The following is a 286,397-nucleotide window of genomic DNA, read 5'->3' as shown; positions in this document are numbered from 1 at the left end:
CTGGATGCAGCTCGCAATGCCAACCACAGCCTAGCTGTCTTCATAAAGGTGCACTTACGATGATAAAGATTTACGTTTACTGGTGTAGCTTCTTGACCACTCTGTCTTCTGTGCATCTGAATAACTATGCAATTTATTTGATTTGTTCTGCAGCGCTGCTTCACCCTGATGGACCGAGGCTTTGTGTTTAAGCAGATCAACAACTACATCAACGGCTTCATGCCTGGAGATCCAAAGGTACTTTGTTACAGATGATGTCCATAAAAGAAACACACTGAAGTCCAAGATCTCTCAGGACTCTGGTCAGTTATAATTGCATTAATTGCAGCTTTTTGGTCTTTGTCTCTTTCTTAATGCAGACGCTGTTTGAGTTCAAGTTTGAGTTCTTACGCGTTGTGTGCAATCATGAACACTATGTTCCCTTAAACCTGCCAATGCCATTTGGAAAAGGGAGGATTCTGAGGTTTCAAGGTGAGAACGTTTCAGGTGCTGTGCCTTGCATATGTATGCATATGTATGCAACTTTTCCACATTTTGTGTATGACCATTAACTAGTTAATATCAATTAATTATTTATGTAGAATTTAATGATTAAATTTTTTTTTCACAATTAATTTTTTTTTTGTTTCCATACTAAAGTTCCAGCTGGAAAATTATGATAAAATACATTTAACTTTGTTGGCTGTGGAAAAAAGTTTAAGGGTTTTAAAAATGTCTGAAAAGTGATTAAAAATCTTTTGCTTTTAAAAAAAAAAAAAAGCTTTTTGCATTTTCTATTTGTTACAAATAACAACTAGTGACTGTTTTGAAATAGACCCATCAGCATTTCGTACAGGTATTTATTTTTGTTTGCCTCAATTATTTGTATTGTCCTCAGATGATACAGTGGAGTCTGATGATACTCCAGTAGGTAGGTGGTTGGAGTCCTCCCTGCATGTTGTCTCCAAATAAAGCAGATTTAAATGTGATCATTCATCAGTGAAGCTGTTGCGGTTATAAGAGAGATTCAATAGCTATGTTTTTCTGCCAAAATTTCTGATGTCTTTTTAAGATTTGCACAAGTAAAATGCAAGTTTTAAAAAATGTTAAGGCAAATCGCTTCTCTCATCTGCAGTGTTGTTTGAGTCCATATGTGGATGAGCTGGGTTCTGTTTGGTCTTGAGTTTGAATTGTGTCTTTCCACAGTCTTGATGTGAAACACAGGGTGAAATCAGTCAAACCTGAACATGCAAGCTTGTCTTTCTGTCTGCTTTTGTTTCATGATAATCAGTTGTTTTCCAGGATGCTCCCTAGTTTTACAGTTCTAATCAAGTTTACATTGAATCAGATGTTCACTCTCTCTGTCTGGGATTGATTGTGGCTACATGTCCTTCTGTGAGCTTAGTTTCCTGTTTGCTCCAGGCCGTAACAAAGTCGTCCTCAACCTCTCCCTGACCCACAGATCTGCAGATGGATTACTCTCTGACAGAGGACTTCTGTAGGAACCACTTCCTGGTCGGGCTTCTGCTCAGGGAGGTCAGTGCTGCTTTGCAGGAGTTCAGGGAGATTCGGCAGATAGCCATCCAGGTCCTGAAGAGCCTCATGATTAAACACACATTTGATGACCGCTATTCATCAAAGGTATAACGTATGATTTCAGAACGCTTATCTGACTCTTACATTTTCACTTGTATGAGGGATGATCATGTTAAATATTCTTTTTTGTTTTGTTTTTAGAGTCAGCAGGCCAGATTGGCCACCTTGTACTTCCCCTTGTTTGGTCTGCTTCAGGAGAACGTCAACAGGCTTAATGTGAAGGAGGTCTCCCCATTCCCTGTCAACCACTCCAACAATGTAAGAGTGCCACCTAGTGGCTTCTTTTGAGTATTGATTTCCATCCATTCTAAACAGGAATTAACATAAAGTAATGCAAGCATTAAGTTAAAACAGCTCTGCGTTTTAACTTAAACATCATCATAAATGGGCCAGAAAGAGAAGAAGTTAATTAATTAAAGTTGAAAAAAATAAAGGTCCCTCATCAGCTTTGGTGATTAGTTCTTGAATTTCAATTCATTTTGGTTGATTTATGTGTTATCAGTGCACAACAAATGCTGTCTCAAGGCACTTAAAATATATAAAAAGTTAATTTTTCCCGACCTTCTTGATAGATTCTAAGTCAGTAGCATACAGTGATGTTGTCACATTTGGTTTTAGATCATGCAAAAAATTAACATTGAATATACATAACCTTACTAAATACAAAAAGCTTTCTTTAGAAGAGATAGGTTTTATTGATTTTTTTTCTTCTTCTTTTGATTGTCTTTTTTTTACTCAGAATGGACGAGACGATTCGCTCCTTTCGAATGCCTTGATGACACCTCCTAGGTCCAGCACATTTCTGGACACCAGCTTGCACAAAGATGTTTTTGGAGCAATCTCGGGCACAAGTAAGTTAAGAAAACAAAGAACACAAAAAGAAACATTATTTAATTGAATCAGGTTTCCTACCCAGTTTAAGTGTCTAAAATTTACTTTTATTGTTTCCAGGTTTTGAATTGCTGTAAAAAAAAAAAAAAAAAAATGACAATTTTTTTCTCTTTAATGTTCAGAAATGTCTTGTAGCAGTAATTTTTTTTCTGTTTTATTCAAATGATATTCTTTCTCTGTTGTTACCACATTATATAAGGACTTAATATTGTTCATAGTATTAATGAAAGAAGTGTCATTTAAAAAGGAAAAAGGAACTATTTTACTCCCTTTTTTAGACTGATAAAAGAGCCATCATCTCAAACTAAACTTAAAGCAATTTTAAATTCATATTAAATTAAGGTTCAATTGAAATATAGGAACAAATGTTTACAAACTTTCCTTTATAGAATCTGTTCACAAAATGTTAGTCCTTACTCCAAGTACTACTGACATTTTAAACCACAAGCCAAGAAAAACTGTTCCATATCAAATTCAGGATCTCGTTTCAGCCTTAAGATTTCTCTAGGTTTTTTGGATTTAAACTTAATGAGAAGAAATTGCTACTAAACATCTGGGGAAAGTTGGATTATTGAGTTGATGTAGAATAATGTACAGGAACTTTAAATGGCTCCTAATAACAGTAAACTCTTGTTTGGGATTTTTTTTTCCCCCTTCAGCTTCCCCTCATGCAGTTTCCACCCCTAACGTGAACTCTATGCGCCACACCGACTCTCGTGGCTCCCTCATCAGCACAGAATCAGTCAACAGCCTCCATGAGAGGAACCATGACAAAACCAATTCTCTTGACAAGGTATTCTACTTAATTCAATCTTTTTAAGGCTACCAGCATTTATTGCATTGCACTTTGCTGAAGTGTCACATACTTCCCAAGTTTAGAAAAAAAAGACCTGACAGAGAAAGTGTTTAACTCTACCCTCAACATTCTGCCTTCGCTGTTCGATCCACCACAGCAAATGGAGAAGTTTGTATGGAGACATTCTGTCTGCCTGCTTCCCATTGTGGCAACTGAGGACATAGTTTGTTCTGTTCTCACCAAGCAAGCCACCATACACCTCGCCCAGCTCACCATCCCCTGCATCCCAGAAGTCCATCTGCAGTCAATCAGATCTCTTCAAGTATAATTCTTCTTCACACCTCCAAGGAGTGTCCCATCTGGGAATTTAAGTGTGTTTCTCGAATGTCCTACTTCCCTTGAGCTGTAGCTGTTTCTTTACCAGAGGATTTTCTGACTTTTGTGTTTGTTCTTGTGGTGTAAAGTAGATCTGTTGCATCACAAAATTTGTATTATTGCTCTTTTTCCTTTTCCCATATTTCCCAGACAGCTTTAAAGCCTGAAATTTAAATATTCCAGATCTGTAAACGTGTTAGGAGAAAAACTGGGCATGTAGTTTTCAGATTTCATTCATTCCTCAAATTTCTAAAAACAAATATGCAGTGATGATTTTATTGTAATTAATTATTATTTAGATGCACCCTTTTACCCTTAATTTGTGATATATTTGCAGAGTGGAATAATATAAGCATTTTGAAGTGTCCTAGAAAATGACCCTGGTTTTTTTTTCTGTTTTTTTTTTTGTTGTTGTTGTTCCCCCCATCCCCCCATTTATGGTTTCGGGAACTGACTCACTGATTTGACACCCCCATTGCTTTTCCTTCGTCTGACTAACATTGACTTAGCTGCTCCAGTTGCATCATGCTGTTCATGAAGACACCCAACCTCCTGTTTTAGTCTAGACTGAATGCTGGCAAAGGGGCATGTGTGGCATTATTTCCCAACCATGTCTGTGGTACAGCTGTTTTTAACCACTATGGTTCAGTTTGCTGTCTGCTCTCTACCTCGTCTGGGAAAATGGTGTTTGCTTAAAGCCACAATTCCCAGTAAAATCATGAATCATCTTTGCAAATGACAGTGTTTCTGCAATTTAATGGCTTTCCCCCTGCCAGTGAGAGCATATACCCTAATAATACCATAACCATTTAGTACAAGAGATAAATATTTATTTTTTATGTCTAATACAACGTGGTGGCATCGAATACTGGGACTGACTTTATGAGTGCAAAAATGGTTGCGGTGAGACAAAAGTTTACATGGAAACTGAATTAGTCTGCAAGACGCAGAGGCTGAAATTGAGCGCCATTTAAGTGGTAATGTGTTGATGACCTAAAACTGCCCCAGCCTCACTCTCCCAACCTAGTTTACTGTCTGAACTTCATCTTTATCAGATTCAGACCACAACAAATAGACTATGGTGTGTCTTGCTAAATTTGCCAAGCATGAGGCCTGCTTTGTACGCCAAAAGCCATAAATATTAGGCCAAGAAATCTGTTATCCATTACGGAGCCAGAAATTTCTCCAAATGTTATGTTATATTGATACAAAAAAAAAGAAAATGCATTTTCATGTTCTTTTCTAACAAATGAAAAATTCCTGCATCTCATTCTGGATTAAAGAAAAAAGTATCCATTTAAATTTTGATCAGTGAAGATGTATTATTTTGATCTAGAGATGATTACATTCAATCTAGATCAAATATAACACTGAGTAGAACATATATATAAGATACCAGCTTAGCCAGCTTCTATGGACAGTTATATTTGCTCTATACCATACAGGGGCTGGGCACATTGTTTTACTTGACATGATCGAAGAGCAATATCGGCAATATAGGCCATATTTGTGACACAAATGGCAGATGTACTTTTTTTTAGGTTTGCACCACCCAGGGCAAAGAGCAATTCCTCTCGTGTGAAAAGCCATTACTGCATAATTGTCTGGTTTGGCTTGTCTTGATATGTTTAAAAAGAGAAATTAGCACGTCCGGGAAAGAGAATATTTATTTTTTGTCTGTCACCACTTAAACCTTGTTTTCTTGTCTCAGAACCAACCTGCCTCGACCCTGGGAAGCACCTTGATGCGATGTGATAAATTGGACCAGGCAGAGATCAAAAGCCTCCTCATGTGTTTCTTACATGTGCTTAAAAGCATGTCTGAAGGTAAAATGAGAAGCCTTACCCTGTGTTTTCAATACATGAACAAACAAGCTGTCTCCGCGGTTTCAGTTTTCTTTTTTTTTCCCCCTCCAGATGCTCTGTTCACGTACTGGAACAAGGCTTCATCTGCAGAACTGATGGACTTCTTTATCTTAATTGAGTGAGAGACTTGTCTTCACTGTTAAAATACATTGGAGTTATAAGTGCTTATCAAAGTGTGATGGTTGAGTTTTCTCTTCCTTTTTTCAGAGTGTGCCTCCATCAGTTCAGATACATGGGGAAAAGATACATTGCAAGGTAATGTTGCAAAGTGTTCTTGCTTTTTGATACCTCATTATTATGAAAGAGAAACATGTTTTATTTGTTTCTGCCATCTTTACAAATAATAATGTGGAGGAGCAGACACTCATCACTGGCATACATTTTTAAATAATTTGGAGCTTGTGCTCAAAATAACTTCACTGATACTGAAAGTTGAGAACTAGACATCGAAGTTTAAATCAATTTTGAATTCTGTGCTCACACAAAGTTTGCAACATTATCCATGCAGTCCTGGCATAATTCTGGTTGGATATTTGATCACTCTTCTTATAGAAAACGGTGAAATACATTGATAGTTCAGAAACAGGGCTGTGATTTTATGTTTCTGCTGTCAACACCTTACAAAAAATACTGTTCTATAAAATGTAAAATACAAAAAAAATACCAGTTATAATATTAATAAACTAGTTGATTGACTTTACCTTATTGTTGGACAAGATTTCTTTCGACTGATCTTCTCATGAAAACAAATATAAGAAAAAATGGTCAAAATACCAATCATAACGGTGCAATTATTTTTGGTTCTTTGTAAGTATCAATTAGATTTTATCTTACTACAGTAAAATTAAGATCCTCACCATGATGTAACATGTTCATGCTAAGTAGAAACTAAATAGAAGCAATTCCAGCCTGGAAAAAACATCTCAAACAAATCACAGAACATTCCAAATTAACACAAGAATTATGCCTATGATGAGTGGATGCACACTTCTGTATCACCAATTATCCAGGTTCAAGTTTGAAGTAAAATATTATGTCTATAAAGTATAAGTACTTGCAGGATTCAGATATATCTGAACACCCATTCATTCTCTTCTCGTCATATTTGGGTGTTTTGGCCTCCATTCTAAGAGGCCTTTACTCTCTCTAACCTGCCATCACTGTTTCTATCTCTATTCACTCAAACGCTGACAAGTTTAACATTCTGATATAAAAGCTGGCTCCTGCCCTCTCCTGCTTGGGTAAGCTAAACGGGGAAACAATTTCCCCAGACTGACTGCATGGTATTTTTCATTGCAGTGCTGTGACAGTTTTGGTTTTCCACCTTCACCGCCTCTCGTTCTTTCATGCATGGCTTAAGCTTTAGCTTGCTGTGTTTTAATGCTGTAATATGTTTCACCCTAGGCTGCATGTTAAACATGCACTCATGGTCACAATTTTGACTTCCTGGCACCTTTGAGTGCTGCTTACACCTCTTGGGTGTGTAAAAATGACAAATATTCATCTTGACTTGCTACACAAACTCTGGCCCCGCTGGTTTTTCCAGCTCTTCGTCTAATTTATCCTGTTTCCTCATCAGGAACCAGGAAGGGGCAGGACCCGTAGCACATGAGCGGAAGTCTCAGACTCTGCCTGTGTCCCGTAACAGGGCGGGAATGATGCATGCCCGCTTACAGCAGCTCAGCAGCCTGGATAACTCATACACTTTTAACTACAGTAAGTGCCATCCACCATGCTCTACCAAAAGGCCCTCCTCTTACTCGTCATTTCATGTAGTCTGACCCCCCTCATGCTTCTCATTATCTTCCTCATCATCCTCTGTCAAACTCGATCAGATTTGTAGCAGAAAAATGTTTCAGGAAAATATCTCTAAACTCTTTTAGAGCTGGGTAAAGGCTGCTTTATGATAATCAAAGGAGAGTAAGGTGGGTATTTTTTATGATAAGGCATAATTTAATACAGTTTCTTTGTGTTTTCAGTGTAAGAAAGATTTCAAGTATTCTTGGAATATCTGTAGAACATGGTAAGAATGTGACAGGTTGCCAGGATATTTGTTGCCTACTTTATTTCTCAAAAAATAAAATAAAGCATGCCTATTTTAACTTCAAGTTTAGCTCTCTAAATCTTCTCATCCTCTGCACAGCTCATCTGCTTTTGACTCATTCCCATTTTAGAAAAGAAATCCATTAAAAAATGTGAAGAGTTTCATTCCAAACTGGATGCTGTTTGAAGAAACTGTTCAGTTTTCCAAAAAAAAAAAAGAAAACATAAATAATTGTGGACCCTTTTTGTTCCATTTCCCTCTCAAGTACTTCCACATCGGACTTCTAAGTAATCCATTTTGCAGCAATGTTGCTCCATAAATGAGACCCGTTTCTGGTAGATATAATGTATTGATAGCTGTTTGAACACCAAAAAAATAACTTCAAATTGTTTGTTATGAAAGCATTAAAACATCCTGTGGCAGATGATATGTTGCACATAGAAGAGTTGAGTAGAAAATTGCAAAATGGCAAGCAGCTGGTCTGACTGAGAGTAAAATCCACTATGACAGTTTGTAAGCATAAACATGGATAATTTTTTTTTTCACAGACAATGCTGGGAGAATGTTCTCTTATCTTTCTAAATGTGTAGGCCTGTAATCATTCTTTCAAATCTAACATTTTCCTGCAGACTCAGCATTTTGTGGAGTCAGGACTCTATTTAAGGGCTAACCGGCCCTTGTTTAACCAGAGCAAGTGGTTTGTTTGCATTTTTGGCACAAAGTGGAGCTTGTTCTGAGGGCCAGGGCTTCCCCTTGTCCCTCAAACGTGCTGGTCTGTGCAGAAATAACAAATCATAGTTTATAAGGGGTAAGACCACATGTATGTTGTCTTGCAGCATTTTTTTCTGTCTTCTAGTAAACCTCACAGCTTTTGGCCTTTGGGCTTGCAGATATTTCAATTGATTTGTTTTTATATCAGTTATTCCACCACTAGTCAACAAAACATCCCCACAGATGTCGATGCCCCTTCACCAAATTGTTACTAATGTTCTGATAAAACAAAGCCATATGTTGAAATTGAAATACTTTATTGTTCCAGAGGGGCAATTAATTTCCAGCACTCTATAAAATTCACACATAAAGGGCAAAAACATTTTTTTACAAAATTATATCAGGACTCCAAATAACACAATTTGTCTAGATTAATTAAATGACTCAGCAATAAAAGTCCTCAAGTTGTGGTTTGATCTTGCCTTTTGGGCACAAGTAAACATCCTTCCTGATGGTAGAGTCCTGAACTCGATGTACAGAGGATACCAAGATCCTTCAGGTATCGATATTTCCCTGCTAGTGACTCTTAAGAGACCTGATTAAGGTCTCTTAAAATACCACCAACAAGCTTTGTAAAGACCTTAGCCATTCTCATTGACCTCTCTTTATTAACCCATTCCTGCTAAGGTTGCCAATCTAGTTTACCATTCCAAAAGTTAAAATGGATTCCTTTAAAGGAAAACTAAAGTACTCCCAAAAGAGATGGATCAGCATTAAAACCATTTTATTTACCAAAAATAGAAAACAGCCTCTGGATGGCCTTCTAAGAAATGGAATCATTGTTAACCTCAAAAGTTATCTTATTGCCCAGAATGCTGGCCAAAGACTTATACTGTCTACCATTATAACATGTTGATACAATCTATCACCATCTTTTTTGTTTTCAAAAGGATGAGTTGTTGCACCATGAATTGGACTACTCTTCACAATCACCTTCCTTGTCCTTCAAGAGTTTAATGATTACAGTCATCTGCAAATTTAATGATGAACTTTCACTTGTTTTCGCTCTGACACACATGAGCATAAACACACTTCTCTCAGGTGAACCCATTGAGAATTTTTTTTCAAAGTGTGGTAACAGCACAAAGTTTCTTTGTGAACCAATAAAAACACAGACCATGTGTTTTCCTTGCCTGATGAGCAATTTTGTGCTGCAAAGAATAAGAATTTTTGGCTTTCGCTTGGAATGAAACTTTTATTGTTAAACATTATTAAAGAAAACTTTAATCGTTGTAGCATCAGCTTTGCCTTATATGATAACCTTTGACGTAAATATCATTTCTTGACAGAGTTCAATGGAGAACATAAAAGCGCTACAGCATTTGTGTTTCTTTTCAGCTTACAGTCACTCCGATGCGGATGTGCTGAACCAGTCACTCCTGGAGGCCAACATCGCCACTGAAGTGTGTCTAACAGTCCTAGACACTCTCAGCATCTTCATCATGGGCTTTAAGGTATCAGACCAAACACCTGTCGGGTGCCATGGCCTGAATTATCTGCATTATCTGAATTTACAGGTTGTTCCTTGTTCCATACAGACACAGCTCTGCTCTGACCACGGCCACAGCCCACTGATGAAGAAGGTGTTTGAAGTTCATCTCTGCTTCCTGCGCATCAATCAGTCTGAAACAGCCCTGAAACAGGTCTTCACATCACTGCGCACTTTTATCTACAAGGTCTGAGGATCGTTTGATGCCCTATGGAGTGATGGTTTGTTTGTTTTGACCAAATATTCATGGCAGAGGGTAAACTGGTTTTCCCTTCTTTCTGCAGTTCCCGTGCACCTTTTTCGAAGGCCGTGCAGATATGTGCGCAGCCTTCTGCTACGAGATTCTGAAATGCTGCAACTCCAAGCTGAGTTCCATTCGTAGTGATGCGGCCCACCTGCTGTATTTTCTCATGAAGAGCAACTTTGACTACACAGGTCGCAAGTCCTTTGTCAGAACACACCTGCAGGTGAGACGGCTTTTCTGTCAACCTGAATTATCTCAACATTAAACCTTTTTGTCTTGATTTCGATCTATCTATTTGCACGTATGTTTTGTATATTTCTTGCTGCAACAAAACTGTAATTTGATGTCCCTATACACTGGTTTAATTAAAGATGCTTATCACAGCTGACTTTCGTGATTGTGTGTGATGTTTTTACATAACTCTATGTTTTGAAAAAGTTCAATAGTTGCTCTGTTCTTATAATTATGTGTTTCTGCTTCAGGTGGTGATTGCTGTCAGTCAGTTGATTGCTGATGTGATCGGTATTGGAAGCACCCGCTTCCAGCATTCTCTGTCAATAATCAACAATTGTGCCAACCATGACAGAACTGTCAAGGTGAGGAGTTTCACAGCAAAAAGAATACAATTAAGCCTTACAGTACCTGAAAAAGTGTTCATGCCCCTCCAACTTTTACACCACAAACTTCAGTGTGTTTTAATGGCATTTTATGAAAAATAACAAACAGAGGACTGTGCAAATAATAATAATACATCAAATGTATGTAGCGCTTTTCAGGACATGCAAGGACTCTTAGAGCGGAAATGGAAATTATGTATATATCAAGACTTCACAAAAAATAATCTTAAAAATGCTGTGTGTATTTATACTCATCATTCCTACACCTTGATCTGTTGTCATAAAATAGACTAGAAAAATCTGTTTATTGTCCCAAAGTGGGGAAATGTAGGTGTTCTAGAAGCACGTTAAAGTGAAAATTATATTCACGAGGATTTGTCTGAACTCTGTCTCACTCAACAGCACACAGCTTTCCCATCAGATGTGAAGGACTTGACAAAACGCATCAGGACCGTTTTGATGGCCACAGCTCAAATGAAGGAGCATGAGAGAGATCCAGAAATGCTCGTGGACCTCCAGTACAGCCTTGCCAAGTCGTACGCCAGCACCCCCGAGCTGCGAAAGACCTGGCTGGATAGCATGGCCCGAATCCATGTGAAGAATGGAGACCTGTCAGAGGTCTGTGATAACACGCCTGTCTGTTTGTGTGATTCTTTGGGCTGGATTGTGCTATTACATTGGATAATTTAGCATTCAACAGACTTGCATTAAAGTGGGTGTTTTATGTAGTTCAACTGCTTTATACTGATTCCTTCGATATACGGTTATATGTGGTGAAAAGTCATCGGTATCCCCTTTGTGATTTTGATTGTCATTTTTAATGTTTTGGTTCCCAGGCGGCCATGTGTTACGTTCATGTTGCAGCCCTCGTGGCAGAATACCTCCGGAGAAAAGGTGCTTCATTTGTTTCTCATGAAAATACTTTTGATCCAGTTTTTTAATTTGTCATTAGAAAGTTTCTTCTATTAGTAGCATCTCTCCTCCTGTTTTATGTAGGAATGTTCAAGCAGGGCTGTTCAGCTTTCCGAGTTGTGACCCCTAACATTGATGAAGAAGCAGCAATGATGGAGGATGTTGGGATGCAGGATGTGCATTTTAATGAAGTAAATCTATTTTCTTCATACTGTATGTATTTTGTGTCTGTTGTTATCTAATGAATATTATTGAGTTGAGAGAAAATCTGAAATATATCCAAGTTATCTAAAAAAGGTGAACTAAATTTGGTTTACACCTCATCACATATGCTGATTAAATTAATTAATTTGCAATTTAGCAAGAATGAACACGGATGTAAAATGAAGATTGCTGCATATTTGTGCCATTTGAATCCAAGTGAGCTGATCCACCGGACATAAAAAAATAGCACAAATTGCCAGGAGGCCAGTTTAGTTTGATGTCCAAGACCATGAGTCTGCAAACTGGGGAATGGAGCCACATGTAGTTTCACTATGGCTGTTAATAACTTTGGCCAAAATTGCTAAAAAAAAACCAAAAAAAACAACCAAAAAACAAATTGAATTTTTTTTTCAATTTTTTTTTATTTCACCTTTATTTATACAGTTTAATGATAGTGAGACACAAGGTCTTATTTTCAAGAGTGGTCATAATAACAGTAAAGAAACAATAATGCAGTTGTTTTCTGTTCTGTGTTATTTAATTATTCATACTTTGAGACTTAGGGCTACAACAAACAGTGATAAGATGGGACGTTAACTGAATGGACCATCAATAATTTGTCACATAATTGATCCTATTTAAGAAATAGTGATGCCACTTTCGTGAAGTCTCTAAAATGTTCAGGACAGTCAGTAAAATATCATGTTTCAATTACTTTTAGTTTAATGTCTTATGTTGCCAATAAGATAATTATTTGGTAAAAAATAATATCTTTGTGGACTTCAAAGTTTGAAGTATTTATTTTTTGACATTGTAATGTCTAATGTCACAATGTTGAGATATGAAGAATAAGTAGAAAAGTTTTGGCATCTGCAGTACAAATAAAATGTTGACCTTAAAGACTTTTCATCTTTTGGGATGAACTCCACAGCTTGGGCTTCATCTACGTGGTTCAAAAGCACTCTGTTCCTTTTCAGGTCCTTATGATCAGCCTGTACTTGTGTCTCCTCCTCCTTTAACTAAGCTCTCTGTGCATTGTTTTTTCCATTTGTTGTTCACTCAGGATGTTTTAATGGAGCTTTTGGAGGAGTGTGCAGACGGCCTGTGGAAAGCAGAGCGCTATGAGCTCATCTCAGACATCTATAAACTCATAATCCCAATTTATGAGAAGCGCAGGGACTTTGAGGTACACTGTCTCTTTTGTTACGGGTATAATCTCCTAACCAGATTAAATTAGTCTTCATTTTACTTGGCTTCCAGCATATTCTACAACTCTGCTGTCTCCCTTTATACAGAAACTGGCCCACCTCTATGACACACTGCATCGTGCATACAGCAAAGTGACGGAGGTGATGCATACAGGCAAGAGGCTGCTGGGAACGTACTTCAGAGTGGCTTTCTTTGGGCAGGTATGTTTAGCCTTCAGACTGCAGTAACAGTTTGACAATCTGCCCAGCATGGTTTAAGGTTTGGTGTTCTTTTCCAAACAAACACATTGCTTGTGTGACGGAAACTTATTAAAACTTGACTGAAGAGCACAAGTTTCAAGCTGCTGAATATATTTTAAGAGCACGGCTGCATGCAGCAACATTTTATGACCCAACTTCTCTGCTTTTTTTTTTCCTCTTTGAAGGCAGCGGTAAGTCACACAGGAGACCTTTCTGATTTTGTCAGTCGTAGTCTGTGATGTTTGTGCTGCTTTAATTCATTTGCACTTGTCAAACACTGCTTGCTGCTTCAAATTACCCAATGTGCTTTTCTGTGTCACCTCATATTATTGTGGGATTTTTTTTTCTCACATCAGCTGAGAGTTTGCTCATAGGTTTAGTTCTTGTTGAAAGGTTCATCTATGATAGGTAAAAATCCAAGCAACCTTTTAAAAAAATATTTGGTAATTTTAGAGGTGACTCAAAACAGCTCAGCTTTAATATAGCATCTCTTCTTTAGTTGACATGCATTTCAGTATTTTCTGCTTTTTGATGCATGGACTTAAGCAAATATCTAAGATAAACGCACAAAACATTTTTATTATTTTCAAGCGTCCATGGCACAAATTACTTATCCACTTCTCCATTTAACTCTTTAAAAGAAACAAAAGTGAAGTCAGCTAATCTAAGCTGATTAATTGATTAATTAATTTTCACCATGTGGATGATGGGCAGCGCTGCGTTACTCCATGCACTATATGGTTAAAGAAAGCTATGGTACTCCGGCATTAAAAGCATGATGTGACAGAAAATTGAAGTTGTTTTGAAACTGTAATTGTTTAAAGTCTTATTATGCCCAGAAGCTGATAACGTATTTCTTTTCTTTCAAAACTTCAGAACAGATAGAAATGAATGTTGGTGTATTTCTCTGCAGTGTAACCCTCATGTGAAGGTTTCTTCCTGTTGCATCATCTTAATAACATGGAGTAGCTACTTGTGTTGCACACTTTGCACAAAAAGCAAGTTAGGTTTGACTGTTCACTCTCTTTTTCTGGTACGCTGTCAACACTCTATATTTGTTTAGCATTGCAACCACTTATATCCAAATCAGATGTGGGCCTCGAGGACAGTGAGAAACAATCCAACCAGCTAAATGTGTGACTGGTGAACATTTCACTAAAATGGAGCACTCCTTTGCAAAAATGCAGAACATTTCCAGACAAGTATTGGAGTAACAACACAGATTTAACTGTATTGTACAGTCTTACAAAACGATTACGTATCATAATAATGTGATGATGAAACGCTTGAGGAGAATTTCTTTTCACCAGAAAAAAGCAATCGAAATAAGATGGTTGGGTTGGCACAGAATGACTAACAACCAGCACTGCTAAGCTCTGTTTAAAGGACATGTTGCATGGCACTCTTTCACTTCTGCACTCATTTCAGCATTTCTGTGTGTATTGCAATTGCAAATTTAGTTTGTGAGGTTTCAGTTCTGACCATATTTGTTAACTTTAGTGTGTTTACCTCAGCTGTGTTCTTTGATAAATAACAAGAATAGTTGTCTTTTCCAGTTAATGTGCTCATGGTTGTTATAGTTTTTGAATAACAATGATTTTATTCTTTTGTGTTGTCCACACTCCTGTAGCAGTACCAGTTTACTGATTCAGAGGCTGAGGTAAATTAATCTGACAGCTGCAGTGTGTATTAGGCTGCTTCAGTGTTGTGCTCCTTCACTAATGCAGTCTGCAGTGCGGTTTCATGTGCAGTGCTGACGTGTAAGCCCCTTAACTCCCCCTGTGCGCCACAATCAGTTTTGTAGCAATCAGAGTAGGAAACCCCTTTACAAAACTAATCACAAAGTTTAGATCCCACTGTATAAATGCATGGCTTCACTCTTCATTTCACAGGACTTTTAACTTGTAGTGCGCTCTTATGCCATCCATATCTTCTTTAGACATAAAACTAATAAACTAACACAAGTGTTTTTCTCTAGTTGCTATTCTTGGAGCTTAGATAGTATGTTATGTTTGTAGGACTGCTCAGATCAGAGCTGAGTCTTTTAATCAGTGTCAGAATGCCTCCCACTCATTATTTATACTTGGTTTGATGTGCTTCCCCTGTTAGTAGATTAATCCAGCGTTTGTGCTTATTTAAGCTGACTTTTCAGAGTGTTTAATCTTTTTTTAGGGTTTCTTTGAGGACGAAGATGGTAAGGAGTACATCTACAAAGAGCCCAAGTTCACACCCCTGTCTGAGATCTCCCAGAGGCTCCTGAAGCTTTACTCTGACAAGTTTGGACAGGAGAACGTGAAGATGATTCAGGATTCTGGACGGGTGAGATCTTCTGCATTTATCTTTTGAAAAAAACACGTTATTAGGGATCCACTACTCTGAATGAAACAGAATGAAAAAGTGTTATTTTTTTTTTCATTTTGTTTATGAACAGAAACAACAACAGCATTTGACCTGGAGATCGTTGATTAATTTAAGTTGTTGGTAGTTTGATTGATGCTGCATTGTGGCAGGAGTTCATGAGGTGATGTGCTTCCTCTATAGATTAATCCCAAAGATCTGGACTCCAAGTACGCGTATATCCAAGTGACCCACGTGACTCCATACCTGGATGAGAAAGAGCTGGCTGACAGAAAGACAGAGTTTGAAAGGAGCCACAACATCCGGCGATTTGTATTCGAAATGCCTTTCACAATATCTGGCAAAAAGCAAGGTGGAGTGGAGGAGCAGTGCAAACGCAGGACGATACTCACTAGTAAGCTGCAGTTTTTTAGTATTAGTGGTAATTCAGTTAAACAACTGTGTTGGTTTGTTTCTTTAAAAAATCTATTTCTCAAGCAATACCTTCTGAGAGCACTAGGTCTTATAAACTTTATTAGAGAATCTATTTTAATGGGATTTTATGTGATAGACCAAAACAAAATAACACGTAATTGTCATGTGTAAATTGATCTGTGGAGGAAAAATCTGAAACTGTGGCACACATTGTTTTTATTTTCTTTTGCGCTCAAACCCCTACAACTGGTTTTATCCAGTTGGTTTCAGAAGTGCAGTAATCAGTCAACAGAGACCATCTGTAAGTGAGTTAATCTCGGCATTAATTCAGCTGTTCTGTGAAGGCCTCAGAAGTTTGTTAGGTAGCAAACAACATCATGAAGACAGAGGAACATAGCAAACGGGTCAGAGAGACAGCTGTGTTTTGCTTTGAACAGCTCAGGGATGTAAGATTTATCGTCTGAAAATACATTTGAAAAGCCACTGTGTCACATTCCTGCTCACAAATGTGCTCAGTGTTTATTAACACCGAACACATTTCTCATTAGTCAATCACTGATTGCATCCATCAGCAGAATGTTCCTGTTTATGAATAGAAGATCTTGATTAGCTTTTGAACATGTCAGCTGTTTTACATGTACATTTCCTAATCCCTATTTCAACTGTATTGTTTTATGGTGCAAGAGATACAAAAGTTCAGCCATATCATCTTATCTGCAAATATGTGTGAACTTTTATTTGATGAACAGTCTCCACTTAGATGGACACTCGGCTGTAAAACTGTGAAACCTTATCATTTAGTTTATTTCCACCTTTTCGCCTCTTTGTGTGCTTCCTGCAGCAACACACTGTTTTCCCTATGTGAAGAAGCGCATCGCAGTGATGTACCAACACCACACCGACCTGAGCCCCATCGAGGTGGCCATCGATGAAATGAGCAAAAAAGTGGCCGAGATCAACCAGCTGTGCTCCTCCAGCGACGTGGACATGATCCGTCTGCAGCTCAAACTGCAAGGCAGCATCAGTGTCCAGGTACCCACCTTTGAGTCCTGTCAAAGCACAAACACACACCTGTAAAATTGAGAGTATAATATCATGAGAATATTTACACTCTCTATGGCAGGTAAATGCAGGACCACTTGCATACGCCAGAGCTTTTCTGGATGACTCGAGTGCCAAAAAGTATCCAGATAACAAGGTCAAGCAGCTCAAAGAGGTCTTCAGGTGAGGTGTCAGAGTCTTACAGTTACCTTGAGGTAATCTCTCTTGAACACATGCTTACGGTGTGTTTCTAAGCAGGCATTTTGTGGAGGCCTGTGGCCACGGCTTGGGCATTAACGAGCGACTGATCAAAGAGGACCAGCAAGAGTACCACGATGAGATGAAAGCAAACTACAGAGACTTGACCAGAGAGTTGTCCATCATCATGCATGAGCAGGTAAGGCATGGCGATGCTGCCGCTCCTACTGCTGCTGTTTTTTTATTTATTTATTTATTTTACTGGATCTAACATAATAATATGACACCTTTAATCTGCCTCTGAAACTGTCTGTGGAAAGCACAGTAATCAGAGGGCTTTATATTGTTTTACTGAGCGATAAAGCACTCCCTGATAACAACATTCTCTTGTTTTTTTTCTTCGTGCTGACATGAGCAGATTTGATGGTAATGCAAGAAACATCAGAATGCAAAATATTGAGTTAATTGTTGGTCTTGCTAGACAAACACCGTTTGGATTTAACGTGTTAACTTAGTGAAAGTCCTGCCTTTAAAGTAATTAAAAAAGCCAGGTCCAACACTTGATCCCGAGGCTCAGAGCTGTCAGATCATAAACCGCTTTATCTTTAAACACCTGCAGGAAACAGGAAATCAACTTCACATAAATTATGTTAGGTTGATTGAAGCAAACACATGAAGCAAATTTCTGCTGTGCAACATAATTGCACAATTTGAGCTGTCAGAGCAATTGTTTTCACTATAAATTGATGGATTTATGAACAATAATGTTTGTCCTATAAAAGGGAGAAAATAACCAAGAAATTTCACCTGTGGATGAACATCCATCAGTATATTAATCAGTTTTTGTCCAATCCCCCCACTGCTCAAGGTGCTAGCTAGACCAACAGTCACTATTTGGCTTTTGTTATTTTTGGCTTGCTGACGTACTTTCTGGCATGTGTGTGCAGAATGTTTGGACGCATGTACAGTATGTGTTGTTGTGTAAATATGCATCTAAATCTATGTTCCTGAAAATGCTTTGTTTTTTTTTTCATTAGAGATGCATGAAACAAGTATGGTTTATTTCTAATATCTGTAATAATTTTAGCTGATATGTTTCTTTTTTTAAATCTCATATAGAAAATCTAATGTATAAAGATTATTCCAACTTTTCTTTCTATCTTTCACATTTTGAGTGGCCATTAGTTGCTTCTGCTCTGAGCATAGGTCAAGTCATCCTGTGTGAGTGAGAAGTTCAATAAGCAGTTTTGAAAAGCAGTGAATACATCAGTTAATTAATAACAAAACTTTAGATTAAAAGCTTTATATTTTGAACAGCAGGTGCCCCAATCAAAACCGAGTTCAGTCCGTTAAGAATAACCTGAGGTGCCTGATCAATCAACCAAACAATGTTTTGATGCCCAAAAATCAGATCGCTCCCTGCATCTTGATAAATCTCTGTTAATTCTCATTTTCCTTTTTTATTAGTATCCAAAAAAATGCTTGATAGAAGTAATTGCCAGATTTTAGTCCCACATTTCTTAATCTCTGGGATTTGAAATAAGACATTTATATTTGACAAGCATTCATATTAATTGCGCATATAAGAAAAAAATGCTGAAAAACTTGTTCTCTTCCTAAATAAACAATGTGAACAAACATGACGCAAAGACACAAAAAGGTGCTGCATCCAATACAGTCTCCTTTTTTTTTTACTATTAGCCTCATTGTAAAGGATGGAAAAGATTCAAAACAAGCAGACCTCAAGTTTTGAATCTGTTGGCTTTTATTATGAGCTTTCCATTTTGATTTAGTTGTCGCTTTTCCTACCAGATCATTCCCGTGGAGGACGGCATGAAGAGTGTGCTCCCTGACTCGCTTCACATCTTCAACGCCATCAGTGGCACGCCGACCTCTGTCACCATCCAGGGCATCCCGCACTCGGCCTCGGTGATATAACCCAGTTCTGGATGTGGGCATTGTATGCTCACCATTGAGGCCATCTTGGATCTGTCAGCTTATCGCTTGGAAGATGCTGGGACCGTAGATGACGCTCATTCTCTGTGTCACACTCCGGTCCACTCAGAAAACCACGATTTGTGACTCTCTGCTCAGGGCGGGCGTGTGAGAGGCTCGGCCCAAGAAAAGTAACGCTGCAGCAGAGACTTTCGTCTGGCAAAAAAAAAAAAAACACACTTTCTGTTGAAATGTATGTTTCACCTGTTTCTACCTAAAGACTGAACACTGTTTCTATGGAGACATTCCTGTTAGGATTTTTAAAATATGCATGTCACTACATCACCCCACCCTGACAGCTCCTAGTTGTTGTATTTTTCTCTTTTTTTTTTAATCATGTTTAGTGTTTTTATGTGCAGTATTTCACTTTTATAAGCCACTGTATTGATGTCTCGATAAATATATGCTGCAAACATCGACACTTCTCTGTCTGGACATAAAGTTACATTTTCAGAAAAGGCTTTTTTTTTTTTTTTCCAAAACTCCTCTGATTAGATTAGATTAAATCTGTTTTTATTACGAGGTTTTTGGGGTTTTTTTTTTTTTTAGTTTTTTTATGTATTTAAAGCCATTGCAAACAAAAAGTATATTCCAAGTTGTTTATTGATGTACATACAAAGGATTGTGTGCAATATTTGCAAAGCATCTTGCTGGGTGGAGATCAAACACTGTAATGATTATGTTCACCTTTTTGCCAAAGCAATGAGGTGTGGGGGAAAGACACTATGCCTACTGCGGAAGAAATATGAAACTTATACTATTTTATGTTTTTCTTTTTTATCGTTTTAAAAAATGTCTTATATTTGAGCAGCATTTTTTAATATTTAACACAAGTCACTGTTCTGCTGTAAACAGAGATATTCCCTAATGCTTATCTTTTAAATAAAAGCACTCATTTCTTTGCACGTCTTTATTTATTGACTTTTTTTTTTTTACAATATTGTTATTCAACTCCTGCTACAGAACCAATGCTTTTTATGACAATAACAATCTTTCAAAGGCCTTTTGAAGAGCAACAGACCCCACAACATCACAAATCTGTCACCATACTTAACATTGGTCTTGAAATACTTTTTCACATTTTTTCTGTTTCACACTAAAAACGCTGAGGTTTTTTTTTCTGCTCATTCTTCTTTTGAAGATCAAAGTTAGTCTCAACTAACTAAAGCAACTTGTTAATAATAAAACTCCAGTATGATTTAGTGGATACCACACCCTTACATTGTGGTTGCTGCACAAAAATGGTGTTTTCCTGGCATTCCTTCCAGACAATTCAGGCATGCAGAAAAGTTTTGACCTTGAAAACTCTGGATGTCGATAGGCAACTTTCTCTAAAGCTATTACAGTCACTTCAAATGCATCCTGAACACCTGTTGTTTATTCACCAACTTTAGGTGAAATGTTCTTGTTTTTGATAAGGCAGTTTTTTTCCCTCTCACTTTTCAATAACAGTTTTAATAGTGACTTTTCACCTTTCACTTTCTGACTACACTAAAATGTCAAGAATGTCTGGATGTCTTGATACCTTTTCCATGTTGTAAATGAGATTTCTTTTCCATGTTGATGTCAGATATCTTTTTTTTATGTTTTATATGTAGGGACTTTTAAACTTCCACATTTTTAGTATATTTACAAATTATGGGTCATCTCTATACTGATATATTTTGTTTTATTGATTAAAAAAAATAATTTAACAGTTTTATTTCAATTAAAAATGCCATGAATAATTTATAGTTCAATAATGAATGAAAAAATATTTATCGGCATTACAGCAAATCAAACTTTTCTTATAGTGCAGTAGTGCAGAACAGTTTAGGGCTTCATCAGATTCAAATAGGGACCCTCAGTGGTCCACTCCAAAATGTTCAACAGTGGTTAGAAGAACTCATTAAAAGTAAAAGATCAAGTTGAATCTGCCAGATGTCTGAATTATTTCTAAAACATTTTATGGAGACTTAGAGATCCCAAGATTCCACTATAGACCTTTTTCACGCTTCCGGGTTTGAAAGCGGATGTGAGTTTTTTTTTATTTTTTTTTTTATTATGCGAACAGTATACAAAGACTCGTTGAGGTACAAAGAACATTACAACATAGATAAATAAGAAATAAAGAAACAAGGGGCTGAAAATACAGACAGAAAAAAACAAACAAACAGTAAGGCAAATGACTAAAAAACCAAGCAAGATTCAAAACAAAAGAAAAGTAGAGATACTGTCAGAGATACTTTCGCATACCTAGTTTTCAAAAGTTTCAGGGAAGCATAAAACAGCTTAAACTGATTAATAAAAAAATCAAAACAAGGAGTAGAACCTCTCCATTTACAGCAATGTATATAATATTTAACAAGTAAGAAAACAATATTTACCATATCAGATATTTCATCATCAAGGTCATCAACATAATACAACATGTGGGTGATATTTATCTCAGGGATGTCTTCAAGTTTGAGACATAACCAGTTTTTAACATCTTTCCAAAGTTTAAAAGAAAAAGGACAGAAAAAAAAAGAGATGACTTATGGATTCCTCTGCACATTCGCAAAAGGCACATGTTAAATCAAATTTAAATCGTTTGTGCAAAAAATCAGCCACGGGATAAATATTGTGAGAGATTTTGAAATGAGTCTCTTTCACCTTAGGTGAAACCGGCCATTTAACATACTTAGAAAACGCTTTCTCAATTAAAGACAAATTAGTTGTTACCAAAAAATTATTATTGTAATCATTAAATAATTTAGATTTGAAAGCAGTCACAAGCATACCATTATTACACTTTTTGTCAGTCACAATATATTCTCCAATTTTCAATGTAGGTAAAGATGAAGTAACACTTGAAAATCTCAAGGTGTTTTGGATGAGATGGAGCAGAGCTACAGGAATAGCTTTGCATACTTTTACATATTCATCATAAGAACAGTTCAGATTAAATTTGTGGGTAAAATCTTTATGATTTAACAAAACACCATTACTATCCATCAAGTCAGTTACAAATAGAATACCTTTCTCATACCAGTCAGTTTTAAAAATAGATTTTCTATTCAGTAATATTGATCTGTCCACACTAGGGATCCATGTGGGGTAAAATTGTGGGTAAACATCATTTTCCAAAAGTGTAAAACTTGTTTATGAAAGTTAGACAATGAAATAGGAATCTTGGTTAATTAAAAATCACATTTAAGCAAGAAATCTAAACCACCTAATTTTTTAAATATTGATTTAGGGATATGAAACCACATAGAGTTGGAATGAGACAAATAGGTCTTTAGCCAATTTATTCTAAAGGAACCAATCAGAGCCTCAAAATCTAAAGCTCTAATTCCTCCTTTATCATAATCTTTAATAAGATGAGAACGTCGTAAATAATGAGTTTTATTTCTCCAGATAAATTGAAAGATTATCGAATTAGCTTTTCTAATGTTTTTGTTGGAGATAAAGGCCGACTGACAAGGATAAATTAATTTGGATACTCCCTCTGCTTTGGATGAAAGAGTTCGTCCAAAAATAGTCAGATCTCTAGTTAACCAGCGGCTCAAGGATCTCTTCATGCCTCCAAGCATCTTTCAATGTTTGCCTCCTATCTTCTGGTAGCATTATTAGAAATAAGTATTCCCAGATACTTTACTTCGGACTTAACAGTAATGGAAGCAACTGACGTATCAGAGCTAGAATCGGATGTGGGGTTGGACAACTTTTAATGCTAACGCGTTATAGCGTTAGCATTAAAAGGCTAGGAAAATGGCTCAGTCTCGGCGCAGTTGTTTTTCTTCAGTCTCTGGTTGTTCATGTGGGGCAAGAAAACAGCCTTATCTGTCATATCATGCGTTCCCGACGAACCCGGACCAACGGAGGCAGTAGATCCAGGCGATCCGAAGAGATGAAGGTCCGGACTTTTGCATAAAGACGGGGAGCACTTTCGTATGCAGCCGCCACTTCACACCGGAGGATTTTGTGAGCGGATCCACCACCAGCCGCCTTAAAACTGGAGCTGTTCCTTCCCTGTTTGCCTGGAATAACTTCACTGCACCGGCAATGAGAGAGTCTGATTTCGAGAGGACTAAGAAACGGCAGTTTGTCCCCTCTCAGAAAGCTAGCCAGGCTGAAGATGCTACTGCGGAGCATGATTACGCGACACATCCACCCGCAGGGGCCCACGCGGTTTGTGCGCATGCGCGGGCCCGGGAGGTTGTGCGCATGCGCGGGGCCAGGGAGGTTGTGCGCATGCGCGGGGCGGGGCCATACTGCGCATGCGCGGGGCCGGGCCGGATGTGGCGTTGGACAACTTCCGGTGGCTATAGCGTTAGCATTAAAAGGCTAGCAAAATGGCTCAGTCTCCGCGCAGTTGTTTTTCTTCAGTCCTTGGTTGTTCATGTGGGGCAAGAAAACAGCCTTATCATGCGTTTCCGACGGACCAGGACCAACGGAGGCGATCCGAAGAGATGAAGGTCCGGACTTTTGCATAAAGACGGGGAGCACTTTCGTATATAGCCGCCACTTCAAACCGGAGATTTTGTTAGCGGATCCACCACCAGCCGCCTTAAAACTGGAGCTGTTCCTTCCCTGTTTGCCTGGAATAACTTCACTGCACCGGCAATGAGAGAGTCTGCTTTCGAGAGGACTAAGAAACGGCAGTTTGTCCTCTCAGAAAGCTAGCCAGGCTGAAGATGCTACTGCGGACCATGACTACACGGCACATCCAGCCGCAGGTAAAAGATTGTACATTGTATATATTTTCCATGTAAGATAATTTCAGTAAAATATAACTGTTGCTGTAATATTATTATTATTATCACATAATAATGAAATTATGAGATTATGTGGTTATGTATTTTGTGGAGAGATTAAGTCAATGGCTGTATACATACATGCTCCGACTGACAACATATATTGATCTTCACAGAAATAATGTTTCAAATATATAATTAAAACTTGTTGCTAACCGTATGTTTTGCTATTTTATTTTGTGGATTTACAGGTTCACTTGATGAAGCTCTGGATTATATTTAGGAGTTGAAGCCCAGACTTCAAAAAGTGGATTTGTCTGCCACACTTTTTAGCCGCTACTGTGCCTCTGATGACCAGATCCGGTTCTACACCAAATTTCCATCTGAATGTGTGTTCCGGATCTTCTGGGAGTCCATTGCACCCTCTGCATCATTCCTGGTGTTCTGGACCAGAGCACAGAAACTTGGAGAGGAAGCATGTGCTGAAGCCAGCCCTGCCGCTGAATGCCTCTGATTGATGAGTTCCTGATGTTCTCATTCAGCGTAGCAGTGGGCATGAAGGAGCGGCTCATTGCTGACATGTTTCAAGTCAGTATAGCTACTGTCAACCGAGTGACCATCACCTGGGCCAAATACCTCTTCATTGTGTTCTCTTCCATCAACCTGTGGATTAGTCGTGAGAAGGTAAAAGCCAGTATGCCTCAGAAATTTCTGAAGTTCTCTCCATCATCCCTCACCTTACAGTCTGAAACGTTCTCTGCCTACAAGAACCACACCACTCTGAAAGGGCTGATTGGAGTTGCTCCCTGTGGGTTGGTGACATTTATTTCAGCGTTGTACACAAGCTGCATCTCCGACAAAGAAATAACGAAGGTCAGTGGAATCCTTCCTCTGCTTGAGCTGGGAGATGAAGTCATGGCAGATAAAGGCTTCCTCATTCAAGACCTCCTTCATGACCTTGGAGGAGGTCATGAGTTGAGTTGATGGCTCCAACTCAACTCATCATTGAGTTGGAGCCATCTTTGAGTTGGCTCCAACTCATCAAACTCATCATTCCACCATTTAGGCATCCGGGTCAGTGCAGCAAGGAAGAGACAGAGGAGACCCAGACCAAATTTCAGAGACACTTAGATTCGCTTAACTTAATTGTTGATTTATGATTTCACAAAGAGTCTGAGCAATAATCTGTTGCAGCAATAAAAAAATTACTTTCTTTTAGGGACATATGTACTATTTGTCTCTAATAGGAAGATGCAATTTTATATTTTGTAGATTTGTTCTAAAGAAGTATGTTTTTTTGCTGCTTCAGCCTCATTTAAGCACATATTTGCAAACACTTACCAGTGAAATCTCAGGGTATGAATATGTTAGATGCTTTATCAACTGCAGCTCACGTTCCCACCCTATTGCAAAAACAAACCAGTCAGCAGTGTAACAGACAGCGTAAGGTTAATAAGGAGCAATATAACATGAAGCACTCCCACCTGTCAGGAGAAAAAGATAAAGTATTAAGTGCTTGTGGAACAAATCTCGAAGGAATACCAAGGTGCAAGAGAAAGCAAGCAGCAGCCTCATCTAAGCATGACTGGTAAGATTAGAGACAAATAGTACATGTGATTCATAAAAATGTGTAGATGTATTACTGGCAAGTCAAAATAAAGTTGGTCAGTTTTACACATTTAAAATTTTTTGTCCCTAAAGTAGATTTTTGTACCCACAGAAAAAGATGATCTCAAAAAGGAAAGGAACGGAAGAGGAAAGGTAAAGTGGTGGTAAAACTGTAGATAACGATTTTAAAACTGAGGCTTTTTAGAAGTAAGTTGTAATACTGGTCTTTTGGCACACAGTGTATTAAAAATTGCACGTGATTTTTAGTTATCTTTGTCATTAGTGTAATTGTGGATTCAACAGATGAAAACTTTCTTCAGTGCAACTGATTTTTTGTAGGAGTAAAAAAATAAGTCAAATATTTCCCCTTGTTTTATTTGCATGAAATATACTATTGCATTAATTGCAATGCAATAAAAAAAATCATTGTAACAGTATCATTTGAATTAACAGTTCATAATTTAAGATTTAATGTTGCATTCTCTGTACAAAATGTTCACTAAGTTTGACTTTGCTGATGGGATTACGCTACATTTGTTTTGTATCTCCTGAACAGTGTAAAGAAGTGCTTGGCTACCCTATCAGCATCTTTTTCATTATAGTAAATGAGTTCTGTGAGAGGTTCTCTTACTATGGAATGCGAGGTGAGTTTTCTGGGAAGTAACACACCAAACTACATGACAAGACTTTGCAATTACTTTACTTTTGAAAAGTAAATATGACTGCTGATGGATGGGGTTGGGGGAGACCTTTCAATTTCAATTGTCTTTTCTAAAAAAAAAAAAAGTTTGATTACTATGGTACTGCACATTTAATTAATTTTTAGGCAGACAAAAAAAAACATTTTACAATTTTCAGTTGGGCAGAAGGACTCATTATGTTACACAAACAGTTCCAGTTATCTTTCTTATTTCGCCTTTTGTTTTAAATCCTGTTACAGCTATTTTTTAACTCAAGTTTGTAATTTGAACCTGTAATTATGGAATGGAATAAATTGATATATTTACAATTGTGCTGTAGATATAGATATTATTGCCTCTCCACAGCTGTGCTGGTGCTGTACTTTAAGTACTTTTTGAAATGGGACGATGACTTGGCCATCTCCATCTACCACACCTTTGTTGCTTTCTGCTACCTAACCCCCATTCTTGGAGCCATTATAGCCGACTCCTGGCTTGGGAAGTTCAAGTGAGTGACTGGTTCCGATTTTCATGATTTCACTGTGTTATATTAATACTTCAGTCGAAGAAGCACAATCAGAACATGTGTTTTTCAATAAGGTACTTTTGCATCAACTTGTATTACTTCCACTATTCTTCATTATGTCTCTCGCAGGACAATCATCTACCTGTCGATTGTTTATGCGATCGGTCAGGTGGCAATGGCTGTCAGCGCGATCCATGACATCACTGACTCGGACAGAGATGGGTCGCCAGACAATCTCACCTTTCATGTGTAGGTTTACATTTTTCTACATGGATAAATAAATTCTTGTTTGTGTACCAGCTGCATCATGCACTCGTTCTTTCCCCTCACATTCAGGGTGCTGTCCATGGTGGGTCTCCTGCTCATTGCTCTTGGTACTGGTGGTATCAAACCTTGTGTTGCTGCCTTTGGTGGAGATCAATTTGGAGATCATCAGGTTGGAAAAACACGTGTACAGCTCCTATCTCAGACTTCAATTGCTTGATCTTGATAGTCAGCCTTCAGTCTAAACGTGCAGTTCAAATATCCATAGTTCAAATATTTTATTGCTTGTGACTCCCCCATTCTCCACCTCACGCTTTATCTGCTTTCTGTTGTCATCCTGTAAACAAAGTCGGGATGTTAATGATAATATCATAATGTGTGCTTACTTTGGCAGCTTTAATCTTTGTGCACTAAATAGAAGGAAAGCCACTGCCAATATAAATAACAGCAGCAGAAGAAACTGTCTATAAGTTAGTCTAATATGCTATTTTATGAGCAACAATCGCCAGATTATGCTTATTTCTAAGCAAGGAAACGTATCTGGGACCAGCACATCCTGCTGTGGCTGTACATGATATCACAGCCTGTCAATCAGCTACCCAAAAGGCTGATCAATCAATCTCTGTGTGCTGTGGGATTAATTACAAGCCATGCATTTGGTTGTGACCTGTTTAACAATGGGTTGTGGTTGGAAATTTTGACATATGTCAAAGCAAAATTGTCTTGTTTAAAGGGCAGCTTAGCAATTAAAACCTGATGTACGTGTCAATTTCTCCACCACCAGTTTTAAAGAAGAACAGAAGGAAAAACAAACCACAGCTTTCCTTTCAGCATACTCATACATAAATAGTTCAAATCATGCATGTAGGTCAAATTAAATTATTGATGAAAGAAACCTGATTTGGATAAACAGCGACCAAAGAATTGGTAGAGGTAAAAGTGAAGAGAGGACATGAATTAGTGAAATTTAATATTAACAATAGTAAAACTGTTTTACTTTAGAAAAAGGATAACTTTAATCTCACAAATAATAAAATTGCAGTTCTTTGTGTCAGTCCTCAATAACAAACGCTTATTGTGGTTTTTATGCAGGACAAGCAAAGAAGAACGTTCTTTTCAGTTTTCTATCTCTGCATCAACGGAGGAAGTCTTCTGTCAACCATCATAACTCCCATTCTCAGAGGTACATGTTGCACACATTTAATGATCAAAAGTGGCAATAAAAATTTAAAAGACACAAATAAAATTTTAGGATGTAAGCTGAATTTTAAATTTGATGTTAGCAAATATTTTTTGTTTCCTTTTACAGCTCAGGATTGTGGGATTCACAGTAAGAACAAGTGCTACTCTCTTGCTTTTGGAGTGCCTGCAGCCCTGATGGCGGTTGCTCTCGGTATGACTATTGAATCTTGGGATATATACTTTCCACAAAATTGTTTAATGCACACTGAAAATCTGCATATTCTCCAACAGTGGTGTTTATTATGGGGAGTGGTATGTACTACAAAACTAAACCAGAAGGGAATATTATGCTCAAGGTGTCTAAATGCATTGGGGTAAGTCTTTTGCCTGTTTTAATATTCACACAACTTCCACTGACTTCTAAGAGCCATTTTCTCTTCAATTTCAGTTTGCAATTAAAAACCGGTACAGACACAAAAGCAAACAATATCCAAAGAGGGAGCACTGGATGGACTGGGCAGAGGAAAAATATGACGTAAGCTTTGAATTTCTTTGATTGCAACAAGATGTTCCTCTCTAGTAATTGTTCATTTCCAATTTGTTTCAGAAACTCCTCATTGCTCAAATCAAAATAGCACTGAGGGTTCTCCTCTTGTACATCCCACTGCCCATGTTCTGGACCCTTTTTGATCAAAAGGTATGAACTGGAATCCTAACCTCTCAAGCCTGCACAATGTTCTTGAAGCAGAAGCAATGCTGAATTTTTACACCTCTGTTAAAGGGCTCAAGGTGGACACTGCAAGCCACCACAATGGATGGGAATTTTGTAAGTTTGGTGAATGAAGCAGTCTTTGTTTCATAGTTCCCAATATCAGTGCATTTATGTTGTTGCATATATATGTGTATATATATAATTTTTTTTCTCTCTGCAGGGGTCAATCATCATACAGCCCGATCAGATGCAGGTTAGTAAAAAAGTGCACTGTGAAAACCTAAACTTATGTACTGCCCTCTGCAGGACAGAATGTTGATTGTACTTTTTATTTCTTCAAGACAATCAACCCCATCCTGATTCTGACTCTGGTTCCCATTATGGACAGCCTGGTATTCCCTCTGATTAAAAAGTGTCGTTTGAACTTTACGTAAGTGAAGTGGTATATTTTGTTTTTCCCAGTTGTCACCTTATTGTATCTTTTGAAAGTTTTTCTATCAGAAACAAAGTTGGTTGAACAAAAAAATGTCTAAATTCACCTGGGCTACGAAAACTTGAGCATAGTTGTAGATGCTCCTTTCATGTGTGCCGATTATACAAATAAATACTAAAACTTCATTTCAATTCAACAGACCTCTGAAAAAAATGACTGTTGGGATGATTCTAGCAGCTCTTGCTTTTGTCTGTGCAGCTGTGATCCAGCTTCAAATTGACGTAAGTTTTGTCTCTTCCAAGGAGCATTGAAATTCTTAAAACACAGCAAATGCTAGGAGGAGTTCTAAAAGCTAACTACTTTGACCTGACATCCAGAAAACCTTGCCTGTCTTCCCATCGGCGTCCCAGAGTCAGTTGAAGTTTCTTAACATGGGAAATACTAAGACTACTATTCAGTTTCAAGGAACTCAGTTAAATCTTTCAGGAGGTCAGGTATGTGTCTTTTAAATAAAGCATAATTTTCTTTCTTTAAATTAAAATTAATATAAAGTACTTGCTGCATACATCGCACACGCTTCTTCTGATATTTTTTTTCAGAGTAAAAAATTGTTGCATCTTTTTTTGTTCATTTGCAGGCCAGTGAAGAATACTTCAAATTTGAAAGTGATCAAATTATGGTTTCAATCGGCAATCCTTCAGTATCAAAAAGTGTTTCCCTAACGAAAGGGGAGCGACAGACACTTCTTATTCCCTCAGCAATCAATAATGAATGGCAACTGGTGAGAGACTTACCCAAAATACCGTAAATTAAAGTTACACCATCCCATGTATAATTGTTGAATTAAAAAGCATTTACTACTAATTTTCTTCAGGCTTCTGATCTGACTTACAAGCCACAAGAAGGAAACAATGAAATCCGGTATGTTTAACAAGTCATTCTTAATCTTCTTGAACAGTTTCATACGTTTGTTGAAAAAAAAAATCATATAAATTGTGACAGCTAGTAAATGTTTATTTAGGTCCAATAGCATCAGTCCTGTTTAAATTGTTGACATTTGGAAGTAGCTGTTCTTCAAGCATTCTTCATCAGTTTTATCCCATTTTAGATTCATAAATGGGATGAGTACACCAGTGAATGTCTCTTCAGCTGCAGTCTACTATGATCAAATTGAAGCATTGCATTATTCAAACTACTCTGAGATACAAAATGGAAGGTGAGGGTCATTATCCATCCTTTTCAGAAAATTTTGTCACTACAATGTTTGCCTTGAGTGCACATAAAAGCAATGGTTTGTTGAATATTTTCTTATGGCTTATGAAGGGCCATATTCACCTTGCAGAGAGGGTCAGAGTCATGTGAATACAGCAAGGATTTTGGATTTGGAGGCTCATACACTTTCTTCATCCCCAGCACATTAACATTTGGACCAAATGTGAGTCTTAAGCTTAGTGATTCATGTTTTAAATGTTAATATTCTTTCAAAAGTGCTTGCTTTAAAAAACAGTAACAAAAACGGTTATGTATAACTTCTGAAGACTGATTTATTATTTTTTTACTCTACACCACAGAATATGTTTTTGTACCATGTCTTTTCCCTGCAGTTGCATTTCAAACACATTCGCTCTTGTGATTAGACATTTTGTCACATTGCAACCACAATATTAAATGTATTTTATTGGGGTTTGGGATGTAATGTACCAACATAAAGTGATGCATACTTGTGAAATAGAAACATCTTTGCAACATGTAAAGAGTAGCATGCATTTGTCTTCAGCCTCTTTTACCCTTAAACTCCAAAAAATGGAAAATCCACTGTAAGTTTTCAAAGGCCTCTTCATCCACCAGTGAACAATTTAATTTCACTGCAAACACAGATATTCAACATCATATTCAGACGTTGAATATGGCTACATGTGGTATATTTTTCTATTAACTGTGTTTATTGATTGGTCTATTTCAGTGTCATGAATCTATAACTGAGTCAGTGGACATTAAACCAAACTCGGTGCACATGGCCCTTCAGATCCCACAGTATTTTCTCATCACTGCTGGTGAAGTCCTTTTTTCTGTAACTGGCCTGGAGTTCTCCTACTCACAGGTAATTTGTCCAAAACAAAACTGAACAATCTTTGTACAATGTTGTCTGTATATTACTATCTTTGACACAGTTTGGGACAACATTCTGATCAGGGCTTTCAAGAGAGGCTTTCAATAAATTTAATATAAATTATTTAAATTATTATAAATATATCAAATAGCTGCAAGAATTTAGAGGTGAATTATGTCAGTCAATCTCTGATTATTATTTCTGTTTTTTCTTTTTGTTTTGTTTTGTTTTCACTTTTAAATACCCCTTTCTTGTCAACAAGGCACCCAGTAACATGAAGTCAGTGCTGCAGGCGGGCTGGTTGTTGACCAATGCCTTTGGAAACTTTATTGTCCTCATTGTGGCAGAGATTGCAAAACTTCCCAAACAGGTAAAACAAAAACAACAACAAAAAAAGAAATACAATACATGCAATACCAGCACCATATGATATCCATAACTATTTTTCAATGTCTCTCATGACTTTTCCCTCTCTCTTTGTTACCTTAAAGTGGACAGAATATGTCCTTTTTGCCTCTCTGCTGATGGCGGTGTCCATCATCTTCTCCATTATGGCGAGTTATTACACTTACATCGACCCCACAGCGATTGAGGCCGAGTTCAAGAAGAAAATTGATAATGATGATGATGATGATGATAATGAAGATGATAAGAAAAAGGAGCTGCAGAAATCAGAGTTTAAGTTGGAGAAGAGAAATTCAGTTAGCAGTGACGATTCAGACAATAAATCTGCTCAAACCAACATGTGAACTATAGCTATCAGGAAATTAATCTATGATGTTGACACAAAAGTAAGAATTTACAGTAGGTGTTAATTTGAGTTATGTTTATACTGTAATGCTCAAAGGATGTTATAACCTAACAAAGTCAGGCATGTAAAAATGTATTTTGCAAAAAGCTACAAATGAATTGTAATCATGATAAAGCTTAACTTAAAATGATGTTGTTTTGCAATCTGTTGATATATGATGATGTTTTTTTCCTTTTGCTAGTATAAGAAGTTGGTTGTGAAACAAAGTCAGTCTCCTTACTTTTATTTATGTTCATTTGGAGCGACTGAGATTCACGTAAGCATGACAGAAAAAAATTCTCTAACATCTGGGACACTTGCACAGTCAAACACAACTTTATCCCTAGACTGTTTCTTTTCTCTCGTTTCTTATTTTATGTCATTAAAATGTGTTTACAAAGTTTGTAAGAAATAAGAGTGTAGCCTTGGTATTCATGATGTATTGATAATGCTGCATTTCCTGGCTTTTTTAGTTTCCTTTGATATGTATTTTTAATGTTTGCTGAAGTGCCAAAAATGTAATAAATATATTTAGAAAATATTGCACTGATTCCACAGGGGTATGTTAGGTACCAAACAAATTTTTGTATTAGACAAAAATAACCTCCACAAATACGAACAATACTTTTCAAATAATGGTTTATTTTTAAAAGGGAAAACAATATCCAAGCCAACCTGGCCATATGTAAAAAATAAAATAAAATAAAAAACATAATGGCAAACAAAAAGAGAAAGGCCCCGATGATGACGTTGTGGCTTTATAATCTTCTGATAGATTAATGTGGCAAGTTCTAACACTTACCGTGTAAATATTCTGACTGAAGATACACATGTGGACGTATCAAATAATTCCTTTGTTCACATCAATAGAAACCACCCAAGATATCAAGAAGAAAACCGATGTCTTTCACAATCTGACTTGAATGCAATTTCCAGATCCCTGAATGTGTCACATTCATCTGCTCATGCAATATGCAAATAACATTTTAACAAAACCGGCAATGAATTTCCCAAATTTTTTTGCGGATTTCAAAACTTTCAAAAATTAGAAGGTTAATGCATAACAAATACACAAAAAATGACTAAGTTTCAACCAATCAACTGTAGAAGCTTCGAGGAAATTGTAAATTCATCCCCAAAATGAAGGCTGAAGACCTTGTGAAAATACTGTTTGCTACTTTAGCTGCGGCCTGAATATCTGATACTCATTCTGGGAACAAATATGGTGACTTTTGTGTGTGTGCCTGTAGGGACTCCTTTTAATAATAATGACAAGCCATATATAATTTTAATCAAAATATGAATAGCACCCTGTTTCTCTAATAACTGTCTGCAAAGTAATAAACCCACAGCTTGAAGGTGCAATGTTTCTCTCTCACCTGTACTGGCAGATTTATTTGACAGCTTTAAATTAATGTTGTAAAATAAGTAGGTGCTAAACGTCATGAGTTTCATATCCCTCTGAGGGAAAAAAGTATTTTGAATTGAATATATATTTTTTTACTTTAATTTTACAATAAAAAATTAGCAATGATTTAGAAGCAGTTTGAGATTGCGCTCTGTTAGCTATTGTTAGTTCCTGTTAAAGCTGAGGTTGTGCAACACTTTCTGTTAGTTATTTTTCTTTAAAGTAAGTTAGTTAACTGACAACTGAGCGCCTTTTATTGTTTCACTATAAAATGATAAATGGACTTGCCAAAACCTATTTGACCGTGAACTTCCTTCCTTTAGTGACGTTTCCTTTAATGAATGACGACGTGCTCTTTGCTACGCTGATTGGTTCACATTTAGAAATGCCATTAACCAAGATGGCGCCGGGAGACAGAGGAAAGTGATGCCAGAGAGGAACAACAAGCGTCGCAGCTGGCACAAAAGTGTGCACATATTCTTTCTTTACAGCTGATTAAAACCAGACTTGTGTGACGTCTCCGAGCAGCTGACGTCCCGAAGAGCCGATGAGATCAAGCTACTCTGTCAACTGTTTGCTAACAAGCGGCTAAAAGTGGCTAACGTTTAGCGCTCTGTAACTGCGGAAGGCGAGTAAGAGAGAAGGCAACAGCCTTGAGTAGAAGTTCGCTTCTTTGAAAAGTAACGTCTCCATATCATACATTAAACCAGCTTTTTGGGATTCTGGTGGAGTCAAAGCGGTTGTCACGGAAGTTACGTCGTTGATCTGATAAGGTGAGACGAGGAGAGGCGTCATCTTTGCTTCTTTGACGCCATGGCTCACTCCCCTCTTCAGAGTGGACTGCCGGGGGTTCAGGTAAATATAATGCTGTCAATATAAGAGTTAAATTATTTTTCTTTTAATCTTGCATCTCATGCCCCTGAAGACAACTATATACGTGTAGGCAAAGTCACCTTTTCCGCCTCTGTCACATTTGGGTTTCACTGATAAAAAGTAATCAAAGTCCATCTAGGTTTCTGGTAAAACTGCCTCTCTTATTGCTTGGTTAAATGCAGATTATTCTTATTGTTGTCTAGATTTAGCCAAAAAGTATTTAATGCAATGTTGACCTTCCTTATCTGTTTTTGTTGTTCTTTTTCTTTTGAAAAAATAATAACATATATATATATATATATATATATATATATATATATATATATATATATATATATATAATATATATATTATATATAAATAAATAGAGCAGTCTCTCCCAGTTTTTTTTTTCAATTTCATGAATACTCTAATGTTGTAATTTAATAATACTTAATAGAGATTTTTTTTCCTTAGTCCCATTCTCTAAAATGTAACCTTTAAAGTGTCTTATAATTTATAATAATATAAATAATATAATAATAGGTGAAGATATTTATATGTTCTGCAAATCTATTACTTCGCATCTACATTGCATGACTTATCACCTTTATTAAAGACCCAAGTAAGTGTCCTTAATAAAGGCATATTAAAAAAAAAGTGACTAAATAGTTTTGCCACTTTCTGCTTTGCATGTATGCACTTCAGATTCATATTTATTCGTGTCCTAATTGCTGTAACTGATATTACATCAAGTATAAAAACTAAAAGACAAAGTATCAAAGTTTAAAAAATTAAATAAACAATAAAACATACCAATAAGGACATCAAATACAAATCAATGCACAACGGTAAGAGTAGTAGTTTTGTCGACCTTCAGTTGCTACGAACACTAACAATCAGGTGCGACTCCTCCTTCCCTGTCCTGCATTAAAAAGAGAAACTGCTGTAGGATCAAAAGAGTGCTTGTACCTGTTACTTTATACACCAAGAAGTCTGAGCCAGAGGATAGAAACTGGAACTCAGCATGTAAAGGATGAGAACTGTCAGCAAGGATGTCTTTAGTTTTCCTTATGATCTGTTTAACAAATCTATCGACCACAGGGGCATGGGAATGTTCATCATCATATAGAAGGCTAACTATCACCAGATTGTCTGCAAATTTTAATATTATAATATTACTCTTACACTTTGTGTCAAATAAGAAAATTAGCATAGAGTCAAACATTTCTTTTTTCTTCATAGCTGAGCCACCATGTTGATATGAACAGCAACCTGTTTACATGTTATGTCCAAGTTTGCATAAATCACAACCAAAGCATCACTTTTCTTTAAAACATAACTTAATTTGTATTTCTCTGCACACAGGTTATGGCGTGATAGCAGCTCTTTTGTAGTTTCTCTTTCAAAGCGTTGCTTAGTTGCAGTTAAGGTTTATTCAGTATCTGTTGCACTTTGGTTTTCTGACAGCAAACCACAAAGTTGCTTGCTGCACATGGTAGAGAATCCACAACATGCTTTTAGAGCGACCTTCAAACAGAATTGGTTGTCCCAGCAAACCTGCTGACTATAGAAGCAGCAATTACATTCCAGTGATATGTTTGCTTTCATCACACTGTTACTTTTCTTGTTGTTTATACAGAAATCATGCTCAACATTAAAAATTGCATCTGGATGACTGATCAGACTGGTAGTGTTGTGATAGCTTTGTCAGTTTGTTGTTGTTGCACTGCTTAGTTCTGCACCACGTTGCAGTTTTGTGTTATAAAGTCCTTTCAGTTCAGCATTTCCCTCTGCCAGATGTTCAAAGGGTCATTTCTCATCCCGCCTTCCTTGTTGATTTGACAATCATGCATTAGCAGTTTTACAGGAAACTATTCTCACAGGGCGCAGACAGTAAACCGACTTAGTCTGAGCTCTGGCAGATCGTCGCTTTACAGCTCGATTACCTAGAGCTAGGTTTTGGAGGTAGTCTGCTTTAAGTTTTCATTTAGAAAACTAATGCTACTTTACACTCTAAATTCATATTGTGTTCTGTGGTGCCATGTCATTAATGTTTCTCAACTATTTTTACTAATTAACAGGTCTGTTTTGAAGGCAATTATTCCCACTCTGGAGCTCCGCAGGGAAATGAGCCATTTAGCTCTATCAATAATTTAGAATGGAGTTCCTCTGTTTTTGTTTAGCCTTTGCTCTGGAGGCCATTAAGCCACAATGATATATGTATGTTATGTGGTTTTATGATGCAAATATTACTCAGAGCAGCATTTCGGAGGTGGGGAGAATGTCACTGCATACAGATGTCAAGGTCGTACGTGGTCATATTAGCCTTGATTACTAGGTAGGTAATAATCAATTTAAAGTTGTTAAGCTTTGCTTAGCTGATGCAGTTATTATTTTTTATTTCCTTTTATGTATAAAGTTTCTCAGAAAATACATTTCCAGTGCAAGAATCAAGCTATTGATGGACATAGACATTTAATCATAATTCATTAGCTGTATTGTCTGCACGGATGTTTTATTTGTGACAAAAGTTATGTACAGCAGTTTTTTCTGGTATTTTGCAGCTTTTTCCCTTGAGTTGAGCTTAAATTACAGCTGTACTCAATTTAAGTACAGCTGTCATCTAACTGTTAGATGACAGTTTTTGCTATTCAAATGAATATAGTCAACTGCAGCAACAAATATTCTTACTAATTTTGATCATTTTTACACAATTAATTACATATAGGTGGAGTGCACCCTGTTTTAGATAAACAGGAATGACTAGGAGCAAAAATACACTTCCACATGTACCTGTTATGGATACATGAATATGCATTTACACTTAGGTTCCCTGTTTCCTATTGTTTGACTAAAATTTAAGTGTTTCTTTTCTCTATGTATGTGTTTCTTATTTTTCTAAGAATTTCAACGCTGATCCAGAAGAACTTTTCACCAAGCAGGAGCGGATAGGAAAAGGCTCCTTTGGAGAAGTCTTCAAAGGCATCGACAGAAGGACTCAGAAAGTTGTAGCCATTAAAATTATCGATCTCGAGGAGGCCGAAGATGAAATAGAAGATATCCAACAGGAAATTACAGTGCTGAGCCAATGTGACAGCCCCTTTATTACCAAATACCATGGATCTTATCTCAAGGTAAGCTTTTAGGTTTAAGGAAGTGCTTGTAATAGTTTATGTTCAGCAAGATTGACATGGTAAGCTTCTGTACAACAATAAATAATTGAGGAGGATATTGGAGGAATTGCCTTTGAAATATGGCACAAATACTTGGAGAAACCAAGTCATAAAGTCGGCTGACTTTTTTGGACTATTAACGCTGCGTCATAGAAGTGCTTAAACATTTGAAAGTTGTGGTTCAGACTATTGCAGTTTGGGCAGTATTCAGACTCTCTAAAATTAGCAGCAGGGCAGTTACAAAAGCAGAAACTGTCGTGTTCTTCCCTAAAACTGAAAGATTATTAAAGCTTCATGGTTTCATTTTGGAACTGGTGGATTTAGGTATAATCTAAGCAGCAACAAGAAACGCATAATTGCAGTTGCTGTATTGACTCCAAACTATTTTCTAAATATAATGTAATTTCATGCTACACTTAATGGAGCTTGGAGAGCCTGTCAAAGCTTTTACGGTGCTGCATAAACACCAAAACTGGATAAAAGTGCTCCATTAGCTAAACTACTGTGTGCTGCTGAGTATGGAAGAGATTTAAGGCTTTTGTGTGGTATTTGTGCATTTATATATGCCTGTACCTTGCAAAGCTTGATACATATCTGTTATTGCATTATATCTACAAAGAGAACTTTTTTTTATGCCTGGTTATGTGGTATTATATGTTCTGCAATGATACGCCATTCCTCTTTACTATTGTTATTTTGTGTGTTTTGAGATATACATTTTTAGTTAAGTGATTAGACTCAGATGTGAAGTCTTTTTATAGTTTCTCATGTTAAAATCACAAAACACAAAGTGTTTTATGGGGTTTTTGAGAAGTATTAAATATTATAATTGCTCTGTAAGACTTCAAAATATATACATCATCTGTAGGTCATCTGCCTGACCTTTCTATTAAAGCATTATGTCTGGCCCGACTGTAAAGTTTATGAACACAGAGATGCTTTTTGAAAATCAGAAAGACCTTGATGCAAGCAGTATTGTTATTAGTCGAAGGAATTCAATACAAGGTCAATACACTCAGTACACTCACCACATTATTTTGTGTTTTTTTGTTTTATATATATAAATATAAGTATAAAAAAAAATTATGTGAAGATACATAACTTGAATATAACATCCTAGTTCCATCTGACTATAGTTCTAATGTAGCGTACATAATTTTAACCCAAGCTAATATGCTTAATATGATCGATATTGAAGGGAGTTGGCTCCATTTTTAGATTAATTCTGCGAACAATTATACCATTCAATAGCACCATAAGCTCTCTGTAAGGTACTGAACTTTCTTCGGTCATGAAAACCATCTAATTTTCATAAAATTTGAAAATTAAAAAGACATCACCACAAAAGATAAATTACATTGGATGTCCACAGTCGTGCTATGTAGGTTTTACAACCTTCATCCCAGTAAATACACCAAAAATGTAACAGGATGCATAATAGCTGAGACACAGACCTCATAAATGGGATCTGATGTTTCACAGATCTGCTTTATCTTTTGAAAGATAGTTTTAGAAGTGCAAACATTTATGGTAAGATAGCAGAGTATGACAACTTTAAATTAGGATATTTTTGTAGCTTCTTAATGATAAAATCTGCTTTCTAAATCTGTTTTGCTCATTATCAAACATGTTTTCTTTTATAGAGTAAAAGAGAGGACAGGTTATTAAATACATAGCCCTCCAGGGGACATGGGGATTTTTTTTTCTTTTGCGTTCCTTTGCAATAATCTGCTGATCAGTTCATGTGGCATAATTGAATACTGTAAGCTTTTCTTACGGGGCCATCATACTTTTTGTTTCAATACAAGGTTATATAAGGTTTTTCCATGAATGTTAATATCTCCTTGTGAAATAGCTGACATTTGATATCTTATTCTTTTGTACAAAAAGGCACCACAAACCTATGATATAAAAAGAAACCTTCCGTAAGTGGGAAAGGAATAAAAATACATCCAAACTATTTTGACTATTTCTGAGTTATCGCAGGGTAATCCGTCATCTGACAGTTTTGATTGTGTCTCTATTGTGCTGGTACTCTGAGTGGTTTAAAGGGCTGTTCTTGTGTACAGTTTCATCTCCACCTCAATAGACAAAAGCATGCAGTGAATAAATTGATTTCCAATCCTTTTTTTGCACCAAGGAGTAAATAACAACAAACATTTATTATTATGAAACATGGCAAACTAATGGTGGTAGAGGGCCGCACTGGATTAGATGAGACTAGTTTTATTTATTATCTAATTGTGGAGTTAAAATTGGTGCAAGGCATAAAATTTGTCACTTTGCCAGATAACGGATGAATTGTTACCTTCTGCAAAGAAAAAAACCATAAAAAAGCATCACCATGTTATACAAATGAACAGTTTTTATGTGATTAAATGATGTTTTATGTACAAAAAATTAGTTACCTCATTTTCACAAATAGATGAATTGAAGTTAAAATACAAAAAAAAAGTTGATATTGCTTTTATCATAAAGGATGTAAAAAAAAAATAAGTCAAATTACGTGTTTCTCAGTTTTTGCAAAGTGTTTCTCATTGTGGTTTTAAAGTTTGGTCACTAAGTTAGCCATAAAACAGAAGTTTGAGAGCCTAAAGATCTGCAGTAATGGGTACAATGAGGAAATGCTGCTCTGTCTGAAATGAGAAAAATATTCAGTGCATCAAACTACTCTCAATTGCTAAATCAGTCTCAACCATAAGCTCGATTAAACAGCTGGAATTATCAAACAGGGTACCAAATATTTAGAGATATCAGAATAAAAGGGACTAAATGCATACTTTTAAATTTTGTGATTTTAATTTTATTGCTTTCACAAAATATCAATAAAATATATTGCATTTTCTGGTTGTACTATGACAAAATGTTGAAAAAAACAGGCACAGTTCCTGGCAAGATTCTTTAGCCAGAAACTGTGCCTGTTTTTTGAAAGCACACAATCTGTGATTGATTTTCTTCTAAGTTGATCGTTAATCAATTTAAGAGAAAACTGTATGCAGTAATTGTCATTCTTACCTTTTTCCAGCTGTTTATTATGGATCCTTAACACATATATGATGAAAATGTAAAGTTTTAATTCAAATGTTCTGTTGCATTTGACATGTAAAGTTAAAAATATTCTATTTATTCCTCAGGGTACAAAATTATGGATTATTATGGAATATTTGGGAGGAGGGTCTGCTCTGGATTTGGTAAGAAACTAATTGCAAATTGATTACCAACTTTAAAAACTTGGAGAAAAATACGCAGAGAACAGTTCGTACGACTACAGCACGGAGTCACAAACTTGTCTCTCTGTGCCAGTTGGAACCGGGTGCTTTGGATGAAACGCAGATAGCCACAATCCTGAGGGAAATTCTGAGAGGGCTCGAGTATCTGCACTCCGAGAAGAAAATCCACCGGGATATCAAAGGTAAATTCAATAAATGCTTTGCTCTTTGTTTGAACAGTAATTAGTGTCATCTGGTCAGCACGGTGCCTATTATCTAGTTTTATTGCTTTAGTGAGTGTAGAATGTGGCGGGATCACCGTTTAGCAGGAAGTGCACAATAATTTCTTCACTTTGTGTTCATTTCTAATTCTTCTTGTCAATGGTGCAGTAAGATAAAAAATTTTTTAAAAAAATCAAACGCTTCTTCATATACATTGTCAAAGCAATATTGACAATATCATTTTGTATTATTTGTAACGTTTTCTAGTAAGAAGTTACTAGTTTTACAATCTGACTGAGACACAAGCTGGCTTTTTTAAAATTCTTTGTGATTACTGCACTGTTTTGCTTCCTGAAGGAGTAAATTGTGTTTTATCTGATTAACTGGTATTTTTAGCTGCCAACGTGTTGCTGTCAGAGCAAGGTGAGGTAAAACTGGCGGACTTTGGTGTGGCGGGTCAGTTGACGGACACACAAATAAAGAGGAACACTTTTGTTGGAACACCTTTCTGGATGGCACCTGAAGTCATAAAGCAATCTGCCTACGATTCAAAGGTCAGTTAACATAATCGCAGTGTTGAAACGCAGACTGGATTTCAGTTACATCAGTGCTGTAAAAGACAAAGTGCAAATGACTCTAAAAGCCTTCAGCTATCAACGTTAAAGCAGCGTGCTGCTTAATTCTTTCTCAAAAAGGAAAAGACTTAAGCATTTTCATTTCTCTTAATGAAAATTAAATTAAATTTATCTGCCACGTTAACACATTTACAATCTTATCTTTGCATAATCTGTGTATTGTGTATGTTTTATATTAAACTTTTCTTCTGTTTCAGGTTGGTATGGGATACTAGAATTTGTTTTATTTGCTAAATACCAGAATAATGAGATGTATTTTATTATTATTATTATTTGTTTTAGAGAATTTCTATTTACTTTCTTCAATGTCAGACAATATGTTTACTATACAGTTTGACTCCAGTCACTATTCGTTGTCATCATTGCTGTCGAAAAAGAATCTTATAGCTGATAAAGCATCAGTTGTAGCGATGAGTGAGCTGCGTTCAGCTTTTCATGAGCCAAAAAGGTTTAAAGTTTGAAATAAGGTTTCATCATGCAGCAGACAAGCGCTAACCCGATGTCTCAGCATCTGAAGAGACCAACTCGGGAGCCACTTAGTAGTTCCTCCAGGGAGCAACAGACAAAACGGGCTGAATGCACGATATGAAGTTTGACGCTTTTTCTGTCGGCTACATATTCCAGTGCAATTCATAGAAACTTGGAAGAGATTAGTGTGAACCTGTTTTCTGATTAAGATGTTCAGCCTTAATTTCTGCCCATTTCATTGGTATTTGTCTTTGTGGTTAGCAGCATAATGAATTAAATGAAAAAAATATATAGATGGTGATTAAAAATAAACATTGAAGAACTACAGTTAGGAATGTTAAGTTGCTAATATTATACTTTAAGTATGGTGATAAAAACAGTTTTTTTCTTTGGTAATAGCAAAGAAGAAAATAACTTATTTCTGTGGATTCTTCATTCAATCATATTTGACTTTTACAAGACAATCGTCTTCTTTTTTTTCCATTCTATTCAGTTTAATAACATAGCACCAATTCACAACACTTGTCATCTTATTCACATTCCAAAAAAAATTCATAAATAAGTGCTTTAATGCTTATGTGCTTATTTGTGTTTTATTTTGTGGCAGGCCTTAAATGGGAAATTTTGCTGTAATTATATTTAGTAGATTTTTTTACTTTTTTTTTAGAAAAGATGAATTAATCCAATAAAAAATGGTCAATATGGAAATGTGTGTGTTTGTCAATACGGTGGTATTTGGAAATTTTAGTATTTACTGACATGATGATTGTTTTAAACATTTTTGGGCCTTTTGAGTTCATGTACAACTCGAGTCATTTTACCGTCAGACAGACGGTTTAGCCACCATAATTATGTAGAACTTGTGACCTTTATATTTATTGTGTTAAACCACAATGAAGCATTGTTCTTCTGTTTTTACCTTCAGCATTTCACTGACCCCTGTCAGCTTGTGTTGGTGCTGAACGTTAAAGCACAGTTATAGTCATGTTTTCTGGTCTAAAAAGGCCCCAGTGGATATTTTTGGAACAACCACAACATGAGTCAGTGCAGCTGCTGTATCACTGTCTCCTTTTTAGCAGAAGTTTTATAAGTCGCTGAGTTTAAATGTCATTTCCCAGTGTGTTGACAGACCGATTGCAGGAAAGGCAACAGGTTTTTCCCTCCTTGTGAAATTCTCTTGTTTTCCTTGTTTCACAGGCAGATATCTGGTCATTAGGAATAACGGCTATAGAACTGGCCAAAGGAGAGCCGCCCCACTCTGAACTTCATCCTATGAAAGTCTTATTCCTGATCCCAAAGAACAATCCACCGACACTGGAAGGAAACTTCAGTAAACTTCTGAAAGAGTTTGTTGAAGCATGTTTAAATAAGGAGCCTAGCTTTGTAAGTTTCAACAGCCTTGCTCATAGTTTACCTAAGAAATAGATCCTTTGAAAATTCACTGCTAACTGTTTTTCTTGGGGGGGGGCGGGGTTTCTATTTTGTTTTTGTTTTTTTTCCTCCACAGAGGCCAACAGCCAAAGACTTACTAAGACACAAGTTTATTGCGAGGCACGCCAAAAAGACGACCTATCTGACCGAGCTGATCGACAGATACAAGAGGTGGAAGTCGGAGCAGTCGCGGGAAGACTCAAGCTCCGACGAATCAGACGAGTAGGTTCATCATGCCACCTTCCAGATGAGCGCGGTCGTATGAGGTACCCTGATGTGTCTGAACCTTACCTTACTGCAGGGAGCTGGAGGAGGGCGGCAAATCTAAATCGAACGACAACTGGATCTTCGGCACCATCAAGGACCACAGTCCGGTTAAGGAGTCGCTACCTGAGCCTGTTGAGCAAGCTGAGCCTGTAGAGATGCAGGTGCAGTTGGAGGCGCAGGAGGAGACTTCAGAGAGCCTGTCGTCACAGAGCTTAACATCAATATTCTCTCCATTGTTCTCTGAGGTATTATATAATCAATAACTTGCTTCTACTGGAAATAATTCTGTCGAACATTTGGAATAATTCAAACTGGATTTGTGTTTTTGATCTGTTTTCCGATATCAGGTTTGGATAGAGATGCAAAACATAGCTCCTCCAGCTCCACTTTCTGCTAAATATAAACCTAAATTTCTAAGTAAAAACTAATAATTCCTTATGTAGGCTGCTCTGCTTATAACTTCTGGAATACTTTCACCAAAAAAGGAAAAAAAATACGCGACAATTCTAGGATGTTTGGGTTCACACCTAGTCAAGTTTATTTGTATAGCAAATACAATCCGGCAACAAGTCGCTTCACAGCGGCCGTTTGTTCAAAAGTGTGAAAAAATGTCTCCAGAAATAGACGAGAAAGAAAAAGTCTGCACTTGTAAAGTGGAAATTTTGTGATTCTGAAACTTAAATTAAATCAACAAAAAAAACAACTAAAAATAATTAGACATCTGGTGTTGCAGTTGAGAGCGACGGGTGAGACGAGTAATGGAAAGCCAGAAGCTGCAGAGGAGCTGAGGAAGGCCATTTTCCTGGCAGAGAACATTCACCCTGGCATCTGCGACTCTCTGGTGGCCGAACTGCTGCAGAGACTTCAGAGGTAAGTTAAGCTCATGCGACGCAAAACCATGTGAACTTTCTTAAGGTTTTCTGCCTTTAGAACTACAAGAAATATAAGTGGAAGGGAAATGGTGCAAGGTTTTCAAACGGTTTTTTTCAAGTGAAAAATTGAAGCCACTCTAATGCCACCTAAACTAAATCCATTGCATCAAACTGTCCCCAGAAGCCTAAAATTTGGAAAATATTTGCAAGCACTATGTTGCTGGGTTTTTTAAAATACTTTATTAAAAATATAAATCAGCTGGCCTCAGTTTGATTGTTTGTTTTTACTGTAATCTGCTTTTTATTTGTAAATAGTTTTGTTAAAAACTAGCAGTTCATTTCTCAGCTGCTTTTTTTGGATGTTTGTAGGAAGGATGCCCAAGTAGAAATACTTTTTTTCTCAAATTTTTGCCTGGTTACATGTTTCTCCATGTTAAACTCTTGCACCAGTTTTGCTGACTTTGCACCCTTTTGCCACCTTATGAAGAGTTTTGTGTGGAAATCTTATATAAACTATCCTTTAAAACATTTGAAGTCTCTTCTGATCAGGATTACCTCTCTACGATTCTTTCCTCTAAACTTGTTAAAAACTGAACATTTTAGTGCTGCCGTTGTTTGTATAGTTAGAAACAATAGTCCCCTTGTCATGTCTCGACTTGTCTTGAGTTGAAACCTTTGAAATCTGATCGTTTTACTCTGACGTCTCGCAGGTTTTCTGTGCCGCAGGCGGCCACCGCCCAGTGACAGCCGTCGCTTCCCGCCTCTTTCCTGCTCTCCACCCCGAAGGCAGCAGTCAGATCTCCTCTGGCCTCCTCAGCTGAGCTGAATTTTCTCCCAGGAAGGCCTGCGTCACTCGTTTGGCTGAGGCGAATACTCCCGGCCTCCTTACCGTATGTTTATCTGCTCGCAGAGCACCAGAGGGTCAAAGCAGGCTGGTCGGCGGCTGCTTACCCAGCTGCCAGCTGCTCTCCAATGTCCCCTCTTTGTTCCTCTTTCTCAACCGTTTCATTTTTAGACTGGAGTTAGTGATCCTTCTTTCTGGCAGGCGTGTGAAGTTTTTGGTTCATTTGTTTTTTTTATTTACAAAAGTTTACACTCTGTTCCCTTTTCAGAAGCAAACCCCTTGCTTAGTTTGTTGTGTGCGTGTGGTTTTGAGAGATAACGAGTGGCAGCGTTCGGTTGAAAACTCAGGTATCCTGCTTTCAGTAGATTGGGTCGTCTGGGAGATGGAAGAAGCTTTTATTGGTGGCTGTACAGTCTTGTAAATAAGCTCATTTCTACAGATTGTTGAAAGCGTAACAGGGTGGTTGAAACAAAATGGCCAAATGCAAAGTATAGGCTGTTGGGTAAAGATTGCCTTGCTTCTTCTTCTGTACCTCAGTATTTTATTTTTTTTGTTCTCGTCTCCAGTTTAAATTTTCATCCCTCCACCGTTGTTTTGCCGCTGAATTTCTTTACTTTTTTTGTTTTTGTTTAAATCCTCACTTTTTGCTGTGGCTGTAATGTTGTGGTAGAATGTAAAAGCTGGCAGGGTTTTTAAAGCCTCCCCAGTTGAAACACTGGATGCTGTTCCCAGCCTTCGTTCCAGGAGGGTGGGCTTTGTCGACCTCATCCTCCGCTGTTTGCTGTGCGTGATTGCTCAGAGGAACTGAGGTTTCGTCCATTCATTCCATTAAAATGGCAGTGCCATCATCTTGTTCATAAATCAGCAGACTCTTAGTCTTCCTAGGAGCTGCATCGGTACTTCCTCTGGGTACCTTTTGAATTGCACTTACAGTATAAATGCCTTTCCTAATAGCAAAGTAGCCATAAAGCAGTAGCATGACAATTGCAGTATTTTTGCAGGAATGCGCCGTATCACAGCGTGAGGACAGTCGACTGGTCAGGCAGTGAGGCATTTGCCTGGTTGTCTATTTGATTTGGACTTGATGGGAAGTTTTCATACAGGCACATCTCAACTGTATTAGAATAAAATAATTGAAAAGTTTTTTTTATTTCACCAATTTGAAACCGAGAGTGATTTTATTTCATTTTATTTTATTTTTTCAAGCTTCTGCTCATTTTATTGGTTATGGCCTTTTGTGATCGGAGACCCAAACAGAAAATGTAAACATTAAACTTTTTTATTTTGAAGCAGAAATGTAAACAAAAACATTTGACTCTTACACTTCACAACTTTTGCAAGACTAGTTAGCCCTGTTGCTTGTGCACCACACGTTTTCCTTCCACTAAACTTTCCATTAGTACGCTTGTTTACATCCATATGTGAAGGACCAGCGTATTCAGCCTTCACGTGGAGAGGCTCACTAACTGGATAAATATGTAGGACCAAAGCATGACAGAAACTGAATTCTGGATTTTTTTTTTTTTTTTGGGCCATATTCCATAACCATCAAAATTAATAGAAATAAACTATCTCACTCTCTACGATTTGATTCCTTATAGTATAGATTTTGTGTCTAAATAAACTTTTCGATTCTAATTTACTGAAGGATGCCTGTTGATGCTCAGTGACATCACACATAAGATGAAACTGCTGTCAGATGTAAATATTAGGAGGCCGGAGACCAGCTGCACTGTCACTAATGTTCAAAGAGATTGTGCATGATAGTGTTAACGGCACAGAGCCCACAGACTGACCTGGGTGGTATGCGTTGTAGCATACTATTACAGGATGGAATGATTGTCCGGTCCTAAACAGTGATGAAGCAGCCTTATAATGTTTGTGATGAATGGGATCAATATTATCAGCTTTAAAAAGGTTGGATCAAATTTATTTTCTTTTTTTGTTTCCTGCTTTTGTTTTTTTTTTTTGTGTGTGTTTTCTTTTTTCTTCCTTTTTCGCATTAAAATGCGCATGCGGTGACTCTTGGTGGGTAATAATAAAAGATCAAAAGTATTGCTTTCGTTTCTTTCCAGGAAACATGTTGAACAGTCGGTCTTTAAAGTCATTTACAAACATCGTCGTTGGTCGTTTTTTCTGACTTATCAGAAAACATTTCTGATAAATCGACTGCTGTCATGCTCTCCGTGCCATGCGGCGGTGTGTGTGTGTGTGCACAGCTTACGCTAAAGGAGTAAAGTAATTGTTTAATTTTACCAACAGGTTTCTTTTGACTAGTGGGCAGAGTCCTAACATAAATGTTATAGAAATGTATTTGTTTAATTTTTTTGTACATGTTAAATCTAAATCTGCCAGGAGTATTAATAATTGTAAGGTAAACTATAATTAAAACCTTTGACCTGGTAGCCTAATTGGGATTTTAACATTTTTCAAAGGAAGAACTCTGAACCACCTTCATAGTCATGGTACAATTAAATGGAATCCAAAGTAAGTTCTGGTTTGCTTGGTAAAATCTGGCAATATAAACTTTTTTGTCATGTGTGAAATTTTGAAGCATCAGTATTCAGCATTTAACCATGGATTTATTAATTTTCTGAAATTACTTCCAGCAATTTCATGCTTTTCAGAGTGAGTCAATATTAGAGTTTTTAGTTCTGTCAGTGCTGGTATTCAGTGTTTCGGTGGGTATGGTTTGTTATGAGGTTCTCAGCAGATCATAAATAATCTTAAGTGACAGAATATACCCACATATTTACTGTAAAAATGAATAAAATCGTAGCTTCCTAAACTCTAGTTGTTAAACAACATTGCTCTAAAAAGACCAATTGGGGGCGCTCTTTTATTTTTCACAGGATTTTCAAAGCAGCTGACTTTCCTTGTGAGGGAAAAAGAGTAGCACCACGTGTGGGAGGGGGAACCGACCCCAGTCACTGTGGTGCAAAGTTAACTCTTTACCCTAGTCACCATTAGCCTACCCATCATGCCTTGGTCTCTGTTATCTGCCAGTGTTACCAGTGGGACCATTTGACCAAAAGCTCCTGGGTTTCCTAGACTGAGCAGATGTTCCTTTAACTTTCAAATTGTGCCTTTGAAAGAAAATTGTCCGTTTTATTTCAGGTTCCATAACTGCTGCGCTGAGCTGGTTAAGAAAAATGCACAGTAATGATGGAATGTCAGAAATCAGCAAACCAGATCAAAAGCCACAAGTATGGTTTAGCTTTGTCTGTGTCTGCTGTTCTGCAAAATCAACTTGTCCTTTTTTTGTCAAATGTGCCATTTTACCAATCTGCCTCTCTGATAAAAAAAAAGCAACATCATTTGCACCTTTTGCATGCATATTTCTTTTTTTATTTGTTGCACTTTCTGTGGATTCTTTAAGTTTTGTGAGAAGTGGTACTTGCAACTCAATATCTTTCAGTCAAACCAACTTTTCTGTTTTTTATGAGTTGTATGTAGGAGCATCACTTCTTTATTTTAAAAAAATCTATTTTATTTTGTTTTATTTTTTGTAGCTTGGGTCGGTGATTGTGTTTGTTTCTTTTAACACTGGAAAGCAATCATTTAATGTGTACATTTCATGCGGTGTGACTTTGCCGGCAGTTTGCTTATTTACGGCAGTGCTGTTGGATTTATCAAATGCTGTCAAATGATTAAGAACAAAAATAATTAAAGATTGTTCGAACGTCTACATTTTGAAATTTTTTATTTATTTTTTTTTTTGCTTGTCTGCAGCTTTTTATTTTCTTCAGTGCCTTTTTGAAAAATTCACGCTGTTGATTGTAGTTGTTTAATCTTGGGGGGGGAATGTTTTTCAAAATATTAGTTTGAAATTGGTACTAAATTACTACAGCAAAGAATTTAAATGTATCAGCCATGTCTGAAGTGTAAAACCTGGTTTCCACTGGTTTCACTTACAGAAATTATTTTCAACAATCATATTTAACCATGGAACTGTAGGGATGTCAAGAACCTCTGATACTGCTGATTAAACTCTTCTAAAAGCAAAAGTTATGAATTTACCTAAAAATGTGTTCTGTATTTATTGGTGATTCAAACTGAAATAAATATTTGTAGACTTCTACTCTTGAAATGTCATTTCTATCCCACCACTCTCTCTCCAAAAAAAGGATGTTTGGAGCATAATTGCAGTATCAAAGATTTCTAGGAAAACATTCTGTGAACCGATGGCATTTTAGGAAAATACTGACAGTAAAAAAAAAAAAAACGTGATGATCTGGGGCGATTTGTTGCTTCGTGAACAATGTACTCAGTTCTCAGGCAGAAAATCCCAAAGAATGTTTTGCCATGAGGTTGTGGCTTTAACAGTGTAATCATCAAAACTACAGCAGCAAGTCCACCTCTGAATGACAAAAAAAGAAAGTTCAACTTGCATAATTGAAGCCTCGACTGTCACATTTGAAAAATGCATTGTGCTTTTTTTTTCAGGTGCTTTGAATTAAAGTGTGACAAAGCAAAAAACAACTAATCTGTAGAAAACCACTTTTTTTTTCACAGCAACGGGAGCTTTGGATAAAATCCTCAATTCGTTTTTACTTTCATCTGTTTAAGAACCACACAGAGACATTTAGTTTTTTTTTCAGCAAATACCTCACAGCAAGTTTTATTTATACATCCAAAAACAAAACAAAAAAAATCAGATTTCTCACACTATATACAGATATTACATACAGTGTTTGTACACATATTACATAGTTTGTACACAAGAAAAATATACATAAAAATGTAAACTTTTGTATACAAAAAATACCTTAGACAAGTCAAACAAGGACCAATAACAAAAGGTGACTAGATTAGCTCGTCCTATCTTTAAAAACAGTAATACAGTACATTCAATGAGTATAGGAATATCGTCAGCCATCTCTGAAGTCGAGCAGTTACATGTGCCTGCGAGCCCTGCTGGAAGGATGCCGTTACTACGTGGCTTTGTCTGGTGCGGCGACTAATCTCATTGCCTTGTGGTTACAGCAGTGTTGCCACACTTCCAACCGTCACTCTTAACCAACCTGATTTTCTTTTTTTTTCTTTCCATTTTTATTTTATGAACATGGTAATACCAGAGAAAGAGAAGCCTCTTGGGGGGGGAGGGAGTTCTCTTCAGAAAAGATCTGGGCTATCTCACAGCTGGAAACAGGTGGGGGTGGGGATTGATCTGGTAATTATGTCATAAAAGATGAAGGCAAAAATAAAAGGGGAGGGTAAAGAAAACACCAGCTTCCACCATTCCTGTGCAAGTCTACGTACGAAAACAGTGAGGCATGCGACCGCCTCACCCCCGCGCCTCCTGATGTTTAATAGCTATCAAAAACACGACAGCGCGCACGCAGTGATCCCCTTTCCACCATTTGACCATTTGATAGCTATTAAAAACAAGACTCACTCCACAACATACAGTCAGTCGCCACTGAATACATTGAAAATAACTTCAACCCATTGCTACTGAAGAGTTCACCAACAAACCCCGAGATAGAGACTTCTATGCTATATACCAAGTTTTCAACAATTTTGTCAGTTGCTATTGTATATATACCTATAAATCTATCAAAAGCAAGAGTTACACTACTGTGTAGGTTAGGGGAAGAGGTGTGGGGAGGCTTCTGTTTGCAATAAAAAAACAAAATTAAAAACTAACACCAGACCCCCAGCTTTGCATCCTATAGCTTAAAAATCACTTTATTCAGCTTTACTTCAGACGTGCAAATTACACCACTCACATACATGTATTCAGTGCCATGCAAAAGTATTCACACCCTTCGAACTCTTTCCCAGATTGTCATGTTGAAACCGCAAGTTTCAGTGTTTTATTGGGATTGACCAGGACAAGGTAGTGTGTAATTATCGAGCGGAAGGAAAATCATGCATAATTTTCATGTATTTTTTTTTTTTTTTTTTATGTATTTGTATTTTTAAAATGTTTTTATTCCGCCTCCATTACTCTGACACCCCTGAAAACAACTCCTTGCAACCATCTTATGGGTTTTAGGATCAATTCTGAAAATTTAGATATAAAAATAATTCTGTTCAGAGCCTGGTTTAATTATCTAAATGTTAAAGGGCTGGGTTATTAAAAACATTTATGTTCAGGTTTGGTTTTGGCTCCAAACCATTGCAAAAACACTAATTATCTTCATAAAAAAAGAGAGAGATTAGACATCTGGTGTAATCTTGTTTTGAAAAGTGAACTCAAGTAAACGTGGGAGACAAGAGGAGCTGTGAGACGTTCAAAGCGTGAGTACAGGCTGGAGCACGGATCATACCGAACATCCGGTGGTTGACGGAACCATTTCATTCCTGGAAAAAAGTCGGGCAAGAAATGACCAAGACTGCAGGGGAATCCAAGGAACCGCGGTTGATTTGTGTGGAAACAGTTGGGTTTCAAAGATGCAGACAAAGATGAAGAACCCATGATATGCAAGAGTTACTGAACGCAGCAAAACGCGGCAAGCACCTGATTTATAAGCAACTAATAAAGAAAGTAGATGCAAATTTGTGGACTATATTTTGCCAAATATTTTAGTAGCTGCACTGAACGTGGCACCATTTGTTCAATAGAAACAGCTGTTATTTAGAGTAGATATGGTAATGTAGCTGGTTTAGTGATGTTTGTATCTAGGCAAGAAAGTTTAAGTGTAGCAGGTAGTTTCAAAACTCAAGCAACGGTTTTAATAGTGACAATTTTATGATGAGTCAAAAATAATCAGGTTTATAGTTGCTTTCGAAACTGAGCTGCCTTGGTAGGGAGGTGGCAAGAGGCTATTTTGCATCTTTTTTGAGCATTTGGGGAAACGGAGATCAGCTGATTCAACATCTGCATCACTTGGACTGAATTTAAGCTACAACGAGGCTGTAATCTTTAAAACATATCTAAAACGGACGCGGTTTCATGAACGTCGGTCCAGTTCTCAGGTGATCTAGAGACAAAAAACGTGACATGGACATTTGTAAAAAATATTTATATATATTTAATGATGGTAGATTAAAATGTCAAAATAAATTGAAGTTAAAATATTTTAAGAGAAATGCATATTTTTATATGCAACATGATGGAACAGGGGAAAAACATTTGGAAATATTTTCCGTGTATCTCCAGGTTTAGTATTTGATATCATCAAATTCCAAATGTTTCCGGACTCAGGAGGAACTCGGAAAGCTGCAAACCTACCAAAACATGGCCGTCCCCCTGAACAAGCAGGGTGGGAAGGGAGAGCATTAAGCAGCCAAGAGGCCCATGGTAACTCTGGAGGAGCTGCAGACTTCCACGGTCCGGGTTTGAAGGATCAGGTCCAACTATTACGAATGAATGACGTTGATGACAGCCTGGCAAGAGGAGAGCCATTGAAGTCCTGTTTGTTGTCACAACCCACGTAGGGGACATGGCAACAATGTGGACGAAGGAGCTCTGGTAAGGTGAGACCAAGATATAAGTGTGGCAGCAAACATAGACATTTTCACCACCATGAAACACGGTGATGGCAGCATCATGCGTTTGGATCGCCAGAAGAGTTAGTGACCAAGACCTCTCAATCTGTTAAAGACGATAAAGAGGATTTAAGAGTAAAAATCCAGTCAGAGCTACAATGGAAGAGTTTAGAAGTTTAGATCAATGCATAATCCTGTGCCAGAATGGCCTACTTAAAATTCAGCACAATCTGAGAATCTCCTAATCGCCTACAAAATACATGCAAGTTAGCGGTTGAAACATGACAAAATGTGAAAAAAGTTGCACATAAATGATAATAATCTCTGCAAAGCACTGCACTGCGTCTTCAATCTGAGATTTCCCGCTTTTCCAAGCCAGTGAAGACCGATATAGACGTGGATCAGGGAGCACCTTTTGAGAGCAGACACTTAACAGTTACCACCGCCACCCACCATCATCCACCGTCGCCATGAGAGTTAACTGAGATGAAATAAAAGAGATGGCCTGAGTAAAAACGGTTGTGGAAAAAAAAAAAAAATCTGGAGTTTTTGAGCCGCCGAGCCCAAATAAAACCTGATCCGGCTGGTTTCAGGAAGTGGAGCTACAAGCAGTGACACCAGTAAGAATACCTCACAATCCTGTGAGTGATGGTAATGTGTTTTTATTGCTTTAAGAAACTATTACCTTCAAGTGTCTACTAGCCACTCACAGTGCCACAACCTACGGTGAGGTCAAAGACTGTTCCACATCCGGGCAAGCCAACAAATGAGCACATATAATATACGCCATATAAAAACAGCTTATTAAAAGTATTTTGGTGACTATTAAATCTGACTGAATCAATATTATGAAGACAATTAAATAGGTTGAATCATAATGGGTTACAAAAACGTCACAATGAGTACTCTCTTCTTGAAACCAGAGTGTATAAAACAGAGGAGGGAGGGATGCAAATGGCCATCTGAGAAAGGCAGGGTGCGTTTGATCGTTTTTAAGAAAACTGGGCAAAGCAAACAGAGCGGCATCTGGGATTTCTGAGCACTGGTATAAATAATCTTTGCTTATGTCCATTAATTCATCACATAATCTAACCACAGCCCCCCCTTCTGACAAAATGGACTCACAGCTACTTAAAATCTGAAAACCATCCGGCTACAGGGGGGAGAATAAAAACAGAAAAAAGGAAAATCTGAGATTGTGCAAATTCATTACCAAATAGTGCACTAGAACCACATTGCACACATAAAGCAAATGAAACGGGTTAATCGGAAGCCGGTCGGTGTTGAGTCCACTGCCGATCATTTACTTTGCGTGAAGGGCGGCGTGGCGCTGTTGGCACTTGCAGTGGTGGCACTAACTAGCGAGAAGCCGGCAGGGGGCGCCGTGGAGCTGTGACTGGGCTGCACGTCTTTCGGGATGCCGCTGTGGGAGGCCAGTTGATGGCCGAAGGCCGCGCTGAACTGAGGGAGCTGTTGCTTGGGCTGTGTGGGGGTCAACAGGTGATCGTGTGAGGAGGAGGAAGATGAGGAAGAGGACGAGGAGACGGGGGGAGCTGTTAACCCCGTCACGGCGCCCTGAGGCATGGCCGACAGAGCCGCCATGGGCTGCAGCGTTACCGAGTGAGTAGTGGCGGGCGGCGTGGACAGCGAGGTGGTGATGAGATGACTCTCTGACCTGATGAGATTGCCGAACTGCGCGGGGTCGGCGAGAGGGAGGGGCAAGTTGTTCCACGTTGAGCGAGGCGTCCCCGGAACGCCGCCTATAGGAACCTCCAGCAGGAGGGGGGTGTCCGTCTGGAAAGAGGTGGTGTGAGGGGAAGATATGTGGTCACTGTAAGGGGACGGCACGTGCTCACTGCTGTAGTGGCTGCCTTGGGGGGACGATGCCGAGACATCCGGTTTGGCCAGAATGTGGGAAGTGTGCGTCCGAGAAAACGTTCGCTCTGTTATGGAGCTCTGCGTGAGCAGGGCGATGCTGGTGGTGGCCGCCGCCGCAGAGGAAGGGGATGTCAGGCCGGAGCACGACGGAGGGGGCTGGTTGGTCTGCTGGGATGGCGAGAAGTGGTCCCCGGTCGTCTGCAACAGATTGTCCTCCAGCTCCAGGCTGGTGAAGTTTTCAGCAGGGATGCGGGTGTTGAGCAGGTCCCCCATGCCACCCGGCTGCACCGATCCGGGGAACATGGCCATGGCCCGGTGGTCCACCGCCTCGCCTGCCGCCAGCTCCCCCATGGACGTCAGGCACACCAACGAGTCGGGGTAAGAACCCATCGCCTGCAGCGCGCGGACCAGCTCCTCGGCCTCCTCCGTGGTGGGCAGCAGCTCGCCGTTCTTTACTGCAGAAACATTTAACATACGTTCCACAAGTAAATACAACAAACAGTACAAGGTTTCTACAGGTTCCGACAACTCAACTTTCTAAGGCCAGTGTGAATGGATTTCAAGATTGTATCACCACAGAAATGTACAAACTTCTTCCAGCTGACTGGCAATAAATTTGCACTTCCCCAGATAGACGCAAAAAAGCTAGCTAGTTAGCAACGGTATATTAGCAGCTAGTATCCTCAGTCGTCTTGAATCACTAAACACAACGAGCAAATCTTAGAGCACAACTAAACCTTTTATCTGACAGTCTCCTGTCAAAACAAACTTAAAGACCTGCAAATAGCATATAAAGTCCAATTTAAGACTTCAAATATTTTTTTTTTCATTGTCACATTAGCTTTTCTTGTTTGTAGTTTAAAATTTGGACTCAAGTTCCAGATAAAGAAGTTTAGTACCTAAATAATGAAATATTTTTTTTATGAATTTAAGACATTTTAAGGCCCTAATTTTATATAAAATAATGTAAGATTTTTTCATCTTAAAAAAATCTTTGTAAATACAATGGTTCCATTTGAATTTTCTACAGTGGCTTGCAGGAAAGGGAGGAACAGAAATAGATGGAAGGAGCTTTAAGACAATGGGGTTGAGATATGAATACAAATATTTTCTTTCCTTTCCCAAAACAAACCCAGAAAAAAAAATCACTAAATTCACTGAATGTATCACAGATTAGGGAGATTTCTCTGTTTGTACAAAGTCAATCACTGTGCGCCGAACCTTCAAACAGGTCAAAATCCTGCAGGTCGTCAGGTAGCCTTGGTAACACGTCGGCGAAATCGTTTAACTCCTGGTTCAACTCGAGGTCGTTTGGAATGTCTGCCATGTCGTTGGTGATGTCATCAGGAAGCTCGTCGGTGCTCAGGTCTGGAGTCGAAGGGCTCCTGCAGCAACAAGAGGGGGAAGTAAGACCATATAGCCATGGAGATGCTACATATAAAGAACAAAAAAAGTTTTACAGCCGGTTTTTGAAAATTTTCCCTAAGGGGCAGACCTAATGGCAGCTTGCGAGGGCATCACAAGGCTCGTTGAGGGCATTCCCAGGTTGCCCTGCGGCAGCGCGGGCGGGATGGGCTTCTGCGGCCTCCGCGGTCCTCTCCTTCTTTTCTTCTTGTGTTTTTTGGTGAGCGCTGGCGGTTTGGTCTTTTTTCGTGGCTTTCGCTGCTGCTGCTGGTGCTGCACTCTCCGGTTTCCGTCCCCACGTAGAAAATTATCCTGAGCAAAATGAATGACAGCGAAACAGAGGAGATGGAAATAAAGACAAGAGATGGATTAAATGGTGTCCAAGCAGCACATTTGCACACTTAAAGCTTAAATGTTAATGGTTGAATTTTAGTTCCGTGGCAGGATATCAATGCACTTTTATGCAGAGTAGGAATTACATTATTACTCTACAAAAATTGTGGGATCCACAACAGATTAAAACTTGTGCAACAATATCATATTCATGCTAATGATAAAATTGGAACCAAAAGTGTACACCAAGTAACAGTCTTTCCAATCATCTGGAGGTAAATTAGACATTTATCGCTTTATCTTGGTGAAAATTATCATATTTCTTTCTGTTTATTTATTTATGTCTTCAAAATCTGAAGTTTGCATATGTTTCCTCTGTATTTCGTAGCTTTGTCTTACCCTTACAAACACACCCTTACCCTTACCATGTCTTTGACCCAAGTCAAAGACATGGCAAATCTGCACATTTGTAATAAAAACTTTAAAGCCATCCAATGTTTTTCAAACCGACAATGTGTCTGACATGTTATGGATCAGCTGTTGAACCCACCATCTTTTTGGCATGCTCTTCGCAGAGAGGCGTCTGGTGCGTAATATCAAACACAGGGATGGAGCACTGCTGACCGTCTGCAAATTTGGCTGTGCAACTAGCAAAGAGCTGCTGAGAACGATTCAACAGTATGTCTGGAGAGGAGAATAAAGGAAAAACGACGATAATTTGCTGGAAATAAAACATGCTACAATGATACATTTCAATGAAGGGGAGTAAAAATGACAATTGCATCCATTATTCTGAAACTGTAGCATCCAGCTCCAACATAGAGTGAAGCAGTGCAAAGGATACGCTGAAAACAGTGTTGAGTGAAGGGCAGAGCTCTGTTGCTGCAGCTCTGGCCCTTGGTGGAACCCATGCAGGTCATTGCTTGTGTGCTCTGTGGCCTTGCTGGAGGCAGACTGCAAAGACAAAACACACTCTGGACTCAACAACCGGCTCTTTTCTGTTAACACGGTTATAAAACATTTTTCCTTGGCTCAGCGTGAGATTACCATGAGCTGCCGTGAGAGTTTCCACCCAGCTCTTGGATCAGCTGCCCCGCGCAGTCAGGGCTGTTGCTGGCGGCATGCAGCAAGGCTTTCCGGAAGGCGTAACGGTACCTCTTCTGGCGGATGCTCGCCCTCTCCTGTCGGCACATGTGCTTGTATTTCTCCCGAAGGTAAGAGCAAAGCCGAAGTAAACGTGCTCTTCGCGAAGAACCACCGTCGACTTCCAGCCTTGACGAGAAAACAGTGAAGGTCATCACAGTGTGATTGTAACATGACATCTGGTGATGGGCGACACATCGGTTTTATTCATTAATTGAACTTTTGGGAAATGTATTTTCTTTTCCATCGATGCACTCTTTAGTTCAGAGTAATGTCAGCCCAGGGATTTTATTTTTAAGCCACATTGCCCAGCCCTGCATTATACGATATGGTTAAGCTTTTAAAGATACAAACCCGTTCTCTGGTCTCCACGAATTCTGAAAAGGAGTAACCCTCTCTGCATCCTCCTCTTCATCATCGTCATCATCGGCACTGTCTTCTGACCAGTCCAAACCTGGAACAGAACTGTTTAGACGGGCTCATCCATCTCAACAAGCTCTTACAAGTTTATAACTGCGAGCTACTCTGTACTGATGTCGAGTTAAGCAGAGAGCTGAGTTTTTCATATTTTTGCAGCAGGAGATGCATCTTTATTTCTAATATTTAGTAAGATGGGCCTTAGTGGTTGAATAAAAAATTTGAAGAAAGCTCTAATTTTTTATGCAATTACTCGTAAAAATAATTGATAAAATAATCTTATTAGCTGCAGCCCTAATGCAAACACCTCTATTTTCAAACGTTAAGACAAGTCACCTAGATGAGAGAAGAGGTCTCCATGCTCTCGCTGTCTCTTGGCACAGAGCTGCACCAGGTGTTGCAACCTGACGAGGCAGTCAGGAGACGGCGAGAAGGTGGTGGGGTGCATGACGACCACGTGCCTCTGATTGTTGCTGCCAGCATCCTTGCAGCAGACAAGCGGTTGAGTAGCAGCAAAAGGCATTTTCCTGCTGAGCGACGGTCCAGAATGTTGCCCTGAATTGGGCAAAGCGTTTGCAGGCATCCCTGGAGGCAGAAAGTTGACTGTCTGAGGTGGTAGTGGATTGCATAATAAACCCTGCTGCTGCCCTGGGAAGGGGAAGGATGTCACGCCGGGCTGCTGAAGCGGCTGGAGGAGGCCCTGCGTCGGCCGCGGTAGATGGGCGTTGAGCGGCGAGGAGGGGTGAAGGCGCGGAACCGGCGACGCCGTAAAGTGCTCAGGAGTTGGCTGGAAGAGTTCCGCGTCTTGGGAGAGTTTCTGGTTGAGCGCCAGCCGACTCTGTAGCTTCTTCTTGATGCTGCTCACTTTCCGAGGGGTGCCCACCTCCTCTCCATCCGTTTCGTCCTCGTAAAAGGCAAAAGGGTCCAGGAGTTCGCCGTCAGCGAGGGGTAACAGGCGTGAGCAGGGCGGAGACGGGGGAAGTTCATCTATGCCGTTAGTGGCTCTCAGAGCTAAAGAGGGGACTGTTATGTTGAGAGCCACTGACTCCAGGTGAGCCCGAGGACGCATTTCCTCTAAAGCATCGTGCTTCTTCTTGCGCTCCTTCTTCGGGATAAAACCAAGAACCTGCAGGTGGCTGTTGCAGTATCTGGTAAATAAGAACACATCCCCCAGATATTCATCAAAAAAAGAATGCTATTTTTATTTGCAGAACTGAATGTGCCACAAGTGCACTCATTCAAAGCCCACCTGCGATCCTCAGACTTTGGGATGGGGTTGGTGCATCGCTGACTGTTGTATTTTGCCACATATTCACACTGCTTGAAAGGAGCCGTCTTGTCCTCCAGGACGTGCCGGATGCAGAACGCGTACCCATTGAGCCTGCGCTGCTTGCACAGCTTCGGACTATACGAGCACAGCGGCTTATTGTCCACCTCTGAGAAGTGTATGTGTTTGCCTTCATACATCACGTGACTCTTGTCCTTGAAAACATCAGCTGACAGGACAGAGGAGGGGGAAAAAAATCAAAATCAAAACTCCAAAATTTTACCACCATCCATGCACAACAGAGACAAATGAAAATATTCAGTTATTAAGCTGACAAACATTAACGTATTTTTCTGGAACATTTTGCAATAAACCCCAACATAAAGTAGCACATGATTGAGAAGTAGAACAAAAATGATTAATGGTTTACAAGTTTTTGGTCCAATAAAAACATATTTTTTATTGGAGCAATAAGGAATGACAAATTCATTCCTAGTCAGGGAATGAATTTGTATTCATTCCTTGACTAGTAATTTTCAAATCTTGCCATAGACTCTAATTGGATTTGGTCTGAACTTTTATTAGGCCATTATAATATATATGCATTGGTCTAAATACTTTCCAAAAGTATTTAGACCGGGCTTCAGTCTAAATACTAAAAGTATTTAGACTTTTGGAAAGTCTAAATACTTTCCAAAAGTATTTAGACCAATGTATCCAAATACTTTCCTGTTGGTCTAAATACTTTGCTACAGTGGAAATGCTTTCCACTGTAACAAATTGTCCAAATCGATGGTGAACCTTTGCCCCAGTCTGAAAGAGTTAGCAGCTTCTTAAAGGTTTTCTTCCAAGATTGCTCAGTACTGCACTGTACACATCCTCCCTTAACTCTGGCCTGCTCCCTGCTGAAGAAGTCTATCCTCTCAGCTGCCTGTCACATCCATGTAGATGGGGTCTTTCGGATAATGTGGAATATTAGTTGTTCATCACACATTGCAAAGGTTTGTTCCATCTGACTTATACAAATACAAATGCACACATCAACTTTTAGTTGGGTTAGATTATAACATGATAAAAGGTCAAAATGTCAAGGGGATGTTTTTCAATAATAGATGGAATGAAAATAGCCATTTTGCATACACAATGCATTTTCTACATATTGAACTTCTTGTTTTATTGCAACTTAATAACTGAAGACTAAATCCTGTGAATGTCTAAAAATACAGACATTCAAGGAAGTCAAGTCAAATTCCTCTACTGATTTATTCATTTCATACTCTGATATTTTATATGTAAACATCTCTAAGTGAGAAATTTGGGGCAACCGTATGTGTAATTTCAGTGCTAATTCAAAACTTACTGAAAGGAAAACGGTGTGATGGGTAGATGAAGCAGACAGTCACTTCCAAGTGAAGTCAATGTCGAAGAAGCATGTGTTATCTTGGTTATAGTGACAAATTATATATTTTTATTTATAGCTGAGATATTTAAAAAACTTTTGTTCTAAAGTAGCTGTGAGCATCGCTGCATCCGTATTAATAGAAATTACAATTCGACACAGTGTAAAGTTTAAACTGTGCTCTTTATTCTGGGTAAAGGCTAAGAGAAGGGGAAATAAACAGTGACTAATGTTAGATTAGCTTTAACTCCTAAATGAATACCATTAGCGTGCTACGTTAGCTTAGCGACCGACGGGAGGCGCTTAAACTTTATACAGTTATGCTACAAACAACTGTATGTCTACTATTTACCTATGTCTCATTTTTTAAAGTATAACCTCAATACATGTCAGTCAGATAAACTGATTTTTCTTTTACAAGGACTGAACAAGAAAACCTATTTTTTCCTGTTAGCTTACAAAGCTAAAAACACAAATTAGTAGGCGGTAGCTAACCAGGAAACGGAAACATATCCACACAGAGGTCTATTTCCAGTTTAGATTATTTCGAAAAAATAAAGCATATACATAAGATACCAGCAACAGCTTCTCGGACCCTGTTTTAGTCATTTACCGTAATGCAACTGAAAAGATTTATGGCCAAATACTTTCAAACAAAGGGTATAGATTCGAGGATTACGGCCTGTTCTGCCGAGGCCTCTGCAAAAATCGATGAGTTATAGCCACTGTTATTACATAATGTAACATTTGCAGGCTGTAAGCAACTAAAACATTTACATAATGTATCTTACGCCTACTCTAGACGACCAGAATTTAAACATTATTATACAATAATGGTCAAATGTATTAAATAGTAAAGGCCTATTAACCTCGAAAAGACGGCGGCCTCTAGTAAATTGCCAGTCCGACTGAGGGCCGTGTAATGCGGCGCACTCAGAAATCGATCCCGAGGCTGCTCACGACTCCGCTTACCTTGAATGGGTTTGGGCTGTGCACGATATTCGCTCCAGATAGACGGCCGAAATGTCTATTAGAATCAGCTAGGCTATTCGGGCATCGATATTCCAGGTAGGATAGAAACGGCGGTCTTCATCGAGCTCCAATTTTCTTGAAATATGGACCCATGTAAATATAGGCTACCCAGCGCAAATTACAAGCCGTAGGTAGGCTGCTGAGGACATTTGTTGGATCCACAGCAGACTCCTCACAGCACCACTACAGGCACTGCGGGGACATGACAACAATCCGCTCAACAACAACAACCTCTCCTACCATATTGGAAATTTAACTTTGTTAAAATCTCTGCAATGTGCAACTATAACTGAATGAAACAAATTATGGTGTGAATGAAGGACAGTGCAGTACTCGTGTTCGACACTGAAACAAATTAGTCCGACAGAGGATTTTTTTTAAAAAATCCACCTGGACTCCCGACTATAATCGTCCACATGAATGAGTTATCAGCCTCCTGCCACACTGTTGCCCCGCTGTTCACTAATGACACATCCAGTCAGTGTCAATCAGATACAGACCCTCCATCTGGAAAACTTTAGAAGGTGTCATTTCAGTACACCACTTTGAAAAGCAAACGCTTAAATAAATTTGAAAAAATATATACATATATATATTTGACTTGCTAAGAAATTTCTGTTTATTTTGAACACTTTTCAAAAAATATACACTTAAACTATACACAATTTTTTTTATCTTATAGATTTCAGGATAGCTATCAAATATGAGGTGATATTATTCACTCTACACACAAAAAGGTTAAACAATGACATTCCTTTACAGAACATCTACAGTGATGTGCAAACAAAATATCCATCTAGAAAAGTGCAAATGTAGAAGTTGTGCGTATCATTTGACGGCTATTCGTCGTGCTTCAGCAAATGGCTGGCTCTTCCACAGCTTGGGCTCCCTCTGTGACAGCTTTCACACATTTTGCCATGGTCTGGGAAGCTCTGCTTATGGGATCTGTAGGTACAAATTTAAAGCAAATTTTAAACCGCCATTGTGGCATGGAAGAGAAGTTCTGAAGTGTCTACGAAATGACATATTTCGAAAAAAAAAAATAATAATCTATCCAAAATTGCTGACATGATTGAAAGCCATATTTCAAACCCACAGCTTAAAATTCAGATTTTGTTTATATTCTTAGTACAACATATTCTGGATCTTTTTTTGAAACACGCATTTAGCAAAACAGCTAAAACACGTTTAGTAATTTGGTCTGCTTTATTTGACCTTACTGCAACTCTTAGAGAATTTGTTCAAATCTTCTCCGTTATTAATAAAATTAAAAGTATTTTCCAACGCTTTGAAGCAGACCTTGCTCGAACATTTTATAAGGTTTGCCCAGAAATTTAATTTAAGACTAACATCATCGCTTTGTGATAACTCCAAAACCCTGACTTAGTCCTTCAAATTCTTATCGACTAAATAAAACATGGGACCAGTTATTTGAGGCGTTGCCTTCAATTACAATCAAAGGTACGCTATACCTCAAATATTCTGATCAGAAGCTTACAAATCCTAATTCTCTCTCTCATTACTCTAGAATTAAGCAAATAAAAGCTCACTGACTTAAACAGAGAACGTTTAGATTGATTTACTGTGAGAAAAAAATAAAACAAAAACATATCTTTTTAAATAATGTACACAATGGGGTGTAATGTTTACAAAAGAGAAGAGCAGGGTGCTTTATGTTAAACAATCAAGAAATATTTGTAATACTACTACTACTAAAAATAATAATAATAAATAATAATTTGGTCTGAAATAAAAAACACAATCATCAGATGACTTATGAATCTTTATAACATAGCATTACCCATATAATACTGATGTATGTTACTCTCTCCCCATGGTAATGACGACCCACCTGTCATGTAAAAGTCCTTCACAGTAAGCTGTGGAGGAACTAAGCTTTCAGTGAGCACAGCCTGGTTCACTCCCTGAAACAGATAAGGCATCAGCATCAAATAGAAATGGGTCACGTAAACTAAGAAACGTCACCAGTACACAGTGATGACGTTGTTGATGCCTGTCTGTGATGGACTAAAATCAAAACAAAGGAAAATAACTGCTGACCTTGGACAATTCATTAGCCTGCTTAAAATAGTTGGCCTCCTCAAGTTCATTGTATCGAACCAGATTAGGGGAAACCTCAACCAGTCTGTCACGTACTTCATCCAGACTGTCATAAGGTAGAGTCACTCCAGCAAGCTTTAAATAAGAAAGAAATATATATTATACTCAGTAATTATCTTTATTTACGACATTATATGTGGTTCTTTGTTATACCTCAGATATGGCTCTGATGATCCTCCAGTCCTCCCTGGCCATGCCGGGAGGAGTCACAGCAACTTTGGTCTGTTGGGCACGGCCCTCTGTGTTCACATAGGTAGCTGATTTTTCTGTGTATGCAGCTCCAGGGAGTATGATGTCAGCTACTGGAGCTCCCACATCACCATGGTGACCTAGGTAATAATACAGAAAGTCATAACAATGTAAGCTCAACTTTGTCTTGATATGCAGTTCATTACAAAAGCATGTGCATTCCTCAAACGTTCTCACATTGCTAGTACAAAATTCACTGTTTCTCTGTTTCACCTGGAATCCAACTAAACCTCTTAAGAGTCAATAAATCAATGTAAAAGTATGTTCAGTACAACGGCCTCTACTGGTGTGTGAAGTAAAAAAAATGAAAGATTACCCTGATAAATTATCAGGCTGTCCTTTGCAAGATCTTGGCGAGTGATGCAGCCGGCATCAGCCCCAAGTAAGAACAAAATTTTAGGCGGATTCTTCAAGATTGAGTCAACACCTGGCTTGTATCCCAGATCAAGTGCTGCCACTTGACTAGCAACCCTGATGACACAAGCAAGACAACAAAGATTTACTAAGGGAATCATACTGTTAGTTAGAGTTCTCCGAGGTTGCTACCTATGAAGCACATTGAGAATCTTCCAGGTTCCCTGCAGGCCACTGCTGACCCCAGCATTCCTAGCAATAGTTGACACAGCAGCCATTATCGCAGCCCCGTCCTCTCTCTGCAGGCAGCTGCTGCCAACTACAACAACAGGGCGCTTAGCTTGAGCCAAAACCTGCAAGAGCAGCCAAAGGCCACAAAATCAGAAGCAACACACCTAAGGTTTGGGAACATTTGTACCTGTAAACTAACCAGGGGTTACCTGAGAGAAAGGGTGAGTTCCTGAAGAAATTTCTTTCAGGATCTTGGCAGACTCTCCAAGATGATCATAAGTGTAACTTAGGTCCACTTTCTTGCCCACTAGGGCTACATGCAGCTCATTGTGAAGCCAGCTGTGGTAATTTCATATGAAATCAAAGTTATTTACTTTCTACAATCACATAGTCAAAGGTAAGGAGTTTATTTACCTTTTTCTGATGCGTGCATTGAAGAGAGGCGCCTCATAACGAGGGTTGGTGCCCACAAGCAGGAGCACGTCAGCCTCTTCAATGCCAGCAATGCTCGTGTTAAGCAGATATTTGGAACGCAGATCAGTTCTAAAAAAGAACAGGAAAGAACAGCATCAGCACATTTTCACAATGGACCTCCGCTTGTTTTCATCTTATGGAGGTCTTACCCAGATCCAGCCATGGGAAACTCTTCCTCAGTGCACAGGTTATCACTATTCAACCGATTCAGCAAGTCTTTCAGGGAAACGAGAGCCTCTGCATCCACCAGACCTCCAACAACACCGGCAATATCGCTTCCTTTGACGCTTTGCAACTGCCCAAACAGATCATGTTATTTTTCACTTCTTTGAAAATGGAGGAAGTCATAAAATTGTCAATTACTGACCGCTCCAGCGACTCGGGTCAGAACGTCTTCCCATGATGTCGGGACCAAATCCCCAGATTTGTTTTTCACCATTGGCTGAGTAAGCCTCTGTCTCTTTAGACCATCATAAGCAAACCTGTCAAATATAAAAGTCACAAACAGTTAAAGAATGATGCAAATTTTTTTGAGCACTTTAATCTCTTTTTAATATGAAGAGCCAGTTTGATGAGGAATTAACCTGGTTTTATCTGAGATCCACTCCTCATTTATATCCTCATGAAGACGGGGTAAAATCCTCATCACTTCTCCACCACGAGTGCTCACCACTATGTTACTCCCCACAGCATCCAGAACATCAATAGACTCAGTCTTCCTATTAAAAAAAAAAAAAAGACAATGTAAACAGAGCAGAGCTTGTGAAAAGTTAACAAACATGTTGAGAACTATCTAGGGACCTGGTCTCCCAAGGACGAGCAGTGAAAGCATAAGGCTTAGACGTCAGCGCTCCAACTGGACATATATCAATAATATTCCCAGATAACTCCGACATGAACATCTTCTCTACATAAGTCCCAATCTGGAGGTCGTTGCCTCTGCCGGTGGTGCCGAGGTCCTCCACACCTGCAATCTCACTGGCAAAGCTGCAGACACAACATAAAACATGTAGGTGTACTTACTTTTTCACGTGTCACAGCATCCCAGTTTACCATTTCACTTATCGTTTGACTCACCGTACACAACGAGTGCACTGGATACAACGGGTCATGATGGTTTTTATAAGGGGCCCAATATTTTTATCTTCCACTGCTCTTTTGCCCTCTGTGAAGCGGCTTCGGTCGCTGCCAAACTGCATGGACTGGTCCTAACAAAGAAATAATTCTTATAAGCTAGTTGGGTAAATATTAACTTAATAGTGTGTCTTGGATTTACTTATTAAGATAAGGTTTTAAGGTCACTACATTAGCCTCATGTGTCTTATGCTTGTTGAAAGAGCATAAAACACTTCAGATGATTCTTAAGTTCTTCAGATGGTTATTAAAGTTTTAAATTGTACTAGTCTGCTCTGGAGTGGTTGGGTTGTCTTTTTATAACAGATTTGTATTTGCTTGGCATATTTCCAGTCAAATATATATTTCCAATAACATTTTAATATCAGACAAAGATAACCCTAGAAAACACAAAATGTAATGCTTATTTCATTTATAAGGAAGACAGTCATGCAGTCAAACCTGACCATATGTGAAAAAGTAATTGGTCCCTATAGCTAATAAATAGTTGTCATAATTGGCAGCAATAACTATTACTAGTTGCGATAACTCATAATGGATTTTTTCACATCACTGTAAAGAAGTTTTAGTCCACTCCTTGCAGAATTGTTTTAATTCAGATAAAATGAACCATTTGAGTATGGATGGCCTGTTTAAGCATCTGAAAATAAATATGAGTCCAGATTTTGATTAGGCCACTACAAAATATTCATTTTGTCAATTTATGGTTCCATTTACTGCACCATAAAAATGCAGTAGTTGCAATTTATGGTGCCATTACTGCCATAAATTGGTGAGATTCTGAAGCAGCAAAGCAGAATTGCACTCCCCCCCAACCCCCCATACACACACACACACACATCTTACCATTATATTTCTTTCTGAAACACTGTATTACACAAATGTATAAGGACACAAGCCTTCCAAAGGGTCCCACTTTTGTCTAATCAGCCGACACCAAACTTTCAGCAAAGTCCTTGAGCTGTGATTATCCTTTGATCAGTGGTTTTTATCTTGAAACTTTACCCAGTCTCTTACTGTTGACTCACGCATGTAGACTAAAACTGAGGAAAAAGCTGCACGGACTGGAGTAATCTGTATACAGCATGCTGTACCAAATGTAGAACGCGTGGAATGCAGCGGGTTCATAGACACCCGCCAAAGTGATCCAAAGAACCTTCTCATGTGCCATTTAAGGTTTATTTGAATAATTTATGCCAATGAATAAAAACAAAACACCATCACGACATAAAATTTTGTGTTATGATTGGAAATAAACGTAATGTTAATTCAACAGCCACCTAGAACAACCAATAAAAAGAAGAAAAAAAACATCTGGATGAGAAATTGATTATTGTGGCATTGACTGTCCTTACTTTCTTTTCTTCAAAACAATGTTCTTATTTGGGGCTTTGCGTTTTCGGAGGTTGCCCCGGTGTCCGCTCGTGCGCTCTCCTACCACTTCATTCACAGGCGGAGCAGGTTTGGGAACACTGCCTCCAACTCCTGCCAGGGCATTTACAGCCACTGTGAGCCCAGTCACGGCACTGACCAGCTGCCTCGTGTGCGCCACGATGGCCTGAGCGTCACGGCGGAAGGCGCGCGCAACATTGGCCACGGCTCTTATCTCCTGCGCAATGGCCTGTAGCGAGTCCGTCTGATTTCGTTCCTGCTTTCTCTCCAGATCAACGTCATCACAGTCAGGACACCTTCGGGGCTCTGCTGGGCAGTTTTCTGATGTAGGCACCTCGGAGGAAGGCGGGGACTTCCGGCCATCTGATAAAGATTCACCAGCTAAGAATGAAGAAATTTACTTAGTTTTTAAATTAAGATGGAAACAAAACATTTGATTTATTTAATCCATTCATGGTGGATTTAATAACGTGTTATTATGGGCATACCTTGGTTTACTATTTTATGCTCAAGCAAGTCACATCCCTGGATTCCAACAATCTGCTCATCACTAAATGTTTCCAAAAGCGTCTGCTCTGTCATGGTGAGGGGGATCTCTTCTACTGGGGCCCCGACTGATTTGCTAGAAGTGGATTTATTGAGGGAAAGTTTTTCTTTTGTTCTCCTGCGAAAATCCTGCCATCTTCTTTTTACTTCATCGGGAGATCTTCTGGTTCGGCTCACAGCATTCACCTTCTCACAGATGGCCTCCCAAATAGCGTTTCTTCTGGCAACGCTAAGATGTTTCTGCTTCAGTTCTGCACTGTGAGCACACGCCTCCTCCACCAGCACCTTCAAAGCCAAAGCTTCAAATTTCATTTTTCTTTTACGGCTGCTTTGCTCTCCCAAACGGTCCATGATGGCAGACATGCAAATTCCTCCTTTGAATATCGCGGTGAGCACTACCTTTGCACCAGTAACGAACTACGCACGCAACACGCGTAGGACACCTTCGGGGTGTCCTACGCCCCGAAGGTGTCCTAATCACATGTGAAATGTATTTATTTATTTATTTATTTATTTATTTATTTTTGCACAAGCAATTTAGCGCTCCTAAGCTCTACACTCACAGGTTCGGACACGAGGGTCGCTCTGTGGACAACCGAAGTCGCGAGATTTGAGTATTCACGCGAGAGTATATACCGGAAATCCCCCTTGCTTATGCTGAAGCCGGTGTCGTACCAAGATAGGTATCTCCCCGTAATCCGCCCGACAGAATACATGCCCCCTGCGTCGGGACCGCGCCCGGGGCAGGGAGCGCGGATCCAGTAGATGAGGTACTATGAAAAAGTGAAAGACATGCGTGTTTGCTTCATCTTATTACAACTAAAATAAATTGTTGCCACGTGGTGTAGCAAGTGATTATTTCAACTCATACTTGGTCAATAACAAGACGATCAGGTTTGTGTAGATATAAACCAAGCACTCAGCCATGGTTGCTGGGTGGTTCCTCCAAGGCTCTCTCTGGTGTGGCTCCTGGGAGACTTCCCCCAGGTTCTAGGGGACTTTGGGTCCTGCAGGGCCAGGTGTGTGGCTCTTCACACCCATTATTGAACATTCTTATATACACAAGCACGCTCTCATACACATACACATGTCTGGATTTAGAGATAGACTTTGTTGAGCTGTGGTTTCCAGGAAATACATTATGTATTAATTAATACGGTGTTGTTAATATATAGGTATATGTTATTGCTGAGATTCCATGGTTCTCTTCCTCACTCTCTGCATGTTATCTATTCTTGCTTCTCTCCTCTCCCTCCACCTTCTTCTTTCCCTTTAAACTTTTCCCCCCTTTCTCTCTTTCCATCACTGTGTTCATTACATTTGAAATAAACCCAAGGCAATTATTTATATATCCATGCATCCATCTTTATGAATGTGACAGCTGTCCCTGCTGTCACAGAATAAAAGTAATTATTTTCTGTTCTTCTTTAATATTACTTTATATATTTGTTTGAATAGTTTAGATTTTTATTTTTAAATTTATCTTCATTAATTTGACCAATTTAGTAAACTATGTGTAGTGCACCCATTTAGTTAACTTTATTTGTCAGTTCTTTATAATTTTTGTTAAATGCACTAAATTTCTTTTGTTTGAGTTTACCAGTTTGCCCTGGAGCTACAGATGATTTCCAGCTGATGCCCACTGGTGGTCAACTTCCCAGTGGGCCATTCCATCTGCTCACCAGGGGAGGGGGAAATTTGGTTTTTTTAGTTTAGTTTTATTATTTCTTTAATGTTTTTTTCTTTTGAAAGTTAGTTCAGTTCTAATCTTTATTTAATTTAAAGATTTAGTAATGTTCCTTTGTATTTGTTTGTGTTTTTTGTGTGTGTTTAATTATCCCTTTTGTGTTTAGTAGTGGTTTGATCACCCACTATTTAAGTTTTCTTCATGTCTTGTTAGGGAGGTCAGTTTTTTGTTTGAGTTCTTTGTGTTGCTACCTGAGTTGTAGTTTGTTATGTTGACCTCAGTTTTGGGCCCGATTTATCATTTTGAAATTATTTGTGGATTTTTTGTAATAAATTAAAATTTATTTTGAACTTTACTCAATACTCTCTGGCTGGTTTGTGGGAAAACCTCACAATGAACCTCTCCAGAATTGATCTAGATGGTCAAAGACTTTTAGAATCTGCTTTGAATTCCCACACATCTAAACCTGATGTGTTGCCTTTTGCCTTCTACCCTTCATTAATGAAATCACTTGAAAACAGCTTTTTATATTATCCTTGTTCAACATTAATATTTGTTTGATCTGAAACATTTTGGGGCAATAACTTTTTCACAGAACTGTATGCACCTTCCTGATCCCTCCATTGGATCAGAAGATGCGGGTTAATGTAAATGGATAATGTCAAGTTTTGTTTGTTGCTAGAGGCATCTACAACTCTATGCCTTGTTCTGAAGTTTAAGTGAAACTGTGAAAAGTGCGATGGAAATAAAGATAGACAAATTACCTGCAGATCACATTCACCTCCTTGATCACAAATTGGACAGTCCAGAGGGTGGTTAGCCAGTAGGAACTCCATCACACCTTCTCTGTGTGAAATTTACCAAAAGTAAACTTCTAACAGATCATTGAAGAATCTTGTGGGGGGTTTTTCTATTAAAGAGAGCTCAATTTTCACAGATCCAAGTTTTTGCAGAGTTTAGCTGCAAACAATCAATGTCTACATGAATTAAGCCAATTTTTCATAAATCAATTTAATCTTACCTCGCCTTCCTTGTTTTGTCAGAGTCGGTAAGGATATTCCAGCCTTTCATGACAGGCATGGCACAGGCTGCCACAGGCTGGAAGGTAAACAGAGGATATAAGCAGCTGTGACTGTGTAAAAACGGGCAAATACCAGACAATCTATGTAGCCTAAACAATACCTTGGGAACTTTCTCTATTTCCACAAGACACATCCGACAGTTTCCAGCAACTGACAGGCGTTCGTGGTAGCAGAAACGGGGAATCTGCATCCCTGCCTTCTCACATGCCTGCGACAGAATACAGCCAGTATCACATTCAGTGAGAAGATATCATAAATCTCAATATCCAAACATTAATTAGGATTACTTAATGGTGAAGAAAGCCATGTTAAGAAATACAAGGAGTCTTTGTCAGATTACATTTAGAACCCATGGAAACAACAATTCATGGATCACTAGTTGGAGGTTGGTAGAAACACAAGTCAATTTTTTTAAAAAGTAAAATGCTTTTGGTATTTATTAATTTTGTATTATTTATTTTAAAGCCTCTTTTAGGAGTACCAACTGTTGTGCCAGGATATTTTTCTCCTCACTGAATAAATGCTCTCAGAAAATAAATTTTCTTCAGTTTGAGATCATACGACATCTGACTTCTGCACATCTCTACTAGTACGGTACCCCAAAAAGTGTGCATGCTACCTGCAACACAGTGGTTCCTGGCTCCACCATGACAGGCTTTCCATCCACAAACACCTCCAGGAGGTTAGTGGTAGCAGCAGCTGCTGCTGTAGATGCAGTGCGGCCTGCAGGCAAAGACATACATCATTTAATCATTTACTACACATTAATTTGTGCTGTAATCAGTCATCCAAAGTAGTAAATATTAGTCAAGACCATGACAAATATATTTTTTAAATACAGAAATGCTATGAATGCCAACCAGTCAGGAATGGATGCTGACTTCCAAAGTTTTTAAGAAGAAAGTAACAGAACCACTTTAATAATAGATTCTGAATCTGAGAGACAGTTTTATTCGAACCTTAATTGGATACATACTCTCAATCAGTCTTCACCATGTGACTACAAAGCTAAAGCAGAATAAAAACAAATAATGTTGATCATCATTTGGACTGTTTTCACACAAAGTTAATCTATGGGTACAATGAACTATAACTTTATGCTTCTGTCAAAATGTAATCTTAAAGAAAGCAAAAATGTCATAAATGGTCACCTAAAAGAAGTGTTGAAAGGTCTTTCCACATTTTTCATTCCATCAAAATTTCCACCTATTTGCTGGGATAAAAAGCTCTGTGAAAAGCCAGCTTCTTTAGCAATGACCTTTAGCAGCTTACTCACCTTGATCTGAAACGTGATTAAAATAAACATGAGATATATTAACCTTGCTAGATATAAATTTCCATTTTTAATCAAATTAGTAAAATAAAACAACTTTTTGAAATTCTGCTTTATTTGAAATCCTAAGCAAACTAACCAGGGTTCAAGAATGCACTGGTAAAGAAGCTATATTTTTAAAACTGTTCTTCCACTAAACTTTCCATTCATTTACTCGGGTAGTTTCTTCATCAATTCCCAATTCTGGCTCACCTTCATTGCATCTACTTAAAAATGATTCTTTAATGAAATAGTAACATGTATCAATCTGCATGCCTTAATATATATAACAAGTAAAATTATCTTTTTGAATTTCAAAGACTCTGAACATATACTCTGCAGCAGGAGTCAGTAGTAGGCTGATTGTCCATAATTTTTCCTTCCACCTTACTTTCCATTCATATGCTTAGATAAAATATTTTGTGAATAATAATCTCTTTTAGTAATAATCTTTTGTGACTAATATCCCTTGTAGACGCCAGTGAACTCGACAACTGTCAAGTCAGCTGGCTTAACAATCATTCTGTGACCAACTAATAGTAATATTTTTGTCATAAAAATGCATTCTATATTGGCTTCATGTAATATTCTCATTATGAGATCAAATAAATTTTGGCCCGTATTAGATGTAAGCAAAGTCCAGAATTGAATAAGTATTTCAAAATATGGATTTGGTGAAATGTATTCACTTTTTGATGACATTCTAATTTATTGACGAGGAGCTGAAAGTGACATGACCTAACGCACAGAAGTAGCTGGTGAGTTTATAATCCTGCCTTTAATCCATCAAGTCCAGCAAACTAATTAATGGTGCAAAGCATTCAAATATTTTCTTTCCTCAGCAGAGCAGACAAATGGCTGTTAGGCAGGAACACAAAACACATGTTGTACGACTGTAGCCCAGGCAGGATCAATTAGTCATTCGATGAAGTGGCATATTGTTACCATTGTGAGCTGCAGCAGCCGCACCTCCCCTGATAATAGCTGCTGGAAAGAAACTGCGATTCACAACAGGCAACCGCAGCATGCTGGAAGAGACACAGAAATGAACACCGCATCTCATCAGGGAATACAAATCTACCCTTTGAAAAGAGAGACAGAATATACCACGCTCCAATCCGACCTCAATTAGCCTCCGGGTGGCTACCAAAACAAACGCAGAGGAAAACTAGCTAAAGTTGGCCATCCACCGGACCGTCATTAAGAAGCTAACCCGAGCCGCGCCACGTTAAAAAACAAAAGACGTTCATCCCGTCCGCAATGCACTGGGCTAAACAATACAGCTACAACATAATGCTTCTTATTTTAACTGCGTAAAATGCGCTTTAAATGATAGTAAAACGTCGCAAACACACGTGCAACGTCACATCTGCTAAAACTGTCCGGCGCGAACCTCCGTAAGGCGTTATACATTTGAAGAAACCCCACGTTCTTAATGTTTACCATTTCAGTAGGAAGTTTATCTAATTGTACTCACCTTGCCAGTGTTCTCATTGGGCCGCGTGCCTCGCAGATTGCGGGCTGTCTTCTAATTCTGCTGCGTCACGGATTAAGTAATCCTGAAGCCTGTACCATAATCCCAAAAAGGAGGGCGAGTTTCCTGTGACTGCTTTAGAGGGTAAAGTTGTTTCTCTCTTGTGAAATTGAAATTCATTAGAGTACAGTCTGATGCGCAGGACCGTTCAGTGTGTCATAACAGAAATGTTTGCTCGTCCCTCTCATCCCATAAAACGGATTATTTATAAATCAGTATTTCTCTGTACGTTTCTCTGAATTAAGGTTCATGGAGAGCAAAGTATAATGAATTAAATGTAGCAATGGTAAGTAATACACTACTAGGATTCATATTTTAACGCATTGTTAGAATAAAAAAAAAATTCTGTGTTGTTTCATCGATGTCTGACTTTACAGAGGAAAACTGACCACTAGCATTTTGTTTCCAGAGGAAGATTCATTAGGAGGGGGCTTATTAAAACCAAAAATTATCAGTCTGCTAAACTTCTTGAAATTAAGTTACATATTATATTTTAAATGAACAGACTTGAACGCTGCTGTTCAAAGTAGATACTTTTTTGTAGGCACACATTCTTTGTCAATAAATGAATTGGTGGCAATCACTCTGCAGCACTGGCCAGGTGTTCAGGAAGCTCAAGATAAAGATCACTTTTGATCCTAGCAGTGACAAACTCTGTGCTCCAACTTTTAAGATAAATAAAATACAGTATTAAACTGGATGATCATCCCTTGCTGTGGGTTTTTATTGGTTGGGTTGATTCAGAGGAAAGAAACCCTTTAAAATCCACCCAGAAAAGCCTGGAAGCAGAATGAAAAGATTAAAAGAATCTCTTTCTGGTTTAAAGCAAAATACAGAATTGAGGGATGGCTTTGGAGTATTTGTGCAAACATTAACATTATTTATTTCATTAATTTAACAGAGGACATTTCCTAATCTCAAATGTATTCCATGACTGCAACCAAGACATCTGAGAAATGTATTAGTTAAAAAAAACAGGAAGCAACTTTTTAAAGTCTGCTTCCAGCCAATGTTTTCCCAGAGAGATACCCTCAAGAGAACACATTGATACACATGGACTGACCCCAGTGATGCAACCAGACAGGGTTAACCTCACAGGAGAAAAACAGGAAATGGTTACATTTTTAAGAGACGGTGAGGAAATGTGGACGAAATGCACATCTGGCTTCATTTCTCACTCATGCAGGCCTTTCAACCACATGTTAGACCCCCAGGATAATCCAGTCTGATTGAAAACATCAAGCAATACTTCTTCATGTCAGAACAAAACAAACACTGAAATGAATTACGTCACCACTCAGAAGAACATGTTTATTAAATCATGTAAGATTTACTTTAAATATGTTTGGATAAAACATTTTATTTTATTTAGCCCTTTGTGTAATAATACAGCAGACGTCTAAATAGATGAGGTAATACAATTCTAACAGTCAGAGAAAACCTGAATAAAAGTGCTTTGCAAAAGTACTCATATACCTTGATTTTTTTACACAATTTTTGCATTACTTTCACAAAGCTTGTCATATTTTATATTTTAATGTTACACAATGTAGCACATAATTGGGATTAGAAATATAAATGCTATAGATGAAACTTGATTTGCAGGGGACAAAACAAACATGTGGATATCGGCATGAATGCACAGTTAATCTTTCACACAGAGAGCATGAAAACAAAGATGTTAAAAAAATAAATAAATGCATGTATAACAGCTTCCATTTCAGAAGTTCACACTTTCAACATGGTTTGGTCTATTGCAAGGGTTTTCAACTTAAATCTCTGTTGAGATTCAAGTTGATTGAAATCAAATCTCAGGGTGGAGCCACATAAGGCTCCTCTTCTTCCTGGCTCTACATAACATCACCATTTATAAATATATGGGGATAGAAATTGTGAATTTAGTCATTTTCTTTGTTCTAATCTGCAAGATTTTTCAAAACATAATTATTTGAAAAGTAGTCTTTTTATTTCTCTTTGGGTCTCAAATGAAACTTTCAATTCAAGAAAATGAAAGTCCTTACATTTGTAAAAGTTTGTTTTTCATTCTAAAATCTAAAAAGATGTAAGATTGTATTCTCTGATAAAACAAGCTCAATTGATGACCAGATCGGTCCTTCTGGCTCAAGACAAAATGTATTCAGTGGAAATAAGGGGAAATGGGTTTTAGATTCTTGACACTTGGTCTATCACATAATATCCCAATAAAATTAACTGAAGTTTGTGGTTGTATTGCAAAAAAAGCTTATATAAATACTTTTTCGAGACACTATAACCTTTTGCCACAAACTACGATTAAAAACATGCCTGATATGTCATTCTTTGTAGAATAAATGTTATCCGTTTCTGAATAATTAGACAGATAGAAATGCAACAAGATTTAAAAACATGTTAGAAACCTTTGATCAAGATTTCTGGAACAAAAATCACCAACAACCAGATTTTCCCTTTAGTGAAAAGTCAATATACAGATACTTTTACAAAAGTAAAAGCAGTCAGTTGCTTGCAGTGAATAGACGATTAATTAGAATAATTGTGCTGCCATTTTCTCCAAATCCTTTAAACAGTTGCAGCTGTAAATCTGGCCTCTTTCTGTGCAGATAAAAAGGTGGAAATGGATTTACTTAATGACATGCTGAGTGCAGTTTAGTTGAGTTTTTCCACTCAAAGCAATTTTCATTTGAAGCAGGCGTAGCTTTGTGGAAAATGAAGCAAAATGGGAATATCTAAACACTGAGGCTGGAAAGAATAGCAGCGATTAGTCACCCTTCTCTCATAGAGTCGACGACACTGTTGGCTCGTCTGGGACGCTGTCCTGATGTATGCCATGCATAGTCTCTACATCTGTGGCGGAAATGGACTGGCTCAGTTCTCTCAGGGAACTCTTGGTTATGTTCAGACACGCGTCCTTGAGGATATGGCGCACCTTCTTGCTAAGCAGCATGTACAGTAGCGGGTTAATGCAGCTGTTGAAAAAGCCTAAGCTGGTTGCTAGCGGGAAACCAGCTCTCAAAATATTGTGCATTGTAAGTGAGTGATGTACAAACAACTCCATCAAGCCGAAAATATGGAAAGGTGCCCAGCAGAAAAAGAAGGCCAGGATAACAGCTGTAACTGTTTTTGAGAAGCTCGAAATGCGAACCAAACCCTGGGATTGTCTCACTTTTATTGACAGAAGTATGCCCGTCACGCTTATGGCACTAAGCGGCAAAAGAAAGCCCACAGTGAAACGGACGGACACTAATATTGTGTGTATTGTAGCAGCTGTTGTTTGCTGGTTTGTTACGTGATAGTTAGTGTAGCATAACACCTTCCCACTGACGTGTAAAATGTCGCGAAAGACCAGCACATGGCAGCTCAGGAGGGCAGCTGTTAGCCAAATGCAGCCACAAACAAGCCAGGCTCTGTCTACTGTGCGATACCTTTGACACCAGTTCAGGTATACCAGAGAGACATACCTGTCCACACTGAGAACGGTGAGAAAGAGGATACTCGCATACATGTTCATCACGGAAACAAAGGAGTTAATTTTACACATGGCCAGACCGAAGTTCCAGTGGAAGTCCTTCAAAATGTAGTCGATGTAAAAGGGGAGAAAAAGCACAAACACAAAGTCTGCGATAGCCAGATTGAGCAACCACACACTGTTGACAGTCTTCTTGCTTTTAAACCCAGTCACCCAAATGACGGCTCCATTTCCAATCAGGCCAAGTGTGATGCAAGTGATGTAGATGACTATAGAGATGATGTGGATAGGTTCTGTCTGACTGTGATCCACTTTAAGGTCTTCCATATCACCGTACTCCTCATATTCATACGTGTAGTTACCGTAATCTTCAGCGGAATTGGCCATGGTTTCAGGAATAAGATCTGTATGCTGGAGTAGATCTGTTAGAAAGTAAAAACATAAAGACAAGATTCATCCATGACTTGACTTCATATTTATCTTAAAGCATGCTCTGGTACTGGTCAGACATTTTGGTTTGAAAATGATGCCATCTGCTGCAAGAGCTGTTATCTTGTATGAGTGTGGGTTTTGCTGCTATACTTAAACATAAGTCCCTTTATTGGACTTTACTTTGTTTCTTCATACACTATCCCTCACTTGGAAACAAAAGTAAACTCACAAAAGGTTTGTAATTTCTCTGCAAAAATGGACATCATGCACAACTGATAACATTTCAACAATTGATTTAAAATTAAAAGACACCATACAACAGTTGAAGTATAGAGCTGGTAGGTGTGATGAATAAAGATAAAGAGACGAATGAGGGTCAAAAAGTTAAACTGCACAGGAGGAAAAAAATCCCCACTAATGTTGTAGTTCAAGCATTAAGAGTTAATGTCATTTTCTATAAACTGCTTTTAGTCCACAGTCACTTAGATTTTTGATTGATTAGGGATCATAATCATTCATATTTTACAAAAAAGAAATTGAGCCAAACAAGGATTAGGACAAAGAAGTAGGTAAAGGGTGCAAGGCTAAAGTTTAGAGGTGATTGCAAAATGGCAACTTAAAGTTTTGAATGAGTGGAAGTAGAAATTTGCCCAAAATGCTGTTTTTTTTACTGCTCTCGTTTCCTTTCTTCAGCCATCCTTTCTTGTCAGTTAGTTCCTGGACTGAAGTTGCTGCTGGGTGTGTCAAAGAACATCCTGTCAACTTCAATTTACTTCATTAATGTGGAGAGACAGTGCGATGCCACATGATTGAGACACACATAGAAAAAATGTGATTTCCTCTTTTTTTCTCTCTCTTATTTGTGGAGGAGAACAGGGAGGAACATGGAAACACCACTTTGTTCCAGACTTAATGTAATATTTCTGAATCGGGGAGGGAGATAACCAGATGTTTTTACTCTTTCGTGTCCTTAATAAATCTGGGTGAAAGGTTTTTTGAAACGCAGCTGTTGGTATAACCATCAAGGCTGGAGAAGCCCTGATAAAGAAATGAGAATTCCTCATTTCTGTAAAGTCTTATCTTATTTAACAAATAATGTGGCAATTCATTTTGCTTGTCAAAAGTAAAACTGTTGAAGAATCACACAGTTCTTCAACAGAAATATTTATGAGTATGTTAGTTGAGTATGATAACAACTCATTTATACTGATAACTAAACAAGTTAAAATCACAACTTATTTTCTCTATTCCTCTACAAACATTTCAAGTGTATGTGACATGTTTTTGTGGCTGCAGAACTTATTAAATCAGCTTTAATTCATGAAAAGTAGCAATGCTAGACATGAAGCCACAAGATCTGAACAAAAGCAACAGACTGGCTGATATTTATGCATTTTCATTGAAGAAAAGTATTATCTGTGATGGACAGTGATTCAAGGCAGTGGAAGCATCATGCTGTGGGGGATGTTTTTTTTTTTTTTTTTTTTTTTGCTTTTTTTTTTCTCCAATAGTAGACAGAAACATTGGTGAATGTCTTTTCAATATTAAAATACAAGCCTTTTCCAGAGGAGCAGTCAGAGTTTCTTACAATGTTATAAAAAAATGAAAGACAACCCCAGAAAAATGTGTCTGGCCACACCTATAAACATGTCTCTGAGAAAATAACTATTTTGTAAGGTCCTAAATTAGTATGCTTGTTCATTCATTATGAATGAATGAATTAATTAATTGACTAATTAATTCATTTATTTAATGTAATTTGTGTATTATATTTAATGTTATATATATATATATATATATATATATATATATATATATATATATATATATATATATATATATATATATATATATATATGCCGTCTAATTGGATATTAGACGTGACAATGGAAGAATTAGCAAATAAATGTCTTTTAAATAAGATTAAATAATTGTAATAAGTTGCCAGATATGCACATTTTCTGAAAAATATTCCATTAAAAAAATAAGAAAATACAACATTAGCAAGGCAGTCTTTGCATGTTCAGATGAATCTCAGTCAAAAGAGGTGCTGATCTGAAGCCTAATATTCGGTAACGTGCTGCTCTGCCGGGGCAGTAACAGCCACATAAACACTGTCGACAGTCTAAAAGCAGAGCTTTTCTCTGGGACTTCAAGCCGACTCTTTGCATCGCTTACCCTAAAAGATTTCCCCGTTTTTCCTGGCTGTTTTAGAATCAGATCTCCGGCGACTCTCTCCGTCTTCTTTTCCTCTTTTGAGCTTTTTGTCTATAGCCGAGCCTCGTTTTTTTTTTTTTTTTTTTTTTTTTTTTGTTTTTTGGTCGGTTTCACAAACTCCTTTCCGACTGCATGTGAAGTATTTTGTGGAGCCCCTCCAAACCAAAGTCGGCCGCTGGGGACTGCGACGAGAGGTGGGCGCGACTCCTTCCCAGCCCTCTGCCGGCCCAGACTGACGCGTCCAACATATATAAAAAAAAACCAAAAGGCGAACTTCACACAAAGAAGAAAAGTTATTGGTCAGCCGCACGGAATGAAGGCGGCTTTCATTCAGCTCGGCTGCGTGCACGTTTCTCTCTCTCTCTCTCTCTCTCTCTCTCTCTCTCTCTCTCTCTCTCTCTCTCTCTCTCTCTCTCTCTCTCTGTACATCTGCAGAGTAAATAATGAACGCACACTTTTCCACTCGGGGAAGAACCCAGGAGGGTTTTTCAAAATTCATCTGTTTCTATTGTTTTCGCATATTTTGTGTCTCTTAGACAGAGCGCCCAGTCAATTGTGTATCGACTGCTGTCTGTTTCTCCCTCTGGATGGCTTTTTTCTTTCTTTTCCCCCCACAACCTGCTCCTTCTGAATGCCTATTGGGATAACAAGTTTGTGACAGAATAGCCTAATTATATTGGTCGTTATTCTTTTGAATCCATCAACCCTGACAGGCAGTGCTGTGTATTGCTCCTTCACGGATTTATTCTTTTGTTGCCATGCCAAACGTTTCAGATCATCAAAGAAAACATTTGATGATGATCTAATTCTTTGAAGCAAGCTTTCCAAACGTGTCTGATTCTATTTGAAAAGTAATTGCCTCTTGTTAAATTATACATACTGCCACAAAATGCGTTATTTATTATTTTTAAAAAGTTGAGTTTCACAATTTACAACTTAAGTTGAAGTTTGCAAGAAAAAAAACTCAAATCCTAATGGCTCCTAAAATTCTATGTCACATGGAATAGGAGAGGCAGGCCCACCAAAATTTCTTGAAATGTGCATCAATGATTCATCAATGATTCATTGATGATTCAATTAATCATTGATGCATCATAAATATAAAGATGGAGCTCCAATGGAATGGTTCAGATCCAAATATCAAAGTCCACACCCAAAATTCAGAATCTTTGGTAAGTCTTGAAAATATAGTGAGAAATTTCCAAAAGTCCTGCAGCTGCAATGAAAGCTGGTTCTACTCAGTATTGTCTCAGAAAAGGCTGAATACAAATGCATGCCACACTTTCCAGATTTTCATTTGTAAAATACATTTTTAAAAAAAGTTGTTGACACAACATTTGGTTTTTCTCAATTTTCTTAATCATGCACCATTTAGTTTTGATCTATCACCCAAAGTCCTAATAAACACACTTTAAAGTCTGTGGCTGCAATGTGAAAACATGTCAGGAAAGTTAAGTTATAAATACAGTTGCTAACCAGTGAATATGTCTGCAAAATGAGTTCATGAGAGCTACAGATGTTATAAACTGGGCTAAACTTACATACTCATTTGTTTAGAGAATTACAAAAAGTCCTACAGCTCTTGTATTCATCACAGATCCATTGTGCATGTCTTTAATGACCTTCCTTGGTGCACACCCAAACTCCGGCTTCCAAAGAAGCATAGATAATGGTGATGAGGGGTCATTTTCTCCACAAAGACATTACACAACAGATCTCACACACTGATTCGGCCTTTTACGTCATCCTCTGCATGTCTGTGTGATTTCAGTGGTGAATTTGACTGAACATCACAGGAAGCTTAAAAACGAAGCACTCGCATTGTGTTGAACATCAGCCTGTCTACATAGAGCGAGGCAGAAAAAACAGGGGAGAAAAGAACTTTCTCTCAGTGAGATATGCACAAAATGAACAATCGCTTGTAACGTTTCTGCAGAAGTGCCACAGTGGTCCAAGATAACTGAGGCTCTTTCCCACAAGTTATGTGTTTTTCCACTTGATTGTTTTTTTCATTCCCTAAAATTTTTGCTGGTTACACATTCTTGGCCTGATTAGACTATTTTCCCTTTAAGGTTAACATTGCCAAAGCAGTGGGATTTGTTTAATTTCCCTTTGCAAGCTTGTGAGATAAGGATGCATTATTTCAGTTTGTACGTTTGCTTTTTGCTGCCAAGGTAATGATTCTTGAAATCAGTACAAACAGCAGTTATCTGGCCAAATAATGTTCCCCTAACATTTGCCAGCCTTCCTCAATCTTGACGTTTAGTGCTAAAACTCATCTAGATTCTTGTGTTAAGCCTGTTAAATCAGACCTGGGGTCTTTCTGTGGAGCCCTTTAAGCCACTCCAGTTTTGATGAATGGATCTTTACTTGATGAAGTGCTGCAATTGTGTTTGAAGAGATTTCTGCTTGATTCCAAATCATTAAGATTTTCTTACATCTTTGAGAGGATATCCTGGACACTATTCACAGGCTCAAATCCTGCATAGCCATTATGCTTCTTGGAGTGGGTTACAGCTCATAAACTATTATACGATTTTTCCATGTTCCACCCACACTAGTTCAATGTATTTTATTTGGATTTTGAGTTTGACTCAGAAAATGGTGCATAATTGTAATGTGGAAGGGAAGTGGGGTTGCGCAGTGGTGCAGTGCAGTTGGTAGCACTGTTGCCTTGCAGCAAGAAGGTCCTGGGTTTGATTCCCGGCCCGGGGTCTTTCTGTACGGAGTTTGCATATTGTACATGAATGGGTTCTCTCCAGGTACTTAGGCTTCCTCTCACAATCCAAAAACATGATTGTTAGGTTAATTGGTCTTTCCAAATTTCCCCTAATAAACAAAATAATTGGCTTTTAAACACATTTCATTGCCTCATAATTTTACTTAACAGTTTTGTATGTTAAAACGTAAAAAAACCACAAAAAAATATCAAAATAATATCAGAGCTTTTAAATTTTGTGAGACTTCCCCTGTTTCTGGTAATAAACATCCTCATTGTTTCTTTATTATGTGTGTCCTTTCTTTCTAAGAATAATTATTTCCAGTACAAATACAGAACAGGCAGATCAAAAACATCAATGCTGTTGTTTTTAAGCCACATAGTAATTCATTTGGTGACGTTCACAATGTCATTTTCCAACTGGATGACACATTTGTCTCCAAGTGTCAAATTTCAGGCTTAGTCATGATAAGTTGTTTCAACATTTCCACATAATGTTTTTTCACTTTTTGTCACAGTAGGTTTTCATAGCAGTTTCATAGTAGAGGAAGAGTGTGTGTGTTTCCCACAGATTCTGTTCTTTCTCATCCTTTTAAAATGCCTTTAAATGTTTTCTGATGAAACATTCTTGACTTGTGAAAGTACAAAAAAAACATAGAAAGTATAAACATAAGTTTGTGAAAGTATAAACATAACTTGATGAGTTTATACTTTCATACACTCTTAGGAAATTTGGCAGAGCACTGAATTTTGCTTAAATTTCTTCCCTTTCCAAGCTTCCTAGAAAAGAATAAATTTTTTCAGCTTGTACATTTCACAATCCTGATCCTCAATCTTGAGTTTCTGTGCTAAAACACAACTAGATATTTATGTTAAGACTGTTAAATCAGACCTGGGGCCTTTTGGTCAAGACCTTAAAGGTGGAAAGTCACACCAACCTCGATGGATGGATCTTTACCTGACGATTAAGTGCTACCGTTATGTCTCAAGAGATTTCTACTTGATCCAAAATCAGCCATTTTTCCTATACACCACTAATGTAATTTTGTTTTCTATTTATCTCAATCAGTCCACTGCAGTTAGATCAAAACTGCAGTTTGAGTTGTTTTGGGGATGTTGGTGCCAAGTCTTATCAAGTTGCAGAGAGACTTATGAAGACCAGACTTCCTTTCATTTTCCCCCTGATGTCAGCTGTATCTCTGTTTAATGCTAATGTGAAAACACCAACCAATCAGAAGAATCATCACATGAGCTTTCCACGCTGCTTAAAGGCGAGCACAGTGTCTGTAAACATCTAACTTTAAAAACAAGACACCAGAATATGACGAACATGTTGAGTCATTGTTTCTCTGAGGCAACAAAACCGTCTGTAATTTATGTCCTGGATTACAACACATAGCAATTTTCATGAAGCCATTTTGTGACTCATGGATACAAGCACCACCGAAGCCACTGGAATTCCATGTTTTCTATCCCTTCTTATCTTGAAGAGTGTCCTCTGCTTAGCATCACCACTTTTGTGCATGAAATTACATATTGAGTCCCTTGTCACTTACTACCTCTAGAAAAAAATAAATAAATTGCAGAAATGCTTCTGTTACATTCACTGTATTGGAATTTTCACGGTTTTTTTTTTTTTATAAAATAAATTTTAGCTTCCTCACGTGTATGCAACGTCTCTCTTTCTCTCTCTCTCTCTCTCTCTCTCTCTCTCTCTCTCTCTCTCTCTCTCTCTCTCTCTCTTTCTCTCGCTTTTTAATTTTTAATTTTTAATTTTTTACCGGGTTTTAACTTTATGTTGCCGTCACTCCGTGCCTCTGTTTGCCTCTCTGCCTGTCAGTGTGAAGGGCATCACTGGCCACGCTGAGGAGCAGTCTGCTGCTGCTGCTGCTGCTGCTGCCTGACTTCCAGTAGGCTACATCAACCCACGGTGCGCCTGGCCACCGCCTTCTTTCGGCTCCCTCCTCCTCCGCCTCTCCTCCCTCCTCCCCTTGTTCATCCTCCTCAGCCACTGCTGCAGCAGCAGAGCCCGGTGTCTCCTGGATGGATCCATGAAGAAAGACCCCCCCCTCCGCACGGCCTGTCCCCCTTCCCGCGCCACGATGATGGGCCCCCAGCGATTAACAGCGTCGTTGTGATGATGATATTGGGTTATTTCAGCAATCAAATATGAATCATGCATTTGATATTTCTCGCCACTTCGCTCGTCTGCGTCCTCTCGCCTTGGCTCCATCCATCACTGGCTTCATCCGGTGCGTATTGCAACAGCTCGCGGTTGGTTTAAAAAGAAAATAGATATTTGTATTATTTATTTAGCTACTTATTTTTGTCTTTGACACTCAGCTCCTTGGATGAGATGTATATATATCTATATTTTTAAATGTTTAGTGAAAGTTGCGCCTAATCCTGCGCTGTGCTCGTTCATCTCCCTAAGACAAATCACAGGGAATTATTCTGTTTAATATGCGGCGTCTCCAACGTGATGGTGCATGAAAAAACAGCATGACAACAGCATATTTTGTTCCGACACTAAAAAGCGTCCACCTCTATTAAATTTGCTGCACACAAAAGAAATAACAGTCACAGAAAAATCAATTTGAGACTTTTTTTGGATAAACCTTTTCATTTGCTTATAAGCCCATTTGAAGCAGTCAAGCATGAAGCAATTTCGTTTCTGCTTGAAATCACCACATCTAACTGAAAATGTGATGGAGCCCAGCTCGTCCACGAACAACGTCATGTTTCCTCAGAGAATGGCAGCTTTGTGCTTTAGATAAGTCAGATGTGTTATTTCTGCTAAAATCAAGCTTCCCAAGGAGTAGAGGACAAGGTTGAGAGGGACGCAGCGTCAGCACTGCTGAAGCAACAGGCGACTGCAGCACCTGCCACAGACAACACAACACACCATGCAGCAGAGCAAGGCATCACCTACCCCTCACGGCTGATCTACTACCTGAATGAGGACTCCGAGAGCACACACCATGACCTCAACACCCACGCCAAGAACCAGGCCGCCGCTGACCAGGTAAGCTCACTCTGAGATGGGCTTGTGTTGAAAAACCAATAGATCCCGAGTGTCACAGAGAAGTGCATAATCAGAGCTCCTATGTCTAACTTCCCTCTGGGTGTAATACAATTTTGTAGAATGGAACTGAATTGTCTTGAATAAACGTATTTAATGTTCATTCAATTTGAATGGGTGTTGAAATCGACTTATTCTTTTAGTATAATTTTAATGTTTTTATGTCATCTACAGACAGTCCACCTCGCCCAGGCCAGTTTCCAGTTAGAGGCATTCGGTTCCAGATTTGTTCTGGATCTAACATTGAACAAGTAAGCACATGCAACTTCTTTTATTCTTGTTTGATCTCTCTACAATAAGCTGTGATTATGGATAAGAGGGACCACACTTCTAGCTCAGGCTTTTTGAGTGGGTTTCTTTTAAGTTATTATAAGTAATTGTTCCCTTACCTGTAATCAAAGGATGCCACATCAGCTCCAGGTTCACTGGGCCCATTGCCAAATTTAACCCAAATTTCACCTGCACAGAGGGGTGGTTCTCTTACAAATGGGGCACTGGCCACTTTCCAAAAAAGAAAGCTATTTAGCAAAGTGACATGAAAGTTGTTTAAATTAGAGAGCATCCAAGTAAATAGTAATTTCTTGTGAAAGTATAGCGGCTTCAGACCTGATAACGTAGCAAATATCTTCCATGGATAGAAAATATTTTAGTTTGTTATCAGAAATTACTAAAATAACTTCCATAAATAATCTTCTTGGTTTCTTCATTTAGCTTAAGTCCCAATTTGTTGGTCCTGGAACCTGAAGCTAAGGGTTATTATGAGACAAGCCAACACCTTGTTATTCTTTAAACAAGTCCAACAGCAAAAATATCCTAGTAGTTTACTTTAAAATTAATTTATGGACTTTTTAAACAATAAAGTTTATTTACACAGAAGTCAGTGATATAGGAAGTGGCAGTAGAAGAAGGCAGTGCACCACCAATAATCTTTCTGAGTGAAACATGTTAGAAGAATAAAACATGAAAGTTAGAGTAAATAGCTTTCTTCTTTGGAAAAGTAAGACAGTATCAGTGTTACAGTTTTCGCCTTAACCTTTATGATGTTTTGGCTTTTTACGTAAATGTCAGACAGCTTGATTGGAAATCCGTTACATGTTGTGTTCTCAGAATGTGTTTTACAAAAAAAGATTACTGTGTGATCACTCAGTGCAAATGTAAAGACAATTTAAACGTTACAAAAGTAGCTTTCTCATAAACCTCTGCCGGTTTTTGATCAGGAGTCGTTTTCAGTTTTGTTTGTGCCCCATCTCATACTTACTCTAAGCTTCAGCCTCCACACTGTAAAACATTTGAAGGTGCTTTAATTTGAAAATAAAGTTCACATACTACCTTGAAAAAGCAAATAAAGCCAAGAGGGAGATTGATTTTGTTTGAACTCAGAAACAAAAGTTCATTTAGTTGATTTGACACTAAGAAACAAGTTGTCTACACACTGTTTTTTTAAGTTAATTGATAGCTCATTAATCTTGAATCGTGACTTGCTTTAGCTTAGCACTGTACTGTAAGTCAAGTAATCCTTTCACATAAATACTCCTCACCATGCTAAACAAGTACACATTTATATATTACCATAATTCTATCCACATGGTCAAATTAAAATGACTACTTACTTTATACTTATAGAATTTAAAATCTTGATACAATTTGCAGGAACAAAATAGCTACATGCATTTCATTTCAGTCACTTTGGTGCATTTCTCAAATCATTTCAGACATTTGCAAAACAGTATGTGCATTTCTCAAAACAATTAATAGAAAAAGTAAAATAGCATGGGTTACCTGCAAAATCTAATTTGCTTCTCAAAATTCTTAGTTCAGCTCTCAAAATTAAATATCTGTCAGTAAACCTGCCAGTGCCTCAGAATGACAAGTCTATGTTTTATTGTGTTTGGATGAGACAGTGAAATTGAATAGTTATTTTGTCAATATAGCAGTGACTCTGAAGGGTTGTTCTACTGTAAACTACGACCAAAGTTTAGATGACAAGTAGTTTAAATTGTGATTGAGGGTGACCAATGGCAAAATTCACATTTAGGATTTTTCTGTAATTTGTTGAAAGATCGCATCATTGTGATACAGAAAACAAAAAAAGAAAGAAGAAGAGAAAAAGCAAAAACAGAAATAGAAATAGGAAAAGAAACAATAGAAAACTTTAGATGCAGTGCTTGAGGAATTATACTGTACTCTTCCCTTACTTTTCATATCCATGCTTAAAAAAAATCCTCAATGGATTTAAGAAATGACGAGAGGAACTCCATCAGCATCCTGTTGTGGGTTGCAAATCATATCCTGATGATGATGGAAACTGTTGACCTTGTCCTAGTCCGTGTCCTTTCATTATCGGAAATGTAACCTTGTGTTGTTTTCTGGCCATACACACTATATATTTGCCAGTTCATAGTTCATGACATGTACATTTGAGCTATTTCAGAAACTGGTTGAACTAATGCTGCATACATTTATCTTTGATGGAGAAACTCAGCAGCAATTTACCAGTTCAGGACACATTTGGGAAAAAAATCTAACAGAAATGTATTTAAAAATGTTTGACATTATTATAACTTGTAAAAGCATTTTGCATGTTGAGACACACAGTTAAATTGTGCTTTAATGTTGTGGACGTCAAGACAATTCAACAAATCAATACAATACATTTTGATTAATCAACATGACAAAAGCAATTGGAAATCTAGGAAAACAATTTTACAGGAAGCATTTTACATTTAAAAAAAAATAAATAAAAATAATTCCAACAAAATGAGTACTTTTTGTTGGACTTGAGTCCAAGAAAGTTCAAAGTCAAAATCTGCATTGTTTCTTTGACTTGAAGGTTTGATGTTAGCTGACACAACTAAATGTGGCTGAGATGTTTTACAATGCTGGGCCAATGCAGAGGTAGAATGACCCAGCAGAACCACTGTGACCTCTTTTATGGAAGACACATTAGGTGAAACATAAAAAAGTCTTTAATTATTCAAAATGTTTTTAGCTGTTCAGACTTTGCTGAAATGGCATTTGAGTCGCATAAGAGTGCAGAAAGTATATATTCCTATCGGTGACGCAGTTAAAAATGCAGCCACTTTAATATCTAATCTTCAAATGACATGCAAAATATAATTGAAACGACAAAGACATTAGAAAGAAAATAGTTAAGTCTGCTTGGTAACATGCTTTCTTGGAAATCTTGAGCTAAAATAAAATTAAAGCAAATTTAACAAAAAGATTATTTTGGTTTCTTTATTTTTTAACAAACAATAGAGTTTTCTAGCTGAAGCAAACAAGAAAAAAATATTGATTTTAATCAGTAATCAAGAGCAAATTGCATGTATTATATGTCATATAATAGCATTAACAGATTGATTAATGGCGCATTAGTTTCAGATACTGCAGTCAGGAATGATGCAATTTAAAACATCAGCCTGCTGGTTCCTAATGGTTACAAATTATTTTTGCTCAGCTACCAGTCTGCAGATAGAGACATCTTTATGCACTGAAATTAGCAAAGAGACAATAATTTTTTTGGTTTTCCATCCTTGTATTGTTTAAACAGCTTTATGTCAAGGATTCCTTCCACAAAGCTAGTCTAAAGGTTTCACTTGCTTTCATGTCTTAATGGAATTTAAATAATTTGTTCTCATGTAAAATGTAGTCATTTAGCAAACATGTCAGACAAAAGAGTGGCTGTTTTCCTTAAGAAGTCACTATCAAATTGTTAAGAAAGAGGAAGAAAGAAAAGAAGAATGAAAGGGAGAGAAAGAAGGGAATATAGAAAAAATAATGGAAGACAAAAAGAGAGAGAGACCAAGGAAGAAAGGAAAGGGACCTTTATTCCCTTTCCTTCAACAGGTTAAAGGAAAAGTATAACCAGAAAAAGACAGAACCAAAACAATTCCATAAATTATTACTTAGCATAAATTATGCAGATGTTAAATATTTAAATCCATCCTAACCTAAATCTATTTATTACCAATAAAAGCTACAGCAGTTTTAACAAAAGTGTAAAAAAAATTTTCTACAATGTGGAATAATAATAAAAAATATTCATTCTGGTAACATTTTTTTTAATTTCAAAATCTTTCTCATATTTTTGAATTGGACACAGTATGGGCTGAACTGAATGCTGACCACATTGCCCTTTTTTGGGAGAAATAATGTTCGATTTTTTTATATGATAAATGATAGCATTATTTTATAATCTTCACATCAAAGACAGAATATCTTGAAAAGATTTTGGCATAAACAGCAACATTTGCATTTTTTTTTCTTCTTAAAAGTATGCTGGGTTAAAGTACGTGGGAAATTCCTTTTCAGAAATTAAGAAAACATTTTTAAAAATTCACCCGCCCACCCTCTCGTCAAAAAGAATCACCTTAAATACATGCTGGGTTTTCTATAACTTGTTAGCAAATATAGTCTGAACTTATGAAACTTTAAGTTCATTTGTCTTCTCTCTTTTGGACCACGGAGCAATGAGGAGGTATTTTCTGATTTTCTTTTCAGGCTTGAATTAAAGCAGTAGATTAGGCTTTTCTGCAGGTGCATGAATGATGGGGATTTAAGTAGGAATACAAGCAAAGAAAACTTATCATTTGAATGAGGATTTTTTAAAATGGCACTGGTGGCATGTATTCAACAGTAGTTAGGCAGAAAGCCAGGGAAGTCAAGCAGCAAATGGCCGGATGGGAATCAAACCAGAGCCTCTTGGTGTCCCCTTAAATGTGGAGTATGTAAACATTAGAAACATTTTGAACAAACCTACTTCCAAGAACTGATGCCTTTACTGATTTGATGGATGCAGCTGGTATCTTATCAATTTACAGCAAAAATAAAAATAAATGAAAAAAACATATTAAAACACATTGTTCTGTAGGTGACAAGCTATATCTAAAATGAATTTAGCTGATTTTACAGAAAACTCTAGCTAGTAACAGTAAAGTGCCGGGATAAAATTACAAAGTGCAGAATTCAGCGGTTTTTGGCAGCAGTTTTAGAAATCTGCCTGACTTTGTGTTTTTGAAGGTCAAACACTGACAAAGAGTATAAGTACAGCCTGTATGTCTTACAGGAAAATCACTCTGAAATTACAACCTAATGAACTTAATTTGCACTGCAGTGCATATTGTTCAATGTTAGTTAAGGAATCAAACAGAGAGCTGTGTGACCTTGATTGCCAGCTGTTTGCATGTTGGTTTATCAATGAGACGGCCTTTTTTTTGGTGTGAGAGCAGCGGTTTGAAGTCTTTGTCTTGTGTTGTAGCTGCACCGGTGCTGCGCTAAATATAGCTGGATCTGCAAAGTGCTGCTGTTTGCTGGTTTCTCTGCTCATCTCGGTGTACCTGGGAATGGAAGCTGGGGGGAATTTAATTCAAACTCACTCGTTTTAGAGGATCAGAATCTTGTTTACCTCGAGGGGTTCTCGGGTCTGCAGACGTGGAGTATTTGAGTGTCTATGACCTTTCCCCAGAGTGTCTCCTTCATTAGGGGACAGATTGCAGCGATGCATGAACAGCATGGGAGCATTATGTGCTGCAGTGGGGCTTGATTTGATCTGGCGCCAGACATGAGAACCTCCCTGTGGTTTCCTAGACCTTTCTCTCTGGCTTTTCCCTGCTGCTGCAGTGGAGCATTCTGTTTACTCGCTGAGGGGCCTCTGAGCAGGACTCGCTGTTTGTATCCTTTTTGCACAAATCAGGCAGACATGCTCCTCCAGATGCCCGGGTTGGTTTGCTCGGTCCCTTCACGCCCTGCACTCACGCTCCGACATGCAAACACCAAGACACCGTGGCATGGCCCACTCGTCTCGTCCTGCTTCATCTGCGGAGCTAAAAATAGCCCCTTCACTGAGGAATACCTCAGAGATGCTGCTCCTGCCCTGACTTTTCTCTACGTAAAAGGTGCAGTTTCTACTCACGTGCTTCTTAGCCCCACTCGAACATGTCAGAGATTTTCTTTTCTTTTCTTTTTTTATGGCGCACATGTCCACAGAGATGGAGTGGGGGATGTTGTTGATTTGCAAGGTAAAATCCAGGAGGAAAGAAGAAAAAGAAAAAAAAAAGTGCAGTTATGGCAGATTCTGCAGTCTTTTGAAGTCAGCTAACAGATTGAGTGTGTGTAACGGTGAGGGATGCTGACTCAGACAGCAGCAACTGACAGCAGGACTGTTGTGTTCAAGGTGAAAAGTGGAGCCTGGTGATCATTTATCACATCAGGGCTTGTTTGCAGCTTTCATTTTGTTTTACTGCTTTCTGTTCCTGTCTCTATAAACGGTTGGATAGAGTTTTACATAATTGTTTTCAGTGTTCTGTTTTTAGTTTTTATTTTTTTTTGCTTGGGTTGAGTATCATGAGAATCATGAATCATACCCCTTCACTCTTTTCATCTGGGAATGTTTGACTAGCCTCTTGCTCAAGTTCCAAGCAAAGCAGCCACAAAATGTGAGTCAGAGAAAACAGAAAACACTCTTTTCTACCGGGACAGAGACAAATTCTCCTGACACGAAGGACATGTTGGGATATTTTCAGTGAGGTTCACTAAAAAGGTTGTAACCAGGTATTCTCTCAGTAGATAAGACTTTTGATGTTGCCTTTTAGTATGAATTCAGATTAGCTGGATTTAGAGGTTGAAGCTAAATTCCAACTGTCTTGAACCAACTTTAATGTTTTAAAAAGAAAGCTAAAAGGAGTTGTTTTAGAGAAGATTATTTTGGGAACTTCTAACAAAGAAGTTAATTATATACACAGGAAATGAAGGTTGGAGGGGGGTGCTGCACCAATGTCTAAACCACAAATTGAGAATGATATAAGCAAAATTATTCTGGTCAGAGTAACTGTCTAATATAGTATAAGCAGTGCAAAAATAAAATGATAGCAGCTTAACTAAATTCTATTTTGCTGATAATTGCATAGCTTTTCTGCTAGGCAGTTACTCTGTTTTGATCCCAATGTTGAATGTAAATAATCATCATCTTCTGATTAGCTGGACCTGCAGGCTGAAGCTAACGGCTAATAAAAGACGGACCAAGACCAAAGTGGACTTCTTCCATCTTCCACCACTTTTTTTTTATATATAGAAATATTTAACTTACAGTCACCACTGCCTCCAACCTCAATCTTATGATTGATCCTATTTACTAATTTATGCATTTTAACAGTGACCTGCTGTCTTCTGATTATGTTGAGATCCACTACGAAAATGGAAAACCCGTCCTGTCGAAGGTAATCATTTTCTTCCTCTGGCACTCTGTTCTGCTATTTTTATTTTTTTTTATTTTTCTTTTACAGATCAGAGAGCAATGATGAGATTCATGGATTGGCTTTGTGTAAAATCAGAAAAACAAGTAGTGAAAGAAAATAGTTAAAAATGGCATCAGTGCTGTTTTCTAGGAAAGCACTGATAGATAGATAGATAGATAGATAGATAGATAGATAGATAGATAGATAGATAGATAGATAGATAGATAGATAGATAGATAGATAGATAGATAGATAGATAGATAGATAGATAGATAGATAGATAGATAGATAGATAGATAGATAGATAGATAGATAGATAGATAGATAGATAGATAGATAGATAGATAGATAGATAGATAGATAGATAGATAGATAGATAGATAGATAGATAGATAGATAGATGAGTGGAAGGGCTCAGAGCTTGGTTTCTGCTGCTGCTGATTCAGGCACAGAGCTGGGCTGGGCACAGTTGGGCTGAATCAGCAGGGTTTCACTTCCCTGCAGCCTCATGCTGGAGCTTTAGTCACATGATGGGGGAAGGAAAAATCACTCTGCAGTATCAGTGCAGGCTGAGAGATAGATGAAGTGTGAGAAAAGGTAAGAAACTAGCTGCTGAAAGAAAGATATACAGGAAGGGAGGAGAGTTTCTGAACAGCTGAGTCTCAAGCAGAGCCAGGAGATGCCTTACAGAGTATTAAATTTACGGCTTAATGAGCACAGATTGAGACTCCCTGCAGCACTGCACTGCAAGGAGGCCAAACTGACATCTGCAGCACAATCTGTTACACTTTTAGACCTGCGTGAACATTTGAGGGATCTCAGAGTGAAGCGGCTACATTTTGGTGATGCATTTGTACGTTTTTTCTCCCCAGGGCGGGGAACACTGCTACTACCACGGCCAGGTGAGGGGGAGCAGCAACTCCTACGTGGCCTTATCTACCTGCAACGGGTTGCAGTAAGTGAACAGCAGAGTTGTGTGCTAAAAATACCTCATACATCTCAATGCACTCTGCTCTCCTCATTATCGACTGGTCTCTCTCTTTTACCTTTTTCCATTCTCTCTGTCTGCCCCTGCAGCGGGATGTTTGACGATGGAGTCCATGCATATCTAATTGAGCCCTTACATCAGGCTCACTTAATTGTAAGTTACTGCATTTGCAGAGAAGTCCTACGATATGTCAGAGATCATACACATACCTCTTATTAGTAATTTGTAGTTGCAAATTGTTTAGTAGCTATTTCAGCACCTTACTTGGATTTTGCAATTCAATAAACAGTGTGACAGTTTGTAGTTTTGAATCTGTTCATAGTTGAAAAAAGTTTGACAAAGGCTTTATTTGGGTTGGAAGAAACTAGTCTGCTGTCTATTGGGCTGTATGCCCACAAGATTTCTTGCTGTCTCCCTTAAAGTTGAATACAAAACTTTTAATTTGTGGTTAAAATAATGCGGATAAAACTCATTTCTTCATTTTTTTTACATTATTAGGAAATTTTAAATATTTGAATTTAATTTCATGTGAGCAATGTAATTGTAATTTCATGGGAAAAACTGTTCAGTACTTGAGAGCAATATCCACATTCATAACTTAGACTTTATTATTATGTATAATTAGCTGAATTTAAAAAAATAATGGCAAATGAGGGGAAGTATGGAGTGAAGAAAAACAGATTCTTCAATTACCTTTTACTTTATTGTTTCTTCACTAGTAAATTATGAAATCCCAGAGTGTTAGCTAAACACAGATGCAATCAATGCTGGACATTTTTCAATAAATATAGTTGATATTGGGGACAGGCCCCCAAATCCAATTCTGAATAGGGCCCCGTAAATATTTGGTTCACCCCTGCAGGAGAATCAACAAATAAATGGATAAATAAACAGAAATAAATGGATAAGTAAGCAGAACGTTGTGCACAAAAATAAAAGATTATGTTTCCCTACATTCAAGCATTTCTATGTTTAATTTAAGACATCTGGCAATCTACTCGATTGTCTCTTGTGAACCCCCCCAGTGTTTCTGTTTTTTTTCTTGTTGTTGACTTCCCACATTGTTCTGCTGTTATCGGCTTTCCACAATTATTTTTGAAATAACTTCGAAGAAATACATCTTCCTGCCTGTCTGAGTTCCTATCGTGATGTTTTCTTCCATCCTGCAGGATACATCTGCAAGGCCTCACAAAATAAAGAGAGCAGCCTCAATTCTATCCAACCACGGTTCAGCAGAACAGGGTAATGTCATTTATCACTTTACATAATCTTGTCCACCATTCCTCCACCCATGACCAGCACCACACCCTCAACACTCACTCTTTGTTTCTTAACACACTGGGGAAGATGAGAAATGAGTTAGTTTTGTTCTAGGAAAGTACCCCAATAAAAGCCCATCCCAGCTGACCTGAATACACAACTTGAGCCTACATGATGGTAAATATTTCACGTTTATGTTGAGTTGTCACTGTTTGCCTGTGTGTGTTTGCAGTGTACGAGGACGGGGAGGAGGCTCTCTTCTCTGAGCTAAATGAGTTATCCTGGCTGAGGCGCAGAAAAAAACGAGCAGTGAGTCTCTCTGAACTGATGGAACACTTTTAGATCACCATCCCTTGTGTTTACAACAATGAATTTAGATTAGTCTGTGCACAGTTAAACATGTGGTGCACCACCTCAAATTATATGTTTTCAATTGCCTTGTAATTGTTTGTTTTGTTTCGCAGATGCCTCGTAGCGTCTTTGAGGAGATGAAGTATTTGGAAATCATGATTGTTAGTGACCACAGTATGGTATGTGGTTTTGCTGGAAGCAGTTGTGTAAATTCCATTCTTTGGCTTATTTTATTTTTTTTGTTGTTGTTCCTACTATACAGTAGAAGTCACAAGTTAGGTTTTATGTAAAGCTAAGGCATAAACTGACTACATTCCTTTTGTCCTACTCTGGAGCCCTATCGTGACATTTTGCATGCTTAGATTTGAGGTTGGAGTTCCCCTTTTTTTTGTGTGTGTGGGTGAATGTGTTTGTTTTGCTCTCATAAATGCAGTATCTTCCATACTTACATAAAAACACTATAATGTTAAACTTAAACTTGTTTCAATGTATGCATGGAATTAGCTTATGTGATTATTTTCAGAACCTTTTCTTTTCAGCTGTCATCAGACTTGAGTATCATCACTCTATTATTTCCATGACTGTCACGGAGAAATATTTAAAAATGCTTAAAATGAGAAAGTAGCATTAACAACATCCCCAGCTGCCATTCGAGTTTATTAAGTGAAGACTTATGCTGATTTATACACTGATGAAGGTCCAGAGAAATGTAATATGAGCACAGTAGCTTGGAGACAACAGACTACCACCCCGCACAAACTCACTGAATTTTTATTCCGAAGACACTCTCTACAGCATAATGCAACTTTTATGAGAAAAAAGAAAAATAGGGTTTTAGCATATTTGTTAAAACTATTACTATGTCCTGACAGTATGGTATGAGATAATATGTAAAAAAAATTGAGCTCCTCAACCTCTTCCAGGTGGTTTTACTGCCATCTACAGAAATGCACGGCTCCAAGCCAGACACAACCAATCAGAGCTAGGAGGAAGGTTTTAGCACTCTCTATGCAGTTATTGAATCATAAATAGGTAGGGTACAGTCCACTGTATTAGCAATAATTGTAAGTGACAATTAGGTTTTTGCAAATGAAACAATAACCTATCCAACAAGCTAATTGCATAAATTGCAGCAGTCACATTGTGATCCTCCACCGCTGTGGTTGATTAATTTAGACTATGTTTTATTGTTTGCAAACCTGATCAAGATAGAAAATGTAACTAGGATTTAATCTTGAAAGTTCTGAACTGCCTTTTGCAGATTGTGTTTTTTCACACACATTGTTCAGCAGTCGTTGTTAATGAGCCTTGAAAGATAGGCCACTGTTAGATGATGGTGTATTCAGTTTGTACCAGTGTCTCTCGAGGTCAGATTCAATATGGCTGCCCTGTATTGGCTTGTATTACTAATGGTCCTTAAGTACTTACCATCTCTACAATTAGTAAATCTATATGGTTTTATGGCTTGTAACTCTAACCACACCTCAACTTGGCTGCATTATCATCTCCAGATTCCAGTTCAGATTTCAATGGCAAATTCAAACTGAGCATAGCACCCAACAATCTGCTTAATGTTATTTTAAAGGTGTCTCTTTTATGCAATTTTGAACATTTAACATAACACCAATGGAAATGTATGCAGATGTGGTCAATTTGGAATAAATTGCATGTTTATTTAGAGCACATTTAAAATATTAGGGTTAAAATATCAATTATTTTTTTCTGCAGTGTTAGATGATGGAAGTTATTGCCAAAACTAAGTTTCTGGATCTTGAAATAATTTTTTTTAGAAAAATAATCATGCAACATTGAAAAAATAAACAGTTATCAGCCTCAAAGTTTCACATTTAAAGCACCGACTTGCATTGACAACTGAGAAAGAAAAGGACAAAAATCTTCTTATTGTGAGAAGCTCTAAGAGTATAAATCCAGAGGCATTTCAATTAAAGTAAATTAAAAGTAATGCACTTAGGAGGTACATGCAAGCGGCTGAAATAAATACAAGCTTTAATACATTAGATTCTTCCCTATTTCTCTGATATTTCACATGTTTGGAACAAAGCAGCAATCCTTATTGACCTGAGAGAAGAAATGTTGAAAAGGATTAAATGTCAGGAAATGCCCTGCATTCCTTCATTAATATTTCAGGCCTGCCTCTTTGTCCCCCACAAGAGGGAGCTTTGTCTCTGAGAACATGTGTGTGCATCATGAAGTAACACTGTAACTGAACCATCATATGTCCTTTTTCTGTCTCTGCAGTATAAAAGACACAAAAACAAGCAGCACACAAAAAATTTTGCGAAATCAGTGGTGAATCTTGTTGATGGCGTAAGTACACTTTACAGCTACTCTTTCATGAATGCGTTGCTCAATATTTAGAGCAGTCACCACAAGGATTGTGTTTTATTTTCAACAATTTGTCCCCTGCTCTCCGTGTTCTAAATCCAAACTCACCCCTCCTGTGGTTTCTCCTTCCTGTGCTGCTTTCTCTCTGTCCCCCCTATTGCTTTCTACCTCTGTGGGTTTTTTGTTGTTGTTTTTTTTCTTTTTGCTTCCATTCATGGCACACGTCAATGACAGATCTTCAAAGACCAGCTGCACACGCGTGTGGTGCTCGTCGCTTTGGAGATCTGGACGGACAAGGATCAGATCCCCATAGGTGTGAAGCCGCTGGAAATGCTGCGAGATTTCTCCAAATACCGCCAGCAGAGCATCAAGCTGCATGCTGACTCTGTGCAGCTCCTCTCGTAAGTTCTTTGTAACACCAGATAGAAGCGAACTGATTCTTATTTATTTATTTGAATTTTAGGTAAGCTCTATGCTTTATAAATAGTTATCTGACCCAAAACAGAACTCCTTGTTTATCACATGTCATTAAATGGTTTCATCTTTGGCTTGATGCTCATCTTTTATTCATTTTTTTGTTACTGTCCCTCTTGCAGAAATGTGACCTTCCACTACCGGAGAAGCAGCGCCGCATACTTTGGTGGCATGTGTTCCGTGAGCCGTGGAGTGGGGGTCAATGAGGTCAGATTTACTGAACCTACATACCCAATGAACACATTCCAATCACACATATTTTTGTATTTTATGGGGATTTTACTTAATGAGCCAACACAAAGTGGTGCATTATGGTGAAGCTGAAGGAGAATGAAGCAAAGCCATTAAAGCTCATGAATATATTTTGCTCTAAAGAGATTCATTATAGCTTTGGGTGTATGTTTTAACTTGGTCCACCTCCCCTATCGCCATAAGATGAGGCTAAGGTCATTGTGTGCTCAGGGAATGAGCAAACAATGTTTTCCTCCACATATAGTAACTGGATGTCAGCCAAAATTTGCAGATTTGATCTCATCTGACATAACACATTCTTACACATGTTGCTTATGGCAAACTGGAAACAGGACCTTTTGCGTTTTTTTGTTTTGTTTTTTTTCTTCCACTCTGGGCAGATTTGTGGAGTGCATGACGAATAAATACCTATGATGCTGACATAGCGCGTTATATATTTAAATGACACCACTTGACCACTTGAAGACTATGGCCTTGCAAACAATATTGGACGGATATTAGTGAAAGAGTTTCTGCACTTCCATTTTCCTCTCACTTACAGGTGCATCAACTGTCCTTCCTACTTAGAAGCCATTGAATATTCTGAATTTCATTTGGTAGCATCAGAGTAAAACACAGCAGCTAAATACAAATACAGGCTACATTTTTTTAGATTTTTTTTGTGAAACATTTTAAGAAATGATGCATCAGTTTTCTTCTGCTTCACATATATGTACTCATGTTATTTACAAGCATGCTGATGTATAAAGTGTACTTGCTGCTGTCTCCACAGTACGGCACCACCTCGTCCATGTTTGTGTCTCTGTCTCAGAGTCTGGCACAGAACCTGGGTATCCAGTGGGACCCCGCAGCCAAGAGAAGTATACATGAAACTCATTTCGTTTACCCACCCCTACCTTACTTGAAAGACCAGACTTTTTTATGACATTTAAAGTGTTTAGAAAACAACAGTCTATAGACAAGTGGGGCATTTCAGTTTGTGATAGCAGTATAAATTCTCAGTCCTCTTGGTCAAGGCCAGATAAGAAAGCAAACGATTATGTCTAAGCTTATGCAGATGTTCCCTCCTCTTCTGAAAAGACTTTCACTGTGTTTCAACTTCCACTTTTAAAAAAATAGTCTAGTTACATCAGTTTTAGTCCCTCTTAGGCCTCTTCATGTCCTTTCTCTCTCATTTCAGGCTGTTTTGCTTCAGTTGAAAATCTTGAACTGGGACTTTTATTTTTTTAATAAATTATTTATTAAATTTGGACTGAAATATGGTTGACGAGCTTTGTGAAAAAGCTGTTCCTTTATGTAGAATCTTTTGACATGGAAAATTCTGATAGATGACTCAATAGTCGCTTTGCATAAGTCGCTTGAGGCCAAAGGGTCACACAGTGCCTGACAAGTCCAACACTAATAACTTAAAAATATGCTGTGAGCAAAATTATGAAAACAAACAAGTTTAGAAAGTGTGAAACTTGTAGCTACTCAGATATCCAAATCCTCCGGTAAATGTGTGTGTTTGTTTTTTGTGCTCTCGTCTTGCAGAAGAATGTGGTTGTGTAAACTCGTGGAGCGGCTGCATAATGGAGGACACTGGGTAATGTCAACATTCACATGTATATACACACAAGAGAGAGAGATATCAAGGTGAAACCATAGCAGGTGCTTTATTTATGAGCTCACAGTGGTGCAGTGATCAAGAGTTTAACAATATAAGGATTTTCACTTTTTAGTTTTCAACTTGCTGTGCATGTCTACAGAGTTTTAAAGAACAACCTCTGAAAGCATCTTGCATCCACAGATTGTTGAACACAGTTGAACAGATGAACGTGGCTCCTTCTGACCTCTGGAAATTGTTCCCAAGCATAAACCAAATTTGTTGTTTTCGTTTGATTTTCCCACAAGGAAGTAGTTCAAAGTGTTTCCTTGAAGTATTTCCAGGGAAATTTTTATTTCTGCCTTTTTACTGATATAAAGTTTCTATAGTTTCTTCTTACATTGTGTAGTCTCCAAGGACAAGGTGGGAGTTGGATGCAGCCTCAGCTATTAATACAGTGCCAGCAAACAATATAGAAAATCCTCAAGATGTGCCACTGAATGGTTTAGGTCTAAAAACATTAATAAATTATAGGATGTCATTCTGATGTGAGTGGACATTGAAAATGTCTCTGAAACAAAGCAGATCTTTAAGCTCTCTGACTGGACTTTGAAATATTGATGTTACTGTTGTTTAACATGAAATGGATGTTATCTCCGGCTGAAGGGTCCAACATCCACAGAGGTTCTCCAAATGCAGCATCTCTGACTACAGGGAGTTTCTTTTGAAAGGCGGAGGCTCATGTCTATTTAACAGACCAACAAAGGTTTGGTGCACACATACTTCTTCCCCTTTCCTTACCTGTCCTGGCTGCCATGCTTGCCTCATGCTGTCTCTTCTTGCTTTGGCAGCTGTTTGAGGTGGCACATTGTGGAAATGGATATGTAGAAGTTGGAGAGGAGTGTGACTGTGGACTGAGATCAGTAGGTTTTTATTTTTCTCTTGCTTTGTTCTGCATTTTTGTTGTTGTCTGTTTTGCTGTGATAGGTTAAACCTTTTTTTTTATTTTTTATTTTTATCTTGAGGACTGCCACAAGGGCTGCTGTAAGAAGTGTTCACTTGCTAATGGAGCGCACTGCAGCGATGGGCCTTGCTGCAACGTCACATGTCTGGTATGAGTTTGGTTATAAAACACAGACTCTTTAGGCTTCATTTGGGAAAAAAAAACAAACCTTAATTCTTTTCTGCATTTCTTACCAGTTTTACCCACGTGGTTACAGTTGTCGCTACGCTGTCAATGACTGTGACATCTCAGAGACCTGCACCGGAGACTCTGGACAGGTGTGTCATATTTTTGGAACACTTGTTTTGTTGTTTTACATAATGTTTTTTTTATGCGTTGAGGAGGATTGCTAAGAAGCTGTGCTCTGTTTATGACCTTGTAGTGTCCCCCCAACTTGCATAAACAAGATGGCTACATGTGTCAAGTCAACCAGGTATGAGAAGAAGGCTTTCATGTGATTATGATGAAAGAGCAGATACATAAAAATGTTAATTTGCCCCTTTTTTATGTTGAAGGGTCGCTGCTACACTGGAGAATGCAAGACCAGAGAAAACCAGTGCAAATACATCTGGGGATCAAGTGAGATTGCGTTGATTCCAGATTAAGCTTGTGGAGATCCACAAAAGAGATTATGGTCATTTGTTATGTTGCCTCTTTCTTTCAGAGGCTGGAAGTTCAGAGAAGTTCTGCTACGAGAAGCTGAACACAGAGGGGACAGAAAAGGGAAACTGTGGAAAAGACGGAGACCGATGGATTCAGTGTAGCAAGCAGTGAGTTACAAATGAAGACATTCTGCAGCTTCTCAGCTTTAAATTTAATTTCTGCTTATTTTACAATTCCCCAAAAGAGGGCACCAGACAACTTTCTTTGTTGTCTGATTTCTTTGTTGGGGAACTGTGCTTTTGAAGTCAGAATTGAACATCGCATTTTAATATAATTGAAAATTAATTTTGTTTTAATAAGTTGATTCAAAAAGTGTCATTTATATATTTTATATGAAAAGGAAAGTATTTTTTTTTCCGTCTTGATCATTATGACTTTATTCAAATGAAAACCAAATGTTTACTTCCTCAGAAAGCAAGTATTTGACCCATAAAACTACTGCTGAAGTTTTGTGGATATATGCTTGGATATCTGCATTCAAGTATATTGATGGACAGTTAAATGGAGGAAAAAAGTTCAGTAGCAAATGGTGCACTTCAAAGCCAGGATTGCACTGTACTATTTTAACTAAATTCTAAGTATCGAACTAATCAAAACCGGCTTCAGTCTAGATATTTCTGTTTGATGTGCCTTTGTCTAAAAATGCTGCAGTGTTTTTTTGTTTTGTTTTTTTTTTCTTATGAGGTTGTGTTTTGATTATATTTTCCACTTTGGAGTTCATAGTGGTTTGATTTGATCCAATAAAGAGAAAGGTTGAGATGTTAGTGGCATCTTCCTAGACTCTTTCCCAAACAATCTCTGTCAAAGTTTGTAGGTGCTCAGCAGCACAATCTGCACTTGGAACTCACCGATTTTGCTGACCCACACTCAACCACCAGGCGTTTCCTGGTGGGATGTGGTGCCAGGAAATTGGTGAGTCAGAAGAGGAGTGAAGTAACTCAGTGGTGAGTCACCTGATCTGTAGGTCATTCAGGTTAAAGATCTGTGCTTCTCTGGGTGCTGCGGTGGCACAACCCATGAACGGAGGCCGTCACAGGCTCAATTCCCGACCTGATGAGCATTGCAGCATGTCTTCCTACTCTCTCAATACTTCCTGATCACTCTCAAATAAAAGCCACTCGAGGCAATAAAACTAAAAAAAAAAGAAGATCTGTGTCTGCTTTTCTGTTACAGTGATGTGTTCTGTGGTTATCTTCTGTGTACCAACGTGGGGCGAACGCCGCGCATTGGAATGATGAAAGGAGACGTCACTCCCACCTCCTTCAATCACCAAGGCAACGTGATACAGTGCACGTAAACACTTTTGATTTGTTGTATCCCTGTTTAACACCATGACCAAGGTTTATAGGGAATATTTTCTGACAATATTTGGTTCTGTTCTTCCTCCGTTTTCACCTCGTCCTGTCAGTGGTGCCCACGTCCTATTGGACGATGACACCGATTTAGGCTACGTGGAGGATGGAACTCCCTGTGGGCCGTCAATGATGTGCCTTGACCATAAGTGTCTGCCCATCCAGTCACTCAACATGAGCACCTGCCCCATCGGGCCTAATGGACAGGTGTGCTCTGCCCATGGGGTGAGTCTCAGTGGATCCTGTAATTATTTTTATAATTAACTGGAAAAATAAATGATTTCTTTTTTCAAGGTTAGTGGAATGACAAAATAAATGCTCTCAGACTTTGGTCTCAAGTAAAACCTGCTTGAAATATGACAACTTTGTCCAGGCAAACATGTGAAAAAGACGGTTTTACTGAATGACAAATAATAAAGACACACACATTTATTATTGCTTAAAAATAAAGTTTCACAGGTCATGAATCTGGTAAGAGGTTTAAAGAGCTCTGAAAATAACTTTCAGAGCTCTTTAGGAAGAGCTCTGAACCCTAACCCTTTTACTATTTGGAAAATAGTCTTCAAATGGAGGCGATTCAAAGCCAAGACGTCCAGGTGTGTCCGTCACTACAAAGTTCACTGCAAAGAAAAGACAGCAGGACGCCAGAAGAAGTCTACAAAACCTCTAAAATGTCACCATGGGACATTCAGCAAGATGTAGAACAGAGTCAGAGAGATATACAAGATTTAAATTCACATTAATTACACATTTAAAAGACCAAATTAGTCATATCTGCATAAATTCAGTATCACCCCAAGGGACTTCTCAGTTTGTTCTGATAAGTTTGGTTAATATCCTTTGCTTCATAATATTAAATGTTAGCGACTGAAGTAATGACTTCTGGCACTTTTGCATTTTTACACCTGTTTTATTGTTTAAATTAGCTCTATAAGTTTGCTGAATATGCAGTTTTACAGAATGTAACGCATATATAAAACAACTTGAAAGGTAAACCTGAGTAATATTTCCTTGTTTCTCTTTTTCTATTTTTTGTTGACACGGCACATAATAAATGGCTGCTGGGCACAGCTCCTAAGGAAGACATTTCCCAAAATAAACCTGATGCATAAGCCGATTTTTCTTTTTTTTTTAAAGCTCCAGTTTTTCCCCTTCACTGCTTCATTAATTTCTGTCTGCTCCAAACAGGTGTGCAACAATGAAGCCACATGCACATGTGACGCTACATGGGCAGGGACAGACTGCAGCATGCCTGACCCACCCAAAGAGACCGACATCACGACAACCGAAGAACCCAAGGGTCGGTTTCTCCCTCTGTCAGCCTCTGCCATCTAAAAAAAATATATTGTAGACAAGTTTGCGTGAAGCTATTAGCAGATGAAACCAGATATTTATATGCGATGTATCAAATGTTCAAAATTATTTCTATTTGATAAATGCCAGAATAAAAAAGAGAAGTTTTTTTTAAATATAATTTCATCAAACACGCCGGATATTAAGGAGATAATTATGGACCTCAACGTGTCTGGTTCATTCTTGGTTAGCGTTTACAGAGACCTGAACATGGTACGTTCAACTGTTCAAAGGCTTATGTGCACTGTAAACGGTGTCATAGAGATGACCATAATTTTATGTAAAACATGTGAGTCGACCCCAGAACAAAAGCGAAAGTTCTTGTGAAGATGCTCACAGAACATGGTAAGAGAATCTTATTATCCACAGTGAAACAAGAGCTGAAAGGCCATTCAGTGAGGAAGAAGCCATATATGCAAAAACAACATAAAAAAGATTGCATTATGAAAATCCACCTGGATCAGATTTCTGCAATTTTTTGAAGCCCATTGTTACATTTAGAAGTAAAAAGTGAAAAGTTGCCTGAAAACCATCCAAACTGTGAAGTAACTGACTGTGTGGGTGCTTTGTAGCAGGAGGAAGTAGTACACCTCCCAGAATAGAAGGCGTCACGAGGAAAGATCATCTCTTGAAAACAATGCAGCTCAAGGGGTCATCAGCTAGAAAGTTAAATCTTTTCTCAAAGTACAATGACACTAATCATCCAGCCAAATTAAATACAAAGTTTATTAAGGACACTAATGCAAAACAGCAAGAGTATAAGCTTATTGGACTTTTTATGCAATACATGTAAATGTCTGGTTTCCACTGTATTTATTTAGTATGGACACGTCTGATGCGTTTCATACGATAGGCATTAATCGCAAATCTTTTGATTTTATTTAGATGTGAGGTGGTTCAAAGGGATTACAGATGTACCAGGGTTGTAAAAACACCAAATTTAGCTGGTAATATTGAGCTAGAGTTTGCTTTGATTCTGAATAGAAATCCCAACGCAAATTTCAACCTCAAACCGGCTACTGTGACCACAATTTGAAGGATGGGAATCGCTCCATCCATGACTGCAGCAGAAGGTTGCATTTTGTTTTTGACAGGGTGGTAATAATGCTCCTTTTCCCTCTGCACAGTGAGCGTGGCCACTAACAGGCTGATAGGGGCAGTAGCAGGGACCATTCTGGCCCTGGGGGTGATTTTTGGAGGCACAGGGTGGGGAATAGAGTAAGCATCTTTAACCCTTTCACAGCTCTTCCTCCTCATAGTGGTGCCTCAGTGTGCGGGCGGTCTCGTGAGCCGGCCTGAGCCCGTGTGTGCGTCCCGGTGGCTTTGTGTTTCCTCGTGTGTTGGTGATGACCATATTAGTTGTCATGTGATTGGTTGTTTTCAGTGTTGTGTGATTGATCGATGGATTCCCCTTACACTCCTCCTCTTCTCCTGTTGTTCCCCATTATGACAAGCCTCTCTCTTCATTCTCCCTCCCTCCTCTTCTCATCCAACCTCTCTCTTTTACTCTGAGTTGTATGTGGTTGCTCCTGTGATCCTCTCCTTTCTGGGGCATGTGGGGCACTTAGATGAAATTGTCCAGTTAGTGGAGGCTGTGTGGTGACTGGGACCCCTTAAAACATTTTGTACTGCTCATACTGCAGGTCACATATATCCTCATATATCAGCTGTCAGTCTTTCGTCAGTGATGGATACCCAGGGTCAAGTCTTCTTCACAACCTTAACAATCCAAAGACAAATATTACCTCTAATGACGACAAATAAGTGTAAACATTTCCAGAATGTTGCCTTGATTCCTGGTGCATCCCAAATTAAAATATTATTGAAAAGTATAACTATTAAAGTAGTTCAGTTCAAAAGGTGAGCCTCATATATACTTGTATTACAGACAGAAATATGTATATCAACAGTTTTACTTCTATTATTTAATGATCATTACTGTCATGATATGTGAATGAAAAGGACCCCAAAACATACAGAAGCAGGCAGAATCAAAAGTTTGGACTTCTGCTCAGTTGGCTGAATTTCTTTTTCTTCTTCAGCCTTTAGGACGCTCATGACCTCTGTAGTTAAGAAGTGCCTTATGCAGTTATTCTTTATTGGTGCACTTGTCTTTATCACCTTTTGACTCAGCTCTCTATTAATAGATTTGGAAACAATTGTAGTCCATAAATTTTGAAGCACCCCTTGCTTAATAATCCTCATAGGACTGTGATAAACACTTTTACTTGCACGCATGTTTGCAGTTATTTTTTTACTTTCACAAAATGTCCCATTATTACTGTCTGTTGCCAATAAACATCCTGGTAACTGACAAGTCAGCAGGTCTACCCGATTTTACAGCCAGAAACATTTTTCTATTAAAATATCTTTTTAAATAATGTCGCATTCAAATTTTCTCAGAAACAAGATTTTGGATTTCCATTAACTGAAAGCCATAATCATATCACTTGTCAAAAATGAACACCTAAAATGTATAATTGTATGTCCGTTTGAGGTTTTTGAACTGAATTACTGGAAGAAAATAACTTTTCCATTATATTCTAATTTATTGAGATGCACCAGTACATTTAAACCACGTTACACACTAAAAGGGGTTGAAAAGCATGCAAAATACATCCTCAGATTCAATCATTTTCCTGTAATAGCACTCTTGGTGTGTTTTTGATGCCATGTGAAATCCTTATTGTCTAGTTACATGTTACAAATCCAGGAAGTGAGTATAGAAACTCATGTGTTTTTCCCCATAACCCTTTACAGGTCCTAGTGCCACCAATCTAATAATAGGCTCCATCGCCGGAGCCATCCTTGTGGCTGCCATAGTGCTGGGGGGGACTGGATGGGGCTTTAAGTAAGCAACACGCCGCATGCCTCTCCTGCTGTAACTCTAGCATCCCTGCTGCTTCTAGACACCAGGGTTTGAGCTCCTGCTACAGAAAATGGTTCCCAAAGCAAAATAAAGCATGCTACGCCAAGATGCACTTGTAAAGAGCGTGTCTTTTACTGAAGTGCAGCGGATATTGTTTATGATGCATCTGAATTTGAGTTTACTGCAAAAGGCTGAAGGAGGTTTGTGCATTTGTAGCAGAACCTCAAACTGATTGGACAGGCAGATTCTCAGTGCTTGATATGCATGTTCAGTGAGGGGAAACAGTGCTTTCAATTTTCATGGTTGAATTTCCCTCTGAAATCCAGCGATGTAGCAAGAAAGAAAGGGTATTGAGCTCCAGTTTGAAGCTGATTAACCTGCTGTCTCGAGCAACAGGGGTGTTATAAACTCTAATCCAAGCTGACCGAAGAACTAAATTAGAAGTATTAATTCTGCAGCCACGAAAGCATGCCAAATAGCAAAGCATCATGTTTCTGAGCATAACAGAGCAACAGACAAAGGGAGAACCAAAAAAAAAGATAAATAGTCCAAACACTTTCTCTGCATGTTGACTTGTTAACTTGGAGGAGGTCAGCTCATTGCACAAAGGCTGAGCCAAACAGCACAGCGATCTGGTCCCGACTTTGTCGTCCTCTCATCACTTCCATGATTTTTCTCCCGACCCGTCACTGTTTTGAGGCTGAGCCTTTTAAATGGAGTGGTGAGAGCGACAGCACAGACACAGAGAAATGCACAGAGAGAGAAGCCAGGACCTTTTTGTTGCCTGCAGCCTTTGTGGCATGGCTGGCCACACCCACCTGGATGGCAAGGCTCGGACCCGACCACACCAGCTGCCATTGCTGCCTGCTTCACAGATCTGGTACAGACACGGCGCACTGCACTGCATGAACCACGCACAGCAATAGTGCCACCCTGAGCTGGCTTACTATTGGAAAAGGTGCATGACAGGGTGATAGAAGCCCCACAGCAAGCCACAGTACGGGGAGGTTATGCATCACTCCTGTTGTCGTGCTGAGTGTTGTCCCACCGTTCTTTGGTAGTAATTATTGTTGCTGCTGCTGTTGTCGTTGTTCTTGTGGTTGTCTCCTCTCTCCCTCCTCCATAGAGTATATTTTATGTTAGCTCCTTTCTCCTAGATGGTTTTGTTTTGAGTGGAACAATGTCTCTCCCATCCAAACTGGTAATGAGTCTCCCACACCTCACTGTGGAAGCTGATGTTGCACGGATACAATCCAGTCAGCACTTGTCTGCAAAAAAAGGCAAAACAGAGGAAGTTCATACTCAGAAATCAGCATGGGTTATTTATTTTCCATTTACATATGGAGATTGCTAGTCTGGGATTAGGAATTAATATATTCAAAGTTTGATGCCTTAAAAATACAATTTATCGCAAAAGAATTCATACCGCTTGAAGATGAAACAATAAGATGTTTATAAAACAACATCTGGAAAAAATTGTAGCAAAAAATTATTGTCTATCATAATGAGTTAATACTTTGTTGAATTATCTTGTGTTACAATTACAGCAAGAATTATTTTAGTCCCTCTTTGCAAAATATCTCTATCCCAGTCAGATTGGATTGAAAGCAACTTGAATGCTTACTAAATAAGGGATTTCTGAAGGCAAACAATTTCCCATAACTTTATTTACTGCACTTTTCAATTTCTTTTTGTAAAACATTTCTTACTTCACAATTTGGTAACAAGATCAAGAGGTATGAATAATATTACTCTAGCGTAAAATCTGCAGCCTTTTCTTCATTATAAATTGACACCTAAAGGTCAGGGGCCATAGGTACTTCTGTCTATTTGCAGTCGAGGCTGAACTGGTCAACATGGACAAGCCTCTCCTCACTTTGATACTGTAACAGTGCTTGTTACAGTATTTTTTTTAAATATTGTTAATATGTTTTTTTGTTTTTGTTTTGAAAATGCGATATTAGCAGCACTGTAAGCTGCAGAGATGAGTGCGATTGCCTGTCCACGTTGCATTAAATGTGTTGCAGAAATGTTTGTGAATTACACTGACTGCTGTTTTCTTATCTCCATGCAAGAAATGTGAAGAAGCGGCGTTACGACCCCAACGCCCAGGCCATTTAACTCAAGGAGAGGTGACAGTCGAAGACAGACTCCTCCGAGGCTTCCTTAGTTGGCTACCTGACAGCTGGACTGCACTTACTGCTGCTGACTTTTTTGGCATTAGATTTACTTGAAAAAGACATAGTGGACATTTTAACAATTGCCATTGTAGTGACATTAAAATTGCAGCCTTTTCAACACCACATTTAACTTCCTTTCCCTTCCAACTCCTCCTTTTAGTGCCAGTGCACAGGCGTTCAGGTGGAATCCACACCATCCTCTCACCTGGCATGACTTTACACACAAGGTGTGCTGCTTGCTGGCCCTCCTTGGCATGAAAAGCCCTTTCTTTAGGGCTCAGCATGGCTAACAAAGCTATGAACATAGCGCATATAAACATACAAAGACAAAAAAAAAGGACTTATTTAGTGCAGGAGAAAGCCTCGTTAAAAACCAAACACACTGGAAAACCAGTTTAAGCTCATTTTCCTCTTTTAGGTGCTGCATGTGAGGACAATGCAGACCGACTAACAAAGAAACACACGTAAAATGACACACCAATAAGGAGTTCGGGTTTTTAATCGACTGCTTATTTCACAATGACCTCAGCTGCTTCCGTTTTCTATCTTAGCATGTTTTACAGCAGACATAACTGAAATAAAACCCAAGACAGGCTTGTAGGATTTGGGCCAGACAGAGGAGAAACATGCAGCTCTAGAGGGATCCTGACAGCAATCAGGTCTGGAAAGATCTGCCCCCTTCCCTAATGAAGCAATGCTAATGGTGACTCAAAAGCCAAAGAATCAATCACCTGAACAGATGGATGTTGTTGCACACAGAGCACTTTCCCTCCCACTCTGTCTGCAGCCAGTGGTGCCTCCCTGTCCCCACTGGTGAGGGCATGAAGTCTGTCCACGCAGGCCTTTGCCTGCACAGGCAGGTCCTCATCAGCACCCACCTTAATGGCATTAGCCTTTTTTGCTCTCATAAACCCCTGAGTAGGAATCAAGTTTGGCTCTTCTGATAAAGCTGCATGCATGCAATCACTGTAGTGGGCTTATAATTCTATATGGGATTCCCCCAAAAAATCTGCAAGAAAAATATGCTACAAAAGATAGGAGCATGTCGACAACCAGAACATTCAAATTTTATTTACTATGCAAAGAGAGATATTGCACAAAAAGTATGGGTAATAGTGACATCAATGTAGACATGGAATTACAAAAAAAAAAAAAAAAAAAAAACTCAGCTGATTACTCTTTTCCATCTGGCCTCTCCAACATCTTGTTTCATTTTGCTTCGAACTGTGGGTGAGCATAAACTAAAAATTCATAACAAACAACAAAAAACATTCACCTTTCCAGCGTAAAGCAAGAGAGCGCCCCTTTTACATTTGTGGAAATGTAAGTCATATCTTGTCTGTTATTTATTGATTTTTTTTTTCATGCTGTTTAAACTTTTTAATCAGACACACAAGCGAACTGTGTGGCGCCTGCGCATAGCGAGGCCAGAACAGTTTTAACATGCAAGTCCTTCATCATTTCCAGTCCAGCTGATAGTTGGTGTGTTCCAGGTGCTGCCCAAAGCACTGGCGTTGTTGTGATCCTCCATGTTGCTCATCGTCTGGTGTCCCTCTCTCACTGCATCATGTACAGTTGGACCCATTAATAAACTACTGACAAATTTTATCTGAGCGGTGGTTGCTTTTTTGTGCGTCTGACGTAGTTGTAATAATTTACATATCATTTTTGGGTGCAGGGTATATTTTATTCTATCTTTTTAGGAATTACATAACTTAAAGAGCTGAAAGTTAAATCGGGGATGTCCGTTCTGTGTCCTAACAAATTAGCCAAGAAAGTCTTTTTTATGTTTTGGATTTTTCAGTTATTTGTTTCAGTAAAAGATTACATGTTCAGTTTAATGTGGAACAGAAAAAAATATACAGTTTTGCATTTTTTACTTATCTTTTTTTTTAAAGTTACCTTAATAAACCACTATGACTGATTTAAGTCATTTCAATATCTGATTGCTGAACAAAAAACTTCAGGCATTACCTACAAATAGTAAAAAAAAAAAGTAATTAAAAGCTGGTGACATTTAAAAATCAATCTTTAAAACAAGACATGTAATTATCGCACAAGAACTAGATACTTAACAGTGGTGATTTACTCTCGACAGTTAGCTTTCTGTTGACAAGCTGTCTTACCTGATAAAAGGTAGATCTCAAAACTGCCCAGATCTTTATCAAATTCAATATGTGCATCTTAGTGTCATTGTTGACTTTAAGTCTGGGAACTTATAAACAAGTCTGCTGGAAGTAAAAGCCAGCTGAAGCTCAAAATGTTACATTTGTGAATTAATCACCAAACAAAACAAAACAAAAAAAAAACACAACAATGGAAGACACATGGGACAATAGTAATAGTTAGTAGCAGCTCTTCCTGTAACTCCACTCTGTCCATCTCAGTCATTGCTTCTCTTTAAAAAAATTTAATTATCTGAAATTTGGGCATAGTTGAGTGTTTCCAAAGTGATTTAGAAAAGATTCTCTGACATGTTTTTTAAAACTAAAAGACAAGTCTGTGACAGGAATACAATTAAATAACTAATAAATGAACTCTACAATAAAATGATCTACAAAAAGAACGTAGTGGAGAAATTTGAGTGAATATCAGTGGGATTGTATGGTTAAGTTTCATTAGCCTTTCATCTAAAAGACATTTACCAGAAAATATCTAAATCAATCATATTATACTAATGAAAATTATATTCATTAAATCACTGCAGCTGTATGTTGTATGATCATCCAACCCAGGAGAAGGGAAAGTTCAAAAGCAATCACTGCACTTGCAAAAGGTATCTACATTTTTATTCTTGGTAACTTTATGTAATCTTCTGAACAGAGCGTAATGCATCTCGTGCTATAAATGAAAGAATTAGTCAATAACTTATCATTTCTCTGTGCAACTCAAGACTGTTTTTGACACTTTGAGTGATTGCTCATTTCTAGTAGACCGGAAGTGGAAATACTTTTGACTTCAGATAATTTAATATGACTAATAATAAAATAATACACGAGAATAAAAAAATGAAAATAAAGTTCATGTCAGTTCATTTCTAGATGCCTCTTAACATCACATTTTATTTTTCAGCATGTAATGTTCCTCATTTAAAAGTTAGAATTCATCGTTGGCAGTGAAAATGTTGTGAAGCCAACTTCTATGCATCATCAGAGGAATGAATGAGTGAGTAAGACATCCATCCAGTACATTTAGTGTCGGCCCCTCACTGTGAAAATAATTACATTTGAGATGAGGTATGCATGTGACATTTCAGTAAAAGCATAGAAAACAAAATCATTTACCACTTTCTGAAACATTATTTAGAGATGAGTTTGCTTTACAAATGACAGAACATCTTTTGAGGTTAAACTACTTATGTTTTCTGCAGAAAAAAAAAACTTGGTTTCTTGGTTCAGAATAATGCCATAAACCTCCACTAAATTGAAGTCCCATTCACACAACTCCAGTATTTTTGATATGGGCTAAATTTGGTTTGGGTTTCTAACCCCAGGAATAGTTAAAGCAAGATATCTTCAACTTATCACATGTCATGATATTGCAATATTTATTAGTATTTAGTGGTCACTTCCTTCCCTCGGGACTTGTTTCTACTAGTTTTTCACATAAAGACAGTGAAATTCTTGCCCATTTTGGTTTGCAATAAAGCTATAGTCAGTTAGAGAACGTATTCACATCTATGTGTCTATCTATAAAAAAAGGCATAATTAATAACGTCAGGAGCCATCATTTGAGAAGGAGGGAGCGTAGTGACGTCACCAAATATTAAAACAGGTACGGATCAAGCTCCCATCAAAGCTAAAGCCCAGGCTGCCACGCCAGAACAAGTGGTAAGTATTTATGTATTTATTTTTGGAAAACATCTGTTGGATTATAATTGAAATGAACTTTGTGAAGGAGTAAACAAAAAGAATTGTAATTTGTTATTCTTGTAAAATTTTTGAATTGTGACATTTAAGCGTTTTTTTTTTTTTCTTCTTTAAAAGTAATTAATTATTTTATCTGACAGAAAACACTATCGGACAGGTGTTAGATCATCTGCGTTTGGGTCGAGAGGAAATGGTCCGGTTCCCTTCAACCTGACCCTGGCCACTGTGTTTGTTCTGACCTGGATGTCAGCGGTCCCGCTGCGGGGTCACAAGCCGCCGCAGGTGGACCCGCTGACGGCCCACCGGGCCGACCCGCAGTGCTGGGACTCCTCCTCGGCTCTGCTGCTGGAGATGCGGTCTCCCAGGATAGCCGACACGGTCCCCGCCTTCTGGGACCTGATGGGGACCCTGCGGTCCTCAGAGGACGGGAAACACGCGGCGCTGTTCTGGGACCTGGCCCGGGTCTTTTGGGGGATCTACGTGGAATGCGTGATGTCCAGGAGCCACGGCATGGGGAGGAGACACGTCACCTCTGTGCACTCCCTGATTACTGACAGTAAGTGCGCCCATTTCATTAGTTTTCAGTCAAACGGATCTATAATCTTGCTATAATTTGTATAGTTAAAAAACAACAACAACAAAAGGGGACTAAGCATCAAAACGCCACTGAATTAAATACTTACCCTTTAAAAAAGTAAATATAAAATTTTAAAAAAAATAATTAAATAATATGTATATTTCCGTAGGTCCACTTTAGTCAAAAGAGCTTATAGCAATTAAAACATTAAAGAAGACATAAGGTCACTGGGAGTCAATGATTAGAGCAAAGTACATTATTAAATTAAAAAAAAAATGTATTAATATTTATAATGTAAAATTGTTATATATTTAGAAGTATTACTTTTTCCTGAATATGTTTTTTAATGAAACATGAGTAATACTAAAGATAAATCTCTGATAGGTTTAAGTTAATGTTTTCTGCTTTAGGAAGATGGAAGAAGGTTTATCCTAAAATACTTTTTTTTCTGTGAAATCAGAAGTTTACAAACTCTACATAAAGTTTACTGTTTGCTGCCTTTAAACAATTTGAGATAATGAGAAACTGTTACACTGCTGTTAAATCAATATTTTCAAACTATAAACAGCAGTTTCTGGCCATCATATCTTTCAGTAAAAACAGATTATGTGTTTCACACATGAACATATAGTTTCACTGAAAATGCGCAAAAATGTGTGTATCAAGCACCAGAACAAAAGCAAAAGACATTTTTAAAAATAATGACACTCAAGCTCCAACTTGAGTGTCATTATGCTTGGAGAAAACAATTTGAAGGCCCCATGACAGCCAAGCTTCTGTTATCTTTTCTACCAGGACTTCCTAACATTTGTTAGAATCCATATTGCCCTATGAACGCTGCAGGTTTCCGGTTGCAGAGGAAGCAAAGCATACTTTACCACCACCATGCTACTCTGTCAAAATGTTCTTTTTATTCTTCTTTCACCTGATCCACCCCTGAACTACAGACCTAAGAAACAGAAAAAATGTTTTTAATGCATCACACTTCTACATGCTTCTTTGAACAAAAGGGACATTCACTTTTGATGCCTGCACTAGAAGACATTTGAATTATGAGAATTAAATTAGTTTATTTATTCACAACAAAGTGAAAGAAAACACCATATAGCTTGTGGTTTTGTGGCAGCTGCCAATATGTGCCAACAGCGTCCCTGTAAAATACAATCGAAAAATTGCAAAAGGGCGTTCCGTTGCAGGTTAAGGGGCTAAAAAGAATTCATGTGGTTTAAAATTTTTATACTGGATCACATTACAATCACAGATGTTGATTTTATTGGGATTTTATGTATCACAGGCCATAATATTGCAATATTTATTATTATTAAATTGCAGTCCTTGAGAACTGGGTCCTGCAATGCATCTTCACAGCATGCAGTCAAGTTCTGTAAAAGTCCTGTGCATAACCTAATTATTTGATTGAAGTATTTTTTTAGCAATGACATATTTGAAAGTTGCAAGACAGCCACCGGATTGCAAGGACTGGAGTTTTTCACCTAAATAGATTCTTCCTGCCCATCATAGTCCACAACAACTCTTCAAAGAGACTTGAATGATGTGAGTTATGACAGCATTTAGTTCCCTTTTGGGAGTATGCAAGTTGTTTTAGAATTGAATTGAACTGAATTTAGCACCATGGATCTATCCATCATGCCTAACCAGCCTCTTTCTCCCCACAACATAAAACTTCTCTCACCATGTTTTGCCGTGGAAAAATTTATGACAAATTATAATAATAAAAAGAAGAAATTAAATGGATTTTAATACTTTGACTGCTTCTGAATCAATTCCTGATAACCTTGCAGTCATGTTTGCACACAGGCCATCTGAATTTGAGAATTTGGAAAACCCCATTTTTAATTAGTGTCTTCTGAAAGTGTTTTGTCATAGGAGGAAACTTGAATGGTGCTAGAACGTCTGCAAACAATGATAGGAGTTCCATTTCATTAGGTCTAGTAAAGTTTTGGGACTTACCGGGAGCTACAAATAACATCCTCCCCCACATGATTCACTGTTCTTTCTGGCTTCATTCAACCATTTATGTCGAAAGCACAATTACCCAGACTGAAAATTTCTCTTTAGATACATAATTAAATTGTTTCAGTAAATTTCTTTGTATAAAACCATTTACATGAGAGTGATGCATGCTGCAACTTTCACTCTGTTTGTCCCTTACAGAGTCCTTCAGGTTCAACAGCACGAGAGCAAACTCCTGGACAAAGCTAACAGTCAGAGTGAGACGCAGAGGACATATCACCACACTGAAGACTGAACCCAAATAAAACACAAAATGTCTCTGAGGGTTTCAGCTAGACAGCTTTTGTCTTTATTTGTGATGCCCCTGTCATCAGTTCAAAGAAAATGTTGTATGGATATTGTATGGAGCCAATATTAATATTATCTTTTTACTTTCCTTAATATTGTTACTTTTTTATATGGACAATTAAATATTTAGCTCAAAAATGTAAAACCGAGTTCTTTTTTATGTAAATGTGTGTCTGTGTATATACATTTTGGAGGATTTTTTTATTGGCTAGGAAAAAAATAATATATAAAAAAAATTAAATTTGCGTGTTCAGTTCAGATGTAAAGTTATTTGTTCTTATCAATAAAAAAGTCACGTTTTACCAGGATAATACTGTATATGCATTGAACATTTTTTAGGAAGATTTGTCTGTGTTTTGCTAATTATAGCTTATAATACATTTGAACCAAATCATTTTTATTTTTTATTGAGTATTATGAAAAAAAATCGACATCTGCCTGAAGACGATAAAGTCTGGATGTTCAGTGTTCTGTATAAAACACCACTTTTACAGTGAGGTGAAAATTATTGTTTAAAATTTGGCACACTGATATGACAAAATACAATGTGATACATGACACATGTCAAACACAATTCAGGGGCCAATTACTTTGACTTCATAGTAACAGTCTACATTCCTGGGTCACAATTTAGGGTTAGAGGTGATGTTGGATAGTCTCGCTGCATTACAGTTTTTTGGACAGAGTCGTCAGCAAACTTAAAGAAAATTTTCAAATGATGATGCATATTTTTTTTATATTTTTCAGCAATAGACAGACTTTTATACCAAGTGGTATTAGAGTACTGCAAAACATTCCTTATCATAGAGGTACAAAACACAACAAGGATTTCTTTACTTACTCTAATGCTAATAATGTTTCCAGTTATGTGTCCTTGATGTGAAAAGACTGTGTACAATTTGAGATTAAGTAAAAAAAAAAAAGTGGAGGTACTATTATTGTTGTATTTATGTATTCATTAATTTATTTATGTACTTTTTGTTGTTTTATGTTAGAGCAGCAGGGGGCGCTGTGGGCTTTAAAAGTTCAGAAATTCGCTCAAGGTTTACATTCACTTTCTTCTCAACTTCCGTTGTTGAGCAGGTTCAATATCTCGTATAAGTTCTGACCCATAAGCTCGTATTTCTGTCTCCTTCGTCGGCTCGGAGCTACCACGTTATGCTGAAGTGAACTTTTCCTTCACAAACCAAGAGACAACTCGTCGCCATGGTATGACAGCGTCTTGTTTATCGTCATTACTCTGAGGGTTAATGATACAGCGATGAGTTCAGGCTCGTTTGTTACACGTTATTTTTCTGGTTGGACTTGTAGGTGGTTCCCCACAAGAATATTTAAGAGGAGCCATATTTGAATCGTCCTGGCTCGAGGATATATAGACAGTTTTTTTTAACCAAATTATTTGGAATTAATCACCCATCTTTATTCGTGTTTAAAAACGAGTGAACTTTTCCTATGTAACTGGTTTGGTCGTTTCTTTTCCTCGTATGAGTCACCGGCATGTTTTCGTCTGTAATTAAGGGAGAAGACAGTGACGCATAAATTATTGAGTGAAATAATTTTATTCTTCTCAGTAATTGTGTCACTTTGCATAAAACAATAACATGTTTAGTGTACTGAACTTGGAAGTACATTATTCTGTTTAATCAATCGTACGCTATTTTATGTTGAACTGCCACATATTTGACTTTTAAAACCTTAATATTTCAGATTTTTTAGTTTTATTTTTTTACAGCATACGTAATCATTTTCAAACTTAAACGTTTCAGTCGTTCCCAGGCTTTTAACTCGAGGAAGTTGTGATCATTTCCTTGGCAAATATTGAACCGCATGGTTAGAGAAAGTATAGCTATAACATTTAGATTTTCATTTTCTTTTTATGGGAACAGATTTTTTACAATGACAAAGAATGAATAAACAGAATGAAAGGCATTTATGTTTTACTGGGTGATAAATTTGGACAGATGAACACCAGTGGTCGCCGTGGTGAGATCTGGCTGCTGATTCCCTGCTCTGTCCTATGAGCTGTGTTGTGTCCTCTTTCCTCGAGATTTATAATTCTAGCTGTTTGATCATTTTAAGCCAGTCTGTTTTTTCTTCTTCTTTAATTTAAGAGATTATGTTTGTGCTGGAAGTTGATTAGCACACTTAATATTTTCATGTTGTTTCACTTTCATTTAGCTCTGTGGCGCTTTGTTGAAACACAAATTTTCAACAAAGGCATGTTTAGGCATTTGACTTAAATCCTGTGATTCACAGAATTTGGTTTATTACATAATAGAAAATAGTATAATGCTATGAAGAGTCTGGGGGAGCATTAAAGGAGTACTAAGTGGTAGTCTTGAGTGTTTTCTATGTCTTTAGTGTTTCCTATGTCACATTACAACCACAAACATCGACATATTTTCTGAAACAGGAATATGATTCAATATGAAAATGTTATACAAGTAAAAGACTGAAAGATATGTTGTGCATTTATATTAGCAGTAGAAATGCACTTTAATGTTATTAATTGTTTTTGCTTGAATGCTGGCTCAAGTTTATTCTGAGTGTCTGCAAACACATCATGAATCAAGTGGAGTTAGACCTGGATTTTGATAGAGCTATTCTTTGATTTACAGCATTGCACTGCAATTCAAGCTGCGTATTTAGGGTTGTTTTCTTTGCATCCTTTTTTTTTTTTTTTAGGAGTGCTTTTAGTTTTCAATTAGCTCCATCTTTCCTTCATTCACTCTGACCAGGTTCCTTGTCCCTACTGTAGAACCGCGTTGTTTCACAGTGGGGAATGATGGGGATGATGTTTAATGTCAGTTTTCCATCATGGATGCTGATGAAATCACCTTCTTCCACGTGTTTGCTGTTTATGCCTTATGGTAAGCAGGATTTCAATCTCGGAGGCAGAGACAGCTGTATTTATAGTTCACAGATGGTTGGTGCAATAGATGAGGGTGTCTGAATAAAGAGGGGTGAATAAAAATGCACACCACACATTTCAGGTGTCTTCATTTTACAAATAAATCATTTAAAGTAAAAGACTGTTGCTTTGGGGGTTGAGCAGTCGGCTTGTGAAAGTTTACCTCTGAAAGGCACAAAAAATCCTTAATTGTCTATAATTTCTTTACGCTGTAAAAACTTGACATCTAAAAACTTCTTTTTTTTAATGACAGGAAATGGATTTCCAAAAGGCCCTACTTGAAGTGGGCAAATCCTTGTCCACTGATGAGATGGAAGCACTGTATTTTCTGTGCACCGACATCTTGAGCAGTAAACAAGTCTCTCTGGATGATGCCAGCAATCTCTTCTCCTTACTCATGAAAGAAGACCATCTGTCTGCTGGAAACCCACAGCTCTTGGTGGAGCTTCTCCTCACCATCCAGCGACCCGTTATTTTGAAGAAGATTAAACTTTCTTCGTCCTCACCCAGCACCGTCATCTCACCCTACAGGTAGGCTTTCTTCACTTTTTTTTTTATAACAGTAAAACAAGATTTTGTTATTGGTTCAAGTGGATTTAAGAATTGAACAGAAATCAAAAATGTAAGAGTGCACCGATTGCAGTCTTCTGGCCAATCACCAATCTTTAAAAAGCCTAACCTGCCGATTCCAATTTTGGCTGACACCAGTTTGTTTTTTTTTTCTGAAAAGTTGCAAAATATAGCAAGAAAGTCACCGAGTTGGTAACAGCGGGATGACTATTGTCCACTGCAAATATACAGGCAGGACCTGGTGGGCCCGTCTACATCAGCCAACAGTTGTTTATTATTTTAATTTATTGACTTTAGACCTTTTCTGAGGCAGAAAAGATTTGCGGATAAGATTGGCTTCACATGTAAGTTTTCAGTCAATCAGCGATCTCCCAGAACTAAGGAAATTGACACAAATAAATTGAGGCAGAGATTGATTTAACTATCAAAAAATAACAGAATCAAACAATTACCTATGGCTATGGAAAAATAACTTTTTCTTTTTGTTTGAAATAAATGAAAAATTCTTCAAATTAGGGTTTTGGAAACCTTTTGAGTTTTCAATTGAACAATATATTAGGATCCTGGACAGAAAATGACAAACTAAAAAAAATTATCCACAAACTTTACATTTCTCTTAGAAATAAAATGCCTTATTTTTGTAATACCCACTATGCAAAATTAGGTTTTTTAAATTAAAGAATAACATTTTTTGTTTTAACTTTATTTAAATTTCCTTTAATGTGACATTCATAGTAATATCAATGAAATTTAAAAAATGAAAAATAAAAGAACACATAATTGTAACCAATTGTCAAAATTGTGAGAATATTCCTCACACTATTGTCATTTGTTGTGGAAATATTTTTACCTCAAAATATCTACAAAAAAACTGCTTAAGTTGGTGCTTTTAAATTTCTTGTGCGTTTCCAAATAGTTCTCTAATTTTTAGCTATTTCCACCAAAAGTTAAGAGCCAAAACTAAGTTCTTTCTCAGTCTGGAGATTTTAATCAGGAATGTGTATTATTGGAAAATGTTGATCCTTTTCTACGATCTTGCACAATCACACTTGCTTCAGGAAGCTGCTGTATCGCCTGTCAGAACAAATCACTGAGAAGGAGCTCGGAGAGATGAAGTTTCTGTTAAAGGACATCCCACGAAGAAAACTTGAGCAAAAAGTTGAGTGATTCTTCCTTTGTTCTTAGTGTGTCAAGTGTTGGATGCTTTTCACTCCCAGATGAGGTTCCTCTGCAGCAGAGGCTGTTTTCTTTTATTCTCATCTTCTCCTTTTTAACCCTGGGCCTTTGAAGGCTTGTTGGAAGAAACATCTACAGGGATGTTCAAGAAACCAGAAATTGTTTGAAGCACTTGCACTACAATGCAAGTTTAACTGTAAGCATTCTTTACTCTGCAGACGACACTGGGAGTCTTCCTGGAGATGGAACACATGGCCCTCATAAATGAATCTAGTCTCGAATATCTGGAGACCATATTTAAGTTGGTGTGTCCTGTGCTGAATGAAGAGATTCGTCTCTTTAGGAAAGGTAACCCGTTTACCATCATGGATATCAACCAAATAAGGAACATGACTTGTCTATTTCAAACCCCACACATTAACACTTTAAATATTCCATTACTTAATTAACGTATGGCGTTTGTTATGCATGCAAAGTTTAGGGACTTCACAAACAGTTCTTAAACCCTCTGTCACGGTGGGTGTTACTTTAGACACATTCATCGAGCCAAAAGAAGAGATATTTACTAAATTGCACTTTTATAGAGGAAGGGAAAGAGGAGTTGGACCTCATTCAATGAAAAACGCATCTGTAAATATTTTTACACCATCAAAAGCTTGCTTCAGTTCCCAAAACACAAATTTTTTGGTTTTCTTTCAGAAAACCCTAACTCAGAGTCGTCGCCTTTGACTGTTTCATCAAGCCAGGTAAATCATCTGTTAAAGATTAGACATCTGTTCTTTTGCTACGCTCCAGAATTTTGACACTTAGCTCTCTTAACAAAATGATATATATATTTTTTTCATTTATTAGAACCCGAAACCTTCCGACAGGACTGACTTCCAGGGAGATAAGAGTAAGTCATCTTATCAACTGGTTTATTTTCTAAATTGTTGCCATTACTTACTCATTCTGACACTTTAGTCAACCAAAATTTAGATAATTCTGTTTTTTCTTGCTGCCATTTTCTTAGATAAATGGCAGCAAGGCTCTTGCTAACTAATTTCACATGGCAATTTTGCCTTTTTTTTAACCTTCCTATTTTGATTATAAACCTATTTATTCATTTTTTTTATATTATCAGTTTTTCCGGTGCTACTTTATTAAAACTGATGCATTTTAATTAGTTTTCCTGGACTCTTATCTACAACTATATCCTAGGTATTATCCAAGGTAGAAGACAGGTTTTAACAGTCTTTACTAACATTTACTTCTGTTCCACACTTGTTTCACAAAAGGAGAAATGGTTTCACTGGATACAGGGAATCCGGAAAAGAACAACCCAGAGTCTGAGGAAAATTATGAGGTTTGTACATTTACTGTTCCTTTACCTTCTAAAATAAATGCTCAAGTAAACAGGTTCCTGCTCAATCTAGAAAAGGCTGAAATTTGGTTCAAGTATTTTCTATGTTTATTATTTTATTTCCTGTCCGACAGTCTAAAATGTTACTTTCCTTACTTCCTTTCTCTTTGTCCTTCCATCACTCTCTGGTTCCCTTCTTTCTTGCAGAGGTTTAAATATACCACATAAAAAAATGCTAATTGTTTCACTTCTCTAATTGTTGGTCAGTTACAATAGCCAAAATTATGTATATTTACTGAATGCTGCAATTAGAAAAGCAGTATGTCAGAGATTTATTTATTAAAGTCTTCAAAATCACAAGTTAGCATACAAAATGATTCCTATTTCTTTAAAAAAAATGAGGGAAAGACCAGATGATGAGGTCATGAGGTTAACTGAGAGGAGGCCCGCCTGTGAATGTATTTTAAGAAAACACCTTGAACAGACTGCTTTATTGTTTGGCACGATGGAAAAGTTAAAATAAATGAGTCAAGATATCAGGAAGAGAACGTTAGAGCTGCACCAGTCTGGTTCACCCTTGGGAATAAATTTCCAGGTGCTCAAATGTGCTGCATTTATCTGATCAAATTAGGGGGTGCAGTGATTGGAGTTTTATGGCCAATTACCAATCTTTAAAAAGCCTGACCTTGCCATTTTGGCTCATAAACTTTTTTTATTTAGTTTTTTGTCCAAGAACTGGCTAAGTTGGCAACAATGGGGTGACTGACTACTGTTAACCACAGATGGGCAGATGAAACCTGGTGGGAGGGTCTACCAGTCAGCTCTTTCACTGGAGAGCAAATGGAGACTCTGACTGATTTTGTTTTAGATCTTTGTGGACGTAGATGAAAGTGTTTTTTCATATAAGTGTTGGGTGATCACTTATCTCCCAAAATTAAGGAAGTTGGGGTTGATTTATTGGCTGGACAGTTTTTTTGATTCTTCCTTAATTCAACCACTTATGTGGAAGTAGAGAAGTGATGGAAATGTCCAACCACAACAACGCTTAGGAAGGTGACGTGTGCTGTATCCCAGAAAGGAAAGTGTTTTGGCCCAAAATGCACAGATGAACCGCAGAACAAAAGCCGAAGACGTGTAAATGCGATTGAAGCTGGTAAAATAGTGTCATTATGTGACCTGTACTGACATGGGCTGAAAGGCCACTCGACAAGAAGGAAGATGTTACTCTAAAAGAAACCTAAAAAAGTCAGATTTGGACTGCACAAAGGAACAAATACCTATGTGATCCTATTGGAGACATGAATCTAAAGTGGAACTTTTTGGACAAAATGGCAATCGTTGCATTTGGAAGAAAAATGGGAATGCTTGTACCATCCTAACTGTGACATATGGAAACCCAAAAAATTTGATTAAATGATACCATTCAAATGGAAAGCTACCAAATGTTGTTGAAATGCATGGGAAGTTGTGATTTTGAAGACCTTAAGAAATAAGTCTCTGAATTACTCTTTTTGACATTATTGTGACATTTTACAAATATAAATAATTTAAGTAATTTAAAATGACCTATAACAATAGATGTTTGATCTGATTAAACTTCATACAGTGAGGAAAAAATGTGTTGCATATCTGCTTGTATTTCTGTAATTTGATTCTATTAGTTTTTTTATTTTTATTTTCAAATGTAAAATGTTGTACTTTGCAAAGTGCTTTGAATTTAGTTTTTATTCTTTGTGGATTTCTCCTTGTAGGTTCTGTGTGATTATCCAATGACTGGGAAAAGAGGGATATGTTTGATAGTGGACAACATTGATTTCTCTAAATCGCTCATAACTTTAAACGATAGAGAGGGATCCGAGTTTGACAGAAGTAAGTTTATGTGTGATTACCTTCTAATGAAATCTCTTGTGTCTGATTTTTTTTTTTCCAGACTCTCTGGGAGTAATCACTGTATTTATAACCATTTTCATCTATTTGTTTTTCTTTCAGAGGCTCTGAAAGAAGTATTTGAGTGGTTGGGCTATGAGGTGGAAATACACGAGAACTGTAAAGCGGCTAATATAGAAGAATTGTTTGAACGCATCAGCAAACAGAACCACAGCCAGAATGACAGCCTGGTGGTCTGTATTCTCAGTCATGGCCAGGAGGGTAAAGTGTATGGTGTGGATGGCAAACCTGTTCTGATTAGAAAGCTGACAGAGTTAATCGATGGATGGAATTGCCGGACTTTAATTGGAAAACCCAAGATGTTTTTCATCCAGGCCTGTCAAGGCGAAATGCCACAGTATGGAGTCCAATCAGATGGTATTGAAGACGAAACAACCCACATTTCTGCTGATTCGGAAGTTGCATATCTGAAGAGTCCAATCGTAGCTGACATGCTGGTGGGCATGTCCACGGTTCCTAATTATGTCTCCTTCAGACATAAACTCTGGGGTTCCTGGTATATCCAGTCGTTGTGCAAGAACCTCGTCAAGTTTGTGCCACGGTTAGTAATGCATGTTGACATCTGCTGCTTCTGATTTGGTGGTGGAGAAAACTCACTTGCAAGTGCATCTCAAAAATGTGATTGTGATTCAAAAGTTAATTTATTTTATTAATTTGATTCGAAAGTGAGAATCATAGTTTATCACACACAGCGACATAAAGTGCTTATTTCTGTTGTCTTTTGTAAAGTCTCTAGAAAATAAACATTTAACTTGTTCAATTGAATTATCATTAATGGTGTTAACCACATACAGTATTAGCTCTGATCCAAACTGTTCTTTGAGTACTTTTACTTTTCAAATCTAACTGAAGAATCTCATGTTTTCCCAGGAGAGTTGACCTTGTCACCATTCTCACAATAGTGAACGCTGATGTTGGCAGGATGACTGATGCTAGTCGGTTCAAAAAACAAATGCCTCAACCAGCCTTCTCTTTCCGAAAGAGGTTGGTGTTCCCTGTCCCTGAGAAACCCCCACCCAAAATTGGAGAGAATTCCTGAGAGACACCGGATTTACATTTTTTTTTACATATATGTATTTTTTTTTTCATTTACAATTTTAAATCAGATCCTGAGTTTTGAAGAATTAGGTTTATCCGTTCCTTTGTAGGAATCCCTTTTGAGTTTTAGCTCTTCACATGGTATTGATAAAGTCCTACTTTCAATCTGTTACTCAGACTCTCAATATAACCATTTTATCATATTTAATGTGCTCTTGTAATCAATTTAAATCATACATTTATGTGTCTTTTATTTATAGTCATAGTAATGAATATAAATGTCTTTTTTTTCATTATCATTTACAATACATTCCATGATGTTTTCCAGCAACTTGTTTAAAAATTAACAATATTCAAAGTTTCACAAAAAAGCCAGCATATCAGTGCTTCAACCTTATTCTTTTGTTTTCTATTTGTTCTTGACAAGATCTTGTTGTTGCATTTTTTTATAAACTTTAGCTCCAAAGTGTGATTGGAGTTCCCAACTCAAATGTTTACACAATTATAGACATGATTTATTCTGACATAAATGCTCTTGATCATTTAATACACTTTTTCAAGAGATATATTAGTAGACAGGTGCCTTATTATGACACTTCATTTGAATTATAAATGGCTATGTAAATAATTCTAAATCATCTGTTGTACAATAAAAGAACTGAGTTAAATGAATGTGAAATTATGAAATAAAATGATCCCAAAGAAAGAAAGTACTTTTTGGTGTCCATTAAAAAAAAGAAACTATAACAGCTATTATAAGGCCAGGCTTTTGTGATGTGGAAACTGAAACCTGGGCTTACCTGAGTTAATTCTTTTTCTGATTGTCTGCTGAATTTTCCACAAACAAAAAGCATCTCCGTTCATGACTAGCATGATTGTAAAGACCTAGTGGGATTTTCCCAAGGTTTGCATATTTTGCATGTCTTCCAACAAAATTTGAGGAAATGTGGTTATGCGACACCAACAAAAGCAAGTCTCTACCTGCAGGGGGCGACAGGCATTTTCCAAATCGTTTTGTGGTTGCAGTTGACCCGGATGTTGATAGGATTTGTATTTTTTTTTCTCCTCTGCTGTGAAACCTCCTTAGTTGACAGCTTTTATGACCTGGCAGTTTAACTAGTGATGTTACGAAAATAAACAAAACACAAATGTGTAAGAAACAGCAGAGGGACCTTTAGGTTGTAGTTTCTCCTACAACGTCGCTGCGCTGGCCCTTTAAGAAAGCCGGGGATCAAAGAGGTAGCGTCAGAAAGCCGCATCTTTTTTCGGCCTCAATGCAATTTTAGTCGTTTTAGTATACATACATTTTTCCATGTAATTCCAATTAAATCCTGAAGCGTGCATGCATGTGAGTTACAGTTATTATTGTACTTTTGAAAATGTCCTAAATATATTACGTTAGGCTCCTCTCCTGGAAAACATGTTATTAGTTTTTCTGTGACGTTTTCTATATTCTGGTTGTCTGTCGCGTTGTCCAGGCGCAGGTCACCGAGTAAAATTGAATCAAATGCGTGTGAGGGCGTCACTATTTTCAACAAGCCCTAAAATACTCCTAACTCTACTGCCATCGTCAAAAACCAAAGATTTCCCTCATCATCTCTCCACCTGGACATCTCGCTGCGGAGCTGTGTTTCTTTAGCAATGACTTTATCTGTTTTTCTAATGGTTATTTAGATGCAAAGCGACGACGGCTGCAGGTTTTTCTTTGGAGGAAACTGCTGCAGACAATAAATCTTCCTGCTAATTAAATGGTGGCGGGATTTCAGCTCGACACTTAACAGCTTAGCTTATGAAATTCTTAGGATGTAAGAAGCTGTTAGCTGATCATTTTCAGCAAATAATACAAATAGTAGCATTTTTCTTTCTCCTCAAGTGTGGGTTATAATGAGACTTTTCGCAATCAAGTATTTGGATGTGATGACTTTGTGCAGGGGCCTTAATCATAATGTGACATGTCAGATTAAAAAAGTACAGGTGAATCCTATTTGTAATTCTGTTTCACAGTCCTTCTGATAGCAGAACAAGCTTATACCATAAACATGTCTGAACAAGCATATCAGGCACCAGCTGCTCCTGACAGAAGGTGAGTGTTTTATTTATTTTTTCTTACTTTTAAACATGAACTTGTCTTACAAATTCAAAAGATCTAGGTTCTCATTTCAACCTAGTTTCTATGTTCGACTGTTTTCCTGCAAAGCTGTTACCTTGTGTATAAATAGTGTTTTGGAGAATGAGAGAGAGATGCAGATGTGGCAGATCCTGATAAGCAGGCAGCAACCAAACCAAGCAGCTGCACCTGCAGAAGGCCTCTCTCCAAACCCTGCATGGAACAACAGAGAAACGAAATAGGCATAACATTGCCAAATCCCTCTCATGTGTAATAAGAAAATGGCGAGAAACATCACTAAGCAATATAGAAGAGCGGTATTAGGTTTTAAATCAGTTTCATATCATAAAACAAGACAACTGAGCTCTGCCGATGAATGCTTCTTCATATAATTTCATTTCTTGTAAAGTCAAAGCCAATGATTTTTGTTTTCACGTTGAACAGCCTGAGCACACCGGAACCACAGAGGACGGGCTCCTGGAAGACACCCATACAAATCTTGTATGAACATGGAGTCGTTAGTGGTGATCTCCCCGTGTTTGTGATGGAGAAAGCAGAAGGAGAGGCTCATCAGCCCAGCTTCGTCTTCAGCGTGACAATAGGAGGCGTTAAATGTGCAGGTGTGCAGAAATAAGCTCTTACAGTGTCTCTGCATTGTAAATGTAGCCACACGGACTTGTACAAGTTGGGATTTAATGTCATATAATGTCTAATTGTGAGGAAAATAAAAGCATTGTTTTTAAGCTGATGCTGCAATTAGACCTTCTGGTTTTCAAAGTTAGGTCTGCACTTTCTATTAGTTTTTTTTTTTAATTAATCTTTTTTTTTCCAAGTTAATGATGCAAACAACAATCAAGAACTAGGCCACATACTTTACATCATATTTTCCTTGTGGTTCTTGGGCATCAAAATAAAGTATTTAAATCCAGCATATTTAAATTAAGATATCCTGGATCACAAATTTCGCTGTTAAGAATCAGTATTTATTACAGAATAATCCAGTGCAGTATTATATTTTTATATATTTTTTTATTTTAAATCATGAAACTTATAGAAAACTGAAACTGTATTGTAAATGTTTATCGTAACTTAACCTATAAGGGACATTATGTGAAACTGTGTTTATAAATCTGTTCAGTCATTTGAGAAATGTAATAAATGTTTCTGCTATTACAGGTCAGGGACCCAGTAAAAAGGCAGCTAAGCAACAGGCTGCAGAGGCCGCACTGAAAATTTTGAACATCGACTCTGAAAGTGGGTGAGTAGAGCCTGACAAACCGTGAACTAATTGATATTTATCTAAAGAATAAAGAGCTTTCCTATTGAAGTAAACTTAAGAATAAATGGAAATTAAACATGCTTACTAGGTCTAAAATATGGGAAAATAAAAGATTATTCTTTGCAAAATGTTTTGAAGTAAAATAAAGATAAGTATGCTTGAATTGCGTTTTTACTGACTCATCTACAAACTATTAAACTGAGAACATTATTTTTCATCTATAGGCTGTCGGATTTGTGGTTTTACAGAAAGTCTCAACACTTAATTTTCAAATCTGGTTTGTAAAACTCTTGAAAATAAATTAATCTCTTACCACTGTAGATGATTCTCAGATTTAAAAATGTTGGTCAAATCAAACCTTCAATTTCAGTCCATTTATAAACTCATCAGCACTATAATTAATAAAAGTGATTCTATGGGGTGTTAATTCGTCAGACCGATGTCATGATGTCTACGATGTTGCGTCCAACAGGGCCATTTCTGGGAGGTCCAACACTAATGGCATCATAGTAGCAGAACCAAACAACCCCGTGGGCCTGCTGCAGGTGTGCCGCCATTCTGCTCTTCAAAAGTCAGCTCCATGTTTACTGAGCTTCAAGATCTTTAATTGTTCAGTTAAGACATCATGTGGAGCTGGCAGCATCGTTGCCTTATTTGCAGCCCTGATGAAACTAAAAATTAGTCAAACTGAAGAAGTGATGCTCCCAGAATTTTTTTTTTTCCTGTTTGACATGTGGAGCTTAGTTAAAGTTTGTAACAGCATGAATATTTTTGGCTTCACCTATCAGAAATCTCTTTATTTGACCTTTTTATGTGGGAAATGCAACAAACAATCTCCATGTTACATTTTTTTTTTTTGTTTCAGGCCCTGGCGTTGCAGAGAAGATGGCGTGTTCCTGAATACATTATTTTAACAGAGAGCGGGCCGCCACACCGAAAAGAGTTCACAGTAATCTGTAGACTGGAGTCGCTGACCGAACAGGGTGTGCTGTTTTTTCTGTAATTTATTTCTATTCCAAACACAACTTAACTTTCTTTTTTTCTTTCATTTGTTTGATGGGATTCTTCTGAGGCTTAGTTTTTTTTTTTTTTGTTGTTGCAGGGGTTGGAAACACCAAAAAAGCAGCAAAAAAGGAAGCAGCAGAGAAAATGGTGGTGAAGCTTCAGAGTTTGTCAGGATCCTCTGAGATCACATGGGTCTGCAATACATTTTTATATTATTTGTTTTGACTTTCTGCCATACTTTTTTTTTGTTGTTGTTGAAATTGAAACCGATTTAAACTTTTTTTTGGACTTCCATCTTTTTAGACTCCTAATCCAAGTACTTGCTTTGAGAACATCAGGAACTCCACAGCAGAGAGGATCTCTCTACTCAGGAGAAATCCTCTGAGCATTCCCAACACTGACTACATTCAGATGCTGCTTGATCTCTCCAAAGAGCAAGGCTTTGAGGTCACATACTTTGACATAGGTGAGATACCCACATCTCACCTGGTCTATAAGAAAATGTGTTTAATTTTCTTCCATCTCTATCCCATCCCCACTGACTGTTCCAACCAGAATACAAAAGTTATAATTGTATGTTTTCCTAGAGTAAAAGGTTTTTTATTCTAGGAGTTCTTGAAGATGGAAAATCTACTCTTCCTCTCTTCATTATGTCTTTCCCTCCTGTCTTCCTTTCTTAGTTAAATGCATTGGAGTTTGTGGTCAGGTGTCTCTAAATTTGAAAAAAGTTAACATATATGATTACCTTGACATGCCTTTGTGCATACAGTTTGATTCCAGGTAACATCTGTTGGCTCCTGACAATAGAAGACACATCAGCTCTCCTTTTTAAACGTGTTGGTGTTTTGCAGATGAGCTGACGGTGAACGGTCAGTACCAGTGCCTGGCAGAGCTGTCCACCTCCCCCGTCACCGTGTGCCATGGCACCGGCATCTCCTGCAGCAACGCCCACAACGACGCGGCGCACAGCGCCCTCCAGTACATGAAGATCATGGCTTCCAGCAAATGAAAATCCCAACTTGCACCAACAGATTCTCCACCAGACCCCATCATATGCACTCATCTGTGTCAAAGAGCAGCTCTGTTTGAGCTCTGATCTCAACTCTTAGCATAAGCAGGTTTTTCATGGTGCTTTTAAGAGGCTTCAACTATTCAGAGTATTTAAGCAAATGTTAAGTAAGAGCAACAAATTAGCTTTTTAACTTATCTTGAAGCAATCATGCTTTGTTCATTTAGATTTCACACTGCTGGCTTGGCTCTTTCACTTGATTTACAGTCAGGAGGGAAGTTACTTCAGTTACCAGTTAGGTTTGTTTGTTTTTTAACTGTTATCACAAAAAATTGTATATCAGGAGAAGAAACAGTTTGACTGTTAGGAATGTTTCCATTTAGATCCATCCCAGAAATTCAGCTTGTAAACAGTGGATCCAGAAAGTGTTCACAGTCCTTCACTTTCTCTGCATCTTGTTTTAATCTCTTTCCTCAAAATCCTCCGCCCTTCTCCCCCGACCGCTCAGTTCAACGGGCCAACCAGCTCCAGTTTGAGTCCTTCTACCATTTACCAGTGATGGAGACCAATGAGGTCATTGGGACCTTCGCCAGATCTGAGTCTCAATACAATTCTTTTGATTTCATTCTTTGTTTTTGACCTCTGATCTGCACTATTAACAGTGGAACCATATGTAGATGCATGTGCCTTTCAAAATCAACTGTATTCACCACAGGTGAACTCCATGTTAGCTGCAGTCATCTGAATTTTGAGCTTCATAGCAAAGGCTGTGAAAACTTACATAAATGGGACTTTTCCATCGCCTTTTTTTTCAGTAAATTTACACAAATCAATTTGTTTTTTCAATATTGTCATAAAATGGCATATTTGTGTGTAGAGATTAATTTAAGATAATTTAGAATAATGCTCTAATGTATTAAAATGTGTGGAAAGTGCAGCTCTGTGAATACTTTCTGGACATTTTGTCAGAAATGCTCCCTTGAATGCGGTGTGTTCTTAAAACAGCTACTTTCATACTCTCCCATGGTGCAGCTAAATGTATAGATGTGATCCTCTTAACTACACTTCCAACCTGTGTCAGACCGGATTCTCGGTTTGTTTTGAAACCAGCAAATAAACCCAATCAACTCCTGAATTATGGCTGCTGTTTGCTCACCGTCCGGCTGATGGTTGTTGCAGTTATTGGTGGAGCTATTTCTCCGAGGAGCTGTCCATCAGGCTCAGTTAAGATTACTTCAGTTATTTCTATTTACTAAATGCCACAATGATGACACGCAAAAATAAAATTCTCTTATCAGTTTCTTCATGTTCAGAAGTTCACATGCACTTTTTTAGTTCTTGGAAGAATTGCTTGCTGCTGAAATGTGCAATACCTGGAAACTTGCCTTGCCTCAATTAGCATTTTTTTCCCCTTTCATCTTGACTGAAAGCATTCTGATGTTCAGCTTTGCCCCCAAACCCTCGTCCACGACTGCAGTTCCTCCAGGATGTAAAAAAAAACACTGACTCCTGTTTGTCGTTTGCCATTTTATTAGAACAAGCACTATGCAGCAGCAGTGTACAGTGTCCATGGAAAGATATGTACTTAGTTAAAATTGCACTTTAGAAGGTATCCACAAGGGAGTAGATCTGAATAAAACCAAGCTGACTTTAGTGCTTTGTGATCCGTGTCAGTCCACAAGGAGGATTGGGTCCAAGTTAGAAAATAATAACCTTTCTTTGTAAGGCATCAAAGACATTCATTGGCAAGCGAAAGTTGTCTAGACATGCAGGTGGAGCGATGGATGTAGAAAGCTTCAGGTCATCTTTTATTTATTTATTTTTATCTCTCCTGATTTTATGATACAAGGCCTACGAGAAGTACTGTTTTGAGCTGCTGGGACTCGATCACTGAAGCCGGTGGAGGAAAGGAAATCGGCTTCAGAGGTGAGGAACGTCTTTAACCCGCCAGCGTGACGCAGGCAGAACAAAAATACATTAAATCTAAACTACTCTGTCCAGAGGGAAAGCCTCGGTGTGTGTAATCGTCTGCGGGTAGATGGAAAGTGTGACTTTCTTTAATGGCATATCTTCTTCTTGGCGTGGTGTTCCTGTCAGGTGTGTGTGTGTGTGTGACGCATTGAGAAATGCATTAAGGCACAGCAAGTGAAACTGAAGAGTTTCAGCGTTGAGATTGTGATCCAGAATTTTTTTTCTTCCTTCTTTTAAATAGAGAATCACACAGATGCAAAGCAGACCTACTTTTTTTGGTTTTTAAACTTCACTCTGGCTTTATATATTTTCCTCTCTCACCCTCCAGTCCAGAACTATAGGAAGCAGTTCATATGTAGGACAGTGTGAGAGTACTCAAATGTGTTAGAGGGTTATCGTAAAAGGGCATCATATTAGTCTGAAGAACAAAATGAAAAATCGGGAGCTATTCAAAACCTTAAAGCTTCTCTGTTTTGCAGTAAATATACAAACTTTATATAACTTTCTTTTTTTCTTATTTTTTGCAGAAGCAAAAGACGTAGCAGTAAGTTTTCTGGAGAATCCAACATGAATCTGGTTTTAAAAAAACTAAAAGAAAAATTAGCCTCCTGTTCTTTTACATGGCAACCTCTAGGTGTCGCCGCTGCCTCAGATTTAAAATGATAGCTTTAATAACTTATTAGAAGGGTTGGTATTTTGTTATCAAGAAAATTAATGAAAATATGAAAAAAAATTGAAATTAAAGTGATTTGCATGTTAAAAGACTTTTCCCAATTTCTACCGCACTTTTGCTTCATCTTTTCTCACGCTGACACTGCGAAACATTTACACTGCCTCTCCAAATTATTCACAAATTTATTTCACATATTTTTGCAGCCACAAAACGCAATGGGTTTCTAATGAGATCGCATGTGATAGACCAACACAGTGTGAAGTAGGAGTATAAAGACGCTGTTTACAGTTTCTACAGATGTATATCTGAAAAGTGAGGCATGTAAATATATCCAGCCCCTTGTACTATGAAGCATCCTTATTAGCAATCCAATATAGGCGAAGATAAATTCCTAAAGGCAGCGAATGATTTGACACAGGGGTATTCATGGGTTAGAGTGGCCCTGTCAAAGTCCAGATCTAAATCCAAATGAGAATCTGAAGCAAGATTTGAAATATTTCAGTGTCTAGATGTACAAAAATGTTGGAGACATATCCCAAAAGACATGCAAGGGTTACTGCATAAGAACATTTTACATTTTTATTTGCATAAGCATATGCTTGTTTCCTTTTCCTTCCACTTCACAGCTATGCTCCACTATCATCTAAAATCCCAACAAAACACATTTAGGTTTTGCGGTTGTGACAAAATGTGAAGGAGTTTGTGAAAATAAATACCCTTGCAGGGCACCATCTGCACACAGGAAAAATTCATTTCCAATGTAATCTTGCTGCACATACTGATCCTAAACAAGTCTTTGAGGTTTTGTGTAATTTAGAAGAGTTGATTTTATGGAAAATAATAAATAATGCCAACTATTCACCGTCTCTTCTATTTATATTCTGACGCAACCTACATGTTTTACTCCTGTAAATGTGTTAGTGATGTGATCTCTTGCCACTGTTCCTGTTAACCTTGCATGAGTCGATTCCCCAGAGAAGATTCTGCCACCTAACAGATTCATTAGTATTAAAAAACAAAAATAAATAAAATCTGCCAATTCAAATAATTCTTTCACACAAGATATTCTTTTTTTTTTTTAATAAAAAAATACGTCTTTTTTTTTTTCTCTACAATATTTGATGATGTAGTAAATACGGCTTTATGCCAGTGAAAGCTGCTCTCTAAGCATGCACATATTGGTAGGTATTCAAAACGTCTACTCCATAGACTAGTCTAAGCCAAACTGCTGTCTGGAAACGAAATGGCTTCAACTAAAAGGCGCCTAATCCTTTGACTCGTATGGGGGTCTTTTTAAGGCAAGGACAAACTGGGAAAGTCAGAAGAGCTGAGGAGAGATCTACGTAGTAGTGACGACCCAGCTTTGACAAGCAGGATGAGGATGTTTCCACGGATGGGTGACCATGTCGCAGCCCCTCGACGTTCTCAGCTCCGCACTCCTTCTTGTCCATGCACACATTTGTTGCTGAGTGTTCCTGTCCGACACCCTGCGGTGCATAGGTAAGAGCTTCCCGGTCCGCAGCGATGGAGGCGGAGCTCCGTGTGCTACCACAGGCTGACGGTGGGCTCCATGTTGATGAAGCCGGGGTTTTTGCGGAGCTCCCAGTACATGTTGTTGGAGACCCACCTCTCCCTGTGGTTGGCATCCACCACCTTTCTGCACAAAATGGGAAAAATGATGCAGGATTTTTAGCTTTTTTTTTATATAAGAGAATATTTTCCTGATGATTTCCTCAACATTTCTTATCCTAAAAACTGCTTGTACAGCTCTTAGCAGCAATTACTGCCATGTTTGCAATAACTTGCAATCTGAATACTTTTACGCATCAGCGCATGATGATTGCTGCCGTTACAATCACCATGGCACCCTGAGCTGAAACGTGGGACTCAGCAGGTGAACGTGGGATAATTATCTGCTTCTCTCTCCTGTCTACACACTTTGATTCAGCTTGAGCATCTAGGCAACAAGAAAAAAATCAGGTCTTTGTAGAACTGCCACAAGTTTCATCTGCTTATTGCGTTTTCTATTTTAAATTCAATAAACTGACTTCGATCTAAGGTGATGCTTTATAAGAAGAGTGATGGTTCCTCGGTTATGCTTTTACCTAAAACAGCAGGTCTTGATCGTCTTAGATCATTCATAAGACACTAAAACCAGAAAATTACACAGCCCCTAAACTCTATTTTATTTTAATTATCTCTCTTTCTAATTATTTAATAATGCCTCTTGCAGCTCCTCCGCAACCCTGCTAGGATAAGTGGGAATAGATGACGATTTATCATTTTTATGCAAATTTTGAGATGAAAATGATGGTTATGTTGCTAATTTCTTTTATGAATTGAGGTTCTAATGATGAAGCTGAGCTCCCACTAGTTACTGCAGCAACATAACATCAAATACAAGATTCAGATCGTCTATATATCCAACATGAGTCACTGTGAGAAAAGGTTTGGTAAAGTTTGCTCTATAAACTTACAAGTTTAGAATAAAAAAATGTTCTTTGTGCAGTAATTCTGTTTTTAGCTGAGTCTCTTTGCTGGACAGAAATTGACTGTGTGATTAATCGAACAACAGCTGACAAAAACTTTCTGTACTCCCCTATTTTTTCTATTTATAGGTAATACTCTTGGCTGAGGGCTTCTTGGTTTGGCTGTACATCTTTGCTGGACTAAAGGAATTGGTGCAGCTCCTGAAACTTTCTGTGCCCTCCATCATTCCAGAGAAGGTGCAATCCTGATGCTTTTCTTGTGTTTTTTCTTGTTTCCTCCGTTCCCTCTGAACCTCTCTGTGCGTGAAACAGACGGCTCCTCAAGCCCAGCCTGGTTCTGCTGATGTTTTTTCTTCAATTAAAAGGGGACGGTTTCTCTCCAGAGGACGGATTGCAGCAACAATCAGATGCAACTGATTGACTGATACCAGCTGGTGCAACATGTTTAACTGTATTTGTCAATGATGTGTAATAAATTGGTTTAAATTATACTCTGAGATGATATTCATTGAGATCTTACGCTACATATCAAACTTTGTATCACTTTGTGTTGTAGGTTTCTGCATAAGTCATGTTTGTAATTGTTTAAAATGCTTCAGTGAACAGTCATGCATCACACGGGAGGCACTTCTGTGATACGTTTTACAGGCTGAGTCTTTGGGATTACAAAGTCAATAAAATCAGTATCATCTGGGTGAAAAGATGTGTTTTCAACATGAGGCTTGCCCTTACTTAAAGAAGCGCGGCTCATGTTTGATGTTGTTCTCCTCATTCCACTTCCTCCTGGTTCTCTGGGCGTCTTCGATGCGCTGCTTCTCAGAAGAGGCCATCTCCACGTTTCCTTCCTCCAGATATCTGTGGCAGCAAAAAGACAGATAGCAAATCTGTCTTTACTAACTTTGCAAATCCAAACTAAAGTTTTGCCCCATTCTTCTTTCCAAAATAGCTGAAGCTCAGTCAGACTGGAGTTTATCTTTATATAATTTTTGAAGCCATATCAGTCATTTCAAATCCTAAATGGATTTAAGTGTAGATCCCGCAGCATGATTATGCCACTGCCTTGCTTCATCATGTGGATGATGATTTTTAGGAGTAAGTACTCTATCACTCTATCTATAGCATGCGGGAGAAAATTATTAAATTGCAGCATCACCTGAACAGAGATTCTTCTTCATTGTTTTGAAACTTCATGGTTTTCTTTCTATAGCAGCTTTTGCCTTGACTCTCTCACACATCCAAGGTGTTATTCATGCGTGTTTTCTGACAAACCTACTGGGTCTTTATAGCACAGCTTTATTTATACACACAGCTGGACCAGACCACTTCTGAAGACGATATGTGAGCACAATTAAATGGCACTTTGTGTTGGTCTGTTGCATAAAATCCCAATAACTTAAATTGGGATTTTGAGGTCGTAATATGAGAAAAACGGGGAATTGCTATGCATACTTTTGCAAGACATCATTGATCTAAACATTTTTCTTTAGCTGAGAAAGGCTATCGGGGGTCTGTACCTTTGATCGGGCCTGAATCGAGCATCTGTCCGCGGCAGGGCGTCTTTCAGCTCGGGGCACAGCTCATTCAGTTCGATAGCAAATCTGGTGAAGCCATAGTACAGCTCGTAGTCTGTCGGCATGGAGCCTGAGGAGAAAAAGCAATTTGGGTTCCTTTTAGCTCAAAGATCCGGACGCGAGGGGCTTTTTATGCAGCCAGTATTAGTTGAGGTCCAGCTGTGTGTGAAAGGATGGTACCCGGTCTCCAGACGCATTTGGCAGATGGAGGGACGCCGCAGTAAAGACCTTCGTGCCATTTCCCAAAAAGCCTGTGGATCACTTTTCCCTCTTGGTCCATCACGAATCCCTGGACCTCGTTTACGTTGGAGCTCCAGTAATTTCCCTACGAGAAACAGTCTCTGATAAATCAGCGAATAAAATAAAATCAGATGCTTACAATGTCATAAATATATACATATATATTTTTTACCTTGACAAAGGTAAGTTTGCAAAGACAAGCGCTGCTCTTTGTGTTTCTGATGGTAATCTCCCCGTAATGTTCGATCCACCGCCGTCCACTGAGGATGTTGTGCACACAGGTTGTGACTTTATTCCATTCATAATTATCTCCAAACCTGCAAATAAACACACGCAGCTGACACAACCAAACAGAAACATTTGAAATTCACAGCATTACTCTTTTTCTGGGATAAGAACAAATGAGTCAGAAGTTTACATACACTTATGATTGGCATGAATTTCAGATTTCTTTCAGAGCCTTAAATGATTTATGTGAGCCCTTCTTTTTCACAATGCCCTGATCATACAACATACAACTTGAATATATTTTCTTTAAACATGATTTAGGTGAAAAATGTTTTATTTTTTTTGGATTTTCTTAAATTCACACAACGTCACAGTTATGCTTTTTTATTCCATAAATTAAAAACCACACTGAGTTGAAGCGTCTTCTGCTTCAGCTCTATTTTGTTTGTGAACTTTTGACCAAGACCTAATGTAATAAAGTAAAAAAGTATTTGAATATTCAATGTTCTAAAGTCTGCTACTTTCACTTTAATCTTTAATAGCAGATTTGTTTGATAAGTATGTTTACATGTATTTTATATCATTTTACATTATTATGCATAGTGTAGCTCATTAATTGCTCCAAGACTGACCTGTCCAATGAAAACACAGGACATTTTTCCATTCTAAACTCAGCAGGACAATAAATCTGAAAACTTGCTGGTTTGAAATAACTAAACTTCTTTCCTTTAAGAACAAATTGTTGCTCAGTGATGGGGTGGGAGTTACCTGGGAATTGTGAGATTCACAGAACCGATAGGTAAAATTTCCATTGACTTTCCCCAGAATTTGTTTTTCCATCTCACATCTAAGAAGCAGAAAAGCAGACAAACATTGGGAATCAAGCCAGAAAAAGTTATTTTTAACAAGAGAGTTTACTCCTGATGTTTCCTATCTGCTAAGCCAGACTCTCTCTCACTAATCATCAGCCAGGTGATCTACCTTGCCAGAAGGTGAAGTTCTTGGATTCGCAGTGGCAGGCAGAGACAGGAGGGTGGTGGCTCACCTGAGAGGAAAGATCAAACAAAGAGTCACATTTCTTATGACAGTCACACTGATGTTCATAGATTTATGTTCCACCAAGTTTCTTGTCTTTCTAGCTTGTTTTGTTTTTAAATTAGAGAATAACACAAATATAAAAATACAATAAAGCAGGTTTTTTGGAACAAAGTCACAGATTTTATTACTGTGCTCCATCAAACACACCTAAAAATATTTCTACATCTTTGGCAGATATACCTGCTCAGAGAAAAAGCAGAAGCCCTTGTCTTCCCGGATACATTCATACGTCTCTCCAAGCAAGGGGTTGAATGGCTTACTTCCTGCTCTGTAGTAAGTGGAGGAGTACCCCGACACGGCGAAAGCTGCGACGAGAACCTGTGATGGAGTCAGAGCAACAGGAAGGAGTTGTAACACCAGGGAGTCAAACCCGATCCGAAGGTATGAAGGCAATTAACACCTGAGAGCCATGACTTCCAGTAATAGACGCACTAACTTACTGCAGCAACCATTTGTTTGCTCACTTGATGAGCTGAGTGAGATTTAAACACAACACTTTATTTGCAGAATATTCACAAGTCAGCATTCACATTGTGAACATTGGAAAAAAGTGAACAACAATCCGTCCGTCCGTCCATCCATCCATCCACTTTGAGTTTGAGATCAAATGACCTTTGTTTTTGTTTACCATGCGCTCAAAGGGATCCTCGGTCTCTGCAGCCTTGTCCAGCAGCTCGCTGTACTCCAGCTCCTCACACATGCGCTGCAGCGTGTTGAGCGGCTCGTTGAGCTCCACGGGCATGGACACTTTGGACAGGTCTTTGCCAATGTTGTTCCTCAGGATGTTCCACAGGTTGATGTTGCTGGTGTCCGGGCAGGGAGCCGGCAGGCAGATGCGCCGCCCGTTACGGAAAGCGCTGCCAGCAAAGTCCCCATTGGCCACTGAGCAAAACGAACAACAATGTGACTCTGATGGTCGTTAGAGAATAGTGGCCAACATTTAGCTAAAATATTCCATGTTAAGAAATAGTTTTTTTTTTCTACTATTGTCCACAGGTTTTCTACTGGTTTTAGGTCTGGGGAATGTGATGGTTTTAGTCTCTACTTTGATTTGAGGTTTCATGTTTGAGATTATTAAAATCATACCTATGATTTTACTTTTTTGTAGATTCATTTATTTATGTGCCAGGCTCTGCGGGAGCGTTTGTTTCTGACCAAATATGTGGTTCTCGATAAAGACTTAGAAAAGTTTAACAACACATTTTTATGTTTGTAATGATAAAACAAAGAAGCCTTTTTATGGCATCGCTCCCACGCAACTGCTTGGTATGTAGACGTCATCAGATCGCTGTTAGGGAATTTTTTACATTTTTAAATTGTAGCTTTTACTGCAGACATAAAATGTGCACATATTATGGCTTTACACCTCTCTTTTCATTCTCTTGTCTTTCCTATTTTGAAGAATGGCTAATCTGTGAGCATCTGTTTCACTTCTGACTCCTCAGACATAAATAGACTGCTAATGTGTGATAAATCATAATGATTTAGTGAACCCGGCCAGACTGTATCATGACTGAAAGTTGTTTCCTGAGAGAATAGTGTCCTTTATTCCCCAGACTATAAGATACTAAATGTTGGCAGCTCTAATAATGCATCAAACCATTTGAAATATTATTGCCAATATACAAAACTCATTTTGTAAGAACACAGAGTATTTTCTCTTTTCCTGTGCGCTTTATTGCCTTCTCTCCTCCTCTGTGTGGGATGTGACAGAGATGAAGGAGGGAGATCCCTTCCCGACTGCTTCATAAAGCCCGAGAAAAGCCCTTGGCACAGAGCAGCACTGCAAAGTCAAATGCCTCTGCAACACTGATAAATGGCTTCGCCAGTGAAAGCGTGTGTCTGTCAGTTTGTGCGTGGCATTGTGGGAGCAGCGCAGCTTATGGGACATGCAGGAATTCCCTGCTTGACTCGTTTTCTTTTCTTTTTTCGGTCTCCCTTTCGAGACTGCGGATGCTCGTGGTGGCGCAGAAACCGGACCTACTTTGTCGGGAGACGTTGTCGGTCACGCTGGCGTTATCCTCAGAAATGTTATCGCTGACGTCGCTGACGTATGACTCATCGTCTGAGCCCTGCGAGAGGGACAGGTGGAGAGCGAGGGAAGAGGCGGTGCGTTACTAACTGATCAGAGCATGGTGCAGATTAGCCTTACACACAAAATGTAGTTTGCCTTTGGCTAAAAAACTGCAGCAGCAACTATCTGTGTTACTGCGGTAATAGTAGTAGGAGAGACTGCAGCATTTTCATACTGTATGGGAACACAAGGAGGTCATTGAAGGCATCAGAAAGGAGGACATTGCAGCTACTTCCCCTGCAGAAGAATTTAAACGCCTAATTTCTTTTCATATTTTGTGACCTTGATATAAACTTCAGCATATTTAATTTGAATTATATGTAACAGAGAAAAACAAAGAGTCAAGTGGAAGATAAAAGATAAGTATAGCATGCAGAGGGACTTAAATATGGTGATACCCCTATATTAAATCGTGTCTAACCACTGCCTTAGCCGTGCCTGGATTTCTGCCTATTTACAGATTGGTGTTTGCAGAATTTTCTGTGGAATGCAACTCCAAATTCTTCATGGAAAACTCGGCTACTCGCAGATATTCTTGTATCCTTATTTTTAAAATATGAAAAAATAAGAAAATACAACTTCAGAAGCTGAAATATTAAGGAGCCGTGCAACTTGACATGGTACCGAAAGCAACCAATCCAGGAACACTATTTATTATCCTTGCTGCTGATTGGTTGTACCTCCAAGAGTGGGATGAAAGTAAGACTGAGTCTGCAGATTAAGGTAAATCTGTTGTTTTGAACTCTTAAAATAGGTAGTTATAAACATTTTTAGAGGAGATTTAGAGGAGATCTCAAGTATTAGGAAACGTCGTCCATTCATACTGGGGGTCCACTGTACCTCTGGTTTAGATTGCGGCAAAGAATACGATATGTAAACCTATTTCACTACTTTCACACTGAAGTTGTGACTTTTGCACATCTATTAACATGTCTTCAACAACTAGTAACATCAATGTACACTTAAGGGTAAATGAAAGAAAATGGTTAGATCCACTAAAAACGTCCCAACTGAGCGACACTCCAAAAGAAAAAAAAATAACAGCATTTTGGTTTTTTAAGAAAGGTGTCGAAAACGGAAACATTGTTTTAAAACTTTTTCCCTGTTTGCAGATTTTCTTACAGCTAATGGTGGTTCTACAAAGACTCAAAGCCAAATTTTATTTCCACTCCACAAATAAGCATTATCATTGCTATTGTGTTGGCATTTTACATAAAATTCCAATAAAATACATAGGAGTTAGTGGATATAATGCAACACTCTGCTTTTAAAAAGGAGACAGAGCAGAAAAAGTTGTTTTAAAGTGACTGAGCTTAAAACCTTCTGCTCTTCCTCTAATTTTCAGGCTGCTCCCGTTAACTACGTCTGATTACAGCTCTGTGGTTTTCCAGCACAAGAGCCAATTTAATCCAGCTCTTAATTTACCCCAATCACAACACACACCTGCCAGCCTTTAAACGTCTTCACTGTCTGTTCGTACCTCGTTCTCCGACGAGCTGGCTGACAGAAGCACTTCCTGCGCATCAAAGAACTCAGAGACAGACTCCGACATGGAGAGTCGGCTTTCATTAGAGGCCTGCTGAGTCAGAGGGATCCCCATCTGCTCCACGGCCTGCAGGCAAACACAAGCAAAAGCAGCGTTTGTTCACCCTTGCTCAACGTGATGACAGCATTCGGAGCCGAGCGGACCTGAGCAAACAGAAACAGAAACGGCACCGGAGGGAGCAACGGCAAGTTCATATTACAACATGTGTTTCGTCGCCACAGGGCGCACTCCCATCCTTTTTGAATTAGTCATCTTTTCTATTAACGTTGATGTCAAGTTCTGCATCAAATAGTGTTCATTTGAGCTTACTCGCCAGGGTGTATTGAAAAAAGCATAAATCTTTGGGACAGGAATCAATAACACCACAGACAAACGCAATAAGCAAGCACTGCGAGAACCTGGACGTCCCCTGGTAGATGTGATCTTATTGATATCGACATGGGAAATTGGCTCCGTCAGAGAGAGACCGGCAGCAGTGACCTACCTCATCAGGCGTGGCGATGATGTTCACGCTGACAACTTGTTCCGTCAGGATAGATTCAGAGTGAATGCGGTTGAGGCGGCTTCGAAGCTCCGCGTTTTGGGCCAGAGCCTGAAAGATAAGAAGCGTGATGCAAATGTTTTAAGTAAAGACGCACTAATCAATCAGCCAGTTATCCAAATCAGACAAAGAGTCCAGAGCAGAGATGCCGAACTATAATCCTCGAGGGTCAGTGTCCTGCAGCTTTTGGGTTTGTCCTTGTGTAAGCAAGACTAAATGAATAACTAAACTATGGAGCTTTGTTAATTTAGGTTTGAGACCTCTGATGTCGAGGCAACAAAAGCACTAAAATAATAATTTAGAGATTTATCTGTTTATCTGAGAAAAATGAACATTGGATTTTTAAAACTAAAAGACATCATTTATGTAGAAATCAATATAAAAAGATCTTAGTTTCTAAAATGTAGAATTCTATCTTTTAGATGATGAAATAAGGAAAAGAATCTGGAAATATTGACATTTTTTATGCTCAGTTTTCGTTTTTCCATACTTATCCAGACTTGGAAACGACAACATCAAAGTCTGTCAGAATCCACAAAGACAAGAGTTGTCTTTTAGGTTTTTTATTTTATTTAGCATTAGTGCTTTGTGAAAAATGGATTAGGTCTCTTCACTGGTTAGAGACAAGCCATCAAGGCGCAAACTACTGTGAGATGTAGCAAACAAGCCAAATGTGTTAAGTGTTTATTAAAATAAGTAAAAGAAGAAATGTGTGGTGAACTAAATATAGATCTTCCCATTGAACAGCTGTATCTATAGCAACTACTAACCACAGATTATCAACCTCCCACAGAGCTTCGCTGGGAAATCCGACCTGCAGCATGAGAGCCATGTCACACTACCATCCAATTAAGGAAATAACAGAGATAAAGCAGCAAGTGGAACATTTCACTAAAATTATGCCAACGGTTAGAAGGAGGAACAGTCCAATTACATCGCTGGTGTAAAGAGACAGCCCTCAGGAGTTTGGTTAATGAACTGCGCTGCACATCTCCCTCCATCACCAATTACACTGGGAAAAGATGATTGGGCTTTCATGACTGGCTTGACTCTGCTTTCATTTGCACAAGTCATCTCTTCCTAATTGTGCTATGTGAGACTCTCAAGATATACTCAGTTATGTTATGTGATTTCTTTCAAAATAAATTGAGGTAACAAGAAAACAAAATATTTTTGTAATTTTCCATTTGTCCCCCCCAAATTATGATCGCACAAAAGAAGCCACATTTGCTTGTAAACAGTTCAGGTGAGGAGGAGAAAAAAAATAAAAATGAAAAATACCAGCGACAGAGACTTTCTTATAGAGATGATCTGGGATGACTGGTCGGATTGCTCCTGCTCAGAGAGAACCTGCTTGATCTTCTCTTTCTCTATGGCCACGGTGTTGAAGGCCGACTTCAGGAGAGAATGGACTGTGGGGAAGCAAGAAAGAAGCAGAAAACTGTTGCTTTACACAATCGGAAAGAGAAAGCACATCCTTCATTGAGTTATTTGACATATTAAAAGATGGAAGAATTTCACAAAGGTTAAAACTCAATGTGTGCAAATCTGTGGGCAAAAAAAAGGCCCAAAAGCATATCTGAAACAGCAAATGTACAGATTCACATCATTTATTTCGCCGTTTTATTTCATCTTGCAGTAATAAAACTCATAGACAGTAACATTGTCTGCAGTAAAACAGGATCAATATGCACACCGGGACAAAGACCTTCATTCTAGAGACAAGATACAATCATGCAGATCTAAATGGTGAAGTTATAATGGCGGTTTTGCAAAAAACTAATTTAGTTGCCACATTAGGCAGGACTGGTTCTTCTCCTGAGGTCTGCCTTTCTGCTTGTAGATTTTCTATTCAATTAAGAATTCAAGGATTCAAGGACTTTTGATTGTCATACCACCTTGCTTGTTTGTGGTCTGAAATTCGAACTCAGGTCAACTAATCAACTAATTTACTACACAGAAAACAAATAATAAATAATTAATAAAAGTAATTATGTGACACACACAAATATATATGTGTGTAAATAATTTGTAAGATGAAGCTGTATTAGACGCAGTTTGAGTTCAGGAGTTTGATGACTGAAGGGAGGAGACTGGTTCCCAGCCTGGTGAGAAACAGTTTAAATTGCATAAATTGAATATAGTTGTTTTGAAGAGAAAAAAAAACATGATTATGGAAATGTTCAACAGATTTAACTATGACAATTTTTTTTGCCTGTTTCTGAAACTGAAAAGACTAAAAAAAAATTGATATTTTTCCAACTTAGATATTAAAAAGTAAGACTGATGTTATAAATGTATCTTCATTTCTTTATTTTTATTTATTTATTTTTTTAAATTAAACACAGGAACCCAACTTTGCGGTTCAAAATTAAAACAAAGTACTCAGAGTTCTGCACTTTTCTAACCTTCAGAGATCTTTTTAAATTTCCACCTGAGAGGAAAATTTCTAAATTTTTGTTCCCTCAACAAACTACAACACCAACATCATTGCTGCTTTTATTCAATTTCATCAATATTTAATGTGGAACGATCCCAATTTGTGCTGTGCTGCATCTGTGCTTTGACCTTTATTAAGTCATTTGTCATTTGAAGTGCTTTCCAGACTCTTGAAACAGAACAAAATGTTTTATTATAACAGGTACAGTTGTATTCAGTTATGCACTTGATCAGCTGGAATGACAATAATTCATCAAAAAGCAAAGGAAATGAGCAAGCGCTCAGGTGATTCGTATCACTTTCAGGTGCATTAGTCAACATGTTCACTGCTTCAAGAACACATTAACATGATAAATATTTAAGTAGTAGGTTGCTGCCATGCAATTACAGCAAGATATCCTGAGATTGAAGAGAGAACAAAATGAGTCATTGCTTTGATGTATCACATCAAATCGCTACAAAATAAATGGAAGTTTGTGGTTTTATTGTGATAAAAAGTGTGAAAAAGTCCAAGAGATTTAAATGTTTCTTTCCAATAAAACAAATGAACTGCTTAGCAGTCGCTTGCTTGCCTTTCTGGGCAATAGTGCAGAATTCCTCCTGAAGTTTAATGTAGTCGCTGGCATACTCCACACTGTCCGACAGGCGAGAAACTGGAGGCTGGTAGTCCCCAAGTTCAGCACACAGGTTTGGGTTGGAAGAGTGGAGGCGGACAGGCGACATGCTGGCAGACAGAGGAACCTGGAGAGATCACAGCCGCAGAGAACTACTGTCAGAAACTCTACAGTCCTGCACTTTTCTGTGTCTTATGATGAGAACCAGCTGCCAAGCCAGAAACCAAATGTATCTATTAAACTCAGTGAATCTGTTGAATTAATCTGACAAAAAATGTTCTGTTAATGTTATTTCAGTGGAAGTTAAATCAGTTATGGTGAGGTAATTATTTCCTGATTAAAAGGAGAAAAATAAAAGAACAATATTTAGGTATCAACTGGATTAAAGTCTCACATTGAATCAGATGCTGCAACTTCATGAGACATGACTGTTGTAGCATTTTGAAGCATGTGCTGCTCCTTTTTTAGAAAATGCCTTACATGATAAATATTTAAGTAGTATAGTTTTGGGCACCCCAGACAAAGATGTGCAAAAAGTATTAAGCCTAACCCACTTATTTTGTTAGAGCAGTATAATCTCACCATGAGTAAAAAAGAAAAATCTCCTGATGTCATCAAATAACATGACTACATTTTGTTCTGAACTAACAAAACAATGTCCTATTAGTGAACATACAAATATTGCTTATAATTAAGTCAATTATTAGCTGCAGCTTCATTATTTCCCCTCGCCGTTTACATCTAGTGAGAGTTTAACCCAACCCTGCTAGTGTGCATGTGTGTTACCTGCAGTTGGAATTTCGCGTCTTTGCCGACACTTTTTGTTCTCCATCTTCTGTTCAAGCGCTTTTCTTTCTTTGACAGTTCTACACAATTGGCCTTTGAGGCACATGTGGATCGAGCAGTGCAAAGGGAGGTTAACAGGACAAACACGTCACACAAAAGAAGCAAGAGTTAGCCGCACATAGACTGCAGTGAAATGGCATAAAAGAACAGCTTTATAAAAAAGAAAATTAGGCTGCAAACATAACAATGGTGAGTTGTTTTATTTGTGAGTTCGAGACAAACACTATAATACACAACAAATCAATAGATAACAATAGGTCATAGGTGATGGATGGGTCAGGTGACAGTGTAGCATGTGTATTGCAAAATCTTATACACATTTTAGTTTGGTTCACAAACGAAACAGATTAAAGCATACACACGTTTTAAATCTCAGTGAGACTCTTTTCAGCAACAATCATGTATAGCAATGAATGCGATTCAATTGTTATAATCCTTCACTTTTGCTAGTTTAATTTACTTAATGAAATAATTCAGTTCAACCAGTCAAGCTTGAGAAGTTAATTTCTTAAACAGTTAACCGCCTCCTGATGGTCATTGCCACAGTCATTGTTATTCTGTGTATGCAGTGCTGCAGCGTAAAGGTCAGGGTCCACAACGCAGCTGTGGAGCAACACACATGCCATGCAAATGGTGAGAGATGAATAAAATGTCAGCAACTAATGGGACACATTTCTCACTCCAACTAACAAAAGACCTAATCACCTCCATCTTTATCTGAAGATTCCTTTCTGTCTGCATCTCATATATACACACATACACTGCTGGTGAGACATACACTCATCAAGGGCATGGATATATGTTTTTTTCAACTTAGAGATTTTAAAGGTACAAATATTATTCAAGAGGGAAATGATTAAAAAAAAAGAACTGTAAATAAGTTCCAGTCAATTTACACATAAAAGACCAAATATCCTGCTCAGTGTTATCTCAGTCTATGTTGGTGCTCAACTTGTTACAGTCACGCAGCAGTGACTTCCTGTTTTATTACATTCCTGGTTTTTGTGTTTTCTGGGTTAATTAGTATATATTTTTTTCTCCATCTGCAGATGAAAGTTTGAGTCAGAGAGCTGAAACTGGGTCACAATTGAGAGTTCCAACAGGACAATGATCATCAGCAGCCGTCAAAACTGGTTTTACAATTGATAAAGCAGGCTTATCGTAATCTCTCCTGGTACAAATACTTACTTTCAGGAAAAAAAGAGCAAAAATACATAAATTAATGAAAATCAAAATCAGCATGTATGACTTTTACTCTGCTGTTAAGCTTGTCCACCTAATTCTATTTTTAAAATAGCCGACACTATCTCCTGTACAGCTGTTGCATCTTCACAGATAAACAGATTAAGTCTTTAAAAGCTCAAAATGAATATGATCTTCATGCCAATGAATAATGGATGTGAGCTTCTCACCAGCAGCAAACCTTCCAGTTGAAAAAAAAAATGTTTTAATGAAGTACTGACTACAAGTTCATCCTCGACACCGCTGTAAGTGTGTTTCAGTATGTTGCTCTCAGGTGTGTGTTTTACCTGCATATCTGTGAAGTTGGGCGCTGACTGGGTCCTCTGCAGGATCTCCAGGCTCTGCAACAACCGGCTTAACTCGGTCAGGTTAGACTGGCAGCGTGCGAGCTCTGGAAATGAAATGCACACCCACCAGCTCTCAAACTCATTACGTGTCATGGCGCAATCACATCCACCGTTGAGGGATTTATGGAAAGACGGCAGGCTCGATTTAATCTACTCTTTTGTAAAATCCCAAATGTCGCCTTTCGTCTCGCTCACCCTCTGCACACTTGTCCATCTCCTCCGACTCTTGAAGCCAAGCGACCACCCTGCTCTGACCGTTGCTGTAGGACGCCTGAAGGCTGCTGTTGCTGCTGCTGCTGGGAGCCGCCGGCTGCCACGGCAAGATGGTGGACTTGGCCTGCTGAGGTGAGGTGATAACAGACAGGGTCAGAAGGGCTGATGTGTCCAAGGAATCGCGTCAGATTCTATTGCACACAAGTTAAGAGAGGATCACGAACTAGTTATGGTACCTAAGAAATATGCTGGATTAAAGCAGAAGGGATTAATTTATAGATTATTTTATAAGAAATAAGTTTTCTATTAGATAAACTAAAGCAGTCTTATAAAAACAATGCAGGAAGATGGGAATTAAAGTGATATGTTTTCTTCTTTTTTTGGACTAAGAAGAAAAACTCCTTTTCTGTTTAATTGTTGACCTTTTCATTTATGTGGCCTAGTAATGAAGCATGTAAAAAAATTTTTTTTATTGGAAACTAGGAACTGAATGTACAAATTAAAATCTATTTTAGTCTTTCAATTCGCTACTGAGTTAAAATGACATAAATCAAATTCAAAAATAAATACTACGAATCACCCCACTATTAATCTGTTGTAGGAAATACTCTGCACTTTATCATCTGCCTCTGGCTTTGCCTGCACTTGTGTCCCAACTTAAATGCTAACACGACAAAAAGTAGGGCGAAAAAAGAGAAAAACTTTTGCAGAAGGAAAAAGGAAGGAAACTAGAGAGTAACCGGAAATTTTAACACGATGTGCCACAATGATGCACTACACACAGGAAAGTACACTGGATTTGGAGTTTGGTCCTCAAAAAAAAAAAAAAGATAGATATGAATTACAAAACGAACACCGATACTTCACTAAAAGGAGAACAGAAAATGATATGTTGGAGGGCAAACGCTGGATCGACATGTTGAGGTTATGCAACAGCATTCTGATATAGTTTGGAGGCGACGGTGGATGTAGTGTAGCTGTAAGCCTTAAAAAATAGGAAACAATATTGAAATAATTGTTTCCTAAGAAACAATATTGAAATAATGGAAAATTAAATGCAATTTGTTTTTCTTTTTTTTCTCTCTTTTTTTGTATTTCTACTACAGACCAAGTGCAATATAAACTAGAAGATGAGCTAAATGCTTTCAGTAGAGAGTTTCTTATGGTCAGACAAAATCAAGTTTGAGCTATTTGGCATCAGTGATGAGAGGTATGATTAGAAGAGCTCAGGAGAGACTCTTAAACTTATAACTGCAGTTCCAAATGTAATACACAGCGGTGAGAGCATCATGCTGAGGGCCTGTTTGGCTGCTCGTTGAAACTTGAGACATAAAATGATGCCACATTCATCGAAACAGGTTTCGGAAAGCACAAACCGGGTTAACACTGCGCTTCTGTAGTGGTTTTCCCACAGCTCTGAACTGAGTCTTGTTTAAAATGCAGAGTCAACAGGCAGAAGACCACCCTCCACTAACTTTGGTATGAAGCGTAATCAAATATCTGGGAAAAAAAAAAATCACACAAAAGATTGTTGATGGCATGAAAGAATGTGATCTGGATGTAACTTGCAAAGAAGCATTTACCTACATATTACTGCAGGTGTATGTAAATATCTGAGTCTGTATGTAAAAAGAATGGTTCGGAATTACTCCTTAAGTTTCCTGCAGAGCACTTAAAACAAAGCAAACAAAACAATGACAACTTTGTGGAAAACAGACACAGCTGAAAGAAATTTTGAAGGATTTAGCAGCAGATTATGTTGGATTGTGGACGCAAGACTTGTTGTGAACTAGCTATTTTTATTGAAGTACATTAATCTCACTATTCCGGATGTGAAAGGTCTGTTTTTGTTCAAAAAGGCTCTTCTGTCAATTATGTGAGACTTTAAACAGTGAACTGGATAATATTTTGAATTTCAGAGTGGTTTGACAAAAGCATTTACTGCCGCTACAGTTACAGTTATGATAATCTCAAGAATCCCAAACTTTCCAATGATGTATAATATGTATAATATATAATATGTGCCAGAAAAGCTGGCACAAAAAAAAACCATATGTCCTACTAATGATTATGAAAACCCCACGATGGAACATTGATGCTGATGACGAGAACATAAAAACGTATGACAGCATATCAAAGTTGGATCAGTTTTACACAGAACCCATCAGGGAACTGAAACACCGACCCTACACTTTGTTATCCTCAACCAGCACTTATATAAAAGCTGCTGTGGAAATGAGCTATTATACACAGCTTGAATAAATGCTGCCACTCTGAACCCTTTTTGTTCCAGGCTTCCAGCATCTTCTAAGTGTTTGATGCAGTAGATAATTCTGACTCCAGGACTGGAGCCTTCCATTTGAGCCAATCTTCAGGGAGAGCTCATCGTGCTGCAGCCAGCTGCTCGGGATCCAAATCCTACTGATCACCTCTAATGGCCTCCTTGTGACTCAGCAGCACTCCCAGGAGGAGCTTCTCTGGCCCTATGCTCACATTTACTCACACTTCAAGCGCTCTTACAGAGAATGGACAATCCTTTTTGTTATCTTAATGGTTTGGATACAGTTTCACGTCTTGCTTTATTATGTTAGGCAGATATATGTCTATAATCCACATGGTTTCTATTCATTTCCATGTTGAAATTCTGATAATAATAATAATTATTATTATTATCATAATAATTATTATTATTATAAACTTTGCAGTGAATTTATGGCAGAATTTTAAATATGAAACCAGCAAAAAAAAAAACACCTTTGAGAAGAGATGGATACAACTTATAGGCACTTTAGATGAACATAATCTGGAAATTAAAAATACTTTCCAGTGTTTATCCAGAACTGGAATGACTTCTACAAATGATGTTAGTAATTATCTTGTCAGTGAAGAAAATACCAGAAAAATGGCAGTAATTACACCAAGGAGCGTGTTTCCATGTAAACTCTGGTTTACATGGAAATTTTGCCCCTGAACAGAACTTCCTCTTTTCAGATTCATTACATGTTTACATATGTAAAAAGTTTACATACAAAAAGAAATAGATAAATGCTAACATGTAAATGTTTTTTCCCCCAGAAGCTCACCTTTGTTTCATTTACTACAATTGGTGAGGGTTGTGGTGTCTCCATGGCAGCTGGAGGAGGAAACGTCCGCATCGTGGGCTCCCGGGGAGAGCGCACTATCTCATTCTGTCGATAGAGTCGGTGGTGGCGCAGCTTCGACACCCAGGCGTCAAAGATGTCTTGAGACTTGACCTGGACAGGAAGCAGACAGCGAACTTTGACCTCTGCCACTTACCAAGCTGCTGTTTTTCACTTTGATATAGTGAGTCATCGAAAGTGTTACCTTCAGATGATAAATGTGCTCCTCGGTGTCCAGGTCGATGCGACGCGCCCTCTTTTTGATGGACATGACAGAAAGGCCAACATCAATGCTGCCATGAAGTTTTCCCCTTTGAATCTGTAGACATTTGGCAAAAACATCCAGACAAAAACATCCAGACCTCTTCATAATTTACACACATTATCTGTATTTCTGATAAAGATTTGGGACTCAAAAATGTATCTGAACAGTTCTTTTTGTTTAAATGATATGAGTGACGACTTCGAAAACAAGAATTTGATGCATAGATTTGACTTAAATCAAAAGCCTTGAGTCAATATGAGATTCATATTCAAGATTAGTGTTGTGCCTAAATGAATTCAAACCATGAAAAGCATCTTTCGTATTTAGTAGACCATCCTTTTGCTGTTATGACCTGTGGACAACTTGATTAACTGCAAAACATCAGCTGGATTCATGAGGAATCTTAACCCATCATGGGCAAAGGACTCCAGTTCATTAACCCTCTTTTGTCTTAAATTATATAAAGGCCACAAGGATTTATTTTTGATTTAAGGGCAACAGAATTGTTCAATAAGGAGAAAAGCAAAAGTCTTTCTGCACCAATAAAACTTGAACTCTGAGTACCTGTCTGTTATTCAGTGTCACACGTTTTTTACTGTGCAATAACTGTTTAAAGGGAAAAACAAAACGCCTGTGCCACATCTTGCCTACAATGTTTAGATGGTGACAAAATATTGATGCTCTTAGATTTCTATGGTACAAGCGCCTTTTTCAAATGCCACAATTTTAAAGATTTCAAGTCAGGGTAAAACTCACTCCACTTTATTTCCTATTAGTACATCTTCTGAAACCAAACCCTTGTGGACTTTGAGATATCCTTTGGATTATTGTTGACTGAAGGCCTGAACACCCAAGCTTCGGCTCGACATTGGTTTACGGTAATATATTTCTCCCAAGATGTTCTGATGCTCAATTTCAATTCGTCTCACCCGCCACACATTGCAGGCACAGACATCTTCATCATTTAGAATGGGGTTTACTGTGGAAACTGAACTGCCATTCGGTCTCGCTCCAAGCCTTTATAACCATTTGAGGGTTTTTGACCACTTGAATCACCAGTAATCCAGTGGGAGGTATTGACAACTTCCTCCTTCTGCCATGTTCAGGTGGCTAAGCTACTGCTTTCTTTAGTCGTGTTCGAGAATCCTTCACATGCATCTCAAGTTACATTCAGGGTCTCTGCCATGTTTTTGTGCAGGCTTTGTTGTTTGTGCCAGGCAGTGTTCTCTAAACGTTTTGGACAGTTTCTTAGCCATCTTTCCAACATGCAATAAAATGCAATTATTGAAGCCCTCGATCGGTTACATCAAGAGTCCCTGAGAATGCGTTTGATTAGTAAATCTGTGCAGTGATGAATTCAGGGGGTTGAATCATGAGTGCAGTACTCAGTGACAGAAGGTTGCAGTGAAAGATTTGGTTATAAACCATATTAGTAAACAAATTAAACAGCTCTCGTTTAATTTGTTTACTGCAAACACCTAAATGGCTTCAAATGTTGACAATAAACCTAATGTGGTTGAGGATTTTTAGGAGCAACTGTTTGGACAACACAGTTTATCTTCTTAGTATGTAATATTTCTGTGGTTTCTGCAAGCGTTATAGTTTATGTTTCCTAACAGGTTCATAACAAATGTTGATCACAGTGATGGTCCTGCAGACACTAGAATCCAAAATGCGCAAGACTAAAATGTTTTGTCACTGTCATGCATTGCCTCCCCACTCTGTCAGACAGTTTTGCTTTTCGTGCAGACGCAACACGCTGCAGATGTCTCAGCTGACTCACTGTCTATCCTAGCAGAGGTCAGGCTGGGCAGCTCTGTTTCTGCCTGCAGGGGTGACGGTCAGGATTACTTACATCAATAGGGGTCTTGGAGTACTTCAGAATACCATTGTCCAGAACAAAGAAACGCTGCAGAATAAAAAATAAAAAAAACAAAACAAAAAAAACAAGAATATCAAAGTAAAATTGGTTAAATAACAACAAAGAAATGAAAATGACAAAAAGAATGACTTAAAAGAAGTGGCCTTTTAATATTCAGGACACAGTTTGGTGCATTCTTTGTAGAAGGGAAAGCTTTCGGTCCGGCCTGGCATGTGGATCGTACCTTGTGCCATCCTTTCAGGGGCCATTTCCTTTTCTTCAACATGAACCCTTCGTGTTTGTCGGGCCTTTGGACATTGCTTTGACCGATTTTCAGTCCCTCGATTATTTCCCAGCTGTCTGCCTCCTGGAGAGAAAGAAAAATACACAGCCGTGTCAGAACTAATCCACTCACTCTTCTAGTGTGATACACAAACAGGATACACACAGGCTGTAATAAAAAGAAAACATGGCCTTGTCATAGGAAAAACAAGAACACGTGTAGTGCTTCTTTTAAGCCCACTAGTACAGCTTTAAAATAACAAAATACTGTCCCCCTGTGCTCTCTCAGCATTTCCACCTCATTAGCTTTCTCCTGACTACGCTCTTTCAGCTCTGAGAGGGTCTGTAAATCAAAATGACGCCTCTGGGGAGGAACCGTGGACAGGTCACACAGGGACAGGTGACATCCAACCTTTGTCCCTCAGGAGGAGACACACGGGAGAATGGGGTCACTGATTTGATAGCAGGAATATGACCAGGAACAGAGTAAGAAACGTGATCCTATTTTCTGTCTCTCTGCGGAACCATCAGTTTCACTAAAAGAAATGCTGTTGGTCTTCATGGACTAAAGGAAGAAAATAATTATGGGGTTCGCTGCCAATACATTCCTGCAAATTAATGCAGTTAGTTGTTATTGGTCAGGATTATCGCTGTCATATAATTTGAAACTTTCAAATACGTATTTCAACAGTACTTTTTTCAGACATAAATGATTATACAACAAAATTTTAAAAATACAGAGTTCTGGGTTCAAGTCTTAACATCACTGTACAAAAACCACATGTCTATTCTACTGTAAATTGAAGATTTAAATTTTTTTCCTTGTGTATCTAGTTGGTGATTTGAGTTGACGTTAAGGATTTTGGAGACAGTTTGAAAGTGTTGATTTTGGAGCATAGAAATCTTTCTTTATTGTGACTCTCTGAGACCATATTGACATTAAACTGTTTCCACAATAACTTGGTGTATCACTATCTAGACATGAACCTGGTGGTTCATGAGATGTTCCTGAAAATGTGACCCGGGTCAGTTTCAGCAGAGGTAGCAGTTTGCTGGTACAATGATCCGACACACATTACATTTGGTTCTGGAATGGATAAAGTAAGATTAAGTTGCCCGAATGGCCCAAACCTCAATGCTTTTAAAAATTTATGGACTCTGCTTAGAAGAGGGGTCAGTGCCAAGAAATCATCCAACGTAAATGAGCCCGACCGATTCTGGTAAGAGTTATTTAGTATCCAGTCTGTGTTAGGCTCTCTGCAATGTACTAAGGCATATTTAACCAAATATGAGAGTATGCACATTTTTGAGTTTGTATGTATATTTCTGATCCTGTGTGAATTAGAGCATCAGCGTATATGTACCATACATATCTGTATCTAAATGAATTGGAAACAACTGCTTGAAATTAGTGTTGCATGATATAAGAATAAGATGCATGCATCTTGATATTAATATTGAAAATCAAAAAATGAATTAATCAGTCTGCTCTTTTTTCAACCATTATAATGTTATAACACCTTTCTGTCAGCGATGGCATTTTATTTTAGGTCACCTTTAGCCAAATTGATAAAAGCTTTAAATAAGATGTGGATAAGTAAGATAACAAAACACTTAATGTATTTGATTAGATTTAACATTCAAAACTTGAATCAATAATACTGCAGCTTCTGAAACAAAAAGTCAGCTTAGTATGCACAAGCTTCACTTCTCAAGCAACAAACAGCCTGTGGCTTCTCGCTGCACCATGTGACGCTACAACCTTGATGTCTCTCCGGGGGTGCATGATGACACCTACCCTTGGTTTGCAGGACATTTAACAAAAGAGGACAACAGCTTGCTTAATCTAACAAGTAGGTAAACAGATCTGGGTGGTAATGAGGTCATATTCCTCCACTGGGGGGGCAAATGCCTTGTGAAAATGGGGAAGTGGAGGAGTTTAAAATATACACCAACTGTACAAGTCGGCTGTTACCTGTATAAAAGGTTATGGTTCGATGTTTCTTCATTTAACACACTACGCTGTATATACTTAACGCCTTATAGGGCGATAATGAAACTTTTGTTATAGAGGAATGCCTCAGGCAAACTTCCTGTCTGTTATCTGCACCATTAAAGACTTTTAAATGACTCTAAACTGATAAATCAATGGTACACTAAATAAAGAATTGCTTGTGCTGCAAATATTTAAATACAGTACCCTTCCCAAACCATTAAAAAGATCCACAGCACCGACTCCACGTAAATACCAACGCACATGCTGACTACTGGCTTATATGGAAATGGGGCCCATAATAAGAGTTGCTGCTTTTTGTGGCTCAGCCCTCAGTACTGAACTGAATTAAGCCAAAGTGATTTCCTGCACTCTGCTTCCGTTCATTGATCTTGCTGCAGAATAATTTACAGCTGAATGAGCTGGTCCCTCTTGGCAAGTTTACTCCTTTATTGGAGAATTTTGTGGCAGATTCTGTAAGAGGCCTCCTGCTTTTCAAAGGCAAGATCCTTAAGGAGATTAGCTTAACAAATTTGCTCGTTCATAGACAGTAAATTTATGTACGTCTTCTTGACAAGTTAGATATTCAAATCTCGAAAACGGCTTTGCTTGAACCAGAAATTATACTGGATAAAGATGACAATAAGCTTAGACAATAAGTACTCAATCGAGACGAGCCTTTTCTATGAGACAGACCCTCAGGGTTTCATCGTAGGTGACACACAGCCACAGCAGACCTTTGATGCAATGAATCAAACTTTTACAGTTAAGGTTTCACTGAGCTGAGAAAAGGACAAACACTCTTTGGGGACACCTCAGGCTAAATCAGCCCTATAAATATCAGTTCTACAGCCAGCTTCTGGAGACCGCTTTACATTACATTATGTCTCTGGCATAGACAGTAACGCACAAGAACAGTCTGTCAATCAATTTTTCCTAACATGTTGTGTGCATACATTCTAAGAAATATTTTTGATAAATGACTTGCTTGCCACAATTAAACAGAGCGATAAATGAATATATGAGGCATTGACACCTTTAAATTGTTTTTTTCTAAAATAAGGAGCTTGGATAATTCAGTTGTGTGTTTTAGGAAGACTGCATGAAATTTAGGCATATTTGAATATAGCCTCGCCTCATAATCCTCAACAAAACCGTGTCTACTGCGGCTCACTTCACACACAGGCACTGTTCGGAAGAAGGTCCAGCAGAGATCGTACTTTCTGCAGCAACTCAAGAAGCATAATGTTCCAGAGGGAGTAACTGGTGATCTTCTCCACTGGTCCTTTTTGATCTGTCCTTTCCTTATCTGTGTGTGTGATTCAAGACAAATCCATGACTTGTTCAGAAAATGGCATCTAGGAATATCGTGCACAATTTAAATTCGAATTCAAAAACAATTATTTCTCAACAGAACAAGCATTCTCAAATGTGGCACTCCTATTAAACTATGGAGTTTAATAGCTTTAAACTCCATAGTAGCAACCAAAAAGTAAAAATTATATCACTTGCACAACAAAAAAAAAAGCAATCTATTCACACCTCACACAGCAACACAATCACCAGTGGAAGATGATATCTCAGCAGCTACAAACCACAAAGCTATTGTTTTTGAGGATGTATTTTCCTGCTGTATTTGGCTGGCTCAGCAGTAAAGCTTAGAGTGATGCTGGCTTCCACACAGAGAGGATGTGGACATCCTGAGAGAAGCAGAAGCCTGCACACAGTATAAACACACCAGATTCAGTTACACAAGCTTGACGTCTAAACGTATCATCTGATGACTCGTGGGCTGGTGCAGCTCTGAGAAATATTCCCAATATCTTCTTTCATTTGACAAGAAAGCAATTTCTACCAAACTGCTGTACAAACATACAGATAGATAAAAATAAAATTAAAAAATTAAAAAAAACTTGTGAATTGTCCTGATTCAGAACAATTCACCAAGAAAGATTTTTTAATGCAGCATTTAAGTAATTTTGGATCTAGGAATGTCTAACTAGAATGTCTAACTAGATTCATGTTATTGTGTTTGTGTGAAATTTGCTTACTGCAGATGGTTCACCTTAGTGCTCCCATGAGGGCGTGAAAAGCAGCCATCAGCAGCCGGTATATTGACATGTATCGATTAAAAAATGGGGTCAGGATCCGATTAAGGCTTTCTCCAAACAGTAATGCATTGTTTTTGTTTTTCCGCAAAAATCATTGAAGGCCAACAAAACGCAGGTCATTGGCGGAGCATCTAAAGGCATAATAAAGGTCAACATAAAATTAAAAAGCAGATAATATTTTGAATGGAATACATAAAGTGAGAAAAAGTTTATCTGTAGCTTTTCACATAATGGATACATAACATTTGCCATCAAAGCTCAAATGAAGCTTTACTTTCCCAGAAAACTGATGCTGAAGCTAATTTGAGCAGAACGTTCAGGGTGTGCTTGGAAAAAAAAATTAAAACTGAATGAGCTCATCGTGAAGAAGCTTTTTTCCAATTTCAGTTCTGCTTCCTCGATTAATCTCACCACTTCAAATGTAATAAGGGTCGTCTCACTTAAGCTGCAAATGTTTAAAATGCGAGGTACGACTACATGTGGGTTATAGCAGATCAAACTCTTGCTTCAGATGAGTATTTAACATCTCATTTAATTATTTCTCTCTTGCTCCTTTTCTCTGATTTATCAAGTGTGCGAGAGCAGTCTGTGAGGACCATGGTCCCCTCACCCAGCCACCCACCCAGGGAAATGGAAAGCGTGATGACCCACCACAAGAAACTAACATTTACATTAGTTTAAAATATACTTCTCTGATAACTCATACAGCAGGAAGTAATGTATACATGTAACAACCAATCACAGCCCAGCGTCCCAGCCGTAACACATTCCCAATCTTTTCTATTAAACTTGCAGAATATAAATATGGATCGGGGAACTGAGTGTGATACATTAAAGTTAGAAAACATCCACAAATAACAGAAAAAATTGTGAAATACAGGCTTACAAAGTAGTGCAAAATGCTCCTTTTTTGTACACATACTGCACATGCCATTTACTTTTTTTGCACAGGATTTACAACGTAGAAAGCTCTAAATACATGCAGATGCAGAAATGCCAATTAAGTCCAACAGATGAAAACAATTTCCACATATTTCTTCATTGGGTCACATTTATCCTCCTTCATGGCACAACAGCAGAAGTATTCAGAGTCTTACTTCCCTGAATTTATTTTCATCACAACAGAGTCACCCGACCTAAAAAAATGAGGCATTCCTTAAACCTTTGATACTGTAAACCTTAGGTATTGCTTTGGGGCAATGATAATTTCCTCTCGCTGCTTAACTCAATAATTAAAAAGCCCAAGTTAAAAATATGTATGAATATGTATTTAAATATGCATGAAATTGTAAAACCATTACATGCAAAAATATCAACAAAGAAACCACATGACATACAACTACTACAGCCATTGACTACTAAATTCCCGGCAGCAGTGATTGGCTCAGCAATGTCATGTGATCCTGTGAAGCAAGTGACGACCCAGGGGGCGTGTCATCACGACTTTACATCAGTGTCTTTACCTCCACCGCACCCCTGAGACCGACTCATCCAACCCAGGTTAAGAACTACAGCATTACTAACTACAATAGGTCACAATGAAAATAAAATTCTGGTGACTTTATTTTTACTAAATTGAATAAGGGGTCTTCATTTCTATTGTGGAATGTTAATGTCTATTGTGTCACAATGCCAGCAGTACAGTAGGTAATTTGTGTAACTGTGTTATCCATTGCCAAGTCTGATCATTTGTATCTTTAATTTGTTGTGCTTGGGACATCCAGTCCCTACATAAACTAATGTTAAACTAATTATATCCTCATATCAAGTGTTTAGTCTGTATTATGAACCTCTGCTCTTTATCTCCTCCTATTTTTATCTGCGTCTGATTTGGCAGCATCACATAAGTCAGATGTTAAACTCTTCCCAAGATTTGGGATTTTTGGACCTTAAATAATATATAAATAGGGCTATGAGATAAAAAAAATAACAGTGTTTTTATTTTAAGATAACTATTTCATAAAGGAGAGATTCTGCTTAGCAGCAAATCCTTTTTCTTTCTTTGGTAAGATTTGTCAAGCAAAATGCAATCACACAGAATCCAGAAAGATAATGAGACTTCATAGATGCTCTGCAAACCATCAAATCTCATTCGAGATTCTGATCCATCGGCTACAAAAGCCTTGCAATAGTTCAATAGAAGAGAATGTTTTGTTTTTTAATTCTGTCTCAGCTTCCAGCTTGTCTACTGTCTGACTTCATCAATTAGGTACTTTGGACAGACTCTATGTGAAACGGAAAATGCGGAGAACCTTTTCATCAAAAGGTTGCAGCCAAGAAAGGAATAATGAGCCGGAGCGTCTGAATGGGTAACTGTCTGCTTCATCAAGCCGCAGGGTTTCAGCTAACTGTCCCAATTCCTCAGATCGGCTTTCTTTCTCCTTCTCTTGCACAGACAAAACTGGCCTTGCAGAATGTGCCACATGTTCACTGGGGCACCAAGCCTTCGCCTATCTCTCATGAAATATTCACCAGCCAGTGCCAACGGAAAAGCAGTGATGTCAGAGATTCCAGTATGGGTGTCTGGTTTCTGTGTGGCCACAGTGACACAGCAGCTCCGAGAGGAGAGGAAGGACGACTGGGGCCTTCGGATGACTTAATGCAGGGGTTAAGTTTGAGCCACTGCTCTGTGAACTGTGACATAAGAGCGCAGCTCATTTGGTAGTGACTGCTCTTTCTCTGCTGATTAGTCTGCTGATGAGCAGATATCTTGCAAATGTTGGCAGCAGGTTTATCTAAATGTATTTAACCTTTCATAAGGGATGAATGCATAATGCTTAGCTGTTATGGTATGCATAATGTTATGCATAATGCTTAGCTGTTACGATAACATTTATCTGTGTTTGTCGCATCTTGCTATTTCAGCGTAAGGCTGAGTGATGATTAAAGGGAATTCTGGCATATATGAATATGCCTGCATAAATGTATGCATAGCTTTTTCTTTTACGTATGTATTTATTTACCTTGGCTATGTTTCCGCAACATGTTTTGTTCATAATTTACTATTTCCTCGATCCTTACTGACAGAGTCCCCCCAGTATCCAAAGTACTGTAACATTCACTCCTGATAATTTCATCTCTGCTCCGGCTTCACTCTCAGGAATCTGCTGCTCGATGGATTGCCTCTGAAGTGAGAAGATCGTTACCTGCCGGCTGTCTCGCTGGGACGAGGAAGAGGAGGAGGCGCTCTTTTGAACCGGCACTGAGGTCTTGTTCACTGGCGTGGAACTCCTCTCCTCGGTGCTCATGGTGCGGCCATGGGGGCCTCGCTGGTATTGATGGTGCTGAGACATGCTGGCCACCAGTCAGCCCTGTGGAGCTTCCTCAGCACTGGGGCCCACAGGTCAGGGACATCCTCTGAGACTTCCTCACACTCACAGCCTGCTGCTCGTCTGAAACACAAGGATCAGGAAGTCATATTCCACTTGCTCAAGCCACGCTGCAATGCAGAAGAGGTTTTTTTTTTTTTTATAAAAAGAGTTTTAGAATTATCACATCTGAGCCACTCCAAGCCTCCGTTAATTCAGCATGTTAATCTGAGAAACTGACTGACCCTCAGCATTTCTTTGAAGCCTGGCTTCTTCTTCCACTTGAGGAACTGGGTAAAGCTTATCCACTACGCTGTGAAATTACTGCCACTAAAGATTACTTAGCATGCGTCAAGCTGAGATATGAACATCAAAAAGCTTAACTGATCCTTCACCTTTATTATCAGTCAGTATTACTAATTGTTGTGCAAATTAACAATTTGGACTTTCAAGCGTAAAATATAATCTCTTTTATTTCATCAAGACAAGTTTTTCAGTTCAAAAGTGAACTGATAATCCCAAAGAAATATTTTTGAAACCTTTTCATATATAAACATTTATTCTTTTTGGCCTGTATTGTAATCCCTATTTCAAGTGAAATAGTTGCTTGTATTGTCGATACAAAAAGACAAAGATAATATAAGTATTTATATTAACTGTTTTTTACAACTTCACGTTTTTTGCCATTGTTTTCAACATTATGACCAAAGAGGTAGTGAGAAAAATGATTATTTTATATCGTCTTGTGCATAAAAGAAAAGATAAAAACTTAATTGTCCATAAAAATTGAAATTTGCATTACATAATCTGTAAAATGCCTCCCATTAAAATAACACGAATAAAGCATCATAAACATTCAAGAAAACTAATATGTGATCTGCAATATAGTGTTCATTTATTTTTTCTCTGGTTCAATAGTTTGATGGAGTTGGACTTGAGTCACTTTAACCCATTTTCACGTGTTTTCATGTTTAGTCAGGAATCTAAACATGTTTACTGGGTCAAACCCATCATGTTCATCAATCAATCCAGGACTGAATCGTTACATTTGACCCAGGATCAGGTGATCAAAATGAGCTGCATTGTTATTTTTAGCAGGTTTTAGTTCAGTGGTGTTCAAAGTGTGGCTGGGGGGCCATGTGTGGCACTCAGCCCAGAATGATTGTGTCGGGCTACTAATTGCAATTCAAGAATAGGACAAATTCAACAGACTATTACAGGCAGTTCATAAGTCGTTTTTTTTAAGAAATTGTGACTCATCTCCTTTACTCTTTGTTGAAGTACAATGTAAAATGGACTCAAAACTTTCAGAAATTATATACGTTTCTTTATAGGAAAATTATTGAAGTCCAGCATAAATTACAGATCCATCTTCTACAAAATGAGATCAGTTTCATTCATCAAAAAAGACACAAAAAACGTTTTGTTTTTATTTAAAAATCAAGTTTTTACCAAAGTTATAATATTTAACACTAGTAAATGTTAATAATAATTATTATTTTTTTAATTTTTATAAATTACATTTCTACAGAGTTTGGAGTGTTTTCTTATACAAAACTGATGGCTCTTTGGATTCTGCAACAGAATGTGAACTGAACTTCATTGTGTAGCTCACATTATTCAAAACCTGAACACAAAAAACCCAAAATTATCTATTAATCGCAATTGATTGTGTGATTTTTAGTTGTGAACTAAATTGTAATGATTGTAAAAGCTTTAGTTACATTGAGAACATAATTACCACTTCAGCATGTTATTGATGTGATTATTAGGACCATGTAACTTAATGATAAACCCTTTAAACATTTAATTATATTCGAATATGTAAGAGAATATACGAAACAAATAAGGACGTTGAACAATGTGCTGTAAGGCAGACGCCTACCCACAGCTCACAGGCAACCAACATCGATAACCTAAATGTGAGGTAATCTCCTGAAATAATTGCATCAGTCAACTTCAAAACATCTGGTTAAACACCGGCTCGGCTAGCAGCAGGGAGTGCCCGTTTCATCATTAGTCATGGCACATGCTGACATCCTTAACACTGCCTGCAGGGCTGCTGTGTAATTGCCTGAACTCTTGGTAGCTCCACATTTATCTATTGAAAAACAAAAAGCACACATTTAAACCAACCTTTCTTTTCCTATAGAAAAGATTAAATATAATCACATTTGGTCTTTAATTTTGCTAAATATTTCGCCTCTTTGTCACTGAATGATTACAATGGTGCAGCACAGACATGATGACATCTTCAAAAATAATATCTATTATTAGACTGGCTCTATCCACTGCAGATATATACATATATAATTTTGCTGCAACATGAAGCTAAAGACATATTCCAATGTATTTCCATCGATAGGTGAACTGTATGTCAAACTGATAGGCAGTGATGAGTCTTGTCATCAGCAGCCTGTGTTCATCTAGTGGATAGATACTGGTGTACACCGCTTAGGAACACCCTGTGGTTTTAACTGCAGGATGTTTTGGTTAGGCTCTCCCATGTGTGAGAACCTTCCCTGAGTCCACTAAGCAGCACTGAGCATGCTCAAATACAACTGTGCAGCTTTCTCATGCACTATAATCTATAATTCAGCTCCTGCGATAGCGTCATCATCCCCACTCTGCCTTGTCTTAAGCCAGCCAGGGTGTAAGCTAATGTAAGACAAGGCGCAAAGTCGGTTCACACAATGTGTTGCACTCAGCCTATTTAACACATCCGCTCTCCTTGACCCAGTAAGAAGCAGACGTGGTTGTGCTTTCATTGTGAATTTCACTCTTCTGATGCATTATTAATCACAATAAATACAACCTATAGTTTGCAAGAAAAAATATAGGTTTTGTCAATAAAATTTATTGACATTTAAGTTACACAGGTCTTTGAGGATATGAAACACAAAACTGGATGTGAAGCGACTGCAGCAACAGTGAAGTGAAAATACATTCGGACACTTTGTTTTCACTTCGGTTTTTCACTTTTAATGAACATTTCTTGGCTGAAGATTATCATATGCAAACCCTCTTTGTGACAATAACTTCAAAAAAGCCACTGATAATAAAAAAATGTCAACTGGAAAATGAAAACGCCCGGTAAAAGTGTTGTTTAATTGACACTTTATGAGACAACTAAAACAAACTAGTGCATAACTGAGCACTGGAAAGAAGAGGTGGCTTATGTTCACCGCTTTTTCACACATTGACACAACCCCTGCTGAACTGATTACTGTTATATGGACTTCCTCGGTTAATTAAAACGTGACGACCCACTAACCTCCCTCTGCTCTGCTCCGTAGGTTTGCAGCACACATACAATCTCCTCTCATGCAACACTGATCTGGCTGATCTTTCCAGCACCGCACAACTTTGATTTTTACTGTCCTTTGTGTTATATAAATGTATATTTAAACACAGTGGTTCCATCAGTCCTTTTTAATGCACATTTTGAAGTATTGTATTAGATACTAATACAACATCACTGTTTACTGGAAATTCAAAATAACATCCTGAATTTTGCAAACAAAACAAAAAACATTTTTAAGCTTGCATGAGGTGCTTTTGGATTTAAAAAGGAGAGATGGACATAAATCTGATGAATAATATGTGAGCAAATGCTCCAATACATACATATGGAAGTTGTCCATCTCTCAGTACAGTTTTCTAAACAGAGTTCACACCTAAATCCAATTGAAAATCTTTATAAAGACAGAAAAATTGATGTACAAAGGCATTGTCCATCCAATTGGACTCTGTCTAGAGCTGTTTTGTGTTCTTCTATTGCAAAAATTATAAACTGAATTTTCTGGCTGTAACATAACAAAATATGAAAACGTGAAAGGGACTTGACTACCTTTGCAAAGCACTGTACTTCAAGCCAATTTTTGGTTTAGCCTCAAATAAGTATTCCATTTTATTTACTATAAACAGCAACATCACATGCTGATGCTAATAAAATAAAACCTTTGTCATAAATTTGACAAGACGACAAAGCTGCTTCATACTCTGAAAGTTATGGTGGTGCCGGGAAGAGTCCAATCAGGACAGAATGAGTCATAAGCTTCTTGTTCTAAATCCAGTCCTCATGAGTATTGTCCACTCGGAACGAAGACCAGGCAGGTTGAATGAGTCAGCTATAAAAACACTGCTAAACCACTTAGCTGAAACCTGAACATCTCTAAGTTTTTCTAACTGATTTTTGCAAGTTCATTTGGATTCCTCTGATTTTCGATACACCCAACTTTTGTACATTGTCCTGAAAAGGAAAAAAAAGCTTCCAAACAAGAAGTACATTGGCTTGCTTTTTATTGATTTGTAACGTTTTCAAGAGCTTTGTGTGAAGCTGTGGTTTGCTGCGTTTATGGCCATTGTTACTTCTCCAATCAATAGTACTTATTCTGGATGAAGATGAATGGCCATCTGCTTGCTGCAAGAGATGCCTTCCATGTGCGAAGATAATGACTGAACAGAAGTGTGCAAATCTCAATAGAACAATAGCACACTCTTTTAGGAAGGTATACCAAAAAAATGACTATGTTGCATCCATGAAGCCTTTCACCCAACACAGCATATCAGTTTACTGCTTAAACTCATTTCAGCCAAATTTGGGTTAACAATGCAAACTGTAGCATTTAGGGTCATGTCACAGCAAGAAGATGCTTCACTTGTTTCAAGCACCTATAGCAATAACATGCAACAGTATGAGGAAGTGATCCTTTGTGTTTGCATTTTCCAAACACCTAAAGGTTGAAATGAAATTTTACAGACAAAAATGTTCTCAGAAATATAACAAATGGTTCTTCTTCCACCAAATATGAACATCTGTGTAAATTTCAGTTGTCCAGAGGTTTACTTGGCTTTCAATTGAATCTAATGACTTAATGTGATGTAGCTGCTCTTTTCTAAGAAAACAAGATGCATATAATAAGTTAACTGCTGTTAACAGCGTTTATCTGAGCGTTCAGCCTCATGATAGTAGAGCAAGACTTCCTGAGAAAACGTGAGGAAGTTAAGTATTTTAAAAGGAATGAGTCTTCTTGCAAAAGTGAGTGTGTATTACATCAAATACGAAGGTAGGCAATAGAGTAAAGGAGGAAGTAAGTGGGTCTGGCAGTTTGATGTGACAGATTTGTGGGTAACTGGTACCAAAAACCAGGTTTCAATTTATTTTTAGCTATGAAACATTTCTGATCTTAGTAATATGTTAGTCATTTTATCTCCAAAGATATGTAAAAACAATTAGAGATTGCGGATACAACTGACCAAAATGGGTTTTGAGCAAAGTGTGCCTAATAAAGTGGCACACTTCATTAGTCATTTTGCAAAGAAATATTTACGCAAATAAATAAGTATAAAATATGAACTTCTGTCTTGACAGTGAAGAACCACTGAAGCCAAATATTTCGATACACTGTAAAAACCAAAAAACTGGGATTGGCCGGCATCAATATCCGATATTAATATTGTTGGTATGAAGTACATGCTATCTATACATTTCCCTACACTTTCGACATTGTAAAAAAGACCACATACCCAACCCCTTATAGCAGTGCTTCAACTATGCATGGTCTGCAGTACAACATTTACCATTCCCCCATTGCTAATGATGACGTGCGCTGGGATTTGGATGTAGCTCAACGTATCCCTGGATGCTCAGCCATCAGTTGTTATGGCGACAGTCTCTGCCTCCTTTAGGGTCTGAACAACTTGCAGTTCTCCACATTACACCTCTTGTTAAATGCAACATGAACACTGATGGCATCACTCGTTACACACATGTAACATGATGAAGCTCAGTGGTAACTGTGCTGTGATGGGAGTAGAATGACAGTCGTCCCTGTGTTTTCACCACGTCCAAGAAACACAACCTCGCAGTATTGACCAGAGCTCCAAAGTGAAACAAGTTTGCTGATCCCACACTTTGTTGCATAATTAAAGTGGGGCAACAAAAGCAGCGTCGTGTCCTTATGTTATATTACAGGGTATTAAAGGACAAGCCCTGTCTGAATTTACAACTATAATGCAAATCAATTAATTCTGACCTTTTACCCTAAGTGTAGGAGTTTAGACTAAATAGATGTAGATCTTGTGTGCTAGCAGTCATCAGTGTGTCTCTTTAAACTAGGGTTCCTTTTTTTCCCCTTTAAAACAGCACCAGCTGGACAGGGCTGCACATATTACATCACCGAGGTAGAATAAGGCATAACACATCAAATGGCTTTTAAGGTACTACCTTATTTGTTCCAAACATAATGACAAAAAAAAAGGTTGGGCCTTTTTTGAGGAATGATGTTAACAATTTTATGTTTCACACTTTATAGTAGGACATGAAAAACCTTTCATAATTTACAATTTTCAATTATAGGGTAAATATTAAAAAATCTATACAGGATAGTTTATACTATCCTACATAGATGTTAATTAACCCTAACCACAAATGCATCTTAGCAGTCCTGAACAAATGAAACCGTAAAAACATTGATATTGTGATTTGATATATAATGCAAGTCTGCACTGGGCCACAGCAAAATGGGCATCAGAACCAAAACTATACAAAGTGGGTGTAAAATAGGGATGGTGCTGTGGAATTAGAGTTGTATCACAATCATTTTATTCATTTATTTTGATACTGATAAAAGTGGTGATACAAGTTTTAAACATAATTTAGCATCTAATATTATCTTTTAGAAATCATCTGTCATGTCATACACCTGTAATACTTTCAAAGAACTGACATTTACCAATTCTCTAATGTAACAAACAGCAGAAAAAATATTTTTTGGGGAAAAGGGGTTTCCACCCCTCATAAATTGGAGTTTATTGGAAACACCATAGGAGTATCTAGTTTATTTACTTTGGATCAACATTATTAGCTTTTTCCTCTTTTGCTCTTTCCTTTGGTTTGTTGTTTTATTTGTATTTCCTTTTATATCTTGTAAAGCACTTTGTATTGCTTTATTGCTGAAAATATGCTACATAAATAAAATTCCCTTTTATCATAAGTTGCTATTATTATCTCGTTCATTAGTTTTCCCACTAACAAAAAATATTCCCACTACCTAAAACTGACCGACACCTCGACAGTAATCCTGTGATTTCCCTCATTTGGAGTAATGGTGAAGGTTGAGATCACTACTGAACATCTCCGACAATCATAAATGTTCAGCTGTGTTGAGGTCTGGTCGCTGAAGACCGCAACAAATGATTCATCACAGCTTCCTACATGTCAAGCTTTGCATTAACCGCTTCCTTCGTTTCAATGGAGTTACTGTTAATATCACATCAGGGTTAAAATGCTCCACTAAGAGACAAATGACATTTATCAAAGTTCTGCAAAAAATGTTATTTAAAAGGAGCAGGTGAGATGACACTGGGATCACTGCTAGATTTTTTTCCTTTGGTCATTTGACTTATAAAGAAAAAAAGCTATGTCAGGTTAATAATAGATAACAAGCAACAGATATTATGCTGAGGCATTATAGATTTGGAGCCAAAATGAGTGCTAATTTTTTGATAAAATAGTACAAACAAATAAAAAAAACCAACAAACAATCTCAGTAACATCCTGTAATTGGTATGGTTGGGTTACAAGAATCAAAGTGTACCAAGGTTTTAGAAAGTTACATTTTCAAAATGGCTAAAATGATTTATCAAATCATCTTCTGGTTTAAACTCCTATTAGTAGATACCAGTGCTTCACAATGTTGGTCAGCTGGCTAAAAGAAGGCTCCTACATTAATCCCAAGCTTATAAGAAATATTAATCTGTGTCATTGAAAAATATGTAAGGTCTCAAACAACAGACAAGACAGACATTTGGCTGGAAATGAACAGAGCTCCACCCACCACAGTCAGCACTGTGCAGCTAATTAAACAGCTGAAAACATCTTATTATAAATGAATAAATAAATGTAATAAATAGCTGCAATCAGAATATTGTATACCTGTAGCAGGAGAAGAACTGATTGTTACTTTATATTGAAAATAACACTATTTTGTACATTTTGTTCAACTTTTTCATGTAGATACAGCGATGACTTTAATCAAGGTTATCATACTGCAATATAGATCTATGACCACCTTATAGGCCTGGAGGTAGCGGTCCAAATGGTGTGGGAACACCTTCAGCTGGATGAGTCCTCATCCCGGGCTGAGCAATACATCAGAGAATCAATAATCAATCCTGATCAAAGCAGCATCAATTCAAAGAGAATGTTAGTTACAAACTACACACACCTCTCATATCTTCTTGCATTTTTTTGTGGCCCATGACTAACTGCAGTGTCACTGGCTGACCTTCAGTTAAAAAACGGAGGCTGAGTGATAGTGTGGGATGAAACTTTTTTTTTTAAATTAGCTGCCATACAAACACCATGTAACAGAATGAGTGGGGTGTTTGGGGGCGGGGAGTTATTGGTGGAAATCTTTGCTGATTCATTTACAGTTGTGGAACATGTGTGGGAAATAAATCGGTTAAAATAAATTTAAAACATAAATAAAAAAGGGTGAACATAACAGTGACGCATCATCATTACATCATCAAAGTCATCAGTTGGTTGGTCGGGCTGGTTACTCCAATATCCAGCATCCATGATTTTTTTTTATGGATCCTTGATCGTGATGTTTGGATACACACTGCAGGAGTTGTAGCATCCCAGCACTTGGCTGTGTGGTCATGTTTGACCGGTGTTATGCCGACCGGTCCTCGCCGATCCACTCGGGATGCAAATTCAAAAGGATGAGAAGCTGCGCTCTCAGTCTGAGTGGCTACATGGAGCACTAAAGCAGCAGCTCTTCGTCATAATACCCAATGAAAGTGTCATAGACCAAACGCAAGCAGTGCTGGTATTTAGGCTGCCGTGGATCAGAGAGAAAAGCTTAGTGCCTTACCACAGATGCGCTGTGACGACCATGTCTTTACGGTTCTTGGCGCAGGAAACAATTGAGGGGGTCTTCCTTGACAGGGCAGAGATCCCCCCGCTCCTCAAGAGACAAAAACCTGCTCACATCTGCCTCTCTGCGCGCACGCCGCACTTTTTTTTCACATCATAAAGCTCTTGTGCTTTACGGAAGCGAGACACATTGTGGGAAGGCTAGGGAGGAAAAGAAAAAAGTGCTGTGTTAGTCCGTTTCCTTGAATGCGGGGCTGTGATGCTCAGCTCATCTCTCAACTGCACCCCCGTCGCTCCTCCCTGCAGCAAGATCGGCTTTGGGCGGGAAGAAATGCCCGGAGTGGACCGAACGCAGGCGGGCATAGAGCGAGCGCGAAAACACGGAGGTGGAGTCGTGAGAAAACTGGGATTGGGAGAAGGTAAGTTTTATGAGGGGGAGATAAAAGGGGCGGGGTTTAGTTCAGGCGTCAGGCTGTTGAAATTTTAAGAAATTAAACTTCTGAAACAGTTGCTTTGAAATAGTTTAGCTGGATTTTATTATTGGCCTGCATGGTGGAACAGATAAAACCACTGTTGCTTTATTAGTGAAAAAGATTTGTTAACTTTGGACTTTGTTGCAGTCTGTAGGCTGTGGTCATGACGCCCAGAAGAAGGTGCTTGTGCACTTTAAGCTCAAGCAAAAAAAAAAAAAAAAAAAAAAAAAAAAAATAATAATAATAATAATAATAATAATAATCATTAATAAATAACTCAAAAGTCTCAGGCAAACACCCCAATGTCTCAGAACGCATCATTATTCATCTCATACTTTTGAATAGAAATTTTTTTTGCCTCATGTTACATTTCTAAATATTATTCAAAGACTCTCTGACTGACACCATCTCAAATGTCTTGCAAAAAAGTAAAACATGTTTGAGAATTTGTGTCATTCACTAAGAAATGAGTTTTTGAACATCATACATCATGATGTCTTTTTTTCCTCTTTTCCTTCCACAAAGCTTTACTTTTTCCTCTCGAGTCTGTTGCTGCGTGACGTAATCGCATCGGCGCACAGGAGTGAATTCTCAATGAGTTTTGACAGATTTGACCTTGTTTCTTTGACATTGACGCGGATGATGAAATGTCAGCTGACTGATGACGTGTAATTCTGAGTAACTTTAAGATAAGGAAGCACGTTTTTTTTTTCTCAACTGGGCAGCCGACAAAGCCGGTAGAAGGACGAGAGCCGGGAAGTTAGAGGTTACTCTCGCGATTCACCTGATTAGGCGCAACAAAAATAAGCGGAAGGTAAGACCACGCTCCTAAAAAGTTGGGTTTAATGGTTGTTGGGGTTTCTGCTCCTCCTTGTCGAGTTTTCGACTTGAGAAAAAGCGAGTTTAGATCTGGATTTGTCACGTCCTCCCTCCCACAACGTGGCCTAGTGCCGGTCTGAGCCTTTTACCATTGAATCAAGTACATTTTAACCATAATGCGGAAATGGATTGCTTTCATATTAGTTGGTGTTCAAATTAAAATCTTTTGTCCTTCCTGGTTTATCCCAAGATGCTTAAATAAACGTCGACGTTTTTTGCTGTAGTTTTTGCTGAATAAACAAGTAACTTAAATATCCAGAAAAGTCATAGTCACTCCTTTTGTTTCATTTTAAGAGCACTTACATTAGTTTCTGTTCGTTCTTTTAAGAAAGTAGTTTTGTAACAGGTGGGATATCGCCCCCTGGTGGCATGTCCTGTTAAATGAAAGCCAATGAATTGTGTTCTCCTTTCCAGAAATTATGAGTGGGGACATTGAGAAGGGAAAAAAGACTTTTGTCCAAAAGTGTGCCCAGTGTCACACTGTAGAAAAAGGTGGAAAGCATAAAACTGGACCCAACTTATGGGGCCTCTTTGGACGTCCGACGGGCCAGGCTGAGGGCTACTCTTACACAGACGCCAACAAAAACAAAGGTAAATACTGTATAATGTGAATAAGAATTAGTTTCATCTCAGGAAACGTGCTGCTTGACTTTAATATTACTTTTGGACTTACTATAATTTCCAGGAATTGTATGGAATGAGGAGACTCTGATGATTTATCTGGAGAATCCAAAGAAATACATTCCTGGGACAAAGATGATCTTTGCTGGGATCAAGAAGAAGAACGAGCGCACTGACCTCATCGCATATCTCAAGTCGTCTACTTCCTAAACGAGCATTTTGCTGCGCAGCTGTACTTGTCTTTGTGTTGTAAGTTAAGCAGCTCAGGAGACATTTTCATTCCAAACTAAGACAGAGCAGGAACCAACTAAACTGAAATCGAATGTCACATATGCTGAAACTGTTTATGTAATTGTGATGGCTGTTTATACATTTGATAACTTCCTGTTTTAACAGGTATATTTCTGTAAACTAAAAAAAAGTATAAGTACTGTGCATTTACAAGAAAATGAGTTGGACCTCCTCATGATATGTTTTTCTTAATGATTCTATCTTTCTTTTTGTAATTTTCTTGAATAAAATTGACACTAAACCAAATTTTCAGGTTGTTTTTTTCTTAAATAGTAACACAGATCTGTTTTGTGTTGAGTTAAAGGTAAATCTTTAATTTTTATATGAAGCAGTTTAAGAAATTGGAACCTTTCTTGTAGTTATTGCAGATCTTTTTGTAATCACAACAGCTCTGTAAACAGGTGTTCACCTGTTTACAGATCTTCAATTAAAACTATTTTAATTGAAACCTGCTCTTTTTAGCTGTTAATTGTGCATTTTGGAAGCATGCCATCTTCTAGTGTATCTACTGTTTTATCAAGTCCAAGGTAAGTCATCTTTCAGGTATTTTTAGGGCACTTTACGCTTCCCTCTGCTGATGGGTTTTATGGAGATACTGATTTTATTTTCTGGCTGAACTTAGCACCTGCTCACAGGGTACAAAGTATCTCTTCCTGTCAGGATGTCCATGTGCTTGAAAGGTCAGAAGACATGGGCTGACATAAACCCTACAGATACTCTATGAAATATTATAAAGAGGGTGATGAAAATCACCAGTCAACAATGCAGACAAGCTCAATTAAATTTTGCAATTAAATGTTTTTGTTTTTAATAAAAAAAATGTTGCCACCTCAGCAGTACTGCAGGATGATCATCTCCATGCCATGCTAGTTCATGCAAAAGGACCCCCAGCCAAGTATTGATAGTAATGTCTGATATATGGGCTGACTTTTACTAATTAAAAATCTTTGAACGTGGGGCAAGTTTGTTAATGTAATAACATTTACACACAATGTTAGCATAGTGCTTGACAGGAAAATTTAGGAAACATACATGGATCACATTCAAACTAGTATAAATTCAACTTGTATCATACTCCTTGAGAAATTCTATTTTGCTTTTAAGTAACTCATTATCATAATGACATTACTCGTCATAAACACACTATTAATAAGTCCCTCTGGGAGTAAAGACTCCCCCTCTCTCTTAGTCATACATATATTAGATAATCAGAATAATAACCTCTGATTATTAATTCCCCACCGTGTAGTCGCTCATGTAAACCCCGCATTGCAACAGCTGAAGTATCACTCCCCCTGGCGTTCAAATGGCGACTCTGCAGGCTGTTTCAGTTGTAATACTTTACATTTTCTGACGTACCCGCTCTGCTAATAAACGTCGCTGTTACATAACTTAATGAAATAGAACACTGCAGAACAGAAATTTGTGAAAGTTTATGATTTATGAAAGAGAGTTCGAATTTGCTATTTTTTAAAATCTATCTATCTATCTATCTATCTATCTATCTATCTATCTATCTATCTATCTATCTATCTATCTATCTATCTATCTATCTATCTATCTATCTATCTATCTATCTATCTATCTATCTATCTATCTATCTATCTATCTATCTATCTATCTATCTATCTATCTATCTATCTATCTATCTACCTATCTTATCTATCTATCTATTGTAGCTTATTGGCTTATTGAAGATAAGTAATGTGCAAGCATTCTCTGCAGTCCAGTATTATCATGGACTCTGCAAAATTTGTCTGTGTTATTTAACTAATTTATAACAATTTTATTTAATTGCCCCTAAATGATTTTTCCTTCAAGCTGCCTTCATCAACATCGCAACACTTTGTCTCCGTGAGGGAGGGCAACTAGTTCAAATGGCCAGAGGACCGATCGCTGAGGCAACCCTGAGCTCCCTGATTGCGTGACGAAGCGAGCATCAGCGGGAGCGAGCCAACCACAGCCCGCGTCATCCGCACAGGAGGACACAAACCACGGGAGTGCGCAGTACTGGGGCTGTGTGAGATGCTCTCACTACTCTCACTTTTGTATTTACGGTAGTTTGGGTGAATTATCTCTAATTAGCTGAGCTCAGTGGAGGAAGATGCCGGTGCGCAAAGGGACTCTCCGACCCTCTCCGCTCAGAGAAGGACCTGGATTTGGAGCTCCAGAGGTTTTGCCTGCGTAGCGCATCGTGGAAGTTGTTGCATCTGCACGATTCTCTGCTCTAACCCCGTCGGGTACAATCCTCATAGATGGTATTTCTGTGCGCAATTTCATGGCTTTGGTTCACTGAGGACCATCCGAAGTGCAGACATGGCAGTGTCAAATATGCTGTTCTCTGACGTAGAAAGTTTTCTGGACAAGCATCCCGACCTGTTCGAGGACTATCTGAACAGGAAGGGCAACTACAGCATGGTGGAGAAATGGCTCAAGAACCACCAGGCGAGTAAAGGTCCGGCGGCCGCGGCGCCCGCCGCCGAGCCCCGGGAGGAGAAGGGCAAAGCGTGCAAAGACAGCTGGGCGAGCAAGTGCGACGGTCTGCAGCGGAGAGCGTCTCAGAAGGAGCTGCGCAAAACTTTCGCCAGGTCTAAGGCCATCAACGTGAACAGGACTTACGACGAGCATGTGAACTCCAGGGCGCAGGAGCCGCTGACCAGCATGAGGAGGAGAGCTTTGCTGAGGAAGGCGAGCTCACTGCCTCCGACCACCGCGCACATCCTGAGCGCGCTGCTGGAGTCCAGAGTCAACATCCCCCAGTACCCATCCACGGCCGTGGATTTTAAGTATTATCTGAAAGAACACAGCGAAAGGGAGTTCTTCCTTGAGCTCGTGAAAGACATATCCAACGACCTGGACCTGACCAGTCTCAGCTACAAAATCCTGGTGTTTGTTTGTATCATGGTGGATGCAGACCGGTGCTCCTTGTTTTTGGTGGAAGGAACTGGCAACAAGAAAACACTGGTGTCGAAATTTTTTGACGTGCACGCGGGCACCACAGTTTTACCCTCGATGAACTCGGATGAAGTTCAGGTGCCGTGGGGGAAAGGGATCATTGGTTACGTGGCTGAACATGGAGAGACGGTGAACATCCCCGACGCCTATCAGGTGCCTGCTCCTTCATTGTGAATGAATGCATGCGTGATTCACAGAAATACTGAGGCAGGAAGGCAGTGAGTGCATTTCCTTCTCAGCTTCTAACTTCATGTCTCACATTTCATTGGTAACAGGTTAAACATCTGAGACAAGCACAATCTGACGAGAAACACAAAGTAGAATAATTGTGAAGTGGAATAAAATATATGGTTTTCAATTTCTATTTTTTATTTTTCCAAATAAAAACCTGAGCCCCGTGACGTGCCCGTATTCCCCAAAAACCAAACCTTCATAAAACCACCTTTTATGAAAATTACAGTCACAAGTCTTAGAGCACCACAGTGAAATGTTTTCCTGCTCTGTTTTCAATCAAAGTTCACACTCAGTGAGATTGTATCTATTAAAAGAAATGCTTTTCATGTTTGGTCACAGATTCTCTGTCAAATTTAGGTTCAAAGTTTGACTAGACCATTCCAAAGAGCTAGCCCTGTGTCTAGGGTAGTTGTCCTACAGTCAGGTGAACCTTGGCCCGATTCGCAATTGTTTTGTCACTCTGATGACCTTTAAGAATTCCACATCATGTTAGTGTTCAATGACATATTCTTTCAGGGTTTTTCAACATACGTAGTGTTTTACAAACAGGTTAAAAAGTTTGATACTATCCTCATCATCTGACCAGAGCCCAAGCTTCCGCATGCTTACTGTGTTCCCTACTTGAATTTTTGCCAAAGTCCAAATCCTTTTTTTCTTTCCACCCTTTGATAAAGTCCAGTTTTGTGAAGTTGTGACTGCTGCCTGTCATGTTGACAAATTCTCCCACCTGAGCTGCAGATCTCTGCAGCTCCTCTGCAGCCATTCTTTGTTTGCTTCTCTGATGAATGCTTTCCTCATCCATCCTTCCAGATAGGTTGGATAACAATGTCTTCGTGGGTTTGGTGTTGCTCAGATATTGGATTGTAGAGTGTTGTGTGTTGTGTTCGCTAACAAATGTCAGAGGCCTTCACAGACCAGCTCTCCATGTCTCTATTTACTAACTAAGTGACTTCTTACAGTCGGTTGTGCTGAATATTGTTTAGTGGAATTAGACTAAAGGTGGCAGAATATATGTGTATACAGATATACATTTTAAACATAATTCTACAATTTCTTTCCACTTCACAGCAATCCACTGGTTTGTATTGGTCTGTCAAACTGAATCCCAGAAAAAAAGCATTTCAGTTTTCACTTGTGACATGAAAATGAGAACAAGTTCAGGGAGTGTGAATACTTTCGCAAGGAACAGTGGGATTTCTTTACATATTGCTTTATTTCTTGGTGCTGTACGAGAAATCTAACCTCTTGTGACATGATTATTGTTTTAACATTATCACGTTCAAGTCCTCTGTTATCTGAAAAGACCAATAAAGGAATGTCTGCTTTTTACAATTAGTGTGTCTTTATGTATTTGCTGTGCCCTTGCTTGCAGGATCGCAGATTCAGCGACGAAATTGACAAATTGACAGGCTATAAAACCAAATCCCTCTTGTGCATGCCTATCCGCAACAGCGATGGTGAGATCATTGGAGTTGCTCAGGCCATCAACAAGACTTCAAGTGGGGAACTTTTCACTGAAGATGATGAGAAGGTAATTTTTTCCTTGTGATATTCCTTTATTTTGTTGCCTTCTTGTTGGTTTTTTTCCTCAGTGGAAATGTGTTTTTCTTAATGTATGCTATGGTTTTCCTAAGTTTTGTTTCTCTTTTCAATAGAAATATATTCAGGACTTTTGTAGATCAAATAATTTTCAAGTTGTACAAAAATAGAACTTATGCTTTAGGGAGGCTGCAAATAGGACCAAATATCTCAGTACTCACATGTTGCTGGTCTGCATGCTTGTCATTTAGTGATCTAAACACAATTTTAGTTGTTAAATTCTTGTGTTTTATTTAAAAGAGAAGAAGAAGAACCTGGAATAGTTGCCATAGTGAAATGTGTCTCTTCTAATGATTAATTAAATAATTAGCTGATCTGACAAAATTTGAATTGGGAACAATACATTTTGACTTAAGAAATGTTCAGAAACTTTAATTGACTTTGGCTCACTGGGAAAATGGCTCAAACTATATAAACGTAAACAAGAATAATGAAATGAAACTTAAACTTACAAAAATTTTTTTGGGGAAAACGTCATGACTGATATTGCATTGCTTTGGATGCTGCTTGATATATTCCAGTTGAATGCAATACATGACATTATAAGACCCTAAAATTCCTCATTGAATGAAACTTTAACACTTTTTCTATCTATCTATTTTATCTTATCTATGTTTGCTTTACATTAAAATTGTAAAACAGATTAAAAAAAATTTATTCCACAAGTAATTACCCCAGTAGGGCAAATTACCATCTAGATTAAACAGGTACTGACACAGATGCTGAACTGAAGCCTCACAGAGCTCCGAGCAAAAGACTGCAGCCTCCAAGTGTTGTTATTACTGCACAAAGAGAAGAATAAGCCTGAAGTAATGCTCATGCTTTGTGATTCATTTGTGGCATTTCAAGGATGTTACTCAGATTTTTTTAGACAAACACTGTGCATAGGGTTAGTGCATAAAGGGGCAACAGACTGTCATCATTTATTAATGTCAGTGTTGTAACACTTATGAGTTCACAGTAGCAGAGATGTAAAAAGAGCTAAAACTGGGATTTTTTTTTTCTCAGTTTTTCTCAATTTTGTGTTGTGACCTACATGCATAAGACATTTAATTCATTATTTTCTGTTGCTTAGCATCATAATTATGCTGCGATTCAAAATGTGGTCTTTCTTTGTTTGCCAAAAATGTTTAAAAGCAAAGAAATATCCAATTAAGCTTGTACGTAACTGGATATGAAACCCAAAATTGTTCATACACCCTAGAGTTTTAATGCAATATTCTAATCTTAAAAACAAGAATAATCTGACCAGAGGTAATATTAATATATTACTGGACATACCAAAGTATTGCAGCCCAGATTACAATTTGACTGCAAATCTGTTGCAGTTAAAAATTAAAGTGATGGCTACAAGGCCTATGAGCTTCCTGAAAAAACAAATAAACAAACAAAAAAACTTTTCTGTAGGATTTTGAGAGTATTAATTACTTGTGGTGTGCATTTTAGTCCATTTGTTCTTTTACTATGCTCCTTAATCCCAGTCAAGTCATGGACATGGTTAATTTGAGACTTAACAATTTATTGGACTTCAAACATCTTTTAAAATCAGAATTATTTGCTCATGTTGGAATTTATATATTTTCTCAAATTCAACCATATGTATGGCACACACACATACTTCGTAATAAGAAAAAACAAAATCATTGCAAGGTACACCTTATACATATGCTTCCTGCTCATATACTCTTTGTCTGATAAACAGGTTATAATTTGTTTGTCTTTGTGTACAGTTTCATTGTAACTACTATGTACTTTGTGAACTGTAGGAGTTTGACCTATCCATGTGTCTCCTGTGTGATACAGACAGACTTAATATCAGAACTTAGTGTCTGGGTTTCCTGGCTGGGTCGCAGGTAGTCATTATTATATTTTTCCTAAGCAGTGTGTTCCAGGGGGCGAGAACACTGTGGTCACAGCACTAATATAAATCCCATATTTGCTTTTCAGAGTCTCAAATTAGTTAACCTAAAATTTGACCTGACTACGTAGTGGTATAGCCATTGTGTCAAATACTACTGCACCATCTAAGATTAATAACACCAGTGAAGTCGAGTTTGTAGAAAAAAAAATAACAACTTTTTAGGGAACAATAGCTGCACAAGCTTTTCATGGAGATTTTGAATTCAAAGTCATACAGGTACTTTTCAATTTATTAGGAAATCAATGAAAAGTTTATTTCAGTAATTTTATTCTTATAGTGATCATATCAAAAAGTTATTGAAAAATGGCATTTAATACAAAATTGTTATAATATTGGCATGATATGTCCTACACAACCACAGAAAAGACTGCTAACTTCAGAGTTGCATAGAAGACAGTCACTGAACCATACTTATTGAGGGTATGCCACTAAAGATTATTGCTGCAGAAGCTGACTGTTCCCACAAGGTTGAATCCAAGCACATTAATGGAAAGTTGAATGGAAGAATTTGCTCTGGTTGAAAAGTGGCAAAGGCGAAGCAGAATTCAAACATTTGGAGGGAGATTTGTTGGATCTGGAGCTTTATTCAGCACCAGAGGCACAAAATTCAAGTTGCTTGTGGTCCAATGTGAAGTCTCCATATTTAACATTGTTTTGAGGATTTTGTCTATATGTTTGATCACAATGCCTTTATTTACCAGCAAAATTTAGACAAGATTTTTGCAGCAGCCAATCTTCTTTTACAAGCAGGACATGCCCTGCCCATGCAACTAATCGTGCCTTTTTATTGGTCTTGGCGTGATTAATAACGCAAGTAAATTAGAAATAGCAAAGTTTATGAACCATTGCAGATGTCCATGGAATGTGGAGCATATTTGACTTCAATTTAGCATATTTTTGTACATAAACAAATCATTAATGGGTATAAATGAAGGTTTGTATTAGACAAATATAACATTTTACAGTGGTCAGTTGGAGTTGCATCTCATCCTGAGACAGATAGCATTCTGTGTATCAGAAGAGCGCATGTTAAGCCCATCGGGACGCCTGAATGGATGTAGCAGAAAAGATGATGACAGGCTGATACACTGACTCCCTCTCTTGTTGCATGAGCACTCAAAAGGCAGATAGGATGAAACATGAAAGAACAAAAGTAGCTGTGCTATTATTTTAGGGTTTTGTTTCTCCCACGTTCCTCTTAGTTCAGCAAAATATCTAAAATAATACACATATGCAATCTATTGTTCATTGAAGAGGTTTTCTTTTTTTCATAATTCTCTTGTTCTGAGAGTAGGTTTCACACTGCATTAACATTACACTAATGCCTGGGATGGCTACTGCTGAATTAGTAATGAAAAGCGATGGTAGCATCAGTGAACGCAGTGAGCACGGTGCACAGCACAGCTGCAGCTCTACTTTTATAGGAGACTTTGTAATAAGAAAACAAATCATACTTTATAAAGCATTAAATGATGAAGCAGTGGCAGATGTCATTAGAGGCTTAAATGAACCTTCATCAAAACAAATTTGTGCCTAAACTTCTGAGAGGATTTTTCATATTACATAGCTGCTTTTTACGTCTCATGCTGCCTTAATTGTGTTGCTGTTGATACCCCGCAGGATTTAGGAGCTCGGGGGAGTGGGAATAATTTGTAATTGCAGTCTCTCATTTCTGTGGAGGAATACAGTTAACTGACCCTGTGCTGCGATGCGTCTGACAATATCATTTTGATTAAGATTGTGTTATTTTGTTTCTGCTTTGCGTTACATACAAATGCGTTACTGACAGGTAGACATTATACCTCTTTGTAAGATCCATGTTTAATTGTGCATTTTCAGCCATCCAGTACAATTTAACGTCAGTGAGATTCGTCAAAAAAACTGTCTCCCCCCACAACACACAATTTAGAGATGTAAGTCTGCAGCAAAAGAACAGGTGTATATTGGATCCAATAAAACAAATGTGGTAATCATAAAAAAAACGACCCAATGTCGCACAAAAAGTCACATTATGTGTGTTTCATCAAGAGAAAATAGATCCGCAGAGTATTTTTTGCACAATCGGTTCCTCTGTGTTAGGGAAGAGAACGTTATGTTAATTGTACATGAACATGTTTTAGAAGAAGTTAAAATTTTTCAAGAAGTCAGTCAGTGGCCTTCAGTAACTGAGTTCTTGTTTATTATTCTGTTTCCTGTGTAGATTTTCTTTGAGAAACCATATAATTAATTTAAAAGTATTTAACTTATTTAAACCTTTCAACATGCAATCACATCTACAACAAGTCTCAATTCATTTTATTCAGATTTTATATTATACATATGGACAGTACTGGATTATTCTGAATTTGAAGACTGAGAATATAAAGTTTGAAGTCTTTTTTATTAAATAAGTTAATTTCTATTTAAGGAATGGCTTTACCCAAAAATAGATGGCGTTTTGTGTCTCTCTTCCACTGTCAGCAACATGGTGAAAAGGAAAAATACTTAGCTAATAATGGAAAACTCAGTTTTTTTTGTAAGCAGTTTTTTCAAGCTGTATACAAAAAAACAAACAAAACAAAAAAAAACAACAACAAAAACAACAATACACTGTTCTTTTAAAGCTTTAACTTTTGCAACTTCTCCCTTGAAAACAAATAGAAAATCAGACAGTAGACAGACAACATGTAGCTAGATTTACATTTATTCAGGGATTTTCTGCTGGTTTTTGTTCTGATTGTTTCAAAATGCTAGGATCCTGATACGATACTGGAGATTAAAGCAGTTAACATATTAGGGGTGAGAGGTTATTCAACTTGCTCAGCTACTTGATTCAGCTTGACGCAAAATGTTTTTAGCTATTGCCATCGTTTTGAAACCAACAGCTGGAAAATAAGTCATGTCTTCAAAAACCCTTGAATTATCCCATTTAAACCCACCGATCACAATAGTGACCAAGAAATGACTTTCACTTTCAAGGACTCCAAAAAGCTTACTGTTTAAATTTCCAGTTAATGTTCAGCAAATATTGAAAGTTTAGAGTGTTTAGAGTGTTTAGATAATACTTATGCTGAATTATATGTTTAAATAAATATACAACAAAGATTTTTGCTGCATGTCATTTTTAAAGTGTCTATTTATAATTTCCACCTTTGCATTTACAAAACTTTTTTTAGTGTGTGAACAGGATGTGTTAACATGTTGACGGTCTCAATAGTGACCAGTGGACAATACATTTGACCTGGGTACGCTTATTTAAATACATACCATATTCTTCCAATTCCAAACGTCTTCCTTTTTAAGATTAATTTTGAGTGTGGTTCTTGATTTGTTAGACTTAGTGATGGCCAGACAAAGTATACAACAATGTAGTCACGATTGCGACCGATCATAAAACGCACTTTTTCTTCATCTGACGAAATCAACCTTTGTCTTTTCACCGCAAAGTTTGAGTTTTATTCATGAAATCAGTTCTCGCCAAAATATTTCTGGCCCTGTCCTCACCAGTGCAACGGAAAGTGAAACAGTACTTTAAATCACCTCATAGTTATTCACACTGAGAGCTGCTGGAGAAATAAAGTGGTATGTAATTTTTCTTGGCTTGTTTCATAACAAATACAATTTGTGGGAGAGGAAGCCATTGAGGCTGGAAGGAACTGAGTGTCCCCAATGGTCTTGGCCACTTTTTAAGATTTTTTTTTAAAATTATTGGTATTAAACCACTTTTTATTGGTCAGTTTGAAGGGCTCCATGCAAAAACATCTTGTTTATAATGCAACCTTATGTATTGGGCTGCCTGACAAAATGTAATCATAAAGAGCAGCGCTCCTTCGGAGTTCGCCTGTGCGCTCCGCAGGCAGATCCATGTGCAGATCCCCACGTCCTGCTTGCTAATGAATCCACTCCCGCTGGGCTTATTGATGACTACGGTCTTTCTGGAAGATCATTATAGGACATTTTCATAGGACAGCTGAAACAGCATCACGTTTGGTCTCATTGCTCAGTTTCATCTGTTTACTGGGTGCAGTTAATTTCAGAATCATTCAAACCCCAGGAAGAGTTAGGTTTAAGTTTAAGCTACCAACATGTTTCTTCTGGGAAAATGTAAAGGAGCTAATCTCAAAGACTTGGAGCTCATCATCACCAAAAATAAATATAAATATAAAAAAAAAATATTCATAATTGGAATAATTGGGCAATATTCATAATTGGATTTTTTTTTCAACTGCTTAAAAAAATAACTATCAGCAGAACATAGTCCCTTTATAAATTGATTTATTGTCTTGAAACAAAGGCTGTCTCATCATACACCAGAAACAAACTTTTTCAAGGGGCATTAATAATCTGGGCTTAATAGGAACTATAAAAACCAAAACAATTTTATCAGACACCTTGCTGTGGGGATTCTGTTCTTTAGCAGGAATTTAGGGCTTGCAGTTGTAAAGTGACAAGAAACGAAAAAGTTCACCAAGCCTTTTGCACTGCACTGCATAAATGCTGTTCACATTGCTGCCAGTGGCAAAATTGACATATGCGATGTGACAGAGCTCTTCTTTGATGAAAAATGTTCACATCATATTACAGTTTTTATGAGTTTTTATTGTGTCCATAGGTTCTGCAGATGTACCTCCCCTTCTGTGGTATTGCAATCTCCAATGCTCAACTCTTTGCTGCCTCCAGAAAGGAGTACGACCGGAGTCGGGTAAGGGCCACGAGGCTGATGGGATGATAAAGCTCCCATTCCAAGGATCAGCTTTACTCCCTCCCCCTGGATGCTGACATTGAGGCTTGGTATTGATCAGCAGCAGCCCACTTGCTGGCGTGGCAGTGGAAAATCACGGTGCCATGCAGCTTTGCATGAGCATTTTCTCAGGATCTGACGAGGGGGATGGGTCTGTATTCAGAGTAGGACCTAAATCTACATGAGAATATGAGGAGATCCTCTAATTCATGTCTCACAGTCACATGTAATCGAAGGGAGCATAACGAGAGCACAGTTCAGAGAGCAGAGGAGAAAAATGAGGAGATATTCCCTCCTCATTTTTAGGTGCCAGCACATTAAACTGGATTGGCTCTCCCTTAGATAAAGGGTTTAATTTACTTGTATTGAGGAAATCAATTACACTATATCATCCCTTTGGTTTATGGTTTAGGGATTATGATAGTAATTAAATTCCAACATCAGCGCGAAGCACAACACATTTATTTAAGGGGCTCTTACTCTTGCCTGCCAACCGATTTCTTGTGTTGGAAATACATTAGCATTCATGAGCTTTCAGATTGTCCAAGGTATTTCCAGCATAATATTTTCTCTTTTCTTGGCACTTAGGCACTACTAGAAGTGGTCAATGACTTGTTTGAGGAACAGACTGACCTGGAAAAGATCGTCAGGAAGATCATGCACCGCGCTCAGACTCTGCTAAAGTGTGAGCGCTGCTCCGTCCAGCTGCTGGAGGACATTGAGTCACCGGTACTGTTTTGTTTTTCCTTCTGCTCCCCTGCCATGTGTGTGTCTTACTATGTTTTCACGCATGTAACCCGTTTCTCTTTGTCTGCCTCAGTTTTGCTTTCTGACTTCAGACCTTTAAATGTTTCTTCCTTTACGCAGGTGGTCAAGTTCACTAAGTCGTTTGAGCTACTGTCTCCAAAATGCAGCGCAGATACTGAAACCAGGTTTGTATTGTGCTTCAGTAACTTTTGGAAAACTGTTGTTCATTTCCACCTTGAGATTTTTCTTTAAATATTTTAGATTTTAAGTTCAAAGTAAATGTGTTCACAACAGAAATTATACCAACATAATCTGCTCTGCCACCACATGCATAGTAAAAACAAACAAACAAAATAAAAAAACATAAAATGCAAGAAATATGTATGAAATACATGTGACTATTTGAAAGTGCTGTGAGCATAAAATTTGATTCTGTTCAGAAGATGTACAGAATCATCTTCTGTACATCTTTTGCTGCTCTTTGCTTCTGCTAGGCATGGCTGAGTTAATATTGTGTGGGCTGTTTATGGATGAAAACAAGCTTGAAGGGAAGACAAATAGCCCCCCCCCCCACACACACACCCTTGAATGCTTGCCATAGTTAATATCATTACCTCAAAGCAGTGGCCATAACTGGCCTCTACAAGCAGTCTGAACAATATAAAACTATACAACTCATTATAGTTTCATTTATTTAACACCAATTCACCACAAATATTATATCAAGTCAAATAGGTCTTAATATTCAAACACATGGGATCGAATAAGTTAAAGATTGATATCAAATCAATCTGATTCATCCTGAAACAGATTCAGATTCAGTTACATACACTCAGATGATCGTGTATGATGACAATTGGTAAAACGCGGAAGGTAGCAATAGCTGTTTCAGTGGTTTCATTGAGGAAATAAGCAAAGCTAAGCTGAGCAACACTGAGCCAGTGGCACTTTCGATAAATGGGAAAAGAAGAGCCGCATGGCAGCAGTAGTTATATTAGCAGCTTTGTCATAAAACACACAGAAATAAACGAAAAAGCTCTGAGTTTATTTATTTATTTATATTTTGGGGAGAAAACAACAACAAAAATCATGCAGAGTAACTGGGATCAAATTCTTTTTCACTGTCTTTATCTGAAAAAGAAATGGCTAAGAAATAATTGCCAAATTTGTATTGGAGAGAAAGACAAACAAAGAACTAGCTGAACAAAACACACACTAAGCCAGGAGTGCTTTCTATTGGATGAAGAACAGAATACAAATAGTAAGTCGCAGCAATAGCTGCATTAGTGGCTTTGTCCATGAAAGAAAGAACAAAGATGCACTGACACAGGAACACTTTCTATGGGATGATAAGCAGAGAACATGTAGTGGCAATAGTTCTGTCAGTGGTTTTGTCTGGAAAAGAGACACAGGTAAACAGTTAACTATAGAGAAAAAACGTAAAAATAATGTCTGCTATAACTACAAAAATGCATGAACTAACACCTCTGTCAGAATAGAGGTGTTGCTGGATAACCTAAGCCACTCTAGATGTAAGGTTATCAAAAAGTACTACTTTAAACATGTCATTAAAGGAAGATAGGGTGTCTGCATCACCGACTAAAAGTGGGAGCTGGTTCCACAGGAGGAGTCTGATACCTGGAACCTCTGCCTCAAATTCTGCTTTCAGAAACTCATGGAATAAAAAGCAACCAAGCGGGCAACATTCCCTGTGCCGTAGCAACTGCCACACCAGCGTCTGTGCTGCTCACTTCTCCTCTTAGGTCCACGCTTGTACATTTGATTTTTGATTTTTTTAATAGCACAAAATTGCTATTAAATTAATAGCAATTTTGTGATTGGCTAATTTAACTTTCCTAACTTAAATGGCCACCTTTCGGATAACAATTTTGCCACAGTTAATGAATTCAGCAAATTAAATTGCATTTGTTTCTTTTCAAAGTATTTGTTGCTATAAACACTGAAAGGTAACTTTCCCAGATATAAGCAGCTAAAAAGATTTGATGTCAAAAAAACATCTCAATTAGTAAAGCACCCAGGAGTTAATGCATCATGAACTGTCATGCATTTTGTGCTGCACCATGAAGAGCTTGTCTACACTGCCGCATCACACGCTCCACATAAGTTAAAGATCTGACATCAGCATCATGCTATCTTTATTCTTCAAAGATAAAATTAGCAGCACAGAGCGTTTGCTGGCTTTGAAGGGAAAACTTTACGATGGTCCTGCTGTATTAAATGTCAATGGGTGATGTGAGCAGTGATGATGCAGGTGTTTCTCTGGCAGAGTGTGTGGGGGTGTCTGGCAACAAGGAGGACGATTGCACATTTAAATTTTCATTACTTCATGAGCTGCTGAAGAAGTTTACAGACATCTGCTTTATGAGAGGTTCATTAAACACAAATTAATATTGGAGAAAGCTCATGAGGAGAAATAGGAGAAGCCGTTGCAAAGCTGTCGTTAGGAAGACGAATCAAGACACCTCTTTTTTTTTTAATCAAATTATGTATTTTCAGCTACAGTCGCAGATTATAAAACAATATTTGTTGAGAATTGAGACCTAGAGATTGCGTTTGGTTCAGCAGTTGTTCAGCGTTGTGTTTATGTTTTTTTCTTCCAACCCTAGTTTCAAAGACAGTATGGAAAAATCGTCCTACTCAGACTGGCTCATCAACAACAGCATTGCAGAGCTGGTTGCATCAACAGGACTTCCTGTGAACATTAGCGACGCCTACCAGGATCCTCGCTTCGACGCTGAGGTACAAAGTCCCACCAGGATCTTATACTACAGAACCAGGAGAATATTATTCAAATTATTCAACATCTGGATTTCAGCAATAAAGAGGGCCTCACTTATTATTTAGAGAGCTGTCCTGCTCTTTTGTAGGCAACCTAGAAAGGTTTGACATATTCAACTTTACGTAGCAGAGGCAGAAAAGATTGACCTACTGGTACGAGGACTTCTAACAAATATGTATAGTGTGTGCTATGATCAGATTTGACAGGCATCTAACAAACACTGCAGTTGGTGTAAAACAAAGGGCAAACAAGTGGAAACTCATTTTATGCCCACTGTAGAGTATGGTAGGGGATCTGTGGTGCTGTGGGTTTACTTACTTTCTAAAGGTTCTGGGAAAGCAAAAATGCCAGTCTTTGTGATTACTTTGAAATACCAAGAGATTTGAAATGAATGTTGAGGTTTACCAGAAAACATAAGGTGGTTATTGTTGGAAATATCAACAGGAAAACAATCAAATCAACACACAAGTTGTCAAAATGCAAAAAAATCTATCTTATTTCACTTCCCAGATGTAAATCTTAAGAAAGACCTGAGGGGTGAAATAACATTGCAGTCAGGAAAGTACAAAGCGTGCTTGGACATTAACTGAGCCATCAACCACAGATGGCAAAATACATCAGGAATGTTTCAATTTATTGTCTAGTAATGAATTTATTAGAGAATTTGGCTGTAGCTTTAAAACTTTACACAGTAAAACTTTGTTTTAGTGCTAGTGAATTGTTTTGAATGCCTCTGGATAATGATTACAAAACATAATTTCTAAAGAAGTCTCTGATGCAATTCTGTTTGTTTTTAAGGTTTATCTAATGAAATAATCAAAGCCAAACCCACTTTTGAAATGTTTTCTGTTTTATTCCTCCACATTTTACAGGCAGACCAGTTCTCTGACTTTCACATCCGCTCTGTGCTCTGCGTTCCCATATGGAACAGCAACCACCAAATTATTGGTAAGTTAATTGTGATCATAATAATATAATATATCATAATATCTGTTTATTTGAAGATACTATATTACCACAGGAATGCTGAATTGGCCGAGTGTGAACATATTGAGAAAAAACTGTGCTTATGTTTTTTTCTGAGGGTAAACCAGAATCTGAACCCTTGCTGGTTTTTAATCAGTAAATCCAAACGTTGTTGAATATCATAGTTTTTTTTTAATCTTCAGGTCTGTTGAGTTCTGCTTGGAAACCTCTGCTTGTGCCCAGAAAGTCACACAAATGATACAGACGATGGCGATAAACCAGTACACTGGATGAACATTTTGCTCATTATACAGTTAAATACCAACATGCATGGTCCAGCACTATGCATGCACGTTTCTGCATTAAGCAAACAGCAGGGCAAAGAGAAGCTCGTGTATTCAGTTGAGACTTTTGCTGAGATCCATGCTGTGTTGCAGCATCACTCCACACGTGGAGGAGGAGTTTCCCTTCTTCTGTCAGCGTGCATTATGCTTGCGAATCAGCCGCGGGCTAAAAGCACAATGACACTGATAAATCATTGATCCCTTGTCCGCTTCTTTGGTGCTGGAATATTGCAGAGGAGGAAGCAGGTGATGGCAGCTCCTCTCGGTCCGGTGAGATCTGACGCAGGGAAGTCATTAGTTTTATGTGAGTGCAAAGTGATCAGCAGGTCTGCTGCAGATGGCTGGTTAAAACCTGGGCGCGTCTCTGCGTAGGTGTCTGTGCATTCGTCGGAGCAGGGAGAGGGAGAAAGGAGAAACGAACGGAAGGAGTGAGAGGGGAGAGAAAAAGCAGTGTGTGGGTGGCACCTGAGGATGTTAAGTGAAAAATCATTACCCAAACAAAGCAGCAGAGATGAAACTCTTCATTCAAGGATACATTCAGTAACAAAAAAATGCACGCCACATTTTAATGTAACCTAGGCTGTAAATAAAATTTAATTTTTAATTTTTAGCATTTCAATCAGATATGTTCTCCTGAGATTTACTATACCAACAGCAGCTTGAACTGCAATCGCTCTTTTTAAGATTTATGTTTTTAATTTACTGAAAGTCATCCCAGGTAATTCCTAAAAGACTGTTTTGAAGACACAGCAGGTATGGCGTGTTGAGAGCAAATTGGCTCCTGGTTTAATTGCTAAACAAAAATTAGACTTTTATTGAACAGAAGTTTCTTACAGTAGAAAAACATAGAAATACACCACCTTTCAAAATACATTCACATTTCTCCACCCATTTCATATTTTACTTCAGAATTCAACCATGAATGTCAGTTTATTTGACTAAAATTTTATGTAACAACCCATCACAAAGTGTGGCATGACCGTGAAGCAGATCGAAATGATGAATGGTTTAAAAAATTTTCACAAATAGAAATCTAACAAAAGAAGATATGCAGCTTTTTCACCTCCCTTCAGCAAAATTCACTACAGATCCGATCAAGCCAGACAACCTGGGACGTTTTAGTCATGCACAAAAGAAACCTATTGCTGAAAATAAGGCTATGAGAGGTTCTGTTTTTACTTTGCAGTAAGACATGTAAGAAAATGCAAATGCACACCACACTTTTCCCATTTTTATTTGTGAAAACGTTCTAAACTTTTGTATATTTTACCTACAGTTGACAAAAGTGGTGGTGAAGCTATACACTACAGTTCCAGTCAGTGTATTTAGATAGCGCCAGCTCACAACAGATGTCATGCCGAGGCACCTTACAAAGAAATAATTTCAATTCAATCACACTTACATTATCAGTTGATACTAGATATCAAACAACAATGTCGTTTAAAAGGTTTCTAAGGATACAGCAGCTTGCATTGAGTCAATGACTTTCAACGTTAAATACTATGTTTCATATTTGACCGGTAAATAAATCTTTAATGGGATAAAAGCTCCCTCATCTCACTGTAGCCATCAAAAGTGAGGCCTCGATTAAATCATAATATGTGCTATTCTTGTCACCTGTTAGTGGACATAATGTTATACATGATTAATGTATTTGTCAAGGGGAAAATAATGTTTTTTGGTCTTTTTAATTTAAATAACTCCAAGTCATCTGTATAAGTTCTTCAAAGCTAAGTATCTCTTTGAAATGAAGAACATTTCAGGTTACAGGCTGTTTGCTGTGCCACAGGATCATTTTTTCTGTCGTGTCCAAATATGATAAACAGCCACTGTATGAAGATGCACTTGAGTTCAGCTTTTGTTGGATGAAATTCCTTATGGGTTAACACAATGCTGAGCTGGTTGCGGCTCCGGTTTTTGTGAAGCTCTAAGCAGAATTCGACACCCCCTCCATGGATCGCCTCCGGTGAACAAACTGCATTGTTCAGCCATGCAGCCAGAGGTCATCTATGTAAAAAAAGAAAAAAAAAATGTACTGAACATGAAAACTTGTAGATTTGAGAGGTATGGATTGTGGTGCAGTTGGAGATAATGTGGTGGCCGTGAGGCTCTAAGCAGTCATTTAGTTTGCTAATATTTGTTGTAGCATCTTCTGGAGCTCATTACAAATCACAAGCTGGTTACAGTAGGAACAATCATGCTTTTGAGAAAACATCTGCTCTGCATTTTAAATTCAACCATGATAAAAAAAAACTGTAATTAACTGCAGAGCTAATTCATTTTCAACCAATGAGTCATATTAAGACATAGTATTGGCAGGCTGTTTAACCTCTTCGGCATAATTAAAAATGATCATTAATTGTGTGACGATATCCTACCCTCAATTCATCAAATGTTTAGACTTTATTAAATCATTTTCTACTTTCAATTAGAGTGAAATACATCTGAAGGTAGGAGTCAAACAGGAAGAGGTTATTCCCATAGGACAGTTATAGACATAAACTTTTAAAAGACTAATTGCGTCCCTGTTGGTGTCATTTTATTTTTTATTTAACAGCATGTGCTCCTTAGTTCATTACGACCATGTCTGAAGTTGATAAAAACAGCTTTTTCTCCTTTTTAACCATTGTTAAAAACACATAATGTCTCTTTGTTATTTTCTAGTCTCTAGCGAAAGTGGAGCTTTTTGGTCAAATCTGAGCTAAGTGGTATTTTATCTAATGCATAAACTGGTTTTGCATATCAGGTGTCGCTCAAGTGCTGAACAGGCTGGACGGGAAACCATTTGACGATGCGGACCAGCGTCTCTTTGAGGTATGACTCTGCCTTCTGCATTTTTTTAACAACAAACATCCTCTGACTGATTGTGGAAACCATGCTTTATTTATTCTAACTCATTTTTCCTCAGGCCTTTGTGATATTTTGTGGCTTGGGCATCAACAACACGATCATGTATGACCAGGTGAAGAAGTCTTGGGCCAAGCAGTCAGTGGCTTTAGATGTAAGGGCACAAAATCCCATTGAATTTGTATTCATTTTCCCATCACAATTAACATTCAGTCTCAGTGAAATTTCAGCTCTCCGGTTTTACATTGTCAGGATGTAATGGTTTGGTCCTGGTTCTGAAACTACTTAAATTTAACCTTCATTTTGCAAGAACACACAGAAAACTGACATTTTTATGTGGGAAAAAAAAGTTGTATATAGATAAGTAAGTACACCCTATAACTCAAGCACTTTTAGAAAAGACAAAAAAATACCTTTGACTGTGAGGCAGATTTTCTTAAATCAGGAATTTGTGCCATAGTGTGACATATTTAACCAAATATCACAGGAAGTAACAGTTGCAAAGTGGAAATTACAAATTTCATTTTCAGTTATTTGTCTCATGGGTCTTTGTATAACTTTTTAAATTTTATATATCCAAAGGAATGCATGCATGAAAAATGCTGATCTCTCTTTGTAGATAATCTTCTCACAAAGATTTTATTGGAAATTAATGAGAGTCAGTGTAAAGCAATCCCTCATCTGATCTGCAGATTGCAACCATTCAGGACTCGTCAGCCTTTACAATGTGTCCGAAGATTACAACTGGGAGCTGGTGGGCACATTGGTTAGCACCAGTGTTTCAAGTACGAGAGGCAGAGAACAGATAGCCGGAGACAAATGCAGAATGAAATAATGCGAGTGTGTGTGCTTTGTTCCTGGCATCCCTGAATAAACATGAGCGTTTATGATTAAATAAGCTACTGCAAGAGTGTGCAAAGTATTTCTCCCAGGGAATGAGAGGAACATGGCGACCCAATCTGTGCTGATGCTGCTACTAGAGCAGATCCACATGCCACCGCTGACTTAATCAGGGAGATCCACAAATTGAACACCACTGTGGTGTTTTCAGTTGTCTTGAAAGAAATATTACTGAATTAAAAAACAAAACTGACACTGTTATTATTTTGCAGGTTCTGTCTTACCACGCCACTTGCTCCAAGACTGAAGTGGATAAATTTAAGGTAACATATTTGCTCCTATAATTACTTCAATTGTAAATGACTCATTTAAGTTTAATAAATTCTTTGCTTAATGAGTGTTTTATTTTTGACTTGTTCAAACAAAAATAATGATAAACCAACAAGTGTTAAGTGAAAACAGACCAATTGTGTCATTAGAAATGGATTGCTTCAGTCAATAAGTAATCATTCACAATGCATTATTTATAGACGAATGACAAAATTGGCCATAATTATACTTTTTAAGAGCATTACATTTCTGAAACATAGATGTGACCTATTTTCTTCCAGTTTCATGAGCACAATTTTCCCCTATGGCCAACAATATATTCATAGTAGGATTCCTTGTCGCTCTCTCATGAATTCGTGTGATGCTTCAGCCCCCCTCATTCAGCGCGATGCTCTGCTGCCTGCCTTTCCCCCCCGTTCTTCCTTTCATAACTGCTCTACATACAGAGAGAGCCCCATTGAGCTCACTTGCCTGGGATTCCACTGGAGTGCAAAAACGTAGTGACAAACAAACCTGGATGCCATTTTGTCACCTGGGGCTGTGAATTGAGAGAGTTGGAATACTTACCGACCTGACAGGCAAATGTTTGTGAGAGAAACAAGACACACTGGCGCTGACACTGAAGACTCATCACTGAATGTGCTTTACTAGAGAATAAATGGAGGTTAGAAAGTAGAAAGTCTGAAATGGTCATTCTTGTCAACACAGACAGGAATTAGTTTTTCTGCTCAGATGTGCATGATAAAAGACTCATGCTGAGAGTGGTTAATTGGAAATTATTTTTGTTTTTGTTTGAGTAACAATGCCAAAAAGCTGCTGAGCATTACTATTGCACAACTTGTCAATGAGCTCAGAAAGTAAACAACAGAGAAATCCTTCAGTAAAACTCCCTCATTAATATCAGCCCTCTGAAAACGAGGCCTCTGAGTCTTAATTAGCATGCTTTCATATTTTCATACATCATCCAAAAATGGCTCCACTGACCTCCACGTCTGCTCTGTGGGCTCATGTTCTCATTCTTCCTCTATGTTTGCTCTCACCATGATGAAACAGGCTGCTAACATTCCCCTGGTCTGCGAGCTGGGCATTGATAAGCTCTCCTTTGATGATTTCTCCTTGGATGTCGACGCGATGATAACAGCTGCTCTGCGGATGTTCATCGAGCTGGGAATGGTGCAGAAGTTTAAGATCGACTACGAGGTAAAAGAGCAGCGCTTCTGTATCTTATTTGCTTTAAATACTTGATTGGGCTTGCTATGAATGCTGTTGTAGGTCCTCATGAAACCACTGACCCATGCTCTTATCTCTTTCTGTCCGTCTTCCCCTCCAGACACTGTGCAGATGGCTGCTGACTGTCAGAAAAAACTACAGAATGGTCCTCTACCACAACTGGAGACATGCATTCAACGTTTGCCAGTGCATGTTTGCCATGCTAACGGTATGCACATATTAGCACGGATGATTTCTAAGGATGGTTTAGGTAACATTATTGCAACTTTTGTAGTTGTTATCACAAATTCGATAAACTAGGTATGAAAAACTTGAATTTTACCACCTGGAAGAAAAAAGCCTGATCTGGCTTTTTATGCCAGGTCCCAATTGCTGTTGTTCTCTTTGAACTGCCTCTGATGTCCAAAACTCAAGAGGAAATGTATCACAATTTACTTTATAGAAGTAGCTTTAAATTCAGCAGAAAATAATAGGCACTCTTAACCTTTATCTGCTTTTAATTTAACAAGAAAACATATATGCTACAGATGGAAAATACATACCGACTTAGTTCTGGTGCTTTACTGGAGTCCCTCCAAAGTAAGCTGCCCAAGAGGTAAACAGATGCCTTAACCATCTTATTTTATGCCTTTCGATTTTAAAGAACAGCTGAGCTCCCCTGGGATTAAGGAGCCCAGCCGCTCTATCGAGGACGCTCATTTCAGAATCTGGAGTCCAGCAGCTGGACATTACTGCAGACAAAGGCCCAATCTGTCTTTATATCCAGAGGGAGTTTCCTATTTTTTTCCACATCTTCATATCCACTTCATCACTGGAGGTACAGAAAGAAGAGTCCTCGCCAGAATGTGGGTTAAAGTGAGGGCCAGATTCAGCGGCGTTCACGCTGAATCTGAATCTGAATCAAAACACCAAGACTTTGCTCCTCAGTAAATAATCATTAGGCTGATGAGTGCACTGATCCATGCATTTGTGGGTTAAAATTCTCATATTAATTTAATAATTGGATTTCAAACCTGAGATCAACTCAGTAAGATGACTTTGTGTGTTTATTAACTGTGGTTCTGTGCAGATATTTGAATGAATGGAGATCAGCTGGATGAATCACTTGCAGCATGTGATTCTTTTTTCTTGAGGTCCTTGGGGCAACATGAGCACCTAATGTGCTAAGCTAACACCATTTAATCAACTGTGGCATTAATGTGCACTGTCCCATTTGAATTGATTATTGACAGGGGGAATTGAAATAACAGTGTGTAAGCTGTTCAAGGTTCCTCTGTACCTCTAGGTCGTAATGAGGAGGCCGAGGGCCCCTCTATCTTTGCTGTCATCCCTGCAGTGACCCACAGTGACTCAGTCAGCACATGATCTCTGAAACCCATTCATCCGAGCTAGAAATGTAGAGCAATGCAACTGCAGTCCCTATGGCATTTTGTGAAGATGCTGTGTTTTTGTTTTTCTTTTTTTAGCTTGATGGTGCTGTTTTTCCATTTTTATTCAATGTGCTCAGGATTTCATTGAATAATGGTGTGCTGATGCTCATAAATTGTGTGTGTGTGTGTGTGTGTGTGTGTGTGTGTGTGTGTGTGTGTGTGTGTGTGCGTGTGCGTGTGTGTGTGTGCATGTGCGTGTGTGTGTGTGTGTGTGTGTTTTATTTGCTTCCTGTCCTCTGTGCCAATCAGACGGCGGGTTTCCAGGAGACGCTGACTGAGCTGGAGATCTTTGCTCTTATTGTGGGTTGTGTGTGCCACGACCTGGACCACAGGGGCACCAACAATGCTTTTCAGGCCAAGTGAGTGCACTTCATTTCTGCTTCTGCTGCTGCAAACATATGCATAAGCATAAGCACACAACCTGTTGCATATTGTGCAGCAAAATGTTTTAATATTTGCAATACATTCCACAAGGATTCATAATCGTTTACGGTTTTCACATTTTGTCATGTTGCAACCACAAACCTCAATGTGTCTTCATGCTGTTGAGTGCTTACTAATATTCTCTTAACGCCTCTGCAGCCTTCACAGAACAGCTGGATGTATACTGGAATTTCTATTTACTATTTAAGTAATTCTGAAAAAAAATGTGGGAATTTATTTTTTGTTTCATAGTAAATCGGGCTGAATATAAACGCCCATTTCAATATTCTGTTGTTAGTTCTAAACGAATTGGACAACCACCAAGCATTTTCCTTCCTGTTCACAGTTTTTGCTCAAATTTATCTTTTAATTTATATGACAAAATATAAACTATGAAACCTTTAACAGAAACCTTAATTTAAATGAAAAAGTGGTCATCTCTTCCGACTCCTTAATTTGTAAGGTGGAGTTTGGTCTATTTCAGACAATTCATCCCTCATATATTCATTCTGGTTTTATAAACCAGAGCAACTGCAATTTCTATTAATATTTATTTTTGTTTCAAAATTAAAATATATCTAAACTTACAAGCTTTACCTTAAGTAAACAATTCTCAAGCTGTATGGGGACCTGTTTTTTTAAGATCAGCTAATGACCACATTCAGACTTTGACATTACAGTTTCATCTGCAGTTTGGGTTATGAGTCTCAAGTGTCCTTTTTTATTGAACCATAAGTTAGAGACAGACTGAACTGGAGAGGAAATCCAAAGAGAGTTTTAGAGCAGATTTTACTTCACAGCTCTTGTGGAAAACTTATTATGCTATCCTTCTTTTTTTATCCCAATGTGTTTTTGTTTGTTTTTTTTTTTTTGTGTGTGTGTGTGTGTGTGTGTTTGTGTGTGTGTGTGTGTGTGTGGCAGGACGGGTTCTGCCCTCTCTTTGCTTTATGGGACCTCTGCTACGCTGGAACACCACCACTTTAACCACGCTGTTATGATCCTGCAGAGCGAGGTGTGTTATGTTCCAATATCTGCTGCAATGCAGTTACCGTTCACCTTCTGCTGCATGTGATTACAAACACTGCTGGCAATAGAGCCTTTAACCTTTGTTCCCTTCGGAGATGGGATATTTTTAAAGTGCAGTCTGCAGCTGCAATTTCATCCACATTCCTTCAGTAGAAACTGGACTTTATGTCTCTTATTGCACAACTGTTGCAGAAGGCTGCTTTAGATAACTGGATAATGTGAATACAGTGCAGTAATGGAAGAAAGAAAGTACACACTGTTTTACAGCTAAGAACTGGTCCCTACCAGGTTCTAAAACCATTTACATCTCAAGTGCACAAAAACACACAAGAGATTCCAAGCTGTCGTAATTTACTAAATTAAAAAGACAGAAAATGGAAAAGAAATCTGTGGAAAAGTACAACTTGTGATGTGATGGCCTGTAAAACTACTTTTAGTAGGAAGAACTTGACGTAGATGTTTTCTGTATGACTTAATCCGATTTTTGTATCAGTGCGAAGGCATTTTAGCCTATGCTTTGTGACATTGCTTTAGCTCTTATATCTGCAGAGTAAGGAGCTAACGGGTACTAATTTGTTTCTTAGGACCAAAAAAGATTGTTATAGAAGTGTTGTTGTTTATTGAAATGCAACTTATGTATTTTTTTATGAAGCATCTCGCCCACAAAAACATGTAAAATGTAAGGAGATGCCTCTAGAGTCCTCTGCTGAGGATCCATCAGTCAGGTGAACCGGACGAGAATCACCTGCCTGCTCCTTTACATCTGCGTCTAAATAAATAGAATAGTATTGGAAAGTTGCTTTATTTCAGTAATTGGATAGACTAAGTGAAATACATTATGTAGATTAACTACAGTTCTTGAGATTAAAATATCAGAGCAAATCAACAATAATAATAATAAAATATTTTTAATGTAGAAATGTGGGCCCAATAAAAAGTTTGTTTGATAATTGCCTCAAGGTTGCAGTTTTTTAAATGATTAACAACATGTTGCAATATGTTTAGATTTGGATGCTTAAGATTATATTTAAATATTTTGAGAACTTGATGGATATGAGATCATCATTTAAAAAAATAAATCTTTGTACTTAAAATCAAGGAGCACCTTGTTTTTATAAAGACTGTACGTGTTAACGTGGTGCAAAGTGTAATAGCACGATCAATTACATTTGTTATGTGCTTCTGTTAAAAGGAGTCATGTGTTTGATTTCACATTTTTCCAAACTGCAATCCAACTGAAAAGCAAAGGCATCTGATGGATTAGGAAAAGTAAAGAAAAGATTAAACAACTAAATAAGTAGTCTATTTCAGCTTATCTGAAATAGATTAATTATTTATTTTAGAATATTTTAATAAAATGAAGTAATCAAATTTATTTATTGAAGAAATTTGTAAATAATTTGCATTCCAGGACAGTTTAAAGAAAACTATTAAATGTCTTCATCTGGAATTTTATTTATTTTTATTCTTAACAGTCACATCAGAATTTGAAAAGTTTTGCGATGTTTGGTTGATTTTAAAAGTAGGTATGCATGTACACAAGTCCACAATTTTATAAGACACTGGATGCAACCGGAAACGCAAAAAATAAAAGATGAACACTTTACATTTACCAAAGATTTGACATCTGGACAAGAGTTTAATTTGGCTGCATCTTTTTGGAAAAGCTTCAAGAAAGACGCAGTGAAAATTTTAGCCAAAAAGCATTTTTAATAAGCGTCAACTTGTATCAATGGCTTGTGCTGACAAGCTGGTTCTGCACCATTTCTTAAAGCAGAGCCTCAGAAAGTCATCTAAAGGGCTACATTGCGGATCCCTACTGCTTAAAGGTTGTATCTCATTTTTATTGATAACAAAAATAAAGATAAAACCTTCTTTTTTATTGATAATAACCAGTCACATCACCAGGAGTGTTTTTCACACTCCTGGTGATGTGATTTTATTTCCTTAGAAATAAGTGTTGATTAACTGGTAATAACCACTATTTTATTAATGAAGTCGAGTGCAGTCTTTTTTACACTCTGAGGCCAGATTGGGGCAGGAAAAAAGCCTGTTAATTTATTCCTGCTCAACCATTAGAGTAAGGAATTAGTTTAAAAAACAAAGAACTTTTCAGGGCTTTTAGTTAACAGTTAAAACAAAGTACAGAACATCATTAAACAAGTGTTTAAAAGTTAACGCTTTTGTCAACAAATTATAACAGAAATTGTAGCTGAAGGAATTTTGATAACATAATTAAACATAAAAGAAAACAAAAAAAAACATGATTATACATTGACATGAAGTTTCTTATGTTCAGCTCCACTCTGGTGGGTTACACCCGTTGAAATAATGTTGTTTCCAAGTTTAAATGAATTAAAGGTACTAAAGGCCACATAAAAAATGAATGAGTTTGCACTCACTGTGCTTGAAGGCAAACGTGTGCTCCCTCAGCTATTTGTTTACTCAGGCTGCCTTCAAATCAATCTAATTACAGAGATGATAGATTCAGTGGTAATTGGTTGGGAGAGCGACGTTTTACCAGGTGGTCAGGTTTCATGCACTTGTAATTGAAGGTGTTTTTTGAGGGGACGGGGCTGAGGAGAGGAATCCAGTGACTTCATTATCCCGGCGCTGACAACACGGCGAGCTGACAAATGTTTACCTCGACTGCAAGGCGTCTGTTAATGCGGGGCTGGATCTGCTGTCGTCCTCATGTTAATTAGAATACAAATGAATAGTGTGTGACTAATTCGGGTAGAAGGCATGGCTGCTGATGATTCAGTTGAGCTCTGATAAAAGTGTAAAGGGGTCGAATTGTCACTCGTCACCTTTGCGTCTCTCGCCTCCTTCTCCATCTGCAGCAGGTGTGCCAGCACCACAGACGTCCTTTACGTCACAGCTGTGAACGAGGTTCAGTGTTTTTACGTGGACCTCTGAGATGATGAGAGAAGTCAGGGGCATGTTTGCACAAATGTTCAGAGCTAAGTCGTCTGTGTTTAAAACAGTGGTTATCTGGTTTTAAGAGCTCCGTTGACTCTCCAGTAGAGCGCCTGGATGGTGAATGAATGTACCGTACATGCTGCGTTAAAAACCCAAGATAAGGCGCTCACTTATTAGCAGCTGTTGGGAAGCTGCTCCCCTACACAGATCCAATTAGTTTCATTGGAAAAAATCCCATGAAAAAGCCTTTTGATTTGTTATAGTGTTAAAAATAAAACTCAACACTGAGTTTCTGTGAATTGGAGAAAATTCACAATAAATTCAAACTTGTGAACGTAACAGAATCTCAGATAATAATCTGACAACTAGCTTCTAATCAGAAACCACAGACATGAATGTATCTCTCTCTTTTATTCTTTTTTTTTACCACCCAATTATTTTACTAATTATGTTTAAAACCAGTTTGTGTGTAGTGATGACGTTAAGACTCTGCAGATTTTTCCCACTCACAATGTCAGATAGCTTCGGCAACTACATATGGTTCTACTCCAACAAGCAAAAAACAATGCATAAAAAATTAAATGGTGAAATTTGCTGATATGTTCGCCTTTTGATACATGTTTTCAGCCTCATGCTGATGTGAGTTTAGGAAATTGATCAGACTCCACTCATTTTAAGTCATAGAAGGTTCAGTCGTATTTTCCACATTTACAGCACCACCTCCAAGACCTGGTAAACACATTATGATGTGCTAAACTGGAGGAATTTCCTTTCCCACAGCATCCATTACATCACAGGCAACAGGAGATGGACTAGTCATGGTTTATTTAATTGTAGGAATCATTTAAGTGCAGAAATAATAATAAAAAAAACGCTCTGGGCAATGATTTTGCATACTGCCACAAATTTGTGAATGCCTTTTTTGGTTTAACTGGATTAAAACCTTAATTTTATGTGAAAGGTTTGTGTGCGTCCTGCTATGAAAAGTCAGCATGGTGGCTATGAGCCTGTAAACTAAAACTAGAACTGATTTTGTGACTTGAGCCACTGAAGCGAAAGCAGGCATGCCTTTCAGTGAAGCAGCAGGAGGAAGTTGGCTCAACAACGCAGACATGTTTCAAACATAGTCATGGATGGAGGAAGCAGTCGGCTGGTATATTAAATGTGGCACATTCATGTCTGCATTGGTTTGATCAGAAAATAACTTGGAGCACCATTAAGATGAAAAAACAAATCACGCTTAACGCTCTGCTTTAAGAGTTGATCCAGCTTGTGCAAGGCACCATGTTAACGTTTCAATAGTTGTAAGAAAGAGGATTAGGACCACAAAAAAATCACTTAAATCCAACATGTTCCTCTAGAATGTCAGTTCACCTCTTGCACACCTTTTTGTCACTGAAGCTGGCTGCTCCCAATTATCTGTCTGCATTAATATTGTTTTTTTTTTTTTAGAATTATAACTTTAATCTCAGAATTCCCAAAAGAAATAAAGTCAAAATTCTGAAATTAAAAACAGATTTTTTAATATTATTATTTTCATGTGAATTTATTGTCCTTGGTAGGATTGTAACAGTCATTTTTAGGGTTTTAATGTTGAATATTTAACTTTTAATGGTTCATGAAGTACAATTGAGTGGACTAGTTTGAACTTTCTTTAGGCCATTAGGGTCAAAATTATACCTACAGACTCGAATATATATAGATGCACTTCCACTGTTATTTTCATAAATGTAACTCTGCAATTCACATCTTCTTTTGTTGCCATTAATAAGACTCTAGGATAGTCTTAATGGATGTCTGACCACTCTCTTATGCAAAAATGTTAGAGCTATTTGAAAGTGTTGGATTGTGTTCCTGACTAAATAACTTAAATCCAGTCAGACTGGATGCATTTTAAGCCTCATCAGTGGTCAAACATCCAGCAGGAATTATGCAGTGAAGGCTTTTTCCTGAGGTATATTAAGAAATATCAATAGATGAAAATGTCCTGAAAACTGAATATTCAACAGGGTGTCCAATCTGTATTAAGGATGGTAGGAATCTAAAAAGTAATTCGCACAGAGCCGGCCAGTATTTTTGATGTGAAGCGTTGTGCTCTTTCTGTCGTGTAATAACCAGGTTTGTCTCCACAGGGTCACAACATTTTCTCCAACCTCTCCTCCACGGAGTACAGCGACCTCATGCAGCTGCTCAAACAGTCCATCCTGGCCACAGACCTCACGCTTTACTTTGAGTATGTTCCTCTAAACCCACTGAATCCACAACATAAAGCGCACTGGCAGCCGTCAGGCTCATTTCAGCAGACTGCTTGCTGAGATGAGTGGTTGTTCTAGCGAACAGCACCCCCTCGTGGACAGAATGCGATTTGCAACTTCATCCAGAAGGTCTTTTGTTTCCTTCCCTTCAGGAAAAGAAACACGTTCTTTGAACTGGTCAGCAAAGGGGAGTACAACTGGAATGTTAAGGCTCACAGAGACATGTGCAGGTGAGGTTGTGTCTAGTTGTCCCTGAAAGTACAAAATACACACGTCATAGTTTCCAAGGCTTAATATAACTCTGTTCCTTCTTCTCAGGTCTATGATGATGACAGCCTGCGATCTTGGAGCTGTCACGAAGCCATGGGAAATATCACACAAGGTGACAAATATGCTGTGAAACGTGTTAACGTGTTTCTTATGTTCACACGGGGCTGAAAGTTATCAGAGTAGATGATTTCGATCTTTCTTGCTTCCTAACAAAGCTGCTTAGTTGGGGGACTGGTCTATAATACACTGATTCAGCTCACTACTCTCCACCCTTTTAATACTAAAAAAGTAGGATTTTCTTTCAATTTCTTCCTCAGGTTGCAGAGTTGGTGACGAGTGAATTCTTTGAGCAGGGAGACCGAGAACGACTGGAGCTAAAGCTCACGCCCTCTGTGAGTAAATCAGACCAGCTCAGCGTTTGTGCTTTTTGCAGCTTCTCTCACCCCCTTGCCCTCTGAGAGCTGATGATGCCGACACGATGATATATTTTTTCTGCTGTTCGGAAACACACTGACTTTGTAGGAAACACGAGAGCTTGTGTCTCTTAGCTTGAGGAAAATGTAGGGTCAGCTTGACCGCGCCGCTGCCCTGCATTCATAGCAGATTTTTTTCTATTGGTTCATCTGCAAACCCAAAGACAGTTTTGCAGACCCAAGGCCTTGCAAAACTATTTATGCTGTTGGATTTTTTCCCCTCCCATTTTTCACCATAAACCCCAGAACTTCAACATTTATTACTGTGACTTTAGACCAACAAAATATAGTGAATGCATTTAAACTAGGTGTAAAGTTGTGAATGGTTTCCAAAGATTTTAGGAATGAAAATCTAAAAAGTGTGGACTACATTTGTGTTTATTCTCAAAGTTATCGTAGAAATTCCTGTTTTGCACATCCAGAAACCAAGAATTGTTTTTATTTTTCTTTGGAAAAGAACTGAAACACAGGCAGATTGGATAGAAAACATTTAACAGCATGAATTTTAAAGTCTTGTCACAGATTCTTCATTCTATTTAGGTCAGTACTTTGACTGGGCCAATCTAACACAATGAAATACTTTCATATAAGCCATCCCAATGTTGGTCTGGCTTTTTATGGTTGTTGTCCTTTAATAGCTTTTCTTTCAGGATTCCCCCTGTCCTTGCTGAACAGAAACATTCCCACAGCATAATACTGCCTCCATTATGTGGATGTTGTATTCAGAACAATCTGCCATACGTAGTGATGTCTCGAGATCCAAAAGATTGTTTTATGTTTAATTTAACCTGGCATTTAACTTAAGATGCCTCTACATTTTCCTTTTCCATCATTTCCATGACAATGAGAGGACAATCACGCGCGCCTTTGTTTTGGTTTACCACTTTACATCCCAATGAAACAGTGAAATTGACAAAATGAGACAAAATATGAAAATGGTCACAAGGTATGCACAGTGACAATGTAACTTGGTTTAGAAATGGTCCTAATTACAAAGATTGTGTTCATTCAGAAATATTTCCATTACCCTCATGGCTGCAGCCAGCAGAGGTGTACTGTCAGCCTAGAAAGGAGAAAACTGTCTGGCTTCTGCCTGCAATTAAGTAATCGAGCCTGGCCACATTGCCTCCCCTCTGAAATAAGTAATATTTCAGGTCAGTCTCAGGTCTGCTGCTTGTGCCGAACCTTTAGCTCTCTGTTGTATGTGGGCGTTGGAAATGAAATATTAACTTCTGAGTCGTAGCCCGGTAACTATCTCTGAAGCGCAGCCTCAGCTGAGCCTCTTAAGCTCAGGCTGCATGAATGAGGGAGAGGAGAAAATGGGCGTGAAATAAACTCATCTGACTTGAGAGCGGAAAGAAGAAGTTCCTAAGAGGAGAGCACTAAAAGCAACACTTCAGGGCCTGTACGAGCATGAAAATCATAACAGCAAACAACTCTTGCTCTCTCTCTCTCTCTCTCTCTCTCTCTCTTTTTGCCTTTCAGGCCATCTTTGACCGTAACAGGAAGGATGAGCTTCCTGGGCTGCAGCTGGAGTGGATTGATGGAATCTGCTCGCCTCTGTACGAGGTAAAAAAGAAGAAAAAAAGAAAGAAAACCCACACGAATGGCTGCTCTCCGGCCTTCACTGTGTCACGCTTGTAGCACATCCGCCTCTGACATCAGCAGACGCCGTCCTTCCTCGGTTATTGTCCCTCGCTGACGGCAGCAGTGAAACTGTCGCCAGCGAGTGTTTGACTTTCTTTGCAGGCGCAGGTTTCTCTGTGAAAGAGAGAAACGCTTTCAATCGAGGCGCTCTGAAAAAGCTTCAAGGTTACGTTCTTGTTCAGAGCAGCAGAGCGAGCGTGCACTTTGTGACTGTGAGCGAATAGAGATGTGAGTCAGGTTGAATCTCCTCTGTAAGACGGTCTGCAGTGGCTTCACTTTTGACCTCTATTAGCTTTAGACACAGGAAATTCTGGCTTCTTTTACAGATGAATCTTTGCTATGTAAAAATATGAAGTCGAGTTACTTCCTGGTTACTTTTTAGGGAGATTTTTGCTATTCTAACTTGTCTGGGTCTGTCTCAGTGAATTTGAATATCACACAGAGGATAATATTTTGTGTATTCCATTTAATTTTCAGCCTTCAAAAATGACAATATTTGGCAAGTAAAAATATTTTCAATAAGCATATTATCCACACAATCATAAGGAAGAACTGACAACTTGACAAGGACAGTGAAGCTACAAAGCTTCACTGCTGCTTGGCTGATCTCAGAGTACTAACATATTACGGAAAGTTTAGTGGAAAGAAAAAGTGTGGTACTGTACAGTCTATCCACTCAGTGGCCATTGGTCTGTGACTTTGCTGAGGTTTTCAGGAAGCCCTGGTTACTGTAAGTGACTTCCAGCTTGTTTGCATTGTCAGAGTTGCTGATTTGAATCATCTTCTTTAGAAAGTTGTGGAGATTTTCTACAAGGTTCAGGTCAGGTGAGTTTGTTGGCTAATCACGTGTGGTGATACCCATGTCATAGAACCAGTTATTGGTTATTTTGGCTGTGTGTGACCAGCCATGAAAGTAAATGTTATAATCCATAACTCTATCAAGCCTGGAGCTATCTCTGTTGCTTATGTCCTGTTTTTCATCCAGACTTTTCCCTTCCACTAAACATTCCCTTAAAATGCTAGGATGCAGTACTCTGTGAACAGCCAGCCTATTTAGCAATGCGCCTATATACAAGTTTGTGTTTGTGTGTGACGTCAGTCGAGGCTGGTCTGCCCCTCCCACATCCAGCAGCTGCGTGGGAGGAGGAAAAAGGCAAACTTACTGAGGAGATCAGCTCTGTCAAAGCATGATGCGTGATCAAGTTACATTGATGAAACTCACAAAGAGGATGAGTTGTTAAAGAAATAAATCACTGATCTCCACAGCAATGTACAGAAGCACGTTACTTTTTGGTATTATGAAAGTAATTCCAGAGTGCTGATGAATTGTCTTCCGATCAGTCGGTGCAAGTTCGAATGGACTAATCTTTGCTGGGCTGTAATTTCACTGGTGTTACTGTCTGTGGTGTGTAGATGCTAACATGGCAAAGCTCAGTGCGTGTAGGGGGTGAGGAGATTCTGCCTCATCTGAAGGACTGATGTTTGGAGAATGCAGATATGGAGCTCACGCTTTTGCTTCTGCCAGTTAAACTTGCTGGAGGAGGGAAAGGCAGAGGAGGGCAGGGGGGAGGCGAACAGAGAAAAGTTCAGAGGCGGTAGGATTTTTGTCCGTGGGTGTAAGAGATCTTGTTCTTGATTTCGCTGATCTCCTCATCCTGGTGGTGGTGGAATATTAATAGTCCCCGATTATGTAAGCTTCCGTCCTCATACCTCAGCACGAGACGGTAGACTCTTTCTGTCTCTCTAAGACTAAATAATGGAGCGATCGTGCTGCGGAAATAACTGAGCAATCTCCCAAAGAGAGTGCTGTAAAAACACAGCAAATATTCACGGGGCATTTTGTACTTTTTTGTGTGTTTGTTTTTACAAGTTTTCGACCCCCCCTATTTGTTTTGTTGTTTAATACAATAGTATACCTAATCATTTATTATTTTTTGACAAAATTATAAAATATATACTGACATGGGTGGAAAAAAATTATGCAAACCTTTAGTTGCTGCAAAAATTAGCACAAAGGCCTCAAAGATAAATTTTTACAAAATGATCAGACCATAAAACAACATTGTCTGTCCCAATAATGTAGTCTAATGTGCAGTAGTGTCAGCAGGAGTAAAGATGTTTGAAGACATAAATGTTTTAAATTTGTTGTTTAGTATCTGAAGCATGGAGACAAAAATATTTTGGGGGTGGGGGGAAATGTAAACTACAATATTATCAAAAAATATTCAATCAAGATCATTCTGTTCACAAATGACAAACGTTATTACTATTCTTTTAATGTAGTTCTCAAAGTTATCTTCATTACTTTTGTTCCTTAATTTTGAATTACCTTAACTTGTTGGTGAGATAGAAATGATCCTAGCCTTACTTGGGGTATATTTTTAAACATGTAGCTTTGGATCCTTCTTTGAGAGATTCCTCAATCAACTGCAATATATGACCAATTTATCTCTGGAAAAATGGATGCCTTTCACACCCACCCCTATTTGCGCTGTTGTTTAAAAGTTAAGGGTTAACTGGAGACTTTTCACACTTATTTCCTCACTTTTGTGAATTGGATGCATACAGATGTTATATTTGCATATGAAACAGAGTTAATGACACAATAAGTAATTGCAGAGACTTGTTAGACAATGTCTTCCTGGTAATTTATCAAGTGGAAGGTGACAAGTTTGCTTACCCTGCCAGTTACACCTGAACAGAGAAAAATGACAACAGCAACTAATCTCAGTCACACATGTGCTTCTAATCTTTAAAGAGCAGGCGTTTTGATGGACTGCAGCTATCAAGTGCTTGTTTGTTTTCACTTTTGTCGTGGGTTGTTCTCCCTCTATGCATATTGTTTTATTTCTTCTTCCTTAAATTATTCATTCGATGAACAATGCCGAGTTTGAGTTCATTATTAAGCAGCAGTACGTTCAAATCTCAAAGCGAACCACCGATGTCTCGGAAACTTTGAAAAGCTGCAACTGACTTAGACTGTGAGAGAAACATCGAGGTTTTCTAGAAATATTTTACCAACTGGACGTTGAACCAGAGTTAACTTTTATAACTTCATAATTCACAATCGTGTCTTAATGAAGCATCAGTGTATGATCAATTATACACATTTTAACACAGTAATTGATTTCACAAAAACATTTTATGTAACTATGTAACTGTTTTTAAAGATTTTTCTTCCATCTCTTTTTAGACTCTTGTCAAGTTGAATCCCAAACTTCAGCCAATGGTTGATATGATTCGAGCAAACAGGGCCAATTGGGAGGACCTGAACAAGAAGAGACAAAGTGGCCAGAGTGTTTCCGCCCATGCCAGCCCCTACAATGACGATGCCACGGAAACCAAAGCCTGCCCAGCGGACAAAGCCGGCAGCACGCCCTGCTGCTGCGGCGACTCTGAAAGCACACCATCCAAGACGGCCAGTTAGCTTCTGCTGAAGAGCTGAAACGTCCCTGGCCTTTTTTAATTCTCCAGAATGCAGCCTGCAGCAGAGGCAGTGCATGCAGAGGTTCTTGGGCTCTGCTCCTCTTCGCTTTTGCAACCAGAGATGAGCTGTAACACTCGGGAGTGTGACTCGATCCCTTCAGATTTTCTGCTGAAGGCTGACATAGCCGCATTTGGCCGGCTCATCAGAGCGACTGAAGATCAGATGATGACACCTCGTCAGGGAGGAGAGGAAAATCAAACACTGTGTTGCTCTGACTTTCTGGCAAAAGACACGAAGAGTGTTGTTTGTCTCTGTTGTGTTTTATTTTTGCTCTTGGTATCTCTGTGTTGCTCGCATTTGTCCAGAGGTTGAAGAATCTTTTTTTGTAAATCTGTAAATAAGCTTTTGAGTTGTTTGAAACTTTATGCATTGGACTGTGGTTGTAGAGCCTCTTCTGAAGGATGAAGAGGTGTAGAAACAGTAGGACCTGTGGCTTGCAATGCAAATTGAATTATGTGCTCCCTCCCTTCCTGTGCCTTGTTTCCAGATCCTACTGAAAAATGCATGGCCTCTGTGTGAGGTTCTCACATTATGGAAATTCTTGTTGAACTGTGCTGAATTTCTACCACAATTTGTAAAACCAACGATTGCAGCTATGTCTTGACCCCTTAGTTTGCCGCAAAGAATTATTAATAACTGACAAATTGAAATATATTTTGGCTCAGTTTTATACATACCTCTCTTGTCACACAAATATACACAATGTGCCTTGAGAAAAGTTGCTCTCATATCACATGAATTTCTGCAGGGCGAAACTTCAGCTCTGATGATTCAGTACTGACAGCTGGAACACAAAATGTCACATTTTATTTCAAAAGCCATGGTTAGATATTTTCAGGGTACCTCTTTTTTTTCTTTTTCTTTTTTTTTTTTACCTTTTGCACCAATGGTAGAAGCTCATTCCACTGTTATGATTATCAGGAATATAAAAGGCTGCAGTGAGCAACAAAAACTTAAAATGTCCTAAAAACACTTAACTTTGTCAAAGGGAAACATAATCAACTCGATTCCTGCAGAATTATTCTTACTGATCAATTAAAGTGAAACAGGCTTTAGAAAAAATGATACGTCTGCAAAGAACATCTCTAGTGGTCATCTATAGTCTTCCACCTATTCAAGACTGCTGCTTAGAGTCTACATGCAGAAGAAATATCCAATGAAACTCTCCAGTGCATTGGCATTCCCAGGCCAGAAGGGACATAAGGTTCCTCCAGGCTCTAGTAAACCTCAAAAAAGATCCTGGAAGCCAGTAGATACGATCTGTGGCCAATAGCTCTAATCTAAGGCTGAGTCTATGATACCAGGAAGGAGACAGGTTCTATGTCTCCTTCTGACTTCGTAACGATTCTGTAATAGTGCTTTTAGTAAACAAGTCTTGTACTTACATGAACTAAAATGTCAATCAACGAGGAAGAAGCCATATCTCCAAAACAATGATAAAAAGCCAGTTTACATTCGAAAAATGCACTCAAGGACAAAAACATTTTTTTGGACACATCCCTTATTATTGCATTTAGCAAAAAGAAATAATTTGTAACCTAAACCAGGACATGGAAATATCTAGTCTTATCTCAATCTGCTCTTTTCTGAAACACAATGCATTTTTTCTTTGCAGAAATGCTATAGCAACACATACTACTAGAGTATGTCTTAAACCAGCACTGGATTACATAAAGCAAAACAACAAACAATTTCCTATTGTGTAGATCTTTGTTTGCCTTTTGTGCCCCATTTGATGTTTTCTCAGGTGTAGGTGCCATAAATTTGACTTAACATTTAGGAAAATTCAACATTCTGGTTAATTGTTAAGCTATTCCTCACATTACAATGTGCCAGTTTTATACTAGCTGAGAGTCAGACTGAGCTTCTATGCACAATCTTACAAATGTTGAGATTGCACATAAGAAGTCTGCAGAAGTATGAAGCATTTTAGGTTTGTGTAGAATCATCAAAAGAGACCAGGTGGAGTGATTGGAAAACTTTGTTAGGTTTTCTGTTCATAAACCATTAAAGTGAAACGAATCACCCTTTTGATGTAATCTGCACATCAAAAGTCAGATGGATATATATTGGAGTCCCACACAGTATGTGAAATCTGGAATATTTTTCCAAATCAGCAAAAGTCCGGAAAATAAGCAACATATTGTATTTCTTGACATGATTCCACATCTCATTTCCTTGATGTTATGTCCTTCCTTTCTTTTTAAATTTCCTCTTTTCATTTCTTCCCTGTTCTTTCTTTTTCTTATGATTGATTTTGTATATCAACCCTCCCCCCTTTTTCATCTTTCTGTGTTTACTTCTTTTTGTCTTTTTTCCTACTTTTCTTTCTCCCCACTTTGTTTCTTTCTTTTATTCATATCTTTCTTTTTTCTTTTGCTTCCTTTCATTTTATTTTTACTTTCTTCCTTTCTCTGTCTTCCTTCTTTTATCATTTCTTGTCTCCTATCTTCTTATCTTCCCTGTATCCTTTCTTCTGTTTTTCAGGCTTGAGTTTATGAAATTTTTGAAAGCATTTTTGTTTTTCATGCAGACCACCATCTGAAGGCACCATGAGGTCACTGGGTGTTTTAGTCAAGCACAGATCTGCTTAAAGCACAGCTTCCATGGAGTCAGGCCGTCAACAGCCTGACTCTGAGTAAATCCATTTGTTTCATTTTTAAAACTGTAGAAAGCCTGAGTCTTTATTTTCTTTCATTTCTAAGCTTTGCTCAGAGCCTACATATCCAACCATTTGTTTTCCTTCCTGCAGAAGACTGACACACGAAAACTGGAGTGCCCATCTAATATCAAAGCTTTCCTTTTGGTATTGTTCGAACTGCATTATTTCTGAGTATGGGTATGCCTTATGAGTCATGTTGTAGCTTTGTGGGCTGGCGTTTCTAATGTGACTGTGCACATTGTGAGGCATGGATCTCCTGTGTTTTATTTGAAGAGCTCAACAGAAAACGACCAGAATCGCATGTTTAATGCAGTCTCGACTCAACCAATTTGCTGAGGATGTAGCAAACAAAGTGAGCCGACAAATACCTCGTATTTTGACTAGCACACACCTTATCTCATCAGACATGCATGACTTAAATTCTCCTGCATTATGCTGCGTGAGTTACATATGAATAATGCTCTTCTATTTTTCTATTAGGGCTCCACACGTGGACAAACTTTCCTCTTCCTTTTTCCTCTTGTATTTCTCTCCTGGTTTGGATTTTTGACTTATTAAAGACGGGCTAATCTGAAGGAAAGCCAGAGCATGAAAAAGGCAAATGTACTTCTGTTTCTGTTCAGAATTTGAATAAAGAAAAAAAAAAGAAATCTCCTACACGTGTTCGGTTTTTGTTTCTGAAGAACTAAGAAATATGTATAATAAAACATGGCAACATTGCAGGGAGCAGAAGATTATATGAGACTAGATAGAAATGCATCCACATTTTTGTTCATCTTCATTACTTTAGCCCAAACTCTTCTATCTGCTAAGCAACTTTCAGTACTTCAAGTTGATCAGACATGTGAAATTCCTCCCAAAATACATTGACATGTGTTTGTGATGTAATAAAATGCCAAGAAGTCCATACATCTGCGAGACCTAGTGATAGAAATTCTTTGAATAAACATTTTGTTTTTGCGACAAAATTTATCAATAGTCTGCTCAAGAAATCGATACAAGAACAGAGGAAGTTCGCATCCACTCATAAGTAAACATGGCTAAATCCATCGATGATTTGGTTTTGTAACTATGTAAAATATCTCAGAAGAGTAATATACATATTACACAATGAAACACAATGCATAGCATACTCACTTTTCTTACAACACTGCTAACAGCTAACCTGTTCACAATAAAACAGAATTAAAAAGAAATCTTTAGTTCCTGAAGGATAGATTTAACATGTTTATGTGTTTATTAAGTGTGTTGTGTTAATGATAGAGAACATCCCAGAGGAGATTTTTTGTTTTTTAATGATGTACAATGCTGTTTAAAGATTCTGGTCTTGCCTGCAAATATGCAGATTATCCATCAATCTTTGAAGGTGGTCTTGATCAATACGTTCATCAGACTTTCTGAAGCTCTTTCCGAATTGTTTTGCAGATTTTGGCTGCTTTTTACTCACTTTTCTTACAACCCTGAACATCAGGACTGTAATGAACATTAACCCCACAGTACCCGCTCATTGGATGTGATTGGGGGTATCAAATATGTGGATTCCTGAGCTCCTCATCCTCATTCTCCTTGAAAAGTCCAGCCTCTTGAAGGACGAAGCTCATTTCAGACACTTGTTCTCAGGAGCTTGTCCTTTTGATTATTACCCACAAATTGGGCTCATTTCTTTCTTCTACGTGAGAAAACACAGAATTTGTATTACAGCAGACCATGCCTTCAGTTTTCACCTACTCTATTCTGCCATTCCTGTAAAATACTATTTTCTGTCAAACTGTGCTAGTATGTTTGTTTTTTCATAGAATCTACAAAAGAAACGGGAACATATTGTGCCTCTATGCCAGGCTGCCCTCAAGCAGCTGAAAGATTGTTTCCTTGCCAAGAACTAAGTCCCATTGGTCGTAATGATGGCGTTTGTTCACTAATGCCCTTTAAAAAAAACCTCTCAGGCCTTCACAGCTCAGCTGGATTTGTATCGATATATGAGATTATGCACAACTAACTAGTTAAATGACTTCTCATGGCTGTGGAGGCATTGTTCTATGTATTTTACTGGAAAGGGGTTGTTTATAAAGCACCACATATTTTATGTTATAATTTAAAATTAAAATCACGCCTTTTCAATTTAAAATTTTACACTACTACTGAAAATGACCGAAAAATATACCACTGTCCAAATAGTCTAGAAATAGTTGGCTTAAAGTGCAAACCATATGTATTGGCTTGAAAATAAAGAACATTTCAAACTGATTTGTTCACAAATTGTGCAAAAATATATATTATTCAGGGAAAAAAAACAAAAAAACTGATTGTCTCAAAGTTGAGGTTTCTCTGTGTGATGCTGACCTCCTGTGGACTGATGAGTATCTGCACTTAAAAAATACATAAACGAAACGCTGCAGATTCCAGCACATCTCATTGAAATGCATGTGAAATTTTATGGGCAACGATGCAAAAGAAGATTAAGACCTTCCTTTTAACAATTTTAATACGTTTCAATCAAAATACTGTTGTAATTACTTAAATGTTTGGATTTGAATGCTCCTTTGCCTTCTGTCGGGATCAGCTGTTTCCATTCACAAAATCTTAAAAGTAGAGCCAAAGCAGCAGTGGATTTCATCGCTCAAGGCTGAGCCGTGTCGCTGCTGGCTGGCTGTGACGTCAGTCCGCTGTGTGTGGGAGGATGTGTGGGTGAGAACGACTCCCAAAAGAGTATGTGTTGAACGAGAGAGAGGGGTACATGGGGGTTGATGGGGGAGGGGAGGAGAGGAGGTTGGATTTTTCCTGACAGGAAGCAAAAGGCATATTTTGTTCAACTCTGCTGTGCAGGATTACCTTGAGCTCTGCGTGGTGCATGGCAGAACAAACACAAACCTGCTTTCAGGCTTCTGCTGACCTTCCGCTGCACATCTGCCAGAATAAATTAAGGCTTCAGAGCTGCAAGAACATCTTTGCCCTGTGATTGTGCGTGTACTGAGATGATGGGGGAAAAAAAAAGCCCTCATGCTGATGTTTTTACTTTAGTTTATTGCACAAACAGCATTGACAAAATGTACTCAATGTTGATGCTGAGAAGGGAAAATTTGACAAAAAAAAACAAAACAAAACAAAAAAAGAGGTAAAAGCGATAACATTCAAAGGCATGTTTTTTGACACATGGGGTAAAAAGTCAGGTCTCAGAGATCTAATTTATCTGGAGAGGGTTCATTGTTAATCAACATGTTATATTTAATCAACAAAAAATGAGGCAAAGATCAGAGAACGAGCAGCTAAATGGGTACAAGATCAGTATCAAAATGTAGCACATTACAGTATGAGTTCATAAAAGCTTTTAGACAATATAGAAACACTAAACTACTCGATTCTTCAAGGACTCTCTCGAGGGACAAACTTATTAAAGATGTGTGGTTTGAGCAGAATCTTTTAGCATGTGTAACAGTCATAAATATTTACATGTCAGGATCTGTCAGTATGGTAATCTTTGCATATACTAATAGGGAAAAAAAAACAGTTTAACGAATGAAGTGACTGCATGACAATGAAGAATGTGCCACTAAGAGGTTTGCACTCATCATTGAGAGAAATCTCCATAATTAAAAAAATGTGTTTAATAACACGTTCCCTTTAAATAACCAAAATCTTAATGCTAGCCTATTTTGTGTAGTTTGATGTGTGTTTGGGATCATTGTCCTGTTGGAACCAACTGTATGACAGCAAAACAAGCCCATAGCATGATGCTTCTACCACCACGCTTGACATTTGGTACAGTTTGGAAGTCCCGGTGTAGAAGGCTCCCCCAAACATGAATCTCATGATTATTGTTGAACAGCTCCACTGTTGTTTCCTTTGACCACAAAACCATTCTCCAGAGTGGCTTTGGTATAACTGTATAACTGATGATGTTGATTTTAATAAATTGATAGGCTTCTTGGATTTTAAACATGACCCAGCTTCTTGTCAGAGATTCTCAAAAGCTGACCTAAGTCTGCTTTATCTGAACCAAAAACTAACTTGGTGGTATTTGGGATCACTGGCATAGAAAATTCTAGTTCCCAACTTCCAGTCATCAGTGTCGCTGTAAGCTGAAGTTGAAGAATTAAGAAGTAGTCCAGTTACTTTATTATCCAATCTACTTTGTGGAATTAATCAGTAATAATGGCAGCAAAGCAGCCCCAGAGTATGCTGTATCATATTTGACAGTTGGTTTTGACCTTTGACTCTTGATATCAGAATTTAAAGGTTTTATCTGGGATCTTCTTTTCAGGTCAGCAACGTGGACAGTAACATTGATTTTATAATCGTTTCCAGTGCACAGTCGGCTCGATTCTTTGTGATTTTTGGATAATTTCTGATTATTCATACCAATCATCATTCATTTGAGGGTGAAAGTTTGAGTCAGATGAGATTTCAACAGGAAATGATTACAGTTAGCTTTAGAGTCCATAAAGCAGGCTAGCACTGAGCTTTTTTAAAAACCCTGACATTAACTATAGCAAAGATGCTACAAAGACTGAATTCACAAAGAATCCTGCTGAATCCTTTCAATCTCTTCATCTAATTCTTGTTTCTAAAATTATTTGAAGTTGTCACATAAGCATTCCAGGATGGAATAAATCAATTAAGAGATCAAAAATCAAGATTAATGCCAATGATGAGTAAACTTCTCACGTGCACTGCATCAGACACAATCTGATGATTCAAGTCTTTGGTTCGACGTGAGCACCACCGTTTACAGGCCCCTCCCTCCAAAAGAGAAACATGTTCAAAATGGCTTCAATTTCCACTTCTCTTCATAAGTTACAAACCACTCCGCGTAAAAGCTTTCAGTACAAAAACTAAACACACAAAGGTATGCTTATTTTTTTCAGCAATCGTACAAAACATGGGCTTGGAATCAGTGGACCCAAACTGATTGGGGCAGGAGGACAGGCACCCACAGATACACTCGGTCCTTGAACACGTCTAATATGGCATAAGGTCAGAACGACAAGAGACGAGAAAGGACAAATGTGGGACATGAAGGAGGAAAGGCAGACACAAGCTTTAGAAAGGCACAGAGCTTTACTTACCACTAAAGTAGTGCCAAGCATACACACACACTCACAGGAGGACCATAACACAGCTTCTTCTATGTTGGCAAAGGTGTTCAGGAAGCAAATCTGAGATAGGTCAATGTTTTGCTACACCCATTGAATCTTGTTAGAAGAAGCTGAGCAGATTAAGTGCGACGTATGGTGAAAGTGGAGAGTGAATCATTAAATGGCACCGAGAGACATGTTTGATGAGATCTGTGTTTTAAATTCACATTTAGTAGCTGTTAATCCAAAATGCACTGGAAGTTTTTAGAAAAAAATGAAATAAAGGGTGAGATAATGGATGGGAACTTGGACTTAGAGGAGGTTTCTGTTGCCAAAGATGTTATTTGGGTCAACATAGTCCTTGACAGACTTGAGCATCCCCACGCCGACGTTGGAGACGGTCTCCCTCATCCACTCCTTCCGAAGTTTCCCCACTGAATGGCAGAAGAGAAAAATAAAATAAATAAGTGGAGGACGACGACCAGGGGGGAGAAACGGCGGAATCGGCATGGCTGATTGCTCAGCAGGCTGCTGGGAGCCAATCAATCTTGTGAGAGTGAGTGAATAAACAGAGGGTGATAAATGCTTTTATTCAGAGAGGAGAAATGTTTTGCATGGCATGATTTATGGAGCTCAGCAGACTATCAAACTCATTAGGCTCTGTGTGTTCCCAGAGGAGGGGCCGGTTGGCGGCTGCGGCGGTCCGTTCCCGGCTCCCTCACTGGTTGAGACCGCCGCTAAAGTCATACTCCCTCCCTGCACACGAGCACACCGCTCTGTCTGACCTACGGGGCCCGAGTTGTCCTGAGCTCTACTCCCTGGCGTTACCATGATGGCCAAGAGGCGGCTACACCGGCTCTATGTTCCTCTGTCAGCACGACTTTGGCTCTCCGCCGGCACCATCCAGCTTCCCTATGAAACCTAAACCTGAGGAGGGAGAGCAGCTTCACCACAAAACCTGACGAGGCTGCCTGGGAGGTTCGCAGCTGTTCACACACCCCCCACACCCAGTCAGCGCCCAGTGGAGGATCTGCAACCGGCAGGAAGACTGGTTGGGAACTTTGAATTATGCTAAAGAAATGAACCAAGAACATTTACTTCTTCTTGTTTATAAAGTCAATAAAGCTGAATAACTTAAATATTTACTTTTTTTTTTTTGCATCGGGCATAAAGTGAGAGTAATGTGGTGCTGAAAGTTTATATTGATAAGATAAAGTGCTCAGCAGCCATTGGCTCCCCTCTGTGCTTTGAATGGTTTTCTTTATTGTTTGATATTAAGCAGTAGTCCTTAATCGTCGTTCAAGTACAGCTGGTGGTGTTCGCTGGGTAAATATAAACAAATATTAATACAGGGTTTCATTTTCTTCTGTCGTAAAAACAAAACATTTCTGCTTTACAGTCAACTGGAGCTCATTCCTTCAATATGTGGAAACTAAATGCACATTTTCAAAGGTCAAATAGTTTTCCACATCAACTGAGGTCAAATATGAGCTGGGATGAACTCAGGCGAATCCCCAAAAAGAATTGAAGTTTTTTTTTCCCTTCAATAAAATGAGTTTAAACCTTTCAAATGTAGAGATATAAATTTGTCAATTTCTTGTTGAAAAATAGTTCAAGTTTAGTTAGATTAGATGGAGGTATCCAGCGAGATTATCTTTTGACTGCATTTATAAATGTTTATCTTTCCACTTAACATGCTAATTAACCTGCTTGCATTAAGCTTCTCTGAGAATAAATTTTGTGACTTGCCATTATTATACGTTGTGTCAAAAAATGTTTACTATCATATCAAAAATTATGTACCATTTTTTTATATGTTAATATAATTTTTTTCCGACAGATCTTGTGTAGGAATATAACTTTCTTTCAAACTAAATTTCAGGTTACTAGCACCAATGAGTGATGATCAAAATCAAAAGAAATGAGCCCAGTAAATATATTACTGTCTAATAAACTTATAAAATGTACATATCACTTTTTCAATCAAACTACAGAAATGAAATAATTTAGACACACCCGTGTGCTTACTTATAGAGATGTGAAAAAAGATAAATCTATATCAAATAGATTCATCCTTCCACACCAAGTAGAGCCAAACAAAATAATTATTAAATGACTGAGTTTAATAACCAAACTGTTTCCAAAGGTAAAAGTTTTAGTTAAAAAGAAAAGGATCTGTGGTTCCACTAACATAAGCATTACTGAAAAACTTATTATAAACTGCACAGGAAAGAAAAGGGTTCACAAAAATGCCACCATAGTTTGATAAATATAAACAATTCGAAGTTGTGTCACTGAAAGAAACACAAAGTAAACCAAAATGAGAAGCTTAAACAGGTGCTGCTCAGAGCCAAACACCTGAGATTAGATATAAAAGCCTGAAACAGAGTCAGCGCGATGATTTCTTCCTCATCCTTAGCAGGGAGCCGCAGTGTTGAAAGAGTGTCAGAAGGGAAGGACCCTCCCCTCAACACATTACATCCCCATGATATCACACAGCAGCCAGGAAACCCAGATGGGGATCAGCCATGAGGGCAGCCGTCTCCTAACAAAACAGGGCCGACAGCAGGGTCACCAGGAGCCCTCGGCAGCACACAGACCTCCAGATGGTGGCAGAGGGACCAATCAGCTCCTGCCCAATAACCAAGAAAGTACCACGCCCCCGACAACAACCTCCTCCTCCAAACTCCGTCTCTCTTGTCCCACCTCCGTCCCTCCCTCCTCTCAGGAAAGAGGAAAGAAAACAGAAGGTTCTGGGACTGCATCATTGCCTCCATCACTGTGATAATTTACACATCTATCTTGTCATATTCTCTCCTTTTTGCTTTCTGTTGCAATCAATCTCCCCAGACCTGGTCTGTGCAGCTGAGACATGCAAAGCAGAGCAGGTAGCTATTTCAGAGATTCCCCCCAGCCCCCCTGTCCCCAAAAAAAAAAAAAAGAAACAGAGACAGAAATTCATATTTCACATGTGGAAAAGTCTACAGAAGTTCAGGCAAGAAGTAACCTTCTCCAAATTAGGTCATTTATTTGCCTCCTACAGCACCTTGAAAATTTTATTTTCCCCACATTTTGACATCTCACAACAATCCTCAATGTTCAATGTGTTTTTATGGAGTAGACAACGTACGTAGAACATATTTGTAAAGCGAGGTGAACTTATAAATAGTTGTACTTTTTTTGCAAGTTAAAATCTAAAATCTACAAAGTGTGATGTGCTTTTGTGTTTTTCAATGAAACACCTAAATTAACTCCAATGCAATCAAATGCAAGGAATAACCTCATCAATAAATATTCCACCGGCCAACGGGCGCACGTTCCAGCCCGCCTCTTTTGTTCCCAGCTTTGTTTTGCCAGTCTGTGCCACATGGGTTGATGCTACATCCTAACAGTCCTGCCTATGTTGTTCTCCCTGGTTTTCCTGAGTTTGCTGTGCGCAAAAGACGAACATAAACAAGCAGCATCTCCATTACACCAAACAGGTTGCTGTGGGAGGGAAACTGCTTTTACTCACTTTTTTATTTATATCCCGGTCATTAATTTCACTATATAATGCTTCTCGTAATATTATTGTACAGAAATAATTACTGTTATGCTGAAAATGACAGTAATTTTGAGCACTGTGTATGTATTTGCTGTTGAACTGTTGGCTTCATAAAGCCAATAGTTCTTATAAGAACTTATAAGAAGTTTTGGCTTATAAGACAAAGCCAAATAAAATCCTAATAAGAAGTAAAGAACTGGGCCAATACACCCTGAAGTTATGCTGTTCTTCTCATTCATGCAGAGAAAAGAGAACGTTAGCTGAGTCTCCGTTCTTCAACACTGCGCATCTCTAACAAAATGGGGCTAGGACACGAGCAGGACCTATTGTCCAAGAAGCTGCAATGAGGAGTTAATAGATTGATGAAGCTCTTAATGATTGATGTTGAGGAACTCTTCATAACTACATGGTGACCTGGTTGCAGACGGCATGAGGCCCTGGACTTCTGGGTTTTCAACCAGTCTATAATTTTATTTAAAATGCAAATTCATGAGTTTTTAAATACTTTTGTCAAACAGGAGTGAACAGAGCAAGGTGGTCGAGCAATATGGCTGCAGAGGAAGTATTCAGAAATCTTTCCTCTGCCCACTCAGCACAGTAGTGACCTGCTGTAAACACGGGGCTACAGAAATGTAGATTTCCTGCAATGCCCTCCCACCTCACTATTCTTGACTACATCTGTTTGATACACAAAACCTGCAGGAACAGGCTCCATTTGTCAAGCGCTGATTGTGGGCAGACAAACCGGCCTGTCTGCACTCAGATAGCGAGCCCCGCTGGTATTAATCACAATTACAGAGTGGGCCTCGCACATAGGAGCTGCATCAATATCCCCTCCTCTCCCCCTCTCGTCACCTCCCCCGTGCCGCTCGGGGGTGACGGGGCCACCGCTTGGAGGTCAGCGTAGAGCCGGCGATAACGGCGGCATCATTTACCCCGACTCACTGCCTCCTTTTTATTAGCAATCTTTTAATTTTGAACCCGTCCCCGCCTTCGGGAAAAATTGTGATTTAATATCGCAGCTGATTCACTGCATACTGTTTTGGACAGGTGTGATGAATAGCCTGAAGTGATGTATGAAAACAGCGAGGCGGATGGCAATATAGATAAGGCAGCCGATTCGGTTATCCCTGATGGGGCCCATGGAGTCGTTTCGCTGGCCTCCCGCGCTTACGCTTTGCTGAAGTGAACAAACGAGTCGCAGTCATTCATCTGAGCTGTAGGAGCAGATCTGGACATGCGAACGTCCGAATGCACATTTAGAGCACAGTCGGCTTCATGGCATGCAGCAGCCCGCATCGTTATCAGCGGATCCCAGATCAACATGTTTGTATATGACGGACAGATGAATAACCATTAGGAGGGTTTATGTAAGTATTATGTGTTGAGGGTGAAATTTTCAGCTTGTAGTACCTCCATGATGATGTGACAAGCTCCCTCCGTTGGCAAGGATTTCTTCTCTAGCTGCATGCTGAAAGACCAAAACAAGAGTGTTTGAGAAATTTTCTTGAAAAAAGAAAGAAAAAAAAAACATCAATGTTCTGAGGCAAACTGCGCTGAAGGTAAATCAGACCAATTACCAGTATAAAGATCTTAAAATTAACAGGTAGCCCTGTGGTTCCTACAATTCAGTTGTTTTGATAAGACACCAGAAAGTTTGCCAACATATCTGGTCTGGATTTTGATCCTTTTAATCCTGTGGCTGCATGCTGCCAGTCAGCTGGCTGAAGCTACTACAGCTTTCAATCTCTCTTGCAGCAGGTAGGACATATGGTACTATTTTTGGTACTATTCCTGAATTTAGCTGATGTTTACTCTTCATTATCATTAATTAATTAATTTATTTATTTTTAATAAAGATTAATATGTTCCCTTATTTTAGTATCAGTGTTTATACAGGACTGATTATTGTCTTACATCACCTAAATATAAACCTTCCGGTAACATGAAGCAAGTTAAAATACAACACATATCAAGGATTTAATCTGGAAAGGGTGACAAAGCCATCTCTAAGGTTTCTGGCGATCCACAGTGAGAGCCATTATCAACAGACTCCAAAATTACTGTAAGGCCTCATCATAACACTTCCAGGACGTTCAAAAAATCAAAGCCTGAAAAGAATATCTTCATAATCTCCAAAGGCTTTGGGAAAATAATCAGTGGATTGAGAAGACAAAATTTGAACTTTGTGATAAGTGTGTATTCTGTTACATTTGAATATGAAACAGTCAAAGCTGAACCCACCTCCACTTGTTCGTACACATGCACCGGATCACTGAGTCCTCTGTAGTTGAAGGCAAAGTAGAAGTAGACACAGGCGCCAGCGTCATACGTCTGAGTCACCCTGCACAAACAGGACAGGTTTAAACAAACCTCTCAGTGAGAAACTTAGCAGCTGGATTTTTTTTTATCTGTCTGCCATAGCAGGCATAACAGTGATAATGAGAAGGTGGGAGGTTTGACCTCAATTCCATTCATACGAGAAACCACAGACAATCTTAAAGCACTGCCATATTCAATAGGAGAAGTCAATTGTCAGAGATTCAACTGCATTGCATTTTAACAAAACAAACAGCTCCGGTGTTGTAACAAGTTCAACAGCCGTTGTGCTGCAACAAAACTCTCCAGTTTGTGTGTGGTTTTATTTTCTGGCTCTCCTCCCTGTGGAGGCGCAGGGTGCAGAGCCCTTGTTCATTTGACATGGCCCATCACCTGGCACGCTGACTGTTCTAGAGGTTAAATGGACAAATCAATCATGTGACAGACTGCAGCCGGGAAATGAATGGCTGCAGCATAATCAGGCCGAGGCTTAATCTGCACGCAATCTGCGAGCGGCAACCTGGTGCTCCTCAACCAACCAGCCAGCCGTCTGTCTGTCTGTCCCACTGTCCGTCTGGTCAAGGCAACTGGGATGGAAGGACAGACCAAACTATTTCCGGAGGAAAGAAATGAGCCTTCATAACGTAATATTTATTTTACAGAAGAGTAAAAAAAAACAACAACAACAAAAAAAAAGATTTTTAAAAGAAGGAAAAAAAAAAAGACAAGTGATGCTACTGCTGTATTGTGGATTTGCAAACATAATGACTATAAAACCCTAACAGAAGTACCATTTTATTTCTAATTGAAAAAGTGTTCAAACTTTTTGACAAGTGGGGCAAAATTCTCAATTGTAAAAACGTATTAAATTATGTTCTCAAAAATAAGTTAAATACTTATTTTAATAAAACACGTTAGGTGGATTTTTGAATGCAAAGGATCTATGAATCATTGTAAAAACAAAACACAAAAAGGGACCAGCAATGTCCAAATGTTTTGCATGAATTTTTTTGTATAGTCTTGGGCAAGAAATATCAACAGGTTATGGATCACTCTCTGCTGTATTTGCCATTATTAAAAGAATGAGTAAATCCAAATCTGCTTTTGAATAAAAGCTACAGGTTCGTTTGTGGTCCAGTTTAATATGAAATAATTAAATATACATAAAAGAGAAGTCCTGAATTCAGGCCAAATATTGCCAATTATACATAGATTTTTATACCTTTATTTTTTTTGAAAATGGGATCCATAAAATCTTTTTCAAGCGATGGACTAAGGCAAATTTGATCCATCCTGGACCTCGCTGGTTTAAGATTTTTTTTGTTTTTAAATGTACATACTATCCACCAGGTCATAGTTTGAGCAACATTCTTCATTGTGTAAGCTGTTACAGAGTGAAGAATTATCATAGGTGCTTTCAGTATTACTGATGTGATTAAAATGAAGTCAGAGGAAGAAAGAGCCTGAAGAAGCTATTTAAAAGAATGTCTAGTTTATTTAGGCTGCAAGAGAGTGAGCAAGAGCAAGACTGCTATTCCATACTGCAGCGAAACAGCTGAGGAAGGCCAGAAAATCTCTGGTTTCTAGGTTCATTTGGCAGTTTCACGTGATATATAAACATTACTTCTGTGCACCTTTATTTTTCACAGAAAGCTCTTTTTTGTTACCTGCAAGTTGATAAAGGTGGAAACTGAACTCCTTTGTCTTTACACTCTCGCACGATGCGTGCCTTCACATTCCGGCAAATGTCCAAAACCCTGAAAGAAAATTTACGTGAAAGACATAAAAATTCAATAGCTCTTTTCTCGTACTGCCAAATTTAAGACCTTTATGCTTGTAAGCAATATCCATATGAATACATTTATTAATGGCATAAAAAGGGTTAATTTTGTGACAAAAAAAAAGGCAGGGAGCCAGGAAGGAGGAGGACAACAGACTGACTGACATGACGACCACTGAGCGAGAGATTCCCACTGGTGTGGAAATGGCCGCCAGTCCTAAGCATGTGCAGCCGGGTGTGGATTGTGCAGGATGGGGAGGAGGGTGGTTAATGAGCCAGGCACATATGCTTGCCTCAGTGCCTGATCTCTTGGTCTCTCCCGTCAGGCATCTTACACAACAGGGAGCTGCACGTGCTCGTGTTTGTTGTGCGAGAAAGCAGGGTAATAAAACATGTTGGAACTGCAGATCTCACAACATGGAGCGATCTGAGGAAGATCAGCGGCTCATGGTATACACGTTTCACCGCCCCCACACAGCACATGTGGTGATAAACCCACGTCCTTTTATATACGTGTGTGTTTGCATGGGTGTGTGTGTGCCAGCAATGTTAAGAAGGGAAAAACAGCTTTTGATGCAGTTGTTTAAATGGTTAGAGAAAGCAGACATGAAGGTGAATGTCAGAGAGGTTGGGAATTTGAAAAGAAAAAGGGCCATCAAGAAAGCAGAGTGATCTTTCAGAAGGAGTAAAGAACAAAATGCATTAAAAATTAACAGAGGAAAGCCTGAAGCCCTTTTCAATGCACTTACCTGTCCCAAGGCACAGAGGTTTCAAAAGACTCCCCTATCACATAGTAGTCCATTCCTAAGTCCTGTATAGAATAGAGTATTAACATTAGGAGTCTGCAAAGTTAATGGATTCAGCATATTTATATGAACCTGACAGAAATCACTTTTTGGCCCTTTGGTCAGAAGAGTAATCCAGTAACTTCAGAAGAGTTTAACCCAGTCGAAATAATTTGTGGGATTTAGTACAAAATATAGCTTAAACATGTCTGAAGTTGTGTTTTCTATGTTAGAAAATAATAGTTTTCAGGAGTGGAACAACTTTTGGTCTCTGCCACACTTCCTCTAAAATACATGAAGTTTTTATAAAGTACACTTTACCTTTATAAGGGATCAAAATTAGTGTTATGTTTTAATTAATAATCAATTACTTTCTTTACTTTAACGGAAAACTATCTGGCCAGATCAGAGCAAGATTGAGCTTTTTTGGTGACACATCAAGTGGTTTTTGCCTGAAGCAAGGGACGAATATGTGAAAAAGCAACTCAGACACTTAAGTACGGCGGAGGACCTGAACATGTGGCAACTCAATTTTAATAAAAATCTGCCATTCAACAGAAAATAGCTCGTCAACGAATGCTTCAACATTATACTGATACAAAACATATATATAGCTCTTGCCCTGTGACCACCTCAGTCCCTAGACAAAAAAAATCTTGAGCTGGAAATGATTAATTTGATTTTTTTCCTCATTATCGGGGGTTTATGCTTGCTATGAACTGAAAGCAGAAAGATATTAATGCTTTTTACTTCAATAATCATAACATTTCATTTTTTTTGCGCTTCTGTAACAATAGATTCAAGTCTTTTTTTACACTTACCAGTAAGCAACTTTGCCCCCATTTGTATTTCCCTCCAAGACTGTCTCTTTAATAGAAGATAATCTTTTTAAAACAAACCTAAAGAAAACCTCAATGAATGGAAAAACTCAATCTCTAATGGAAACAATATCTGAAGCAAATGAAACTTTATTTGATGAAGCAAATGTCATCAAACACAGCTTGTTATTCGGCTTTACAGAAGTCCTGTAACTAGAATAATTGGAAGGCTACCAGGAATGAAGTGAAAAAAATTACAGCAAAAAAAAGTGATAGCACCAACTTTTAACCCCAAAGAAGTGAATGAATCAGTCAACAAACTAATGACTGAAACATAAGATGAAAAAATAAGATGAAGTGACAAAAAACTATAACGATGTAAAGCCCCTTATGCCCTCCTACAACATTTTTGAATTCATAAATACAAAAAACATTACTTATAATGAAACCACATCTATTAAGTTCCCCTTTTATCTCACATTTAAAATTCTAATTTAGATCCTTGGATAAAGCTGCCAGTTAGAAGCTTACTGAACCCATGCTCATCAGAACGGCCTCCATCAGGACTGACCTGCGTCAACTCTCTATTGTTATTGTGTCAGGAGCTACTGTGCCCTCTTTCCACAGCGTTAGACACACTGATAACTGTGACCGGATCTGATGGAGGACCTCCTGAGGTCATATTCTGCAGCCCATCATCTTCATTCTCTATCCTATCTGCTGTCAAATCTCAGCCTCCCTGCCCATCAGCTCAGACGGAGAAAAAGCCAGTGCAATGACCCACCCGGAGGTAAGCGATGACGAAGGTCAACATGTAGCCCCTCTGTCCATTGTCCTCTCCTGCTGCCAAGCCCCTAGAAAGACACAACATGGTTAATATTTAACTGCTCCTTTCTTTCAAGCTTTGTTGCTCACACTGCTGGCCCTCACAACAGCTGTCCTGGAGCTTGTCACTCCAACAATGTACAGATCAATGCTGCTGCGCTCCATGCATCGCCACAGGTCAGCCACACATCTATCACCGGCTGTGGGTAATCACATTTTCATTTACCATCCAAACTAATCAGGCCGAGCTCATTAGAAAATCACTATATTGATTCTTTTTTTTTACTCGTCTTCCTGTTTCCTTACACCAGAGGAAAGCATTCCTTACTGCCCTAACCCAAGTAATCCATCACTGACACTTGATCTGATGGGTGTTCACCATTTCTTTGAAATAATGCAATTATGGAGAGGATGCTACATGAGACTGATGCACCTCTTCTGCTTTAATAGCTTTCTATGATCCAAGGAAGCCTGGACATCTGAGCACAAGGCAACAGAGTAAAACTAGAAAGGAAGGATGTTAGGAATAAGCAGAAATCATTGACAGGTGAAGTATTACTTGAACACTACATAACCTACAGACTGGTTTTTGACAATCATAAGGTTGGTGGCTGGAATGTGTTAAACATTTAATGTACATGGTAAATATCAAATACATCACACTTATTTACAGTAAAAGCTGAATATTTATGCAAGCAATTTTTGGGCCATTTTACATCATCACTGTACTTTTTATTTTTTCAAATTTTGTGCAAAACGTTTATAGGGACAAGGAGGAGCCAACTGCTGAGTCAACTGTCTTCTTCTTTGTGGACTTTTTATACTTACTTTGACAACAAATGAATTAAAACAGATTTTTATAATGTGGTTATGTGACTAATGAAATACACCTTTCAGCAAGAGGCATGGTGTGGCAGGAATTTTACATTTTTGGCCAAACATCAATTAAAAGTTATTGTTAATATCTAATGTACCCAATTCTTGTCATAATATTCAATTCTCAACTGTATGTGAAAATTGTTGCATCAGTACATATTGCATTAATGTCTAGAACGCAGCATAATAAAAGTTGTCAAATCAGATGCAGATATTGTGATCACATAAACTGCTACATTTCTTCAAGATCAAAGCTGTGAGTCATTGTTCACTTTATAAAAAAAAAGAAATAAATAAATAGAAATCAGCTGCAAATTTCTGTTTCCATTGTGTCTCTTGTTTTGCCCCTAGGTAAAGAAACTAATTTTAAATAAATTTTGTTGAATCTTCAGAGATTCTTAGAAATTGCTGAAAACAAATGAAAGGTAACAGAAAATATTCCAAAAGAAACCTTAATAGAAATATATTTAAAAAAATTTTTAGACAAGCCTGTCTGCTTAAACTGCAATGTCTGCTATTATTTAAAAAATAAATAGGAAGTATTCCTTTTTAATTTCAACTTCAAACTCAGGTCTTGAACATAGGAAAGCAACTTTATGTTGAACTCGTTGAACAGGCCGGTGTTTTAAAAAAAGCAAGGCTGAGACAGTGGTTTCCTCTATAGTGGGAAGTCCCAGCTGTTCAGTAACATGATCAATCATATCAGCAGAGGACTACCAGGCTGTGTCATCTTCCTCTGTGCTGTCCTCAGGGGACTGCTGCTCTACTATCACTTCCCTCAGCAGACTCGCTTTAACATTACAGCTGTGCTGGAAAGAGGACGTCAAAAGGTGACTCAACAGTCCACACAGACACACACTGTATCTGTGACGCAGTAGGTTGCAACAGAGTTTTCTTTTAACCCAGGTCAGTGCTACTCCTTCTAGCCTGCAATGAGGGAGACTTAGCGCACTTACCTCCTCAAGTAAATACATGTAAAAGGACAAAATAGACCAAGTGTTCGCACCCAAATTTTGCTGCAATGTCATAAACTTGCTTCTCGTGCTGCAGCACCTTCTCACGGGCTCCTTCAAACAGCAGGGTGGCCACACACAAGCGGTTAGGGTCAAACCCTTTGAACTGAAAACAAAAGAAAGGAGAATGTGTTTTTTGTTTTTTACAGAAAACACCAGCTGCAGAGATATCCAAACAATATTATGGTGTGTCTTGTTTTTTTTTTTTTTTTACCTTGGTGATGTAAAACTTCTTTAGTCCGTCCAGAAATGATGTGAAAATTGAAGATACTTGTGGCTTCAGGGCATGACCTGTTAAAACAAAAAATAAAAATAAATAAAAATCAAATAAATGTTACTCAAGTGAATCTGACACTAAAAACAATCAGCTTTTCAGGAATTTTCAGGTTGATTGACCAAGACTGATGACAACTGCAAACTCAAAAACAAGCCCACAAATTCTGTTGGCAATGAGCATTTTTCTCCCTATACCATAAGTATTAAAGAGAAATTGTAATCCTCCAGAAAAAGCACCAGTGCTGTCACAGCTTGATAAAAAAAAAACAAACAAAACAAAAAAAAAAAAAAAAAAAAACAGAGATAACATATTTGACCTCAAAAATTAGACTGACCTTTGTCTACTTTTTAGACAAACTATTTCTGCTGCATCGTTTCCCATTCAGTGAGGCCGAAATGGTCTGATATATTTGGGCTTCAACCAAAAAAAAAAAAAAGGAAATATAAATAGTAACATTTGAATAACTTCATAACAGGCCCAATAGCTGCCAGCGACAGCAACTATAAATCAGGCAGTTTCCAAAGGGAAGTGGGGTTGACGCAGTGATATCAGTCTTCCTCACCCTCACTTTTTGATTTATTCCTGATTGGACGCACAAAAGCGCCTGTGGACAAGCGAAAATGAGGGGCTGGGGGCCGATGGGATGGTTATCAATCACAGCAGGGAAGTCATGGGTGATGTCGCAGAGACTTAACAGTTCATTTATTTCCCCCCATGCCGAAGTCTCTTCATCACTTAGTGTCCTAATTGTTTCCATTCCAAAATTTGATTGCGGGTCTTGGGGTCTCTCACAGCTATCAAAGTCGTTAATTAAATACTCAAAAATCCAGATACAAAATGATGCATGCATAAGCAAAAGCTTGCCTTTCTAGATTTTTTATTCCTTTCTTTCAATAGAATGTCTTAGTTAACATATAAATTAAATGATGTAGCATACAAAAATGTATAGGTGATGTCAATGGTCAGGTATTTGTAGCCAGCATTATTAAAAGTAGGGGGAAAACACTAAAACTATTGAATATAGAAGAGAGCCTTGTGTTTGATGTAGGGGTCAAAAATAATTATATAAAGACCAAAAATAAATAAATAAATAATAAAAAAAGAGGGTGAAAAAAACCCATTGGTCACCTCATCTTTCCAACTTAATGCTAAGAAGTGCCTACTCCATGAAAAGTGGAAATACAGGGGAGATAACGAGATCCCTGGGGACGGGGGAACTTTACAGAGATCTCCGGTAATGCCAGATGCATTCCACAGGACCTCAGGAAACAACATCATAAAACTTCAACAGAGCAACTACTTCATTCTGGCCCAGGTTATTTGTCATTATGCCTTCAGTCCTGGTCTCATTTTGTACACATGCTGCGGTTTTGCTGCAAATACAATAATCAGATTAACAATTTGGAGCTGTAGAAAGTGACATGAATGTTTGCAGCACTCATTTTTTGAAATATATATTTACATTAATTAAAAGTTTGAGAAAACTCAATTTAAAATACAGAATTTTGCAGCTTAAAAGCTAACATGTTCTTTGTGTAGAAATATCATAGGTAATATCAAGAATTACAAAGAAGTGGTAAAGAAATAAACCCTTAATCATAACTTCATCCTCCATACAAGCGATAACTCAACAGACTACACTCTGACCAAAGGGCACCAGATATGTTGGGTAGAAATACAAATAATGTCCACTTAAATTTACAGAGCTGGTTTTTGTGGTAATTCTGAGTAACTACTGAGGTATCAAATGTGGAGCAGCAGTTTTCTTAAAACTAGTTTAAAACAACAGAACAAACATGAGGGCCAAGCAAGCTGAGGATGACTAATGCACATGACTAATGGTTAATACAGAATGAATTCTTGGGGCAAAACTAAATGTATTACTATTTTTTGATCTGGAGACTGAATGGTGCATGATTTTTTTTTTCTTTTTACAAAAAGTAAATACTACTAACTTTTGTAAGTTAGTAGTACAGATTTTAACTGAGTAGGGATTTTTTAAAATTATTTTTATTAATTTTTTCTTAAAACCCTAATCAGCTAAAATGATTATTTTAGCCATGAAAGGTCAATTGTTCACAGAAGCAGAGGTTGCCTCAGACCATGAGAGAATAAGCAAAGGTGTAAAACAGGGTTTCACAATTTTAAAACAAAGATAACATTTTAAGCTGCTTTTAGCACCTTATACCACTACTATGAATAACACAGTCAGCATTACTAGTATAGTAACCTTCATCCAAAAGGTTTCTTTACCTTCACTAAGATTTTCCAAAAGGTGCCAACATTTCTAAATCCAACAAGCGCTGTTGCAAAGGATGTATTAAAGTGCAGATGGATAAAACAAAGACTTTTTTCAACTCAGCCTTCCTGTTATCTGTTAATGGTCTCTCCATAAGAACTATTAACATGACATCTTGAAACATTTTTTTTTAAAAAAAGCTTCCTTTCTATTTGCTTGATATGTCTTTGATGATTTTTAAAGCCTCCCACTTAACATAAGAGGTCACAAATCCTCTAATCTAATCAAGCATTTGGTTTCAAGTGTTGGATTGTCATACTCACAAGTAGTCAAAGTGATCAAATACAATATTTATGACATGAATAACAACATGCTTGAAAAATGAAAGATTACCAAGAATCAAACTAAACTTACCAAATTTGAACTGTTCATTATCCATGAGCCGTATAGATGCTGGAGCACACCTCTGGAAAGCAAAATAAAGCTTAAATACATAAACACCATTATGTAACAAAAAACAGTGTAGCTATTATTGCAGGTTGAAGGTTCAGATCAGGTTATCTTATTATAATGTAAGAAAACAAAGACATCACTAAACAAGTAAAACATTAAAAAGAACTGGTGACCAGACAGATGCATACAGGTCTGTAAAAAATAATATAAAGAAACGATGGCCTTCATACCTGTCTAGCCACCTCTCGAAGACAGGCAACACCCTGCTCAAAATTGGGGAACACCACAGAGCCATACTTCTGATACTCTGGCATGGGACGGATTTTAATTGTTACTTCAGTAACGACACCAAGGGTTCCTAGAAGAACATAAAACATATTTTGAACAGGATTTTTATTTTTGAACAACTTGATTCAGATCTGGGTCAAAAGTGTGCATTTCTGTTTCACTTTGTCCTTTATTAGCCATTTGTTTACAATCTTGCAAACATTTTTATTTTTTTTTTCTTCCTTCTCTACATCCGACGCTGTTTATTGTAAACATGCCTGTGCATGTGAGAACATTGGCTTGTTTATGGTTAAGCTACAGATGCTGCCTTCCTGGGACTAATGAAGTTTTTCTGTATCTGAATGCAATTTACACCAGCTGAGCCTTTTAAAGCAGAGTTTAAAAGTATTTTACAAGGCTCTCCGGTACATGTCCTCTGGGTCATTCGTATGTCTCACATTTCACGGTAGGTCTGGTGTTCTACCACACACAGGGGGAAAGCTAAGATTTATCTGCATGAGCGCAAGAGGAAATAAAGTGGGTCCCTATCAAGGGCAGTGGGGGGCCATCAACAGCAACATATTTACACGTAAAGCAGCCTCTGGCTGACGTTATGACCTTGGCAAAAGTCTTTTTCAAGTTCCTGATGGAAAAGACACAAAGCTCTCTTTTAAAACGTTAAGTCAATTCTCCATCATACAAGGATGATGGAAGTTTAAAGCAATTTAAGTGAGATGCCAGAATAAAGCCTTACTCCAACTGTATAGAGCATAGAGTTTTACAGTGTTGCCCCTTGCTCACCGGTTGGGCCAGTTTGTCAATAATCTAATTGAAAGAATATTGAGAAACCTTTCTCTTGGTTACAATAAAAACACCCAAACTAATTCACAAACTAAATATAATTTTAGAATCCAAGTCTAAGTTTTCCTTTATGAATATCAGACTGGCAAAAAAAATACATGTATCCAAAAAGCACTTTCACTAAGAGCATCTAAATGTAGCAGGTGTTTGCTCCACATGTTAGCACTATGTATCAAAATGACAAGCTTGTGATGTGGAGAGCATTAAAATAATTGTAATTATATGTTGGGTTATATTTGCAGCAATAGAAATGCCTGAGAATAGGGAACCTCATATTTGTCCATACAACACATAAACACACCGGATTCAGAGGATTAGGGATGGCTTCCATGGTGAAATAATCTCAGAGGTTTAAGCATTTCAGAATTTTATTACTTTTAAACATATATTCAGAAACCATGGTCAGAAAGTTCCTGCATATCAATTAGACTTGCAGAATATTTTTCATGTTCCCTCAGATAAAGTATCTTATAATAGCTTACAGAGTGACATAAAAAAATATCTACAGTTAACATTTATGGTAATAATGAATTAGAAACCAATTATTGAAATGTACACCATTTATTTTGGCCTTTTAAATCTTTAGACATAATTGTTCTGAGATTGATACATGTTAACAAGCAAGCCATCAAATACATCTGGAATTCTGTCAATCTGTTACTTTTTTGGTATTTTGTGTTATTTTGTTTGTTATCTATCCTTTTTTGACATAAATGTGGAAATGTATACATATCCCAAGGGGCTCGTAGCAAACGCTTATCGTTAAGTCCCTACTTTTCTCTGCTCTTCTATACTGGTTCACTCTGTAATAAATACAACACATTTATTTAGATGGATACGTTGATTTCCATATAACTACATTATATTACAGATAACTAGGCATTCTGGATCATATAGTGGCTTTTATGGCGCTTGTAAAGTGGATATATATGCCACACGCTGCTCTCTAGTGGCCCAGTGGAAAACATATGACTTCAATTGCTCCTCCTAGGCAGGAGGAGTGCCAGAGCATGGATTGGGATTTAGAGAAAGGAGGAAAGGAGGGAGGTGGGTAGGAGCTGTAGTGCACCAAAGTGAAGGAGGATGAGGGAGTGAGGATAAATAGGAGGTAGATGAGAGAGAATACCAAGAACCAATACTATGATGGAGCAACATTTTGTAAATAAAGTGTTACAAGATTTTCCATAACAATCACCTCAGTGACTCCCTCCCCTCATGTAATAATCATTTGGCTCCAAGCATTAGCTCATTCATTTGTTTCACTGAAAGGAGTTTTGAAGAGATTAGTGATCAATCCAATACTTCTTCCTCCTGGTTGAAGCCAGGAGTTAGAACTAATCTGTATTCAGGATACTCCAAGGTCAGAAAGATAAACAGTTCCCTTTGTTGTGCAGAAAATGAGCAGATTAAGCTTCCAGACAAATTCCTAATAAAATGGATGTAGTGCTATTTGCATGCAGGGCATAGCTGGTGCAGCCTAGCTGCTGTTTATGTGGCCTACGGTCACACTGCAGCAAGGAGTTCTTAACTTGAAGAGGTTGATCATTTTAATGAGGCTACATGGCGGGCTGACCTTTAGCTTCAGTGTTAGGTCTCCCAGAGAGACACAAAGTCCAAGAAATGTGATTTAGTCCTGTTCTATCTCTATGTTGTGCACTGGCCCCATTTAGCCAGTTTATTTTCTACCTCAACTTGACAATAACAGTTTTTTCTAAGTTCAAACCCAAACTGTAAGGGATGTATGTGGAGGTGATGATCTGATTTCCATAAATACAAGTTGTTTATGATTCTAATTGTGATTCATAAAGTTGTCATATGAGCAAATATTATGTAGCTGTTGTAAAAGTAACAACTACAAACTCCTATGTAGTTTGTAGTTGTATATTAGAAGCATTATGTAGATTAGTGGCATTTTATGTGTCTAAGCAACACAAAATTCTGTCTGACTATAAAGTGTGTGGGAAATCAGTTAATGGTTTTTACAAATAATAATGAGAAGTTGGCAAGCATTTGTTTTCAGGACTGAGTTACTCTGATACTCCTGAATTAAATCCCATGCATGCAACTGGCTTCAGAAGTTTCCTAATTAATTAACAGTCCACATAAATTATATTTTTATACTGAAATTGTAATTTACTTTCAGTATTTTTATGTGGGAAGATTTCAGAAGTTTCAGGAGAACATTAGTAAACAATCAGCATCAAGAAGGCCAAGGTACACAACAGACAGGTTGAGAATAATGAAGAGAAACTTAAAGGTTAGATTCTAAAATGTCCCAAATTTCACACATCTCGTGCAGCACTGGTCAATCTATCATCTTTAAATAGAAGGAGTCTGGTCTTAACTGCAGATCTACAAAAAACATTCATTTTAGAATCAGTCAAGAAGCAGCTGGTAACTTAGCGGTAGCAATCCCCCAGCTCAGGAGGAGAGAGAATCTGTCAACTACTAGTCCTGCAATCTGCAGATCTTGCATTTCTATAAGAGTGGAATGAAAAAAGTAATTGTTTACAAATTACTTTAAAAAGTATTTTTTTACGTTTTTCAGAACCATGAGTGGGACACAGCATGCAAGTGCAACATTATGGACAAAGTGCAGCTTTGAGGGAAACTAACAGCACATCACCCTGAATACAGCATCCCCATTGTCAGACATGGTGGTAGCAGCATCATGTTGTGGGGGAGCATTTCTTTAGTAGAGACAAGGAAGCTGGTCAGAGTTGATGGAAAGAGGAATGATACAAACTCAGGAGGGTAAATGCACTTACTTTAAGTGCAGTTACTGTGTGCAGGCTCGTGGTACAAATCCCACTTCTTTATGTAACTGGTGTCCTAAAAAGGTGTATTAAAAATGTGTATGTTTTTTAAGAGCAGTATTTGTGTTTGTGGGCAAATGACTGTTCCGCCACACATTTACAGCCATAACTAAACTAGAACTAATAGGTAGTTCTTGTCATCAGTTTTGTTATCATAATAATAACACAAAAAAAAAGTCTACATTGCCAACCCTTAAATCAGACCACAAAATAGTGTACCAAACTGCACCAACCCAGGGTTTTAGCTCTCATTGTAAAAGGGCCATAAGTAGCCCATTTCACATACCCAGAAATTATTTGGTTTAAATATCAAAGCAATAAATAGGCTGCAAAATTGTAAGACTAAGCAGCCTTGCCAGCCTTAATATGCGTGTGTGTGTGCCCATATAAAGCAGGAGGAGTTGGCATCACACAATCAGAAAGTAAAGAAACAGCTTTACTTTCAGGAAACAGAAAGTAAAGCTGGCAAAAAAAAAGAGGAAAAACAACAACCCTGGCTATTCAAATGTGTAAAGAAACAAGTCTATCTGTATCACCGCTATATCATTGTAGCAAGAGCAGAGCTGATTTACTTGTGTATTAAACTAATGCACCGTGTTAAATTACATTTCTGTGATTTCGATCCTACAGACTGCTATGCACATCCAATCAGCACAAATTGAGACTTATGCAGCAATCCGCAGCCAAACCAGGCAGCAGATTGTTGAGCTTTGCACAGCCAATATAAAGTTGGTATTCACAGCTGTTTAACATAACAATGCCAAGCCTCTCTGAACCCCCTCATTATGTAGGGAAACTTGGCATATGGCACTATTCTCTGTGGGCATTCACAAGGACAGGGCACTGCAGATGGAGTGCAGCAGCGCTTACAACCCCCCCACTTGTTTTCTTACATATACCACTTCAGATGAGTTTACACCCAAGCTCGTTAATGTGTAAAAAGAAAAAAAAATGCTACACCTGAGAACTTTCCTGATGTTATTGTTTTATCTCAAAGTCCTCACAGATACGCACAAGTTAATGTGTAGAGAGAACACGCGAGACAGTTAGCAAACCTTCAGAGCCCAAGATGAAGTGGTGAATGTCTGGACCCGTGGACATCCGTGGTCCCTGGCAACTCTTTTCAATCACACCTCGAGGAGTAACCATCTTAATATGGATGACCTATTCAATCAGAGGACATCAACACAATCAAATACTTTTGCAGAGCTTTCTGATCTCTTTCTTTGTTTTCAAACAGAAAATAGAAAATTTAAGCATGAAATAATGGCCATTCACTTAGTGGGAAAGATTGGAACAGGGAATGTGGAAAAACTACAAACAGGGAAAAAAGAAACAAGAAAGAAACAAAAGAATGAGGGGAAGGGAAAAATTGGAGGCAGGACAAAGGGAAGGAAACAGAAGTAGGATACAAGGATTAAAGGGAAGGAGGAAAAAAAAAGAACTGGAGGGAAGTTAAATAAAAAAGTATGAAGGAGCTATCTTTCCCATAAATATCGCTTTCCCAGACTGTGTATTTTTCATAACTTATAGTAGAACTACTGCAAAACATAAGTTTAGAAGTGAAGGCTGAGCCAAAAACCCTGCTGCCAGTTATCTTCTCTCTAATTACTGCGCAGTAACTTGTGTTCCCTCATTGCGTGGTGTGGATCAAACTGCGTGTTTGATCCACACCACGCAACGAGGGAACACAAGCAAGGCAAAAGGGAAGGGAGGTGACTCACCAGATCTTCAATGTTGCCATAGATGTTCTTCTTCATGCCCGATGCTCTCGTGGCAACCCATCCCCCCAGGGAGCTGAACTCCATGGAGTCGGGCTCGTGCCCCGTACAGTAGCCGCTCTCATTAAGCTGCGATAAAAGTGAAAGAGCATGTGTCTGTTGTGGTATTTAAAAAAATAAAATAAAAACAGCAAAAATTCTTGGAAACATTTGATGCTGTAAAGCCACAAGAATGTTTTAATGACAAACAAAAAAAAAAAAGAGCAAGCAGATGGGGAAAATATAATTACTGCTTTGCAGCTGCATTTATAGTTAAACAGCAATGTATAAACTTAGGCTTTATAGCGCCGTAGATATTTACAGCAACTTCACGTCAGCCAAGAGGAATAAAAAAAGCAAACAATAAGAGTCTTCATGCAGCACTAATATAACATGTAAAACAAAGGCTTTAAACTGGACTGGACTTTCTTATAAACCTACAGCAAAACATGTGCAGCCTCAATAATTAAAAATAAATAAATAAATCAATGGTACGTAAACATTTAAAAACACTACCGATAAAGCGCGATAGAATGAAACATTATTTCATCAGCATTGCCTGGTCTATACTACTTTGGTGATTGCATCTCACTTTACTCATTCACCAAAGGTACTATGGGTGCACCACCATGGCTCTTTCTTGACAGTTGCAGGTATTTTGAACTGAACACCTTTATGCTTCTGAAGATATTTTTGACGAATGAATACAGCTGATGTGTAAAACAAAAAAATAAATCAAAAGAATACATAAAAATACATTGTAAGCTTTCAATAAAATCACTTCGAGAGACAAAAACTTGGTGCGTGTCTGAACATCACTATGTTGTTGTCCCTCAGGGATAAGTATGTCTAAATTAGAATATTTGATTGCTTTTAAAGACAACAACTACAGAAAACTGTTCTGCTTCCAAAAGATGAAATTGTGCTTTGAATGTAATAAAACATGATGACCGTTTCAGCTGGGACTCCCATAATGATCATGTAAAAAGGCATAGGTCAGGACCCAGATCTATATCAATGTCCCTTTTTTGACGCATTATTATGTCAATGCAATGTAAAACATTATGTGCAATTTTATAATGCATTTGATTTGTGAAAAACAAACCTTACAACCACTGACGGCATTCATGAATGGTCCCTCAAGATATTGTTTAGGTCATTAGGAGAATATCTAAGCCATGATTGTAAACGGTAATGAGGACAAAGACCTTTAACAATAAGAACAATACTCCCCAGAAGCACCAAAGTAAAGTCAGGTTTTGTTTTATCACAGTCACCCTCTGGAAAGCAGTTTATATTTCAGACCCATCTGCTCCATCACCTCAGTTCAGTCTAAATGCAGAGGTGGCGTCTGCTTTAGATGCTGCTCACGCATTCCTCTACATCAAACGCCTGCTCCTGCTCCATTTTTCTGAATTAGCTTGATGGTGCCATCTGCTCACGACCACCGTCTCACTCACTAATCTCCCTCCTTCAGCACTCTGTTCTCTGCTACCTTCCTAAATCCCAGGAAATCTACTGAGCAAAGAGAGCCAAGGTCAGCAGGCAAGAACCAGCAGCATCAAAAAGGACACACAGCTAGGGCACTGGTGTTGTTCATAGCCTGTCTTAGCTCTTTGTGAGAATATTTACAGATGGATAAGCTGCATTTACCAGTCTCTCCAGATCCTGACCAACAATCCCAGACTCCACGTGGGCAGTTAAATTTTTCTCGTCAATCCACAAAATACGGTTCTGGAAGAAACAAGAAAATTATTGAGGAAGTTAAAAAATTTTAAACAAATGCTTCAACTTTGAGAAACAAATATAAATGGTTTTGTGTCATTTAAATGGCTGTAATCAAAAGTGTTGCTGGTCAACTCTTTTAGAACGAGTTGGCTAACACCATTCTTTAAACGACGCTCATATTTTCTCCATTGGTATTTGAGGGTAACAGCATGCAGATGTGCTACAGGATGGAGATAACAGTTCTCTTAATTGAAGTTAGCATTTGAATTCAAATACAAGCCTCTTGTTCAGTCCCCTGGGTATGCAGCTCAGCCATACTTGCAGGAAGTCATGTCATTTCTGCCATCAATCACTCCTCAGAGGTAATAAACTTTATGCTCCTATCACTTCGCTACTTTCATGTGATTTCATGGTTGCCGCTTTACCTCTGGCCCCTGACACCCAACACTGATCACTGCTGTCTATGGAACCAAACAACTCTAACAGCATCCTAACAGCTTGTATATCACCACTGGATCAAAGGGCTGCAGTTCGCTTTTACATAGTGAAATATAAAGCATTATCATGGCTACAGTGACTTCTTCTGGATCATTTAAAAAGACCTATATTTGAGAAATGTGGTTTTCATTCGTGTTCATGCCCAAGATGGTATTTTGACCGGCAACCTTTCACTGCAGTTAGGCTGGCAAGTTTGTTCTGATATGTCTGAACCAGACTTGCAAATCCAGAAGCTATTTTTTCCCATTTTTGCAAAAAGCTCTAGCTTAATTAGTTCCATTGAACTTCTACATCTCTGCTGAAGAAAAGGATCCTCACAGTATGATACTGACACCACCAAGTTTCAGAGGGCTATGTTCATTTGTACTGTTAAGTTTCCTTCCACACACTGTGTTTTGTATTAGGAATATATTTTTATCTAATCTGACCAGAGCACCTTCTTAAACATGTTGGGTGTTTCTTGCACATGGTTTGTGGAAAACTTTAAAGAAGAAAAGACAATACTGGCTTTTGTCTCACCACTGTTCTTGGCTGTTTGCATGATTTTATTATCTTAGTTCACTGAGAGGTTTGTTCTCCAACAAGCCTCTGAGCTTCTCACAGAATCTCTAGTGCCACACTTTGGATTGTTATTTGTTTTGCAAAACAGCTCTCAATAAGTGTTCCTATAAAAGGCTGAACGTCTGTGGTTACAACATCTCAAAATCTACAACAATTCAATGCGAATGTCTACTTTTAAAAAGCAATATTTGTACATTTCTCTTCAGCAAATGGTGCATGTATAACTTTCAATCCTTTTAAGTAAAATACTCACAAAGAAAAATGTTTCTTTCTATGCATGATGCCCAAAAAACTTCCTTAGAAAAGAATGTGAATGAATATGTGACAGCTGAAATAGCTTGCCGTTGCATTTTATTGAAGCCATTTATTTGAGTATTATTTCCTAATTAACCAACTCTCATTGACAAACTGAAAAAACTTGTACAAAACTGCTTAGCCAAATTTATCTGAGATTTAAAATGTCAATTTACCAGTACTTAAATAGTTCTGACAATATGTGGTGTGTTTTATTTCATATACATAGGCTAGTATTCACACACCATCTGTGATGTATCCAGAGAGGCAATCGATCGAGTTTCCTCCGGTGGGCACTCTAGGGCACTAGATACACTAGTCCCTCCTGAGAGAGAGAAACAACACTTTAAAAACACACATAAATAAGTGCACTTTCTATCAACGCAATATTAATCGATAGTCCCAAATAATTAGTTTTGTTTCCAACTTGAGAGGTAAATAAATGAAAAAGCCTTTGAAACACATTTCAGAAGCATAAACTAATGCAAAAACTTACAACATGGATGGAGACTTTTGAGTCTATGACTTACCTCCATAAGGTATCAAACAAACATTATGTTTGCAAGCCAGCTCCACAATTTTCACTACATCATTATGACAATCTGAAAGAAAAGTAGCCATTATTTAAAAACACCAGTTGAAACAACAGAAACATAACCATCATGCAAAGCAACTACGCCATAATATACAGATTTACTCAATATTCCCTGAATCATTATATCAAGCAACCAACAGTCACATTGGCTATTTTTTAATGGCTGTGCTCGACTGCCCTCGAGTGCTTCAAAAGGTGATGAGAAATGCTTCCCTTCCTATCATTTTCTTGACTGAATACGCTGCCCCATGTAAGGAGAAACCTTGAATAAAAATCATAGATCAAGTCTTTGAATTGTATAACTTCGCATGCTGCAAAGGGCTGGAGAGTGAATATTCCACACCATTTTCCATCTCAGTTTGGGTGCAGTTTCTTGGTGATTTGCTGCCCATTTGGGAGGTTGCTAATCAAATTCCAGCCATCAGTCAACACTCATTTGCATGATAAAATAGTGCCAGCCATAACAAGAGAAAACCAATCTGAGAAACATAATTCATGATTGTAGCGTGGAGGGCCAGACTGTGGAGGATTGGATGACAACCGTCCTCCCCCTGACGCTTCCTATTAAGCCTCCACTCATACATATTAATATTCCTGCCTCTGCAGAGATTAACCCTTCAAATCACCAAAGCCAGCAGGAGGATCAGTTGTGCTTGGTGGGTGGAGGGAAAAACAACCTCCCACCCATAATGCTGGGTTACTTACTTGGCCACACAACCATATCTGGAACACGGCCGATTTTCCCCTCTCTCAGGGCAAAGATCTCATGTAGGCAGTGGCCTGCAGCAAAAAAAAAAAAAAGTGTGATGTTTATGAATAAAACTTTTTCACACCAAAAATTTTGATGGTAAAGTGAATTTTCTTACCGTGGGCTCGAAAAACCCGATCTTCTGCTTCATGAGAGAAGGGAATACCTGTGGACTTCAGTTCCTCCACAAAGGCCTCATTTAGTGTAGGAGGCTGCACAGCACTGGTATTCAGAACAGGCTGAAACAAATGAAAACATTGTGGTTTCAGCTGTTGTGTGCTTCGATTCAAGGGAGACACAATGGAAAGAATGGGAAAAAAAAAAAAAAAAAGAATTGGACTCACTGTTGCTTGCGTTTTATGCTGCAAATTGGCTCCAAACGTGCCTTCCATCCAGTCTTTCAGGCCAGGGATGATCATCCCACTCAGTCTATACCTGAATTAGAAAAAAACAGTGCGAGTATAAACTCACCAGAACACTGCGCATTCACGGCTCAGTTGAGGGGGAAAGTCAGTGACTAATTAAAGAGTACAGAGTCCAGAGAGGTTAGACAGGCAGAACAGCAGTGACAGTCCTGCTCCTCTGATCACCTTCACTGTTCCTTGCATAATTGAGCTGCTGGCAAAGACTGGGCCAGCCCATCAGGCTGCAGCAGAGTCCAAGACGCCGAGGAACAGATTTCATCCTGATAAACCTTCTGTCACGGCAAACACAGAGGTGCAGAAAACCAGATCTTAATGTTGAGGTTGGAAAGACTTAAGACTTGGGAAAGAGGTTCACCTTCCAGTAAAATAAAGACCCTAAATATGCAGGCTGTGTAAATATTTTTGCAACAGGTCATAGATAGGTGGACAGGAGAAGAGGTGGACGTGCTTCGACATCAAGAAAGGAGAAATGCAACATCCTGTTTAGATAATAATGAAGGTACATGTTGTGTATGTAATTATACTTCTGTGTTCCGTTTCTGCCTGGAAAAAACAAAAGATGTCCATGTTGACCAAAAAAAAAAGAAGCAGATCAACTTCTGCCAACATTGCGGAAGGCACGTAGATTTTTGAATACGTTATTATTTTCTACTCTAAACATTTAGGATAAAAAGGGTTCATTTCTGTCCACTTCCATCCAGTTAAACTGGTACTTTGTTCCTTCTGTACCAGTAAATTAAATATTTTCACCCAATACCAAATGATCAGTAACTAAACAGGGAGACAGGTCGCTCCTGTTAATGAGCAACAGTTTGGGTAGGCTGAAAAATCACAACTGATGACCTTCTCAAATGACAATGAGCCATTTAAATGCCAACCACTAGGTGGCAGAAGCACCACGCTGTTGTGAGAGAAGGAGGAACTTGATTAATTTCACAAGCTGAGTTCAAAGCTGGGACTGTGAAAGAGATCACTGCATAGCTTCAGCTTTAAGTCACACACAGACAAAAGGAAGCTTAAAACAATTTTTGAATAAAGTCAGCAAACATGGCTCTCTCTGAGTCACAAACTGATAAGAATGATCAAAATGGACTTTGTTTTCCATTTTACCTTTTCCCAGTAAATTCTGCTTGGCCTTTTTTGTTGAAGAGGAATCTGGAGTCGCTGTATCCCCAGCCGTTCCATTTCATAATCTCCTGCCTGTGGAAAAATAAATATTGGCACAAGGTTGTAAAGCCACTCGTCCTCTTTAGCTTGGTCTAGAAGTATCAGAGCAGATTGTATTTAAAAAAAAAAAAAAAAAAAAAACACGTGACTTTTATTTTCAGGTACCTTAACCTGTCAAAACATTTGCATATTATTGTTTAATATTCAATCTTTTAAATAAGTAATGGGTCCACACATTTCTGTCAAGCTTCTTCCCTTCTAAACAAAAAGGATAAATAACTCTGTTTATGCTCTGAATCTCTATTTTGACAACAGAAAGACCCTAATTCTGTGTGTCGAACTAAGAAAATATTACAGTCTTGGAAATTTGGTGAAGCCTTCTCCATTCATCTAAAAACAGGCCGACTAGGAGCCATTTTATTAGTGAAGGAGGCTGCATCTGGCACGCAGGCAAACATTTTATATCCTCTGGGTGCCTATCAAACCAAAAATATTTTACACACTGCTTTATAAAAGCACAATACCAAGGAAACGCATCAAAACAGAATATCCATCTACAGAAAGAGCTGTCTGAATTGTAAGTTGCGATGAGTTGGTCCTGGCACTGAGGTTATGCAAAGTTACGCTTTCATAATTGCTCAAATCTTTCGTTATGCTGTTTCTACGGAGAAAATGATGACTCTACACACTACTGACGAATCAAAACTTTCTACAGTCCCTCAGAGCAAAGAGTAACACAAAACTGCCTCTCCTCAACATGAGCACTGACACTCAGATGGCTGAAATAAGGCTGCAACAGTTCAACCATGATGATAAAAAGAGATCCAGCTGTTCAAAAACACTTAAATGGTGGCAAAAAAACAAATAAAACAGCCAATGTGGAGTGCCATAAATTACTGTTATCATGGTAAATCAGTTTTGAAACTGCAAGTGCCATTTCTGTGAAGCAGAAAACTTCAGACTGAGTAGCTGAGCAGATATCTGAAATAATTGACCAGATATAGTTACAATGCAATAATCAAAACCATTATCGTGGTAGAGGTCTTTGTGTTTTAAGTCCAAACAAAAAGTTCTTCTTACTCTACATTCTTCAAAGTATAAAAAGGAACCATGAAGGGTCAAGACAGATGTTTATCTTTTGAGGTAAACATCAATTCTTTTCCATGTGAAGGTGATGCTTCATTGCAGACAAGTCAAGCTCAAGGTCCACAGCTCACGAGTTTACCTGGGCCACCAGATTAAACATAAACCTCTTAAAACTAACCTTAAATCCCAGAAAGCACTGGAACATAAAGCATACTTAAATATCAACTATGATCCTTATGATTTTAGCAAAAGTGACAGAAAAAGGAGTGAAAACTTATGAGAGGGAGATTATTTGTCACTGCTTATCTTGTTCATGTACCTGTTTGCTAATACTGAAGCAGAGGGAAATTTAGCGGGACCTTCAAGCGATTCAAGGCCATTATTAAGTCAGTTTACAGAAGTCCAAAAATCAGCAACAGTGTAGCTGTGTAACTATGTGCCCTGCAGAGTTTTTATGAAGTTACCCTCATACTGTATGAAAAGATGGCAGAAGAAATGGTTGTTTATTTTTATTTTACTATTTTTACTATTTAACGAGTAAACTTTGTCTGGAGAAACGTTGGTTCACATTTCTGACAGATTATGTTAGCACAAGTCATCTAATAGACAATTTGGTTTATGAAAAAAAAAACAGATTTCTGCAGTCAAAACAAGCTGACGCCATCATAAGACAATAAGACAAGGCTAAGATTAACTAGCTGTAGAAATGTGAAGTTCATGTGTAGAATGTTGCTCAAAATGTTAATACAAATGAAACTGAACTTAAAAATCCATGCTGTTGGTTAATGCATGTGGACCAAAAATAACGTCTCAGTATCTAGCGACTAGGGGAAATGGGGATTTTTCGGCTTTTGACCAATCAATGCCAGTCAAGGGAAAATGGTTTATTCTGAACCATGCCTGAATGATTGCTGTATTTCTTAATAGCTCAGCTACTGTTTGATGTATTTTCCTACTTTGCATGTGTTTCCAATTATAAAATGCAAACATAAAGTTAACTGACAATTCTGTCCAAGCTAATGAAGCCAAAAAACCTCTGAGCTCTGAAAGCTGTATTTGTGTGCCTCTGCCAAAATGCTGGGTTATAGCTGTGTAGTAACCAATAAGCAAGTTTATGTCACATGGTTCTGGAACTTGAGATGTGAACTCAAGTTTTCTTCTTGAAGTTTATGCACCCCATCCCTCACTACAGTTTGTTGTTTCTAGCTGTAAAAAAAAAAAAAACGGATGCCAGGTGTGCTACTAAAGACAAAAAAAAGAAGAGTAATTAATCATTAGATACAACATGAAGGAAAGTTAACAAATGGGGCTCAGCATGAGCATCTGGCAGAAGGATCCTTTCCGAGATATTTCTCAGTGCTTTCTTTTGCACTTTAAGTCTAGGCTGCATCAAAATCAAACTACCCTCTATCTACCAGGTTTACTGTAACATAGTTCAGTTCAAGCAAGCTGTCGTTCTTAAACTCCCTCCTATGTCTGCCTTCAGCTTTGGACTTTGGCAAAGGAAGTATCCCATTAACACTGCATCAGTGGAAGTTGCAGTGCCTGAAGCATGCACTCAAAGAGCAAGCTCACCGTGCAATTCAGGATTGTTTTAACTTGAAAGCATCTAAGAAGTAATGCACGAACAGTCTGAGTAAGGATAGAGCTCAAAACATATTTTACGATCACAGAGAGGTATTTGGTTATGCAAAATTAAGCAAAAGCCAAAGAGGAAAGATTGTATCCAAGACCTGCTTCGTGGACCTGAACACACCGTAATAGCGACGGCTCCAACCACTCATCATTAGTTACGCATATGAAGCATCATTTATGTTTATGCCAAAGTTACACAACAAACATTTTTAATAAGAATCAAAAAGTTGATTCTTATTAAGGGCTCTTTCTTAGAGATAGGGTGAGAAGCTTGGTCATCCACATCGAGAGGAGCCAGTTGAGGTGGCTCGGGCATCTGGTCAGGATTCCTCCTGGACGCCTCCCTGGTGAGGTGTTTCGGGCATGTCCCACCGGGAGGAGGCCTGGGGAAGACCCAGGACATGCTGGCGGGATTATGTCTCTCGGCTGGCCTAGGAACGCCTTGGGATACCCCGCAGGAGCTGGAACAAGTGGCTGGGGAGAGGAAAATCTGAGCCCCCTTTCTTAAGCTGCTACCCCGCGACCCGACCCCGGATAATATAAGCGAAACACAATGGATGGATGGATGGATGCAAGTTGAATTTGGGTGAAAATTTGGAATGGATTTTAAATTTAATCTGTTTCAGTGCTTGTCAAAATTATACACAGAGCTCAAATTTATAACCGCCACAATGAATTTGATGTTTGCTTAAATGTCCTTTAGCACATTGCAGAGAAACTACACCCTGTGTGTAACCATCAACAAGCTCCTGCCATAACAAAGTACGGGTATAGATATTTTCTCACGCTTTATTTCATTAAGAATAAAGCTTGTTCAATTTATTTATTTTTGAAAGTCTAGAAACATTGTTCATAGACTTTCAAAACAGTTCCGAAACAAGTTTGGATGTGTTTGGGGTCATTGTGATGTTGAAACACCCAATCTTTAAACCGCCTCCTACTTGTTGATTCATAAATCAATCCCACCCATTTTGTCCACCACTGAAACATGAATATGGAGGTAGTCCACCAAAAGTTTAGAATTTTGCTCTGTAAGGCAATTTTATTTTTATGTCCAGCATTTTTATTTGATCTCAGAATTAACAGAAGATCCCAAACAGGTACTGTTTGGCACCAGTTAGAACAGCAGTGTTCTAATGTTCAGAAAAACACACCAATTGAATAAATCAATCCCACCCATTTTGTGCACCACTGAAACAGGCCCTTAGCATGATGCTGTCACCACTATTCTTTACCATTGTTCTTATATTTGAAAGCCTCACCAAAACAGCCCAATCTTTCTTTCTCGTTTGATCGCAAAACATTTTCTCTGGCGGCCAATTAAGTAATTCACCAATTATATAAAATCACAAGTCACAATTTTTCAGTTACATAGATGATAAAATAAGATCCAATAAGACCCAATAAGTCTGGGATATAAAAGAAGTTAACGTTAAGCCTGAAGAACAGTCCCAAAATCAAAATTTTTGAGAACTAAGCTCAAAAATGATGTTAGAGCCAAGAAACACATCGATTTATATTAGCTCTACCAAAGCTTCCACAAAGACAGATCAAACATCTGGCCACATCAAGCCAGATGTTTGGAACCTTGTTGGTGACTTTGAAAGTGGTTTCTCTGCAACTTCCTAATACTTATGCAAATAATAGTAAGGCATGTGCATATGGAGTGGGGAGTGGATAGACAGATTGGAGCAGTGTCTGCAATAATGCTGACATATATTCATGCAGAAACTGCATCAACAAAGTACGGGTATAGATATTTGAAATTTGACTAAAATTTGAAATAAACTAAAAACGTATCACTATTCCATCCCGATAATAACTTAAATGCCTCACTAAAGCTTGACACAATGTCAAGGCTTAATAAAATCTTGTTTTTAAAGAAACCTATCAGCACTAATGAACAAATATTTAATCAAATTCTGTTACGGTCAAGCTATCGCAGTGTAAAAACAGATGGGGATGAAGACACAATATTGTAAAAATTCTCAGTTTCATGTGGGTCACAACATGATGACGGTACTCTACCAAGGCCAATGTATGACATTTTGGAGTCACAATCATTATCCCAAACTAACGCTAGATGTCAGCACATAGTGGAGGCATTTCCTCAGCAGAAACTCAGCTGATAATAGGTGGAAAGTCAGGCCACCACCAGCCCTGGCCAATCAGATCATTGGAGAGGACAAAAGTTTTTGACATTCATCTGAGCGATATGTTTTCTACATAATTATTGCTGATATATTTTTACAACAAACATTTATAAAGTACCCGATAACTTAACACAAAACAAATCCCGTATCTAGTCCTAAATTATTTGAATATGTAAGACAAGATAAGAACGTTTACTAAAGTAACCGTTCAATGAGAGACCAGTCGGGGCTGTTTAAGTGGCACTCCCCCTTCTAGTTTCGTAATGTTTGCTATCTCGGGAGCTCGACACGAAAAAAGACGTTATGTCAACATTTACCACAGGCTTGGACAACTTTGCTGACTCCGAGGGAGTCTCGCATGACAAATTAAACCATATAATAAGCTCATGGAGAGTTTACACCAAACTCCAAGCCGCACCCACTCACTAGCAAATGAATGGCTTCTCTGTGGCAGAGACGCGTTAGCCTAGCCTGTCAAGCTAACCTATATCCGCTTTATCAATATTCGTCTGCTTTATTTAAGTCCAGAAAGGAAGAGTGTAGCAGTCTGTGGATACGCGATGCGCATTCAGGTCTTACGTAGCATGTTAATTTAACTAAAGCTAAGAAGGATGGACAGTAGCTGGACCGCTCCATCACAGCCTTGTACCTTCTCCTGGGCACCGTTCTCCCCTCGCCCCCGTCACTGGAGTTGACATTCGGTTTGCTCCCCTGGGCTTTGCAGTCCACGGCTAGGAGGGCCGCATTTCGGTCTGAGGGTCTCTGTAGATGCCCGGCGATAACGCTTAGTCTGTGCCGAGCTGTTTGATGCCTGCTGGATTCGTCTCCGCTGATGTTGGACGCCATGCTGCTTCCGTGTTGTGGAGGGAGGGAACTGATCTCACGGAGCTCGCCTGTCAGAGGTCAGCGCAGAGAAAGCGTGCTGCCTTCACATCATGCAGGAAATGTCGCTTTCGTGCCACATTTACATTGGCAAGGCATTTAAATTGCATTAAAAAAATAGAAATTTTCAGATTTACACTCTTTCAGACAGTAGTTATTATGCACAGCCACGGCCACATGTCATTGCTTTTACAACTAGGAGGAACTGATTAGTATCTACTCCAAATCCCAGAGGAGTTGAAGAGGAAGCTTCATTGATGTCAAACAGGATCAAAAAGAGAGGAGAAACTCTTCCATCAGTCATAATGGAAAAGGATCAGATCCCTGACTCCAACTTGTCTCTTTCCTGCTTTCCAGCTATATGGACAGAAATACATTTAAAGAGGAGTGGTAACAGCAAATGATGTGGATTATTAGCTGTGCTTGTCAATAACTGATGGTTTCATCCAGAACATGTTTCTGTGAAGCTTTGTCCTTACTGCCCAAATATTGATCTGTTAGCATGTCTTGATAATCCCAAGACTGCCATACATCAACAATGGCCTCTACAAATTTGTTGCAAGACCGATCCATCCTCCCCACATCATCACACAATGACCATTTGAAGACACTTGGAAGATGTCTTGCTGCAACATTTAATTTTCCTTTGGCTTGAAGTATTTGGCTACAGTTGTGCTATTCAATGGGCTAGGTCAATGAACAACATTCACAGATAAGTAAAACTCTTGTTTTGCTGTACTTGCCTGTCCATTTTGAGTTTCTGATATAAAGGATGATATAAAGTAGGCCACTAAATGTTGATCTTATTAATAGTGTTATTTTTAAAATCGCCTTTCTGCATTTAATATTTTACTTTTCTTAATGAAACAAAGCAAAGATAATTTTGATATATATTGTTATATAATAATTTGACAAAATGAACCATATAAAGGACAGATTATTATCTATGCATGACCAGTACCTCAACTGGAACTGGTCTTCTTTTAAACAGGACCAAAAATATAACTTTTTACTTAAGCTTTTCCATGAAGGAAAATATATATATATATTTTTTCAGTTTTAAATCTCATTTATTTTGATATCTCTTTTGTTTTGAGTGTAAATAAAGTGCTTTGAATTGTGCAATGCTGGATTTACTGTAGTTATAATTTCAACGAGAGTCTAATTTATCTCATAAAACTGTATTTGTAAATATGTATAGATTTTAAAGTGTGCCACTTTAAAAAAAAGTGCACATCTGTAATTTTGACCAATTGTTTTTGAAGTATTTTTTAATTTATTGTAAATACTAATTTAACTATTTTAAGACTTTTTAATGAAAATATATGGTTTGAGCAGGCAAAAAGAGAGACAATCATCAGAATTGTCATCTTTTAGCAATACATTTCAATATATATATCACATCTAAAAGCACTGTAAAGTATTATCTTATTTAGATGAATTCCCAGCCCTTTGTAGATATGTATTCTTTGATATTGCATTTTTTACATGCATGAAATTTGGAAAGAGATGCTATACATAACAGAAATTCAATTGTGCCTGGAATTACTGCAGCTGCCAAATAAAAGAGTTACAATTTAGAGTTTTTCCTCTTCCAAGCAACAGTTTCCTCACAGATGTAAAACTAACACTTTGTTTAAATAGCAAACAAAGTGTGCTATTTTCCCAGCAAGGCATTCTGGGAAGGGACCATTTCCCAGCATGCCTTGCTCACTTATTACCGGTTGAAAATGCTCCACAGACTGTGGAGACTGGAATTTCTATTACAGCCAGTTTGCAGATGTTAAGGTATTTTACTCAAGACTAACTCAGTTTAAAGAGATAATATTTCTGGACACAATTATCAGGAATGGAAATGGAAACTGACACTAGATTATGGAAATAAAGTCCTAACCAAACCCAATAAAGCTACATTTGTTTGACTTAGTTCAGAATCATTACATTCTGAAACATGTGGCAGAACTGTTTACCTTTCTGCCTCACCTCCCTTCAGTCACCTGAGCAGTGTGATTAGGGTTTCCATATGGTACCGTCCCTCTCCTTTATGTAATACTTTAACATAAGCTTATAGTTTTTAAGTGATGAAACACACATAAAAAGACACCACAGCACCACCCCAACTCTCCATAAAAAATAAGACTCGGAACACAAAAAAGACATAAGACATTAGGAAAACTTTAATAAATCAACATGTGAAACAAATACACACACCATGTTATTCTGGAAAGTAAAATATCCAAATGTTTGCAGATGCATTCACTCCCAAAACAAAGTTCTGTAATGCACTGACTGCAGGCAGTTAGAGTCTGAGTGTATCACAGAACTTTATTTGGAAAGCCACAGCAGTGCCACCTCACAGGTTTGTCCTTGTGTGGAACCTTAGTCTCCTCGCTACAAGGTGCTCCTTCAACCTGCAAGTAAAATTTAAAAAAAAGAAAAGCAAAAAACATAGTAATGCTGAACAGCCATGTTCACTGTCCTGCGTAATTTGTGAAAAAATATGGAGCAAAATGTAGCTGAAGGGCTTGGAGAAGCAGGGCCTGCGGAGCATAGCTGTAATGTGGCTACCCTATGGAGACACACACACACACACACACACACACACACACACACACACACACACACACACACACACACACACATGTAGTGATGGCAGACAGGTTTGATCTTTTTACAGAAATAAGTTATCTAAATATAGTTTTAGTTTGCACAGTTTTCATCAAGACCCCTCATTGATAAAGTGCATCAGGCTTGAACATCTGGGTGGTTGCAAACTTAACATCTGCACAATCTCTACAATGGCATGTATGATTCAAATTTTAAGAGTCTGCTTATGTCTTTCTCATTATCATTGGATTCTTGTGTATCCACAGCTCAACCTGTTGAACTTCACCAACTTTCAACACTAAAGAAAAGCCACTGAAAATGATCTATTCCCCAAACAATATAGACAGAGGAAGAAAAATGGGCTGAAGAAGGTCAAGAGTATCAAGTTGTTTCAGTTTGAGTATAGTTAGGAGACTTATCAGCTGGCAGAGACTTCAGTTATGCAAAAATGATATTATAGAGCAAACAGCAGAATGTCTCAACCAGAAATCGTGGCAATGATTCCCAAAGTATGTGATGCAGTAAATTTGTTAGTTCTGCAAGCAATACTGTACCTGAGATAGGTAGACGTCATGAACCAGCTGCAATCCAACACGAGGTGGTCTAGACCAGCTCATAAAAAAAAGAAAAAAAAAAAAAAAAAAAAAAAAAGCTAAGAAAACTGAGAACGAGCTGAGCCATAGCTACAGATTCACTGCATGCAAAGCTCCCTTTTTCAGAGCGGTAAATGTCCGAGTGTGGACTTGCAGCGCTCTGATCCTAAGGTGACTATCTCCGCTTTTACCTTTTCTTCCCCCAGTGCTGTGCTGAGCAGTTCACTATATGCAGCTGGAAGAATGTCGACGTGGAGCTGCCAAACGTGAACGCGACTTCAGGAGCGCGCACCACACAGACTGAGAGGAGAGGAGAGGAGAGGAGGGAAGGAGGGAAGAAGGGAAGGAGAGGTGCTTTTTTTTAGGGTAATTTCACGCAGCCGCGTAGCGAGCTGCACTTTGGTGAGAAGTTTGTTTTCTTTTACAGATGAGTGCTAAATCCAGGACTAAGTCCTTCTTTTTACCCAGGCATGTTTCAGAAGCCTGTTGTTTATTTGGGTGTCTTTCGATCTAACTTCTTACACGGATGAGTCAGAAAAACTCGGATGCAAATAACAGTTTTTTTTTTTCGTATGTTTAATTATTATTATTATTATTATTTTTTTTTTTTACATCCGTATAGTTTCTGGAATGTGGAGCATGAGATAGATAACTAAAGCAAGACGAGTAATTTTATTTGGTATAGCCTAAGGGAAAAACAAGAAGAAAAGTGATAACATCACAAAGTGAAAAGTTTGACATATTTTTCTACAGTGGTGGATGAATTTATTTACAAATGCAAAATATAATTTTAACGTGTGAAATGGAAAATATGGTACTTAAAAAGTATTCTTAAGTGCCACTTGAACTTCTTCATATTTTCTCAAATTAGAACAATACATTTCAGTGTATTTTACTTGATTTGTATGTGATAAACCAACACAAAGTGGAGGACGACAGTGTAGTAGAGGTAGAATAAAATATGATGTCCAAATGTTTTACAAATGCAAATCTAAAAAAACCTTCCCTTATGTATCCAGTCTCCCCAAATTATTACTTTGTAAAATCACTTTTCAGTGCAAATCTGGCAACAAAGATTTGGGTAGGCTATTTATTTAGCAGTTTTACACATTGGACAATAAGTACTTTGACTTGTTCATTTTAATACAAATAATCCCATTTTAGTTCCATTTCAATGTAGTTTTGTTGCCTCCAGCAAGTTTTCTACCAAGATTGTTTTGTTTTTAGCTCAATTTATTTTCCCATCAGCATTTGACCAGCTTCCTGGGCACTGCTCAGGAAAAGTAACACCAAAGCATGATGCCGTCATCATGCTTTGGTCATGCTCTCTCACACCAAGAGAGTGGGGTGTTCGGGATTTTACTCTTTGGCCACATTTAGCATTTTTGATATCCAAAACATAAAATTTTGGTCACATCTAATCAGATGTTTAAATTTCATACAGTCTTTTTATGGCTTTCCTTAACCACTTTCTTCTTGTAGCTCTTCATTGGATTTGTGAAGTGCACAACCAGTAGTTGCCATGTAAATTCCTCCTACCTGAGCTGTGGGTTTCTGCAGCCCCTTATGACTCATTATTGGACTCTTGTCTGTTTCATGTTCTTTCTGCTCGGCCTGGCAGTTTAAGTGAATGTCTTCACAGAGTTTACAGTTGTGCCATGCTCTTTCCTTTTTCAGATGATGAAATTAACAGTGCTTTGTGAGAAGTTCATATGTGTTCAATTCAGCCTTCAATTGTCCATACAGTGGTACCTATCTCTGGTGGTCATTGGGTGAGAGGCACAGCATTCACTACTCCTGGACGAGCATGTGCTGACAGTGAACTATCCCCTGCATTGTGTCATTGACTTTGCAGCAATCCCTCACACTGAGTATGAATATAGCGACAGTGGAGAGAAGAACTCTCCTTAACCAGGAAGAAACCTCGAACAGAAACTAGCTCATTGTGCGTGGCGATCTGCCACCACTGATTGGAGGTTTGAGAAGAGAGAGACACACAAAAGAAAGCAGAAGCGCTGATCCAGGATTACTTTGTATGTTAAAGACAAGTAAAAAGTCAATGGCAGTAGTAATTCCTTTACTGGCTTAATTTGGGGTAAAGCACAGTTAAACAGATAAGTTCTTACCAAGTTTTTAAGTCTATAGAATAAAAGAAAGCATGTATTTAGTTGCAGTAAAAATTCAACCAACATCCGTAGAGAGAAACAAGGTTAGACGCTAAAAGACAGAGCCAAGTGCATCATCTAACGAAGGAGAACACTGGGTTATTGGCAGCAGTAGATTCAGCTGATTCTCCCCTTCGGGAAGGTGTCACAGGGAACCAGATCAGCAAACCAAGGCGAGCTTCTGTGAAATAAAAAATGAAGAGGAGATGAAGTCAAAAGTTTCCATAACAGCAAATAATCCAGCATTGGAGAGTACAGAAGCAGAAGCAGAGTGAGTAAAAGTGGCCATTGTGGCCATGATGCTGATGTTTACAACCCAAAATGTCATCTTTGTCCTGAATCCAGCTAAATAGAGCTTGTTTAAAGCCAAAACTGTTACATGACCTTTGGAAAAATGACAGGGTTTTTTTGTGTGTTTTTTTTTAAATATCTACTTAAGAAAATGTGTTGCGTTTTTGAAGAACTACAATCGTATTTCTATTCTCAGGTTCTAACTGAAAGATATCTAAAATGAGCGTGCATTGACATTTATGTAAAGTATTGATTTACTTGAAGTACCAAGTTTGGGTGGTATTATAATTGTAGGTATGAAGAAAATCAGAAAAAATATCTGTGAAACACATCGTTAAAACGAAGTTAGTACACCACCATTGCAGCAATGATTATGATTATTATTCTCTATAAACAATGTGTAATTTAGCTGGAAATCATGGCAAATAACCGCATACACAAGCTAAGATCATAAATGCAAGAATTAAGATAGATCTAGGTCTAGTCAACATCCTTAGGCCCACGTTTGGAGGCCTTCAGTCCTCAACGCAGCCATTGCAGATTCGATTCCCGAACCCGATTACATTTGCCGCATGTCTTCCCCTCTCCTTGCCCCCTTTCCTGTCAGCCCACTTTTATATAAGGGACACTAGAGCCCACAAATAAAAAATAAAAAACCCTGGAGGGAAAAAAAAGATTGATTCAATTCTGACAATAAGCAGGCCAATACAGCTAAATGCAGAGTAAGATTTAGATATTTTAGTGAAGATCTCTTTAATTTGCACCAAATTAAAAGTAAATTTTGCTTGCTTTTTATAGTAACCCAGGTGTCAAAGCATAGCTCAGTTTTCATTTATAGTATATTAGTGAGTTTCCACATTTGTGTCATGTCTGCTGATGATGCAGTTTTACATAAAGATGGTAAGGTACATTGAATCTGTTAAACAAATCTCTCAGTACTTAGTCTATTGAATGATGGTTTAGAAAGTCTTGCACTGAATCTTTAAAACTATCAGTTAATTTTTTTTCCTCAAGAGGTCAAATCTTTGACAGTAAGAATTAGTATCTAAAAATAAATGGGCAAGTCGTCAAACATGTCTCAGAAGTAGAGTATCTTGGGTTCATGCCGTAGTTTCACTTAATATAGCAAGCATGTCAAGATGTTGAGCAGAGTTGGAAAAGCAAACTTGCATACATTCAAACTGATCAGGAACTATCTACCATTTCATGCCGCAAACCCGTTCAGCAATTTCCTTTCTCATTTTGTTTGCTGTGTAACATGCAGTCTGCAGCAATCATGAAATAGAGAAGGCTATATGATCTACCACTTCAGTTATTAGACACTGTGCTCACAAAGTGTCACTGTTACATTCTTTTCTTTGCTTTTTTTTTTTTGTATTTTTAAATGCCTCTGGTCAGGCTCCTTGGGTGCTTAGTGATCTGGTAGTTCTGCTTAGTGGAGAGTCAAGTTGTAATTGTAAAGCACCTTATACGCACAACTTCTTCTGGCTCAAACAGCTTTATCATACAAAAATGGGACACATGGGGTTCCTTCCGACAAGAGTGAACTGTAAACTGTAAACATTTTAAAAAGAAAAATTAAAAATTTGTCCTTTTTTAAATTTTTAAAAGGAAAAAATTAAAATTTTTCCTTTTAAATTTAGAAAAAAACAGCATCGATCATTGAATGATTTCTATCTTTCCCTGTTTTGATTTGCCATTGTGTTTATTATTATAAGCACTGTAATTTTTTTTTGTTATGTTAAGATGTGTTTTTATTTTTGTCTTTTAAAGCTTTTTAGAACAGTCATTTTATGTTCATATAACCAAATACTGAGATAAGATCAAAGGGTTCCTACACTTTTTCAAGGTAACAAATCCATACCTTTTCAAATTCCAGAGAAAGTGAGGTAGGAAAGAAAGCAGGAAATAAATTAGGACGGAAGGAACAAAGAAAGGAAAGAATCTAGAGAGGGGGGACGGAAAGGAATGATGGAAGGAAATAAGGAGGGAAAGAAGAAATGAAGGAACAAAGGAGAAAATAATAGTAGTCAATACACTGCACCTGTGTATAATTTGAAGCCCTGAGAGATTTGTTGGAGACTCTATGTCTCCACTTTGAATATCACCCAGCAGATAGGTCAGAAAGTTATGGAGTGGTTTAAGTTACAAAAAAAATATCCTCAGAACAACTACTCACCAAAAGTAACAAGTCAAGCAAAAAGATGAAAGAAGTTGCCAAGTACTTACTCTAGGGGAGACACAGAGACCTGCTGTGTCCCCTAGACACAGTGGGGGACACAACATCTCCTTGAACATAGAATCTGCACAGTGAAGTATGGTAGTGGCAGGGTTATGCTGCGTGGATGCTTTTATTCAACAGAAACTGAAACTGGTCAGCATCGACTTCCTGTCGATGCTGAACTACATAAGACAATCCTAGAAGAAAACTTGTGGAGGGAAATGACCTGCCTTACAATGAAAAATGAAATGAGCAATAGTTTGGTTTAAATAAAATCATCTGTGAATGTGTTACAATGACCAAGTCAAAGTCCAGATGTAAATTCAATTCCGAATCCGTGGCAAGACTTGAAAGTTAAGCCTCACAAACACTCATATCAGTTTCGATCCACTTAATAATTAGCACAATTTTGTGTTGTTTAAAGAGATATGAGTAGGATATGCAGAAATTGTCCTCAAGTAAGGCGAGTGTTACTTCAAAATACTTTCCTCAAGCTGAAGTAAAAGCTAATCATTCAATATGACTCAGGAAGAGTAAAAAATTATTTACTGAAATGAATAATCAATTTCTGAGAAACTGCTAGTTTTTCTTTTTAAACATTATGCAATGAGATGAAATAGATATAAATAGTGTTTTAATTCTGGTATTAAAAAATTTACAAAAATACAATATACTTCCAGAGAGAAGAGAAGAGGAGAAATACTATATTATTGTAAGGTCAATTTGCACCGGAGGCCCAGTAGATACAAAATAACACCAGAACAAAACTGCTTGTGAACATAAAAGGAGTATCACTTTACCATAAACTAGGTGTGTCTGTGCATGTTTGGTTAAAATGTGCCTTTTCTTTGCTCTGTGAAATAATTACAGGTGGGTAAAGTAGTCAAACATAATTGTCAGTTAATAGAACTTCAAAATAATATTATTTAAGTAAAATTACTTTGATAAATAAGTATTTTTGCTCCAAAATGCTACACAAGTATCTGTGAAAGAGTAAATGTAACTTCTTGCTCACCTCTGTTTATCTAACACATAAATGACTTTAACAATTCATTGATGTTCGTGGTTTTTAAATGCCAACTAGTGAAAAAGTTCAGGCTGTGTCAATACGTTTGCAAAGATACCTTGGATTATGATTTATTTTCTGTTGTGTCATGCTGTGCTCTTTGGTCTTCATGATGGTGTTTCTTCACTAATGTTCTCTAACAAAAGCTTTTAAAGACTTCACAGAACAGATGCATTTATACGGAGTTTAAATTAGACTCAGGTTGACTCTAATTCTACGTCTGAGAGCAATCGTTGCACAGCATTTCTTTTTAGGGGGATCAAGGTAAAAGGAGCTGGATACTCGCCACACGTGTGCCACTTTGCAAAAGAAAATTCGAGCGACTGAATGACTTTCAGAGGACATTTGAGCCCCAAAGCGTTTACTTCCATTCTAAACAACTCACCAGCAGGGGGGGCTATTGTGCTAGATAATACTTGCATGATGAAAGAGTTGTAAAAAATGACAGACCATCCAGTTGTTTTGTGAGCTTCCTCAAAAGTCAGTTAGAAAAAAACATTATTTGATACAGATAACATATCATTTATTTAGTTCATTGTGTCAAAGTCTGTTAGTACGTCGACAATAGACGCAATTTTATTTTATAATGTCACTGGTTGGCAGCGAGCGTGTTAAACAGTAATTACCAGTCGCCTCCATGCGCATGCGCGCGGAGACATTCTCTCCAGCCTCATAGGTCGCGGTGAGTGGGACGATCCCGGCGCCGTCGCTCTGTGGGCAGGACCATCGGTTCCGTAATATTCACAAGCTTCGGAGGACGCAAGGTTTCCCGAAAGTCAGCTGCGGCGGCCCCGGCGGACAGGACTGGCTCTATACCTCTCGCCATTTTTGAACCTGGCCTTTGGGGACTAACGCTTATTTGTCGGGCACAAGGTTTTGTTTTTTCGTGTGTTTTTTTTCTTTAACAGACAGGACAACTCTCCATGATGATGGAAATGGAGGTGATGCATTCAACTCAGAAGGTAAATAAAATTATTTAAAAAAACCCCAAAACTGATTCCTTCTTGAGATAAACCTTCCCTCCCAACTTCCTTTCTTATACAACCTCTTTCAATTAATTAGTCGAGACATGGTTGCTCGCTTATTTCTTAGTTATGATGTAGTAATGTACATATTTAAAACCAATAGCTGTCAACGTACACAATAGTTTAAAATAAGCTGCACTTTCAGTTCTGCTAGTCATTGTCCTGTGACGTTTATTCCCCAACAGGAAATTTAAAAAAAATACATATATGGTCTTATTAAGGTTTTAAATATATAGTCTTTCTATGTATCCTCCTCTTCGATGAAGTAAAGCTTGGTAAATAGACAACCTGGACTCCGAGTGTTTGTTCATAATTATGCCCTCCTCCTCCCCCGTCTTCCCCTTCAGGCATGTGATCCCATATCTGATTCACACAAGTTTCTTCTAACCACAGTGAAGGTTTTTTTTTTTTTTTTCCCTTTTAAAGCATATGATCTTTTTGATGTTCAGCTGTTTTAAAGCTGGTCTTTGTAAAACAAACAAACAAAAAAACAACAATAGATATTTACATATGTCTGTTGTTGAAGACGTTTTTTTTTTCTTTTTCTTGTGTATATGAGCTATTTTTGCTTTTAAATTGACTTTTATTTAGATTGATGAAATCATGAAAGGTTGTTTTGGAACTTGTGCTGAGTGGTGATAATAAAGGTGGTGGGGGGCAGAAGCCACCCCTATAAATTTGCTGGCCTCCCTTATAACCTCACAGATCTTTTAGGCAAGTCATATAGGTAGGAAATGGGCTAAATAATGGATTCTGAATAATGGCGTTGTCAACTGGCCACATGTTGTATCTGGTTGGATAAATGAAACTGTGTTACATACCTTTTATAAGTTTTGATCAGAACAACTTTTTATAAAAAGTGGGATGTTTTGCACATCTTGACATGATTTTTTTTATGCCCATTTGAAATTAAGCACTTCCTAGCCTGCCCCACTGGTGTTGCTGAGCTGGGTAGCATTTACTCAACCTAAATAGGTCCCACAGGAGCCCTGGCCCACCTTGGACTGATCCAGACTGAGTAAAATATCTTGGTAAATATATAAAAAATACTTTGTCTTTTTAGGGAAGAAAGAGACTACTTTCACTCATTTGTAACATTTATTTACTTTCTAAACCAATATATAGACATGGGTCTGTTTGGGGTTGGAAATGAGCTTCTGTTTGTGATGGTCAGTTGCATTCAATGGGCTTATGTAAAATATCCTTACTGGCTTTAATACCAACACAGTTTCAATAAAACCCATAATCCATGAAAAGGCTGACTGGGTATATTTTTCCAGATTTCTGAATAAATGAAATGTAGCTAATTTTAGTGACCTACCTTTTAAGGTCCATTGCCCGCACCTACACACGGTGAGACTCCTGAAATTGTATAATGGCCTTCAGTCCTCGAGATCATCAGTAACTGGCTCTTTAAAATATTTCTGGAACTGCCCCTGATCATTGAGTTTCATCACCGTGGGCCTAAGGTTGGATTGTTCATCGAGCTACAATGAAATAAACCATCAGCGTTGGAGGCCTTTGTGTTTAGCTAAATGAATTAAAAAAGGCAATTACTACATAACACTTGACGTGGAAAATAATCAACAACTTGATTAATGTGAATAGTATTTTAATAGTACTTTTTCTTTTCCTATGTTAAACGGAAACATAGGTATGTTACCAAACTGGTATAGTTGCATATTATCAAGGAGAGACATCAGGAAATTTGAGTCGTTTCCATATTCTGATGCCAGATTGCAAATCTATGTCACAAAAGAATGTATTTTTCTCCTTTACCACCAAATGCTGTATCTGGCTCATGTGCTGTACATAAGGAATATATGGTTAGAAATGTTTGACACGGTGAACTAGTATAATTCCACATTTATCGTAAAAGTGTGACGTGTTTCCACTGTGTAAGCAAGCTTTTTAGGTCGGGGTGTTTTTCAGGAACTTGTATGACCTGTTTGATGTATTGAAAGGCATGACTAACTGAACAGAGCCCGCTGTTTTTTTTTCAAGCTTGGAAAAACAGCGACAACCACAACTGTGCCTTCAGATACCTGGAAGACACATTTCAGTGGACTTCCTAATTCTGGTAGATGCCATAATTTCTGGTTGTGCTCTCACCTTTCAGTCCGGCAGTCTGATTTATACAAGGCAGCCTTGGTAATGTGTAATCCGTTTAGCGGTCATGGTTCTGATGCAACACTGAGGCAAAGAGTGTTAGAGGGTTCCTATTTTGCAAGGCCAAAGTCAGAAAGAGTGTGTCAACGGTGTCCAAAAATATAGTGTCTGTTGGTTTTTATTGATAGATTAAAGAAAGCCTTTGTGAAAAGCAAAAAAATAAAAAAATACATATATATAATAATAATAATAACACCCTCTTTTCAGGACATTGTTCTGCTTTAGTTCCCATTCAGTTTTCTTCTTCCTGCTCATATAACAGAATAATGAGAAGCTCAAGTCTTAAGTGGGTTTTTTATAAGCAAAACAGAGGAACAAATCAGTCACATGCTCAGTGGTCTCCATGCACGCCCCTATCTGGTGTTTATGCAACATCCTGAGGCTTGGTGAAACTGTTTCCTTCTGTAAATAAAGTCTAGTGAAAAAGCCAAGGAGAGATGCAGAATAATTTATCTTTCTCACTGTTGTTTAAAAAATGGCCAAATAACATCCAGCCACGTAGGGAGAAATCTACAGGAAACAGTTTGTCCTCATGGTTGTTGTCTTGCTGAGCTTCATGTGGGCTGATGTGAATGTAATCATAGGGACAAGATTTGTCTGTGTGAATATGGCAGGAGGTTGATGTTTCACTGAATCACAAATATTTTAAAGGTTCATGTATAACAAGATCAAATCAGTTTTATTTAAAATGAAATAAGCAAAAATTATTCTTATTGCTGCAATTCTTTTTACAATATTACTAATGCTACTTCTAACATACATTAATAATAGTTTTAGTACTTTATACTGAAACAACACCTGTATTTAACAAGACTGAAAATATTTTAAAGTATACTAGCCTTCATTCAGTCAGCTGACAGTTCGCAGCAACAAATAGGGGAAGGGAAATGCAGTGCAAAAAGGCAGTTGTTAACTCCAGTCAGGACATATTTCTTTTGAAATTGTAATAAAAGGACTATTCAATTTGGAGTTGAATATAGTCAAACTCAACATTTGTGTCTTATTTTTTTCAAATCAAAGTACTCTGTGAAATTTTATGACATGGTTCTCTGGGTTTAAAGTTCTTTTAATGAGATGAAGAGAAAGTGCAGGAGTGATCGTGGTTTTTTCAGGCTGTATGAAAAGATTAGATAAGTAAGGTTGCCTCTCCAATCCTCTACTTGTTGATGCACATTTTCCCATTTACAAAAAAACCCAAATTCACCCGTTTGGAAATTATTTCAATTGAGACAAGTGCAGACAGTTGTGCTGTGAAAACTAAAGGAGCTCCACCCATTATTCTCATTAGATTAACGCTACAAGTGGCAGATCTGATAAGCAACTGACTGCTAGCTCTGTCGCTGCAGAAAGTAATGCAAGTTGTACAGGTTTCTTTTAGGTCTGATCTGATGATTTGGTTCTGTCCAATTAATGTTTAATGTTTTCATTCTAAGAAATGTAATCCATAGAAAATACAAAAAAATGTTCCCAGAAATCTAACTGTAAATGACCATATTGAACAATTTTAAGCATGAAAGCGTATCTCTATTTTTTTCCCTTTTTGCTGACGCCTATATCAAAATAATAAATGCTATATTTACAATATATTATGTATATCAGCCATACATTATATCTGTAATAGTTATCATTTTAGTTTCTACCTTGCTGAAGAAAAGGGTTTTTGCATCCTTTTTTGTCCCTTTTTACCAGTGAACACATATCGGTGACCTTTGTGGCATCACCATCAGGTTTTCTGTGGAACAAAAGGATTCACACCTTTGTATAATTAGATGGGTATATGAGGCTCAGATACAGATTTCAAGGGTGTCTGGTGGCAGCAGTGGAAACAGAGAAGTCCATTTATTATTCATTTGGCTTCTTCCCCTTGACACTCGTGCCAACACTATTGTCGGTGAGCTGATACACGGCGACAGGGTGTGGCAGGAGCAGCAGCCACGTATATCACAGCAGGGACTCTCGGTTTTGTTCCACTCCAGCCTGTGGTATCGCTGCAGGACTGCGGAGAGGCTCGCAGCACTCTGAAGTGATCTGTGTTTGTTTCCCCAGGACATGGACCTGATAGACATTCTGTGGAATCAGGACATTGATCTTGGCGCCAGGCGGGAGGTGTTCGATATCAACCACCGCCAGAAAGAGCATGAGCTGCGGAAGCAGCGCGAGCTTGAGGAGGAGAAGAAGCTGCACTTGATGCAGGAGCAGGAGAAGGCCCTGCTGGCGCAGCTGCAGCTGGATGAGGAAACGGGAGAGTACATACCCTGCCCGCCACCCAGCGCCCCTCTGCAGCCGACCATCACACCCCTGGAGGATACTCAGGTACAAGAAAGAGCATCATCACTCATTCTAGGGGTGTGACACTCCCACCTCATCTGATAGGCTGCTCCTCGGCTGTCGCTAGGTAACCTCTTCTTTTAGCATAATTAGTGCCACATAGGAAGGTCTGTTAGTTCTGCATCGATGTAATGTGATCCAAAGGCTTCTCTAAGGAGATCTAAACTGCTTGAAAGCAAAATCATCTTTAGATAGATAGATGCTGTTCCACAATGAGTTTAACAGCCTAATGTGCCAACTTCTGTTACAGAATGCCGGCTTCACACAGGACACAGGTGACAGCATGTCATTTGATGAGTGTTTGCAGCTCCTGGCTGAGACGTTTCCCGTAGAGCAAACTCCGGTAAGAACACAGTCATACATAAGTCCAAAATTTCAGCCTTACGCAGAACTTGTCGGTTCTAGCACATTTTTCCAATCTCACAGACTCCACCGGTTTGCTTGGACGTCGCTGCTGTTTCAGTACCCATGATGATGTCCCCAAAGCAGGCGGCTCTGTTGCCAGTCACCCTGTCCTCAGGTCAGCCGACTCCACCACAGAGCATGTCTCCCGACCTGGAGGAGGCTTGGATGGAGCTTTTGTCTCTCCCTGAGCTGCAGGTATAATACATGAGCTATATATAATACATGGGTTTGCAACACCGCTGGCCCATGTTGTAGAACAAAACAAGGAAAGAATGCATGAGTAGCTGGAGCCTGGTATTAGAGGGACAAATGCTTTTTTTTGTGTGTGCATGAAGGTGGGAGTTATATAAACCACGTGTTCACAGCTCATTCCGCCATGCTCAGGTTTCATTGTTGGGACCTTTAAGAAGTGGAGATAGATATGCTTACATTGCAGTGTAGCTTAACAGATTTAATAGCTTAAGGCTGTAGAACCAGAGAGGGAGCGGCAGACGTGAAGCCGTTGCTCACTGGCGGAAAGGTGAAGATTTGCGTACTGTACCTTTTCAGTAGCTGCACCTCTTATTTGCATCAGCAAATGGGTGCAGCAGGCTGGCTGTTGCAGCTGCGACATGTCAGTCAGTAGACTGAGCTAATATCTTTACTGTACAGTCAATATAGTAATGTATTACTGAAAAGTTCACATATTACTCATTAAATGAAGCACAATATATTGATTAATTATACACAGACTTAAGCTTTAAAGCCTTCATTTCTGTTAATTACAGCTATTAAAACACTTTTCAGACACATTTCGCATTAAGATTATTACATCGGAACAATAAAAAACACATTTTTAATGCATAATATGGGGTAAATTAAAAGTGTTTTATTTTTAGTGTTTATTTTTAAAACAGGTATAAAACAAGCAAGCCTCATTGGGAGATATATTCTAATTTACTCAATGAAACATCACAATGTAACGTCAATGATCTGTTCAACTACTAGTAACACTGATGTGACAAAAGTTACACTGTGGGAGATATCTTTTTATAGTTCTTGAAAGTTTTACACATGAAGTTATGACATTTTGTCATTTAAATGGTTCTATGTATTTGGATGGCATGTGGTAATAACTAACTTCACCAGTTGTTTCCTGTCAGACACAAGTGAAGTAGTGGAACCGGTTCAGGTTTCACTACCCCAAAATGGCTTTTGATAAGACACCATAAGCTGTAAACACTCTTGTGATGACAAAAACAGAAATCAGGAAATGCATTGCAGAACTACACCCCAGAAAATTTCTCAGAGTTAGCGACATTCCCAACATAAACCACATTCTACTATATTTGGATTCTTTGACTTCGGCTACTACTACAGAAAGATAATATATGGTTACAGAAAGATTTTACTAAAACTCCAGAAAGTGTAGGATGCATATATATTCAGCCACTCCGAGTCATTTCTATGCTAACCCACCTGTCACTCCAATTACAGTTTCAAGTTTTGAAACGTTTGTCGCATAATGTTTTCTTTGCAAGAAACAGCTCAAGTACAATCAGATTGGATTCAGAGCATCTAAAAACATTAGTTTTAATGTATGGTTGCAGATTTTTTATAAGATTTAGGTCTGGAATTTGAGTGGGCCATTTAACAGATACATTAATCTAAACCACTGTTGTAGCTCTGGAAACTCTTTCTAGGTCTAAAGTCTTTTGCAGCCTGAAGCTATTTTCTCTATTGCCTTGTATTTAGCTGTATTTTATAATTTGGATAATTTCCAAATATTTCTGCACCTGTAATGATGGCAGCATTATGGGGATGGTGTGTTCAAGACAAAAAGTTGCATAAATGTGTACATTTTTAGATGTAATCCTTGCATTTAACCTTAATATCTGTCTTAAGTTTGTTTTCTTAATTCATCTGTCTTTTTTCCTCCAGCAATGTCTGAACATGCAAATGGAAGACACACTGCAGACCACAACATACCCTCTCCCAGCCAATGCTGAAGCACAGACTCCAAGCTACCCAAACTATCCCCCAGTCCAAGCTTCTATTTTCAACCCCCTAAACAGCATCAACAATGTCAAAACAAACAGTCTGAATGTTGGCCCCGCAGAGTTTATGAATACATTCGATGGCTCCATTCCCAGCGTGGCTCCGTCAAATGCTTTCGGACAGATCAAAGTGGACACCCCCCAGCTAGATACAAACTTCATTGGCGAAGATGTTGGTGGGGTGTTTTATCCTACAACTGAGCAGAACGAGTGCAGGAGTCAGCACAGCCAAGAAGAAAATGAAAGAGTGTGTGACTCTCCAAACAAAGTCGCCTTTACGCACATGGAACTTTACAGCCTCTCTCCTGGAGATTCGTTGAAAGGAAGCAAACAGAGTCTGACAGCAGATCATCTAGACTCGGATTCAGGAGTCTCCACCAATGGAAGTCCAAATGAAAGATCACCAGGCAGATCTGTGTACGGAAGCGGGTCTTTTGGTTACAGTGATTCAGAGATGGAAGAGATAGACCAGAACCCTGGTAGTGCACAGTCTGACTATTCTGAGATGTTTTCCTTGAATTTTGAACCTGATCACCTTATGATATCAGAACCAGTGTCCGAAATGACTGAGCTTGAAACACAAGAGCTCGAAAAGAAACCCAAACAATCCAATGCAGACCTGGCAGAGGACAGCGGCCATGACGGTGCTCCTTTCACCAAAGACAAACCCAAAAAACGCTCAGATGTGCGTCTCACCCGAGACGAGCAGAGAGCCAAGTCCCTCAACATCCCCTTCACCGTCGACATGGTAATCAACCTGCCCGTTGATGACTTCAACGAGCTCATGTCTAAGCACCAATTGAACGAAGCCCAGCTGGCCCTCGTCCGCGACATCCGCCGCAGAGGCAAGAATAAGGTGGCCGCGCAGAACTGCCGCAAGCGCAAGATGGAGAACATCGTGGGCCTGGAGGGCGAACTGGACTCGCTGAAGGAGGAGCGGGATCGTCTGCTGAATGAGAAGAACAAGAACGCGATGAGCCTGAAGGAAATGAAACGGCAGCTGAGCAGCTTGTACCTGGAGGTCTTCAGCATGCTGAGAGACGAGAAGGGAAATTCGTACTCTTCGTCGGACTACTCTCTGCAGCAGACGACGGAAGGCACCGTCTTCCTCGTCCCTCGCATTAAAAAGACTTTCAGGAGTGAAGAAAACCACTTGTCTCCCTTGTAACCTGGCACTGCATCATTATAGGATACTATGCAATAACTTTGTATTCACTCAGCTTTAAACTTTAGCAGCTTGACAGAACTGTTGTAGTTTCTGCTTACTCCTCTTGAACGTTGCAATGTTTTTTGATATTTTACTTTTATACTCTTATAACCTCACAGATTCCTTCACCAATGGTTTGTAAATATAAACATTACCTGCTTCTGAGATTAGGAATGTTACTGTGCCTGTACATATATACATATATATATTGTGTGTCTGTGTGTATATATAAATATATAAATATATTTCTGTATGCTCATGATTGTTTGAATCAATTTCTTTTTTAACTTCCCTCTGATTTGCTGCCCAGTTTTTTTTTAATCCTGTCTTCTATGCTTTGAAATAAACTAAATATAAAAGTGTAACGTCTTGTTTTCTCATGATTTAGACACAACTTTGCGCTGTGTGGGCACAGGCTGACACAAATGGATGCCAGATGCATCGAGAGTCTAACAAACTGTTGCATAACGCACCACATGGTAAAAGTCAGTTCTGAACTTGGAAGCTTTACCAAACCTTTACAAGAAGCAGCAAGTAAGATGAATTTAGCAGGAAAAAAAAACGAGAGCAACTGCGCCAATCTGTTTTCTTTTATCAGAGCAAGCTTTTATCCAACAGTAACCTGACTCTTAATTCAGTTGCTCCTACCTAAAAATCATACCCACCCCAGTCATTATGTTGTGCAACAAAGAGCATAACTACAAACAAGATGAGCGCATGCTCAGTGTGATTACCTGCGTGACAGCTCCACAATAGAGCAATAAGCTGGCAAAGTCAAAGGTGAAAGCCTATGCAATCAGTCTGACCCCTGATCACACATTCACACTCAGATACTAGAGAACCTTTGATCACCAAGCCCAGCTTGTGCACATAAATTTATCTGGAGAAAAGAGCACTTTGATGTAAGACCGAAGAGTATTACCTGCAAAAATGCTTTGAGATGAACAGATAAGCTCAAATGAGTTGAAAAATGACAAGCATAAATCTTCACAGGGCTTGACTGTAAACAGTGTCGTAAACAAACTATCTTTCTAGAAACCAGAAAGTATAAGGAGAATAGTTCAACCTGCTGTTTTTTCAAAAAGGCAGAGCTAAGACTGAACATGGTGGACTATCAAACTGAGGAAGTAAGGTGGATGGAATTTCCTGGCTTCTTACTGTCTGACATTCAATCAGACAATTTTTCTGATTTAGTGAGGATTTTCAGATTTCTAAGCTTGGTTTCTTAAATTTCAGAAGTTTAGCATACCTTGGGAAAATCCAGATGACGATGTCATGAGTTTGTGAGCTTCTGATATGTTAATTTAGGATGGTTGAGTTTAAAGTACTCTGAATGCTTTCATTCATCTGTGAATGTATTCACATACTTTCTCGTGTGACATCATGGAAGGTCATGAGACATCAGCTACGATACGAAGAAGAAAATGGACGGGTGAGATGCAACTACACCCAGAATCATATTTCAGGAACGTACAGAAATGATCTACCTCCATCTTAGAAAACGTCTCTCACCCGCTGCATTGCAATTTCAGGCCCTGCTGCTCCACAGATATTTTACCTCTAAATATGAAACCAAGTTATAAACCCAGTTTTGTCCCTGATGTCATTATTTGATTTAGCGTGGTTTTGACAGTTTTTGTCTTTATTCTTTTTCTCTTGTCTTGTTCAGATAGGATGTTTTTATAATTTTTATTACCTGGTCACTTTTAATCACATTAGATCTATTGTGTGTTTATGTTCTATGTCCTGTTAAATAAGGATAATTCACCTCACTACAGTCAAATTTACTTCATGATATAAAATTGAATGACTGATTGATTGACTTTCAAAATGCTTTCATGACCCCTGATCATGAGGCTTCATCCTTGGGTGACATTCACAAATGCCTGGAGGTGCAATGTACATCTGTGTTTTGGTGTGGAATATGTGAATAAATGCCTACGCAAAAGCAGAAAAGCTTTTCTCATTTCATCCTGGATGAAATAAGTCCTGTAATAGCAACGGCTAAAAGGCCATTCAGAGAGGGAGATGCCACACCTCTGAAGCTAACCTTAAAAACCAGGTTAGAGTTTGTAAATGCACTCACTGTCTAGGACAGGCCTTAATTTTAGAGACGTGCCCTATTGTGTAATGAAGCAAAAAAAAAAAAATGTTTGGCTGTAATGATTGTTTTTACAACTGAACGTAAAACTGGATCCTAGCGAGTCTGGAAACACAATCCCAACAGTCTGGTATAGAGGTATACACAAGGAGATGTCACCATGAAACTCTGATGTTAATAAGATAATATTTTTGGGCAACACAGAAAAATGTGTGTGTACAAAGCAGCCTACACTCTGACTTATTTACACCAATTCCATCAGGAAGAATAGGGCAAAATTCAGAAAGATTTTGGTTTTAGAAACATATAAAACTATAAGACCTAATGATGTATGATGGAACTTGACTACTAAGGGCTTCATCTTCAATTATATTATGAATTTAATAGAGAGCCAATAAAGGGAAGCTAAAATAGGATAAATATTAACTCTCTTTGACCTCATTTTGTGGACTTCCTAATATTAAATAATTACAGTAGTCCAGACTTGTGATATAAAATTCATGGAATAGGTTTTCAGTAACACTCCAGGACATTTTTAATTTTGGCAATATTCCAGAGATGAAAGAAGGACATCTAAGAAATCTGTTTAATATGAGATTTAGCAAACATAACCAGGTAAAAAAATAACACCAAGTGTCTTTATTATCGGAGGGCAATTTATTACCATCCAGAAAAAGTGGTAGACTAAGCAGTTTCTTTTTCAGAGGTTCTGGTCCAAAGACAACTTCTGTCTTGTCAAAATTTTTAAAAATCTTGTTTTTCATGTCTCAAAGAGATGCATGTCATCTACCTAACAAGTTGCATTCATCATTGAAAGATATAGCTGAATATCATCAGCATAACAGTGGAAATTTATCCCATACTGTCTCACCTACTGGAATCATACATAAATAATAAAGATAATTAGTCCAAGTGCACAGCCCTGTGCTACTCCATAAGTAATCCTGGAATATGAAAATGCATCGTTCACATGAGTAGAAACATAAGATTTAAACCAGACTAGTGCTGCTCCCTCAATACAACGTGTCCAAGCCTTTCTAAGAGAATGTTGTGGTCCGCTGTTTCAGAAGCAGCACTGAGATCTAACAAAACCAGAACAGACAAAGGTTCATTATCTGAGGCCAAGAGAACATCATTTGTAACTTTCATAAGTACTCTTTTAATATTATGATGACCTTTGAAACTGGGCTGAAACTCTTCAGATTATTTCTATTTAGATACACACACATACTTGATGATGAATTATGAATGAATGACATATCGCGAAGCTTTACTCACACAATAAAGGAGCTTCTACGACAACACACTGGGTGTCAATTCATAAATAAAAACAACCACCAGTAGAAAAAAAGTAACTTTTATTAAGACGAACACAACAGGGGAAAGGTTTACATAAAAATCAGAGCAGTTGATAAAACACTCTCATGCTGTTGCCGAGCTGGGAAACATTGTTGGTAACAAGAGAACAGGCTGTTCCAGTCAGACAACGGTATAAAAGCACATGCTCAGAGCTGCACGTAGAGGTTTATCAAAACAACGATCAGTCTGGACCTGTATGGCATACTGATGTTTCGTGGCTCTTTCAGGGACTGAACATTGTGAACTTCAAGATACAAACATGTCAGTGCTGCTTTTGGCCAACTAAGTGAAACTGAGCATCAATTTTGATTACTTAATTTGTTCCATAGATTGACAATCTTTAAATGCATAATGTGTTTGGTCTGCAACTCAAGATTCAACATTACTTAAGTAAACACGTCTTTAAATAATAACGCCTAGAAGTGACGTTGCCCCGAAATTGCTATTCAGCAATACAACAAAAACTGTTGCCATTTATACCCAAGTAGGGTTGGCCAATATCACAAAATATAGTGTTGTTCCCTTATATATCACATTGTGATAAGGTTGATGCTGTCCATTGCTTTTCTACGCACTTCTGTAGACCTTTCGATCCTTTAACTAATTTTTATGTTGTAAAATTGTTCCTTACCGGGGTGCTTTTGTTGTTTAAAACTTCAACTAAAACATGCTTTTTTAATTAGACCAAACAGACAAAGACTGAGCATACATGAATTTTTTGGCCAACAAATTATGTTTCATCGCTATTAGGATCTCTGACAATCGCAGTGCAATAAAACATCAAGAATTGGTGAATAAAGTTAAAAACTGGGCAATACTCTTAGACACATTTTTATATAAGATTAGTCAGAACAAGTAGTACTCATCAATAACATTGGAAAACCTTTGATAATGTCAAAAAATGTCTTACCCATCCAGAACCTCCCTTGTTATCAGGCCTTTACAGCTTTTTCAGCAAGAAGAGAATGCCCATTTCCACATCTGTAAATCAAGCAAAGTGGTTACTCTTACCTGCTCCTTCTTCTCGAATCAGTTTTTTCTGTGAAACACTCGCTTCCCTTTTCTTGTTAATGTCTGACATCTAGCATTTGGAGGTTAAACTTCTGTATCTCACTCAACAGGATCTCCAGTGTGTCCAGGACCTAAGTCTTTCTTCGCTAGCACCATCTGCTGAGGAGCTTAGCTAGCCTTGGAAACGAGATAGATGCTCACTACCAGGAACGACACTGCAAGCTTCTTCCGTGGGTGTTGTGCTCCGTGCTGCCTTCTCCCTTCTCTCTCAAATTGCTGACTGGTCCACTGTGCTGGGGGATGTGAAGGTGTTCTGTCTGACAGTCATCTGCAATCCTTCCACACCAACTGCAGGAGGTTGTAGCTTTCAGTCCTACTTCCCCTCCAAACACTGTCATTCGTATGAGCTGTTTATTCTAGAGTCAGAACCTCCCTTTACATTAACCCTATACACATTAAGAAATAAATACACACTGTATGGAAACATACACACCACAGTCACCCGAAGAGATACCCCTTGAACTTTTTGTCTCATTACAACAACAAATTCTAGAGTAAATATTTTAGATTGTTGACAGGCCAACACAAAGTTACTCATAATGGTGAAGTTGACAATTAAAACTCTGAAAAGTGAAGTACATTTGTATTTATCCTCCCTGAGTCTTTAGATTGCAGAATATTTTACTGACATTACAGCAGCAGGTCTTTTGCAGTATATCCACCAGCTTCAAATCAAGCTCAAGCTGATTACGACTGCATGGGACGCATCTGTGAACATCATTTTTCATGTCTTGCGACACTTTTTCAATTGACTTAAGGTCTGGACTTTGGTCATTTTAGGATGTGAATCTGCTTTAAGGTAAGTTGTTCCATTCTCTCTCCACCTGTATGTTCAAGGGTTAACGTCTTGCTACAAGGTCAACCAGCGTCAAGCCTTTTGTAGCCCTCCTTCCTCTCAAAAGCAGAATAATGCTGCCACCACGTTTTATGGTGAAACACCACAAAACGTTTTGAATGTAAGCAAAATGTCTTATCTGCATTTATGTTTTCACTAGCTGATGAATAGCTAAAGGCAAACTACAAATGAGACTTCCGACGGCTTATTTTTAACAACAGCGCTTGGCGAGTGGTTGTTCTAAACAGGCTGCAATCAGATCTCAGTGCAAACAGTCCTCAGGTGACCTGCATTCTAAAAGATGGATAATACACGTCAACGTGAATCTACCAATAACAATCTGAAAACGTTGCACAATAACTGTCAACATCGTGATAAGTGTTGCCTGCCAAACCTGTTTTGTCTGTTTAAATCTGATCTTCCAGCTCTCTACCTTATTGTGAAATTTGTAGTTTGTAATGATTTATAGAAGAAAGAACTAATTATTATTCAATAATTATTCAGGATGTCAAAGTTGTATTTGGGTAACTTTTATCTACAGTGTGAATGTAGCCTAATAATTGTCTGGTTGACAGATATCCCACCTGGGCTATGGATCGCTGCAGCTCCTGTAGTGTAGCCATGGGTCTCATTAATCCATAACAGTTCAGATGAATTGCCACCTAATTTCAAATTAGCCAGTTTGCTAATTTGATATAAAGATTTTAACAGTTCTTCTCCAGAAGCAGTTTGGGTTGTTTTCTAACTTTCTCCCAGAGGTGTCTGTTATGCTCCTTGGCCCTCATAATGCTTTTTCACAAATATTTTCTTACGGACATGAGTCAATCAAAGAACATCTGGATTCATACTAAGTGTACTAAGTACTAATTAGGTGACTTCTGAAGTCACCTAATTAGTAAAGGCAACGGCTTGAACTTGATTTTTTTTATTCAAGTATCTGAGAGTAAATGGGGTTCAATACAAATGGATGCCACAATTTTAAAATTGTTTTTTTGGTATGTAAACTTCCCAAAAACCATAAATATTTTTTCTTACCCTTCACACTTATGAATTACTTTGTGTTGGTGTATAATACAGAATCTAAACAAAATACATGCAAGTTTGTAGTTGTAACGGGACAAAATAGAAAAGAAAAAACTACTTATAAAACCTCCACAGTTAATTTGAACAGGCTACACCAACATTTCATTGACATGGAAAAACAATAATCTGTGGCTTATTTAAATCTTTGCTGAACCAATAATGCACCGAACCTCATGTTACTTTACTACACAATTTTATTTAGTCTTTTTTCATCTAATGAAAATATGTGAACAATCTAGATTCTGGTTTCCTGGGCACATAAAGAGTAAGGGATTCTCTTGGTTCTAATCTAGGCTCTTTATACTTGTACACTGCTACTACGAAGGATTTACATACTGTGCTTTACATACAAAAATTAAAATACACTTGACACTTGCAATCAATAAATCATAATAACTTCAGAAAGAAGTAATTCTAGCTGATCTAACGGGCTGATGTAACAAAAAACAACTTAAAGACAAATAATTGGCCGGCAGAAAACCAAGCCATAAAAAAATTAAAGTAAAAAAAAAAAGTAGGACTGAAGTTTAAAATTTTTTTTTGCTTTTTATCCCCAATATCATAGGCACAATACACACACACTTTAGACGCAGAAAAAAGGGAAAACTTTCTTAGCAGGGAAACATCTAGCACAATTAGGGAAGGGCATCATCTGAACTCATGTCTTGTTCTTACAGTCCTTCTTCCTTTAACTTCTCCGACTTAGCTGCAGTTAAGTCTGACTTCTGTGTTCCTCTAATGCTTTCAGATGACTGCCTCAAAGTAACCTGCAGCTTTCCTGACAATTCCTTTGCTCACCTCCTCGCCTCTCCTGCTAAGAACTGAAGCCTGTTGAATGGATACAGGATAGAACAAATAGTTAATCTGCACTTTCATGAGGCTCACTCTGTACTGTGCTACGAGGCTGGAGTGAGACTTATCGCCGCTTACCGAAAACATGCTGCGTTCAATACCGCCGTGAGCCGTAGCCTCCGCCACTGCCTCCGGAGCTGTAGCCACCTGGAATTAAGGAGTTATCACCATAAAATGAGGTTGTTGTTAATCCAAATATGTGCTTAAAAGTCTGGATTATGCAGACTTTTAAAGGTAGAACTTACCACCATATGGTCCACCAGAGTTTCTGCCACCAAAGTTATTTCCCTTCATTGGCCCATAGTTTGACTGCTGTCCACCATAATTTCCAAAGTCGTTGTAATTTCCACCCCCTCCATATCCTGAAAAATAATTCAAATTTGAAGTAATAAGCCAAAGTACAAGTGGCACATTTGTTTTTGAGAGAATACAATTTTTACCTCCCCGATTTCCTCCATAACCTCCATCACCGCTGCCACCAAATCCACCACCCTGGTTTCCGTACCCTGGACCGCCACCTCCATAACCCCCTCGGCCACCTCCATAACCAGGTCCACCGCCATAATTTCCTCCTGGACCTGGAAATGTAAAGAATGACCAATTCGAAATAGAGATTTTGGATATTGCAGAATAAGGTTTACAAATAATAAAGGATTAGTTCTTATTTCTGTGAAGGTGTAGGCAATAATAGTTCCTCTAACTGTCATAGGCTTGTGGTTTTAGCTTGTAGAACATTTTAGTTGTCTTTACTTCCATTTTAAACAGAAACTGATCTCTTTTTACAAGACCAGTCCACCTATGGGTACTAATGAAGTTACTTACCATCTCTGGTTTTAACTTTTTAAAACAACTCAAATTATGGTCATGTTGGATACAGGATAGAACAACCCTGCAATATAACCCTGCATTAGCAGTTATTACACATCAGGGAGACCTAATCTTTATGCATGTAGGTCTAATTCTGTTTCTAGATTAAGTAAAAATATCCAGGGCAACTGTTGATATATAAACCCTTTGAAGAAAAGAAATGGTACATTATGGACTCAAATATTTGTGACCCTAAGCTGTTACAGTCTGTATTAAGGGTTCCAGTTTTTTAGATTGAACCATTATGTTCCTCAACAAAAAAATAATTTCACACTACAGAGTTATTTGCAGACACCACATACTAACATGCTGTTTTTATGACTTGTTGATAAAATGTTCTTTCTTTAGTTCCGATTAAAATTTACATGAACAAAATTTATAAAAAGAGCTTTTCTCCAGCTTCAGCAATGAAGTTTATTGTTTGGATGACATATTTAATAAATGGGTTAATAGGAACATGATGTACCGTGCTCAGGTCTCTCCCACTAAGAGAGCGGTCTGAGCAGGAGCTCAACACAACTGACTCCCTTTTACTTCAAATGTCTGTGAAGTAAAACGTTTTATACCATAATATTCCACATTCTTATATGCGAGGTTTTTTATATGCAGCTGATCAAGGGCACTGATACAAGTTATAAATGGTTTCAGTTTTACAACGCCCTGGAGATTGAATTACTTTTCTAAAACCTCACTGCATGATGTGATACAGATAGGAGAGCTACTACTGATATTAATTACACAGCACTTCATTTCCAAACATTCTAAGCTGCACTTCAAGCATTTTGCACAGAAACAATGGTGGCAGTAATGGTACTAAATGAAACTCTCAAAATGAAGCTGAAGTTAAGTTTCATACCATTGTCAAAATCATCATTATAACCACCGCGTCCTCCATAGCCATCTAGAAAAAAAAGCAAAAAGTTGTCAAGCAGTGCATTTAAAATAGCACCAGGTTAAATTCTTCACGTATCGGACCTTCTCGAAACAAAAGTAGGTTCTTTCCAAATCATTATTAAAGTCAACAACATAATATCTGATGTATACAAACCTCGACCGAAGTTACCGCCACCTCCAAAATTTCCGCCTCTGCCCATGAAGTTTCCTGATCCTCCGCTCCTTCCTGACAGGTGACATTTTAGAAAGATTCATTACACAACTGACTTGCCATCTACAATTCAGGTATACATAGCTGCAGTTTTACATTTTTATCTCAGAACGAACTAACCTCGGTTACTGGATATAGCATTCATTTCCTGTTTAGATAGCGCTTTCCTGACCTCACAATTGTGAAAGTTTATTGTGTGAAATTTCTGGGCTGTAAGAAAAATGGAAAAACAAAACATATAATCCTAAACTGATGTTTTTTTTTTGTTTTACAAAAAAATTATTTTCTAACTAAAACAAGTGCGTACCGACAATTTTGTCCACAGTGTCATGGTCGTCAAATGACACAAAGCAGAATCCTCTCTTCTTTCCTGTGGATCGCTCCTCCATGATGTCGATGCAGTCAATTTTTCCGTATTTCTCAAAATATTCCCGAATGTGGTGCTCCTCTGTGTCCTCTTTGATACCACCAACAAAGATCTTCTTCACTGTCAGATGTGCTCCAGGTTTGTTAGAGTCCTTTAAGAGAACATGGAGTGAGCACAAACTCCAACCACACCAACACAGCTGCAGCATCTGATTTCTGGTTTGAGGTGTAGATTTTTACCTCTCTGGACACAGCCCTCTTGGGTTCAACAACTCGCCCGTCGACTTTATGAGGCCTCGCTTTCATGGCCTCGTCAACTTCAGTTACAGAGGAGTAAGTTACAAAACCAAACCCTCTGGATCGTTTACTGTTAGGATCCCTCATCACCTAAATATAATATAAAAATAGACAGATTCAATTGTGTGCAAGTGAACTGCTTGTGTTATTACTATCTGGAAAATTCTTTCATAGACTATGATAAATCTACCAACCACACAGTCTGTGAGAGATCCCCATTGCTCAAAATGGGCCCGTAAACTCTCCTCTGTGGTTTCGAAGCTCAGACCTCCGATAAACAGCTTTCGGAGCTGTTCTGGTTCTTTTGCCTCACGGTCCTTTCAAAGCAAAACACAAGAAGAACTGCAGCAAAATGTCACACAAGTGTAGACAGTTGTTGAAAAACATGACACTTTTAGTTTCATAAAATGCAAGAGCACAGACATTAACAAATTATGAAATAATTACGCCTTCCCTTAAAACAAAAATATTCACATTATAAGTGAAAGTAGGAATATTATTATAATTACATAGACTGATAAACACGCAAAAAAACAAGCCTGTTGTTTTCCAGGTCGACACACAACCATTTTGTTTTCCTGCAGTTGCTGAATCTTACGATGTTCACATGCAGCAAATAGTGCATCACATGTGCTATCAAATTACAGGGTGGAATTTCATTTTACTTTCACTTTAAAAACGTTTTGCTCTAGAAACACTGATGTGATGAGATGGCATCAGAATATTTTGAAATAGCCACACTGCTCTTTGTTTGTCTGGAAGGGTAAAAAGGCATCCAGCTTGTGATAAAGTATCTTGCTGACCCTCTGCAAGATACTTTATCACAAGAGTAAACAGTGAAATTTATGATGTCTTAAATGCAGTGTAAAGTTGCTGCACTACTGAAAATATCAATGTCTGCGTGAGGTTGTTATCATACAGTCTATGTTGATGTTAACCCTTTAAGAAGCTCATGTTTGAAATGTGGCAACCAGACACACATCAGGCAGACTGACCAAAGTGTCTTTACATTTAAACAAATGATAACTCTTCTTATTTGTAAGAAGAGTAATAAACCATAATGACACCAATAAAACTTTTACTTTTACAAAAAAATGTGTATGTAGCAATTATACAACCTGGTAATAATATTCCCTCTAAAATCCATTTTTACTTACCATGGATTGAAATTAGCAACAAATTATATATTTTTTTACAAAAGCATGCCTGATCTGCTGAAGGTGCATTTACCTACTAAACAGACACCGCTTTTTTTTTTCTAGGATTCTAGGATTACGAAAATGGCCAAAAAATTGCCATGACACATTTTTTAGATTTAATGTTTTTGATAATTATAGGTATACAGTTTCAAATTAAGTCTACTTTCTATGATATGATCTGTTTCAATAAAAACTCTAATAAAAAATAGCACAGGAAATAAAATCTGAATTACATTTGTACATTTAGTATAAACTAAACACTTGAGTAATACTGACACATTCTCAAAAATGTTTCATTAATATCACAAATCTTATGTAGAAAAACTGAAAGCATTTTTAAATGTGATCATGTTTTCTTTACACATTTTGTTTCACTACAAATGGTCTATCTATATAAATATGTATAATATCTAAGGACCCCACTGTTGTTGGTGATTTTTTTAATCACTACGAGGGACAAGCAAATGCGGACACACGTATATCAATCTAAATTTCAACAAATATGTTGCAGGAACTGCCAACAATACTTGTTTTCGACTACTGACAAGAATAATCTTATAATGAAAAACTGTCCTTCAAATTTTAATCAGGTAACTAAAACTAAAAGGATTCAGCTACTTGTCACTCACTATGGAGTAATACTCAGATATCACGTTAAAGAATCTTAATTAGCTTGGGAAGTGTCACCTGTCTTTACATCGTATTTTATGTCAAAATGGCTGCTGCGACAAGAATAGCACGGTAAGAGCAGTAGCTAACATCCCTTTGCTGCATTCAGGAGACATGTGAGTTAGAACATTAACATATAACAGATACACATATATAGACAGATACATATTTTAGTCGGTTTTAAGCATTAAAGTGAGGAAATAACCATTATTTTTAGGTACACTGCTAGCTGTAGTAATTATGAAGCAGTTAGCTTAGCATTAGCGCTGGCTAATAATAGCGTTACTAGGCATAGTGAGGTACCGAGAAGGAGTAAAATGGCGAGTAGAGGCATGCAGCCTTTACTTAAATCTTACATGTTTGTTGAACATACCAGAAACAGTGGCTTTGAATATTTCTGCATGTATGTGTTTATTTTTAATGGTTAACAGCACCTTACCTCCATTTTGCAGATATGCAGGGCGGAGACGTTAAATGTATCACGTGACCTTCTTACGTCAGCTTGCGCTACTTCTCTAAAAGTTCTACAACAAAAACCTTAAATATAGTCGACAACGACTGGCTTATGCATTGAGGAAGTTGCTCAAATTGTTATACGTATTACTATTTGACATCAGTTCAACTAAAACCGAAGTTCAACTAAAACTGGTAGCCTTGTCATTGCTATTTTGTGTTGTCCTTTAAAAATAAGAATTGTCGCCACCTTCTGGCTAAGAATGAAAAACACCTTGAGTGTGTCTCGTGTCAACAGTGGTGGTGTCCAAAGATGAAATAACCACGTTTTTATTTGTTTTTCCTGAACAGATATTTAGAAACTAAAATTAATTTTAGGATTATTGCTAATGTTATATTTTTAATGTAAAAATAAAACTGTATTCACAAGATACATAATATTCATCCATATAAAATAAATGGATGAATATAATTTTACAAATGTTTTTTGTGTCTTTATTATACTCTAATTGAAATTTGAATTTAATGTTTTCCTTTGGTTTAAAAAAAGTTTGTCAAAAGTGTCTTCCACTATTATTGTGTGAACAGGAAGAGGAAAAGTGATAAATGGTATTGTATACAGCAGGGATGATATTTTTTCAAATATCTGTATTGTCATTTACACAGCTTTTTAATTGTTAATTACTGACTATACATACAATATTTTTTATTGCACAAGTATACATGCATATATGGTACATTTTTCTTAAATGACAGTACTCAATTTCACACGCACATTTCTTTGAAACAGAACATTATATTTTTAATAACTTTACAGAGTAATTTTTCTGTGTTGTAAGCTTTCCCTTACTATGCTGTCTTTTTTTATATCTTTTACTTTAGTTTTAATATGTGGACTTCTATGTATTGATAACTTGCTGCTGGTACACCTGAATTTCTCATGGGGCAATAAAGCACACTTCTAATCTGTTCTCTGAATAAGCTAGTTATCTACTTGAGCAGCTATCAGACGCTACAAGTATGAAAAGTTTGCTAACTTTGGACATATATACAAAATGTTAGAGATAAATTGACATGTGCTCTTTATGGAACTCTATGATCTTGCTTCTAATGTACGGAGTGCAAACAGCAATAGTGCACTGAAATCTTTGATGGTACTATGAATCCCAGTACCATCAAAGAATTCTGGAGGAAAGTACAATATGCAACACGCACTAAAATACACGTTCAGACTTTTTCTTTGTAAAGTAACTAATAAACTGCCATGACTTCAAATTACAGCAAAATTTCAGTTTCCCTCTGCATTTTTTCATGTTCGATATTAATTTGTATTCCCAAAATAAACAACACAAACCTAATTTTTTATTTCAAAACTTACATAATTTGCACTGAAAGGGACTTTTATTGTTTTTGAACTTTCTTTCTTTTCCCGCCACCTTCTTTGCAGATTGGGATTTAGAAATAATTTATTCTAACTGCAAATCTGATGAAATTGACAGAAAACATTCACATTCTTCTTAGCTGCAGTTCTGCGTAATATTTTTCCATCTGTATTTTCAGAACAGGTTGAAGAAAGATACTCGACTGGAAAAAATATGATGCATAAGCCAGATGCTACTTAGCCTTGCTGAAGCCGACTGGCATCTTCAAAATATGACATTTTTATGGTTTAAACAATGTCCGTCATTAACTTTATAGTAGTATGTGAGGAAAATATAGCCCCAATAAAAAGGGGTAATGTTTCTCTGACACTGTTAATGATGACTATTTATGATCCGAGCATAGTTCAAATTTAAGAGCATGTCTGATTTGATTCTTTTAGTCCACTGCAATTACTTCATTTGTCCAAACACTGAGGCATTATTGTTTAGTACAATATTTGTGCTTATGTAATGTCAAAGTATTGTATTGCATAAGCATGTGAACATTGTCTTTGGGTTTGACCGTTACTGGATAATAAATGTATTGGAGACTTTAATGGTAATAAATCACTCACATATTTGCTGTAGTCTCACGTATAAAGCCCTTAAGAATTAAGCCCCAGCAGACATCAGAGATCTAATTATTTCATATACTTCTAGCAGAGCACTTCAGCCTCACACTGCAGGTTTAGTAGTTCCAAAGTCTCTAAAAGTAGAATTGCAGGCTGAACTTTAAGTTGTCAGACTCCTGTTCTGTGGAAACAGTTCTTAGTTTTAGTTTGAGTCTGACACACCTGTCTACTTTTAAACTATTTGTCTTGATTAAGCCAATAGTTATATCTAAGCATAGTGATCAAATAGTTAGGAAGTAGAGAAAACAAATTCAATGTTCTTGGACAAAAAAATTGACTTTTCAATGCAGAGCCTTGCCTCAGCAGAAAACCCCCCAAAACATTAAGAAATAGTTATTTAAATAAAAGGCAGCATAACCATTGAAATTCCTAACAACAGAATTGAAGGATTAAGTCATTAGTTCTACTCTTAAAATGATCTCTATGCTCAAACTTAATTAAGACAAAAGCTTGACCTTTTAACCCTATAATCTGAACTGGCTACTTGCAAATATAATCTAGTAAATATGACAAGATTGTAAATTGTGAAATCTTAAAGATTAGTTATCGAGGAATATAACTATAATGAATATAATTTTACAAATGTTTTTTGTGAAACATTTGTAAAATGTTTTTACAAATGTAAAGTCGGAATAGTCAATTTGATCAGATTAAACAGTCAAATGTGGTCAGGAATGTGATTTTATAGAACATTATATTTCGGTAATGTTCTATAATGTCTTTTGTCTGCTTCTATTTGTAACAGATTTGAATGTTATATATAAGACCTTTAAATTATGTTAATATTATATTAGTAAAAACTGGACACATGTATGGGTGGAAGTAGAGGTTAGCGGTCCTTCTACGAATTTGGTCTGGCATCCAGGAGAACAATAACACGCAACAAACCCGGTGGCTTGTTTTTACATCCCAGAGCCACCAATGCCCACGGTAAACCCACGCTCAGCAGCCATTGCTGCAGCATTCATTGCTGAGTCTCTGCGTGTGGGATTTGCAAGGAGGAGATGGGCTCAGTGAGTCGACTGCAGCAACAGTAAACAGGGCAGTATCAGCCTCTCACAGATGTGGTTTGATGGATGCTCCGTGTACACCTTCTCGCCCTCGCCTCGGCACAACATGTTTGTTTGGTTGTTGATCACACCCCCTCAGTCTTTATGCCTAACTGCCCCCTGACACAAAGATACATCACCGGTCCCACACATCTCTGCTGGCCACGAACAATTCGATTCGGTGTTCTTGTGGAGGCTGCTTTTGACTTTCAGAAAACATTTTAGGAAAACAGCTGCACATGATGTTACTTTTTCAAATCACACGGCTACTGTTTTAATACCACAAATGTGTATCCTGGGTGCTCCGAGGTGGGATTTAGGTTCAATTAGCAGTTCATTTGCATTAAATAAAAAAGAAAATGACCAAAATCGTTGGTTAATTATGCTCATAAAAGTGTTCTCTGCCCTAATTTACCATAAAACTCTGGCTTGGCAGTAATTTTCTTCAGCAACAAATGAGTGATATAATGTCCCACTAAGATAGAGAAGGATGACATCCTTTTCTGGGCCGAAAGGCAGTACTTACCACAGAACCACGATTAAATAATTAACAGGGGTTTTATTCCTATTTTACACCCCCAAATTATGGTTTGCTATAAATCTGCAAAGCCAGCTATAGAGAACCGTGTCAGCAAAAAATTCAAGTGCAGTAAATCATTACAGGGAGGAATCAGTGACTGCAAAATATCTTTGAGGTGAATATAACCTTTTCCCCTTCAGTCTTATCAGGAGGCCAAGGTAAAAATCAGAAGCGCTGGTCTTTGTGTTGAAGGCTCTTTTGACTTTGTTGACAGAGAAAATGATCCAACAGTAGGTGGCACCAAATCATCATTCTCAATATAAGTGATTCTGAAACTATATCATGGAAGCACGATCTCAGAAAATACCAAGATACTGACAAACATTTTAAATTGTTTTAAAATATTGTTTTACTTACATATTTATGAATGCTTAGATTTTAAGACAAGATGAGGAGAATCTGAAAAACAATTTTTCAAATAATTTCTTCATCGATAATAATAACTCCCTCCCCTTCTTAAAACAAGATAGCTGTGATTAATTACATCCATTGACAATCTGTGGTCCATTTTATTTACCAAATGGAGACCTGGATAAGGACAGATCTTTTGAATAAAAATAATACATTTAATAGAGCCTGTCTGACAGCATGAAGTAGGCTTGAGATCTCAAAAAGCTACACATTGTACCCTAATCAAAATAGCCTCATTTGCTTCGGTTAAAGCATATGCTTGTGATTCAGGAAGGTAAAAATACTAATGATATAAACCCCCAAAACAAAACAAAGCCAAACACATTAAACAACAAGAAAGAAAAGAATCAAAACATAAAGTCAACTCACATTTGCCAGTAACATCACAGTGACTCCCAAAAGTGATTCAGTGAACTGAAGAGACAAAACTGGGCAACATTTGCTCAGATTTGCCATTTCAGGACTTGGACAATTTGCTGTAATTGAGTTCATCTTTGTGACAGAAAGATGATTCTGTCAGAAAGTTCAGGTTAATTAAAATCATAAGGTGAACTTAGGCAAAACAGTGATTCAAAGCAAACTATCAAGCCCACCTTTGAATAACTGAAGAATATATATAAATTTTAAGTTTTGGAGTGGTATAGTCAAAGTCCAGGTTTTGGTATAATACTGTGTATGATTAAGTTCATTCCCAAATCTCCTCTATGTGACTAAGTTAATAGAAAATCTGCATGGGTGAAGAGTCTTCCAAAGCAATTTCAGAAATAAATGTTCAATTATTGCAAAAAGTTGATGGCAGTTTTGCTGCTAGGAAAGACACATTCAGTCATAAGGTTTAGGGGGCAATTGCCTTTTCCACATAAGGTCAGGTTGTTTTGGAGAGCCATAATAAATTAAACCATTATTTGAATTATATTTTTTGTTGTATTTAATCTGCCTATCTATACAGCTTTTAAGATTTGTTTGATAATCTGATAGATTTGTGACAAAAAGTAAAACAGGAAAAAAAAATCTCCAAACTCTCCAGAGGTTAATCCATATTCAGTATTAGACATGGTTAAGCATTTATCATTATTTGTTTACTAAGAACCAATAAACCAACCTTTCATCAAACTCAAACTTCAGAATGTAGCTCAAACAACTTAAAAAATTTGAAAATGATCAACTTTTAACTATGATCAACTTTTAACTGACACCAAAGTTGTGCCAGAACCACATTTTGTTTTGGATGTCCTCTAGATGGCGCCATGGTCCATGAAACCTTTGGCCCTCCAGTTGCAAATCATATCACCTTATAAATGTCAAACAATATTCTTTGATAAGAAATTACTGTTTCCCCCGTGTCAAATGTCTGGGTACTTGATTATGTGCAATAATTACAAATCCTAATTAAAGTTGTTTTATCAGTTTTTTTTCCCATTAATATAATTATGAAGGAGTGCATTTTTATTATTGACCTATTAGCTGTTGCTTTGAGAATCCTCCTTTGAGGGATACTGCCTGCAAATGATTATTAGCTTTAAAAGAATTTGCACGGTTTGTTACTGAGATGATGTTGTGAACCTAATGCTCTTTTCAAATACAGCCTCCCTCCCTGCTATTTGTGCCTGAGGGCGTTAAGGTTGACCTTGTCCTGAGAAAGCATAGACTGGCTGCATGACTCCTCTGGGGAACCGTGTCGCCTCTAACCTGGGCTTGGACGGACGGACGTACGCAAGTGGAAAACTGTGAGGAAATGGACATTTGGAGCAGGGAAACCATGGAGTCAATTTAGTCACTGTCTACTACCTTTTTTGCATGCAAGTACAAAGCCAGCCTCACATGTTGGTGTTGACAAGAATTTCTCTCTGAGGAATTTAGGGACAGAACAATTCCTAGCATCTGTTTCCTGCTCTCTTGCTCTGTGTGAAGGAAACGGAGTGTAAATCACACCAAATATAAATAGAATCAGGATTACATTTTTCAGAAGCTAAAGTTGGTTGCTGTTCTACAGTGTTTTGGTTTTTCAGACACCAAAATTTGTACCTGCTGTAGGAGGAGAAATAATTAAAACATCCATGATCCAAATGATCAATTTGGATCATTGATTAGCCTGAATGATTCAAAGTGGGTCGAACCAAGGATCATATTTTCTTCACATCCTTTAACTCAGAAACTTTGGATTCAATGTAATATTTGTGTTAAATTTCAAAGCACAGAAGAGCCTTGAAGAAGCTTCCTCAGATGTAATTGGATCAGAGTTCAATGAACCTCATCCACAGGATGAAATGCTAACATGGTAGAATAATGTATAATCATGCTGGTAGGCTGTGTTAATGAAAAATAACTAGTCATTTAGCTGAGTAGTTAGTGCAAGCTAATGCAAGCCATGTCCTACATGCACTCCCAAAAAAAACCCATCAAATATTTTAATACAGTGTTATAATTATAAATGTTCATGGCTAAGTTAATTTATCAATAAAAGCACACATTTTGAGGTACAACTGAGTCAAAAATCTTAAATAAATGGGATTGATGTGACCTAAATATTTCTTGCTAACTAATTATGGAAATGTCTCTTTCTTTTCAGTGTGGTGCTTGTAGCCTTAACTGCTACTATAAAAAATGGCTATTTTGTCTTTGGTTCGGAGCTTAGTTATCTGGATTTTGTACAGTGAGTGTTTACTCATATTTGTGTTCTCTTTCAGTCACTGTGTGCATTTATTTTTCCCCATGGACAGTAACTTTCTATGGCTGTTTAGGGATCATTTAATCACTCTCAGTAGTCACTCCTCCCGGTATTCATTCTCATGGTTTGTTTTCAGTCAATGTTGGATTTGCTTGTTTCCATACCTGTTGCCTCATATACCTTCCAGTATTTCAGCCGTGCTGGTTTGTTGGACTTTCTATTATTAAGTTAAGCTTTTCATTAAGTTCTACCTTCCTTCTGCGTGCATTTCCATCCCAGTCCAAAATATACTACATTATTTTTTTGACATTTGTTGGTTAGCATAACCTTGTATGATGTGTCATACCTATTAGCCAATCCTGTTGTGTTAAA

The 286,397-nt window shown here is 38.1% G+C and overlaps 17 protein-coding genes across 28 annotated transcripts in view; 10 read left to right on the top strand and 7 right to left on the bottom strand.

Annotated features, from left to right (window-relative positions):
* The window catches only part of LOC129360846 (dedicator of cytokinesis protein 9-like), a 74,177-nt gene extending 54,035 nt beyond the window's left edge, over nt 1-20,142 (top strand). For 2 of the 6 annotated variants that reach the window (XM_055031291.1, XM_055031292.1), the window contains exons 28-54: nt 1-48; nt 154-237; nt 360-471; nt 1,442-1,620; nt 1,717-1,833; nt 2,315-2,426; nt 3,126-3,259; nt 5,349-5,463; nt 5,554-5,620; nt 5,710-5,757; nt 7,082-7,218; nt 9,656-9,771; nt 9,856-9,993; nt 10,091-10,273; nt 10,533-10,646; nt 11,070-11,285; nt 11,504-11,561; nt 11,664-11,770; nt 12,847-12,969; nt 13,079-13,192; nt 14,862-14,891; nt 15,404-15,550; nt 15,773-15,983; nt 16,845-17,035; nt 17,127-17,227; nt 17,303-17,441; nt 19,055-20,142. The exon at nt 1-48 is cut by the window's left edge and continues 99 nt beyond it. In XM_055031291.1, the coding sequence (XP_054887266.1) occupies nt 1-48; nt 154-237; nt 360-471; nt 1,442-1,620; nt 1,717-1,833; nt 2,315-2,426; nt 3,126-3,259; nt 5,349-5,463; nt 5,554-5,620; nt 5,710-5,757; nt 7,082-7,218; nt 9,656-9,771; nt 9,856-9,993; nt 10,091-10,273; nt 10,533-10,646; nt 11,070-11,285; nt 11,504-11,561; nt 11,664-11,770; nt 12,847-12,969; nt 13,079-13,192; nt 14,862-14,891; nt 15,404-15,550; nt 15,773-15,983; nt 16,845-17,035; nt 17,127-17,227; nt 17,303-17,441; nt 19,055-19,180 (3,267 nt within the window). In that variant the 3' untranslated portion in view covers nt 19,181-20,142. Of the gene's footprint in view, nt 49-153; nt 238-359; nt 472-877; nt 911-1,441; nt 1,621-1,716; nt 1,834-2,314; nt 2,427-3,125; nt 3,260-5,348; nt 5,464-5,553; nt 5,621-5,709; nt 5,758-7,081; nt 7,219-9,655; nt 9,772-9,855; nt 9,994-10,090; nt 10,274-10,532; nt 10,647-11,069; nt 11,286-11,503; nt 11,562-11,663; nt 11,771-12,846; nt 12,970-13,078; nt 13,193-14,861; nt 14,892-15,403; nt 15,551-15,772; nt 15,984-16,844; nt 17,036-17,126; nt 17,228-17,302; nt 17,442-19,054 lie in introns of all 6 variants that reach the window. The other 4 variants (XM_055031293.1, XM_055031294.1, XM_055031290.1 and 1 more) reach the window with 3 other exon arrangements.
* A 5,302-nt stretch (nt 20,143-25,444) lies between these two features.
* Nucleotides 25,445-32,804, top strand: slc15a1a (solute carrier family 15 member 1a). The gene is made up of 23 exons (XM_055031307.1): nt 25,445-25,546; nt 25,679-25,719; nt 26,123-26,210; nt 26,613-26,754; nt 26,902-27,021; nt 27,109-27,208; nt 28,129-28,219; nt 28,346-28,429; nt 28,510-28,592; nt 28,667-28,753; nt 28,826-28,915; nt 29,000-29,044; nt 29,151-29,183; nt 29,272-29,360; nt 29,563-29,644; nt 29,741-29,857; nt 30,001-30,144; nt 30,238-30,284; nt 30,472-30,579; nt 30,687-30,798; nt 31,327-31,464; nt 31,736-31,843; nt 31,965-32,804. Exons 1-23 carry the CDS (start codon nt 25,540-25,542, stop codon nt 32,220-32,222), a joined length of 2,214 nt encoding a protein of 737 aa, XP_054887282.1. The 5' UTR covers nt 25,445-25,539; the 3' UTR covers nt 32,223-32,804.
* A 1,261-nt stretch (nt 32,805-34,065) lies between these two features.
* Nucleotides 34,066-49,728, top strand: stk24a (serine/threonine kinase 24a (STE20 homolog, yeast)). Its single transcript, XM_055031309.1, has 10 exons — nt 34,066-34,526; nt 37,430-37,660; nt 40,834-40,890; nt 41,003-41,111; nt 41,527-41,684; nt 43,431-43,616; nt 43,741-43,886; nt 43,966-44,176; nt 44,665-44,801; nt 45,514-49,728. Exons 1-10 carry the CDS (start codon nt 34,485-34,487, stop codon nt 45,545-45,547), a joined length of 1,311 nt encoding a protein of 436 aa, XP_054887284.1. The 5' UTR covers nt 34,066-34,484; the 3' UTR covers nt 45,548-49,728.
* Nucleotides 49,729-49,912: 184 nt separating this feature from the next.
* Nucleotides 49,913-62,280, bottom strand: LOC129360850 (INO80 complex subunit D). The gene is made up of 10 exons (XM_055031300.1): nt 61,898-62,280; nt 59,509-59,755; nt 58,596-59,407; nt 58,197-58,296; nt 57,747-57,971; nt 57,544-57,653; nt 57,250-57,383; nt 56,458-56,678; nt 56,184-56,347; nt 49,913-55,417 (listed from the first exon to the last, which is right to left on the bottom strand). The coding sequence occupies exons 2-10, from the start codon at nt 59,724-59,726 to the stop codon at nt 54,384-54,386; spliced, it is 3,018 nt and encodes a 1,005-aa protein (XP_054887275.1). The 5' UTR covers nt 59,727-59,755; nt 61,898-62,280; the 3' UTR covers nt 49,913-54,383.
* Nucleotides 62,281-62,563: 283 nt separating this feature from the next.
* On the bottom strand, nt 62,564-74,147 carry LOC129360852 (NADH-ubiquinone oxidoreductase 75 kDa subunit, mitochondrial-like). The gene is made up of 19 exons (XM_055031305.1): nt 74,017-74,147; nt 73,485-73,567; nt 71,847-71,950; nt 71,328-71,435; nt 71,167-71,243; nt 70,910-70,991; nt 66,464-66,594; nt 66,188-66,373; nt 65,971-66,105; nt 65,754-65,868; nt 65,536-65,681; nt 65,327-65,455; nt 65,122-65,251; nt 64,874-65,034; nt 64,644-64,798; nt 64,232-64,407; nt 64,019-64,153; nt 63,810-63,882; nt 62,564-62,902 (listed from the first exon to the last, which is right to left on the bottom strand). The coding sequence occupies exons 1-19, from the start codon at nt 74,031-74,033 to the stop codon at nt 62,811-62,813; spliced, it is 2,235 nt and encodes a 744-aa protein (XP_054887280.1). The 5' UTR covers nt 74,034-74,147; the 3' UTR covers nt 62,564-62,810.
* On the bottom strand, nt 66,601-70,903 carry LOC129360859 (myb-related transcription factor, partner of profilin-like). Its single transcript, XM_055031313.1, has 2 exons — nt 68,401-70,903; nt 66,601-68,293 (listed from the first exon to the last, which is right to left on the bottom strand). The coding sequence occupies exons 1-2, from the start codon at nt 68,819-68,821 to the stop codon at nt 67,872-67,874; spliced, it is 843 nt and encodes a 280-aa protein (XP_054887288.1). The 5' UTR covers nt 68,822-70,903; the 3' UTR covers nt 66,601-67,871.
* A 1,223-nt stretch (nt 74,148-75,370) lies between the features above and the next one.
* On the bottom strand, nt 75,371-80,455 carry cmklr2 (chemerin chemokine-like receptor 2). Its single transcript, XM_055031310.1, has 2 exons — nt 80,147-80,455; nt 75,371-77,958 (listed from the first exon to the last, which is right to left on the bottom strand). Exon 2 carries the CDS (start codon nt 77,921-77,923, stop codon nt 76,844-76,846), a length of 1,080 nt encoding a protein of 359 aa, XP_054887285.1. The 5' UTR covers nt 77,924-77,958; nt 80,147-80,455; the 3' UTR covers nt 75,371-76,843.
* Nucleotides 80,456-84,877: 4,422 nt separating this feature from the next.
* LOC129360851 (disintegrin and metalloproteinase domain-containing protein 23) lies at nt 84,878-109,956 on the top strand. 4 transcript variants are annotated; one of them, XM_055031302.1, is made up of 26 exons: nt 84,878-85,156; nt 85,712-85,929; nt 86,161-86,237; nt 93,137-93,200; nt 94,091-94,173; nt 94,296-94,359; nt 95,376-95,448; nt 95,699-95,775; nt 95,931-95,996; nt 98,077-98,145; nt 98,398-98,564; nt 98,760-98,844; nt 99,662-99,749; nt 100,423-100,474; nt 101,141-101,240; nt 101,326-101,397; nt 101,500-101,586; nt 101,675-101,755; nt 101,860-101,910; nt 101,993-102,056; nt 102,142-102,247; nt 103,314-103,433; nt 103,549-103,717; nt 104,681-104,792; nt 105,973-106,063; nt 109,790-109,956. In XM_055031302.1, exons 1-26 carry the CDS (start codon nt 85,081-85,083, stop codon nt 109,833-109,835), a joined length of 2,358 nt encoding a protein of 785 aa, XP_054887277.1. In that variant the 5' UTR covers nt 84,878-85,080; the 3' UTR covers nt 109,836-109,956. The 4 variants fall into 4 exon arrangements, with proteins under 4 accessions (XP_054887277.1, XP_054887278.1, XP_054887279.1 ...); XM_055031303.1 differs by lacking the exon at nt 109,790-109,956 and adding an exon at nt 107,606-107,696; XM_055031301.1 differs by lacking the exon at nt 105,973-106,063 and adding an exon at nt 107,606-107,696 and having other exon boundaries at nt 84,880-85,156.
* A 4,050-nt stretch (nt 109,957-114,006) lies between these two features.
* Nucleotides 114,007-116,648, top strand: LOC129361218 (protein FAM237A-like). The gene is made up of 2 exons (XM_055031961.1): nt 114,007-114,319; nt 116,516-116,648. Exons 1-2 carry the CDS (start codon nt 114,007-114,009, stop codon nt 116,617-116,619), a joined length of 417 nt encoding a protein of 138 aa, XP_054887936.1. The 3' UTR covers nt 116,620-116,648.
* A 1,081-nt stretch (nt 116,649-117,729) lies between these two features.
* Nucleotides 117,730-126,341, top strand: casp10 (caspase 10, apoptosis-related cysteine peptidase). Its single transcript, XM_055031308.1, has 10 exons — nt 117,730-117,871; nt 119,827-120,104; nt 121,202-121,301; nt 121,538-121,667; nt 122,019-122,065; nt 122,172-122,214; nt 122,597-122,664; nt 124,413-124,530; nt 124,651-125,149; nt 125,479-126,341. Exons 1-10 carry the CDS (start codon nt 117,869-117,871, stop codon nt 125,645-125,647), a joined length of 1,455 nt encoding a protein of 484 aa, XP_054887283.1. The 5' UTR covers nt 117,730-117,868; the 3' UTR covers nt 125,648-126,341.
* Nucleotides 126,342-126,708: 367 nt separating this feature from the next.
* Nucleotides 126,709-132,352, top strand: prkra (protein kinase, interferon-inducible double stranded RNA dependent activator). Of its 2 annotated transcripts, none has more exons than XM_055031657.1 (9): nt 126,709-126,885; nt 127,651-127,729; nt 128,198-128,373; nt 128,930-129,011; nt 129,505-129,577; nt 129,898-130,015; nt 130,135-130,229; nt 130,341-130,503; nt 130,889-132,352. In XM_055031657.1, the coding sequence occupies exons 2-9, from the start codon at nt 127,686-127,688 to the stop codon at nt 131,044-131,046; spliced, it is 909 nt and encodes a 302-aa protein (XP_054887632.1). In that variant the 5' UTR covers nt 126,709-126,885; nt 127,651-127,685; the 3' UTR covers nt 131,047-132,352. The 2 variants fall into 2 exon arrangements, with proteins under 2 accessions (XP_054887632.1, XP_054887633.1); XM_055031658.1 differs by lacking the exon at nt 126,709-126,885 and adding an exon at nt 126,894-126,994.
* A 206-nt stretch (nt 132,353-132,558) lies between these two features.
* osbpl6 (oxysterol binding protein-like 6) lies at nt 132,559-171,333 on the bottom strand. Of its 2 annotated transcripts, XM_055031655.1 has the most exons (23): nt 171,024-171,333; nt 161,977-162,222; nt 154,689-154,811; nt 154,439-154,492; nt 152,524-152,637; nt 152,262-152,432; nt 149,161-149,305; nt 148,906-149,009; nt 147,317-147,409; nt 146,489-146,657; nt 144,759-144,889; nt 143,421-143,528; nt 142,871-143,002; nt 141,301-141,388; nt 139,945-140,198; nt 139,497-139,634; nt 139,200-139,263; nt 138,987-139,065; nt 138,163-138,307; nt 137,931-138,075; nt 137,694-137,820; nt 136,912-137,034; nt 132,559-135,347 (listed from the first exon to the last, which is right to left on the bottom strand). In XM_055031655.1, the coding sequence occupies exons 2-23, from the start codon at nt 162,121-162,123 to the stop codon at nt 135,236-135,238; spliced, it is 2,766 nt and encodes a 921-aa protein (XP_054887630.1). In that variant the 5' UTR covers nt 162,124-162,222; nt 171,024-171,333; the 3' UTR covers nt 132,559-135,235. The 2 variants fall into 2 exon arrangements, with proteins under 2 accessions (XP_054887630.1, XP_054887631.1); XM_055031656.1 differs by lacking the exon at nt 147,317-147,409.
* Nucleotides 171,334-172,182: 849 nt separating this feature from the next.
* Nucleotides 172,183-173,535, top strand: LOC129361287 (cytochrome c-b). The gene is made up of 3 exons (XM_055032050.1): nt 172,183-172,312; nt 172,792-172,968; nt 173,063-173,535. Exons 2-3 carry the CDS (start codon nt 172,797-172,799, stop codon nt 173,206-173,208), a joined length of 318 nt encoding a protein of 105 aa, XP_054888025.1. The 5' UTR covers nt 172,183-172,312; nt 172,792-172,796; the 3' UTR covers nt 173,209-173,535.
* A 1,782-nt stretch (nt 173,536-175,317) lies between these two features.
* On the top strand, nt 175,318-212,071 carry pde11a (phosphodiesterase 11a). Its single transcript, XM_055032277.1, has 20 exons — nt 175,318-176,397; nt 177,851-178,009; nt 184,590-184,679; nt 185,307-185,447; nt 185,586-185,650; nt 188,093-188,225; nt 189,138-189,213; nt 192,322-192,389; nt 192,484-192,576; nt 193,535-193,585; nt 194,646-194,792; nt 194,923-195,030; nt 196,502-196,611; nt 197,597-197,687; nt 202,756-202,856; nt 203,031-203,108; nt 203,197-203,260; nt 203,466-203,540; nt 205,107-205,190; nt 208,462-212,071. Exons 1-20 carry the CDS (start codon nt 175,606-175,608, stop codon nt 208,693-208,695), a joined length of 2,760 nt encoding a protein of 919 aa, XP_054888252.1. The 5' UTR covers nt 175,318-175,605; the 3' UTR covers nt 208,696-212,071.
* A 2,347-nt stretch (nt 212,072-214,418) lies between these two features.
* On the bottom strand, nt 214,419-248,905 carry agps (alkylglycerone phosphate synthase). The gene is made up of 20 exons (XM_055032084.1): nt 248,662-248,905; nt 243,082-243,171; nt 241,891-241,981; nt 241,665-241,785; nt 241,504-241,578; nt 240,734-240,805; nt 240,449-240,528; nt 238,776-238,856; nt 237,087-237,212; nt 236,418-236,526; nt 231,649-231,776; nt 231,380-231,431; nt 228,664-228,740; nt 228,443-228,555; nt 226,520-226,589; nt 224,882-224,943; nt 224,020-224,109; nt 222,278-222,377; nt 221,447-221,504; nt 214,419-216,923 (listed from the first exon to the last, which is right to left on the bottom strand). The coding sequence occupies exons 1-20, from the start codon at nt 248,856-248,858 to the stop codon at nt 216,802-216,804; spliced, it is 1,914 nt and encodes a 637-aa protein (XP_054888059.1). The 5' UTR covers nt 248,859-248,905; the 3' UTR covers nt 214,419-216,801.
* A 9,668-nt stretch (nt 248,906-258,573) lies between these two features.
* On the top strand, nt 258,574-267,372 carry nfe2l2a (nfe2 like bZIP transcription factor 2a). The gene is made up of 5 exons (XM_055032195.1): nt 258,574-258,799; nt 263,078-263,344; nt 263,610-263,702; nt 263,786-263,959; nt 265,685-267,372. Exons 1-5 carry the CDS (start codon nt 258,761-258,763, stop codon nt 266,966-266,968), a joined length of 1,857 nt encoding a protein of 618 aa, XP_054888170.1. The 5' UTR covers nt 258,574-258,760; the 3' UTR covers nt 266,969-267,372.
* A 3,077-nt stretch (nt 267,373-270,449) lies between these two features.
* hnrnpa3 (heterogeneous nuclear ribonucleoprotein A3) lies at nt 270,450-279,409 on the bottom strand. 2 transcript variants are annotated; one of them, XM_055031877.1, is made up of 11 exons: nt 279,251-279,409; nt 277,138-277,260; nt 276,887-277,033; nt 276,588-276,798; nt 276,401-276,490; nt 276,224-276,295; nt 276,032-276,076; nt 274,749-274,886; nt 274,554-274,670; nt 274,387-274,455; nt 270,450-271,448 (listed from the first exon to the last, which is right to left on the bottom strand). In XM_055031877.1, exons 1-10 carry the CDS (start codon nt 279,254-279,256, stop codon nt 274,403-274,405), a joined length of 1,002 nt encoding a protein of 333 aa, XP_054887852.1. In that variant the 5' UTR covers nt 279,257-279,409; the 3' UTR covers nt 270,450-271,448; nt 274,387-274,402. The 2 variants fall into 2 exon arrangements, with proteins under 2 accessions (XP_054887852.1, XP_054887851.1); XM_055031876.1 differs by lacking the exon at nt 270,450-271,448 and adding an exon at nt 273,633-274,284 and having other exon boundaries at nt 279,251-279,402.
* Nucleotides 279,410-286,397: the final 6,988 nt, after the last annotated feature.

The sequence above is a fragment of the Poeciliopsis prolifica genome, unplaced genomic scaffold, assembly GCF_027474105.1.
Source record: "Poeciliopsis prolifica strain line A6 unplaced genomic scaffold, Auburn_PproV2 SCAFFOLD007, whole genome shotgun sequence".
NCBI lineage: Eukaryota > Metazoa > Chordata > Actinopteri > Cyprinodontiformes > Poeciliidae > Poeciliopsis > Poeciliopsis prolifica.
The sequence above is the reverse complement of the archived record's forward strand: the minus strand, read 5'-3'. Positions and strand labels throughout refer to the sequence as shown.

Bases quoted from the DNA above. Each gene is read 5' to 3' on its own strand.
- slc15a1a (XM_055031307.1), top strand. The intron at 30,799-31,326 runs GTGAGTCTTAAG...GGTCTATTTCAG, and splicing joins CATTAACATTTGGACCAAAT to TGTCATGAATCTATAACTGA. The intron at 31,465-31,735 runs GTAATTTGTCCA...CTTGTCAACAAG, and splicing joins TGGAGTTCTCCTACTCACAG to GCACCCAGTAACATGAAGTC.
- osbpl6 (XM_055031655.1), bottom strand. From the start codon at position 162,123: ATGTCTCAGCACCATCAATACCAGCGAGGCCCCCATGGCCGCACCATG. The intron at 144,890-146,488 runs GCAAGCAAGCGA...GCTTCCCCACAG, and splicing joins CTGCACTATTGCCCAGAAAG to TCCATTCTCTCCTGAAGTCG. The intron at 143,003-143,420 runs GTAGGTCACTGC...GTTTGCCTGCAG, and splicing joins TCATCGCCACGCCTGATGAG to GCCGTGGAGCAGATGGGGAT.
- hnrnpa3 (XM_055031877.1), bottom strand. The intron at 277,034-277,137 runs GTTGGTAGATTT...TATTATATTTAG, and splicing joins GATCTCTCACAGACTGTGTG to GTGATGAGGGATCCTAACAG. The intron at 276,296-276,400 runs GTTAGTTCGTTC...GTCACCTGTCAG, and splicing joins TGCTATATCCAGTAACCGAG to GAAGGAGCGGAGGATCAGGA.
- agps (XM_055032084.1), bottom strand. From the start codon at position 248,858: ATGGCGTCCAACATCAGCGGAGACGAATCCAGCAGGCATCAAACAGCT. The intron at 231,432-231,648 runs GTATGAAGGCCA...TTTGCTTTCCAG, and splicing joins TTCGAGAGGTGGCTAGACAG to AGGTGTGCTCCAGCATCTAT. The intron at 228,741-231,379 runs GTAAGTTTAGTT...TTGTTTTAACAG, and splicing joins TAATGAACAGTTCAAATTTG to GTCATGCCCTGAAGCCACAA.
- nfe2l2a (XM_055032195.1), top strand. From the start codon at position 258,761: ATGATGATGGAAATGGAGGTGATGCATTCAACTCAGAAG. The intron at 258,800-263,077 runs GTAAATAAAATT...TTGTTTCCCCAG, and splicing joins TGATGCATTCAACTCAGAAG to GACATGGACCTGATAGACAT. The intron at 263,960-265,684 runs GTATAATACATG...TTTTTCCTCCAG, and splicing joins TGTCTCTCCCTGAGCTGCAG to CAATGTCTGAACATGCAAAT.
- LOC129360859 (XM_055031313.1), bottom strand. From the start codon at position 68,821: ATGTCTGCCATCATGGACCGTTTGGGAGAGCAAAGCAGCCGTAAAAGA. The intron at 68,294-68,400 runs GTATGCCCATAA...CTTCATTCTTAG, and splicing joins GCATAAAATAGTAAACCAAG to CTGGTGAATCTTTATCAGAT.
- prkra (XM_055031657.1), top strand. From the start codon at position 127,686: ATGTCTGAACAAGCATATCAGGCACCAGCTGCTCCTGACAGAAG. The intron at 129,012-129,504 runs GTGAGTAGAGCC...TGCGTCCAACAG, and splicing joins AACATCGACTCTGAAAGTGG to GGCCATTTCTGGGAGGTCCA. The intron at 130,504-130,888 runs GTGAGATACCCA...GGTGTTTTGCAG, and splicing joins GGTCACATACTTTGACATAG to ATGAGCTGACGGTGAACGGT.
- casp10 (XM_055031308.1), top strand. The intron at 122,665-124,412 runs GTTTGTACATTT...TTCTCCTTGTAG, and splicing joins AGTCTGAGGAAAATTATGAG to GTTCTGTGTGATTATCCAAT. The intron at 124,531-124,650 runs GTAAGTTTATGT...TTTTTCTTTCAG, and splicing joins GGGATCCGAGTTTGACAGAA to AGGCTCTGAAAGAAGTATTT.
- cmklr2 (XM_055031310.1), bottom strand. From the start codon at position 77,923: ATGGCCAATTCCGCTGAAGATTACGGTAACTACACGTATGAATATGAG.
- LOC129361218 (XM_055031961.1), top strand. From the start codon at position 114,007: ATGTCAGCGGTCCCGCTGCGGGGTCACAAGCCGCCGCAGGTGGACCCG. The intron at 114,320-116,515 runs GTAAGTGCGCCC...TGTCCCTTACAG, and splicing joins GCACTCCCTGATTACTGACA to AGTCCTTCAGGTTCAACAGC.
- LOC129360851 (XM_055031302.1), top strand. From the start codon at position 85,081: ATGCATTTGATATTTCTCGCCACTTCGCTCGTCTGCGTCCTCTCGCCT. The intron at 95,776-95,930 runs GTGAGTCTCTCT...TTTGTTTCGCAG, and splicing joins GGCGCAGAAAAAAACGAGCA to ATGCCTCGTAGCGTCTTTGA. The intron at 101,756-101,859 runs GTGTGTCATATT...ATGACCTTGTAG, and splicing joins GCACCGGAGACTCTGGACAG to TGTCCCCCCAACTTGCATAA.
- LOC129360852 (XM_055031305.1), bottom strand. The intron at 71,436-71,846 runs GTAGCATGCACA...ATTCTGTCGCAG, and splicing joins CAGGAACCACTGTGTTGCAG to GCATGTGAGAAGGCAGGGAT. The intron at 65,252-65,326 runs GTAAATAAACTC...AAATTACCACAG, and splicing joins AATGCACGCATCAGAAAAAG to CTGGCTTCACAATGAGCTGC.
- LOC129361287 (XM_055032050.1), top strand. From the start codon at position 172,797: ATGAGTGGGGACATTGAGAAGGGAAAAAAGACTTTTGTCCAAAAGTGT. The intron at 172,969-173,062 runs GTAAATACTGTA...TATAATTTCCAG, and splicing joins AGACGCCAACAAAAACAAAG to GAATTGTATGGAATGAGGAG.
- pde11a (XM_055032277.1), top strand. From the start codon at position 175,606: ATGGCAGTGTCAAATATGCTGTTCTCTGACGTAGAAAGTTTTCTGGAC. The intron at 185,651-188,092 runs GTTTGTATTGTG...TTCCAACCCTAG, and splicing joins AGCGCAGATACTGAAACCAG to TTTCAAAGACAGTATGGAAA. The intron at 197,688-202,755 runs GTGTGTTATGTT...TTGTCTCCACAG, and splicing joins TTATGATCCTGCAGAGCGAG to GGTCACAACATTTTCTCCAA.
- LOC129360850 (XM_055031300.1), bottom strand. From the start codon at position 59,726: ATGTATGAAGGCAAACACATACACTTCTCAGAGGTGGACAATAAGCCG. The intron at 59,408-59,508 runs GTGGGCTTTGAA...CTTATTTACCAG, and splicing joins CCAAAGTCTGAGGATCGCAG to ATACTGCAACAGCCACCTGC. The intron at 57,972-58,196 runs GTTTGTATCTTT...TTTCTCGTCAAG, and splicing joins TCGTGGAGACCAGAGAACGG to GCTGGAAGTCGACGGTGGTT.
- stk24a (XM_055031309.1), top strand. From the start codon at position 34,485: ATGGCTCACTCCCCTCTTCAGAGTGGACTGCCGGGGGTTCAG. The intron at 37,661-40,833 runs GTAAGCTTTTAG...TTTATTCCTCAG, and splicing joins ACCATGGATCTTATCTCAAG to GGTACAAAATTATGGATTAT. The intron at 41,685-43,430 runs GTCAGTTAACAT...CTTGTTTCACAG, and splicing joins AATCTGCCTACGATTCAAAG to GCAGATATCTGGTCATTAGG.